Source organism: Pogoniulus pusillus, chromosome 15, assembly GCF_015220805.1.
Source record: "Pogoniulus pusillus isolate bPogPus1 chromosome 15, bPogPus1.pri, whole genome shotgun sequence".
NCBI lineage: Eukaryota > Metazoa > Chordata > Aves > Piciformes > Lybiidae > Pogoniulus > Pogoniulus pusillus.
Window position 1 is genome coordinate 25,890,605 of NC_087278.1, and position 267,009 is coordinate 26,157,613.

At 45.9% G+C, this 267,009-nt stretch overlaps 3 protein-coding genes and 1 long non-coding RNA gene across 5 annotated transcripts; 2 read left to right on the forward strand and 2 right to left on the reverse strand.

Moving 5' to 3' along the window:
* Positions 1-1,652: 1,652 nt before the first annotated feature.
* Positions 1,653-102,362, reverse strand: ABCC9 (ATP binding cassette subfamily C member 9). The gene is made up of 39 exons (XM_064155936.1): positions 102,283-102,362; positions 89,089-89,251; positions 86,362-86,503; positions 85,386-85,507; positions 82,935-83,101; positions 80,666-80,908; positions 74,182-74,376; positions 69,770-69,928; positions 66,247-66,402; positions 63,467-63,601; positions 61,346-61,508; positions 59,182-59,222; positions 58,122-58,264; positions 49,583-49,691; positions 48,088-48,198; positions 45,531-45,603; positions 43,905-44,010; positions 38,901-38,939; positions 35,961-36,062; positions 34,387-34,471; positions 33,589-33,669; positions 32,524-32,661; positions 31,337-31,462; positions 30,756-30,852; positions 28,312-28,559; positions 27,245-27,393; positions 26,452-26,521; positions 25,423-25,580; positions 22,959-23,051; positions 19,324-19,426; positions 16,802-16,903; positions 11,287-11,407; positions 10,167-10,297; positions 9,526-9,604; positions 7,480-7,588; positions 7,162-7,265; positions 5,908-6,041; positions 5,532-5,594; positions 1,653-3,253 (listed from the first exon to the last, which is right to left on the reverse strand). Exons 2-39 carry the CDS (start codon positions 89,231-89,233, stop codon positions 3,116-3,118), a joined length of 4,680 nt encoding a protein of 1,559 aa, XP_064012006.1. The 5' UTR covers positions 89,234-89,251; positions 102,283-102,362; the 3' UTR covers positions 1,653-3,115.
* Positions 13,219-23,500, forward strand: LOC135182122 (uncharacterized). The gene is made up of 4 exons (XR_010305052.1): positions 13,219-13,335; positions 17,425-17,506; positions 19,304-19,365; positions 23,452-23,500. It is a non-coding gene; the product is annotated as an uncharacterized LOC135182122 (long non-coding RNA).
* An 18,665-nt stretch (positions 102,363-121,027) lies between the features above and the next one.
* On the forward strand, positions 121,028-137,558 carry CMAS (cytidine monophosphate N-acetylneuraminic acid synthetase). Of its 2 annotated transcripts, XM_064155937.1 has the most exons (8): positions 121,028-121,250; positions 127,089-127,231; positions 127,442-127,597; positions 130,602-130,735; positions 132,062-132,156; positions 133,046-133,217; positions 135,861-136,011; positions 136,867-137,558. In XM_064155937.1, the coding sequence occupies exons 1-8, from the start codon at positions 121,090-121,092 to the stop codon at positions 137,094-137,096; spliced, it is 1,242 nt and encodes a 413-aa protein (XP_064012007.1). In that variant the 5' UTR covers positions 121,028-121,089; the 3' UTR covers positions 137,097-137,558. The 2 variants fall into 2 exon arrangements, with proteins under 2 accessions (XP_064012007.1, XP_064012008.1); XM_064155938.1 differs by lacking the exon at positions 127,442-127,597.
* Positions 137,559-143,523: 5,965 nt separating this feature from the next.
* Positions 143,524-156,107, reverse strand: LOC135181601 (sulfotransferase 6B1-like). The gene is made up of 6 exons (XM_064154840.1): positions 155,963-156,107; positions 153,952-154,136; positions 152,888-153,014; positions 148,681-148,775; positions 147,063-147,249; positions 143,524-143,642 (listed from the first exon to the last, which is right to left on the reverse strand). Exons 1-6 carry the CDS (start codon positions 156,105-156,107, stop codon positions 143,524-143,526), a joined length of 858 nt encoding a protein of 285 aa, XP_064010910.1.
* Positions 156,108-267,009: the final 110,902 nt, after the last annotated feature.

Sequence of the window (267,009 nt, forward strand, 5' to 3'; positions counted from 1 at the left end):
AGCACAGCCCTACGAGGAGAGGCTGAGGGAGCTGGGATTGGTTAGCCTGGAGAAGAGGAGGCTCAGGGGTGACCTTATTGCTGTCTACAACTACCTGAGGGGAGGTTGTGGCCAGGAGGAGGTTGCTCTCTTCTCTCAGGTGGCCAGCACCAGAACAAGAGGACACAGCCTCAGGCTGCGCCAGGGGAGATTTAGGCTGGAGGTGAGGAGAAAGTTCTTCCCTGAGAGAGTCATTGGACACTGGAATGGGCTGCCCGGGGAGGTGGTGGAGTCGCCGTCCCTGGGGCTGTTCAAGGCAGGATTGGATGTGGCACTTGGTGCCATGGTCTGGCCTTGAGCTCTGTGGTGAAGGGTTGGACTTGATGATCTGTGAGGTCTCTTCCAACCTTGGTGATACTGTGATACTGTGATGAATGAGGTCACCCCTCAGGCTCCTCTGCTCCCTCAGCCTTTCCTCAGCAGGGAGACATTCCACTGCCTTCAGCGTCTTTGTGGCTCTGTGCTGGATGAGGCCTTGAGCAACCTGGTCTAATGGGAGGTGTCCCTGCATGTGGCAGGAGGTTGGAACTGGATGATCTTTAAGTTCCCTTCCAACCCAAACCATTCTAGGAATCTATGAAGTTATAAAAACTGCAGCAATTAACTCAGCTCAGAATTAGGAATTGTCACATCCACTGACTTAAGTCTTTCCAGAAATCCCAAACCAAACAAACTGCAAAACCAGCCAACGAAGCCCCAAAGACAAAAGTGACTTTCCTGTTTGGTCACTGTATTGCTTGGAACACCAAGTCTAAGTAGTCACCGTGCTCCCCAAATCTCTGTGGCATAAACAACAGTTAGCAGAACACAAGTGGTTCAGGCAAAGCTGCTCTTAAGGAGATTCAAGCTTTGATTGCCTGGAAAATACAGTCAAAATAATTCACCTTAGATGAATCTTAGCATTCACTGTCTGGTGTAGATCCCCGGAAGAGTGAGTGGATGGAGAGATCCGTTTTTTTAAGCACTGGCTCTTCAGGAGGGAAAAGCATCCCCTTGCCACATGTCAACAGTGGTGCTTTATGCCAGAGGCTTAAGGACCTGCTTCAAGAGCTGCTTAAAGCCCTTAGAGGGTGTTTCCCAGCACAACAAAGTTTTCACTGAGTAATAAACACAAAGGTTGTATGGGATAATCCTAGTTTAGGGGAAACAGTAATGAGTAGCTAGCTGTTAGGAGAGTCATGAAGGGCCCCATTACAGGAAGGGACAGTCCCATGCCCACAGCAGCCCTTTAACATAGTGGAAAGTGGGATCTCGCTGAACTAATTGGCACCACTTAAATCATGACTGCATTGTCATCAAAGATACACAGATAAACAAACTTTGTTCTTCGTACTGTCTGAGTCCGACAGCAAGGAATTACATTAGCTTTTCATTTGGGACAATGAAATTAAATCAAGGAATGAATCTGGCTCTGAAATCCATGCAACAACATCTGCTTCTGCTGTCAACATCTGCCTTTCCCCCCCCTCCCGTTTCTCAGTTTCTTTGTATGACAAAGGTTAACACAGGGAATCAGTCCAGAAAGGGCAAAACAGTAGCAGACAGGGAAATCAAAGAGGTGCTTCCTCTCATAAAATGTTCAAGACTAAGGGGACTTTGTTCTGTTTAGTTGCATCATATAGCTTTTATTTCCAATATTTCAGATGGGAAGAGACCCAACCAAACAAAAAGACAAGTGACTAAATCAGTTTCACACTACCAGACCAAATTTTAGTCCTACAGCTTCTCCAAAATTCATGTTTTTCTCTTTTGCTATCTATACTTTCTTGTGTTCTTTTAATTACACCAGAAATAGGCTTCAGCTCACCTTGAGTTTTTCCTAAATGTTATAAAAATAATATGCAAGAATCACATTGAGTGCATGTCTAAATACACTGAGACATCAGGGAGGTCTCAACCTGTGCCTTTGAATGCCTGTGAAACTCCTTCTGGAGGTTTACTGTCCCCTGTGCAGTTGTCATGGTTCAGAATCTAACCATATGCATTAGTGCAGGCAACCTTTTTTGAAGCTGAATGATGTAAATAAGCATCTAAATTCACCTGGATTCTTGAATATGTAGTAATCACTTTAAAATGATACATTCTTGGACTGGATCTGATTCAGTGATGTGCAAGAAATAGAAAGGAAAAAGAAACCAAAAAACCAAGTCTGTCCCAGGATACAAAATAATGTGAAAGACTAAAGATCACAGAATCACTGAATGTTATATATGCAAAACAATTAGTGGCTGGCCAATTACATGTTATTTTAATTAGAATATTTTAGTGGCTGTGTTTAAAAGCTTGGCTAATATCAAGGCTATAAATTTCAATTGACTGTTATAGAAAGTCTTAAAGCATTGTACAAAATTTGCCTATAAGCCTGTAAAAGCATGCACTATTACTGGGTGGTTTGCATCTGTGATTGGAGAAAGTCTGCAGAACAACTAGGGATTTAGGAACTGACTGCAGGGTTGAGCCATCACTGCACTAAAGAACAGTGCTGTGACAACCGTAGTGTGAGAACTCAAGGGAAGGACAGGAAGAAATTCCTTATTTCTGCAAAAATTCCTTTCCCCCATTCACTGCTCCACTGCAATATGAAGAGTGAAGTTTATGTCTTTGGAATGTAGCAAATTGCCCCAAGTGTTATGGGCTTGGAATATGTTTTTTTTCCCCTTTGGGGATCTGATTTCCTTGACAAGCTTGACGATGTGGTTGCTGGTTTCAGCGTAACGCACAGTTTATAAGAGCAGTGCATTCTTTTGCTTTCTATAAAAGAAAACAAAGTCACTAAGAAGTCAAAGGGAAATGCCACATTCCCAGGAAATAAACACTTCTGCCTCCTTGTTTCCATATGCACGTGTGTGAAGTTGAAGAGCTTTTGACCAAGGTGACTTTTTTTTTATTGCTTTGAGGCATCCACGTGTTGCAATAGGTTTTATTATTTGGGGAGATAGAAGTGTCAAGGAAGTATCTCTAAAGAAAACAAAAACCAAACAACCCCAAAAAGATACAAATCATGTTACAATGAATAGAAAATACTTGCTTCTCATACATTTAAAAAAGCAGCTGTTGAAGTGCATCATGCAAGCCTTCACATGTCAGCCCGGACAAAGGAAGCGAAGATGCCATCTTCTTGAGACAGCAGGTTCTCAGGTGTATCATACTCTAAAATGTTGCCTCTCTTCATGACGATGACCAGGTCTGCAGTTAGGATGGTGTGAACCCGATGCTGCCGTAAAGAAAAGCACACAGAAGTTTTCAGCATGCTAATTGCCATTGCAGTTTGTTAATGGGCCTCGCCTGAGGCCAGCCCGGCTGGCGAAAGGCTGTCCTGCTTTACAGTGCTGTTTGGAATAGGCCCTTGTAGGCTATCTTTAATCAGAAGAGTTCTTCAACTACTTTACAGTCTCTGCTTCCAGGCACTTCATTTTTGGTCTGCTAAATGCTATGCTGGACAGCACAGCTGTTGGAATAAAATCTGTGGCACCACTGACACACATCTTCCCCTTTAGGAAATACGGGTGAGAAACATCCTGTGCCATCGGGTGGCTTAGCCTCCTGCTCCTGCTTGGTCTCTGTACCCCAGCTGTCCGCTCTGCACCCATCGTAAGGCACTCTTGGGCTTTCTCCTTCTGTAAATGAATTACCTCCCTCTGAGACAGATAAATTTGAGTGTGTTACAGACAACAGTTTATCCCCACAGGCAACAGGAATGAGACTGGGCTGATTTTGATTTCAATGCTGCAAGAATTCAGCCAGTCACATATAGGCAAGATGAACTCTAAGCCTGTGGTGTTTCATTGGAGAAGAGGAGGCTCAGGGGTGATCTTATTACTGTCTACAGCTACCTGAAGGGGCATTGTAGCCAGGTGGGGATTGGCCTCTTCTCCCAGGTAACCAGCAATAGAACAAGGGGACACAGTCTCAAGTTGTGCCAGGGTAGGTATAGGCTGGATATTAGGAAGAAGTTCTTCACAGAGAGTGATTTCCCATTGGAATGGGCTGCCCAGGGAGGTGGTGGAGGCACCGTCCCTGGGGGTCTTCAAGAAAAGCCTGGATGAGGCACTTAGTGCCATGGTCTAGTTGATTGGATAGGGCAGGGTGATAGGTTGGACTGGATGATCTTGGAGGTCTCTTCCTACCTGGTTGATTCTATGATTCTATGATTCTACAGCCTGATGTTCAAGGATTATTTGATAGGGTGGATTCCTTTGACTTCAATGTTTGTTAGCTGCATGTCTAAGCTTTAGTTAAATATGACTAGCATACACAGCCATGAAGTTAAACCCAGGAACAACACAGTAAACACCTTCTTGCACTCTTGTCTCAGAAGATGCACAGCAGGAAAGAAATAAAGCAAAAGGAAACTAAAGAGGTAAAAGTAGCTACCAAAGAGGCAGAAGTCTTGTGAACAGTGTGGACTGAGAGAATCTACTTGTGAGTCTTCACCAAAGTGGTGAACAGGCCGTCCTCTTTGAGGAGTAAGTTTGAGGCAGTGTCACATTCAACTAGAAAGCCCTCAGAAAGGACTAGGACAATATTGGCATCCAAGATGTGAGATACGCGGTGCTGGAAGAGAAGAAAAGAAAAACAGGTGGGTGAAGGAAGGATCAGCCACGAATGAAGAGAGGAAGGAAATGAAGTCATCTCTGTGAGGAGAGGTAAATTACTAATATGTGTTATTTGGCTTGAGACACTGGGTTTGGAAAGGCAAAGCAAAAGTAAAGTGAGATTTTAGTCAGAGCAGGACTGCCGAACACTGGAAGAGCATGTAACTGATGGGCAGAATTCCTATTGCTAGCATCTGCAGCCTTACAATGTCTGAAGGGGACCTACAACAAAGTTGCAAAGGGACTTTTGGCAAGGGCTTGTAGTGACAGGACGAGAAGGAACGGATTGAAGCCTGAGGAGGGCAGACTGAGACTGGAGGTTAGGAAGAAAGTCTTTGCAAGTGAGGGTGGTGAGATAATGGAACAGGTTGCCCGGGGAGGTTGTGGATGTCCCTGCCTGGAGGTGTCTAAGGCCAGGTTGGATGAGGCCTTGAGCAACCTTGTCTAGTGGGAGGTGTCCATTCCCATGGCAGGGTGTTGGAACTGGAGGATCTTTAAGGTCCCTACATGCATAGACTTCAGAGGCCAAACTCAAATACAGATTTAGATACAACTTTGGAAAGCAGTTTAACTATTGGTTCAGTTTCACTTTTTTAATGAGAATGAGTCCAAATTTTCTTGGAGAAAATGTAGGTGCTGAAGCTCCCTGCGAAGTCCTTCTTTGCATCTGAGTGATTTAGTCTGCCCTGCTTTATAGCACAATAGCACTTACTGCCACATGTTTAGGTTGATAGCATGTGTCTAGACTTGTTCTAGTATCTGGGAATATTCTGAGTTTGTGTTTTAGTTTCATTTTGTGATGGTTTTAGTGTGAGATGGTGATGTTTCACCAGTGAAAGGCAAGAAGAGTTGCCTCAGGAACAAGGAAGGAGAACATTTGCTGGCATCAGTACTTACTGCTATTGTCACAACTGTGCGGTCTGCAAAGGCAGTCATCACAACCTTCTGCAGAATGTTTTCCTGTCAAAGGAAGAGGCTTGCTTCAGTTAATTAGTCTTTGTACATTTCAATTCCTGTCTCTTCAAGCACCTAAGGGGGAGGACCCTATTCTGTATTATCTCTGCTATGCCCACCAGACTCTCAGTACTGAAATGGCACACCTGAGAAAACATCAGTTTCGAAAACTTATCAGACAACACCAACCGAAGCCAAAGACAAGAGCAAAGCAACAACCTGTCAGGTTTTTCTGCTAAGGAGATCTCATGGCTGACATTTAGGGAAGATGCCTCTTCCAGTAGAGCCAGATATAGATGGTGCTAATTGCTGTACTTACTGTGGCCATGTCAATGGATGCTGTAGCTTCATCCATGATGAGAATGCTGCTTTTGCGGACAAAGGCTCGGGCCAGACAGAAGAGCTGCCTTTGCCCTACGCTGAAGTTCTCTCCTCCTTCTGTGACCATTGCATCTGTAATAATATTAATCAGTTACTTTGAAAGTTACACCACTGAAATGCAGTCAGGACTCAGTACTTTCAAGTGGGCACTGTGAAAGCTTTGTTGTGCACTATTTCATCCTGTAAAATCCCTGTGAAAATCAGTGAGCACAATCAGCTTTCCGCTACCTGAAGGGGACCAACAAGAAAGCTGGGGAGGGACCTTTTACAAGGGCTGTAATCATAGGACAAGAGGCAATGGATTGAGCTTCAGGAGAGTAGATTGGGACTGGAGATTAGAAAGAAATTATTTCCACTGAGGGTGGGGAGACACTGGAATAGGTTGCCCAGGGAGGTTATGGATGCCTCCTCTCTGGAGGTGTTCAAGGCTAGGCTGGATGAGGCCTTCAGCAACCTGATACAGTGGAAGGTGATCCTGCCCATGGCAGGGGGTTTGGAACTGGATGATCTTCAAGGTCCCTTCTAACCTAAATCATTCTATGAATCTATGAATCTTAACTGAACACTGGAATTGAGTGATACAAAGAAAAATGAACACAGCATCTTGGGAAAGGAGCAGACAGTTGGCACAAATACCAAATCCACCAAGCTGCAGAATAATGTCTTGGCAATAGAAGTAAATTTAATGTGGAAAGAAATATATGAGTTCCCTTCATGAATCAGATCCGAAATGATAAGGAAAATGCTGTCCGTGTTCTGGATAAGGGCTACAGCTCTACTGGCAGAATCAGATTGTGATGGAGGAGCAGAAGTAAAACTCTTCTTTTTTAACTCTTTACTGTCTAGTTACCCCACTGTGATGCTAAGATGCTGCAGAATTTTTATGGAATGAATGGTAGACAAGACTGTCCCTTCTAGCCCTTAACATTCCTTGATTCTGTGATAGTCACAGAATGTCAGGGGCTGGAAGGGACCTCGAATGATCATCCAGTCCAATCCTTATGTCAGAGCAGGATCACCTATGTCCAGGAGGGGTTTGAATATCTCCAGAGAGCAAGACTCCACAACCCCCCATGGCAGCCCGTTCCAGTGTTCTGGACATGAACATGATGAAGTGTAAGATCCCATGTATCTGTTTATGTGCATCATTTCATTGTTGGTCTGTGTTCCCAGAGACTTGATTCAGACATACCAAGGCCTCCTGGCAATGATTTGACCATGTTCTTCAACTGAGCAATCTCCAAAGCTTCCCAAAGTCTATCATCAGTGCACTTGCACTCTGGATCCAAGTTAAAGCTGCAAAGAAAACCGTAGCAGGAATCTTGTTACTGCAAGTTGATTGAGGTGGTCTGCAAGGGGACATTTTAGCATTGTGTATGTCACTTGACTTCCCTTGGATAGACTGTGTAGATAGAATGGACAGAGCTTTTCCTTCCCTTCCTGTGCTACAACCCCCATCACAAACATGTCATGCAATGCTGCTTGTCACTCCCTCATGGCATGGACCTACCGGATGGAGCCACTGAACAATATTGGATCCTGGAGAATAATGGAGAGTCGAGAGCGCAGGGTATGAAGAGGCAGTTTGCTGATGTCTATTCCATCAATCACTATCCTTCCTGTTAAAAAACAATACACAGAAGACATGTGAAGGACTTGCATAAAGCGTGGGATCAGCAGGTAGCAGGCAGAATGATAGAACATTTGGGCTGGACTCCAGATGATGAGGTAGTGTGTGCCTGTGATCTCTCAGCACTGGCACATAAACATAGGGAAGGTGAATGTGTGTAGTAACACAAGCCAGAAGGAGCCCAGCTTATTAATGACACTTAGGCTTTGCTCTGTTTCTTCTCCCACTTTCTCCACCCCACCCTTCCCTTAAAGGAAATACATGACTTGGCTCCCATTCCATGTGATTAATGATAGCACCAGAAAGATAATTTATTATGGGGTAACCTGAGCTATACAGCCAAACATAACCAGAACAAGAGCAACTCAGGTAATCAGCCATGCCCTGTGCTTTTATTGTGTGTGGAAGATATTTGAGATCGTGCATAATATTTGTGTCTGCAATCCATACATCAGGAGCCCAAGCTATCCTTTGAACTCTAGAAGGAATAGAGGAGGATTAACTTTTAAACAAGAGGCAGATCAGAAAAACAAAATAGGGTGGTCCTACTTCAAGGAATTTTAATATCATTTATGCTGGTTCCTACAGCTCAGTTTCATTTGAGTGTTTGGTTGTGAATCAGCCACATAGTGTTCTGCTAGCATAAGGTTACTGGAAGCAGTCACATGAATCACTTCTTAATGTAGTAGTTCATTCCCTGATAAGAAGTTGCTGCAACAGCTGAGATGCTTGGTAAAGTAAAGAGGATTTTTCCTTTTCTAGTCACTGCTGCAGGTCAATGAGCATAAGGATCTCATTTGAAAATCTGATTTATGACACAGGGTGTTGGCTACTCTGTCAGTATAAGGGGATGAGAAGTGCAGAAGAAATGTCTTGCTTTGAACCCTCAAAGAAAAGCCAGGAACTCTGGGCAACCCATTCCAGGGTCTTACTCTCATACTGGAGAACATCATCCTAAGATACAGTATAAATGTGCTCTCCCTCAGCTTCAAACCAGTTTCCCTGGGCCTGTCGCTAGACACCTCTTATAAGAACACTCCTCTGATGAGAAGTCTCTTTCCAGTCTTCCTATAGGATCTCTTCAGGGTTTGGAAGGCCTCCTCAGAGTCTTCTCCAGGCTGAACAACCCCAGCTCTCTCAGCCCTGTCATTATCCTTGTGGCCCTCTTCTGGGCTGGCTCCACCAGTTCATGTATACGAAGTAAATATGTGGGTTTTACTGGGGCTTCTGAAAATGAGAGCTCCTTGCCTGTGCCTCATCAGAGGGGATGACATTCCTGGTGGTTAGGAAGCCCATCACAAGCAGTGCTGTCCCTGCAAGAGATGCCTGATCAGACTGCCCTGTTTGAGACTATCCTTGCACAGCAGTCTTTCATTCAGGGCCTCATCCTGCAGTCCTCAGGAAAAAACCTGGAGGGGGTGGGGGGTGGGTTAGTGGTGTCTAATTTGAAGGCTATTTGTGCAAGCAAAAGTTTCTGCTGCCATTGCAGGAAACCACAATAGATTGAAAAATAAAAGCAAGGCAATGGACTCATTGAGTTCTAGCTTCTTTTCTCTTCTGCTAATATTTTGTCAGCTATCACAATATTAATGCAGTTACTTTAGGGACAAATCTAGAGGCTCCAGAGGGGGGTGTATTTTTAACTCCCATCTCAAAGATGAGGATATTATTTTGTCAGAGCAGATGCAAAAAATCTCTTCAAAAGTTACAAGTACAAGCTCTAGATAACATTTCCTGGAAGAACCAAGAACTTCTCACAATAGGACACTTTGTAGTTTGAAGAATCAGGCACAGCAAGCCCCATTCTAATCAACCATCTTCTGAGTCAGAGCCAGGATATAAACCAGGAAAAATTCTCCTTGCTCCTTCTGAAGATAGAAGGAGGAATAAGGTCAGGAGTGACAACCTAGTCCAGTGAAAACTAACCATCAAATATGTCCACCATCCTGAAGAATGCCAAAGACAGGGATGACTTTCCACTGCCAGTACGACCACAGATCCCAACCTGCAGAAGAAAGCAAGACGTTACCTGCTTATAGAGGGAAGCTGTAAATCAGGTGTGCAGTCCTTTTGAGAAAGCTAGACTAGATTGCCCTACAGCTGAGGAGAAAAGTGGCAGGCATCAGGGGAAAAAAGCCAGCAGCACAGCAGGAACACTCCTCTTTTCTCTTTTCTACCTCTCAGCAGTGAAGACTTGTCCCATGGACATTTTTGAACCTTCAGCATTTTGACCTGGACTCCAGTGACACTATTTGCTGAGATGTCAGATAATGCATTTTCACTCAGCTCCAATCTGGTGTTCATCTAATCTTGTCTGGCCACCTAGGCTCACACTATGCAAGGGAAATGGACTTAGAAAGAAATAGGATACTTGGAAAATTGATCCCAGGCAAGAACAAGATGTCTTCAATTGAAGTTCCTAGGGACCTTAGAGAGGCCCACCAATGTACATAGCTGTCACGGCAAGCTGTTGTTATCCTTGCTCTTCCAGCATCTTAGACAAGAAAAGGCAGTAAGGAAAGGTCTGCTGCAGAATGAGGGCAACAGGCAGTTGCCTGGCACGGTACCTTTTGTCCTGGTTTGATATATGCCTTGACATGCTTCAGAACAGGCTTCAAGTTGTTCTCATAGCGAACACACAAGTTCTCAATCTTTATTTCCCCCTCCTGAGGCCAGTCCTTGGGGACTTGAGAAGGATCTGAAATAATTACAGAAAAATAAACCCAAACAAGTACTGTCAGAGGGTTACCCTTTATGACATTCCACTTTTCAGCTCTCTCATGCTTGGGCACCATTCTGAAGCCACTCAAGAAATGGGAGTCCCAGTTCCCTTGCCAATGCAGAGCTGAGAACTGCCTGGCAGGTGTGCTAGCATTTATCTTCCAGATCTTGACACGTAAGAGAGAGGGCAGTTGCTAAAGTAGCTCTTGGCAATGAAGTGGGGAGAAGCCAAAGGAGCAGAGAGGGATGTGGTGTCAGTGCAGTGTTAATAGGTTCTTGGCTCAGTAACCGGCACAAGAGGGGCAGTGCAAAGATGTTGTTACTGCCATACAACGTCAGCTGTTGACATTATCACAGCTCGTCTTCTGTCCTGATTTGCAAATAAGCAGGCAGGGTTTTTCCTCCATACTAAGGGGCTTGGACTTCCAGGGACTAGTATAGTAATGGTATTGATCTAATACTGTTTGGTCTTGTGCTTGAAGCACTTCTGGAATGCCAATCAATGTTAATATGAAGTATGTGAAGCACAAACACCAATGCACTGCAGTTCAGGAAAGAGTTGCCTGCCGGTGTGACCCCATCCTGTAGTCCCCATTTGCTGCAAAGATCAGAGATTTGGAAGCACATAACTGATGGTGCATTTCGAATTTTTATCCATTTTGTTCTTTACCAAATAGCTACCTGGATCATTTGTTCATCCCATCTATAACTGTACCCTGGTACCCTCTGATTCTACTAGAGGTAATGCTCCATCTCCCTGGAATTTGCTAAGAGTTGTTTTTTTTTTATGGTAAGTAGCATGGGCTACATATCTCATAGCTTTGAGTTGTCTGTCCCAGATCAATGGGAGGTCCTACACATCAGTGAGAACAGGTTTTGGTCGAAGAGGCCCACACATTTTGCATGACCAAGTCTACCATGCTGTCACATTACCATGTAAACTCCCCAAAGTTTAGAGTGCAATACCCAAGTAGCCATCATAGTTCTCTGATTCCATGTTCAGCAAGCTGTGTACTTTTTTTACTGCACCCATCTGCACTTCCAGATCAGCCAGGTTCCTCACCACCCAGTTCAAATAGTTGGTGATCTGCATCACAAAACAAGAACAAGAACGTGGTTCAGCCTTCTGTTTATCTACCTGTATGCAAATAAAGGTAGCATCTGTTGTAAAAGCTTTTGGCCTGACTCAGCACAGTGGAGCTCTTATTAGCATTGCAGCAGTTCAAGACTAAATGCCACATCACAGAATCACTGAATGTCAGAGGTTTGAAGGGACCTCCAAAGGTTATCCACTACAACTCTCCTGCCAGAGTAGGATCACCTAGAGTAGGCCACACAGAAACACATCCTACCAGGTCTGGAAAGTCTTGTCCAGAGAAGGGCAACAAGGCTGGTGAAGGGCCTGGAACACAAATGCTATGAGAAGAGGATGAGGGAGCTGGGGGTGTGCAGCCTGCAGAAGAGGAGGCTTAGGGGTGACCTCATTGCTGTCTACAACTACCTGAAGGGAGGCTGTAGCCAGCTGGGGGTTGGTCTTTTCTCCCAGTTAATAGAACAAGAGGGCACAGTCTCAAGTTGTGCCAGGGGAAGTATAGGCTGGATGTTGGGAGGAAGTTCTTCCCAGAGAGAGTGATTGGCATTGGAATTGTCTGCCCAGGGAGATGGTGGAGTCACCATCCCTGGGGGCGTTCAAGCAAAGCCTGGCTGAGGCACTTAGTGCCATGGTCTAGTTGACTGGCTAGGGCTGGGTGCTAGGTTGGACTGGATGATCTTGGAGGTCTTTTCCAACCTGCTTGATTCCATGATTCTTTCTGGGCATCCTGCTCCAGTGCTCCAGCACCCTCACCATAAATAAGTGTCTCCTTGTGCTGAGGTGGAACCTCCTGTGTTGTAGCTTGTACCTGCTATTCTGTCACTGGGCACCACTGAAAAGAGCCTGGCACCTTCATCTTGACAGCCACCCCTCAGATATTTATAGACATTGATAAGGTTCCCTCTAAACCTTCTCTTCACAAGACTAAACAGCCCCAGGGCATTCAGTTTTACTTCATGGGAAAGGTGTTTCAAGTCTTGCAGTCATCCTTGTAGCTCTCCATTGGACTCTCTCCAGCAGATGCCTGACACAGCAGTTTAGTACTCAGTTCTCTCATCTTTGTTTTTTGGAGAACTATGGAAAGGTTGTACCTAGAGTCTGAAGATGTGAATGATTAAGGGAATGTCTTCTTTTTAGAATCTGGTAAGCAGTACTGAAAGACAACTCCTTTAAGCACATAAACACAGGAATAGAATAAAACTTGGAGGTGCTGTTTGGAAACCTGACATTTTCTAACCTTTTGAAGACTGCTGATTAAGAAAGTTCACTGTTTGCAAACATATTCAAAAGCTCTGATGAGCATTCATTTCTGCTGCTATCTGTGCATATTTAAGAGTATTGATTTCTCTCTGTGAAAAATATCACAGAATCACAGAATGTCAGGGGCTGGAAGGGACCTTGAAACATCATCCAGTCCAACCCTGCTGCCAGAGCAGGATCTCCTATACCAGATCACACAAGAGAATGTCCGGTGAGATTTTGAATATCTCCAAAGAGGGAGAGGTTTTAGCATAGAAATAAATGATAAAAAAATGTATTAGCAGCTCAGTGGTATTTTTCTTCTTTCATTTTACTCCCATTGTAATGACAAAGATTTGATCAATAGTAAAGGTGTGTCCAGGTTTTGCTGGGACAGATTCACCGGCCTGCCCAGGGCTGCAAGCCGTTAGCAGCTCTGAGTCAGCCAGCACAGCTGACTTGAGTTGGCTCACAGGTGGATCCCAGACCATGAGCATCACACTCAGTATAAAGTTTGCCTTCTTTCTCCTGTTTGCTTACCTTCCTTCTCCCAATCTTTACAGAATCACAGAAACATCCAGGTTGGAAAAGACCCTCAGGATCACCAAGTCCAACCTATAGCTCTACAAGATTCTCCTTGGGGACTGTCCTTGGAGGTACTGTGACTGCTGCACCTTTGCAGGGTGAATATAACTTTATATTCTTTGTGCTGCCATGAGTTTGGCTACTTCATGAAGCCTGTTTTCATTTCAACCTATGAGTGTCCTTTTCCTGATCCTCCCTTTTCTCAGCTAGGGAGGGATTATTGGGTGATAGAGCAACTGCTATAATTTTACCCCAGATATGGGCTGAATGCCTATGGGTATTGTTGTAGATGGTAATTGATCAGTAGTTATCTAACAATACCCAATAGCATAGGCAAACATCAGGACCATCATTTTAAGGCTGGAAGTTGTAAAGCAATTTCTTAAATGTTCCTGAGCACCTGCATTTAGGTGCTCATATGAAAAGGAAATACTGATACTGGGAACGGTTGATTGCTAAGCACCTTTGTAATTTGAGGTACTTCACAGACCTGAATAAAAGTATAGAAGCCTAATGGTCTGAAAAGGTTCTGTACAGGAGCATGCTCAGAAAAAGGTTTTGCTATTTCTTTGTGGGAGATTGCTGAGTCTGCCAGTAAGAAATTCTCTATGAATAAATAACTCACCCCCATTTCTTTTCCACTGTTTCAATACTGGTGCAGTAAGCACACTGTGGGATTAATGTAACAGTGGTCAATCAGTGGACCAGCTGCAACACAAGCCCTTGGCCAAACTATCTGAGTCAGAGTGGACCTGAACATTGTGCAAGAGGAAAGAATGAGAATTTGCATATCAGAAGGAGCAAGGAGACAGATCCTTTGCTACCTGATGAATAGGCCAAGGCTGTCCTTCTTATCTGATGAATATGCTAACTGTTGCTCCACGGGAAGCAGATGTGGCAGACAAGAATTTAGATTGGAAGAAGAGACGGTTCTGCATGTGATAAAATGACTATTCAATATGTAAAAACGTTAAGTCTTCTGATGCCTTCTGACAAAGTATATAAGTCCTGTATGCTGCCTAAGAAAGTTGGAACTTAGCTTGCATCAAGCTGCCTCCCCGTCCCTTCGTGGCAGCAGCACACAGAAAGTTTTCACTGAGATTTGCTGCCAATTTTGAGCATTTACTTGCTTACTGTTATCCTTAAGGCAGTTATTCAAGCGAGTGTTATTTTCTTTGTTGTTCAGAACCTTGCTCTGAGCTTTTGAGTTGGAAAATTAGGGAGATGGGGCTGTTTGCAGGTGAGCTGACAGCTCCGTGGAACTGCTGCTTGTGGAGTTCCAGGCAGCAATCATAGGTCTGGCAGATTGATAACAAAGGCTGGCACCCAGAAGGCTCTACCGCTTATCTCAGTCTTTATTACAGCTGTGCAGGGGACTTGGCAGTTTTCATACAAAGGGAAAGATGTAGCTTATGGACCTCTCATGTAAATGCAACGTTAGAGCAAAGGGTTTGGTTTCATCCTGGTCCAAATATCAGCCCTCTCGAAGCTCAAAACAATGCAAATGTCTGCTAATGATCCTACTGCATTCGAAACTTCCCAAGTGCTCTTGAGGGGCAGGAGAGACAGGTAATCACTTGGTAAATAGAGTCTTTTTTCCTCAGGCCAGACTTCAGTATATGTCTAGTTTACACTTTAATCTTTGCAAATGCAGATTAAAGACAAAGAAGCCAAAGATGATGCAGATGTTTTGGCATTTCCAGATCTCTGCTAATGAAGCAGGATTACCAGGAATAATTCCAGAATGAAGTTGAAGTTCTGCCACTGACTCCCAATTGCTGGCAGATTATCCGTGACTGTAAAAGGGGCATAAAGGGGACTTAAGTCCACCCTAAGGAAGCTGTTGAGAACTTTCTGTTGTAACTATGAGCTCGACAGTGTTTATGTGCAAAGGCAAATCTTGATTTTAGACCTATTCCTGTATCCCTTTCTCAGTCCTAAAGCTGCCAGGTTTTTGGCATGCCAGCTATGATTTCAAAAACTCTTGTTACCACTATCCTTGTCCTTCTGTTGTCTTCACTTCCATGGTTAATTCTGCAGTATTCCTTCTCATTCTCATGATGCATGCTCAGCCTTTCTTATAGTCTGACTCTCTAAGGCACTGCTGCTTCTCCATGATGCAGCTCAAATAGCTCAGTCCTAACACTAATGGCAAAATTAATGGGTTAGCGTGTCACCAAAAGTTGCAGATGATACCAAGCTGAGTGGTATGGTTAGTAAGATTGAAGGACAGGATGAGTGTCAGCTGGAAGGGCCTGGGCAGAGGAGACTCTCATGAGGTTCAATAAGGCAAAGTGCAGGGTCTTGCACCCATGTCAGGGCAATCCTAGGTATCAATCCAGGCTGGGGGATGATGAGATGCAGAGCAGTCCTACAGAAAGGGTGCTGCTGGGTGAGAAGCTGGACATAAGCCAGTGATGGACACCTGCAGCCTGGACTGCATTGAAAGCAGCATGGCCAGAGATGGAGGGAGGTGATTCTGCCTCTCTGCTCTGGGGACACCTCACCTGCACTGCTGTGTCCAGAAAGAACATGGACGTGATGGGTTGAGACGAGGACCATGAAGATGACTGGGAGCTGGAGTAGCTCTCCTTTGAAGCCAGGCTGAAAGAATTTGGCCTGTTCAGCCTGGAGAAGAGAGGACTTTGGGGACACCTTATAGACCTATCTTGGAGACATTTCAATACCTGAAAGAGACCTACCATAAGGCTGAGGGACTGTTCAGAAGAGCTTGGAGTGATAGGGTGAGGGGCAGTGGTTTGAAACTGGAGCAGGGTAGATTTAGGTTGAACGTTGGGAAGAAGTTCTTTACAATGAGAGTGGTAAAATACTGGAACAGGTTGCCCAGGGATGTGGTTGAGGCCTTAAACCTGATGACATTTAGGGCCAGACTGGGTGTGGGCCAGGGCAGCCTGATCTATTTGGAGGTGTCTCTGGTGACTGCAAAGGGGGTTGGAGAAGATGACCTTTGAGGGTCCCTTCCAACCTAGTGCAATCTGTGAATCTGTAATTGCCACCCACATCTCCTCTGCTCTCCTACCTGTCATGATGAACCTTGCCTATCAGCCTCAAAGGTCTCAACCATCAAATCCATTCAGAATTGCATGGACAGTACTGGGCACCTGCATAGCTCCCCTCCAGAGGCAGAACAGGTAGTTCTGGTTCTTCAGCCATTATTTTGCTTGGTCTTTGCTTAAAGATTACCCAGATTCCAGCAGTCTGTGGAATGCTAATTTTTTGGCAGGTTTTGTCATATGCAGGCAGAACCAAGACAATGTTCAAACCAGAGTGCACAGCAGGTCCTCTTACGCATTTGTAACTTCCCTGCTCTGCCTGGGAGCAGCACAGGGCCTGGGAACCATTGTGGGTTTTTTAATTGGCTCACAAAACCTGAAGCAAGTCCAAGTTGTCCTGAACTCTGTCAGCTTTGGCTCAGATCCATTAGTTGCATGATTTTTTTTTTCCAAGATGAAGAAAGCTAGAAGATAAACCATGTCTATGTGTTTTAAAACCCATGATTGTAGAATTAATGCTTTGGTCTACGAGCTTTGCCTTGGTACTTACTGTCAGGGCATACAGGAGACCCAGCCCCACAAAGCCTGAGTTAGGCCCTTCAGTGATGGAAGTGACAGCTGCAGTCAGAACTATACAAGCACCGAGGTAGTCCTAGAATGAGAAGGGGAGGGAAAGATTTTAGGCAACAAAAGACTCTTTAAAGCCAATCTGCTGTGCAACTAATGATTGCTATTTCTGTAATGACATCTAGTCCTTAACTCTGATCTATTTTTTTCCTGGAAAAGGTCAGGTTTTTCAAACTAGAGAAGAGATTTAGGTTGGATGTTAGGAACAAGCTCTTTACCATGAGGGTGGTGGAATGCTGGAACAGGCTGCCCAGGGAGGTGACTGAGACTCCATTCCTGGAGATATTCACGGTGAGGATCAACAGGGGTCTGGGCATCCTGATCTAGGTTGGATCCTCTAGGAGGATGCTGTTGTGATTCTATGAGGAGTTACTGAACCTAAATGCAACAGGTCAGTGTTATCTACAAATCCATTTGGGCTAGGGGGTTTTCTAGCCAGCATGTATCTCATGAGCACATAAAAAAATGAAGTAATAAGAATGGCATAACAGTGACACTCCTAATTCCTACCACTAAAACACTCCACTGTCTTTTGTTCTCCTTTAGGATTCTTCAAACTTGGGGCTGCCTTCTCCTCTCCACAAAAAGAGAAGCATCAATCACTTCATAAAGTCCACAAAGAATTTTGGTAAACTTTATACATGCCATGCTCATGTTTTGTTAGCACAGGTGGGCAGCTGACAGCATGCAATAGGATACTGTGCATGGTGAAGGCATCCACAAACCTGCTGTACACTCACAGCCTGCAGTGAAGCACCATGTGAATGCTGGCAGTGTGGGCTCTGACAGCAGTGCAGCTGTGTGTTGTTGTGGTGCTACAAATGGACTGCAAAGCCTTGCACAAAGTGCCACAGCACTTTGAGTTTCAGAAGGATTCTATGGTAGATATCTGCAGGATTTCAGCTTTGTTGTGTGGTGAGGACTTGCTGTAGAGAAATTGCTGTGTAGCTGTATTGGAAGGATCTGACTTCTCACAAGCCTTGCAGGAGCTTGAACTCATCTTCTTGCTATGTACCTTGGTTTTGAAGTGAATGCCACATGTGATCTTCTAGTTGTCAGGTTGCCTGGTTCATTAGATTCCTGGCATTCCCACTTTCTCACTGCTCCCTGCATATATTTACTTTGGGTTACAGGTTTAATATTTTCCATCCATTTTTTTCAGCCCCTCCTATCTGATAATATCCTACCTAGACCCTTTTTCCTTTTGAGATTTGAAGTGAAGGCTACCTGGTTCATTTCTCTGTAAACAGTGTTGAAGAACAGTTAAGACTTGGATAAGACTGCAGTGAGGCAGAAGTATAATAGTCTCAAGTCCCCATCATCATTTGGTACAGGACTTCATAGTTGATATTAAACCCTACAGGCTTTTGTGTGGTCTTAGTATCACTGTGCCACTAGGCAGAGCTAAATGGAGTATTCCATGGCAAGATCACTTTATTTCTAGCCTTATGAGGAAAGTGATGTATTTGTTCCACTTGTAAGACAGCCTGAGACTGTGGGACATCAATAGGCATTGCTGTAGCTTCTTTCAGGATTGCCTTTTACTCTGTTACTTGTCTTTGGTTTGGAAGCAAGTTCAGCTTGATCTTGTGTGCTGCAGGAAGCCAAAAGCTTTCTGCGCAAGGGAAAGCTTTGAGGAACGATTTTGTTTCTCCACCAGCAGATCAGGAAATAAAGGTGAAGATAGAGCCCTTGATGTGAGGACTAAACATGACTTGGTATTTGTGTCTAGCAGACATCCAACTGCTGCCTCCATGTTAGATGAATAAGGAAATTGCAGTGACTTTGCCTTGTTTTGCCTTGCGGAGCAGGAATGTTCTTCAAGTGCTGTCACTGTAGAGCCCTCATAGAAGCCAGGAGCATGTTGCACTGGTGTGACTGCATAGTGCTGTACTGTCATTTGCTTTGCAGTTAGTCTAGTTCTGCTGGCTTTTATGAAGTTGACCTGTAAACTCAGTGTGGCCTCGCAGATGCAGCAAGGGCACTGGAAAGGAGGGGCTTAAATTGCAGCTGAGGGATTCAACCTGTTTTGGAGAGACCTCGAGACCTGGAAGCTCAGTGGTGCCTGAAACTGCCCTTGCAGAAGGATGGCACAGTTCACAAAACTCCTAAAGCCATACCCTGCTTTGAAACAGCTCCTGCTGCAGCAGGTCTGGAGATGCTGCACAGTAGTAGAGAAAGCTTTCTTTCAAGTTATGTAAATGTTTGTTCTTGCACTCTCTTCAGATGCTGGACATTACAACAGCAAAAGACAAGGCAGACTTTTGTATTTTCCTACTCCTGGCCAAGAAAGCTGAATAAACTCGTATGGCTTTGACATAAACAACCCTGGTCTATTTTAAGGAGCAGTGTGTATAATCTCATAGCGAGATTAATTCACATTATTATCTTCTTTGCATCAGACAAAGTCTCTGTTTGCTTGCAGGGCTTCAAAACTGAACGTACCGTCCTGACCTCCAGCCATCTGTTGGCAGCCGACAGAAACAAGTAGGCAATGTTGTTCGTGTCCGTCAGTTCCAGCATGCGTTGTTTAAATCTGGCTTCGTGCCTGCCAAGACCAAACTTGTTCTATTACAACACATTACACACTCAAAAGGACCAAACATTAACCTCTTCTCTCTGCCCTCTCCCCCTCAGAATAGAAATTTTTGCTCTTCTGCTCTTGCCGAGCTTTGGGTTAAAAACTCTAAGCATCGACTCCTGCTGGCAGGGCTCTTAACCAGGCAGAGCTAGATGTAGAATAGGGAGACATTTCTTTGAGCAATGATGTTGGACTAGGTGTTGATTAAGAGCCTGCACTATCAGGATGCTAGGGGCAGATTTTACATTTCAGGGCATATCTACTGTTATGGCTGTTGCTGTCCTCCAGTCCTCTCACAGGTGAGTGCTGCCTTGGCCCCTCACTTCTTCCTCACAAGCTGCTGTCAGTTTAAAACCTGCATTTGGAAGTGATCTGGGCAGCTGCAAGAGACTTCATCATGAGTGACATCTCTAGGGTTTCAACTTGAGTGGACTAGAAGCAGATCAGTGTCTGCAGCTACTCATCTCAGTTGTTACAACTGCCTGAGCTATTTGGAAAACTACAATGAGTGAGAACTACAGGTCAGTTCTGAATAACAAAAATGAGCAGTGCTGCCTCCACTGCCACTTGCACTGACTGTGCTGCTGGGCTGCCTTTCTGGCACCAGAGCTCCTGGCTTCCTAATGGAAAATATCACATGCTCTATCTGTATCTTTTCATCCACATCCAGCTCATCCTCTGGGCAGTTTTAGACTTTTATCCTGTCAGATGCCAAACAGCAAAGGTCACTCAGATTGCTTCTTTGTGGTGAGTTATGTCAAGAGCTGCTCTATTTTATCCTGGAACATACTGATCTCAAACTTCAGGGAATGAGTAATGGGACTGTTAGTAAGTATGAATTTGCTGACAAAACCTGCTGGAGACTTCAGGTTTGTCTGGCAGTGGAGAACTGATTGACGAACAGGGAAATGAAATGGCTTTGATTAGCACCTGAAACCTTGGAAAACTCAGGTGATGTACAATACCTAGTCCTTCCCTAGGGCTGCCTTTTGCTGTCTATTATCCAAGCCCACGTTTTCTTTTTGTAAGGTAAAGAAGAATTGAACTGCTCCCAAGAAAAGCTAAGCTCCATCAGGAGATAATGTGATGAAAGGCCATTCTGAACCTCTTGAGATGCATTCAGCATACATCAGCATCAGGCCTTAATGCTAACATTTGCTATTTCAATATGTCCTTCTGGTGGATAAGGCTTGTTAGAATGTCTCGTGTTGACCACTGGCATCTCTTCAACACAGAAACGTTTTTCTTGTCCTACCACAGCCCTTACTGCTGCACTCAGCACTAATAGCCTAGGTCCTACAGCTATCTTAGAGTGATGAACAGTCTTAAGCAGATGAGATAGGTGTGGAAATAGCATTGCAGTGAGATTTGCACTGGTTGAAGACTTTGTTGCACAGACTGGGTGAATGTTACACTTAATGGGGAGCAAGATCAAGGTGGCGCTTTCACAGATTCATAAATTCATTGAATGGTTTAGGTTAGAGGCAATCTTAAAGATCTAGTTCCAAGTCCTGTGCCACAGGCAGGGACATCTCCCACTAGACCAGGTTGTTTGAGGTGCTTTCCAACCTGGCCTTGAACATATCCAGGCAGGGGACATCCACAACCTCCCTGGGCAACCTGTTCCAGTGTCTCACCGCCCTTACTGCAAAGGATTTCTTCCTAATCTCTGGGCTCAATGTGACCTCAAGCTCCAATCCAGTCTCTCTCATCACTACAAAAAGTCCCTTCCCAGATTTTCTGTAGCTTGGGAGTAGTCTTGCAGTAGAAGATTGCCCTGTGATTTCCCTGGAGCCTTCTCTTCTCCAGGCTGAACAGCCTCAACTCTCTCAGCCTGTCACCACAGGGGAGGTTCTCGAGACCTCTGATCATCTTGATGGCCTCCTCTGAACCCACTCCAGTAGCTCCATGTCCCCCTTATGCTGGAGCACCAGAACTGGAGGCAGTGCTGCAGGTGAGGTTTTGGCAGAGGAGAGGGGTAGAATCCTCTCCGTGTGCTGCTGCTCTCCCTACTTTGGATGCAGCCCAGCACGCAGCTGCCTTCTGGGCTGCCAGTGACCATTGCTGGCTCATGGTGAGTTTGCCACCAACCGACACCCCCAAGTTCTTCTCAAGACTGTTCTTGAATCACTGCTTTTACAGCTGGTATTTGTGCTTGGGATTGCCCTGGATCAGGTGCATGATCTTGCACTTGTTGTCGAGCTTGGTGTTAGCTTGGGTTCACCTCTCCAGCCTAAGTCTCTCTGGATGAATCCCTTCCCTCCACCATGTCAGCCAGACCACACAACTTGGTGTTGCCCACAAACTTGCTGAGGGTACCGCAGGTCTACTTTAACAGTCATGCTAGCTCTAATGTAGTAAATATGGGAGGAGAGTTTTGGTCTGTATTGCATGTAGCAAGTAAATAAAAAGCATGGAACATAGCAAAAAAGTCTTCTGGAATTCTTCTTTTCATTCTTGAGAAGGCAAGATTTTACATTACTCAGATCAACTTTGTTCTGCTGTATCTTTTTTTTGGAAAGTCTCTCAAGTTTCATACTGATTTATTTTTTTTTTACTTGCTGAGTGCTCTGCTTTTCTACCTCAGGAGTAGAAATGATAGAGGGTCAAATGAAGAGCACAACTTGTAGGCTATAGAAGTGGGGTCTAAAGGTAGCTGTGCCTGCCAGGCAAAGGAGAGCTCTCTGCTGCCCATGCCAGACATGGTCAGAGTAGACACATCAGGAGTTTACTTTTTTAGGATGTTACATTTAATCAACTTCACTTCAGTGGAAGACCAATGCAGATAGATTAGTATGTTACTGACAACAGGCTTTGCTGTGCCTCTGAACACTTGTGCAACATAAACACAGCATCTCTTCTTTTTTTGTGTGGTGGCTTGCTTAGACTCCACCCAATCCAGCAGTTTGCCCACAGACATGCCCCAGGCAAACTGGGCTAGACCCATGTAAAGAGTTAACCCTCCTGGGGGAGTGGTGTTGACCCCTCCCCAGGGTGGGTCTGAACGCTACCAGGTGATGGTGGTTAGCCCACTCCTACTTCTATCTAAGATCCATAAAAGCAGGGGGACTGTCTATTTCTCTCTCTCTCTCTGCCTCTCTGTTCACCAGCAACCTCCATCCAGGTCCTGGTTCCCTTTGTTTTACCACGTGGCCAGCACCCTCGAGGCAGACAAATCATTGCCATCAGATCTGGTTGTATTTACATATTTTGTATATTGGGTTTTTTCCTTCCCTATACCTTTGTAACTTCCCTACCTCATATACCTTTTATTTATTGTTAGACTTTTCTTCTTTTCACTTCCAAATCAGAGTGAGACTATTTATTTGGGTGTGCTTACCTTTCCTCTCTCTACAGCTAATTCCTTGTCTTTAGGAAAGGAGGAGGATGGAAAGACATCCTACCAATTGTTATTGGTTCTATTGACTATATTTGAGTCTCTGGGAAATTTAAATTAGAACCAAGATGACCCAAGTCTTCCTCCAAATGTTTTACTCACCCAAATGCTCTAATGGTGGTAAGACCTTCAGCTGTCTCAGAGAAGTGGCAGAGTAAAGGTAGCTGAGTGCTGTCGTCAAGTTCCTGCAGGTCCCTGGGAGTAGAAAAACAGCAGCCAACCATTACAGTGTAAACTTGTCTGCAGAAATCTTAGATTCTTAGAATGAATGTTCTGGGTTAGAGACCTTGAACATCATCTAGTTCCAACTCCACTTTCAAATAGAACAGGTTGCTTGAGACTATCCAACCTGGCCTTGAACACCATCTACGACCTCCCTGTGCAACCTGTTCCAGTGTCTTGCCACCCTCACTGGAAAGAATTTCTTCCTAATCTCCGTTCTCAATCTGCCCTCCTCAAGCTTGAGTCCACTCCTTCCTTGTTAAGTGCATGACAGAGGAACAGGCATTTTATCTGTTGCACATATTCTTCACAGGATAGTGTTGATACAGTATAGAAAGATATTGATATGGAGATGTCTTCTCTTTTACCATAGGAGACTTTTGAATCACCTCTTGACCTCCTCCACAGCCTAGGCTTGCAGGTAAGCTTCTTTGTTCCATGGTGATAATGACATCCCCTTTCTTGTGGATTACACCTGCCATCCATTTTAGTCAGGCTCTAGTTACTTTTATCCTCAAACGTCCTTACTTATTAATTTCAACTGTTCTGAATTTAATTTTATTATATTAGATTTCCCAGCATGTTATTTGTGACTTTGATATTGGGCATAAAATAGTTTCTGCATCTGCAGGTTTATTTTACTGCAATGGTACCAGCTGGTTTAACAATAGAACAAGACACAATGATTTGAAAGGAGAAGGGATTTGGATTGGATATTAGCAAGCTCTGCACCATGAGGGTGCTGGAATGCTGCAGCTGGTTGCCACAAAATAGTTGAGGTCCATCTCTGGACATATTGAAGGTCAGGCTTGAGAAGGCTTTGAGCAAGCTGATCTAGTGGAGGATGCATCTGCTCACTGTATGGGTGTTGGACTGGGTGACCTTTGGATCTCACTTCCAACCCAAACCGTTCTCTGGTTCTCTGACTGTTCTTCCAAACCCTGCCTGGTTTTGAGTTGTGTGTACTCTGAGATGCTGAATGTAGAATATAACTCAACTATTAAAGCACCTTCTGTTTATAGTGCTAACATAATTTCACTGGTTGAAATAGCGACAGCACTGAGAGAGAAACAATATGAATGAGAAATTTCCCCCAGTATTCACCAAAGACCTGCATGGAACAATGACATTCAAGTCTAAAAAGCTCTAGTGCTAAGCAGGAATGCTTTCCAAGCCACAGAGTCAAATACATCCTCCTGTAACACTGCCATGGGCTTAGAAGCCAGTTGTATAAACAAAAGAAAGGCCAGATCATCAGATATTTAAAGTCTTTACTGAAATCCTGCTGTGTTTGCACAATCTAATAGATAGGCCAGGAGAAATAACTGCTCCACGATGCTGGGTGTTACACTATACAGGATTGAATTTGCTGCTGTTCTGCTGATGAATATGAGCTCTTTCAAATTAACGATGGAAAATACACAGAAGTTTCTGAGGGATGTAATGGAAAATGCAACAAAGGGTCAAAGTGCTGCAAGAAATAGTGTAAATATTTGCATTTCTAAAAATTAGTGGAGCTTCTATGCCTGAAAACTGCTGCATGTGAGTTATAAATATTGGCTGAGGCTATCCCTTCATCCTGCATTGCCCACTAATATTTTTCTAGAAATACATTGGGTTTATCAACTCCTATTGGAGGTTGAAAGTCAGGTCTGAATGCCTCACAAGTGATTGGAAAGAGTTCAGTTTAAGTAGATGAAAAGGACAAAAATGTTTTACTAAATTCTGTAATTCATCACCCAAAGGATGACTCTAAGAAGTCCTGGCACTCAAGAAAAGACTGGATGAGGCACTTAGTGCCATGGTCTAGTTGATTGGTTAGGGCTGGGTGCTAGGTTGGGCTGGATGAGCTTGGAGGTCTCTTCCAACCTGGTTGATTCTATGATTCTATTTTGCTGAAACTTCATGCTCTTTATAACCAGACAAATGATTTTATGGTATGAAAGGTAGCTGCACACTGTTACTTTCTGTGGAGTTGTGTTTTTTTAACTAATATGAAGAAAAAGCCTTGAGTGACTTCAATCCAGGAAGTTATTTTCCATTCTCTGCTAGCCCTCAAAAGGTCAAAGAGGATCTCTGAGCAGCTGTGAGCTGGCTCATGTGGTTCACAAACTTCATGTTGATCTGACTCTATAGTTTATCAGTGCACGAAACTGATGCAACTGCAGCCCCATTTGTAGGCTGTTAGCTGGAAACCTCCTTCAATGTCTGTCTCAAACTCATACCTCAGGATCCAAAGCGGTTTTCTTCTCCTCCTAGTTCCTGTAACCTCACATTCCATCACAGTTCCTATGGCCAATTTCTTTTTTAGAAGACATTTTCAGGGCAGCTTTTTCATACGTACTTGGAAGCAACTCTGAAGTATTTCTGGATGAAATAAAATGCTATCCCAAGAGGCACGAGGGCAACAAGGAACCATGGAGTGGCATAGGAGATCATTCCAATGGCTGACAGGCAGAGTAAGGTGGAACGGGTGAGAGACTCCAGGGTAGGAGGAATGTGCTGGAGAGAAACAAAAAAGCATACATAATGCAGAAGTCACCTGCATTACCACTACAGGCCTTTTCCTAGGGCAAGTGGAATAATATGAGTGTGCACTCATTGATTTTAATCCTTTCACCAGAAGTTTTTAAGTGGACCTGCTACTCAGATGTGCAGAGGTTAAAAAATGAGTCAGTAGGGGTTTATTTCTAAAGATTGTGGGGAAATAGAGCCCTTTCCACCTTGTTGTTCTAACAGGCAAGAAAGAAAATTGTTCTTGAGATCTCAAATATTTAGAAAGAGCATGCTCTTTTTTCTCAGAGCCTCTCAATTTTCCTTTCATATCTCTATCAGGCTTATATTCAGGCTTACTGCTCATCCCAACACTTTAATTCACAGTCATAATGAAACTATTCCCTCCCTTCCTGTGATTCCCTGAATGTTACAACCTCACATGTGCCACAGCCAGGATGGAATGTCTACTTGTTGTGTGTATTGCCATATAGTTTAAGTTGTTATATTCTACCCTGTTTTCTCTGAGATCAGAATTTGATGGTTGGCTCATCCAGACCTTCCAGAAGCAACCAGTCTGCATATGAAGTAAGAGCCACCATGTCTATTCTGACTATTAGCTGTCCTTATTACTACAAGTATGTGTACTTTGTTAGCTCTGCTCTTACTCCTAGAGCCTGTGCAATGAGTCGCCATCCCTGGAGCTGTTCAAGGCAAGATTGGACGTGGCACTTGGTGCCATGGTCTAGCCTTGAGCTCTGTGGTAAAGGGTTGGACTTGATGATCTGTGAGGTCTCTTCCAACCCTGATGATACTGTGATACTGTGATCTTCACCAGTAGCTAAAGGGTGAGATCAGTAGATTCTGGCTTACTACCTACCTGGTCGATGATATTTGTGTCAGCAGAGAAGCGATTTAGAATTAGCCCCAATGGAGTCATATCGAAGAACCTATTTAACAATGAAACACAAACAATTACCTGAAAAGGATTTGCAGGTTGGAATTAAAAGCCAGCTCAGACAGAACACAGAGCTGTTTTCTCTGGCCAGCTGTTTTCTCTGAAACCAAGCAGTAAATATGGATAACATGACAGATCATAATGGCTGCATCCTGGGTAGCTCAATGCTTCTCCTCCTCTCTTCCAAAAATCAACTGCCTTCTCTCCTCCCCTTTCATCCATGCTCCCTTGACATTTAAGATCCCTTCCAAACATCCCTGGGGCCTGGCTACTATTGATCTTCATGAAAGCATTGTGATAACTGTAGTAGGTATGGAGCCACCCTTCCACCTGTCCTGCTGCCTGTAAGAGACTGTGGTTATCCTACAGAGAACCTGTCCCTGACCATCACAAGCAGCCTCCTGTCCACAGGGCTTGCTCAGAGTTGGAGCTGGGTGCCCTGGAGCTAGAACTGTGCTTAGATCTGTCCTTGATAGCCCCAGTCTTGAAAGGGGTGCCAGCTATCTGACACATCAGCTAATAAAGCAAGCAGAACACCCTATGTTCTGACTTTTTTCCCCCCTGATTATGTCTCTAGTTTTACTTTTTGAGGCCTTGAAGGAAACAGGGCAAATGCAGATTTTCACAGGAATACGCTGCAAGTTTTGAAGAGGAGAGATTTTGTCCATGTAGGGTTTCAAGGGGAGTATTATGAAGACAACAACAAAAGCTATACCTGATTGGTCCAAGGATAATCTTGTTGAGGAGGTTATGGTGTAGGTTCTTGGCTGCTGTGAGGCCCATCCACTCCACAGTCAGAGATGTGATGAGACAAAGGACAATTCCTGCTCCAGAGAGGATGCTGAAGACAGCTACGTGATAAGTCTAATAAAATAACAAATGCATCAATCCTAGAAATGAACATCCATATCTCTTTTCTGCTAGGAAGCTCCCAGGGTACCAAGCAGCTAGCATGTCACATCATTTACAGGCATGTTACCAGTAATCTTTGGGAAATAAAAAACTATGATGGAACTACATTAAATTCACATGCAAAGATGATCTGGAAGTTCTATGATCTCTTCAAGACCCTCAAGAGATAGTACTTAGAGCTGTGAAGATAGACTAAATGGACAATAGAGAAGTATATAAACTGTTAGCCAAGAATCTTAGACAATCAAAGTAGAATCTCTCAAGAATTAAGTAATTTGAGAGAAGTTGGAAATCTCCACTTTATTAAGTTCAAGATTTAAGCATTCTGAAGTGGAGTTCAGTGAGGTATTTGTAGCTGAGTCAAATTTACAACTCTAAGCAGATTGTGTTGAAGTGGGGCATTGGAGGACTCTTTTTCTGGCAGGACATTGTTGGACAGTCAGTACTTAGGCAAATGAGGTCATTGACTTAGGTGTTAAAACAAACAGCTGGAGAAGGTCAGTGTGAGAGCCCCTCCTTGGAAAGGTCAGTCATTTTTCTAACCTCAAACATGCTTCTGTTCTAGTTTTGCATGTTTGACAAGACTGATACAATCTGTAGTGTCTAATGGTTTAGCACAAGCAATTAATCTATTTTATATAATAACTAATCTTACTCTGGCTGTCTTTCCAGCCTAGCTGGCTTCTTTGTCCACTTCCTCCCCTCTCTGTTTTTTCCCATTCTTTCATTCTCTCTCTTCTACAACGATAAAGCCCTCACAGATCTTTAGAGCATTGTAGTTGCTTGTATTCATCTGAACAACAAATAATGACTTTAAGAATACTTTTTTCTTCTCCCACCTCCCCAGTCAAGCTCCAAGATAGGGCTCACCTTATTTGTGTTCTTAACATCATCACCATTCCTGCCTTCATTTGCATTGTCCTTGGATGTCCATGTAGCCAGCCAGTAATCTATGGCCACTATGACTGAATGCTTCAGCAGCTTTGAGAAAATCATCAGAAAGAGCAAGAAAAATCCTCCAGATGTTAAATATCTCCAGCAGGTTTTCCACGGCATCTTTGTCCTGAGCCTCAAGACAGTTGACATATTATCATCTTCCTCCTCTTCTTCTTCTTCCTCTGTGACTCAGATATTTTATCAAGTTAGCTTGGAACCAGTACTAAGAATTATACTTAGGTTTACTGGATTTGGTTTAAGTTTGGTTTGGTTCAAATTTTAACAGCAAAATCCAATTTGTCACCTAAAAACAGCCTTCACGGCTGGGAATCCTTGAGGAAGAAGAATGTTGACCTACTCTTGCCAACCCTGAATAATTAACAGCAGTTCCACTAATTTCTGGTGTTGAATGTTAACAATTAGGAAGTGATTTTTTATAAGATGAAATGTTATGCTATTTGGGAAATGTAGCCTTGGGTCTCTAGGTCACATAGTAAGTAGAATCATAGAATCAACCAGGTTGGAAGAGACCCCCAAGATCATCCAGTCCAACCTATCCCCCAGCCCTAGCCAGTCAACCAGACCATGGCACTAAGTGCCTCATCCAGGCTTTGCTTGAACATCTCTAGGGATGGTGCCTCCACCACCTCCCTGGGCAGCCCATTCCAATGCCAATCACTCTCTGGGAAGAACTTCCTCCTAACATCCAGCCTATACTTCCCCCAGTACAACTCGAGACTGTGTCCCCTTGTTCTGTTGCTGGTTGCCTGGGAGAAGAGACCAACCCCACCTGGCTACAACCTCCCTTCAGGTAGTTGTAGACAGCAACGAGGCCACTCCTGAGCCCCCTCTTCTCTAGGCTCAACACCCCCAGCTCCCTCAGCCTGTCCTCATAGGGTTTGTGTTCCAGGCCCCTCACCAGCTTTGTCGCCCTTCTCTGGACACCTTCCAGCACCTCAGCATCTCTCTTGAATTGAGGGGCCCAGAACTGGACACAGTACTCAAGGTGTGGCCTGGCCAGTGCTGAGTACAGGGCAAGAATAACCTCCCTTGTCCTACTGGCCACACTGTTCCTGATGCAGGCCAGGATGCCATTGGCTCTCTTGGCCACCTGGGCACACTGTAGGGATGACCTAGAGTGCCATGTCAGGTTGTATTTCTGTCCTGAAGTTACTGATTTGTGGTTTTGGTCTGAATGATAGCTGCTTCCTCCCCCCCAGGGGTTCTGTGAGCTATATGGATATGTCCTTTTATCCTGTGTTTTTTGCCTTACCCACAAGAAAAATAGGGGGGTTTTGGTAAGGCTTTCTGGCACAGACCAAAAGGATGAGCTTGGGAAGTGTCTCAATTTAATCTCCTCCAAGTAGTTAACTGCACTTAGTAAGAGATGTTCTGCTCAGTTCTGCCAAAGTAGTGTGAAGCCAACAAAGGCTCTGGCATCCAGCTTTGTCCTCACTCATGGATTGGGAACCTTTTTAAAATGGAGCAATCCAGAACCTACAGACATATTACTTAGGATGACAATCCCTCATGGCCATTGCCAGGTGAAACAGAAAGCAGCAATAAAGAACCTGTTAATCCTGTCATCACTCCACCTGACATCACCACGGTAATTCCTGAAATTACTGCTCCTCTTGAGTTAAAGTGAAGCCTGCAGTTCACCTCTTCTTTTCCCTGGCCTAAACTTACTGCTTGCCAGGGTTTAGTCTAACACCCCAGAGATGTTATTGATGGGTATTGTTACCAGCTGCTAATATCTAACCATTCCACTCCCCCTACTTGAAAAGTGATGCAAATCTGAATGTACCTTTCTACGAGCGACAAGAACTGCGAGGCACAAGAGAAATTAAGCTTGAGAGCAAAGTCTGAAACCTCTCACAAATACTCTGTTAGGAAAATAGCAAGTTAAATCCAAATAGGAATTTAAAAATAGCTTCAAGTTTGGTGACATGTTCAAGCCCACATGATCGAGACCCTTCAGAGATAAATCACGATCTATCATTAGTCTGCCAATGAGCTGCCTCGTTGCAGAGCTTACCTCAGTTTGCTTTGCTTATTATTCTTATCATTATTCTACTTCTGTCTCATCTTTCAAGACCTCCAGGTAGTATGATTTAGCAAAAAAACCCAACCAAACAACTCTCTCCCTCCCCTCCCCCCCTTATTTTGGCAGGCTCTTATCCCTGCATGATGTTTAGAGATATCTGTGGAGAATCTCTTAAGGAATATTGTAAACAGGTCAAGGGATTGGACTTTGCACTGGTACTACCAAGCATCACCAATGTATTCATGCTTCATTGCTAAGAATTGGCAGCTGTGCAGGTGGAAGGGCAATGAATATGGTGCTAGAATAAACAAAGTGAAATGATAAAGCATACCTTCATCTTCGTCTTCCAGTTGTGCTTTAGATTCTCTGGGGTACATGGCCCTCCTTAGGGTTTTTCTCTCAAGAGTAGTCTGGTCAGCTTCCATATCCTGTAATGAAATTGATTTATTAGAGCTTAGCTGTCTGCCACTGTGGTAAAACCAATTTAGCTCACAGAATACAAAAGCAGTTTGTCCACTTCCTTCCCCCTTTCATTTTTTCATTCTTTCATTCCCTTTCTTCTGGATCGCTAAAACCCTCACAGATCTTGAGAGAATCCTAGATGCTCATGACAAGAGCAGAATAAAAGGCTAAGGAATACTTTAGGAAGTCTCTTAGTCCATCCCATGCCCCAACAAAGGATCAATTGTGTACTGGTTTTCAAAAGGAGGTTTGCCTAATGTGTCTTTGCAAACCACTCATGGCAGATGTATGCTTCCTAGACAATCTATTCCAGCCCTTAACGTTCCTTACTCTTCATGTGGGTTTCTTCCCCAGTGCCTACTCTAAAACTTCCTTTTTGTGTTTTACAGAAATTAATTGCAAAATACTTCTTTTCAGCAAGGTCATCCTTGACCAAATTCTCATCTTTACCTTTTCCAGTTCTTGATCTTGGCGATTCATCAAAGTTTTCCAGTGTTCATATAGCTCAATGTCCTTGTTCTGGATATCCTTTAGTGTCCCTTCTCTAAGTACCATTCCATCCTTCATTGCTATGATCTAGGGAAGAAAGCATCCCACAGTTCTACTCAGCAACACAGATACCATAATCACTGACCTCAGTCCTACAAGACACATTTCTGTGTTGATTTTCTTCACTATTTCACTAATAACTTCTGTGTTGCACAGTTTATAAACTGAAGTTTCTATAAGCCATGCTTAACTGTCTTCTGGAAGACTGAACAAGACATAAGTAGTAGTCATATTTGCCATTAAGCCATCATTCTCTTATGGCTTTCAACCACAATACCCTACACAAACACCCTCACCATAAGCCACCAATGGTTGCTTGCAGCCCAGAAGGCAGCTATGTCCTGGGCTGCACTACAAGGACTATGACCAGCAGGATGAGGAAGGTGATTCTGCCACTCTACTCTGGTCTTATAAGACCCCACCTGGAGCACTGTGTCCAGTTCTAGTGCTCCCAGAAGGACATTAAAAGGTGGAGTGGGTCAGAGGAGGGCCACAGAGATGATCAGAGGGCTTGAGAACCTCCCCAATGGGGACTGGCCGAGAGAGTTGGGGCTGTTCAGCCTAGAGAAGAGAAGGCTCCATAGTCACCTTCCAGTACCTGAAGAAGGCCAGGAAGGGGCTTTTCCCAAGGACTTGTAGTGATAGGATGAGAAGGAATGGATTGAAGGTTGGGGAGGGCAGATTGAGACTGGAGATTAGAAAGAAATCCTTTGCAGTAAGGGTGGTGAGACACTGGAACAGGTTGCCCAAGGAGGCTGTGGATGTCCCCTGCCTGGAGATGTTCAAGGCCAGGTTGGATGAGACCTTGAGTGACCTGGGCAAATGGAAGGTGTCCCTGCCCATGGCAGGGGGTTTGGAACTAGATGGTCTTTAAGGCCTCTTCCAACCTAAACCATTCTGTAAATCTCTGAATAATGTAAACCCAGTTTTTTCCCTTTTGCCATATAATCTGGTAGTTGGCCATGTGACATATGGGATTAGGAAGGAGGGCTTTGGTACAGAGGAAAATAGTGATCTCACTAAGTGTTATGGTGCTAACTTCAAGTGTAGGTTCCTCTCCAGCAAATCTGCATCACAGTATCTCTTACCCAGTCAGCATGTGGCAAATACTGTAATTTATGTGTCACCAGAACAAGAGTCCTCTTGTCTTCCTGCAAGAACTTCAGGATGCCTTCCTGCATTAGATGATCACTCAAATGGATGTCCAGTGCAGAGAATGGGTCATCCTACAGCCAAACCCAACCCAAAAATATTAGAACAGAACAAAACAAAAGTTTCATTTCTTTAAAGATTTTTTTTCAACAGAAAGCAACACAAGAAGGAACTTCTTTACTGTAAGGGTCCCAGAGCACTGGAACAGGCTTCCCAGAGAGGTTGTGGGGTGTCCTTCTCTGGAGATTTTCAGGGCCTGTCTGATGTATTCCTCTGTGATCTGTGTTAGATTGTATTGTCCTGCTCTGGCAGGGGGGTTGGACTCGATGATCTCCTTGGGTTCCTTCCAACCTCTAGCATCCTGTGAGCCTGTGATCTACCTGAAGGGAGGTTGTAGCCAGGTGGGGGTTGGTCTCTTCTCCCAGGCAACCAGCAACAGTACAAGGGACACAGTCTCAAATTGTGCTGGGGGAGGTCTAGGCTGGATGTTAGGAGGAAGTTCTTGCCAGAGAGAGTGACTGGCATTGGAATGGGCTGCCCAGGGAGGTGGTGGAGTCACCATCCCTGGAGATGTTCAAGAAAGGACTAAATGAGGCACTTATTGCCATGGTCTGGTTGACTGGCCAGGGCTGGATGCTAGGTTGGACTGGATGATCTTGAAGGTCTCTTCCAACCTGGCTGATTCTATGATTCTGTGATTTGCCATTACTAACATTTCATCTCTAACATCTAAAAGATCACCAGAGGGCTGCACTATGAAACTGTGAGCTAGCACCTAATGCTCTTCAGTTCCTAATCACAGACTCAATTAACTATAGACTCGGTTTTGGTGCTGCCTCTGGTGAATGTTTGTTTCCTACCTCTTCATTTGGGTTTGGGGCTGAAGAAAAGTTTCTATAGTTGTCTAGGCATACCATCAATCTTTCCAAAGCTAAATATAAAGATTGGCAGTTTTATTACTAACTTTCAGTGCTCCATGTGTAAAACAAAGCAACTCTTACCAAGAAGACAATGTTGGTGTTCTGATAGAGTGCTCGAGCTACACAGATTCGTTGTCGTTGGCCGCCACTTAAATTAATCCCCTAATGAGGATAATGGATCAGAAATATGCATCTTTGAATAAACATCATGATAGGACTTTGGAAAAGTGACTTTGTACAATTATGCAGAGTTGAAATAGCAATGAAAAGCTTTGTTAGGATGCTAATCCTGTTGATTAAAAAAGCATAATCCTCATATAATATGACAAGAAAAATGATTATTCAGCAACTAATGACAGGTTAGTGTGAATTATGAAGAGCTGCTCTGAGCATAGAGGGACTGTTTATGAAGGGCAGTGGTTTGAAATTAGAGAAGTGGAGATTTAGATTGGATATTAGGAACAAGTTCTGCACCATGAGGGTGGTGGAAAACTGGAATGGGTTGCCAGAGAGGTGATTTAGGCCCCATCCCTGAAGATATTCAAGGTGAGGCTCTGGGCAACCTGATCGAGTTGAGGATGTCCCTGGGAACTGCAGGGGGTTTGGACTAGATGACCTTTGGAGGTCCCTTCCAAACTGAGTGATTCTATGATTTCTAGATTGAAAAAAATGCACCCAATAGCAGCATCAAATTCTGGAAGAAAAAACTTTGATCAAAAAATCACATTCTAGAAACAGCCAAAGAAGGAAAAAAGCTTTTCCACACCTGGTGAATTCCAGTTCATAAGCAGGCTTGCAGCTCAAGAGAGATTAGTGCCATCAGAGAGTGCTTTCTTGCTACACAGGCTAAGTAGACATAGAAGCATGCTTGTTATTTACCCTTTCTCCAATTTCTGTCTGATCACCAAAAGGTAATAAGTCAATGTCAGGCTGCAGAGAGCAGGCATCTGTAACAGCTTTGTACCTGTTAAAACAATGTGGGTGTTGCAGTTATTTAACTGGCCACTTGTTTGCTGACACCAACACCTGCAGTGTGAATTTGCCACGTTGAGGGCTCGGTCATCATGGAGAGTTGGAAAAACAGGCAGGGCAAAAGGCTTATCCAGCAGTTGTGTTGGAAGCTAAGCATTGTGAAATATGACTTCTTTATTATAGATCCTTTTTGGAGAGTCTACTTTTTCAATTACATCAATTATTTGGTATGTTTCTCCTTGTAGCAAAGTGATTTTGTTGGACTCTGCAGGGTACTGATGGCACCGAACTGGGAGGAGTGGCTGACAGCCTCTCAGGTTGTGGTGTTATTCAGCCAGACCTGGACAGGCTGGAGAGTTGGGTGGGAAGAAACTGAATGGAATCCAACAAGGACAAGGGTGGAGTCTGGCATCTGGGAAAGAACAATCCCATGGACCAGTAGATTTTGGGGACTGATGTGTTGGAGAGCACCTGGGGGTGCTGGTTGGCAGAAACATGCCCAGGAGCCAGCAATGTGCCCTTGGGACCAGTGTATCAGAAGAGTGCCTCGGGACTGGGGTGTATTAGAAGGGGGGTGATGAGTAGATAGAGAGAAATTATCCTGCTCCTCTGCTCTGGTAAGGCAACGTTTGGAATATTGTGTCCAGTTCTGGACATTTCAGTTTAAGAAGAACCTCAGAGACCTGCTTGAAAGAGTCCAGCACAGAGCCACAAAGATGCTGAAGGCAGTGGAGTGTCTCCCTGCTGAGGAAAGGCTGAGGGAGCTGAGGAGCCTGAGGGGTGACCTTATTAATGTTTATCAAGATGTGCAGGGCAGTGTCAGGAGGACAGAGCCAGGCCAATGACAGGACAAGGAGCAATCAGGGATTGGAAGATTATCTGGTCCCAATCCCCCTGCCATGGGTGGGGACACCTTCTACTAGAACAGGTAGCTCCAGGTCTTATCCAACCTGGCCTTGAACATCTCCAGGCAGGGGGCACCCATGATCTCCCTGGGCAACCTGTTCCAGTGCCTCACTACCCTCCCTCCAAAGAATTTCTTCCTAATCTCCAGTCTCAATCTACCCTCCTCAACCTTCAATCCATTCTCTCTCATCCTGACACAAGAAGCCCTTATCAAAAGTCCCTTCCCAACTTTCTTGTGGTATACCTTCAGGTACTGAAGGGTCTCCCTGGAGTCTTCTCCAGCTGAACAGTCCCAACTCTCTCAGCCTGTCCCCACAGGGGAGCTTTTCCAATCCTCTGATTACCTTCATGGCTCTCATTTGGACCCTCTCCAGCAGCTCCATGCCCCTCTTATGCTGAGAACACCAGAAATGGACACAGTGCTCCAGGTGAGGTCTTATGAAAGGTTGGCTAAATCCAGCCCAGGGTTAATATGCATTGATATGTTTTAGAATCTACAAACTTCCTGCAGAAGGAGAAGCCAGAAACCTCTTCAAGAGAAGCTGTGAGGTGTTTTGCAAGGGGGATTTATCTACCTCTGTTTATTGAATGGGCTCCCAAAGATAATGTTCTCCTCCACAGTTGCATTCAGCAGCCAGGGCTTCTGAGCTGCGTAAGCCACGGAGTATCTGTTTCTACTGCAGAGAGAGAAAGAGTGTTAGGGAAGAGCAAAGCCCTCACATCATGAAATGCCTGTGAATCACTTTTGGTTGGTTTTAAGAATTAATTTAATGAATGTGCATTCACAAATCTACAGGGAAACACAAGAGCACAGCAGCCAGATGCTTTGGTTAGGATCTAATTTTGATGCTTTTGTTAGAATGGCATCCACTCTCCCCTCTAGTGGCAAAACCTGCACTCGAGGTTGTATTCTGTTCTGAGAGAAGTGGCTGGTACCTACCCCAGTCCAGTCATTGCCATTTCAATCCAAGGACAAATTACAAATAATCAAAAGTAAACATTTTTCACCCTGCCAATGAAAGTATCTTGTACACCAAGGAAATGTCCAAAGGCTAGGATGTGGAAGTGATTTACAAGTGTTAGAGGCTGGGAACTTTATGCTGAATAACACTCAAATGCAGGTGTCTGTGTTGCACTGAGGGAGAGTACCACTTGGAAAGAGAGAGGAAGCCTAGAGACCTTTGCCTCTGCATGTGGAGACAAGGTTCTGTGATTCTCTGGCAAGGTGATGAGGGATTAAATGTTTACTGTTGTGCCAGGGGAATTATAGGCTGGATGTTAGGAGGAAGTTCTTGCCAGACAGAGTGGTTGGCATTGGAATGGGCTGCCCAGGGAGGTGGTGGAGTCACTGTCCCTGGAGGTGTTCAAGGCAAGACTGGATGAGGCACTTAGTGCCATGGTCTGGTTGATTGGATAGGGCTGGGGCATAGTTTGGACTGGATGATCTTGGAGGTCTCTTCCAACTTGGTTGATTCTATGATCACAGGAATAGTTATTTGGTATGGTTTTTTTTTCCTCTAGCACCAGAGCAGGTAGTGAAAAGGCACTGTTCAGGTGTCATCACTTGACTTGCTGCTTCTTGAATGTTTTAGATTATTTTATGTGGCCATGCACATGAAATACTTCTCTATCAGTGCTTTATTTGGTTTTGCTTTAAGTCTCTTAGATTCTTAGTGGACTCACATGATATAGGAAAAGAGGGCAGTTTGACAGTGATTGAGAAGGGCTAATTACAATCTCCCAAGCACTTATGTAGACAAACTTTAAATGTATCGAAATGCCGAATGAGATGTGCACGGCAGGGGTATGAATGTTTGACTATTTGTACAGTCTGATTTGACTATGTACAGCATCAAAAAAAGGTCACATACCAGCAATAGAACAGGGGACACCGTCACAAGTTGTGCTGGGGGAAGTATAGGCTGGATGTTAGGAGGAAGTGCTTGCCAGAGAGAGTGATTGGCATTGGAATGGGCTGCCCAGGGAGGTGGTGGAGTTGCCGTCCCTGGAGGTGTTCACAAAATGACTGGATGGGACACTTAGTGCCATGGTCTAGTTGATTGGACAGGGCTGGGTGATAGGTTGAACCTGTTCTAGTGGGAGGTGTCCCTGCCCATGGCAGGGGGATTGGATGATTGGGAGATGATCTTTAAGGTCCCTTCCAATCTAAGCCATTCTATGAATCTATGAATCAGTTTTATTTACACTTGCAGACCTATTTAAAACAAAACAAAACAAAGTTTGCTGTATTTGGTTTAATGACAAACTGCCCATTTTATCTAAAAGAAATGGATCTAGCAAGAAAATGCTCATGAAGTAGCAAAGACTTCATTTTAGAGCAGTGGGACACATGAAGGTTTACCTCATTGCTGTCTACAACTACCTGAAGGGAGCCTGTAGCCAGGTGGGGTTTGGCTCTTCTTTTAGGCAACCAGCAACAGAACAAAGGGACACAGTCTCAAGTTGTGCCAGGGGAATATAGGCTGGATGCTAGGAGGAAGTTCTTCACAGAAAGAGTGATTGGCATTGGAATGGGCTGCCCAGGGAGGTGGTGGAGTCACCATCCCTGAAGGTGTTCAAGAAAAACCCTGGATGAGGCACTTAGTGCCATGGTCTGGTTGACTGGCTAGGGCTGGGTGCTAGGTTGGACTGGATGATCTTGGGGGTCTCTTCCAACCTGCTTGATTCTATGATTCTATAATTTCAGCTATTCCTCTGAGATGAATGAGATGTGTGAGGAACCAGTATGAGCACTTATCTTCCTCCTCAGTCTCTTTGATTGGTATTGCTTCAACCCAAACATTTGATGTAGCTTTGTATGTGAACATCTAGAATTTGATATTGAGAGAGAGGGTGATGGGGTATGAGAAACAGCCAGTTAGAAGCAGCCAAATTTTCAGGAGATTTAGCACTTCAGTATGCACTAATGTGAAATATGTCCTGGGAATTACCAGAGAGAGATAGGTAATGGAGTAGCTCCCACTCACAGCTATGTGTGCCACTACTTCTCCATCACTTATGACATTTTTTTAGCTTAGCTTGTGCTCCTTCTAAACCTGCAGATCCTCTCCTGGAAGACAGGGGCGGAGTCACTGCTTCACTGCAGCTGGAGCACAGCTGGCTTCCTTTGCAGGCTGCATGCGCTGCTCCATCACGTGGTCCTCAATTTGGGTTACAAATAAAGTGAAACCCAGGAGTGATCAGAAAAGGTCACAAGATGTGGGAGGCTACAAATGATGTCTTCTAGCTAGAGACCCTGTTGTGCAAGGTCTTGAGCACACTAAACTCCCAGGGATGACTCATGAGAGCTGGGAGTACTGAACATCGTTCACATGAGACTGAGGTAGTGGTACCATGGCTGGAGAAGATTGAGATCCACTGGATGTAACAGAATCTGTCAGTAAATTGTTATCAACGTGGCAAGGAAACACAGAGGGGGCTGAAGATGGAAGGTTTGAGCAAATTCTGAGGAAATGAATGAGTGTATTATGATACACTAAAAACAGAAGTAATACCTTCTGGGTGCTTCAAAAGCAGGTTCAGTTTCATTTACGCTGTAAGTTACGGTAAATGACATTTAGTAAGCAGGACATACACAAAATGTTATTCTCTATAAGTTTCATATACAGGGAAACTAAGTTCAGTACACATTTTAAGAACTCAACACCACTGGGTTTTTTTTTGCTCTTAAAGTGGAATAAAAAAGGTCTAATTAGAAGGGTGTAACTTCTCTAAGTAAAACAGTTTTGTATCTGTAGTGGCTAAAGAGGCAAGCTGTATTGCTAGGAAATGTGTTACAAATCAAAAGGGTACTGCAAAATCTAATCCCTAACTAAATGATTTATATGGCCATATAAAAGGTTGTCAAGCAGTGAGTTAGCTTCCTCCACGCAGTTCAAAAGGTGCTAATTACTCTAATGTCAGATTTCTCCTGGAGCAAAGATAAGCTTGGAAGAGGTAAGGTTGCAATGGCGGTAATGATACGAAAAGACTTTGCATCTCTGTCTCTTTGTTAATGACTTGTTAGTGTCTAGGGCATGGAATGGCAGTCAGAGCAGTTCTGAGCCCACGGTGATGACCATGTCCAGTGCAAAGTGCAAAACCTGAGAGAGTAAGTTTGTGCCAGGTAGCTGGAAACAGGCACTAGAAGGGACTAGAAATTATATTAATGTGTTATTTGCCTGACTTAAGAAACAAACACATTTTCCCCTCCCAACCCTCTAGATGAAATATTTTGTGACAGAAATGTCTGCTTGCAGCTGTACTCATAAGCAGAGGATCCAAGTCTGGCAAAGGGCATAACAATTCTAGTGGGAGAGCCTTCAGAGTGCCTGACACACATGGTGAGTATCTTGTCAAGATGCTGAAGCTGAGATGTGTTGCTTTCTCTGCTGCACATCAGCTCTCTTAGAACTGTGATAGTTCACCTCTCCTAAAGTGTACAATTACTTTGATTCCTTCATGCACCTATCACCAGAGAAATTGTTACATCAGAAATGGATAAGCCCTGTTGGTTACCCCAGAAGGGGCAGAGAGCTGCAAATTGAGCCTGAGACTAGGCACCTTCACTAGATGTGGTCCTTTCTGCAGCAGAAGCTTCCAGTCTTCTCTACAATGGAAGAAAGTTACAAGAAAGCAAAAGACAGAATGTAATGAGAGATTCAGAAGTAGTCAGAAATTAGGTCAAGCCAAAGAAAGAAAGAAAGTCTGAACTTCCTTTATTACAGCCCCCAAAATGTTTACCAGCAGAGCATTCCAATGGTAGAGAAAGGGATGATGTTTTCACATACAGATTTTTGGCCTGCCCTCTGAAGTACAATTTAACAGAAACTGGGCACAAGCCTCAGAAGGTCTCTTGCCACACCAGATTTAATGTACTTGCCATTACAATCAAATACATTATCTGTGTAGTCAAAGATTAATTTTAGGATCTCTGCTTCTTAAACTCTTAGTTAGAAGTTTAATTCCATGCTTAGCTTGACAAACACATTTTAATTCTTCCACATTCTGAGTGAGATTTGTGTGAGTCAACATTCATTAATTATCTCAGGAATAAATATGTGTAAGACCTTTACTTGAGCCTTCACAAATAAGGGGATTGCCCTGCTGAATCTGAAAGAGGGATGCAACTGAAGGGCATGAGAGTGGGCTGAAAATGAAGCCCCTGAGATTTTAAAGAATGCTTTATTTGCCTGCTGGGATTTAGCAATCTTTGCTCCAATTTCTTTCTGTATGTGGCTATTTATACTGATTTTTATTCTGTTCTAAACCCCATACATGAAAAATGGGACATAGTGAGTTCAAGTCTGAAATCGTAGGAAAGACCAACTTAATTGCTGATGTTTTGTATAAGATTTTAAATGCCTAAGCTGATCTGTCAGAAGTGGGTTTAAGTAGAAGCTGTAAGGAAAAGTAACAACAACAACAAAAAAAGTTGTTGAAGTTTTGACAACTAATGCTGGACTTCTCAAAAAAAGGCATCTCTAACCAGCTCCAGATTCCTCTCAGCCTCACAAAATGAAAATGGAGGAGAAAAAAGGGACACAAACTCTCTAGGATGCCATGGCAGCGTGACCAGGATCTCTTACAGAAGGATACGCTAACAGGCTTTCTTTCCTGAGATCCCTCTGTTAATGTGGGCGAGAGAAGGAACATCTACACAAATCCTCTGCAGCGCTTTGAAGGGACTTGTTACCATCTCTGCACCCAGTTGTAGCAGCACAGCAGCACCAGTAGGTGTGCTGATGTTTTTTTTGGCCAATTATTTCTCTATTCAGTGCCCATAATACTCTTTGGTGTGTTCTATGAGCTGCTGTGGTTGCAACCTTTTGGTTAGGAGTTTTTCTTGGCAGTGGTGGAGTTGCCATCCCTGGAAGTGTTCAAGAAAAGATTAGATGAGTCACTTAGTGCCATGGTCTGGTTGACTGGATAGGGCTGGGGGATAGGTTGGACTGGATGATCTTGGAGGCCTCTTCCATCCTGGTTGATTCTATGATTCTATGACTTTTTCTCACTTTCCCTTCCACAGCTCAAGGGCAGAACAGGCCATTTGTCAGGAGCTGTTTCCTAAGTCTGCTGTTTCCCATGCTTGTCACTTAGTACATGACAACTCGTCTGCTGCAAAGAAACCAATTCAATGTACAGAAAATGTGTGCCAAGCAAAGGGCTTCTACTTAGCCACTCTACTTGGCAGTCTGAGAGGATGGTTCTAACTGTTTCAGCGTGGATGAAGGGACTCCATGGCTCTGCATACTCCCCCACATTTGTGTCTGTATAGATGTAGATCTGAAACAGGCCCAGCTGAATCACTGTACCCAGACAACCTCATGCTTCAATGCCTAAGAAGTGCCTCTTGATGGCTGCTCACTGGGGAAACAAAAAGCCAGCTTCTTGCCTAGGCTTTGTTGTGGGATGAATGGCCATGAGCCACAGTGTGCTCTTGTGGCCATGAAGGCCACAGTCATTTTGGGGTGTATTAGAAGAGGTGTGGTTAGTAGGTCGAGGTTCCACGTGAGCCTGAGGAAGGATTTTTTCCATGTGAGGGTGACAGAGCACTGGAACAGGTTGCCCAGGGAGGTTGTGGAGTCTCCTTCTCTGGAGACAGTCAGGAACTGTCTGATGCCCCTGACATTCTATGATTCTGTTTATCAAAGGCATGCATTGTATAAGTGGGCTGAACTGAGATCTTACCCACGAGATTTTCCCTGGCTAAGATCACTTACAGGCTTTGTTTCCTAAGATCCCAAACCAGTGGCCACCCTGGCAGCAGGACGCAAAGCTCTCACTGCAGTCAATCACGACAGCAGCAGGGTATTCAAGTCCCCTGCTGGGCATCGCAGTGCTGCATTGAAGGATTACCCCAGCATAACTGAAGCAGAAATCAGAGCCATCATGATTACTGCTGTGGTGTTACACCTGAATTTGCTGGGCAATTCACCCAGCCTGCTGTTTATCCCTGAATCAGTAACTGTGTTAGTCATGCATGGTTTAAGAGAGCAAACAGGACCTTGGTTATGGCTTTGTACAGGATCTGCTCAGTTAAATACCTGAAGCATCCTTCTGCATTCATCTGTCTGTCAGGCAGTCTGAAATCACCATCAAAACATAACCATGTTTGCATCAGCTGTACCACAGCACTAAATTGTAGTTTTCAAAGAAAAAAACCTCACTCATTAAGGTCTGAGATGCTTGCTGAAATCTGTGGTACCTGTTTAATTAGCTACAGGCTGCTAATCAACTGACAATGGCATCTTAATCCATTAATACTTAAAACAGTATTTCTTAATCTTTCTCTAGTATCTTTCTAAGCTTTCTCTTGCTGTCTAATCTTCCTAAGATTCCCTCTCTTTCGCTAGGACAAATTTGATCCCTTCCCAAATTGAGCTTTGAAAGCAGCCATGCCAATAATTTAAGGTACACTACTCCTATTGTCTTAATTTCTGTATTTTCTGTAATTTCTTAAATTGCACAGGGAGGAAAAAAAGGCCTGAGTGTGAAGTCAAAATCTCCATGATACAGCTTCAAGAAATTAACTGTCTTAAGTGGCATATTCTTTTTCTAAGCTTAAGCTCACATAAAGTGAGTCTTAGCCTTGGCTTCAGCTATACCTACTACTGAGATCATATGTTTAGAATAGCAGACAGTGAAATGTGGCTAGAGGACAAAAAATGGCACACATACTAGCACAGGAAAAGCAAAAATATCCAGCTTGAAACACTGCTGTAAGAAAAAAAATGGCAAAGATGGTTACTAGTGAAGGGACATGGCAACAACATACTGCTCTCTGTCACGAAATACACCCTTTCTCCTCAAATAGCTGATTAAGAGGAGTTTGGCACAGTAGGTTTAAGGAACCAGAACAGCTCTTTTAAATCAAAGGGCAAGTCTTGTGTTTACAGCACATCCCTTGCATAGTCTCTGCTCCACCTAGGCTTGCAGAATGGTTTCTGCCCCACTTAGCTTTCAGTGAGTTCTCATTCACTGAGTCTGAAATGTGGCTCTTGAGGCCAGATACCAGGCAATGGGGAGAAGCATCTCTCCTGTGTTGTTATGTCACCTTATTTACTGCCAGCAGCAGCATCCCTGGATGGGAAAGCCAGCCCTGTGTGCTTCCATGCCCCCACCTTGACTGAAGAAGCTCCAGCTCTGTCATGCTTTCACTGCTGTTTACAGCAGCAGCATAACAGTGCTGACTTCAACGATAGCGAGTATTGAAGCCTATTTGATAAGAGGATCAGTATCTGCATTCTATTCAGGTCATTTCTTGGGGCTGATATTTTAGATATTTATTGCCAGGCTATTCTCTTTCCCTTCCTGAGCCACTTTGTCTGCTTGAACCACAACAAAACAGCAATAAAAACCCTTCATAGGTTTGCAGGGGATGCTTTACAGAGAGGATCTGGGTGATGCTAACCTTTCAACGTCCAGTTTCTAGGAGATGAAGGTTACATTTCTCACAGCAAATCCAAACTACCTCCTGCTTACATGAATACTGCAGTTAATAGCTATATGAAACATACTTGCTCCAGTGAACTTTTCCTTCCAGGGTCTGCATCTCTCCCAGTATAGCAAGGAGAAGTGATGACTTGCCACAGCCAACTTGGCCCACGATCATTGTCATCTGACCTGTGATAAGAATACCAACAAACACGTGTTTAAAAAAGACAAACCCAACAATTCTACTTGAGTCCACAAGGCCCAACTAGATCCACTTCTAAATCACTTGAACTACTTGGTTATTTTTCTTTAGCATCTACTGTATAAATGGGCAATGTTGCATGTATTCATCTGTGGAAATAGACATTAATGGACACTCTAAGTACACAGTGAGCTCTGCAGGAATGAGACTATGGCTTTGACAAATGTTATAGAATCATAGAATCATCATCATCATCATCATCACATATTGTGTGTCATTGTGTTACTTTAGATAAGTTAATTAGGGTCAAATGGTGAGGATTATTTGGTCTGTGGTTCCATGAAAATTTGGGCTGAACCTAATAAGTGACTGCAACTGAAATTTTAAATTCATAGAATGGTTTAGGTAGAAAGGAACCTTGAAGATCATCTAGTTTGAACCCCCTGCCATGGACAGGAACATCTTCCACTAGACTAGGTTGCTCAGTGCCTCATCCAGCCTGGCCTTGGACACCTCCAGGGAGGGGGCATCCATGACCTCCCTGGGAAACCTGCTCCAGTGTCTTACCACTCTCACTGGGACAGATTTCTTCCTAATCTCCAATCTCAATCTGCCCTCTTCAAGCTTCCTTCCATTGCCTCCTATCCTATCACTACAAGCCCTTGTCAGAAGTCCCTTCCTAGCCTTCTCATAGGCCACCTTGAGGCACTGAGGTGCCAGATCTTACTCCCCTTTATGTCCCTAGCCAAGTTTAACTCTGTCTGCATTTTTGATTTCCGAACTGGATCCGTGGCTGCTCAGACAACTTTGTGTGAACATTGGTGAAGGAGTTTTATTCTGATCTCCAATCTAAACCTCCCCTGGCACAACTTGAGGCTTTTTCCTCTCATCCTGTCTCTTGCACCTTGGGAGAGCAGACCAACAACCCTCACCTGACAAATTCCTGTAGGAAAATTGCATTGGTCTTTACTGGTGCCAAGGCAACTCATTCTGCTTCAAATATAACCAACCAGCAGCTGAGTTTGTTCCTGCTATTATGAAAACTGTGTAAACTATATAGATCAAGGGGCAGTGGGTGCAAGCTGGAGCAGGGGAGGTTCCATGTGAACACAAGGAAAAACTTTTACACTGTCATGGTGACAGAGCTCTGGAGCAGGCTGCCCAGAGAGGTTGTGGAGTCTCCTGCTCTGGAGAGATTCCAAACTCACCTGGATGTGTTCCTGTGTGACCTACTCTAGGTAATCCTGCTCTGGCAGGAGGGTTGGATTGGATGATCTTTTGAGGTCCCTTCCAACCCCTAACATTCTATGATTCTGTATGCATAAAAACATAAAATTTTTAGTTTATTTGTTGTATTTTAGGTTAATGATGGAGCTATATGACCAATACACTCATGGCTTTGTACACATTCTTAGCCTTTACTTTTCCTTGCAAAAATCTAACTGTGTGGTTTTGTGCCTTTCCCAATATCAATAAATTGAATTTGTGGCATGTGCATTCTTCCTACCTGTTGGGATTCTGATGTTTATGTTGGACAATGTTGCTAAACCACTTCCCCATGAAAAATATCCATTGGTCACCTACAAAACAATTACCACATGTCAGATAATTAAACACATGGGAAAAAAAAGTAGAGTGTCTAGTTGGGATGTAAAATATGGTATTGAAATAAATCTGTGATTAATATACATGGTGAGGTATACAGATACAAAAATAAAAGCAAGTCAGGGCAGTGAAGATGACCAAATTAAGAAAAGGTTGTAAGAAAAGTCCTGTACACAAATACATGTACTGTGAGAAATGCAAGGGGTGATCTGAAGTTGAACTCTGCCACACGTTTTAATGCAAGTATAAGGGTGTGCTAGTTTGAAGCTAGCTAGAATGCTTTGGTGAGAAGAACTAGATCACAGGCTGTGAAAGAGAAAACAAGGGTGATGTCTACTTCACTTGTAGGCTTGCTGAGATGTGTAAGAACAAGAATCCAAATATTTATAGGAGAGTCACTCTTTGTCTGGGCTCTGGGCTGCATTTCTCTCTCTAACCTCACCCTCTTATCTCTCTGATTAATCCACCTGCTTCCTAACCCCCCTGGCCGACCCTCCAATCTTCCTTGGGGCACAAGGCAATGTCTGGAGTAAGGTAGAGGGGTGGGAGAAGGTGGAAGGGCAGTTGGGAGCCCCTGCTGGGGACTCAGGTTTCTGGGAGGGCTGTTGTGTTTCTGCATTACCTTTTACCTTGTCTATTTCTGTCTATAACTGTACATACTGTAAATATCTGCTTGTATCTAGTGCTAAGCTGTAAATATAAGCTTCATTCAATTTCCAGAGCTGGCTGAGTCTAGTCTGGGTGATTTCCAGAGTGTAGGTGTGTGTTTGGGGGGCAGGTAACACCCAAACCATCACAAAGGGTAAAGACTAAGAAGAGTGATTGGAAGATGTCACAGGTGGCAATCTAAATAGCAAAGCTGCTTGAGGAGTGACTCCTCCTGTTGATTGTGATATACTGTTTCTTGTGAATGGGTTCCCAAAGTACAGATTGAATATTCACAAGGTTTATGGTAAGACAAAAGGTTTCCCAGTGTACACTGACCTCTTTGTACCCTCTTTGAAGTTGGCAGGCCCCTGAAACAGTCTTTGTCCAGAGCACAAGAACACGTGTGGGGGAAATGTTGCCAACATAAAATAATGACATAATAAATGTAAAAGGATTATTTAGAAGGGTTTTTTTCCCCTTATTCTCAGTTCTAAAAGTGCATGAAAGGAAATGTTAAGAAAGCTATATTCATTTCTGCTTATCAGGTGATCTAGTTTTTGTTTCTTGGGACTAGAGATCATAGTCACAGAATCACTATGGTTGGAAAAGACTTTTAGGATCATCAAGTCCAACCCTCACGTAGCACTACCAGGGCTGTCACTACTCCATAGCCTTGAGCACCATAGCTAGGAAGTCTCCTGGTGGTGTCTCTAAGTTGGGCTCCAGGGAGGCAGCAGATTTCCCTGTGGGATGTATCTGATCAGCATATTAGGCCCCCTGTTCCCCTCAGAAGGGAATCACTTATGACATATTGCTGAGCTACAATTACTACAATGATCACTACTAAACACTTAGTCTTTCCTGGCCTTTAATAGAAACTGCTTGAGAGAGTTCAGTGCAGAGCCACAAAGATGATTAAGGGAATGGAATATCTCTCTTAGGAGGAGAGACTGAGGGAGCTGGGGCCCTTCAGCTTGGAGGAGACTGAGAGGTGACCTCATCAGTGTTTACAAATATGTAAAGGGTGAGTGCCAAGAGGATGGAGCCAGGCTCTGCTTGGTGATGCCTGACGACAGAACAAGGGGCAATGGGTGGAAGCTGAGGCATAGGAAGTTTCATTTTAACATGAGGAGGAATTTCTTCACTGCAAGGGTGACAAAACACTGGAACAGGCTGGAACCTGCCTGGATGTGTTCCTGTATGATCTGGTATAGTTGATCCTGCTCCTGGCAGGGGGGGTTGGACTGGATGAGCTTTTGAGGTCCCTTCCAGCCCCTGACATGCTGAGATTCTGTGTAGTTCTGTAAGACAATGACCCTCCTTTTTTATTAAAGACAAGCAATCCTAATGTGTGGGGCTGGCTGAATCACCCCAGGCAACTCTTCTATATCCTCTATATCCTCGTGTGCTTGGCCCTCAAGATCTTGTAACTGTTATGTTAGGGCAACTGGAAGGGTGAGGAAGGCTGAGAGGGTATCTGCCTGCCTCCACGAGTAGAGATCTGTTTCCATCCTCCCTTGTCTTTTGGATCCTCTTCTTCTGCCTGGTGGCAAGAGGAGAGGGGATCCTTTGCTTTTTGTGGAGCCTCTATCTGTTGCCTGTGCCTCAGGGTGTGGCTCCACCAATCTACCTCACTCAATGCCTCTGTGTCCTAAGAATACAGGGAAATCTATAAATAGTTGGTCAGCAAAGAATTCTTCCTACTAATTGTGGACATTCTGCCTTTGAAAGAGCAGCAGAAGTTGGTCAGTGTCTGGTACTGTTGCAGGAGGACATGCTCCTTGTGAGCAATGAGACAGTGCTCAACCCACCTTGATTGCAACATCATCAATGTCCACAGGACGTGTTTGCTTCCTGGTTGGCTGCTCGTAGCTTTCAAGCTGATACCTCAAGGGCTGCCTCCTGTTGATGGCTTTGGTGTGCTACACAGTGAAATAAAGGAAGGAGGAAAGTTGGAATTCCCAAGAGAAGACAGTGTTTGTTTCCCTATGAAACAGATGATCCATTGCCTTCCTTACCACCATTCTCGGTTACAAGCAAAATCAGTATTTTTCAGTATCTCTGATAACAGAGAGACAAATACTGTGGTGCACATAGTGTGAGGCACATGTTGTAATGCTTCAAACACCAGCACGTGGAGTATCTTTCTAATTTTGGTTTTCCATGCATAATCATCACAAATTTCAGCTCTGACATCTTCCTCCAACCACTAGATCAGTTTGCCCTACCTGAGGTAGCTCCAAACAAAGCTGTGTCAGTAAAAGTGTAATGACATGCAGAGTTACCAGTCTGGTTCTTGGAAGCAGAATAGCTGCAGCAGCAAGAAGCATATCAAATTAGCTTGTGCAGAGGACCTCCCTAAGGCATAGTAGTGACTGTGGAGTTTGCTTGCTCTGAGCTATCTGCGGTGTTTGCGAGCGCCACCGCATTGAGCTCACTCAGCACAACCTTAGTGACTTCCTACAGCTGAACTGCCCACAGCAAATTATTTACCCTTTACAGATATTACCTTTATTTTTTCTCTCTCCTCATCATCTAGACTTTGTCTCTCTCTGTAGGGCTGGGCAACAGATGTACAACAGAAACAAGTGATGGAACAATTCCATGTTTGTTTCCTTTATTGTTATGGTTAAGCCAGGAACATAAGAAATGTGTGGTTTGGGGTTGGCAAACTGATTTGATTCAGCTCAAAATAAAACTTCATTTGTGCTAAGCCTTTCTCTCTGCTGCCATCTCCAAGTTGCAGTCACATTTCAGATGACATAACCCGTTTGAAACAGGGGAAATAGCTAGGTTTAGAAAAAGAATCCAAATGAAGAAAAACCTCTTATCCCAAATTATCTTCCTTTGTTTTTTTTTTCCCTCATTTTTTACTCAAATTCATTATATGCTTAGCACTCCTGAAACAGCATTTTGGAATTCCTATGTCACAAAACTCTGAATTTCACCAAGTAGGAGTCAGTCCTACCTGAAGATGATCATATGTGGCAGGTTGCACTGGCAACACACATTACCAACCCCAGAACCACAAGAAATGCATCTGGGCCTTTTGTGAAAACTGGGAAGGACAAATCTGAACCATGTCCATGTGTTAGGGAGGTTTTATTACTACTGGCACATCAGCAAAGCTTACATCTGTATGGAGACCCTTCATGTTCTAGAAACACAGGGATCCTGACACAGAAGAGGTAAATCTGGTCAATGGCAGAGCTCAGGCTGGAAGCAAAACTCCTGAGCCCAGTCAGCCTTGTATTGGGCTATTTGGCCTCTTTGCTTTGAAATTCAGTCTCATAAAACAGAACTTACAAGTCCTGTGTGCTTCTTACAGGATTCATAAGCTACAGAGCTGTCCCCACCTCTCCAGCTGTCATCTCCAATCTCATCACTTAGGAGAAACTCATTCAGCTTCTGTACACTTGAAAGAAAACAGGACAGTGAGTTAAATAAACCCTGGATTCCGTGAGTGCATTTTCATCTTCATGCAGCCCAGCCAGCAGGAGGTATCAGAAATGGGAAACTTTTGGGTTCCTGCTGGACTGCCTGCAACCCTGATGGCAAGTGAAAAATTGTTTATGTGGAAGAAGGACAGATAAAATAATTAAAGATCATACTGAGAGCTGGGAATGAAGAGATCTAGTTACGTGAGTGCCACTAGGGCTCTGTGAGAAAGCTTGCCAGGCTTATCTTTCCTGTGCCTTTCTCAAGCTTACTGCACAGTCAGGATGCATAAATGAGTCATTCACCCACCTACCTCCCCTGCAAAGGCCAAGGCACGAGGTGTGTCCTGAGCACAGCTTTTGGAAACACTGCCTGCAAACAGGGCTGAACACTGCTGGCTTTGGAGAAATGCAGTGGGACCTCTCCTTGCCTGCTTCAAACTGCCCACTGGGAAGTAGACAGGTTCCATTCATTCAACACAGAAAGATGCGGTTCTCTTTCTGCACCACTTCCTTTCAGAGTTGCCACAAGCACCTGGCTCTGTCTTGTTCTGAGGAAGGGATGAATCAAAGCAGCCAGTGGTCATGGTGAAGGTGTGTCACATCAGACAGGCTGCAGTCTTAGAACTGTAGAACTGTTGAGGCCAGAAGAGACCTTTGAGCTCATAAGGTCCAAACACCCACCTGAAGCTCCCAGTCCCTCCACTACATCTATGCATCTTTTAATTACCTCCAGGGATAGTGACTCCACTGCTGCTCTGGGCAGCCCCTTCCAGGTTTTGATAATTCTTTCTGTGGAGAAGTTTTTTCCTAATATCCAACCTGAACCTCCCCTAGCACAGCTTGTCCTGTCACTTGTTACAAGTTAGAAGAGACCAAATCCCCCCTCTCTACAAACTCCTTTCAGGTAGTTGTAGAAGGTGATGAAGTCTCCCCTCAGCTTCCTCTTCTGAAGACTAAAGCTCAGTTCCCTCAGCTGTTCCTATAAGACTTGTGTTTGAGGTCCTTCACCAGCGTGGTTGCTCTTCTTTGGACATGCCCAAGGTGCTTTGAGTTGGAGACTGAGAAAGCAGAAGGACATCATGACTTGAGATCAGTGATCTCACTCTTCGTTTGCAGATGGGAAAGCAGTCCTGCTTTAAGGCCTGTCTCTGCTTTCCATATGCAGTTCCCAAAGCATGTTCAAGCCAGGGAGATACTGGTCAGCAAGAAAGCACTACTACAGTCATTGTTTCCTCCTGCCAGTATCTCCTATCTCCTCTTCTGCAAGGAAAATTTACATGTCTAGCTCCTGTAGCAGAAGCACATCCAGCAAGAATTTATCTTCTTGTAGAAGAGACAAGATGTTGGTCTGGTCATCTGCCTAAGCTTACATCAGCCATTACTTGTCACTTGAATGGGGACAGGTCCCCTCAAAGTTTTCACAGTACCAGAACTAGTCTTCAGAGATTCTAACCAAAATAGAAGCACTTCATCATAACACAAACAACCCCAAACTCCTTTACACGGATTTCACACAATGCCAGGTTGGAAGGGATCCTAAGGATCACCTGGTCCAACCTCTTCTAGGCTACGACCTAGCTGAAATGAGATCTCCCAGCACCCTATCAAGCTGAGTCTTTAAAGTGACCAGTGTAGGGGAATCCACTACTTCTCCTGGGAGATGATTCTGATGTCTGACTGGTCTCACTGTGCAAGCTGGAGCAGAGGAGGCTCCACTAGAACAGAAGGGGAAACCTTTTTGCTGAGAGGGTGGCAGAGCCCTGGAGGAGGCTGCCCAGAGAGGTTGTGCAGTCTCCATCTCTGGAGGCATTCCACACTGGTCCGGATAGGTTTTTGTGTGACTTGCCCTAGGTGATCCTGCTCTGGCAGGGGGGTTGGACTGGAAGATCTTCTGAGGTCCCTTCCAACCCCCAGTGTTCTGCAATTCTGTGATTTGGGCACTGAGATAATAGAATCATAGAATGGTTTATGTTGGAAAGGACTTCAAAGCTCATCTAGTTCCAGTCTCTCTCCATAGGCAGGGACATCTCCCACTAGAGCAGGTCGCTTGAGGCCTCATCCAGCCTGGCCTTGAACACCTCCAGGGAGGGAGCAGCCACAACCTCCCTGGGCAACCTGTGCCAGTGTCTCACCATCCTCACTGCAAAGAACTTCTGCCTAACATCTAGTTTAAATCCCCCCCTCTTTCAGTTTAAACCCATTACCCTTCATCCTGTCATTACAAGTCCCTCCCCAGCCTTCCTGTAGGCCCCCTTCAGATACTGGAAGGCTACTGTAAGATCTCCTCAAAGCCTTCTCTTCTCCAGGCTGAAGAGCCCCAACTCTTGTAGCCTGTCCTCATAGCAGAGCTGCTGCAGCCCTCTGAGCATCTTTGTGGCCCTCCTCTGGACTCACTCCAACAGTTCCATATTCTCTTTGTGTTGGGAGCTCCAGACCTGCACACAGTACTCCAGATGGGGTCTGATGAGAGCAGAGCAAAGGGATAGAATCCCCTCCCTTGCCCTGCTGGCCACACTGCTCTTGCTGCAGCCCAGCACAGGGTTGCTCTCTGGGCTGCATGTGCACACTGCCAGCTCATGTTAAGCTTTTCATCAACCCAGACCCCCAGATCCTTTTCCTCAGAGCTGCTCTCAGCCATTCACCACCCAGACTGGATTTGTGTTTTGCTTTCTTCCTCGGGGCCTTATAGTCTCTCTCTTGATTCAGCCTGACTTTAGGCTGTGGTGTCTGTCACTGGAACTTTGTTGCGACGCCACCTATTGATCTCTGCTTCGACTCATCTGATGCTGCACAGCCCAGTTACTGTTTCCTGTAACTCAGCCACTTGACATAACAGGTTTGATAGATGATAAAGCTGTGGAGTGGTCAGGCACACATTTTTCATTCTTCACTTGGGGGACGTGACATGCTTGGGAGAAAGATGCCAGGAAATAAATTTGCCAAAGGTTAAAGTTTGTTTTGGCAAATAATGGTCTTTAAATCATCTCCTGAGTGATGGCCAGCAGTGCTAAGGAAAACGTATGCACCGTTTTGATGTTAGGGCTGTGCTAAACATGGTACAGGGACATAGAGGCTGGGCTGATTTAAAAAGGAGACTTCAGATTTTCCACTAGTCAGAAGTCATTTTCACAGGCTCACAGTCTCACAGTATCATCAGGGTTGGAAGAGACCTCACAGATCATCAAGCCCAACCTTTTACCACAGAGCTCAAGGCCAGACCATGGCACCAAGTGCCACGTCCAATCCTGCCTTGAACAGCTCCAGGGACGGCGACTCCACCACCTCCCCGGGCAGCCCATTCCAGTGTCCAATGACTCTCTCAGGGAAGAACTTTCTCCTCACCTCCAGCCTAAATCTCCCCTGGCACAGCCTGAGGCTGTGTCCTCTTGTTCTGGTGCTGGCCACCTGAGAGAAGAGAGCAACCTCCTCCTGGCCACAACCACCCCTCAGGTAGTTGCAGACAGCAATAAGGTCACCCCTGAGCCTCCTCTTCTCCAGGCTAACCAATCCCAGCTCCCTCAGCCTCTCCTCGTAGGGCTGTGCTCAAGGCCTCTCCCCAGCCTCGTCGCCCTTCTCTGGACACGCTCAAGCATCTCAATGTCCCTCCTAAACTGGGGGGCCCAGAACTGAACACAGTACTCAAGGTGTGGTCTAACCAGTGCAGAGTACAGGGGCAGAATGACCTCCCTGCTCCTGCTGACCACACCATTCCTGATGCAGGCCAGGATGCCACTGGCTCTCTTGGCCACCTGGGCACACTGCTGGCTCCTGTTCAGGCAGGTATCAATCAGCACCCCCAGATCCCTCTCTGTCTGGCTGCTCTCCAGCCACTCCGACCCCAGCCTGTATCTCTGCATGGGGTTGAGATTCATCCTAGGGAAAATCTCTCATGTAGCCCTGCTGCTTCTTTGATAAATATAAACCCTGTTCAACTGTCTTTTAAAAAGCGACTGTGGTGCTGCCAGATCACAGCTGTGGAGCCTGAAGTCCCTTTGACTGCTGTCTGTTATTCTCATTGCCCACCAGAGGCAGTGGAAGCAGCAATGCACTACCTTACCAATGTGTCTCCTTCTTGGGAAGGAAGAGCTATGCTGCTGTGTGGGAAGGTGTGCTAGTTTGAAGCTAGCTAGAATGTTTTGGCAAGAAGGATTAGATCATAGAATCATAGAATCAACCAGGTTGGAAGAGACCTCCAAGATCATCCAGTCCAACCTATCCCCCAGCCCTAGCCAGTCAACCAGACCATGGCACTAAGTGCCTCATTCAGTCTTCTCTTGAACACCTCCAGGGATGGTGACTCCACCACATCTCTGGGTAGCCCATTCCAATGGCAAATCTCTCTGTGAAGAACTTCCTAACATCCAGCCTATGCTTCCCCCAGCACAACTTGAGACTGGGTCCCCTTGTTCTGTTGCTGTTTCACAGGCTGTGAAAGAGAAACAAGGGTGATGTCTACTTCACTCATAGGCTTGCTGAGATGTATAAGAACAAGATCTAAACGTAGATAAGGGAGTTGCTCTTTGTCCTCTCTCTAACCTCACCCTCTGTCTCTCTGATTAATCCACCTGCTTCCTAACCCCCTGGCCAACCCTCCAATCTTCCTTGGGGCACAAGGCAACGTCTGGAGTAAGATAGAGGTGTTGGAGAAGGTGGAAGGGCAGTTGGGAGCCCCTGCTGGGGACTCAGGTTTCTGGGAGGGCTGCTGTGTTTCTGTATTCCCCTTTACCTTGTCTATTTCTGTCTATAACTGTATACACTGTAAAGATCTGCTTGTATCTAGTGCTAAGCTGTAAATATAAGCTTCATTCAATTTCCAGAGCTGGCTGAGTCTAGTCTGGGTGATTTCCAGAGTGTAGGGGGGTGGGCAACACCCAAACCATCACCGAAGGCTACTTTGGTCTTTACATCTTTTTAGTGCTTGGCATCTGACACAGTATCATGAGTCAGGTGTCAGTCTGTGCCTTTTGGGACATCTTGGTAGTGTATATGTCTGCCTAACTGCCTCATGATCATGACTCTTTCATACAGACCACTGAGGCAACAGCCAAAAGTCTGAAATTTGACTTACTACTAACCAGCTCCCTTGAGATTAAGTGCTCTATAGCCCAGCACAAAGGAAGCTGTTTTGCTGGGCTGATAGCCAAAACAGATGCCTGGAACACAGAAGTTTCTGATGAAGCAACACAGTTTAGGAGCTTCTTTTCCTTTTTTGTTCCCACCACATGCCAACCTCCTCAGGGTCCTGCCATGCAGATCACTCACCTTCACAGATGAAACTTCTACATATCTGCCTTGCCATGCTTCCTCCCCTGCATCTTTTACTGCCATTCAGGGGAACACCATTTCCTCTACAAGAAAAGTCCTGTAGGACTCAGTTTCCATTGAGCAATTAGTTCTAAAGTGTCCAGGCTCACATTCCTGGCTGATCTGGTATAGGTGATCCTGCTCTAGCAGGAGAGCTGGGCTAGATGATCTTTCGAGGTCCCTTCCAGCCCCTGACATTCTGTGATTCAGTGTTCCTCCAGCCACTCTCTTGAGATTCCACACTGCTGCTAGACAATGAGAGGCAAGACAAACCCAAATTCTCACATAAAGCCCAAAAACAGCCCTTCTGAGGTTACAGTTAAGCCTGTTGCTCTTCCTGGCATCAGCATAGCCAGTCTTGCTGAATAGCTACCCACCAGTTGTTCTCATAGAATCATAGAATCAACCAGGTTGGAAGAGACCTCCAAGATCATCCAGTCCAACCTAGCACCCAGCCCTAGCCAGTCAACCAGACCATGGCACTAAGTGCCTCAGCCAGGCTTTTCTTGAAGACCCCCAGGGACGGTGCCTCCACCACCTCCCTGGGCAGCCCATTCCAATGCCAATCACTCTCTCTGCCAACAACTTCCTCCTTACAACCAGCGTAGACCTCCCCTGGCACAGCCTGAGACTGTGTCCCCTTGTTCTGTTGCTGGTTGTCTGGGAGAAGAGGCCAACCCCCACCTGGCTACAGCCTCCCTTCAGGTAGTTGCAATGAAGTCTCCCCTGAGCCTCCTTTTCTCCAGGCTGCACACACCAAGCTCCCTCAGCCTCTCCTCATAGGATTTGTGTTCCAGGCCCCTCACCAGCTTTGTTGCCCTTCTCTGGACACCTTCCAGCACCTCAACATCTCTCCTGAACTGAGGCCCCAGAACTGGACACAGTACTCAAGGTGTGGTCTGACCAGTGCTGAGTACAGGGGAAGAATAACCTCCCTTGTCCTACTGGCCACACTGTTCCTGATGCAGGCCAGGATGCCATTGGCTCTCTTGGCCTCCTGGGCACACTGCTGGCTCATCTTCAGCTACTATCTACCAGTACCCCCAGGTCCCTTTCCTCCTGGCTGCTCTCAGCCACTCAGTCCCCAGCCTGTAGTGCTGCTTGGGGTTGTTGTGGCCAAAGTGCAGAACCCTGCCCTTGGCCTTGTTAAATCTCATCCCATTGGCCTCTGCCCATCCATCCAGCCTGTCTAGGTCCCTCTGCAGGGCTCTCCTACCCTCCAACAGCTCCACACTTGCTCCTAGCTTGATGTCATCTGCAAACTTACTGATGCTGGACTCAATGCCCTCGTCCAGATCATCAATAAAGATATTGAACAGGACTGGGCCCAGCACTGATCCTTGGGGAACACCACTGGTGACAGCTGCCAACTGGATGTGGCACCATTCACCACCACTCTCTGAGCTCTGCCATCCAGCCAGTTCTTGACCCAGCACAGAGTGAATCTGTCCAAGCCATGAGCTGCCAGCTGTGCCAGGAGCTTGTTGTGGCAGACAGTGTCAAAGGCTTTGCTGAAGTCCAGGTAGACTACAGCCACAGCCTGCCCCACACTCACCAGGCAGGAACCTGATCATAAAAGGAGATCAGGTTCATCATCTCCCTCTGTGTTGACAAGAGCCAAGAAAAGTACTAGATGAGATTGATGATAGCATAAGAAGAGGAGCACACCTTAAGGAGAGAGCCCAGCTCTGGTTCTGGACTGCCAAGCTTTGTGAAATCACAGAGAGAATGAAACATTTCTTTGTATTATGCAGTAAAAAGAAGTTCTTGCTTTGATTTCTCTCACGTTTTTGAATGCTGGAGGCTCACCTCTGAATCCTCTTCCACACAAGCAGGTAGAAATAAGCTTTTTCTCCAGCATCTTCGCTGGCGTATTACTGAGCACAGGTATCACACACAGTATCACAGTATCACACACAGTATCATCAGGGTTGGAAGAGACCTCACAGATCATCAAGTCCAACCCTTTACCACAGAGCTCAAGGCCAGACCATGGCACCAAGTGCCACGTCCAATCCTGCCTTGAACAGCTCCAGGGACGGCGACTCCACCACCTCCCCGGGCAGCCCATTCCAGTGTCCAATGACTCTCTCAGGGAAGAACTTTCTCCTCACCTCCAGCCTAAATCTCCCCTGGCACAGCCTGAGGCTGTGTCCTCTTGTTCTGGTGCTGGCCACCTGAGAGAAGAGAGCAACCTCCTCCTGGCCACAACCACCCCTCAGGTAGTTGTAGACAGCAATAAGGTCTCCCCTGAGCCTCCTCTTCTCCAGGCTAACCAATCCCAGCTCCCTCAGCCTCTCCTCGTAGGGCTGTGCTCAAGGCCTCTCCCCAGCCTCGTTGCCCTTCTCTGGACACGCTCAAGCATCTCAATGTCCCTCCTAAACTGGGGGGCCCAGAACTGAACACAGTACTCAAGGTGTGGTCTAACCAGTGCAGAGTACAGGGGCAGAATGACCTCCCTGCTCCTGCTGGCCACACTATTCCTGATGCAGGCCAGGATGCCACTGGCTCTCTTGGCCACCTGGGCACACTGCTGGCTCATGTTCAGGTGGGTATCAATCAGCACCCCCAGATCCCTCTCTGTCTGGCTGCTCTCAGCCACTCCGACCCCAGCCTGTATCTCTGCATGGGGTTGTTGTGGCCAAAGTGCAGCACCCTGCACTTGGAGCTATTGAACCCCATCCCCTTGGGCTCTGCCCATCTGTCCAGGCGGTCAAGGTCCTGCTGCAGAGCCCTTCTGCCCTCCAACCCAGCCACATCTGCCCCCAGCTTGGTGTCATCTGCAAACTTGCTGATGACTGACTCCATGCCCTCATCCAGATCATCAATGAAGATGTTAAAGAGGATGGGGCCCAGCACAGATCCCTGAGGGACACCACTAGTGACAGCTGCCAGCTGGATGTGGCACCATTCACCACCACTCTCTGGGCTCTGCCCTCCAGCCAGTTCCTAACCCAGCACAGAGTGTTGCCATCCAAGCCATGGGCTGACAGCTTAGCCAGCAGTCTGGTGTGGGGGACAGTGCCAAAGGCCTTGCTGAAGTCCAGACAGACCACATCCACAGGTGTTCAGGCGTGGGAGAAACTGGAAGGGCCACGTACCTTATGATAGCCTTGACTGCAAAACGGACCACAGTGGAGAGCAGGAAGAGTGGGGTGACCAGGATGTGAAACAGGGACAGCGAGGCAAAGGCCTGGGCGGGCTGCAGTGGCTTCTCATTGGTGTATGCATAAGTCACGAAGGTCTGTCACAGCAGGAGAAGAGCATGTCACCATAAGGACTCTTGAGGAAGGTGAACGAGGACAGCTAAGGTCAATAACTATATGCCTCAATTTCTTTGGAATCTCAGGAAGTTGAAGAAAAAATTGTCCCCTGTTAAAGTGGAAGAGGTTTGTAAATCCCTTGCCAGGGATTTAAAGAGATTGGGACATTTAAGAATTAAAAGGTTTTCTTTGCAAAATTAAAGCATTTAGGGGTCTTGAGTTTTGTAGTTGACTTCAGGGTTTAGAGGAAGCACACAACCCAGAAAAATCAGTGAGAATCTACTGAGTCTTATCAGTTGTTTGCTTGCTTTGCTTTTCACAGATGCAGAGCTGCAGTCACATTTCAGACAGGTCTGGTATATACTATTAGCATGCTCTGAGTAATGTCCTCAGAATGAGGTCTGTGAAGACTCCTTACTGACATACCACAGTTCCTCTGGTGCATTAGGCTGAGATTTAAACCTGGCCAGAGGCTGGGTAAAATTGCTGTCTCCTTAAACTGCCTTTGCTGCATATCAAACCAGTGGCTTGCAGTGCGCTTTGGTGCAGGAGTGATTTTTGCTGCTAGACAATACATAACCAAAGGCAGCCCTTCAAAAGAACAACTGCTCACAATGGCTTCTCTTTTAAGTTGCAATGGTTTAGTTTTATTTCTGCTAGTAAGAATTTCCATATTTTTTGTTTGCTTGGTTGGTTTGTTTTGTTTTTACCAATTCAAACCACAGCTCTGGGAAAAGGCACTCACAGTGCCCTGCTATCCTACAACAAGCAGGGGCACATTAACTCATCTGCTGTTCTTCTGATGAGTGTGTACTGCAGTAACAATGCTTTTTACTGCTTTATCCCCTTCTCTTTTTCTCTCTCCTGCTCTAAAGAAAGGTGAAAATAAAAGTCTTACTGCAAGAACAGCTGCTATTGGTATGGCTGCATTCATGAAAACTGTGAAAGGAAAATAAAATAGGTATCAGAGGACATGAAATAAGAAACAAACCCCAACAAATTAAACAAGTTGATGTATGGCACTAGAGGCAGCCAGTTATTTCCAATTCAAGTACTTAAAACTCCCAAAGGAAAGTTGGTCTGCAGGAAGAAATTTCCTTCCGTGACAAAGAGATCTTAAACACACAAACAAGTAAGACAAGGAATTATCTGATTTGTGTACTTTAGTGGGCTGGAATAAAAAGTTTTATGTGCACAATTGTGCACATTGCCCTCTCAGCTCTTCTACAGTGCAGAAAATACAATTTATTTCAGATACTAATTTGTCTTTGCTGTAATCAAAGCTGCTAATATTACCCAGACCCTTTTTCACAGGCTCACAGGATGTTAGGGGTTGGAAGGGACCCAAGCAGATCATTGAGTCCAACCCCCCTGCCACAGCAGGACAATCCTATCGAACACAGATCACACAGGAACACATCCAGACAGGCTTTGAAAGTCTCCAGGGAAGGAGACTCCACAACCTCTCTGGGGAGCCTGTTCCAGTGCTCTGGGACCCTTACAGTAAAGAAGTTCCCCCTTGTGTTGAGGCAGAACCTCTTGTGCTGCAACTTCACAGTATCACAGTATCACAGTATCATCAGGGTTGGAAGAGACCTCACAGATCATCAAGTCCAACCCTTTACCACAGAGCTCAAGGCCAGACCATGGCACCAAGTGCCACGTCCAGTCCTGCCTTGAACAGCTCCAGGGATGGCGACTCCACCACCTCCCCGGGCAGCCCATTCCAGTGTCCAATGACTCTCTCAGGGAAGAACTTTCTCCTCACCTCCAGCCTAAATCTCCCCTGGCACAGCCTGAGGCTGTGTCCTCTCCTTCTGGTGCTGGCCACCTGAGAGAAGAGAGCAACCTCCTCCTGGCCACAACCTCCCCTCAGGTAGTTGCAGACAGCAATAAGGTCTCCCCTGAGCCTCCTCTTCTCCAGGCTAACCAATCCCAGCTCCCTCAGCCTCTCCTCGTAGGGCTGTGCTCAAGGCCTCTCCCCAGCCTCGTCGCCCTTCTCTGGACACGCTCAAGCATCTAAACTTACACCTCTTGCTCCTTGTCCTGTCACAAGCAAGTGAGCAGAGCCTGTCCCCCCCCCTTCCTGGTCAGCCCTCAGATACTTATAAACATTTATCAAATCCCCTCTAAGTCTTCTCTTCTCCAGACTAAGCAGCCCCAGGTCCTTCAGCCTCTCCTCATCAGCCATGCCCTCCTGTCCCCTCATCATCCTTGCAGGCCTCCGCTGGACTCTCTCCAGCAGATCTTACTCAGATGCAACTCCTAACTGTGATGTCATAATGAAAGTGATGGAAAATGTATAACAGAAAAACAAATCAACAACATATGCTTTCCATTTTCAAGCTTTGTTATTTATAGGTTCCTAGAATGGTTTAAGTTGAAAGGAACCTTAAAGATCATCTAATTCCAAACACCGCTGCCATGGCAGGGACATTTTCCACTTGACCAGGCTGCTCAAGACCTCATCCAACCTGGCCTTGAACACCTCCAGGCAGGGGGCATCCACAACCTCTCTGGACAACCTTTTCCAGTGTCTCACCACCCTCACTGGAAAGAATTTCTTCCTGATCTCCAGTCTCAATCTGCTCTCCTCGAGACCAAATCCATTCCCTCTCTTATCCTGTCTCTACAAGCCCTTGTAAAAAAATCCCTTCCCAACTCTCCTGTAGCCCCCTTCAGGTACTGGAAAGCTGCTCTATGGTCTCCCTAGAGCCTTCTCCAGGCATAACAGCCACAACTCTCTCAGTCTGTCCTCACAAGGCAGGTTCTCCAGCCCTTTGATCATCTTGGTGGCCTCCTCTGGACACACTCCAGCAGCTCCATGTCCTTCTTATGCTGGAGGGCACCAGAATTGGAGGCAGTGCTGCAGGCAAGTTCTCAGCAGAGCAGAGCAGAGCAGAGCAGAGCAGAGCAGAGCAGAGGAGCAGAATCCCCTCTCTCATTCTGTTCTCATGAGAAAACATCACAGGCACAGCTGTGTCTTGCTTTAGCTGAAGGCGGAAGGAATGTTGACATGAAGAACAGGATTCATTTCTGAGCACTAAAACATAGTTACTTACTGGAAAGAGAGGTATGAAGTGCAAAGGTTTTGAGGCTGGTGAGCTCCTTCATTCTTGTTTCTTCCACGCTAGTACAAAATATGTGCTCCCAGGCATACAGCTTTAATAACTTGATGCCTTTTAGTATCTCATTGGTTTTCTTTAATCTCTCAGTAGAGTAGTCCTTCATGACAAAAGAAAACAAGGACAAGAAATTGCTAATGGTTAGTAGTTTTAATCAGAGTGCTCTTTTTCCTTTACTCCTCATGTAAAATTCATTAGAAATGTATAATTTGTGCAGGTTTTCAGTTGCCCTACTGAGTAGAACACTGCCATAGAATCATAAAGGTTGGAAAAGAACTTTGAGATCATCGAGTCCAACTGTAACCCAACTACCATCAACACTAAACTATACCCTGAAGCACCACATCTGCAGCTTCTTGAACACCTCCAGGGATGGTGACTCCACCACCTCCCTGGGCAGCCTGTTCCAAGCCCTCACCACTCTCTCAGTAGTATCTCCTAATGTTCAATTTAAACCTCCCCATTTCCTCTCCTATCTCTGGTTACATGGGAGAAGAGACCAACACCAACCTCCTTTTACAGAGTTGCAGAGAGCAATTGGATCTCCCCTCTGCCTTTTCGTTTCCAGAGTAAACAATCCCAGCTCCCTCAGTTACTCCTCATATGACACCTTCAAACCTCTCACCAGCCTCATTGCTCTTCTCTGGACACTCTCCAGCCCCTCAATGTCTTTCCTATCCTGTGGCACCCAGAACTGACCCCAGCACTCAAGCTGTGGCCTCACCAAGGCTTAGTACAGGGGCACCATCACTGCCCTACTCTTGCTGAACACACTGGTTTTGATCCAGACCAGGATGCTGTTGGCCTTCTTGGCCACCTGGACACACTGCTGGCTCATGTTCAGCTGTGCACCAACACTCCCAGATCCTTTTCCACCAAGATGGTCACTCTGCCCCAAGCCTGTATTGTTGCATGGGGTTGTTGTGATCAAAGTGCAGGAGCCAGCACTTGACCCTGTTAAACCTGCGTTCTTTGGAGATACTACAATATTTACCATCATGAGGGAAAATTGAGTGACCCTGTTCTGAAAACAACTCCAAATCCAAACATCCAAGTCCTTCAAAGAGAGGCAGAAACATGGGCAGGCAGATTAGTAGGTCAATGGTGCCCATAACAACAAAGAGAAGGCTACATGTGTGCAATGGCTGATACAAGATGAATGCTGGGATTCAGACAGACCAGCCATGCACGTGAGATATTTATTGATACACTTACCTAATCATCCCTCCCAAACAAAGAGGTTTTGTAAAATGATGATCCAAAATATGTTGCATGTCAGAGGAATGCAGAAAAGAGGAAAAAAAACAAACCTCCAAAACATTCAAGCTGTTTCTGAGCTTAGGCAAAGATAATTTCTCTGTTGGTATATAAATTGGCACAATTCAACATTGTTGAAGTGTGGTGATGACTGGAGCCCTCTAGTATAATTTGTTTTAAATGTATTAAGGTACCAGGGATCTCTAAATATTTAATGAACCAAACATCAAAGGTTGATTGAGAAAGTTCAAGGATCATGAGAATAAAGTTAAAAATTAGACAAAGTATCAGGGAACATTTGTAATTGGTAAACTAAATTAGGCAGCAAAATAAAGTTGCAGCACTGTAGGATAGATCCAGCAAGGTTTGTTGGGCTTTAGAGAAAACCAAAGGTTGGAATGCCAACATAAAGTCTGCAGGCATTGCAGAGAGGGGTAGGACACATTCTTTAACACTGTTTTGCTATAATTTATCAGACATTTGTTCCCTTTGCTAACATCCAATGAAATGCAACATCTGACACCCTTCCATGGGTTTGAATTTGGATGAAACTCTGCTAGCAGGGTGAAAAACAATTCTGCAGAGAAGGCAAACCAAGGCCCATATACTCTTCAGATTCTGGTCTGACAAATGTTAGGAAAGAGGAGACACTGAGCCACAGCAAAACAGAAAAGAAGGGAGGATGGCTTGCTCAGACCTCTGCAATGCACATTCACTGGCAACAAGAACAGAATCTAAAGTCTTCCCTGGTTCCCTGTTCTCATTTCTGGATCACAAATGTCACAGAAAGAATTTACTTACAAGAGTGCTCTTCTGAGCCTCAGCCAGCTTTGTAGCTATGAAGTACTGTATGGGAGCTAACAGGACAATGACAGCAGCACCAACCAGGGCACTCACTCCCAGTAAATTGTAGAGTAGGATCACACCCATTATTATCTGTGAAGAAAAAGGATGATGATCTCAACAACAGTAATAATAATAATAATTGATGATAACAACAATGACAACAACAATAATTATTATTATTATTAGAAGTAGATTTAAATGTGTCAGAATGATAGCAATTAAAAAAATATTTGGTTCTTCTAAGAAAAGGTGAAATGGTTCCTAGGAATCAGCTGAGCCCATACTTCAGCAGGTTGCATTTGTAAAATGTGGGAAATGAACTCATCAGCTTTTCTCTTTGACATGAGCTGCACAGTTTGTGTTACTGCCTGACAACTCTTAACTCCAGATGAGGCTTCCAGAGAACTAAAGGAGCACTAAAATGATGGTGCAGAATTACTGCCTTCAAATTTTATTTGCACCAGAGCTCCTTACATCACTCTGGAATTATTCAGAGGTCCTAGGACTGTTACAAATCACAGCTGCATTGTGTCGTAGTAGTCCTCTTGCAACTGCAGGGGCACATAGAAGACAAGCACTGAAGCATGAAGCAGATGTGCTGGGAGTGACACAAAGCTGAGCTTGTGCATCAGCATCGTGGAAGTTTGTAGGAAAACAGCAACCTCAACCCTACAAACAACCTGGGAAGAATTCTCACAAAGGTTTACCTTTGGGAATGGCTCATAGGGCTGGGTGATAGGTTGGACTTGATGATCTTGGAGGTCTCTTCCAACCTGGTTGATTCTATGATCCTATGCATCTATGATACCAGGATTCTGGTCCTGAGTTAATCCAAGCTCTACTACAGAAGTGGTTTTATTACAAGTTCCACTTCATGATGCAGAGAAGTCCTCAGTGATAGCAGGACTTACAGAACCCGTTCACTACTTTGTAGTTCTAGTCAGTTCTGTCTTTAAATATATCTCCTTGGGCAACCTGTTCCAGTGTCTCACCACTCTCACTGTGAAGAATTTCTTCCTAGTTACCAATTGTTAGTTTCTTCCTGCTTTTCCCAAAACCCAGAAATATTATCACAAAAAACAGTGCCAGAGTATTTTGGAGGGGAAATATTGGCACTTTAATTTTGGAGCAGAGGGGTAAGGTAAATGCTATGATAAAGAGCTTAAGAGCAGAAGTTCTGTATAGCTTTGGCCACAGATTCTCACTCACCAAGTGCACTTCTCAGGTGCAAATTCATGGGTGATGTTCACTCATCCCCAGGCAAAGCTACTGCCAAGCTCCCCCTGTGTTCCCTGTCTCCACATCGTCTGATGGTGAACTACAGGAACCAGCAAAGTCATCAGAAGCTTCCTTAAACCAGCTTTTTACAGCAGTGGTGAGGAAGACCATTACAGTGACTGGGACAGAATCTCTAATGAAGACAAATGAGTGGTGAATTTAGGCTACTCACAGCAATCAGGCCATTGATTCATTTAATAACACCCAAAGTATTAACAGCACCTGGGTGTGAAACAGTGACTTAAAATGAAAGCCTCTATAGTATTCGACCTCATTGCTGTCTACAACTACCCAAAGGGAGGCTGTAGCCAGGTGGGGTTGGTCTCTTCTCCCAGACAACCAGCAACAGAACAAGGGGACACAGTCTCAAGTTGTGCCAGGGGAAGTATAGGCTGGATGTTAGGAGGAAGTTGTTGTCAGAGAGAGTGATTGGCATTGGAATGGGCTGCCCAGGGAGGTGGTGGAGGCACCATCCCTGGAGGTGTTCAAGAAAAGCCTGGCTGAGGCACTTAGTGCCATGGTCTAGTTGACTGGCTAGGGCTGGGTGATATTTTGGACTGGATGATCTTGGAGGTCTCTTCCAAGCTGGTTGATTCTATGATTTCTGATTTCTGTTGCCCTTGGCACTTCTTGTCTTTTTCCTTCATAAATTATGTTCTGACTCTCTAACCCCTACCTGACCCATTGCTAGTAGTAAAGTTGTTGACTGTTAGAACAGGTTACTGATGTCGTTCCAGGAGTTTCAGCAAAATAGCTCTACTCTAGGAGTGGGCTCTATTTCTTTTCAAACCTTTTTAATCTCAGTGGGATCACTTGTAGGTAAGAACCATGCCTGGCACACCCCAAGTTAAAATTCTGAAGGTGCTGCAGGACTCCAAGCTTCATGCATGACTCATTAAGGCATTTATCACTTCTGAAGGTTTCTTTCAGGCTAATAAATGTTACCTTTCCTTCCTACACATCTTTTCCAGGCTTCTCAAAAACCAGGTGTTTATAGTAACTAAGCTTGTTTAGATGAGAGCTCCTCTGAGCATTTTGTGCAGTGCTGCTGTCAGCCACTGAGCAGGATTCAATTGCTTTTTGTTCCTGCCTCCAAATGCAGTTAAAAGTGGACACTGCAGATGCAATCCTTAGCACTGGTCAAGTTGCCTGTGCTGCTGCCATATAGCAGAAATAAATGTGTGCCACCAGCAAAAGAAATATGAAGAGGGAAAGGAGCAGGCCAATATTCTTAAAGTCACAGACCACATCCAGAACATGGACATCCTGCTCAGAAAACCTCTCTTTCTCTTTAGAGGAAAGTCAGCCTCCCAGTCTGACCATGTTTCTGCTTGTTAGTCTTCCTGGTAAATGAGTGTGAAGTCCAAATTCCCTCCTGGATCTTGTACTGGTCTCACAGACACTGTTCAAGCAGGCCAGAGGATATCTGACGTCAGGCTCTTTCTTTGATACTCTACCTGAACAGGCATTGCCCACAGATTAGGGCACAGGAACAAGAACCACATTAATTGATTAGTTTCTATGGCAACCAGGTTATTGATTTGTCCCAAGGTCATCTCTCCCATTGACAAGTTGGATGTAGAAAGCCTCAGGATCTTATTATATATCATTGCCTGCAGGAAGGGAATAAAAGGGAAGATATTAAGAGGAGAAAATCATAGATAGCAGCAGCAGGGGGATTCAAAAGGTGGTATCAGTCTTTACCTAAGAAAGACAGAGACAGAGTGAGAGAAAGCACAAGAGAGAGAACAGACTTTGGAAAAATTCCAGTTCCTCTGGAAAGGTTTGTTGCTTAATGCAGACCAAAAGCAGAAGAACCCATCCAAATGTAGGAAACTGGGCAAAGATATTTTCTTAAGCAAACATTTGGTGAAGTTCTGTGACCCCTTTGCCACAGAAATACTTGTTTCTGCTAAGACAGTGAAACTCCTGCTCAGGGTGGGTGTACATTCCTTTGAGTTTGTGGTGGAGGGGCTGCAGCCCCAAAATAGAGGTCTCCCTATGCCTCTACATGCCTGGACATGTTTTCCTGCCAGGACCCATGGCAGTAAACAGGTTGTGTAACACACACACCCCCAGTCTGTGTATCCCTGGGGTCTGCCCAGGTGATCCCCATATTTGGGAGGGTCCAGGCAAACAGCTCCTGCCTATTAAGGTAAGGTTTGGCTTACTGCCAGCCTGATTGGTCACTTTGGATGGCCAAAAGGGCTACGAATCTTGGCCCACAGTCTATAAAGAGGAGTGCAAAGGAGCACCACGTGTTCAGAGTGTTCAGAGTGGTCAGATCTGTTCAGACTCAGCTCTCTGACCCTGCCTGCAGCACAGCTCAGCTCTCTGATCCACACTGCAGCTCTGACCTGCACCCGAAGCGTTCAGCTGCTCACACCCACGTGCTCGGAAGCCAAAGCATTGTTCCAATGCTCAGTGAGGCTCAGACCTCTTACTTTGATCTCAGGGTGCAGTTAACCTGCCTGCATACCTTTAGAAGCAGAGCACATTCATGCCTGCACCTGATACATACATGGGGAGCCGATAGCCCCCTAAGCCTAGAGCTAGCCGTGCATACCAGCCTGCTATCTCCATTTATCCATGGAGCTCAGTCTCCCAGCAGCCTGGCACACACTGCATGCCCACTGCTATAGCCTGGAGAACCAGGACAGCAGACCTTGGAATTGTCTGCCACCCACAAACACAGCCTGCTAGCTGTGAAAGGACCATGCCAGAAGCTGCATGGACAAATCCTTCTCCTGTTCCTGGAATCCTGCCAGCTGACCATCCCTGGACACTCAGCATCCAGAAAACCAGCAACATCGAGGCAGAGACCATCCCACACCAGGAGAAAAGGTTAGAGAAAACCTGTTTACCCCAGAGACTGGGAACACTCATCATTCCCCTCGCAAGCTGGGAAGATTCCAGCCTCACAGAGATCTGGACACTGGGCACAGGCTGTGATACAACCCTGGGAGGGTGATTAATAACTAAGAGCTAAGTAAGCTTTGATTCCTCTGTAATATAAGTTGCCTCTGCCTTAGAGCAGACACAGTTTCAGCCCCTGCTGGGCAGACAGCATAGCTGTTAAGAGGCATTAAGCCTGAGGGAAATCTCTCTCTGTCTATAGTTGATAATTTGATAGTTAATAATCAAATCCCTGTATATATATATATATATATATATATATATATATAATATCCAAATTGTTTTCATAACCTTGCACTAGAACTTATTATTCAGTGGTTGGGGGTGGCAAGTTTGTAAATATTAATTTTAATAAATATGTTTTTATAAAAATTTAATACCACCTCAAATTAATTTCTCACCTCCCCCTAATAAGGGAGGAATAGAGAAACCCCCTCTGCCACAGAGTTTCTCTCCTTTACCCAGTCATCTGTTCCCATAAACCGTGTAGGAGCTCAAGAGGGTTTAAAATTAATCAGCTCTTGTATCTACCAGAATTTTGAAGACAAATGTTGTGAGCCCAGTTTAGAGTTATCACCAAATATCAAACACTGCAGCTTCAAGGAATTAAAAGAAATAATTCATGCTCTTTGCTCTGCTTTGTCCATGAGCAAGGTAGAACCTGCAGAATTAAACAGAGAAGCCTACAGACCATGGGGAATTACAGCAGCTGCATAAGGTGCTATGAGTTTCCATTTTGGCAAGTGAGAGTCACAAAAGGACAAGGAAATTATCAGCTACTCTTTCTTCAGCAAGACTGTACCATCTGTCCTGAGAGAAGGCAGAAAGTGTTTAAAACAGCTACCTGAATTGCCACAAAAAAGAAAGGCTCCATGCTGAGATGATATTCCCACAGTTCGTTACCCCTGGCAGTGCATCATTTCTACCTTCTGTTTTGAGCACAGTTCTACTGCTGTCTGTGGAGTTTGGTCTGCAGAGGTTCCTGCTACAAACCACTCACGTGCTGAGCTGGAGCTGCTGGCTCCAGTTCATAAACACAACTTTCACAGAGGGTTAATGGTTCAGAGACAGAGTTTTGCAGATTAATCACTTCTGTCCCATCCCACAGGGCTCTGTGCAAAAGGGCATAAATATTCAGAATCCCCACACATGGTGAGGCATAGACATAGACAATGTTCCCATAGAACACAGCTCAGCCAAAGATACTCTGAAGAAGACTCTGCTCGCAGTCAGAATTAACCTCATAAGCATAGGAAGAAGGGAGATGCATAGCCAAAACAACACTGCTTGTCTTCACAGACCTAGCCCATATGCAGATGTATGCTCTGACATGCAGAGAGTGAGAGTTAAACTTTCATGTGCTAGCATGGTGGGTTTAGTTCTCAGCAAAAGGAATTCACAGAATCACAGAACACTAAGGGCTGGAAAGGACCTCCAGAGATCATCCAGTCCAAGCCCCCTGCCATAGCAGCATTATCTAGGGCAGGTCACACAGGAACACATCCAAGTCGGTTTGGAATGTCTCCAGAGAAGGAGACTCCACAACCTCTCTGGGCAGCCTGCTCCAGGGCTCTGCCACCCTCACAATGAAAAAGTTTCTCCTTCTGTTTGCATTGAACCTCCTGTCCTGTCATTGGACATCCCTGAGCAGAGCCTGGCTCTGTCCTCCTGACACTGCCCTGCACATCTTGATAACCATGACTGAGGTCACCCCGCAGCAAACTTGCTGGCAGTGCCCTCTGTGCCCTCATCCGCATTGTTGATGAATATATTGAATATTACTGGTCCCAGTACTGACTCCTGAGGGACCCCACTAAATACAGACCTCCAACTAGACTGTCCCATTGCCCACAGCTCTCTGACTTCTTTCCTTGATTGCTGCCATTGTTTCGGCTGTGTCATTGATACTTCTCTTCCCAGAGTTCTGTATAAAAATACAGTGCATCTTGTCTCCCAAACAGTTGTTAACTGAGTCTCCAGATAAAGAATAAGACAAATGAAAGTAGAAAGCTGGAGCTATTATCAGTGAACATCTTGGCAGAACATGGGAACATCTTAGCTCACCAGTAAAGCACCTCGCAGATTGATACCAGTTTCTGTAGTCACATAGTAGGATGCCTGTAGGAATGTCCTCTGCAAGATAAGTGCCAGGAAGAGAAGAACTGCCAAAACATAAACATTCCTGAGGAATTCCTCTGAGGAGAGGTAGGAATTTGATGGATCCTTCACCTGGAAAGAAAGGAAAACAAAATATGCATGTGGGGTAGGAGAGACTGCATGTTCTTGGGCCACTGGAAACAATTCAGCCATTGCCTTGGAATAAAAAATATTGATGGCATTATGCAAAAGTTAGATAAATCAGATTTCTCACTGCCCTGTGTCTCAGAAGCATTTGGGTAGAAATCACATACTCTGCTCACCTTCCAAAAATTAGGATCTTAGCTTCTAGCATTTTTCTAGTGACTTGTTTTTAGCAGGCAAGGTACCATGAGCATAAAGCTTATCTGCCTTATTGTTAGTTTCTCCATCAAATTCTGATGATGTGTGGGATAGAAATGCTGAGCAATATGAGGATGCTCAGAGGGCTGCAGCACCTCTCCTATGAGGACAAACTGAAAGAGTTGGGGCTGTTCAGTCTGGAGAGGAGGAGGCTCCCAGGTGACCTTCTTGTGGCCTTCCAGTATCTGAAGGGGGACTACGAAAAAACTGGGGAGAGATTTTTTTGGGCTATCAGGCAGTGACAGGACAAGGGGGAATGGAGCAAAGCTGGAGGTGGGGAGATTCAGACTGGACCTGAGGAGGAAGTTCTTCAGCATGAGAGTGGTGAGAGCCTGGAATGGGTTGCCCAGGGAGGGGGTTGAGGCCCCATCCCAGGAGGTGTTTAAGGCCAGGCTGGATGAGGCTGTGAGCAGCCTGCTCTAGGGTAGGGTGTCCCTGCCCATGGCAGCAGGTTGGAACTGGATGATCCTTGTGGTCCCTTCCAACCCTGACTGATTCTATGATTTTAAAAAGTAAAGCTCATTCCACCTGCACCACAAAGAAGCTGGAAGAAAGCATCTTCTATTACATGGGATTAGTTGCATTTATGATGGAAACAATTCCTTCCAGAAATAGACTCTCTGATATCTGTGAATTCTGAATAAATTAAGGATACATATGCCAGTATTCTCTACAAAATGAGGTTGATATATGAATTAACAGGGGGAAAAATCTTGTTTAAGTCACTTTATTTTTTTTTTCTAGTTTTTCTCTTCCCTCTTCCTCTCTATTTCAGGCAGAAAAGGAAACAAATGTACCACAGCGCTGCAAGAAAGGCTGTTCCCTTGGTATTTCTGACCCAGCTGGAAGCAGGATGCATTTGAATTCTTTGAAAAATCAACAAATGTAATAAAGAAAAGCCTGTTGGACTGAGACACCCAGCCTGATGCTGAGATTAAAGGCTCTGGAAATACTGCAAACTAACCATGTACCTGCCCTCTCAAAGATTCCTTCATCACTCTGCCATCTGCTGTGAGACTGAAGGCAGGAGAGAGGTGCTCTGAGCCACCCAGGCTCACCTTGCTGCAGTGACCCCAGCCTCTTCACACTGCACACAGGCAGCTGACACCCAAAAGGTGTGCATAAGCACCTAACAGTGTTCTCTCTTGGACCTATGTCTGTAAACCACCTAAATCCCACTGAAATAATGGGACTAGGTGGCTCAGCCATCCAAAGAAGTTACTTAAGTGCATGAGCAGTCAGATAAATATATTCAAAGCCTCTTCTCTTAACATTCTGCTGCATCTAACTTCCCTATCTTTACATAGTTTGGGCACCTCATTACAAGAAGGATGTGGAGGTGCTGGAGAGAGTGCAGAGGAGGGCAACCAAGCTAGGGAAGGGCCTGGAGAATAAATCTTATGAGAAACAACTGAAGGAGCTGGGGATGATTAGTTTGAAGAAGAGGAGGTTGAGGGAAGACCTCATTGCTGTCTACAGCTACCTGAAAGGATGTTGTGGAGAGGTTGGTGCTGATCTCACAGAGAGAACAAGAGGGAATGGCCTCAAGCTGCAACTGGGTAGGTTTAGACTGGACATTAGGAAACTTTTTTTTCCCATCAAGAGTGGTCAGACATTGGAATGGGCTGCCCAGGGAGGTGGTGGACTCACCACCCCTGGATGTGTTTAAAAATCATTTGGATGTGGTGTTTGAGGATATGGTTTAAGGGTGAACTTTGTAGGGTAGGGATAACAGTAGGACTTGATGATCCTAGGGGTCTTTTCCAACCAGAATGATTCTGTGATGGTGGGGATATTAATATTGGTGTGTTTGTATCAATGTACATAGAGTTCTCAGGAATTAATGGGAAATAAGCATACACTTCAATTAATTCACATCAAGTGAAACTGGAAAAATACATAACAGCAAGAGGAACCACGGGAAAGTTTATCAAAATCCATAAATTGGAATCAAATGGATTCTGAAATGTATCCAAGAGAAATAGTGACTGTCACTGAGCCAGGCCCTTGGAGTGGTTTAAATTTATCCAGTGATTTTAATCTTCCCTTTAGCCAGTGTTGACTGAAACTTAGAAATCCCACAACACTGAAGAGTACAAAAGATAAATGAAACCTATGAGGTGCAGATTCTTAAGTTTTAGATCCAGCAATGATGACTTTCAAACTAAAATAACTTCTTTGTTCCATATGCAAAGAACCCCCAACAGTTTGGAAGCAAAATATGCACTTTGCCTTTTAACTCTGTTGGCTCAAATCCAACGTGTGGAGGTTCAAGGATGATAAAGAGCTTTCTTTGATAAGCTGTATAATTAAAGTCTCATTCTTCAGTGCAATGGCTGAATGGGAGTCTAAAGCCAAATTCAGACCATCAGTCAAGAAAATGAATGCAAGGAGAGAGCAGCCAAAGAGAAGATACTTGGACAGTGATGAGAGTCAAATGCTTTTTCTGGAGGGGAAAATGTTATTCCATGACATACTTATCTGCTCATCCTAATACCAAACACTCACTTTATAAAGTGTAGGGAGGTATTTCCATATCAGAAGACAGATGTAGGAACATTTCTTGCTCCCTGCTGTCAGCTGCCAAAATAATTTTACCTGTACCATTTTACTAGTTACTACTACATTCTTCTTCTTAGGATCAGTGCTTAGAGCTGGGTTTTCAAAGCTCCATCTTGGTGAAACTTGAAAGGAGCTGTGATTTAGCATCTTTTCTGCATCTCCAGTATGGAGTCATAGAATTGTTTGGGTTGGAAGGAACATTTAAATGTCATCCAGTCCAAGGTCCTGCCAGTGAGCAGGGACATCTCTGACTAGATCAGCTTGCTCAGAACCCCATCCAATGTGACTGTGAATGTTTCCAATGAATGTTGCATCTACTACCTCTCTGAGCAACATGTTCCAGTGTCTCACCACGCTCAGAGTAACAAATGTCTGCCTTGTACCTAGTCTAAACCAATGCTCCTTCAGTTTAAAACCATCCCCCCTTGTCTTTTCGCAGCAAGCCCTGCTGAAATGATTATCTTCATCTTTCTTAGTCAGTTACTGAAAGATTGCAATTAAGTTCTCCCTGGAGCCCTTCTTCTTCAGGCTGCACAACCCCAGTTCTTTCAGTCTATCTTTATAGTAGGAGAGTTGTCAAGTAGTTTTTGTGGCTCTGGACCTGCTCTAACAGTTCATGTCCTTGTGTTGAGTGCTGCAGGGCTGGACACAATACTCCAGGCAGGGCCTCATCAGAAGGAATCACCTACCTTAACCTGCTGGCCACATTTCTTTTGATGCAGGCCAGGATCATAGAATCATAGAATCAACCAGGTTGGAAGAGACCTCCAAGATCATCCAGTCCAACCCATTACCCAGCCCTATCCAGTGAACTAGACCATGGCACTAAGTGCCTCATCCAGTCTCTTCTTGGATGCAACCTTCTGGGCTGCAAGTGCATATTGCTGGCTCATATCCAGCTTTTCAGGGACCAAGAATGCTGTTGCATGAAGAATGGCATTGAACAATGTGTGGTTCATTTCACATGCACACGTGTGTCTTATCACAGCAGCAAGCAGCACAATCACAATCCCTCACAAAGAGGGAGTGACTATTTTCAGCTTCTCAGTGGAAAACTCAGAGCTGTCAACAAACTACAATGACAGATGGACAGAAATTAAGCGAAATTCCCGTGCCTCTTTGCTGCATGCACCCTTGGAAGCACAGTTAAAGAGAAGCAGAAGAGCTCTTCCTTCTTTTCAGAGCTGCAGACAGTTGGGCAGGTGGGGGAAGCCTGCATCACCTGTATTGCTGTCATGCCAAAGACTACCACTGCTTTCTAACTTGACTGTCTCTCACCAAAGAACATCTCACTTTTCTTGAAAGGCACAATGGAGTAATGCAAAGATGACCACAGAGAGATAAAAGCACACAGCCAGAGGTGGCAAATATGTGCACACCAGCAAACAACGTCTCAATCCATGCTGTCAGGTTACCTTTTCTGTTGTATTTGTGTTGTTGGTTGTGTTCTGGAAGCCTTGGACAATGCCAGAGATGCACAATGGCCCCGCAAAGCCCAGCAAGTCAGCCAAGTAACGGAAGGTGCTGCTGAGAAGAATCGGGCGGCCAAAAGCACTGTACATGGCCAGCCATATGGAGGGGCTCCGGTTGGGCTGCTCTGCTACCTTTTTCTGCAAGACAGAGAGACAGCTGTCAGTGCACCAAGAAGAGGCCTCCCTGGCTGCAAAAGGGAAATGTCATTTCAATCCTGTCTGGATGCCAAACAGTTCCTGAAGGCTGCTTTGGAGTAGGTGAGGTAGCAGACGTGCTGGAGGTATCAACAGAGGCTAGAGATTCTTCACAGCAAGTTCCAATTCTGCCTCTCCTTGGTAACAGCAGGTCCTCACCTCTAAATGCTAACTCTTTCCTAAACCTGGGAACAGAGGAATGCGAGTGCAGATTAATCATACCAGCATGGAGCTGTTGCTCCTTGTCACACATGTGCTGAGGAAAAGGTCTGACCTTTCAAGCCCTTGCTTACATGGGCGATGGAGAGCAGTCCTGTGGAGAGGGACCTGGGGGCTGGTGGCTAACAGTTACCCATGGCACAGCAATGTGCCCTTGTGGCCAAGAAGGTCAATGGCATCCTGGGGTGTATTAGGAGGAGTGTGTCCAGCAGATCAAGGGAGGTTCTCCTCCCCCTCTACTCTGCCCTGCTGAGACCTGATCTTGAATACTGTGTTCAGTTTTGGGCTCCCCAGTTGAAGAGGGACAGGGATCTGCTGGAGAGGGTCCAGCAGAGGGCTACAAAGATGATTATGGGACTGGAGGGCATGGCTGATGAGGAGAGGCTGAGGGACCTGGTGCTGTTTAGTCTGGAAATGAGAAGATTTAGAGGGGGTTTGATAAATGTTTGTAAGTATCTGAAGGCTGCCAGGAGCTGGGGGGGACAGGCTCTGCTCACTGCTCCCTGGGATAGGACAAGGAGCAATAGGTGTAAGTTGCAGCACAAGAGGTTCCTCCTCAATACAAGGGGGAACTTCTTTACTGTAAGCGTCACAGAGCACTGGCACAGACTCCCCAGAGAGGCTGTGGACTCTCCTTCTCTGGAGACTTTCAAGGCCTGTCTGGATGTGTTCCTCTGTGATCTGTGTTGGATAGTATTGTCCTGCTCTGTCAGGGGGGTTGGACTCGATGACTTCCTTGGTCCTCTTCCAACCCCTGACATCCTGTGATCCTGTGGTCCTGTGTGATCTTGACTTTGACAGTAGGGGTGAAGCTACTTGAACCAGTGAAAGCTTCTGATGCGAGGAAGGGATCAAAGTACAAAACCTACTTATACACCTACAAGAACAACATAGTCTAATTTAATTTATAAGTTTTTTTTTCTTGTTCATTTGGCTTGTTTTTTTTCCCTCTATCTTCTGGATGCCTTCCAGGAAAACACACTTCAGCTGATCACTAATTATGCTGCTCAAGAAGGCAAAAGTAATTAACAGGCTATGTTGGTAGATTAAATCAGCTAAGGCTCCTCTCTACCCTTCAGTTCGGGGAGCCTACACAATATCACAATGGTTGCCCTAAAACACCAGCAAACGTCTCTGCATCTAGCCAGAGGAGCTCTGGTATTTCTAAAGAAGAGAGCATTTTCCTTAGCAGCCCTGTGGTCTGCAGAGTGTTTCCTTGTGCTTCAGGCTTTTGACACCCTAAGAAAGCTTCTGTCATTTTTCAAGCAGAAGGGATGCCTGCAAGTTGTAACCCGAGCCAAGCCCTCTTGAGTGTTCACAGACACACTTAAGCAGAGCCCAGGAATAGCAAGGCAAATTAACCAGAGAAAAGCAAGTTTGCCTGTGCCCTGCCTGGCTGCCTTGTCTTCCTGACTCTTCTCTGCCTTTCCTTTTATGTCATTTGAGTAGTTAGATAGAATATGTGCATGGTGCCAAAAATGTACAAGAGTACAGGAGGGCCAGATGGACCTCTGGCTTCTAGAGACTGGGCCAGACTGCTCATAGCCAACGCCAAGAAGCTTAGTACACAGAAATAAGCAGCATGGGGACAAAATTGAGCTAACATTTCAGGAAGTGGAACGAAAGAATGAAGCTGCTGCTTCTGATGAAGGAAAGGGTAGAAGGGGCTCAGGTGAGTTTCACAGACAAAATTGTTGCCTGATGGGTTTTGAGCAAGACAGGCACTACAGAGGCTTGTGTTGTGTTCCTCAAACTAATGAACTGCACTTTAAGAGCTTGATAGGAGCTGTGCTAAGTTGTTAAGAAACACATCTGTCATCTGTTGGAATAGAATGGCACATGCTATTCAGAACATTCAACTAATGGTAGATTTGCCAAATGGCAATGCTATATTCTTATCTCTTCAGCAAGGTAAGAAGGGTTTGGAAAGGACTAGAAGCCTTCTTTTTGCAGGAGCATGGATCACAACTGAGCTCAGCTATCTGCAGGCACAAGCAAGGGTAATCACAGTATCACAGTATCATCAAGGTTGGAAGAGACCTCATAGATCATCAAGTCCAACCCTTTACCACAGAGCTCAAGGCTAGACTATGGCACCCAACTCAATCCAAAGAGATCTGAGTGGCTCCTCTTGCTAGCTCAGGAAAATTAGTGTAAAGTACACCCTGGCAGCAGAGACAGTGATAGATTATCTCCTCCATATTGTAGATCATGCTTCAACCTGAAGAATTTTCCTAATTCTAGGGCTGGTTTCCAGTCTGACCATGCACAAACCAACATATTTTTCCACAGGAGTGAACTTCAGTGAATTCCACTGCCTGGCTCATTGAACTGGCTTTAGCCCTTTGCTTGACTTTCTCTATGAACTATCAGTTTACTCTAGGGTTACAGCCTGTTTTCAAATAGCAGCACAAATGTGCTAGAGGCTGTGGCAAACTCAAGTCTTTAAACAACCATGGAAAGGAAACAAAACCTGTTGCAAAGCAGCTTTATAAACATAGGCATGTGTAACTATGGGTAACTGCCCTGGGTTGGACTTGGACCCCAACAAATTGGAATTAACTCCCAGAATAAATTACCAAACAAACTCAGAACTGGGAAGCAAAAAACTGAAAGTTATATTGACAGAAGTGGGCTAAAATATAGAAGTATAAAAGGAAATGAGCATATACACAGAATATTTACATAGAGTTACAACTTGGCAACAATACAAGAACCCCATTGTACAATACTTCATCTTCCCCCCATCCCAACCTTGAGCAGCTCAGGGGGACTGCTAGCAGCTCACTCCCTCCTTTCCCTTCCTGGTACCTCACAGAAACAGTATAAGCCAATTGAGCCAGGAGAATGCCAGAAGGGAGCTAAGAGAGCTGTGCAAGCAAGCAGAGCCATAGAGAGAAAAGAAGAAGGGCAGCACAAGTTTGTGCTACCAAGCATAAGCTATCCAACAAACAAATGGGATGATACAAACCTATCAGTCATTATTATTCTGTGTCCAGTGCCTAACTTTATTTTTTACTCAAGGTCTCTCTGGAAAATTCCAATTCTTGTTTGCAATTAGGAATTAAGCTGAAGTATTAGTTCTAAATCATAACCATAGCATTTCTGCATGACGTGGTGGGGGCAGCTGCACACTGGAAGTTTGCACACGTGAGCAATAGCCCCTTTAGACTGTCTTTTGGCAGCAGAACCATGTCTCTGTGCAGGCACACACAGTATCTGCACGTGTCAATGAGCTACAGACAAATGCTTGCACCCACTCATCATGCCTGTCATTAAGAATGGCATGGAGAATCAGAGCCTTGGGGCATGTAGATTCCTAAGGGTCTTTGGTTTCTTTAAGCAGGATTTAGGCACCAAATGCTTCTTTAAGGAGATGGCCTAAAGGATGCACTTTACGAGGAGAGGCTGAGGGAGCTGGGATTGGTTAGCCTGGAGAAGAGGAGGCTCAGGGGAGACCTTATTGCTGTCTACAACTACCTGAGGGGTGGTTGTGGCCAGGGGGAGGTTGCTCTCTTCTCTCAGGTGGCCAGCACCAGAACGAGAGGACACAGCCTCAGGCTGTGCCAGGGGAGATTTAGGCTGGAGGTGAGGAGAAAGTTCTTCCCTGAGAGAGTCATTGGACACTGGAATGGGCTGCCCGGGGAGGTGGTGGAGTCGCCGTCCCTGGAGCTGTTCAAGGCAGGATTGGACGTGGCACTTGGTGCCATGGTCTGGCCTTGAGCTCTGTGGTAAAGGGTTGGACTTGATGATCTGTGAGGTCTCTTCCAACCCTGATAATACTGTGATACTGTGATACTGTGATACTGTGATACTGTGAAAAGCCCAATTCCAATGACTCTATTTTCTGCTTAAAACAGAAGATCTCTAGTCCCTGTAAGCATCAACTACAAAAGGAAAGAGGAGCAACCTAAATCTTTTAAACCAGAAATAATTGTAATGCTTAGGTTTCACTTCAGAGCTCATGGAAAGGATCCTGCAGCTCCATCCTTTGCTGGGAGCAGAGAGCTGCTCCTCCTGATTTCTCCCTGCATTGCAGTTCTGAATTGTAAACTGCATGTAAACATCTTTATCTGGTGTGTGCAGGGATGGGATTGACATGCTTCTGTCCTGTGTGCTGCACTTCCCAAAGCAGCCTCTGAGTGCTTGCTTTCCCTCTCTTTTATCCATGAGAATTTGTCTGTATGGACAAATCAGGGAGGCAGGTGCTCAAATCCTTTCTCCCTTCTGCAGAACAAAATATTGCTCCTTTTTTTCCTCTGCTTGTTGGTTGTTGCTGTTGTGGTTTTGTTTTGTTTTGTTTTGTTTTGTTTTAATTTGGTGGTATTTGGGGTTTGGGAGGCTGTTTTCTTTGGAGGGATTCTTTTTGTGTTTTTGTGTTTGGTTTGTTTTTTTGTTTGGCAGAAATGATCAGTTTTAAGCACAAATGAAACACTTCTTTGTTTGTTTTCCCTGTGCTGGTTTGAAGCTAGCTGGAATATTTTGGTGAGAAGAATTAGATGCGAGGCTGTGAAAAGGAAGCAGTGGTGATGTCTATTTCATTCATAGGCTTGCTGAGATGTATAAAAACAAGAACACAAACATAGATAACACAATTGCTCTCTTTGGCTCTGGCTGCCTCCCTTCTCTCCCTAACCTGCTGTCTGTGTAACTAATCTGTCTGCTTCCTAACCCCCTTAGCTGATTCTCCAAACTCACCTTGAACGTAAGGCAAAGTCTGGGGTATGGTAGAGGTGTGGAAAGAAGGAGGAAGGGTGGTTGGGAGCCCCTCCTGGGGACTCTGGCTTCTGGGAGGGCTGCTGTGTTTCTATATTACTTCTTTAACTGGTATATTTCTGTATGTAGCTGTAGATATTGTAAATGTCTGCTTGTACATTGTGCTAAGCTGTAAATCATAGAATCACAGAATCAACCAGGTTGGAAGAGACCTCCAAGATCATCCAGTCCAACCTAGCACCCAGCCCTAGCCAGTCAACTAGACCATGGCACTAAGTGCCTCATCCAGGCTTTTCCTGAACACCTCCAGGGACAGTGACTCCACCACCTCCCTGGGCAGCCCATTCCAATGCCAATCACTCTCTCTGCCAACAACTTCCTCCTAACATCCAGCTTAGACCTGCCCTGGCACAACTTGAGACTCTGTCCCCTTGTTCTGTTGCTGGTTGCCTGTCGGAAGAGACCAACCCCACCTGGCTACAGCCTCCCTTCAGGTAGTTGCAATGAAGTCTCCCCTGAGCCTCCTTTTCTCCAGGCTAAACACCCCCAGCTCCCTCAGCCTCTCCTCATAGGGTTTGTGTTCCAGGCCTCTCACCAGCTTCACCACCCTTCTCTGGACACGTTCCAGCCAATTTCCAGCTCAGCTGAATCCAGTCTGGGTGATATTCTTATGTGTGTGTGTGGGTAACACCCAAACCATCACATCCCCCCCCTTTTTTTTAATCTAAGTACACCCAGAAATTGCTCTGGAAACCCCTGCCCTAACCAGTGGGTTTGTCCAACATGGTTCTGTACTCGGGGTCTGGCTAGGATGGAGTTAACTTTCTTCCTAGCAGCCCATACGGTGCTGTGTCTTGGACTGGTGACTAAGACCCTGTTGAAAAGGCACCAGTGTTTTGGCTGCTCTGGATATGTGGTTTTGGTTCTTTCTCTTACTGGACAAAAAACTGAAAGTGAAGATGAGTGTTTCCAGCTGAAGCTGTGTTTTCTAATTTAAGATGCTGTCACAAGTAGCTAAGATTTAAACAAAGCTTTCCCTTTCAGAATGAAATCTAGCAAGGGACCAGTCTGTTATGGTTTTAGTTTCCAGTTGCTCTCCATCTGGCAATTCCCTTCTGCTGTAAATTCACTTAAAACCAAACAGTAACCATTGGGTTGGAACTTCCTAGGCCAAGTTTTACCTTGGAACAAACAGTCCTAAGTTAAAAATTCCTAAAACTAAGGTTTCATTAAAGCACAAAAAAAAACCTCAGTACAATCTCTAAGGCCAAACAGTGACATGAACATCTTTGGTTACCTTTTGTTCTTCATAGGCTTCTTTGAGACAAACATAATTTGTCAGTGCTCTCATTGCAATTGGAAGCTTCCCAATGGCCTTCAGGTCCACAGGCTTCTTGTGAGCAGATATAATAAGAGTATTCATCCACCAGTAAGTTGCCTTTGAGAGCAAATTGACAAATGGCTGCAGAAACCTCACCCCCAAGTCCTGTAGATCCTCTGGTGGCTTTACTTTCTGAGGGTTCATGAAGAATACATATCTCTGGAAAGGAGAAAATAGGCAGCATGTGCTTAGGAAGCACCTTACTGAATATAATGCAATTATATAATACAGCTATAGTGTCAAATTTGCATTTAAAGGTTTATTGAGGGTAGTTTTCCTAGTTAAAATCATGCATAATACAACTATAGTGTCAAATTTGCTTTTAAAGGTTTATTGAGGGTAGTTTTCCTAGTTAAAATTATGTATAACACAACTATAGTGTCAAATTTGCTTTAAAAGGTTTATTGAGGGTAGTTTTCCTAGTTAAAATTATGTATAACACAACTATGGTGTCAAATTTGCTTTTAAAGGCTTATTGAAGGTAGTTTTCCTAGTTAAAAGTATGTATAACACAACTATAGTGTCAGATTTGCATTTAAAGGTTTATTGAAGGTATTTTTCCTAGTTAAAAGTATGTATAACACAACTATAGTGTCAAATTTGCATTTAAAGGCTTATTGAAGGTAGTTTTCCTAGTTAAAATTATGTATAACACAACTATAGTGTCAGATTTGCTTTTAAAGGTTTATTGAGGGTAGTTTTCCTAGTTAAAAGTATGTATAACACAACTATAGTGTCAAATTTGCATTTAAAGGTTTATTGAAGGTAGTTTTCCTAGTTAAAATTATGTATAACACAACTATAGTGTCAAATTTGCATTTAAAGGTTTATTGAAGGTAGTTTTCCTAGTTAAAATTATGTATAACACAACTATAGTGTCAAATTTGCTTTTAAAGGTTTATTGAGGGTAGTTTTCCTAGTTAAAAGTATGTATAACACAACTATAGTGTCAAATTTGCTTTTAAAGGCTTATTGAAGGTAGTTTTCCTAGTTAAAAGTATGTATAACACAACTATAGTGTCAAATTTGCATTTAAAGGTTTATTGAAGGTAGTTTTCCTAGTTAAAAGTATGTATAACACAACTATAGTGTCAGATTTGCATTTAAAGGTAATTATACATTGAGATTAAATATGCATTTGCATGGAAACAGAAGCATTTCTATTTTGACAACACAGCTGTCAAGAACTTGGGTAGATGATGAGGGGGGTAGAACACCTCTGCTGTGAGAACAGACTGAGGGAGCTGTGGTTGTTGAGCATGCAGAAGAGAAGGCTCTGGGGAGACCTAATAGCAGCCTGCCAGTATCTCAAAACAAGGCTCAGGGGGACTGTTTGCAAAGGTCTTCAGTGACAGGACAAGGAGCAACAGTTTGAAATGAGAGAAGAGAAGATTTAGATTGGATATTAGGAACAACTTCTGCACCATGAGGGTGGTGGAACGCTGCAACAGGTTGCCCAGGGAGGTAGTTGAGGCCCCATCCCTGGAGATATTCAAGGTGAGGCTTGACAGGGCTCTGAGCAACCTGATCTAGTAGAGAATATCCCTGCTGACTGCCAAGACTAGGACTAGAAGACCTTTGGAGGTCCCTTCTAACCTAACTCATTCAATGATTCTATGAATATGGGATGTGTACATAGCTCTGTAGCCTACGAGCTCTATCTCTAGCTGAACAACAACAACAACAAAAGAATTGTTGGGATATAATTACATTTTAAATGATCATGGGTAAGAACTTACACATTCTCTGTAAATACAGTTCATTATGTAGTTTAACATAACATATACTGTGTAGATTTCTAACACACCCTTACATGCACAGATATTTATATATATATATGTATTCATATACATATGCTTGTGTATATATATAAGCATTCACATATCTATATTAATGTATATATGGAGAGATAGATACAGATATATATAGATATAATTGTATATATGCACAAATAAATATGCAGTCTCTATGTGCATACAATAAATACACATAATACCATGCCCAGGGGACACATCAAGGACCATCTGGTTTTGATTTCTATAGCATCAATCAGATATTTACAACCAAGCTAAACTTGGGTCTAAAACATGCCACAAGCTGGAATTACTGAGACTAAAGATTCCTCTCCATCCCCAAGATACTGTTGATATCTTTTCAGATCCTGAGAAACAAACCAACCACATACCCTGACTCGAATGACATTGATCTCCACAGCCATCAGCAGCCCATAGAGAATCACCATAATTCCAGTGATGCAGAAGCGCAGCTGAGAAAAGGACACACCGTCCTGGCAGTATCTGACTAGCTTGATAGTTTTGGTGACAAAGGCCATTATCCAGTAAAGAAAGAGAGCTGTAACACAGGTGCACATGCATCAGTAAGAAAAAGAAAACAAATGTTAAACTACACCAGTGCTGCAGAAGTTCTAACTCCCTCCAATAGAAATATCCCATGGCTTAGTGCAATGCAGCACAGTGATCTTCTGTATCATCAGCCTGCAGGTTGGAGGTGTGTGATGCCAGCCATGGTCAGCAACTTAGGTTCAAGAGGTTTGCTTTGCAATACCTTTTCCCAAGCCACTCTTTTCTCTTTGCTGCACCAACACTCTTCAAAGAGATTAACTTAGGTTCAAGAAGTTTGCTTTGCAATACCTTTTCCCAAGCCACTCTTTTCTCTTTGCTGCACCAACACTCTTCAAAGAGATCCACAGTGCTGGGGCTTTGTACAACTACAAAAGGCCACTGAAGGTAATCTGAAGAGGAACTTTGTTGTTAAAAAGAGGTAAAAGTCACTTGTGAGACCTGACAAATATTACCTCTTTGGTAAAGCAGAGAGCAGGACAGGTGAGCATATGGGATTATGCTTATTTTGAAACAGAATTCATGTAGTTTAATTATGTCTTGCGTTCTGTCAGCAGCTTGTGCAGGTGGTTGAGTTATGGAATATATTCATACATGTGTCTGAAGGGGGCCTACAGGAAGGCTGGGGAGGGACTATTTACAAGGTCTTGTAATGACAGGATGAGGGGTAATAGGCTTAAGCTGGAAGAGGGGAGATTTAGACTAGATGATATGTGGAAGTTCTTTATAGTGGGGTGAGAGTTCTTTATAGGGGGGAAGTTCTTTATAGGGTGGTGAGACACTGGAACGGGTTGCCCAGGGAGGTTGTGGATGCTTCCTCCCTGGAAGTGTTTAAGGCCAGGTTGGATGAGGCCTTGAGCAACCTGCTCTAGTGGGAGGTGTCCCTGCCTACGGACGATCCTTGACGTCCCTTCCAACGTAGCACATTCTATGATTCTATGATTCCATGTCTGGAACATTATCCTGCAACATCTAGTTGATTGGCTAGGGCTGGGTGCTAGGTTGGACTGGATGATCTTGGAGGTCTCTTCCAACCTGGTTGATTCTATATATATTATAACAACTCCAAACCCATCCCCCAACACCAAACAAAAACCACCAATGGAAAATATCTAAACAAGTGACCAACAACAAAAAAAAAAAGCCTCATGCCCCAACAAAAGCCAAAAACTCAAACCAAAAACCCCTACCAAAACCACCCCAAACGAATCCTCCTCAAGTAACCCAAGGAAGCAAAACATGCCATGGTCTAGTTGATTGGCCAGGGCTAGGTGCTAGGTTGGACCTGATGATCTTGGAGGTCTCTTCCAACCTGGTTAATTCTATCATTCTATGATCTCCTGACAGAGACAGTAGACCCCATAACTTCAGAATCAACCACAAGGGATGCTGAGGAAATGTGATATGCATAGGGTGGTTTGTGATTAGACTGTTATTAAAAGTGTCCTTTGAAATGGTCCTTTTGAATGAAGACAAGGTTTTGTCATTTGTCAAAATAATAATCAGTGTTAAAAAACAAACAAACAAACAAAAAACTCATGCTAAAAGCACAATAGAATCATAGAATCAACCAGGGTGGAAGAGACCTCCAAGATCATCCAGTCCAACCTAGCACCCAGCCCTAGCCAGTCAACCAGACCATGGCACTAAGTGCCTCAGCCAGGCTTTTCTTGAACACCTCCAGGGACAGTGACTCCACCACCTCCCTGGGCAGCCCATTCCAATGCCAATCACTCTGGGAAGAACTTCCTCCTGACATCCAGCCTAGACCTCCCCAGTGCAACTTGAGATTGTATCCCCTTGTTTCCTTGCTGGTTGCCTGTCAGAACAGACCAACCCCCTGCTGGCTACAGCCTCCCTTCAGGTAGTTGTAGACAGCAATGAGATGCCCTCTGAGCCTCCTCTTCTGCAGGCTGCACACCCCCAGCTCCCTCAGCCTCTCCTCATAGGGTTTGTGCTCCAGGCCTGTCTCCAGCTTTGTTGCCCTTCTCTGGACACATTCCAGCACCTCAACATCTCTCCTGAACTGAGGGGCCCAGAACTGGACACAGCACTCACAGTGCTTTTCCTCCTGTGATTGTCTTTTAAAACAGTTTCCAGTGTGCGCTTAAAAAACCTGCAATGACTCCCACAATAATACTGGTTCAAAGAGTAGAGAATTATTCCTCCCTCTTAACATTGTCACTCTTTTCACCATCCTCCTCAACAGACACAAGCTGACTTGGGCTAAACCAGTGAGCTGTGCAAGAGTGCATTAACTCCAGACTTAGACTTACCCAGCAGTAACTTTGGAAAGTTTGAGGTTTCAATATTGTGGTAGTAGACGATCGACACCGTGGCAGCCACAAATCCCATGATAGCTGGCAGAAAGAGATGTAGATGTCGAGATTTCATTTGCCTGAAAGTAGATAAGGTACAAATCGTTGAATTTGGTGTCTTTTTCACCACTGTTACATTCCTAGGTGGTTTGCTAATCTACTTAAGAGGACAAATACGGCTTTCATAAATATGATTTTCATAGGGACAAACATGAGACAGCAATGGTGGCTTGCAGCTCAGAAGGCAAGGGGGTCATGGGCTGCATCAAAAGAAGTGTGGCCAGCAGGATGAGACCTGGAACTGAGAGGTTAGAGAACTGGAGAACCTCCCCCATGGGGACAAGCTGAGAGACTTGGGGCTGTTCACTCTGGAGAAAAGAAGGCTCCAGTGAGACCTTAGAGCAGCCTTCTGGTACCTGAAGGGGGCCTACAAGAAAGCTGGGAAGGGACTTTTTACAAGGGTTTGTAGTGAAAGGATAAGAGGGAATGGATTGAAGGTGGAGGAGGGCAGATTGAGACTGGAGATTAGGAAGAAATTCTTTCAAGTGAGGGTAGTGAGACACTGGAACAGGTCGTGGATGCCTCCTCCTTGCAGGTGTTCGAAGCCAGGCTGGACAACACCTCAAGCAGCCTATTCTGGTGAAAGGTCCTTTCCAACCTAAACCATTCTAGGAATCTATGGAAAAGACTTTCATCATATGAATGCTTTAACTTTTGCCATATGAATGCTTTAACTTTAACTTGCCATTACAGCTTGAGAGTAACAAAGTGCTATGAGTAATCATTTCACCTTCGTCCCATTAAAATGTAGATAGCTCATGAGATTGTGCCCCATCTTTTTTGAGGTAAAACTTCCTGGGCAGCCCATCACTCCTTAACAGCATGCATTAATGAATGCAGTTAGCTTGGTTATCTCCTGAACACCATCACTTACGTATCAGAAACTATGCCCTCTGCTATTTCACACACGTGTACGAACAGGAGGGTGAATGTCAGGATCCACCGCAGGTTGTGTCCAGGGAAGTGCAGCCAGGTATTGTGGTGAATCTGAACTTTGGAACTTTGGCTTCCCCAGCCTGGGAAATAATAGTAATGAAAGAGGAAGGTTATCACACAGCCAGTTATCAAGTCTCTATTGTAACCCATAGGTCACACTTAGTAGTATAACATCAACACAAGAATACGAGTCTATGTTGTCCCTATTAAGATGATGCAGGAGCATCTGGCTTGCCATGTAGCTCCTCATGATTTAGATCTGACCCTGCAGACAACAGGACAACAGCCATCCCTAGGAGAAGAGGCCTCTGGAGAAGACAAAGAAGCATCTCACAAGTTTTTCTATCACACAACAGGTACTAAGAGCTCTAAAGTGAATGTGTCATTGTGTTTTTTCCAGACACAGACATGAGCAAGCAAAGGTTCAAACGGATGGAAAAGTTGCATTCTCCAGTGAGACTTAGGAGGCCAATTTACTTCAAACCAATACAATTTATTATCTCTGTCTCAGGCATAACACAGATGTGCATATATACACACAACCTACAATTTAATCTAGCGTGGTTTTTCTTAACATCATTAGACAGCAGAGGCATTCTTCAGTGACTGCAATGTTATGCCAAAAATAATTGGTTACTACCTGCAAAAAAACATTAAAGCAGCCTGCTACAACTTGATGCTTAAACCAGAATGTTGTGAAAGGTTCTCAGACCTTGCACTGAGCTTCCATCAATCAGGACTGCAGAAAGCTTTGTAATTCAAGGGTGACTTCTCAGCTCAACAAAAGAGACAGCATTGACATAAAGATCCAGCACTGGTACAAGGAGTTCTCCATAACCTTTGGAACTTGTTCCAGTCTTTGGTTTTCTTTTGTCAGACCTTAGGTTTTATTCTCCTGCTTAATTATCTGACTAGTTTTCAGTCACTGGATCTTGTTATACTTTTGATAGGGAGGTACTGAGCGCCTTTGCTCATAGCTTCCTGCAGCCTATTAGTCAGTCACTTCAGGTTCTGCTTGCATAATGGAAGTCCTTACATCTCTAGTTCAAATGCAGTTCCAAATTCTAACCTTCCTCCCTGAAGAAATGTATCCCTATGTATATGCATGACACAAGGAAGGTAACACAGACAAAGTGACATTTCTTCTGCACTGTCAGGAAATATTGATTTCTATTAACATTTCTAGTCATTTGGACAATTATTCAAGCCTCTTCAACTCCTGCAATCAGTTACAATGTCACTGTTTGGCAACTCTGGAAAAGTATTCAATTGTATTTATTTTCTTACTGAAAATAAGTAGACAAAGATGGAGAAAAAGCATCACTACCACACTAGTTTAGATGTTTGCTTTGCTTCTTTTTACAAGAATATGGAGGTTAGAGACCCTTCACCACCCTAAATTCCTCAAAGGAGAATCATAATTTCATATATTCACTTCCTGTGGAATAGGATTACCTCCTTTGCTCTACTTCTCTTTACAGGTGTTGACAAAAGAAGTAGTAAGTCTACATTTCCTGCACTCCTTCTAGCCTTAGTCCTGAGTTGTGCATGTTGGATATTCTCTGATTTTCACGTAAGTTGGAAGGAGTTCAGACCCACTCTCATAATCTTCTAGTGTCTAATAATAGCTAAGTTTGCAAGTTCCTAATTTCAAATCTGAAGAAAAAAATCTCAAGAGAGAAAATTCAAAGCACTTGGAACTGATTATATATATATTTTTTTGGTTCTTCATCTGTCTTTTCATGCTCCTTAGTTCAGATTTGCATCTAAAATTGTCCTCACTTCAAGATAGTTGGTTTCAGCCCTTTGGGTCAAGCCATCCTCTCTCTCCTGTTTTCAAACTAACATATACAAAGCATCCAATGGCTTGCACTAGAGACCTTCAAACACATGTAAACATGACTACCTATAAATACTTGTTCACAGAATCACAAAATGTTAGGAGTTGGAAGGGACCTCCAAAGATCATCCAGTCCAACTACCCTGCGAGAGCAGGGTCACCTAGAGTAGGTCACACAGGAACACATCCAAGTGGGTTTGGAATGTCTCCAGAGAAAAGAGACTCAACAACCTCTCTGGGCAGCCTGCTCCAGAGCTCTGGCACCCTCACAGTAAAAAACATTCTCCTCATGTTCACGTGGAACTTCCTCTGCTCCAGCTGCACCCATTGCCCTATGTCCTATTATTGAACACCACTGAGCAGAGCCTGGCTCTGTCCTCCTGACACTGCCCTGCACAGCTTGATAAACATGAATGAGGGCACCCCTCAGGCTACTCTGCTCCCAGCTCCCTCAAGCTGTCGTCAGCAGGGAGATGTCCCCCTGCCTTCAGCATCTTTGTGGCTCTGTGCAGGACTCTCTCAAGCAGTTCCCTGAGGTCCTTATTGAACTGAGAGGCCCAGAACTAGACACAATATTCCAGATGTAGCCTCACCAGGGCAGAGTAGAGGGACATGAGAACTTTTCTTGACCTATTCACCACTCCCCTTCTAATGCACTCCATTATCTATTGGCTGCCTTGGCCACAAGGGCACATTGCTGGCACATCAACATCCTGCTGTCCATCAGGTGCCAGGTCCCTTTCCCCTTCACTGCCCTCCAACAGTTCCAAATCTACACTGCTCCATGGTTGAAGTGTTTATAGTATTGCACATGGAATCACTCACCAATGAACAAAATTGGGAAGGTGATGAACAGCAAGAAGACATGAGGGACCAAGTTGAGAGCATCCACAAAGCAGACATTCCTTAGAACACCAGCACTGATGTTATAGGCTGAAGCGTTGTCGTTACCACAGAAGGCGAGCCTCATGGCTTCCAGGAGGTTTGGCTGCCACAAAAGAAGAGAGAAGAGTTGGCTATCCAAGCTGTCAGAACTCCCTTTAGCTAAACACAAAACAAAACAAGGAGACTGAGAAGGAGCACAGTGAACAGCCCACAGAGAGATATCTAGTTGTGTGTTGCAAATGCTTTTCAACCCTATCAAGTATAACCATTTTAGAGTGAAGGCTGTGGTTGTACTAAACATACTGGTTAGCATATATCCATGAAACACACTACACAATCTCTTCTGCTGTTCTTTTTATGCTTGTTTTGCTGCAAGTTCTCTATGAGGATATAGAGAAAGAACAAGAAAGACTTGAAAAAACTCCTTTCTTTTCTCATAAGTCAAAAACATATAAGCTGACTCCTGTTTGTTGCTGCTTCTTTGATGATCCAGTGTCCTCTGATTGATCTACATTTTCAGTGCAAGCTCTGCACCTTCAATATTTGTGATCTGGCAGCTTTGCACTTTGATGATCCAATGTTCTCTGTGTGATATCTCTTTTTGCTCTAAACTTTCAGTGCAAGCTCTGCACCTTCAATATCTGTGATCTGGCAGCTTTGCACTTTGGTGATCCAGTGTTCTCTGTGTGATATCTCTTTTTGCTCTAAACTTTCAGTGCAAGCTCTGCACCTTTAATATTTGTAATCTGGCAGCTTTGTACTTTGGTGATCCAGTGTTCTCTGTGTGATATCTCTTTTTGCTCTAAATTTTCAGTGCAAGCTCTGAACCTTTAATATCTGTGATCTGGCAGCTTTGTACTTTGATGATCCAATGTTCTCTGTGTGATATCTCTTTTTGCTTTTTACTTTCAGTGCAAGCTCTGAACCTTCAATATTTGTAATCTGGAAGCTTTGCACTTTGATGATCCAATGTTCTCTGTGTGATATCTCTTTTTGCTCTAAACTTTCAGTGCAAGCTCTGCACCTTTAATATCTGTGATCTGGCAGCTTTGCACTTTGATGATCCAATGTTCTCTGTGTGATATCTCTTTTTGCTCTAAACTTTCAGTGCAAGCTCTGCACCTTTAATATCTGTGATCTGGCAGCTTTGCACTTTGATGATCCAATGTTCTCTGTGCAATATCTCTTTTTGCTCTAAATTTTCAGTGCAAGCTCTGAACCTTCAATATTTGTGATCTGGCAGCTTTGCACTTTGATGATCCAATGTTCTCTGTGCGATATCTCTTTTTGCTCTAAACTTTCAGTGCAAGTTCTGAACCTTCAACATTTGTAATCTGGCATCTTGGCATTCACTGGTATGTTTTATTTCTTCATTGCCCAATAGAACAACAATGGTTCTGCACAGCAGTCATTACCAGTAACTCTGAATTAAAGTAGGTTGTATTCAGGATTGCATGGGCAGGAAAAAAAATCAGCATTTATGCTTGCTGCTGCAAACACTTATGCACATGCTTAGCCTCATCTGAGCAGTCCTCTGACTTCTGTGATTTCTTACAAGATTAGCTTTGCATACCAAGATAAACTCAAGCAGCATTTGTGCTTGCAGAGTATGGGCCATAGCATGACCTGGAGTTATGACCAGCTTCTGGCTTTTATCAACCTGTGCATGGTTTATTTCATCATTCTTTCTAGGGAGATGAAACAAAATTGCAACCAAAATGTTTCCTTGATGGTTTCTTTCTCCTAGACTTACATACAGCAACACAATGCTGGGGAATAAGTTGTATAGACTCATTTGCTCACATCCTTTATCCCAAATTGTACAAAATTGAAAGGGAAATGATATCTTTAATTCAGTACATCTAGGAATATTTTGGTGAATGCACCTTTCTGCTACAATATTGGCATTAATGAGTTTGCAGAATTAGGATTATATAAATGCCAAAAATACACAATCACTCTTGAAAAAGACAAAGATAGTTGACTGGACAGAAAAAGGTTTTCTTCTCTCCTTAAATAGTTCAGATTAGTTTGGATCTGAGCCTAGTTCTAAGCAGAAGATGGTAAGCATAAACTACTAAAGTGCTCTCTTAGAACAGAATTGTATAGATCACCAAAGAATCACAGAATCACAGAATCAACCAGGTTGGTAAAGACCTTCAAGATCATTGAGTCCAACCTGTCACCTAACACCTTCTAGTTAACTAAAGCATGGCACCAAGTGCCACATCCAGTCTCCTTTTAAACACCTCCAGGGACAGTAACTCCACCACCACCCTGGGCAGCCCATTCCAATGCCAATTACTCTTTCTGTGAAGAACTTCTTCCTAGCATCCAGCCTAAACCTGCTCTGGTGCAGCTTGAGGCTGTGACCTCTTGTTCTGTCCCTGGGTGCCTGGGAGAAGAGACCAACCCCACCTGGTTACAATCACCTTTCAAGTAGTTCTAGACAGCAATAAGGTCTGCCCTGAGCCTCCCCTTCTCCAGGCTAAACAACCCCAGCTCCCTCAGCCTCCCTTTAACTCAATTCATACTGGATCTGAAAAGCACAATCCATATTGAAATACATCAGTGAAGTTTGTAAAGGAGTTTCATTGACTGAGCCCAGTCCTGTTCAATATCTTTATTGATGATCTGGACGAGGGGATTGAGTCCAGCATCAGTAAGTTTGCAGATGACACCAAGCTAGGAGCAGGTGTTGATCTGTTGGAAGGTAGGAGAGTCCTGCAGAGGGACCTGGCCAGGCTGGATGGGTGGGCAGAGGCCAAGGGGATGAGATTTAACAAGGCCAAGTGCAGGGTTCTGCACTTTGGCCACAACAACCCCAAGCAGCACTACAGGCTGGGGACTGAGTGGCTGGAGAGCAGCCAGGAGGAAAGGGACCTGGGGGTACTGATAGATAGTAAGCTGAAGATGAGCCAGCAGTGTGCCCAGGTGGCCAAGAGAGCCAATGGCATCCTGGCCTGCATCAGGAACAGTGTGGCCAGTAGGACAAGGGAGGTTATTCTTCCCCTGTACTCAGCACTGGTCAGGCCACACCTTGAGTGCTGTGTCCAGTTCTGGGCTCCTCAATTCAAGAGAGATGTTGAGGTGCTGGAAGGTGTCCAGAGAAGGGCAACAAAGCTGGTGAGGGGCCTGGAGCACAAATCCTATGAGGAGAGGCTGAGGGAGCTGGGGGTGTTTAGCCTGGAGAAGAGGAGGCTCAGGGGTGATCTTATTACTGTCTACAACTACCTGAAGGGAGGCTGTAGCCAGGTGGGGGTTGGCCTCTTCTCCCAAGCAACCAGCAATAGAACAAAGGGACACAGTCTCAAGTTGTGCCAGGGTAGGTCTAGGCTGGATATTAGGAAGAAGTTCTTCACAGAGAGAGTGATTGGCATTGGAATGGGCTGCCCAGGGAGGTGGTGGAGGCACCGTCCCTGGGGGTGTTCAAGAAAAGCCTGGATGAGGCACTTAGTGCCATGGTCTGGTTGATTGGATAGGGCTGGGTGCTAGGTTGGACTGGATGATCTTGGAGGTCTCTTCCAACCTGCTTGGTTCTATGATCTATGATTCTATGAATGTGATAAATGCAGCCCCTTTTCCAAATGTAACAGCAGTTTATGGTCTGAGATTTGCCAGAAGTTAAGCATTACTGTGGTGCAAAAACCTCAGAGGCAGCCCACTTCATCTTCACTGAAACACAACCTGATGTAGAGCTTGGCTCTATAGTGAGCAGAGTGATATGACCACTGCCTTTTATTTTTATATTAAAAAAAATATTTATAAATGCATATGAGGAGCAGCATAAAGGAAACATTATGGTAATAGGAATTCTGTCCAAACAGACTGGAGAAAAAAAGAGCAGGGAGTTCTTAGCAAAACAAATTCTGAACTTCAGGAAAAAAACCTACAGAGAGATTCTTTTTGTTTCATTTGTAAAAGCTTGATGTGTTTCCTTTAAGAAAAACATAATGGTAATGATAATCTCTTGTAAATCAGAAGTGGTTTCTCCTCATTTTTATCAAAGGTCAGAAGTCCAAGGGACTTCTGCTGGGAATTTTCTTCTCGTTCCCACAAATAGGACTCCTTTTTTGGGTCAGCACAAGATGCTGTTGTGGTCTAGTGGTTGGACTGGTAGCAAAAGGCAGGAGGCTCCTGGGTTCAAATGAGCACTGAATCATTGTCTTCCAGTGTAGCTTTTGGATTATAGTCAAAACTTAATCTGGAGGAAAGGATCAAAATCACATGCAAGAGAAGCTAAGGGAGCTGCTGGGTTTTGTCCATTTTGTTCTGGAAGGGAAATGGAATATTGGCAGTAGAGATTCCTGTGGAAGAAAGGACTATTAACTGCATGGAGAGTGCTATCTGCTAGCATCAGTTTGTAGGGATTTCATATGACACCTCAAACAATAGTCCCTAAGAGCTTTCAGGAAAGAGGTATCCTTCAAGAATCCCATCTGCATCTTGACAAGAATCTGTGCCTCATTTTGTGGTGGAGTATGTCCAACAGTATCACAGTATCACAGTACTATTAGGATTGGAAGAGACCTCACAGATCATCAAGTCCAACCCTTTACCACAGAGCTCAAGGCCAGACCATGGCACCAAGTGCCACGTCCAATCCTGCCTTGAACAGCTCCAGGGACGGCGACTCCACCACCTCCCTGGGCAGCCCATTCCAGTGGCCAATGACTCTCTCAGGGAAGAACTTTCTCCTCACCTCCAGCCTAAATCTCCCCTGGCACAGCCTGAGGCTGTGTCCTCTTGTTCTGGTGCTGGCCACCTGAGAGAAGAGAGCAACCTCCTCCTGGCCACAACCACCCCTCAGGTAGTTGCAGACAGCAATAAGGTCTCCCCTGAGCCTCCTCTTCTCCAGGCTAACCAATCCCAGCTCCCTCAGCCTCTCCTCGTAGGGCTGTGCTCAAGGCCTCTCCCCAGCCTCGTCGCCCTTCTCTGGACACGCTCAAGCATCTCAATGTCCCTCCTAAACTGGGGGGCCCAGAACTGAACACAGGACTCAAGGTGTGGTCTAACCAGTGCAGAGTACAGGGGCAGAATGACCTCCCTGCTCCTGCTGACCACACCATTCCTGATTCAGGCCAGGATGCCACTGGCTCTCTTGGCCACCTGGGCACACTGCTGGCTCATGTTCAGGTGGGTATCAATCAGCACCCCCAGATCCCTCTCTGTTTGGCTGCTCTCCAGCCACTCCGACCCCCAGCCTGCATCTCTGCATGGGATTGTTGTGGCCAAAGTGCAGCACCCTGCACTTGGAGCTATTGAACACCATCCCATTGGACTCTGCCCATCTGTGCAGGCGGTCAAGGTCCCGCTGCAGAGCCCTTCTGCCCTCCAACCCAGCCACATCTGCCCCCAGCTTGGTGTCATCTGCACACTTGCTGATGACTGACTCCATGCCCTCATCCAGATCATCTATGAAGATGTTAAAGAGGATGGGGCCCAGCACTGATCCCTGAGGGATCACATCCTCTTAGAAGCAACTCTCCTTTGCACATTGGCAGGGCTGAGGGAAGAATCTGGCCCTCCATATCCTGATGCATATGAACAGTTGCTATCCTACTGGGGATAATTTTCAAGAGTAGATATAAGCAATCTATTTACAATACTTTTATTAAAGGTTCATTTCAGAAAAGAAGCAGAATTTGTCTTGTCAAATGAGAAGGAAAAGTCAAAGAGTCCAGGTTAGTTTGTTAAGAACTCCACAGAAAAGAAAAAAGATTGCACTGCCAATAAAACAAGATAGAGTAGCTGGCAAGAAATTGTCACCTTTGTTAAGCAGAAAATACCTCCTCATTAATCAGCACCATCAGTGACCACGTCTGTTAAAACTCCACAGCCTTAAACCTTATCAGAGCGTTCCGATCAGTGTCACGATGCTGTGTTGACCCAATGCAGCTCATGATCTGGCCTCATAAAATGCTCACCAGGTATAACTTCCCTTTTAAGCAGCACCTGCTTCAGGACACACATCTAGTACCCACTGGAGAGAACAGAGAAGAACTGCAGGAGCATTAGTAGTCCTGTGATCCATCAGCCTCCGTTCCTTCCTTCAGTCACCTTTATCACCATTGTGCTAGAAATTAACTATGACTAGTAGTAGAGAACTCATGTTCTGCATCTGTTGACATGTGTCAACTTTCACAGACACATGCTAGAGCTTACCCAGGCAGGCTTTAGTAGTAGTCCTCTGTATCTCCAAGAGTGGCATAGGAAAATATGCAGCACATTATTGCTCTAAGAAATAGCTTTTTCTCCATTCCATCATTCCCTTCCCATCCATTTCTGGGGCAGAAGGTAAATCAAATACACCCTCCACACTTTTGCCTATGTGACTCAAGGACATTGCTCTGTTAGGTTTGTTTTGTTTTTGACAACTTAGACAGGAGGCTCTGAGGATGTGCTGATGCACAGGCTCATCACCTCAGGCATAAAGCAGGTCATCCAGTTTCTGCCCCTTCGCTCAAGTTTCCATTTGGAAATACCTTGGATGACATTTTACTGACGTGTGAGGGAAGACACTTTGCATTCACAGACAGCATGAGTGAGGTTGCCATTTGGTTCAAAGCTGAAATTAGCCCTTAGTTTCTGCTGCACCAGGGCATGCCTCCAGAAACTCACTTTACCTAGCTTCAGGGTTTAACAAGCTGTGTTCATTTTCAAAGGACAGGACAGAAAAGTCCCTAAAGCAGAACAACTAGTCCTTGATTTCTCTCCACAGCACAGTGCACCTTGAAACAGCTTGCACAGCTCCACCAAAGTTAATAGGAGCTGGACCATGACAGGTTTCCAGTGCTGTGGAGGGCCCATAGGCCCAAATAGGCTTATTCATGCCTTGCCTGCCTGGACATGTTTTTCTGCCCATAACCAGAGGTAAACACATAAAACGAGCACAAAGGGGCACAATAGGCCTGGTGCCATAAAGTCAGCTGCCCAGGCTTTAGGTTGTGTAAGCCCCCCCACGCCCAGCTCGTGCCTGCCTAGTGTAAGGCCCGTGTGATTCCCACATTTGGGAGGGCCAGGCTTGTGCCTTTTCCCTACGGTGGTATGGTTGGCTGACTGCCAAGCTGATTGGTCATTCTGGTGGCCAAAGGGCCGTTAATCTCGGCCCACATTTGATAAATAGAGATGCACAGGTAAACAACCTGCTCCCCAGCTTGCTCACTCATCCTCATTATTGTGCTTAAGCCTGCCTGTATCTACGGGGCTCAGTCTCCTGTGCAACCGTGCACCCTATTGCACACCCACTGCCTTGTCATTGCCTGGCGCGCCCCACTGCCGCTGAGTTACCGGGAGCAGACCCCGCTTGTCTGCAAGCTTATATGGTCAGCATGAGACCGTGCTGAGACTTCATGGCATCGTCCTCCTTCTGCACCTGAAGGTCCTGCCTAAGAATCCCTGGACAGGGTGTCCAGAAGAAGCCAGGAGAACAAGGTCGGAGACTGTCCTTTCCCCAGAAGCCGGGAAGAATTCCAGCCTCACCGGCCATGGGCAGAGTCCCCTGAAGATTGGACACTTGTAATAGGCTGTGATGTAGCCCCGGAGGGTGACTCAGAAGAAGAATTTGTGAGTAAATGCTTTAATGCCTCTGTAATTTCTATTGCCTCCTGCTACTGCAGAAAGAGCTTCAGCCCACCTACTGGGCAAGCAGCATATTGACCCCAAGCAGTATTTGCTGCGGGGAAATTCCTCTCTGTTTACAGTCTGAATGTTTGCTAGATAATAATAGTTACTGTTTGATATTATTCCTAGAATGTCTTCCATAACCATGTAGAACATTAATATTAAAATTCAGTGGTTGGGGGTTGTGCTAGTTTCACAGTATCACAGTATCATCAGGGTTGGAAGAGACCTCACAGATCATCAAGTCCAACCCTTTACCACAGAGCTCAAGGCCAGACCATGGCACCAAGTGCCACGTCCAGTCCTGCCTTGAACAGCTCCAGGGACGGCGACGCCACCACCTCCCCGGGCAGCCCATTCCAGTGTCCAATGACTCTCTCAGGGAAGAACTTTCTCCTCACCTCCAGCCTAAATCTCCCCTGGTGCAGCCTGAGGCTGTGTCCTCTCGTTCTGGTGCTGGCCACCTGAGAGAAGAGAGCAACCTCCTCCTGGCCACAACCACCCCTCAGGTAGTTGTAGACAGCAATAAGGTCACCCCTGAGCCTCCTCTTCTCCAGGCTAACCAATCCCAGCTCCCTCAGCCTCTCCTCATAGGGCTGTGCTCAAGGCCTCTCCCCAGCCTCGTCGCCCTTCTCTGGACACGCTCAAGCATCTCAATGTCCCTCCTAAACTGGGGGGCCCAGAACTGAACACAGTACTCAAGGTGTGGTCTAACCAGTGCAGAGTACAGGGGCAGAATGACCTCCCTGCTCCTGCTGGCCACACCATTCCTGATGCAAGCCAGGATGCCATTGGCTCTCTTGGCCACCTGGGCACACTGCTGGCTCATGTTCAGGTGGGTATCAATCAGCACCCCCAGATCCCTCTCTGTCTGGCGGCTCTCCAGCCACTCTGACCCCAGCCTGTATCTCTCCATGGGGTTGTTGTGGCCAAAGTGCAGGACCCTGCACTTGGAGCTATTGAACCCCATCCCCTTGGACTCTGCCCATCTGTCCAGGCGGTCAAGGTCCCGCTGCAGAGCCCTTCTGCCTTCCAACCCAGCCACATCTGCCCCCAGCTTGGTGTCATCTGCAAACTTGCTGATGACTGACTCCATGCCCTCATCCAGATCATCTATGAAGATGTTAAAGAGGATGGGGCCCAGCACTGATCCCTGAGGGACACCACTAGTGACAGCTGCCAGCTGGATGTGGCACCATTCACCACCACTCTATGGGCCTGGCCCTCCAGCCAGTTCCTAACCCAGCACAGAGTGTTGCCATCCAAGCCATGGGCTGACAGCTTAGCCAGCAGTTTGCTGTGGGGGACAGTGTCAAAGGCCTTGCTGAAGTCCAGTTTGAAGCAGGCTAGAATGTTTTGGTAAGAAAAAGTAGATGATTGGCTGTCAAAGGAAAACAATGGTTATGTCTACTCCCATCACAGTCTCGCTGAGAGGTATGGGAACAAGAAAGTAAACATTAGATAACATTTTTCACCATTTTCTCACTCTGCTTCTGGCTTCAGACTGAGCCACAGCTCCCTAACCTCACTGCCACTAACCTTGCTTCTTAACCTCTTGGCTGAACCTCTCTTCTTTCTTTGGACTGGGGTAAGGTTGAGAGGGGCAGGGGGAAGGTTGAGAGCCCCTCCTGGGGACTCAGGTTTCTGGGAGGGGAGTTGTGTTTCTGTAATACTTTTACCTTGTCTATTTCTGTCTATAACTGTATATATTGTAAATAGCTGCTTGTACATTGTGCTGCTGTAAATAAATAGCTTCATTTATATTCCCAGAGTCTGGCTGAGTTAGCTGGGGTTCTTTCTAAAGCGTGGGGGGGACAGGTAACATCTAAACCACCACAGGGGTGGTGAGAGTTCAGAATATTGAAGTTAATAAATCATATCTTTTTATACAATATCACCTTGCACCAATTAATTTCTCCCCTCCACCGCAAATGGTGTAGGTGGCAGAATCCCCTCCGCGACATCCAGATGCAGATTGCCCATGCAAGGAGTCGGTGTAACCTTCAGTTTTCTTCAGAGAAATACTTGGCAATGTAACAGCAGCATTTCTCATGCTCAGATCTCATGCCTGTAAGGTTCACTGTAGCTGTAGATGGACATGTTCTTACAATTGCAAAGAATGCAAGTTGCATGTTCAAAAGCTTTGGATTAATTGAAGAATCCAAGAAGGGTTTTCAAACAGTATTTGGAGTTAAATGAACTAAAGGGATCTGTAATGATTCTAAAAAAATTAAAGAGTTTTGATTGGCCTCCTCTATACTGACTTTTAATGAGTCTCAGGTTTGAACATTTTCACTCAAAAACCTGAGTCTGGAAATGAAGAGAGTTTGGAAGATCTTGACTGTAGACAACCAAAGAGTGGCAGAGTGAAAAGGAACTATTCCTTTCCCTTCTAGAAAACCCACAAAACTTCATCAAACAAAATGAAAACATGATATCAGCCAGTCTGAAGATCTTTGGTTATCTACCAAAGATAAATAAAGAAATAAAGAATAAAGAGATGACTCAAGATTGTCCAAAGTGGATTCAAAGGTGGCTTTCTCCTTACCAAAGATAAGACCTTTTGGAGCACTGTAAATACACAGGGAGAGATCAAAGAGGAAAAAGTTGTCTGCAGAGCCACATGTGTTTAAATTCAAAGAGATCATGGTTGTCAGGGGATGGAAGAGATAAAAGCAGTTGTTGCTGCAACTCAGAGAGTTTATCACATGCCATAGTGGCAGCTGCTCCTCTACACCTGCCAAGACAGCTTCCTTGGTAACACCATCAGCAGCACAAACCTGCGCTCCCTAGAACCATTCATAGGTGAATGACATGCACATCATCTTTGATGATACCAGCCACATTCAGCACCCCAAAAAGGGTAACAAGAAACAGGAAATGTTTTGGTTTAACACATGTAGGTTGAGAGGCCTTTGTCCTTCAATGTTACTGATGAACTGCTCGCTTTATAGAATCACAGAATATATCTGGTTGGAAGACACCTTTGAGATCATCCAGTCCAACCCTTGACCAAGCACTGAAGGGCTGATACTAAGCCATGTCCCTAAGTGCCAGGTTCACACTCTGAACATCCCCAGGGATGGTGACTCCATCACTGCCCTGGGCAGATCATTCCAATGTTTGAGAACCCTTTCAGTGAACAAATATTTCCTAACATCCAGCCTGACTCTGTCCTGGTGCAGCTCGAAACCATCTCCTTTAATCTTGTCACTTGTCACCAGGGAGAAGAGGCTGCCCCCTCCTCACTCCAACCTCCCTTCAGAGAGTTGTAGAGAGCGATGAGGTCTCCTCTCAGCCTCCTCTTCCATAGACTGAACAACCCCAGCTCCCTCACAGGCCATGTGCTCCAGCCACTTCATGAGCCTTTAATGTTAACTTTAATTCCCAAATTTAAATTTGACTTAACTTTAATTCCCAAATTTTCAGAGGCATTGTTTCATTTTTATTTTCTCCACTTGAAAATGGCCCTTGCTGAGAGGTCAGCTACAAGCTAAAGCCATAAGCTCAGAGACAAGAGGAACAAACAGGAGGATGGGCCCATGATGGCACCAATGAGAGGCAAGTTTCAGCTCTTCTTTGCATCATTTGAGAATTTGATTCTCTGCTGGTGTATTTTAATGAGAATGTGAACTATCTGAACAGCATCTCACACTTCACTGAAAGGGCTAAAGAAACTCAAGTCCCTTAAACATTTACATTTTCATGTTAAAATCCCCTTGCTGGCAAGTTGAGACTTTCTTGTTTAGGGATAAAATATATATAGGCATAATCATGATACAACAAAGAGAAAACAGTGCAAAAGAGATTCAGGAATAAATATTCAATACAAAAGTTTGAGGAAGAAAGGAAAATAAGGCAAAGCTATAAACATTACTATGATGCTTAAAAATCCCACTTTAGCAAATACAAATGAGGATTCTCAGAGCACTGAGCCAGTTCCTGAATGCAATTTGCATAAGCAACTGTGAGGAAGACAATGAGAAAAGAGCAGGTGAATTAAAGTTTCATTAAAACTATGAGAATATTTTTCCTAAGATCAAAACTGAAAACCTTCTAGTTAAAGATATTTTTATTACCTTGGGGTCTTTTCAAGTGGGCTTAAAAGTCTGATATCCAAGAGTTTCATCTTACCTGGGTTATCACTTTGCACGCACTGCAAGGTACTTATAACTACAAAGAAAAGAGTATTCAAGTAGACTTTGTTGGGGGGAAATAGGAATACTTGGGAAAATATTTATTATGTATTAAAAAAAAAACCAAACAACAACAACAACAACAAAACAACCAAAAACCACTGGTGCACAGAAACCAAATAGCTGCACTTCCTAATTAGAAGACAACACCTTACAGAGCATACTTGGGTCTCAGTTCAGATTGGGGTCTTTTGACCTTACGTATAATGTGCATTAAATGCCCATATATGTATATAGATACATATACATAGGTATGTGTGTACTTATAGACACAGGCAGCAGAAAGCACTTTGAGATTTACCTTTTGTCTTCTGAATAAGTCATTACAAAACCAAGATTTTATCCTTGCTTCTTTAATTTTGCAGAGAAAACTTTAGCCAAGAACCGATTTTCAATCTCCAGGTTTGGATAAGCACAGGGAAAGGCCTGACTCTGAGTTTTCCCACAGAGTTTAGATCAGAGCTCTGAATCTTTTTCCCTCCTAGCTACAAACCTCCCATTTCTTTCTCCTTGCCTTCCTAAACGTGCTGGACCTAATGCATTTTAAGTGATCGACCATCTGTGCGTTATTTGCAGAGCAGTGATGGCAAAAAGCACTGCCCCTTTAAAAGCTGCTTTATCAAAACTGGTCCTGTACAAAACATCATTTCCCCTTTTCCATTCCTATTTAAGCTGGGACCACCTATTCCAGAAAGACCCCGTTTGCTTGATAATGCCTGTCCCAGTTACCCTGGGCCTTAAGGTGATGAATTACCTGATACTCGCCAGCATTCACACCGTTAACTGCCCCAGAGCCTGATCCAAACGCCCCTGAAGCCAGCGCAGAGCGCCTCAGGTTTTTGGTTCAGGCTGCAAACACGCAGCAAGTCAGAAGAGCAGCGGTGCTAAACGGGCTGCTGGCTCTGGGAAGCGTTTCACGCAAACATCTGCAGTGCTCTCACACATCTAATGCACTGAGGGCTTTTTCCTGGCTCTGGTAAGCTTCTTAACACGATGCAGTTCCCAGCACCAGCCTGCTGCACTGCCTGCTCTAAACCCTTCGCCTTCGCATGCCAAGACAGGACAGTTTAAAAACAGAAACATAACCTTGTGAACAGCAGCAAAGAAAACAGCAGGAGGGGAACGGCAAAGGCTGAAAACGCCTGTGAATGGAGAAGGGAAAAGAGATTGGGGTTGTAGTCCCAGGAAAGAGCGAGCAGCCCTGTCCCACAGACATACAGGGAAGGAGGAGGAGGTGGTTAGTGGGAAATAATGGGGGAGGGTCATCGCATGCCCCGGCTGGTTGCTGAATGTTAGATCAAACTCTGTAGCTTACCTTTGTAAACACAAACCCAAAATACCAACCCAAACTGTCACTCGGTTGTGCTATGTGATCAATATCATCCCGATGGCAGGATTTTCCTCCACTTAGTGAAGCTGCTCCAAGCTCTGGTGTGGATTATTTTTAGGCTGGTGATGGGAAGATCAGCTGCTGCCTCCTATCGAGTTTCCAAAGTGCACAAACTCTTCTTGCCTTTCTCATACGCTGAAGGGGGCAGGAAACTGGGAAGAGACAGGCAAGCAAAAAGCACCAATTTTTCACCTCCTGAAGCTACAGTCCCCTGGGACTTCTCCTGCTTGCTTTTATTTTCATTTCTCCCTCACTGGACTAGTAAAATTCCAAGAGGCTGCACTACAACATATGGACTATTAGCAGACTCTGAAGTAATTGATTTAGACAAGCTAGCCTCACTTTTGGCAGGCTTGCAGGGATTCAGCTTTTGATTCCTTTTGAATTAGTCTTAGATAATTTGAATTTGACAATGTAATGTTGCACATCTTTTATCATCTTGATTGGATGAGAAAAGAGAAGTCTACTCTGATATTTTACTTCGATCGCTCCAGGCATTTCTGCTTAAAGTACAGATCAAATCCCACTTTTTGATCACACAGAGTTGTTTCTTTTGAAACAGATATATTAAGGCTTGAAATAAAATTCAAAACAAGTGTGATGCTCATACCAGGAATACAGTCCTCAGTGCAATAGCCTATTTACAAGGGATGATGCTTTTGGTGGTGGTGGTGGGTTTTTTGGCTGCAAAAATATTGCCTATGTTTACTCAGACTAAAAGAAGACTTGAGGGAGCCTTATGTACACTCACTCGGTTTCTTTGCTCATTTTTCTTTCACTGCTATTGAACCAAGATATACCAAAGTTGAGAATTCCATCATGGCCATTTCACTACAACTTGAGGCCACTTAGAGCAAAGATCTGGGACTTGGTGGTGTAATACAGGATGCTCGGCAGGGTGATTTTAAGCACAGCTATTCAGCCATTAGGTAGCAGAAGTGGAGGCCCTTGGGGCAGAATCTGCTTAGATCTTGCAGAATGCAGGGGTTGCATTTAGAATGCTAGAGAGCAAAAGGTTTCCAGTGGATTGAGGTCACAGATGTTTTCTTGTTATGAAAGGGATTACAATGAGCTCTGAGCTGAGAATTTAGTTGGATGGCTGAGGCCAAACACTGTCAGAACTCATCAAAATCTTAACAAACCCACTTTGCTCCATTTCCTCTGATGTTTCTTACTTTATGATCATGGGCACAAGAAAGGGGAAACCTCAGTGGAAACCTCAACACAGCATTACACTGAGCAGCTGAGACATTCCTCAACGTGCCTCCAAGGAACTCGAAGTCTTCTACTTGCATTTACCTTTTTTTGGGGTAGTGGTAGGACTTTGTTTCCCCATCCTTCTTATGTATTAAAGTTCAACACTGTAGAAAAGAAGACTGTGGGTCGAAGGCTTCTGAGTTCTGTATAGAATTATAGAATCATAGAATCAACCAGGTTGGAAGAGACCTCCAAGCTCATCCAGTCCAACCTAGCACCCAGCCCTATCCAGTCAACTAGACCATGGCACTAAGTGCCTCAGCCAGGCTTTTCTTCAACACTTTCAGGGATGGTGACTCCACCACCTATCTGGGCAGCCCATTCCAATGCCAATCACTCTCTCTGGGAAGAAATTCCTCCTAACATCCATCCTAGACCTCCTCTGGCACAACATGAGACTGTGTCCCCTTGTTCTGTTGCTGGTTGTCTGGGAGAAGAGCCCAACCCCACCTGGCTACAGCCTCCCTTCAGGTAGTTGTAGACAGCAATGAGGTCCCCCCTGAGCCTCCTCTTCTCCAGGCTGCACACCCCCAGCTCCCTCAGCCTCTCCTCATAGGGTTTGTGTTCCAGGCCTTTAAAGAGTATAAAAATAAAATCTTTAACCCATTTAATCATCGTCTACAATAGCACTGTCACATGGCACTTCTGAACTTCTCAAGCAGAAGTAAGTAGCATTTATGGTCACTATTTTCTTTAACAAAACACAGCAGTTTTGGTTCACTCTCATTCAGAATGTTTCATTTTGCTGCTTCCAAAGGAAGTGCATTCATTCCTCTACGTGACAAGCTGAAATGTTTTGAAGCACATTTTTAAAAGGAAGAAGAAAGACAAAAAACAGTTAAATGTCAGAAAACATTCTGCTCTGATGAGGAGTGATTTTTTTGTATCCAGTGTTTTCAAATTGCTGGGCAGGGAGGGAAAGGGAAAAAAAAGGAGCATTAAATGGGAATTCAAAATGGTCTTGGCTGTGTTTGGACCTGTAAATGAATGGCAAAAGCCATGGTTGCCTTCTCAGGCATCCCCCTGTGTAACCTGTCACAAATTTTCTAGTGTTAGCCCCCATAAAACAAGAGATCTGCTACCATCATCACCTTAGAGCAGCCTTTCAGTACCTGAAGGGACCTACAAGAAAGCCAGGCTTTTTACAAGGGCTTGTAGAGATAGGATGAGAGGGAATGGAATGAAGCTTGAGGAGAGCAGGTTTAAACTAGATATTAGAATGATTTAGGAAGAATGAATAAGGAAGAATGAGAGATGTTGAGATACTGGAACATGTCCAGAGAAGGGCAACGAAGCTGGTGAGGGGCCTGGAACACAAATCCTATGAGGAGAGGCTGAAGGAGCTGGGGCTGTTTAGCCTGGAGAAGAGGAGGCTCAGGGATGACCTCATTGCTGTCTACAACTAGCTGAAGGGAGGCTGTAGCCAGGTGGGGTTGGTCTCTTCTCCCAGACAACCAGCAACAGAACAAGGGGACACAGTCTCAAGTTGTGCCAGGGGAATATAGGCTGGATGTTAGGAAGAAATTCTTCACAGAGTGATTGGCATTGGAATGGGCTGCCCAGGGAGGTGGTGGAGTCGCTGTCCCTGGAGGTGTTCACAAAATGACTGGATGGGGCACTTAGTGCCTTGGTCTAGTTGACTGGACAGGGCTGGGTGCTAGTTTGAACCTGTTCTAGTGGGAGGTGTCCCTGCCCATGGCAGGGGGATTGGATGATTGGGGGATGATCTTTAAGGTCCCTTCCAATCTAAGCCATTCTATGAATCTATGAATCAGTTTTATTTACACTTGCAGACCTATTTAAAACAAAACAAAGTTTGCTGTATTTGGTTTAATGACAAACTGCCCATTTTATCTAAAAGAAATGGATCTAGCAAGAAAATGTACACAAAGTAGCAAAGACTTCATTTTCTATCTTAATTTTTTTAATGTAATGGAAAATGCAGCCTACTTTTGGAATGACTTCTCTGCCCCTTTGAAATATTTATTGTGATGAAGGTGGGGGAGGGGAAGGGGGAGAAGAGAGCAGTAGAAGCTCAGCATTATTCAAAATATTTTCCATGTCTTTTTTTTTTTTTTTTTTAAGTTATTATTCCTGGTTTCTATGGGGAAAACTGTTGTGGAAAATATATACAGCAGAAGTTCAAGAGAGCAACCTAAGCAGAGAAGAACTCTATATGGAGAATTAGAAGAAAAGCCCATCACTATAAAAGGAGTCACTGGACTTGAACAGGGCTTTGCAAACCTTCTGCTCTTTGATGGACAACTGTGCCTAAGTGGTGGAGTCAGTGGCATCAAACTCTGCTGTGATTTATCTTGGAAGCTCTTAATCTTGGCTGAGTCTGCATGCAGCATTGCAGCTTAGATGCTAAACACAATGTAAGTTTTAGTTGTTCTGCTTGATAAAGGATTGTGTTGGTTTATTTATTTTTACATCGGCCACATTAGCAACAACTTGCCCAGGTGGCCAAGAGAGCCAGTGGCATCCTGGCCTGCATCAGGAATGGTGTGGCCAGCAGGAGCAGGGAGGTCATTCTGCCCCTGTACTCTGCACTGGTCAGACCACACCTTGAGTACTGTGTTCAGTTCTGGGCCCCCCAGTTTAGGAGGGACACTGAGATGCTTGAGCGTGTCCAGAGAAGGGCAACGAGGCTGGGGAGAGGCCTTGAGCACAGCCCTACGAGGAGAGGCTGAGGGAGCTGGGATTGGTTAGCCTGGAGAAGAGGAGGCTCAGGGCAGACCTTATTGCTGTCTACAACTACCTGAGGGGTGGTTGTAGCCAGGAGGAGGTTGCTCTCTTCTCTCAGGTGGCCAGCACCAGAACGAGAGGACACAGCCTCAGGCTGTGCCAGGGGAGATTTAGGCTGGAGGTGAGGAGAAAGTTCTTCCCTGAGAGAGTCATTGGACACTGGAATGGGCTGCCCGGGGAGGTGGTGGAGTCGCCATCCCTGGAGCTGTTCAAGGCAGGATTGGACGTGGCACTTGGTGCCATGGTCTGGCCTTGAGCTCTGTGGTAAAGGGTTGGACTTGATGATCTGTGAGGTCTCTTCCAACCTTGGTGACACTGTGATACTGTGTAACAAAATACAAACTCTTTGCATTACAGTTGTGTTTCATTTCAAAACCCACACAGAACGTGAGAGCTGTTCTTTTAATATGGGAGGACTTTCCAGGGCTGTCAGGAGCATCCTAATATTTTCATGTTGTAGAATCACAGAATGTCAGGGGTTAGAAGGGACCTCCAAAGATCAGCCAGTCTAACCCCACTGCCAGAGCAGCATCAGCTAGAGGTGGTCACACAAGAGCACGTCTAGGTGGGTTGGGAATGTCTTCAGGGAAGGAGACCCTACTGCCCCCCTGGGCAATCTGCTCCAGTGTTCCACCACCCTCATGGTAAAGAACTTGTTTCTAACATCCAGGAAGAAAGCCAGGAAGGGACTTTTGACAAGGGCTTGTAGTGATAGGATGAGAAGGAATGGGTTGGAGCTTGAGGAAGGCAGATTGAGACTGGAGATTAAAAAGAAATTCCTTAGAGTGGGAGTGGTGAGACACTGGAACAGGTTGCCCAAGGAGGTTGTGGATGCCCCCCTCCTTGGAGGTGTTCAAGGTCAGGTTGGACACTACCTTGAGCAACCTGTTCTAGTGGAAGGTGTCCCTGCCTATGGCAGGGGAGTTGAACTAGATTGCCTTTGGTGATCCCTTCCATCCCAAACCATTCTGATTCTGTGATAGATCCCTAAATCCCATGCTAACGTGGAATAAGATCTTGAATAAAAATCAGTCAAAAAGATGAAGATTATTTTAAAGTAGCTCTACACAGCAGTGTAAGGCAGTCTCTTAGCAGAAAACAGAAGAGCCCTTTAATGAAAGAAATTTAAAACTTCCTAAGTCATCCAGCAATCAGCACATTGCAAAAGGATTACATCACAGGGAACGGTGCCTCCACAGGCTCTCCTCACACCTGTTCTGAAGCTCCTTGGAAGGATACGTCTTAAGGTAATTCTGTGATACTTCATCATGGACCTGTGTCAGCAGTGGGATGGCATGGTCAGTGGGATCACAGCATGGTCAGTGGGATCACAGCATGGTCAGTGGAATCATAGCATGGTCAGTGGGATCACAGCATGGTCAGTGGGATCATAGCATGGTCAGTGGGATCACAGCATGGTCAGTGGGATCATAGCATGGTCAGTGGGATCACAGGATGGTCAGTGGGATCATAGGATGGTCAGTGGGATCACAGCATGGACAGTGGGATCACAGGATGGTCAGTGGGATCATAGGATGGTCAGTGGGATCACAGGATGGTCAGTGGGATCATAGCATGGTCAGTGGGATCATAGCATGGTCAGTGGGATCATAGCATGGTCAGTGGGATCACAGCATGGTCAGTGGGATCATAGGATGGTCAGTGGGATCACAGCATGGACAGTGGGATCACAGGATGGTCAGTGGGATCATAGGATGGTCAGTGGGATCACAGCATGGACAGTGGGATCACAGCATGGTCAGTGGGATCACAGCATGGTCAGTGGGATCATAGCATTAAAGAAAAAAAGTGGGATAAATCATTACAACACAACTTGATCCAGTTCCAAGACAGCAAGGAGATAATACCACGAGACACAGAATTACAGAAAATGGAACAGTCTTTGGGGTAAAAATAGCAGTTTCTGTAGAACAGTAGTAGCAAAACATCACCCAGAAGCATATAATGTTGCAAGGCAGACTCTTGGCAGGCAGTATAACATTTATTAACCTGACTTCAGGGAGATTTACATCACATTCGCTGTAGTAAAGCAAATGGCCTGAGAAACGTAAAAGTGAATTAAACAATCCCCAGTGTTCACTCTCTGTTGTAAGGTCAGCCCCTGTAGCTGTCATGGGCTTGCTAGGGAGCCCTATCTCATTTCAAGTGGACCTACAGATTCTTCTGTAACTTTGTGTGTGAAATGCTGACAGGCTGAGGCAATCTGGAGATCATCAAACAGCTACGACCAGAATCCCTCTAGCCAAGCTTTCAGTTCGTGCATTGGTATGTAAATTGACAGCACATGCATTCACACACACTGCATTCAGCTGTTCTGATGAACTAATTTATCCCTTCTTCGGGTTATCTCAGGGATAAAGGAGCATCAAGCTGGTTTATGTGCTTGGGAGTGTGTTATGTGTTAAGTCACGTATTGCTTATCACTCCAGATGCAAGGGAAAATGAGCCCCATCTGTACAACTCAGATCTGATCTATAGATGTACCATCACCCACGTTTCAAACTGAAGGGGTGGATTTTAGCTACACTGAGACAGATTCTTTGGGCCAGCTCTCAGCAGCTAGTTGCTAGATGTGGCTGAGGGATGTCCGAGAGCGGTCCAGTATAACCGGGTTTAGATTTGAAACGGAAGACAACAGCCACCAGTGATAATAATTATATGCACACATTGTGTTATGCCTGGGCAGGTGAAATGGTATCTTCAGGAGGTCAAACTCCCATTTTCCTCCTCAGAAAATCCTAGATGGAAACATGAGTTCTTGAAATCAAAATGCAGCATGCCCAACACACTCTTCAGACATAGTATTGTGTCCTGAGCTGCTGATGTGTTTGTGCATTCTCTTATTTAGACTATTAAAAACCCCAAACTCACTTTATCTGTTGCTATGACAATATTATGTTGGAAAAAGTAGCTAATGATTCATGTTGTTGTTCCACAGGACAGAGAAAGGAACCGTGAGAAAAAGTGAAGGGAAGAGAGGGACACTTGAGAAGATGTCTCCAGGAACACTTAAGTCTTGGAGTTAAAATACAGCTGCACTTTCTACTTTCATAGACTAGATCCTCTTGTAAGACAAGAGGTCTTCATTTGAATTGGGTACTTGGCTAAAGGAACTAGAAAGGTGAATCTCACAGTATGTTAGGGGCTGGAAGAGACTCATCACCACCTACAACCATCTGAAGGGAGGCTGTAGCCAGGTGGGGGTTGGTCTCTTCTCCCAGGCCAACCAGCAACAGAACAAGGGGGCACAGTCTCAAGTTGTGCTGGGGCAGGTCTAGGCTGGATGTTAGGAGGAAGTTGTTGGCAGAGAGAGTGATTGGCATTGGAATGGGCTGCCCAGGGAGGTGGTGGAGTCACTGTCCCTGGAGTTGTTCAAGAGAAGCCTGGATGAGTAATTTACTGCCATGTTCTAGTTGATTGGATAGGGCTGGGTGACAAGCTGGACTGGATGATCTTGGAGGTCTCTTCCAACCTGGCTGATTCTATGATTCAAAAGATCATTTAGTCCAAACCCCCTGCCAGAGAAGCACCACCTTTTTTTAAAAATTTTATTAACAGCCCCATTTTAATTTTTTTTAATCCCACTTCTCCTTATCTCCTTCCTTTCCTCTCCATCTATTTCCTCCCATCTTCCTCCTTTTCTTCCCATCTTCTTCCTTTTCCCCATCTTCCTCTTTTCACCTCCATCCTTTTCCTCTCAATCTCCCTCCTTTCAGCACCAGCAACTCTTTCCCACCCTATACTGCATTTTTTTTCCTCCTCCCCTCTTTTATTCCCCCAAACCAGAGTATCTGGGTTCTGCTGGAGTCTCCTCCCACCCCAGGTGTGACCACTTTGCCCTCCCTGCCCACACCCCCTTTTAATTTGTCCCAGGAAAGGCAGAAGCCCTAAGGTTGCCCAATTCGGCAGAGGAATTCTCTTCCTGTTGTCACTGGTGAGTTCCCATGGTGCAAACCAGGTACATGGGAGTGGGACAAAAGCTGGGGGCCCTAGTGGCCCCTCAGTTAGGAAGGCTTGATGGTCACTTTGACTTCACCCATGGGTGCTGGCTGGGCCTCTTTACTTAGGCTGAGCTCCTCTATGTTTAGCTGCTTCTTTCTGCTCACTTATGATGACCTGAAATACTTGGCTGAACTGGAGAAGTAGTATTGTGTTGTCATAGCAATGTTTGGGTTGGAAAAGCCCTCTAAGATCATCAAGTCCAACCTTCAACCCAACACCACCATGGCTATTAAACCATGTCCCCAAGTGCCATGGCCACACACAGCTTTCTTCTTAGCCCCTTCTGGTCCTGCAAGGCCAGCAGAAGGTCTTCCTGCAGTCCTACCTTCTTCAGGCTGAACACCCCCAACCCTCCCAGCCTGGGCCCCCAGCAGTGAGATCCAAGGTCAAAAGAGCAGTGAAGCCCAGCAGCTCCACTGTGGAGCAGTCACATTCTGAAGCTGCTCAGCTCTGGGTGCTCACTCAGCCTAGGTTATTAGTGTTTAAGTAAGCTGCTTTGATACTAGCTGATGGGAAACCCATGACACTTTGAGTTGGTTGGAATTTTCCTTTGCAGAGCTTTTGTCTTATTAAAACAAAATCAAAGTATTTTTGTAATGGTTTTATTTTTTACTTATGAAAAATGAAGCCTTTTATTCTTCTATATTTTTCTCCCTTTTAAAGCTCATTCCTCTTTATTTTGTAGGAAAACACAGCCTGGAGAAAACAAGGCTCTGGAAAGACCTTGGAGTGGCCTTCCAGTACGTGAAGGGGGCCAACAAGACATCAGGGAAGGGACTTTTTCCAAGGGCTTGTGCTGACAGGAAGAGAGGGAATGGATTGAAGCTAGGAGGACAGTTTTACAATCATAGAATCAGTCAGGTTTGGAAGGGACCACAAGGATCATCCAGTTCCAGCTCCCCTGCCACAGGCAGGGACACCCTACCCTAGATCAGGCTGCCCACAGCCTCATCCAGCCTGGCCTTAAACACCTCCTGGGATGTGGCCTCAATCCCCTTCCTGGGCAACCCATTCCAGGCTCTCACCACTCTCATGCTGAACAACTTCCTCCTCACATCCAGTCTGAATCTCCCCACCTCCAACTTTGCTCCATTCCCCCTTGTCCTGTCACTCCCTGATAGCCTAAAAAGTCCCTCCCCAGCTTTTTTGTAGGCCCCCTTCAGATACTGGAAGGTCACAATAAGGTAACCTCGGAGCTTCCTCTTCTGCAGACTGAACAGCCCCAACTCTTTCAGTCTGTCCTCATAGCAGAGCTGCTGCAGCCCTCTGAGCATCCTCTTGGCCCTGCTCTGGACATGCTCCAGCATCTCCACCTCCCTCTTGTAAGGGGGCTCCAGAACTGCAGTATTTCAGGAGGGTCTCACCAGAGTGAAGTAGAGGGGGAGAATCACCTTAGACAGAAGATTAGAAAGAAATTCTTTATAGTGAGGGTGGTGAGACACTTGAATGGGTTGCCCAGGTAGGTCATGGATGCCCCCTCCCTGGAGGTGTTTGAGGCCAGGCTGGGTGAGTTCTGGAGCAACCTGGTGTAGCGGAAGGAGTCCCTGTTCATGGAAGGGGGGATAGAAGGCAAGGATGAGCATATGAATAAGATGACTAGATAACATCTGGCTCTATAGAGCAGAGGTTTCTGTATCCAACTTGTTTCCCTTTAGTCACATATTGGCTATAATGGCCACCTCAGCTACTTGTTTCCCCTCAGTAGGCATGATCAAAGCTGATCACTACAACTCAGGCTCACAGCAATCGAAACTGCACAACTGAAGCAGTTAAAAAAAATAATGTAGAAAATCCTGTTACTGCCTTCCCAGCAGCAATTATGAGTGAAATGTGGCTCGTGCTCTACTATGGGCAGTCCAAAACAACAACCATCCTCCAGAAATTGCTGTTCTAGTGAAGCAAGAAGATTCTATGTGCAAACCTGGGCTCTGTAATCATCTCAGTGCCTTCACTGAGGCAACTGACCCTAGAGAAATGTGACCCAAAAGATCTCAGGGTCTGAGAAGATAGTTAGCTAACTGAGGGGGCCACCAGAGCAGCAAGAACTTTCTGACTCTGGCTGTTTGTTGCGTAAGCACTGAGGAGCAGGGTGTAGATTTCCCACAGTGTGAGCTATTAAAGGTAGTATCAGGAGACCCTGATCTTTTATACAGCCTTCTGTAATCCATATGCTCACAGAGAAATTATTAAGAGGGCTGTTCGTGTGACCCTGCCAATTTATGTTCAGGCTGCACATGAGCCTTCCGTGTAGGGCTTGCTCTGTGGGTCATCAGCCAGCAATGAGACTGGAAATAGGAACCAGTCCAAACAGCAACACTCTACTGTACTCATTTCTCATCCAGCTTGGGGGCCTAGAGAGAGGGAGGGTGTTTACATTGAAAGGAAGAGGAGCAACATGACTGCACAAGAAATTCATTTCACTTAAAGGAAAACCAGCAACTGCTCTATACCTGCTGTTTCTCAGTGAGAAATAGGAATTCCAGTTCCACACAGAATCATAGAATGGTTTAGATTGGAAGGGACCTCCAAAGGTCTAGTCCAACCCCCCTGCACTGAGCAGGTACATCCTCCACTAGATCAGGTTGCTGAGAGCCTTATCAAGCCTGACCATGAATATCTGCAGGGATGGAGCCTCAACTACCTCTCTGGGAAACCTGTTGCAGTGTTTCAACATGCTCATTGTAAAGAGCTTGTTCCTAACATCCAATCTAAATCCATAATTAATCTAATGCATACTGTAGAAGATGGAAAAAAATACAGTAATTAGGAACTGCAGCATCTGCAGAAGCTACTTCATGTGCAATAATCACAGACAACTGTCTGGCAATCTGTCTACAGTAAATACAGCTGGGGATTTTACTGGGTTCTCCACAAACACATTCTGATTTCATTCCCAGAGTGAGAAGGATAATTTAATCTAAATTCTCATTGCACCTCTGATGATGATTTTCTCAGTTGAATATTACTTGCTTCTGTACCACATGGTGTTAATGCTGCTATAATAATGGCCCTATGTGGCACTGCTCCCGCCAGCTGCCAACATGCCAATACTGCTTTGGGTTGCTGATTTATGGAGGGTTATGTCAGGGTATGTTACAGGACCAGTTTCAGAAGACATAGCAGACTATGAGGTGGATGGATCTATAATTAAATCTGCTGCTTCAGACAGAGGAAGGTATAAACTGCTTTAGGTACAAATAAAGCAAGCTGTGTTCTGATTCGGCCACACTTTCAAAATGTGGATTTCTTTTCTCCTGACAAGCAGCATGCAAAGCTTTGCACTTGGCAGACCAAAACTGTTATCAACAGCAGTCAGCAATTTTCAGTGTCAGGCAAAAAGGAGGTACTATGTACACATCCCTGTGCTTCGAGTAGAAGAATTTGTTAATGTGTCAGTGAAAGGTGCATTTCATAAATAGTTCTAATGTCTATCAATGGCAAACAGTGGCAGCAGACAGAGGCTGTTTATAGACTTGGGCAGAGAAAGTATTTAGTGACCCAGGGCACAGATAAAACAAGTAAGCTGCCTGCTAAAGTTGTAGGCATTTGTAACAACAAAAAAAGTATGACGTGTTATGAACACAATCTGAATGGGAACATTTATGAAAGCACCAGATGAGACAGCAGAACAAGGCGTAAAAGAAGCCCAGAATCACAGAATGTTAGGGGCTGGAAAGGACCTTGAAAGATCGTCCAAGTCCAATGCTCCTGCCAGAGCAGCACCATAGGATCATAGAATCAGTCAGGGTTGGAAGGGACCACAAGGATCATCCAGTTCCAACTCCCTGCCACAGGCAGGGACACCCTACCCTAGATCAGGCTGCCCACAGCCTCATCCAGCCTGGCCTTAAACACCTCCAGCCATGGGGCCTCAGCCACCTTCCTGGGCAACCCATTCCAGGCTCTCACCACCCTCATGCTGAACAACTTCCTCCTCACCTCCAGGCTGAATCTCCCCACCTCCAGCTTTGCTCCATTCCCCCTTGTTCTGTCACTCCCTGATAGCCTAAAAAGTCCCTCCCCAGCTTTTTTGTAGTCCCCCTTCAGATACTGAAAGGCCACAGTAAGGTCACCTTGAAGCCTCCTCTTCTCCAGTCTGAACAGCCCCAACTCTTTCAGTCTGTCCTCATAGGAGAGGTGCTCCAGCCCTAGATCACCTAGAGCAGTGAGTATCAGTCCTAGTATCAGTCTTCCTCTGATAATCGAAGACACCATTCCCTTGACACAGTTCCTGCAACACTGTTGTCAGCAGTGAAATGGAGTAATATGTTTAGAGCAAGCCCTGAAGGGCTGCACTCAGAGCAACGCAGCTTGCACTGCAGGACTGCAGGACAATACAATGTGTCAGCAGAAGATGCTGCATCCTCACAACAGGAGGTTGACAACAAGGCTGCAGCATATGACACAGAGCATTTATTTTCCTATTGGCCTGGTGGAAAACCAGACACACCTTTCAAACAAAGAAGAAAAGGATGGGAAATCCTACACTGCATAACAAAACATTTCCCTAAATAATAGCCTAATTTCCACGGTGTGCTCCCTGATAGTAGATTATAGCCTTAGAACAGTGTTCACAGTAACAACTCAGCACAGACCTACTGAATGCCTCCAGTTTTGTTCATCTGCTCTTATACCCAGGCTTGAATGAATGGACTTCTTTCTTGAGAGAAACTACAATGTGAAACTTTATAGCAACTGGGCTGTGACCAGAAAGGAAATTCACAGATTATATTATCCCCAAGGGAATAATATGGCATGGAACATGGTTTTTATATAGATTTACTTCCACTAATTTTACCAGTATGCCACTATTTCCTTGAAATGAGCCAGTCTGGCCCTGTTTATTCAGGGGAAGTCAGGAATGACAGGACTAGAGGCAAGCAGGCTATACAGTCACAAGACCTTGACTATGTTATGTGATGTGGAATGTGCTGCATTAGCTAGTAAGGATAAGAGAGCTGAAGCCCTTTCCTCCATGCTGGGAGGCCACTTCAGAAGCACAAAGCATTGTATTCTGTCTTTTGTTCTGTGCTGCTCTATTATTAGAATAGCAAATGTTCTTATCTCACCAAGCACTGTTCTTCAGAAGCAAGACATCAGGACAAATATGGAAGAAATGAGTCAGAATGTATTTAGGTGAGTAATATGTACTCAGTCTAGCTCAGAGCTGAGCTTCATCCTTGGATACTAAAGCAGCTGGCTGATGAAATCTCAGAATCAGGTAGAGTTACCAAGAGTAGGCAGCACAAAATACCCCCTAGGTTAAAATTAGGGGGGAAGGAAGAGTCTGAGGACTATCTGCTGTGCCTGCTTTAGCAAGAAGTGTGACACAGTAAGAGCTTACACACTGCGAGACTCAGTTCAGAAGTGTAGCCTTGATGTAAATGAAAATGATTAAGTAGGTTTTAATTATGCACAGATCTGTAAAAACATCTTACTAGCTGAGCCCCACCCTAGATCTATGATGTATGCCAGAGCTTCTAATGTCATATCTTTTCTCTGTAAATGAAAGTTGAATCCAGACCCAGCTCCTTGCTTGGGGTATTCCTGGACTATGGGAAAGTACTGAACCAAATTATGTAGTTGAAACACTTACATTGCTAAGTCATCCAATTTGTATGCAGTGATAAACCAAAACACAGATTTTTTAACCCATTGCTTTTAAACATGAAGGTATTGTGAATATTGTAGCAATATTCAGATATTTAATACAGCATATGATTACACCATTCTTCAATTGCCAAAGCCTTGTACATTTGCTTTCTAACATAACATGCTAGAAAAGGGCTGATTCTGGCTACTTTAAAGATGCTTCTCAGGGAAGAGCACAAAATCATGGAATCATGGGATGATAAGGATTGGAAGGGACCTCCAGAAATCAAGTCCAAGCCAACTGCAAAGCAGGACCACTTGGGCAGGTCAGACAAGGAATACGTCCAGACTAAAGTACTTAGCAAGTTATGGCTGCTAGTTTACATCTTGTCTAAGGAGAAAAAAGAAGAAGCCTGAAAGGTGCTGCATCGATCTGCACAGTAGAAGCATAAGTTGCCTGTCACTGCTGGATTATTTTGAGCAGATATCTGCTTCAGAAAGAATAAACGTCCCCCTGCAGCGATTCTTCATCTTAAATACCTGCCTAAGGGTGAATATAAAATCATAGAATCATAGAATGGTTTAGGTTGGAAGGGACCTCAAAGATCATTTAGTTCCAACCCCTCCACCATAGGCAGGGACACTTCCCACTAGAACATGTCACTCAGGGCCTCATCCAACCTGGCCTTGAACAACTCCAGGAAGGGAGCAGCCACAACCTCCCTGGGCAACCTGTGCCAGTGTCTCACCACCCTCACTGCAAAGAACTCTTTCTTAACATCTAGTTTCAATCTCCTCTCTGCAACTTCAAACCCATTCCTCCTCCTCCTGTCATTACAAGACCTTGTCAATAGTCCCTCCCTAGCCCTCCTGTAGGTAGGGGGAAGGCCACTCCAAGGACTCCTTGAAGCTTTCTCTTATCCAGGCTGCAGAGCCCCAACTCTTATAACCTGAACTCATAGCAGAGCTGCTGCAGCCCTTTGTTCATCAAAATACTTTCTTCTCAAACCTTTTCTTGTATACCTTCCTCTGGGTCCAAGATGGAAGGGAGGGGAAGGGGGTACAAAGGAGGTAGTGTTTCCTTCAGCAGCAGTAGATGAGGCACTGCTGCTTCACAACGCACTAAAGAACCTGCGGATGACTTCCATGGACTGTATGTGGCACATTTCCGTTAGAAACGGAGACCCTGAGTCTCCAGGAGGTGCTGGATGATGCTGCTCAACGGCTGCTGCTTTCCACTCTGAATTACACGAAACCCCAGACTCCTGTGCAGCGTTATATGGGTGGCATGCTCCTTTATTTTATCCACCCAGACAGCACAGGTAAGCTCGTATAACGTTACATCGGGTGCTTTCACGGTTCAACACACCGGTTCGGAGGCTGCGGGAATGTTTCCCTTACAGGTACGAGGGCTCCGCTGTGACTCTGCTGCCCTCTGCCGGCATCCCCGACACAGGAGAAACCTCTGAAGCCTGCAAGGGTGGCGGCTGCCAGGTGCAGCTGTTTGAGTGAGAGCCGAGGGTATAGTGACACTGTTGAAGCACAGAATCAATGCCAGGGGCTGGAAGGGACCTCGAAGAATCATCCAGTCCAACCCTCCTTCAGAGCAGGATCACCTATATCAGATCACACTGGAATGTGTTCAGGTGGGGTTTGAATATCTCCAGAGAGGGAGACTTCCACACCCCCCTGGGCAGCCTGTTCCAGTGCTCTGCCACCCTCACAGTGAAGAAATTCCTCTTCAGGTTTACATGGGACTTCCTATACCTGAACTGAGGAGGAAGTTCTTCACCATGAGAGTGGTGAGAGCCTGGAATGGGTTGCCCAGGGAGGTGGTAGAGGCCACATCCCTGGAGGTATCACAGTCTCACACAGTATTATCAGGGTTGGAAGAGACCTCACAGATCATCAAGCCCAACCCTTTACCACAGAGCTCAAGGCCAGACCATGGCACCAAGTGCCACGTCCAATCCTGCCTTGAACAGCTCCAGGGACGGCGACTCCACCACCTCCCCAGGCAGCCCATTCCAGTGTCCAATGACTCTCTCAGGGAAGAACTTTCTCCTCACCTCCAGCCTAAATCTCCCCTGGCACAGCCTGAGGCTGTGTCCTCTCGTTCTGGTGCTGGCCACCTGAGAGAAGAGAGCAACCTCCTCCTGGCCACAACCACCCCTCAGGTAGTTGCAGACAGCAATAAGGTCTCCCCTGAGCCTCCTCTTCTCCAGGCTAACCAATCCCAGCTCCCTCAGCCTCTCCTCGTAGGGCTGTGCTCAAGGCCTCTCCCCAGCCTCGTCGCCCTTCTCTGGACACGCTCAAGCATCTCAATGTCCCTCCTAAACTGGGGGGCCCAGAACTGAACACAGTACTCAAGGTGTGGTCCAACCAGTGCAGAGTACAGGGGCAGAATGGCCTCCCTGCTCCTGCTGACCACACCATTCCTGATGCAGGCCAGGATGCCACTGGCTCTCTTGGCCACCTGGGCACACTGCTGGCTCATGTTCAGGCGGGTATCAATCAGCACCCCCAGATCCCTTTCTGTCTGGCTGCTCTCCAGCCACTCTGACCCCAGGTGTTTAAGGCCAGGCTGGATGAGGCTGTGGGCAGCCTGATCTAGGGTAGGATGGCCCTGCCTATGGCAAGGGGGTTGGAACTGGATGATCCTTTTGGTCCCTTCCAACCCTGACTGATTCTATCATTCTATGATCTTCCACCCATTGTCTCTTGTCCTGTTGTTGGGCATCACTGAGTCAGCTGAGGGAGCTGGGATTGGTTAGCCTGGAGAAGAGGAGGCTCAGGGCAGACCTTATTGCTGTCTACAACTACCTGAGGGGAGGTTGTGGCCAGGAGGAGGTTGCTCTCTTCTCTCAGGTGGCCAGCACCAGAACAAGAGGACACAGCCTCAGGCTGTGCCAGGGGAGATTTAGGCTGGAGGTGAGGAGAAAGTTCTTCCCTGAGAGAGTCATTGGACACTGGAATGGGCTGCCCGGGGAGGTGGTGGAGTCGCCATCCCTGGAGCTGTTCAAGGCAGGACTGGACGTGGCACTTGGTGCCATGGTCTGGCCTTGAGCTCTGTGGTAAAGGGTTGGACTTGATGATCTGTGAGGTCTCTTCCAACCCTGATGATGCTGTGATACTGTGATACTGTGATCACCAAGCAGAGCCTGGTACCATGCTCTCAGCTCTCATCCTTTACATATTTATCACTCCTCAGTCTCCTTCAAGCTAAAGATTAGATCCAGCTCCCTCTTTCTCCCATCATAAGAGAGATGTTCCCTTAATTATCTTTGTGGCTCTGCGCTGGACTGTCTCAAGCAGTTCTATGTCCTTCTTGAATTGGGGGGCCCAGAACTGAAGTTAGGGTTAAATGTACTGCATTGATCTTCTAAGGAGGACGATTGGTCAGGAGCTTCAAGATATAAAGCTGGTCAGTTGGAATAAACAAAGTGTGCCTTGCTAGCAACTAAATCCTTGAAAAGTAGCCAAAAGATTGATAGCCTCTGCTGGAAGCTCCCAGCAAAATAAAACACATCAAGGACATCAAGAAGAGCTCTCAATTGGAGGATAGTTTGTACATTATGGGGAACATCCGGAGATGTTTTGCAATGTGTCAGGAAGCAGGGCTCAGGCAAGAAAAAGATGAAAGTTATCCTTTCTTTGAACAACTCTCATAAAGAGCTCACATCTCTTAGCTGGACACACCCCTACCCAAATAAACCCATCACCCTCTGAGCATGCATAGTGAATTTAAAAGACGCTGTGTCTTTAAGAGTAAGCAAGAACGAGACTAACTGATGGCTAATTAGTAGGTGCTAACATCAGGTGTAACTAATGCATATTTCACTGTGCAAATATACCCACAAATTCCACCTGGTATGCTAGATCTGTGGGGATACAGCCCAGCGCCCAAACCTGCACAGCACTGTAATAAATCAGCGTCTGGTCTCAGTGTGTGAGATTGGATTACTGCACACAGGGGGGAAGAATCTGTTTTTCAGACAACAGTGGCTGATGAAAAATGTCCTGAATCAGGTTGCCTGATGCTTATGCAGCTTTCCAGACAAAAGCTGCTGTGCTTGCTCCTGCCAGCTCTGAGGGCTTGCCATCAGCAGAACTGATAAACACCTTAGAGCAACCTTCTATGTGCTGACAGGAAACAGAGCCGCACCTTTGACCAGCATTTCTTTTTCACATGCAGAGATACCAGGCTACATGTGTGCTACAGAAAGCTAGCAAACCTCCACCCCAGCTCGAAACTGTTATCTGAGGATGCTGGACACCCCTCGCCAGGGCAGGGCTTGCAAAACAGGGTAACACAGTCCTGAGAAGGCAAGAGGATGGCCCTCACCCTCAGCTTCCTTGAGCCTCTCACTACACCGTAAAGCATGTCCAGAAAATGCCAATAAACCTGGTGAAAGGTCTGGAGAAGAAGTCTTGTGAGAAGCAGCTGACGGAACAGGGGTTATTCAGTCTGCAAGAGGCTGGGGGGAGATCTCATCGCTCCCTATAGCTATCTGAAAGGAGGTCACAGAGGTGGGGACGTTAGTCTCTTCTCCCAATTAGCAAGGGATACAATGAGAGAAAATGACTGCAAGTTGGGCTAGGATAGTTTTCAATGACATATCAGACATTTATTTACCGAAATAGCGGTCAGGCATTGGACCAGACTGCCCAGGGAAGTAGCACTGTCCCTGAAAGCTATTAAAACACGCGTAGAAACGTCACTTCAGGCAGAGGTTTTATGGCCATGGTTGGCAGGTGGACTTGATGACCCTAGGAGCCTTTTCCAGCCTGAATGGTTCTAGGATTACACAGTTCTCCAAACTGAGAAGCGCTGGCTGCGAGACCCCTACCCCCACCAGCCTCCGCTGGCCCCAGCCCTCGCCTTGCTCCACGCCCCCTCCCCCGTCGCGCCACACCCCCCCCGCGGCCTCCCGCCGCGCCTGCCCGCAGCGCCTCTCCTCCGCGGCACCTCCCCTCCGCGGCACCTCCCCTCCGCAGCGCCTCCCCTCCGCAGCACGCAGGCGCGGCCGGGACTACATTTCCCGGCATGCCCGTCAGGCGCAGAGCTGGCGCCGGTAGCGAGTAGCGGCAGCGGCGGGGGAGGAACTCGCCATGGAAGCGGGCGCGGGGGGCTCCTGCGGCCACCTGGCCGCGCTGGTGCTGGCGAGGGGCGGCAGCAAGGGCATCCCGCTGAAGAACATCAAGCTGCTGGCGGGAGTGCCGCTCATCGGCTGGGTGCTGCGCGCCGCCACCGACGCCGGCGTCTTCCACAGGTGCGCATGCGCCGTCCCCCAGCGTCGGCTCCCCCAGACCCGTCTGCCTTCCCGCCGCTTGCGGGGGCGGAGGAGGCGCAGCTCGGGACGGGGCCAGCGGGAGAAGGGCGAGGGGGCCTAGCGCCTGTGGTAGCCCTCCCTTTCCGGCGAAGCTGGTGAGGGGGTCTAGAGCACAGGTCTTATGAGGAGCGGCTGAGGGAACTGGAGGAGGCAGAGGGGACACCTCGCTCTCTGCAACTGACTGTAGAGGACATTGCAGTGCAGTGGGTGTCAGTCTCCCCAGGAACAAGCGGTGGCACAGGAGAGAACTACCTGAAGTTGAGTCAGGGCGGGTTTAGATTGGCTATTGGGAAGAATTTCTTCACTGAAGGGGTTGCCAACCATTGGGACAGGCTGCCAGGAAGTGGTTGAATCGCCATCCGTGGAGGTATTTAAAAGATGTGTCGATGTGGCACTAGAGGGTGTGGTTCAGTGGTTGTCATGGCTGTGCTAGGATGATGATTGGACTCGATGGTCACAAGGGCCTCTTCCAACCTAAACACTTCTGTGATTCCTAACTGGCTTCACTCTGCCAGGTTTTGAGGCGTGGTGCCAGATGCCCAGCTGACAGGTGAGATGCCCAGATGACAGGTGGGCCAGCAGTGGAACATCTGGTTTCCCCTGTGGGGTCTTTAGCCTGGCTGAAACTGTCCCTTCAGATTTGTGATTGAAGCAGTTGTCTAGTAAGGGATCCTCACTGAAGGCAAGTTAATGTGGCAATGGGTTGCTCTGTGGATCAGGCAGAGCATGGCACAGGGCAAACAGGCTGCACCCTGCCATGAATTGTACTGGCCCTTTTTGGTGAGCTGTGAGGGAATGAAGGAATCAGTGTCTTGCAACAGTTGCTCCAGTTTGTGGTTGGGAGCCACTAGCTGATGATGTTTGCCAGTAAGTGTTGACATTTAACTTTACTAAGATAGATTAGCCAAGTGATGGCTAATCTCCTATGAATCACAGGGTGACTCTGGTTGGTGATCAGCTGGTCACACCCACAGTGCAAAGCTGGCCTGGTTAGGGTTAGTTGGGATCATGAGCTGGGTATCTCCGCAGGTGGTGACTCCACAGGCTTTCTGGGCACTGATTCCAGTAATCGATAGCTCTCATGGTTGAGAATTGTCTTGCATTTACATAACTGGTGCTTCCATTCTTGCAGTACATGCTTCTGTCCTCTTACAGTGCTCTTCCAGGAAAAAGCTGCTCTGTTTTCCTACAACCTACCTCAACCAGGTACTTGAAGACAGCAATAAAGTCGATACCTTGCCTTCTCTTTATAAGATAAATCAAGGTAGCTCTCTCTGCATCCCCTGGCATACAAGTGCTCCCAGCCCCAGGTTGTCCTGCTAGCTCTTTGTGGAGCTTGCTTCAGTTTTTCTTTCTTGTATATGGGAGCTCACAACTGGACACAGCATTCAGAGGCAGTATTATAAATGTTGAGTGGAGGGAAATGATCATGTGTGCCCATGTGACACAGAATAGAAGCTTAGCTGGACCTCAGTAAGGCATTTGACTCTTCCACGTGACGTCCTGGTCACCAAGCTGGAAAAACATGAACTTGATGGGTGGAGCACTGCTGGATAAGGAATTGTCCGAATGATCACAGGCAGAGAGGTGATCAGTGGCACAATGTCCAACTGGAGACCAGTGCAGAGTGGCATCCCTTAGGGGTCAGTGCTGGGACCAGTGCTGTTTAACATCTTTGTCAGTGATAGGGACAGAGGAATCGAATGCACCCTCAGCAAGTATGCAGATGACACCAAGCTGTGTGGCGCAGTCAACTTGCTAGAGGGCAGGGATGCCATCCAGGGGGACCTGGATAGGCTGGAGAGGTGGGCCCAGGCCAACCTCATGAAATTCAACAAGGCCAAGTGTTGCACCTGGGTCAGTGCAATCCCAAGCACAAATCCAGTCTGTGTGGTGAATGGCTGAGAGCAGCCCTGAGGAAAAGGACCTGGGGGTCTGGGTTGATGAAAAGCTTAACATGAGCTGGCAGTGTGCACATGCAGCCCAGACAGCAACTGTGTGCTGGGCTGCAGCAAGAGCAGTGTGGCCAGCAGGGCAAGGGAGGGGATTCTGTCCCTTTGCTCTGCTCTCATCAGACCCCATCTGGAGTACTGTGTGCAGCTCTGGAGCTCCCAACACAAAGAGGACATGGAACTGTTGGAGTGAGTCCAGAGGAGGGCCACAAAGATGCTCAGAGGGCTGCAGCAGCTGTGCTATGAGGACAGGCTACAGAGATGTTGGGGCTCTTTACCCTGGAGAAGAGAAGGCTTTGAGGAGACCTTATAGTGGCCATCCAGCATCTGAAGGGGGCCTACAGGAAGGCTGAGGAGGGACTATTTACAAGGTCTTGTAATGACAGGATGAAGGGTAATGGGTTTAAACTGGAAGAGGGTGGGATTTAAAGTAGATGTTGTGAAAGGGTTCAGCACAGTGAGGGTGGTGAGATGCTGGCACTGGTTGTCCAGGAAGGTTGTGGATGCTTCATCCCTGGAGGTGTTCAAGGCCAGGTTGGATGGGGCTTTGAGCAACCTGTTCTGGTGGGACATGTCTCTGTCTATGGTGAAGGGTTGGAATTGGATGATCTTAGAGGTCTCTTCCAACCTAGTTGATTCTGATTCTAAACCATTCTATGATTTATGGCACAGTGCACAAAACGTTGGTAGCAATAATTAGAGCTGGACTGAAACAAGTGTGTTGTTCATTTTAGGAAAATAGGCTTTACAGATTTCTGCTTGTGAAGCTAAAACAATTTTCTCCACACATACTGATGAAATTCGTTAGAAGCACTTGGTATGTAGCATACATAGATGCAAATTCTAAATGCAAACCTCCTGCTTTACCCTCAGAACAGGAACTTGAGACAGTCAAGTGAAATGTAGCTCAGCTAGATTCAGAGCTGGAGGTAAGCTGCTGTACTCAGCATCTACTCTCAAGCAGTGTTTTCACTCTGTCTGGAAAGTAGAGAAAGCACCACTGGCTTGGTTTGATTTTTAATACAGAAACAATCAAAACTGTTACTTAATGTATGTGACCCCCATATTGCTTAATGACCTGTGGTGGATGTGGTGGCTTAAGCAACCTACCTACCATTTGAATTTGCCCAACAGGAAGCCAGGTAGGGTTATGTAGCCTAACTTTAAGGCATATCAGGTGCATTAGATGAAGTGTATTCGATCTTTTAGCCACTTCTGAAACAGCTCTGCTGACAGGGTAAGATGTTACAGGCAAAACTGTTAGCTGACTTGAGGGTGTTAATTGATGAAAAGCTGAATGTGAGCTGGCAATGGTTGCTGGCAGCCTGGAAGCCAGCTGCATGCTGGGCTGCACCAAGTGTGACCAGGAGGATGAGGGAGGCAAATCTCTCCCCCTGCTCTTGTGAGACCCTACCCATAGACTGCAACCAGTTCTAGTGCCCACAGCATAACAGGGACATCAAACTGCTGAAGCAAAGGGCTGGAGAACCTCCCCTGTGGGGACAGGCTGAGAGAGTTGGGGCTGTTTAGCAGAGAAGAGAAGGCTCTGGGTAGACCTTAGAGCAGCCTCTCAATATCCCAGGAAGGGACTTTTTACAAGAGCTTATAGTGATTGAATGAGAGGGAGTGGATTGAAGTTTGGAGAAGGGCAGATTGAGACTGGAATCAGAAAGAAATTCTTTCCAGGGAGGGTGATGAGACGCTGGAACAGGTTGCCTGGGGGGTTGTGGATACCCCCTCCTGGAGGTGTTCAAGGCCAGGCTGGATGAGGTTTTGAGCAACAGATCTAGTGGAAGAAGTCCTTGCCCATGGCACCGGGGTTGGAACTATATGTTCCTTAAGATGCTTTCCAACCAACCCATTCTATGCATCTATGAATGGGGAGTGTATATTTAATCTAACTGGCCTGGAGCAGTTTATGGAAAATACCTCTTCTGCATTTATTCATATGGGTGTGACCTGACATTGCTGTCACTGTCACACATAGTTTTATTCTGATGATCCTATGATGTCTTTGGAAGAAAAACCTGAATTGGCACTTGCTATGTTCTGTGCTTTGAGAATGGCTGTGTGGCTGAGTGAAGGGTTATTTTTCATAGGGTTTGGAGTTGTGTCTCACATGCTTTTTTTTCCACAGTGATGGCAACAATAGCCTCTCATTGTTCAGCCAGTGTTTATCATCACATAATATTCAAACTCAGCCCTTCCTTTTGTCAATGTTTATTAACCCTGAACAATGACAATCTTGCTTTACCAGGTTTTCTGTGCCAAAAAACATATGTGATGGTAATTTGAACAGCACTTTTCTCTGCATCAATGTGGAGCCTAATTAACACAATTTAAAACACTTGCAGAATAAGCTAATCTTCTAACTATTTGGCAGTTTTACTTGTCAGCCTTCTTTCTGAACACTTAAATTACTTTAAATGCTTCATCCAAACCATTCATGGATCTGTTAACATGCCTAACGTGTTGTGTTGTGCTGACACTTGAGTTTTCTGGTGTTGCTTCTGAGATTTATATTGCTTAAGCTTTCTTTATGGGAGCAAGAGCACCCCAACAGCATTAAATTTAAATGCAACCCAAGCTTGAGATTTTGCTGTCTACTCAAGAGCTCCAAGCAGCAGTACAGGCTTGGGGCAGAGTGACTGACAAAGCCAATGCATCAGATACTATGAAAGGAAAAGCTACATCTGAGTTGTGAAGCTGTATTGATGTCACTGCTTTCCATCAACCTTCTGTAATATTTATCTAGACTTCATAAGAGATGATAATACTTCATTTGCCCCCATCCTTTCATCAGGAGTTACTGCACTGGTAGATCTTTGTACACTATACAGTAAGAACTCTGCCAGATACAGGATAAGTACTTACATTTCCAGGTCAAGCTTCAGCTGCTCTTGCATGTACAGCTATAATGCTACAGGCTTGGGACAGAATGGCTGGAAAGCAGGCCAGTGGAAAAGGATCTGGGGATGCTGGTGAACAGATGAACATGAGCCAGCAGTGTGCCCGGGTAGCCAAGAAGGCCAACAGCATCCTAGCCTGGATCAGAACCAGTGTGTCCAGCAGGAGTAGGGCAGTGATGGTGCCCCTGTACTTGGCCTTAGTGAGGCCACAGCTTGAGTGCTGGGTTCAGTTCTGGGTGTTACAGGATAGGAAAGACATTGAGCAGCTGGAGAGTGTCCAGAGGAGAGCAAAGGAGCTGATGAGGGGTTTGGAAGGTGTCATACAAGGAGCAGCTGAGGGAGCTGGGATTGTTCAGTCTGGAGAACAGAAGGCAGAGGGGAGATCTTACTGCTTTCTACAGCTACCTGAAAGGGGGTTGAAGTGAGACTGGTGTTGATCTCTTCTCCTAAGTAACTAGAGATAGGATGAGAGGAAATGGGTGTGAGTTGTGCCAGGGGAGGTTTAGATTGGACATTAGGAGAAACTATTTTACTGAGAGAGTGGTGAGGGGTTGGAACAGGCTGCCCAGGGAGGTGGTGGAGTCACCATCCTTGGAGGTGTTCAAGAAGCTGTAGATGTGGTGCTTCAGGATATGGTTTAGTGGTCATGGTAGTTTGGTTACAGTTGGACTCAATGATGTTAAAAGTCTTTTCCAGCCATAGTGATTCTATGGTTTTTGCTGTGTTCCTGTTAAAAGCTGTTTATTGAACTGACTGCGATAGTTTACCTAGCGTGAATAAAAGAGCTAGTTCCTTTCAATGCAAAGTGTAGGACATACTTAAAAGTCAGGATGTTGTTCTTAATAGATTCTGGGAGGTAAATCAACAATGCTGGGATTTATTATCTTTATTAATTTCTGTCACTGATCTGCCAACAGTATCTGGGTTTCTACAGACCATGATGAAATTGAGAAGGTGGCAAAGCAGTTTGGTGCTCAAGTCCATCGCAGAAGCCCTGAAGTTTCTCAAGACTCTTCAACTTCTCTAGAAGCTATTAGAGAATTTCTTAATCATCATCATGGTAAATCAGGAATGAAATATGCTGAGCTTTCATTTTCTAGCCCCAAAGTGATCATGCACTTATTCTTTAGAAAAATAGGTAAAGCCCTTTAGTAAACAAAACCCAGAAAGTTTCTTCTTTTGTGCGTGTAACATTCACCCTACCACACTTTGCAGTTGTGTGTTTTAAAGGTATTCATTGTTTCATAAATGTTTCTTTGTTTTGCTTTAGAAGTTGATATTGTAGGAAATATTCAAGCAACATCTCCTTGTTTACATCCCAGTGATCTTATAAAAGTAGCAGATATGATCCAGAAGGAGGGATTTGATTCTGTCTTCTCAGTTGTGAGACGGCATCAATTCAGATGGAGCGAGGTGAAAAAAGGAGGTAATGTTTAGCTGTTTCTGGTTACAGTTATACTTCATAATTTATTTATGTGTTTCAACTGATGTAGTTCCATACCTGTAGTACTTTCATTAGCAAGTGATAGCAGAGGTGGAGGTTGAATTCTTGAAGAGATGTGAGATGGCTTAGAAATTCCTTTTAAGTAGTGCTGGTTTGATATTACTAAGCATTGTTCTACCTCCCTGTAGTTGTGTTGTAGAAGTGATAAGATATTGAAAATTAAAATATTCTTAACTTGTGTATTGTCACTTAATTGTACTTAATACAACTTAGTATTGTAACTTAAGCACAAAATATAGCTCCTCAAAAATCATAGAATCAAACAGGTTGGAAGAGACCTCCAAGATCATCCAGTCCAACCTAGCACCCAGCCCTAACCAATCAACCAGACCATGGCACTAAGTGCCTCATCCAGGCTTTTCTTGAACACCCCCAGGGACGGTGCCTCCACCAGCTCCCTGGGCAGCCCATTCCAATGGGAAATCACTCTCTCTGTGAAGAACTTCTTCCTAATATCCAGCCTATACCTACCCTGGCACTACTTGAGACTGTGTCCCCTTGTTCTATTGCTGGTTACCTGGGAGAAGAGGCCAACCCCCACCTGGCTACAATGCCCCTTCAGGTAGTTGTAGACAGTAATAAGATCACCTCTGAGCCTCCTCTTCTCCAGGCTAAACAGGCCCAGCTCTCTCAACCTCTCCTCATAGGATTTGTGCTCCAGGCCCCTCACCATGTTAACTTCTACCTGGCAGGTGTTCATGTGGTTGTAGACATGACCCTAGAAGTTGCTTGTTCTTACTGTGCAGTAGCTAACAAAAGACATCTAATGTCAGGTAAAGCCTTAGTGAATATGGGATGACAACCTCTTAACCTGGAGATTTAGGGTTTATTTCAGCCTTCTAATTTGGCTGATGACTTGACAAATTGCAGACTACCTTTGAGTCATGAGGACTGAACTCATGTTGATTAGCTCATACAAAAGAATATGACTGGTTTTCCCAGCAAAAATATGCCTCCTAGGTACAGTTGCCAAGATGACTAAAGGCTGAACTCTCTACTTAACTTCATGTAGCTGTAGAAGTACCTTTGTCCTTGTACAAGGAATTATTCCACACATTACCTAATGTAGGGTTTTTTGTGTGTTTGTTTTTTTTGTTTGTTTGTTGTAGTTGGTTTTTGGTTGGTTGGTTTGGGTGTTGTGAGGTTTTTTATGATTAAAGCAGAAAAGTTTGCTTCTTTTTTTTCTAAACCCAGTTAATGCAGATGCTGTCACATCATTCCTATTTGTGTAAAATCAGTGTGTTCCTCAGACATTACAGTTATTCTGTGGAGATTGACTTGCTTCTGATGAAAATTCTGTTGGTGGGTTTACAAAGCATGCTGTAAAAAAGCATGCAAAATAAATGCTTGGTATTAGAGTTGGAATAGGAGTTAGGCCTCTGTTTAGAATAAACAACTGACTTGAACATTCTCCTTGCTCCTCACAAGAGAAGAAATAATGTGGCAGAGTTTGTTCATAAAGTAGAAGAGGAGTATCAAAATTGTGAGTGGCAGTTTAGGATTCTGTGAATTGCACTTTAGGCAGCCAAGTAGAAGCCCACTTCACATCTTGTGGCTAGAATGGATACCTATGAAAGACTAAATCTCTTTTGGATTTGTCATGTGGCTTTTTGAAGTGACTGTGCCTCCTTATCTTGATAGGTAGATTACTAAAATTAAAAAGCTTCAAGGCCTACATGTAAGAGCAAATCAGTACAATGCAACAACCAAAGTCTTTCTGTGTGGCAAGGGGTAAAATACCAGTCACTTGCAAGAAGTGTATGTGAGCAGAACAAGGAATATGTTGTACAAATGTGGTCAGCTTAAGGGTAAAAGCAAATGGCCTTTCAGGACTGTGGTGTTTCGGGTGGCAGTGATTAATGAGAGCATTATACAATTTAGCATTGTGTTCTTTTTCCTTCCTTTGTTTTCTTATTCCCCCTAGATGGCTCTGAAGTACTGATGATGTACACTCTTCTTGTCTATTTCTGTTGTTCCTTCTGCTTTACGGTTCAGTATTGATGCAGCCTGAAAGAAAAAGGTGTCTCTCTGGAAATGTTTATTTCATTGAGACACAAAGCTCTAGTGTGTTTAGGAAACACCGGGTGTGTATGTATCCTAAAGCCTATGGGTGTTTTGGGTGTTTGAGAATGCCTTCCAGTTTTTCCCTGGTTATTAGATCATGAGACCTGCTGAATTTCAGCTGCTTTGTCCGTATGAATTTGGGTGACATAAGGACCGAAGTCTCTCCCTGATTTCTGCTGCATGCACTGCTGGCATTGACTGGTTCTTATGGTATCAGAGTTTCTCAAAGACAGTTGTTTATTTGTGGACATCAATTAAACCACTTATGAAAAGTTAAGAGGTGTCCTTGCAAAGGATGTGTTTTGGGTAAGTGCCAAGAGGTTTTCACTGACAGAATTTCTTCTTGTATGCTCTTTCCACATTTCAGGTTGGACCTCTCTGCTTTCAAAGGTCATTCAGGGCTTTACTGATTTTAGGCCCAGGTAGCTGAATGGAGTTTTTGTGTGTTTACCCTCACTGTATACTAGGAAGTAGAATGCAGAGAGGCTATAGACTTTCTTTGACACTGGCAAGGATAGTCCAAGAGAACATCCTCTCTACTCCTTCTGTTAACTAATTTTGGAGCTGATGACCTCTCAGGATTTTGTTGGTTTTTTTTAAATTGGAATGAAAAAATGCCTTTGCTGAAGGCCATTCTGCACTCTGTTAGCCACAGTTCCCAGAAAGAGAAGCACCTCAGTGATTCTTGGTGTAGCTAAGCAATGAGAAGCAATAACAAAAGAAGTTGATGACTGAACTGTGACTCTGATTTTTCAACAAAAACTCTTTAAAGAAACTTAAGTGACTCTGAGCAGGGATTCTGAAAAACTTATTTCATAGTATTATAGCATCCTTATTTTGTATTTTTTTTCTCTGTTACCAGAAAACAAAATGACAGAACCCCAAAACCTGAATCCAGCCAAACGGTACCGGAGGCAAGATTGGCCTGGGGAGCTGTATGAAAATGGTTCATTTTATTTTGCTAAGAGACATTTGATTGAAAAAGGCTACTTGCAGGTTAGTGCCTCTGGTTTTCATCCTCTTTAGAAGAATACATCCTTTGTTCTAGAGGGTTCTGAGTTCAAGAGTGCAGTCAGTATGTTGCAATGACACCTGCACCTTGGTCCACTTGCTTATTATTTTTAACTTAACAGATACTGGCTTTAGTTCTCTGTGGTTACCACAGACCCATGCACTGCCAGCTTGTGCTGTATGCACTTGCAAACAGTGATCTGGACAGTAGAATTTTGTTGAATTCTACATTTTATGAGGATTGCACCACTACTCTGTGAAGTTTTTTTAAATTCTATTTGGGTGTAGTGGATATTTTTTTCAATGGAAATTATGTCATTGCTTAGATAACAAACGAAAAATAAGCTTACACTTAATCACAGAATGTTAGGTGTTGAAAGGGACCTCAAAAGATCATCCAGTCCAACCCTCTGACAGAGCAGCGTCACCTAAAGTAGATCACACAGGAACCAAGTGGGTTTGGAATGTCTCCAGAGAAAGAGACTCCACAACCTCTCTGGGCAGCCTGCTCCAGGGTTCTGCCACCCTCACAGTGAAAAAGTTTCTTCTTCTGTTCACATGGAAACTCTGCTGCTCCAGCTTCCACCCATTGCCCCTTGTCCTGTCATTGGACATCCCTGAGCAGAGCCTGGCTCTGTCCTTCTGACACTGCCCTGCACATGTTGATAAATGTGACTGAGGTCACCCCTCAGGCTGTTCTGCTCCAAGCTAAAGAGCCCCAGCTCCCTCAGCCTGTTCCTCAGCAGGGAGATGTTCCACTGCCTCCAGCATCTTTGTTCCCTCAGATCCTTCTTGAGCTCAGTGGCCCAGAACTGAACACAAATATTTGAGATGCAGCCTTACCAGGGTAGAGTAGAGGGGGAGGAGGACTTCTCTCAACCTACTCACCACACCTCTTATACAGCCCAGGATGCCCTTGGCCTTCTTGACCATAAGGGCATGTTAGTGGTTCATGAGCATCCTCCTGTCCACCAGGACCCCCAAGTCCCTTTCCCCTGAGTAAATGCTGCAGGTATTACTGTTTTACTGTATTAAAAGACCTAAGGGTGACACAAGGACTATATTTCATAATGTTTCCTGCATGCTTTTTCTAGTTGCAAAGTGAAAATGATTGTTGGCTGTTGCCTGTAGGAAGTTGTTTCAAATGCTTCATTGTGGTAAAAACTTGTTTACTGATGGTTCATTTATATATAAGCCATTGTGACCACTGTGTTACCAGGTACTTGGCTTTCATTACATGGTACTATATGGTGCAGTGTTACCTTTGTATTAACCCAAGCAGGAAGTTTTAATGGACTCTATTTTATTTAGGGTGGTAAAATGGCCTACTATGAAATGCGTGCAGAGCACAGTGTGGATATTGATATAGACATTGACTGGCCTATTGCAGAGCAGAGAGTATTGAGGTAAACCCACTTGTTTATTGCTTTATAGCTTTGATATCTCTCATTGTTTGAAATGATGGTAATGTGTATTCATAATGTCTGAGATGTAAGTAATCAGAATCAAAGATAATTAGAAACTTTGATCATTTTTCCTTGTCTCTCTTGAAATCATCTGAATTGCCTTTGTTGTATATTTGTGTTTATTGGGGTTTTTGAAAAGTGCAACTTGGGGAAAACTGTAAGCCCCACTATACTCTAGCAGTGTGTTGGCATCATCTCTGTTTTTTCCATCTGAGTTCTCCTAGGCTTGCATGGTCTGTACCACATGCACTGATGTGCACGGCTGAGAGTGCTCATGTTGAAGTCATGAGCTGGTTACACCTTGCCAGCTGCCTTTTCTATACAGCTATTCTGAAACTCTCCAAGGAAGTAATGGGTGGGAATGAAAATGGTCTTCTGTGCCTTTTGCATCCTCTACTCCATTTTGGTTTTGCCCCAGATAAGTGCTAGAGAACATAACCTCTTAACACTAAGGAAATAACTCTCATCCTACTATTTTATTGGGTGTTCAAGAAAAGCCTGGATGAGGCACTTGGTGCCATGGTCTAGTTGACTGGCTAGGGCTAGGTTGGACTGGATGAGCTTGGAGGTCTCTTCCAACTTGTTTGATTGTATGATTCTAAATGGGCAACATAACTGAACTGACTTGGATCATTTTGTCATTTGTTTTTTTTTGTTCTTTGAAGAGGGAGATGATAGTTGGAGAATGGCAATGATGGGAAAAGACATTACAAAAAAAAGAATGTCAGAGCTGATTTTTTTTTTGTCTGAATGTCACAGCTGTATTTGAAAGATTTGGCTTTGAAGTGTTCAAAGAGTTCCACCCTAAAAAGATAACTTCTTTGTCTAGCTTTGGATATTTTGGCAAAGAGCCATTGAAAGAAGTGAAGCTGTTGGTTTGCAGTATTGATGGGTGCCTGACAAATGGTCGCATTTATGTGACAGAAGATCAGAAGGAAATGGTCTCTTATGATTACAGAGATATTGTTGGTGTTGATCTATTAAAGAAGAGAGGAATTCAGGTAAGTGTTCTGAAGTGTGAGGCTTTATCTGCTGTGACCTTGAACGTTAAAAGATTCTAGAAGACTACAACATATAAGTTGAAGTTTCTACATAGTGTTTCTGATCAAGCAGCATAATACAGTGCCTCAGGGTTGGGACAAATGTTCTGAGCTCCCTTAGGAGAAAATTGAGAAAGTTCTCCATCTCACTCACAGCAGCTATAGCATCTTTCTCCTTTTGTCCTGGAAAAACGTGGGGAAAAAATTTTATAGTGTTTTGCCATCACCAGTCATGTTCTGTAGCCAGGCAACCAGCAACAGAACAAGGGGACACAGTCTCTAGTTGTGCAGGGGGAGCTATAGGCTGGATGTTAGGAGGAAGTTCTTGCCAGAGAGAGTGATTGGCATTGGAATGGGCTGCCCAGAGAGGTGGTGGAGTTGCTGTCCCTGGAGGTGTTCAAAAAAAGATTGGATAAGGCACTTGGTGCCATGGTCTGGTTGATTGGACAGGGCTGGGTGATAGGTTGGACTGGATGTCTTGGAGGTCTCTTCCAATCTGGTTGATTCTATGATTCTGTGTAGTCTAGACACTTATTAATTATAAGGCAGCTTTGCAGGCAGGCATATGTTGTTTCCTTTTGGCTATAGAAGAGGTAGAAATACTCAGGTAAATTAGCCACAGTTGTTGTAAAGAGGGGAAAATCAAACCCCAGACACTTTTGTCTGCATTGTTATTTAAATGTAACTTAATATGCTTTAATGTTGTGAGGATTCAACGTAAATGAAAAGCAAAAAGCACAGGTTGTATTGTGGCTACTTTCATTATTATTGATTATTATTACCTCTACTAAATTCTACTGATCTGAATCTTTGCTTGTGTTTATGTAAAATCAGCTTCATGACTGTTTTCTCTCCATGTGCATACCTTTGGCAGAGCTAGAAGAGATTTTTCAGGGTAGAAACTAAGTACAGATTTAGGCTTTGAGAGCCTTAGCTCTGGCACAGGCACAGATACAACATAAGTAGCTGTACCCCAAGTAGACTTCTTCAGATACATTTTTGGAGTCTGTTGTGGGATTTTTTTGTACAGCAAGTTAGATGAGGCATTCATAACATCCTCTGATGCATTTTGGCTACCTTGGGGCGGTAAAATGCAGTAGATGGCTTTTCAAGACTCCCTTAGCTTTTTCTGTGAGGCAACAGAGTGAAGAAGCCTGTGATTGTTGTTTTGTTGCCTATTTCCATACTTCCCGTGACTTGGAATCTTCCACTGAAAGTCTCCTGATCTTTGTGCTGCACTTCATGTATTTCTAGCACATGTAGCTGACTCACACTTGTTCTGAGCACCAATCCTTTTCATTCTGGACTTAAAATCAATTGAGTTAATATTTAAAAACAACTAGGGAGGATAAGTTTGTTCACAGCTTGGAAAGAAAACTTGGAGAGGCTGTGTCTGAGATTTAAGAACTGCTGCAATAACCTCCTAGGTTTAGTTTGCCTTGTATCACAGTATCATCAGGATTGGAAGAGACCTCATAGATCATCAAGTCCAACCCTTTACCACAGAGCTCAAGGCCAGACCATGGCACCAAGTGCCACGTCCAGTCCTGCCTTGAACAGCTCCAGGGACGGCGACTCCACCACCTCCCCGGGCAGCCCATTCCAGTGTCCAATGACTCTCTCAGTGAAGAACTTTCTCCTCACCTCCAGCCTAAATCTCCCCTGGCACAGCCTGAGGCTGTGTCCTCTCGTTCTGGTGCTGGCTCCCTGAGAGAAGAGAGCAACCTCCTCCTGGCTACAACCACCCCTCAGGTAGTTGTAGACAGCAATAAGGTCACCCCTGAGCCTCCTCTTCTCCAGGCTAACCAATCCCAGCTCCCTCAGCCTCTCCTCGTAGGGCTGTGCTCAAGGCCTCTCCCCAGCCTCGTCGCCCTTCTCTGGATACACTCAAGCATCTCAATGTCCCTTGTAAAGTGGGGGGCCCAGAACTGAACACAGTACTCAAGGTGTGGTCTAACCAGTGCAGAGTACAGGGGCAGAATGACCTCCCTGCTCCTGCTGACCACACCATTCCTGATGCAATGCTGTGTGTGGTTTCTGAAATTTCAAGTTTGGAATGAACTTGCAGAGATGAATGTGTTGTGCTACTTCAGTCTATTCAGTGCTCTGTTAATGCCCTGGAGTCCTGCTGTAAATAAAATGAAGTTTATTAGATAGAAGAATCACAGAAAATACTTCATAATATTCTGCTTCTAGAAATGTTACAGAAACCTTTCTTGGGAAATTCCTTATTCCCTTTGGTGGTGTAATTAGTTGATACTGCCCTGGGTAGTCAGCATGCCACTCTGCTGTGATACCCAGTATTTCATTTGATACATGTTGCATTTAAAAAGACAAATGGGAAATTTTTTTGAACAGACAAACAGGAAATTTTTTTGAACCTCAGAGAGGTTTTACAAAGCAGCTACAAATCTGGAATGGGGATTTGGGATGCTGATCACTTCTGCTCCAAGTTTTGATTGAAGAAACTTGTTACTGAATGCTTTTATGATATCTGAGAGAGCTTCAGTGAGAGCTACTGCTGTTTTGTTTCCTTAGTAAAACAGCTTCCATGTCTTATTTCTTTGTAGGTAGAATTTGTCTAACTTGACTCTGTTTTAATAGGTTCGACTCATCTCTGAAAGAGATTGTTCAAAAACACTGTCAGCCATGCATCTGGGATGTATAGCAAAGGTTAGCACAACAAATAAATTACAGGTCCTGGAGGACTGGCAAAAAGACATGAGACTGAGCTGGAAAGAAGTCGCTTACTTAGGTCAGTTCCTGGTTTTGTGGCAGTAAAATTTACATGCTGTACTTTCCACAAATGCAAACTGCTCTGCTCAGCTTCAAGAAGCTTTACTCTTTGTTAATACTCTAAACTTATTGGGATTGATGTGCAAATTGCTGTACAGGATACAAACTAATCATTAAAGGCATGGATGAATCAATGTCTAATTTGGTAAGGGAAGTCTTGGCTATTTTTATAATCAGATTTAGGAAAGGTTTTGATATTGCACAATCACACAGTTCCAGCTCTTTACCATAAGGGTAGTCGAACACTGGAACAGGTTGCCCAAGGAGGTGATTGGGTCCCCATCCCTGTTGATATTCAATAGCTCTGGGCAACCTCATCTAGTTGAGGATCCCCTTGCTTACTGCAGAGGGTGTTGGACTGGATGACCTTTGGAGATCCCTCTCAACCCAGACCATTCTATGATTTTGAACTCCTTCTGCTTCACTTCAGATGGGTATTGTATAGATTATACCCCAAAATGGAAACAAGAAATGGACACAATTAAAACTGCAAGCTGTGTGATTCTGCACAAAACTGTATTTCAGTATCAGCTTAAGTCCTGCAAATGCTTATTCAGTTGCTCAAATAATTTTTGCTGCTTTTCAAAGTACCATTCTCCCACCTAAAGATTGTGTGAAGTGTGGTCAGCATTGCATGTGTCACTGAGCTCTTCTGAGACTTGCCTGACATCTGCAAAGTGCTGTTGAGCTGCTGAGATGAAAACTATGACAAATTTTTTGAAAGGTTAACATGTACAGTGGGAAAAAAAAAAGATTTTGTTCAGTTTTCCACCCACTGTGATATTTTTTCCTTGTCTGTCATCTTTCTCAATAGGAAATGAAGAGTCTGATGTGGAATGCCTGAAGAAAGCTGGCATGAGTGGTGTGCCTGCTGACGCCTGTGCAGTCGCTCAGAAAGCTGCTGGTTATATCTGTAAAAGCAATGGTGGCTGTGGAGCTGTCCGGGAGTTTGCAGAACACATTTTCCTCTTGCTAGAAAAAGTGAACTCTGCAAGGAAGCAAATGCAAGAAATTAGTTCAGCAGGGAAGGAAACAGGGAAATGAGAACAGCAGGAGGAAAATTAAGGAACTAATGACAAAAGAGTAATGCGGTTGCTCAGTCCTACTTTTCTTCTCCTCTCTCAATAAGTTTGCATCTCAAAGGATGGTTTCTCTTCCAAGTGTTACGTAACAGTGGAGTTAAAGTGGTGTTTCCCTTGATCTTTCCCTCTAAGGTCCCACTTGGAGTAAGTGCTGATACTCATGATTGTATGCTGGTATTATCTTATGATGCTTCTTAATATCATCATACTCATGGTTCTTTAAAAAAACGATTAAGTGCAGTGAAAGGAATGCTACAAAAGGTAGTGTCCTGTAAATCTACTCTCAAGCATTACAGCTGTCCTACAGCAATGATTTGTCTTTATGCCATAATCTGAATATTTCCAGGGATCAGTGACTTTGCATGACTTGGGGATTTGTCATCCAGACTGAAAACAGAATAAATTAAACTGTCAGTTTTGCTCATTGGGCTCATATTTCCTGTATCAAATGTCAGCATCACCTTGTAGTTGTGTGTTTGGTTTTTACAGGGTTCATCCCTAGTACAGAAGAGTTTTAGCATATGCTGGAGAAGGTCAAGTATAAAACTCCTTCCTGTATTTTTCAGACAGGTCAGTTAATGTACAACTAGTTAATATTAGTATTAGTTAGGAAAAGCATTTAGGCATAGATTCAGGTTTAAGCTTATAGATAATTAAGCTGCATTTGAATTACAGCTTCTATTCATAGATTCATAAAATGGTTTTGATTGCAAGGGACCTCCAAAGGTTGTCTAGTCCTACCTCCCTGCAGTCAGCAGGGACATCCTTCACTAGATCCTCTTGCTCAGAGCCTTGGTGAGCCTGATCTTGAATATCTCCACAGATGGAATCCCAACTACCTCCCTCATCAACCTGTTCCGATGTTCCATCACCCTCGTGGTGCAGAGGGGTGACCTCATTTGTGTTTATAAAGATGTGCAGGGCAGCGTCAGGATGACAGAGCCAGGCTCTGCTCAGGGATGTGCAATGACAGGACAAGAGGCAATGGGTGCTGGAGCAGAGGAAGCTTCATGTGAACGTAAGGAGAAACTTATTCACTGTGAGAGCCATGGAGCAGGCTGCTCATAGAGGTTGTGGCGTCTCCTTTCCTGGAGACATTCCAAACCTGGCTTGCCTTTCTGTGTGATCTGCCCCAGCTGATCCTGCACTGGCAGGGAGGTTGGACTGAATGGTCTTTGGAGGTCCCCCCCAACCCCTGACTTTCTGTGATTCTGTGTGAATTGGGTTCAGTGTGACCAATAGCCAAGTAAGAATTCTTCACATAGGTAGAAGAGTGAGGAAAGGCAGTTGTGTTAGCTATAAAACACAGAGCTAGGGGGAAAGACCACTGAAGACACTAGCAATGGCCAACAGCAGGTGCCTGAAGGATAGGCACTTGCCATGTTGAGTTTGGCAGTGCTTCCCACTCTTCCTGTGGCCTCATGAGTTTTTGAAGCTGGACGTTGCTTACAGGCATTTACTAAACCTCAGCACACATAAAGGAGCCTTTGTGCATGTGTTCCACCGTTGCTGAGCCTTGCTTTCATCATCTTATTTCTCATATAGGAAACAGCCAAGCACAGTTTTATCCTTATTTCACAGCAGGTGTCAGTGATTCATTCTGAAATGTCATTGGGTAGCTCTGACAGTAAGAAGCAGGACACAGCATTACTGTTACTGATAGGAATTAATCATCTAATCTTAAAACTCATTGAAAATAGGGCAAAAGAGCACATAGAACTGTTTGAGAGTACAATGACATCAGCTGAATCAGCATCCACTGGCCATAGATAGCAATGGGAAATTGCTCAGCAAGTTCTTGGGTGGCATATAATTGGAGGCTGGGAGAATATTCTGGAAATATCACAGGCTTGTCCCAGTTGTTCACATACACTTGCAGACAAGTTCCTTGGCTAAAGTGATGTTAGCTCAACTTCCCTGGTCCTGAGGTTAAAGTTAAATGTGGAGATTGTAGAATGGTTTGGTTGGAAGGGACCTCCAAAGGTCATCTAGCCCAACCTTCCTGCAGTCAGCAGAGACATCCTCCACTAGAGCAGCTTGCTCACAGCCTTGTCCAGCCTGGCCTTGAATAGCTCCAGAGGTGAGGCATCAGCCGTCTCCCTGGGCAACCTGTTGCAGTGCTCTAGCAGAACTTGTTCCTAAACATCCAATTTAAATCTGTTTTTCTGTCATTTCAAACCGTTGCCCCTTGTCCTGTCCCTGCAGGCCTTTGCAAACAATCCCTTTGCAGCCTTCTGGTACCTTTCAGTACTGGAAAGCTGCTCTAAGGTCTGCCTGCATCCTTGTCTTCTCCAGACTGAACAGTCTCAACTGTCTCAGCCTGTCCCCATAGGGGAGGTGCTGCAGCGCTCTCCGCGTCCTTGTGGCCCTCTGGACCGGCTCCAGCAGTTCCAAGTCCCTCTTCTACTGGGGACACCAGAAGCAGACTCACATCCTTGCAGACTCTGTCAGAAATGAAGGACTTCATAGGCAGGCTGTGCGTCAGGACTGTGCCTTGTGCCCAGAGACAGTCCTGCTCCCGTCAAAACTGCGTCTGCTTCCTTTCAGGATCTGTTGCTGCTGAGCCCTGCAGCACCCTGTGAAAACGATTTTCTAGTTCCTGCGCAGAGCTTTGCAGTTTCAATCCTGCGGTCAGCAGATGTCAGTAAAGACCAAACCTTTGAGAGGCAGCGCAGCTGCAGCTTCCCTTTGTACTTGTGGCAAGCCTGGATGCAGAGCCCACACTACAGTGGATGTCTCTGGTGCCTTGAGATTGTGATCGTTCCCAAGATCCCCACTTAGCAGTTGGAAAGAGGCCACAAGGAAGCCCAGCAATTCAGTTTGTGCCTCCGTGATTTTCTGTCATGGAGTTTTTCACCTGAGCAGCTGTCAGGTGTTCTCTACTTGCTCCTTGTGGAGTGGAAGGTGCTCTGCTTGGCCATGGATGAGCCTCCTCTGGGGGAGCCCAGAAGGAGCAATGTTTCACCATTAACACCCATTGTTTTTCACTGTCCTTTCCTGCAGTTTATGGTCTGTGGTGTGCAGGACAGGTAAAAAGACTTGGGGAAAGGGGAAGGCCATCTCCTATCAAAGTTATTGGAGAAGATGCTGCAGAATTATCTCATGCCTGCTGGTCCCTTGAAAGTGGAGTGTAGTCACCTGCGACACTAGAACTGGTGAGTGGTAAGACCACTCGGTCCTTTTTCCCTTCTAGTCTTTTCCAACTGACACATGGTTACAAGTAAACCCTTGTCTTGATTCCCTGAGCGTTTCTGCTCTACCTAGACCCAGTGCTGAAACCCACCAACTGATTTCTTCCCTGCGTCTTCTGTGTTTCCCTATGACTTCTGACTTCAGTGACTACCAAAACTGGCTCAGGTTCTTTTCTCTGCCTACTCTTTCCTTCTGACTTCTCCAGCCTCTTGCATCTTTTACAAGGCTGAAGCTATTCAAAGGTATTTTTTCACTAGCCATAGTTTATCCTCCAAGAACCCACTTCTTAGGCATCAAACTCATTGTATCAGAACTGATATGAGTCAAGGCCAGGTTGCTAGGATGTTTACCTGAGCACATTCTTTTTCCATGAGAACTACCTTAGAAGATAGTTGTGTGATGCTTTCAGGAGAAAGGTCCTTCAAGCAAGGCCTAGAGAGAAGTTTTTACAACACATTATTACAGAAGTCTTGGATTTTTTTTTCCATCTCCATGACCAGATGTGTTGAACTGGTCACTGGTGAGGACCTGAGGTCAAACAGGCTTTTCTCTCACTGATCTCTTCAGCACCTAACTTATGTGCATCATTTATGCAGATGCAAGACTAGAAGGTATTGATGTCAGCTTGCACAAGCAAGATAGGAAATGAAAGGGCTGCATGGCAAATTGGTGCAACCCCAAGCACCAGGCTGGGTGGTGAATGGCTGAGAGCAGCCCTAAGAAAAAGGACCTGGGGGTCCAGGTTGATGAAGAATTCAACATGAGCTGGCAGTGTGCACATGCAGCTCAGACAGCAAGAATGTGCTGGGGTGCAGCAAGAGAAGTGTGGCCAGCAGGGCAAGGGAAGGGATTCTGTCCCTTTATTCTGCTCTCATCAGACTCCACCTGGAGTACTGTGTGCAGTACATGGAACTGTTGGAGTAAGTCTAGAGGTGGCTACAAAGATGCTCAGAAGGCTGCAGCAGCTCTGCTATGAGGACAGGCTACAAGAGTTGGGACTCTTCAGCCTGGAGAAGGCCTACCTGAAGGGGTCCTACAGGAATGCTGAGGAGGGACTATTTACAAGGTCTTGTAATGACAGGACGAGGAGGAATGGCTTTAAACTGGAAGAGGGTAGCTTTAAACTAGATACTAGGAAGACATTCTTTACAGTGAGGGTGGTGAGACACTGGAACAGGTGGGCTGGGAGGTTGTGGATGCTCCCTCCTTGGAGGTGTTCTAAGCCAGGTTGGGTGGGGCATTGAGCAATCTGCTCTAGTGGGAGGTGTCCCTGCCTATAGTGAGGGGTTGGAACTGGATGAGCTTTGAGGTTGCCTCCAACCTAAACCATTCTGTGATTCTATATGTGCTGGTTTGAGACTATCTGAAATATTTTACTAAAAGAAATTAAATCCTTAGCTGTGAGAAGAAAGAAAAAACCCTGTCATGTGCCTTGTATCACTCATAGAATCATAGAATCAACCAGGTTGGAAGAGACCTCCAAGATCATCCAGTCCAACCTAGCACCCAGTGCCATGGTCTGGTTGATTGGATAGGGCTAAGTGCCTCATCCAGTCTTTTCTTGAACACCTCCAGGGACGGTGCCTCCACCACCTCCCTGGGCAGCCCATTCCAATGGGAAATCACTCTCTCTGTGAAGAACTTCTTCCTAACATCCAGCCTATACCTACCCTGGCACAGCTTGAGACTGTGTCCCCTTGTTCTATTGCTGGTTACCTGGGAGAAGAGGCCACCCCCCACCTGGCTACAATGCCCCTTCAGGTAGTTGTTGACAGCAATGAGGTCACCCCTGAGCCTCCTCTTCTCCAGGCTGCACACCCCCAGCTCCCTCAACCTCTCCTCATAGGGTTTGTGTTCCAGGCCCCTCACCAGCTTTGTTGCCCTTCTCTGGACATGTTCCAGCACCTCAACATCTCTGAGTCTACTCTGGATGATTTCATAAGGGGGGGGGGGGGGGATAACACTCAAACCATCACATCATAAGTGTGAAATGTGTGGCTGGAAAGAATATCTGTGTTTGCTGTAAATTAGGCCATAGCTCAGCTTTTCAGTAACCTCACAGCCTAGGGATGAGCTTGCCTTACAGATAGGCAACTTCAGCTCACAAAGCAGTCAAAGCAGAGGAATTATGTTTGTCTGCTTGAGTTTCTTTTTGATCAATTTTTGCTGTGTTTTTAATGCCTTGGAGTTGTAGGGTTAGGGAGAACATCCCTAAAGCCAAAGGTGAGGACAGAAAACACAGAATAAACAAGAAAAGTTTTCACTGGGTTCACAGGACAGTCCCTTGGGTGTGAACACAGTCAGCTGATTCTTCTAAAATCTGTCTCATCAGGGCAGGGTAAGCAAATAAGTTGTGTTCAGGTTAAATGTTTCTGAGTAGTGGTTTGTTTGCCTCAATAGAACATTGAGTTCTGTTGCACAAGGACTGTGCAGTAAGAAGGTTCTCATCCAAACACTGGAGACAAGAATTGTGCAGGGAGAAAGTCAAAAGGAAAAAAAAAAACCCAAGTTTATAGTCACTGCCCATATGGTGCAGCAATTTACATGGATTTGTATCAGCTGCTTTTAAAACACACATGCTGTACATGATCTAACCCAGCAATAAGTTACATCATAGAACTACATGTTACATATATGTAAAAAAGAAGGTATTTTATAAACAAACTCCTCCTCAGATCTTCAGATGTGCAGTTGGAATTTTCATCTTTGTTACCGATAACGAAGTCTGATAAGATAAACACTTCCCAAATCATAGTAGGGTCATGGAGGGAGAAAGTCTGGGGTCAAGTTTTTGGTCATTTCCCTGTGATATGGTTTTAGACTTTCTTCTATATGCAGAGTATTACTGGGGGTTTGGTTGGTTGGTTTGGTGGGGTTGTTTTTCTTAACATCTCCAGTGAAATTCCTAAATCAGGTCTAAGAAGTCCATTTGTATGCCTCTAGAGCAAAATATAAATAAATGATAAACTAGATTTGGTTGTAGAAAACAGGTCTGGCACCTGACTCTGTAAAACCATCTCCCTCTGTCTGCTGAAAGCCAAGTTCAGCTCTGACACTGTGTCCTCCAAATCTCGTGTTGTTTGCAATCCTTGCTAGTGGGGAGGATGGCAAACAGACTGGGATCCCCCACTTGCAGTTTCCCACCTATTGCTCTGTCTGTGTTCTGTTGAGAACTGGGTGCTGTTCTTCACATGGAGTCAAAATTCATAGATGAGACTTTTTGCCATTTTGCTCAGTTTCATTTTCTCATTGAACATCTCCTCAAACCTTCGGTTCTGTTTTGGAGTGAAGTGGTTCTTCCAGTCACCAACAGCACCTAGAAGAGCAGGGGCAGAAAAAGGATAATGAGGTTAGCAATATAATAGTGCAGGAAATGGTTTAAAGGCATCTCAGTTTTGTTTGCAGATGGCCTAAAGGATTAATTATTGTTAGCCAAGGTCTTTAAATTACTATTAACCATTGTCTCTAAGTTAAGTCATGATCACAATTGCAGTAGGTCATGATTGTGAGATGTATTGGCCTTAGGAAGCTCTGATGGAAGCAGCTGGATCCATCACACTGGTATGTGAAGAGGAGTTTTCCTGGATGGAATCAGAGCTCTTGGTCATCTCAGCAGAGAGGTATCTTGCCACACCTTAGGTGTATACAGCTAAAGGTTATGCAGTTATGCCCATAGCAACCTGGGCTCTTTCACAGAAGAGTGAAATGGTTTCTCCCTGGTTGGCAGTCATCTCATTCTAGTCAACACCTGTCTTGGGTTCAAATGCAAGTTCCCAGAGACTCTTATAAATTTGGTAGACCCAATGACAATTTATAGAATTTATAGAGTTTATAGAGTGCCCTCCCCTCCTCCCCCTCCTTTCCCCAAAAGACAGGGAGAGAGATAAAAGGTAGGGACACCCCAATAAATCAATCTCACTCGATTTGGAAGTTAAAAAGGAAAAGTTTAACAATAACTTAGAAAAAGGGATTGGAGGTAGGGGAGTTTACAAAGGATAAGGAAGGGAAAACAGCAAAATACAAAACAGGGATGGATACAACCCGAGTAGTGTGATGGTGTCTCTGCCTCGTGGCTGGTATGCAGTATCAGTGTGTGTGTGCGGTCATGAACGCAGGTAGGGAGAAAGAGGGCGAAAAGAGGAAGAGACAGGAGAACTCCTGTCTTTTATACCACAGGAAGTGGGGGGAGTGGGCTAACCATCACCTGGAGTGTGGCCCACCCCTGAGGAGGGGCCAAGACCCCTAGGGTCAGGTTCAGGGTCACTCCCCCAGGAGTGTTAACCCTATACAACACCTAACACTGATTAGATGAATGGTTCTCCCAAACCAGCTCTGTCTCTCCTTTGACAAAAGAAGACTCTTGAAAAAAGAGCCCAGAGACACCTAATAGATAGGGGGGCTGTAGCACCTCTCCTACAAGGACAGGCTGAGACAGTTTGGGGGAATTCAGCCTGGTGAACAGAAGGCACCAGGGAGAACTTAGAGCAGCCTTCCATTACCTGAAGGGGACTGCAGAAGGCCTGCAGTGACAAGATGAGGGGCAATGGTTTGAAATGAGCTAAGAGCAAATTTAGATTGGATGTTAGGAACAAGTTCTGCACCACGAGGGTGCTGCAACACTGCAACAGGTTGCCCAGGGAGGTAGCTGAGCGGCTCTCCATGGAGATATTCAAGGTCAGGCTGCACAAGGCTCTAAGCAACCTGATGTAGTGGAGGCTGTCCCTGCTGACTGCAGAGGGTTGGATTAGGTAACCTTTGGAGGTCCAACCCAACTCAAACCATTCCACAATTTCATGAATCCCAGCCTCACACTGCTCCTAATCTCTAGGGCTTTCTACCAATGAGAAGTCTCACCACTTAAGTGGGCAGGTAACTACTTCTGAGTTACTATGCACACCTCTGGTCAGTAAAGCATCTCAAATGCTATCCCATTTGAACAAAGAGGACACTGGTTTTTAAACTGGCACTTATTAATGAGACAATGCTTAGAGATTCCCTTCATATGCATCTTCTAAAGACTCTCTATACTGCCGGCAGGGAATGCAGTCCTGTGGAGAGGGACCTGGGGGTCCTGATGGCTAACAAGTTACCCATGGCACAGCAATGTGCCCTTGTGGCCAAGAAGACCAATGGCATCCTGGGCTGTATTAGGAGGAGTGTGTCCAGCAGATCAAGGGAGGTTCTCCTCCCCCTCTACTCTGCCCTGCTGAGACCTCATCTTGAATACTGTGTTCAGTTTTGGGCTCCCCAGTTGAAGAGAGGCAGGGATCTGCTGGAGAGGGTCCAGCAGAGGGCTAGGAGGATGATGAGGGGACTGGAGGGCATGGCTTATGAGGAGAGGCTGAGGGACTTGGGGCTGTTTAGTCTGGAAATGAGAATACTTAGAAGGGATTTGATAAATATAAATTTATAAGTATCTGAAGACTGCCAGGAGAGGGGGAACAGGCTCTGCTCACTGCTCCCTGGGATAGGACAAGGAGCAATGGGTGTAAGTTGCAGCAAAAGAGGTTCTGCCTCAACACAAGGGGGAACTTCTTTACTGTGAGAGTCACAGAGCCCTGGAACAGGCTCCCCAGGGAGGTTGTGGAGTCTCCTTCTCTGGAGACTTTCAAGGCCTGTCTGGATGTGCTCCTCTGTGATCTGTGTTAGATAGAATTGTCCTGCTCTGGCAGGGGGGTTGGACTCGATGATCTCTTTGAGTCCCTTCCAACCCCTAACATCCTGTGAGCCTGTGATATGCACCTATAAATGCTCTGGAAGCTGGTTGAACCTAGCTAAACCTCTGGGATTTGCAGGGGAACTACTTGGAAGGAAAAAATTGTGTTTTTTCAACTTTTGAAAAGTAGCTTTGCCAAAGTTCACTGACTTAGAAAAGTGCATTTGAGTTGTCAGTTGGTTTGCTCATTTTGCTACTGACATTTGCTTCAGTCCATTGGTGAAAACATTCTGAATTAGTGAAATGTGCCATTTCCCAATTTATTGACAGTTTAAAACTATTATCTATTGCTAAAGAATTGACAGTAAAAATGATCAAAATCCATCCCACTTTGATTTACTTTGATTTACTAAATCTGAGGAAGCTTCTGACATGTCAGGAGCTAAAAAACAACTCCTGCAGGGATTTTAAAGTCCCATCTGAGCTAAGCACTGTTGAAGATTTCCCCATGGATTCCAGCTTGGCCAAAGTTTGAAGGCTGCCTATGGGGCCATCAGGTGACTGAGTCATCCATTCTTAGACTGTTGTCATTGTCAGCATATTCCTTTTTGGGGAATATTTCAGTAAGATAAGAGGTAGTAAGGAGGATAAAGGCTATGAGCAGTCTCCTATGGAAGGAATGTGTCTCCCTCTTTCTCATTCTAGGAAACTAAGTGACCTTTGCGAGTGATGTCCAGGGGACATGTTGTAAAAGGCTGAGGTGGTCAACTTCTAGATAAAGAAAGATAAAGTGTAATGCTCTGTGGACCTTTCCTCTTAGCCTAAAAGCTCCCATGGAGCAATATTAGTCAGGCTTGTTCAGCCTCTTCCATTCCTCTCCAGCAGAAGTGTGTGTTTTCAACCAGAGAACTTGGGGGGGGGGGGAAAGTGATTTTTAAGACGGCTCCAAATTGAAGGATCCTCTCAGTGATTCTGGGACTGACCCAAAGCATCACTACAGCCCAGGAAGGACCTGGCATACAGCCTCTGACTGGATTCCCAACTCCTTCTGCTGCGTTGAGCCTGGAGCTGGGAGCTTACCTTTCCTGAAGACCAGCTTCCTGTTGGACGTCAGTGCGCAGACGGTGTGACTGGGATCACTGTTCTCCTTTTCTGAGTCACTTTTCATCTCTGAGAAAGAGGACTTCCTGCAGATGTCTTGGATATCATTTTCGCTGACATTTAAACCCAGGAACAGACTTATTTGCTTTACAATCTTAGGGAGATCCTGAGGTACGAGAAAAGTAAAGCATTTATATTTCTTTGATGATTATCAGACTTGCAGTTAGGATGAAAATGATCCTTTTTATTCCATGTCAAGTTCAGCACATATTTATTTGATACAGGAAGGACATGGACCTGATGGAGTGGGGCCAGAGGAGGGCCACAGAGATGGTCAGAGGCCTGGAACACCTCTCCTGTAACAACAAGCTGAGGGAGCTGGAGTTATTCAGCATGGAGAAGAAAAGGCTCCCAGGAGACCTAATTTGCCTTGAGATGTCAGGCATAGCAGGTTAATGTGTGCCCCTTAACAGATGTCCTTCTGTGGGACCAAGAATGAAGAACAGAAAATTCTTTCTGTAGCATGAGGTAAATAATATAACATAGAATCACAGAATCCAGCAGGTTGGAAGAGCTCATCCAGTCCAGCCTGTCACCCAGCCCTATCCAATCAACCAGACCATGGCACTAAGTGCCTTAGCCAGGCTTTTCTTGAGCACCTCCAGAGACAGAGACTCCACCACCTCCCTGGGCAGCCCATTCCAATGCCAATCACTCTCTCTGGGAAGAACTTCCTCCTAACATCCAGCTTATACCTACCCTGGCACAACTTGAGACTGTCCCCTTGGTTCTGTTGCTGGTTGTCTGGGAGAAGAGACCAACCCCTCCTGGCTACAGCCTCCCTTCAGGTAGTTGTTGACAGCAGTGAGGTGTCCCACTGCTCTATCTGTGAAATGTAACTCTCACAGCATTGTACAACTTGTGCTACTCTGCGTTGGTGATGCCACATCCAGAATGTTGGGTCCAATTTTAGGCCTCTCAGTTCAAGAAGGACTTCAGGGAACTGCTTGTGAGAGTACAGCACAAAGCTGCAAAGATGCTGAGCACAGGCTGAGGGAGCTGGGGCTCGTAGCTTGGAGCAGAGCAGCCTGAGGGGTGACCTCAGTCATATTTACCAAGCTGTGCAGGGCAGTGTGAGGAGGACAGAGCCAGGCTCTGCTCAGGGATGTCCAATGACAGGACAAGGGGCAGTGGGTGCAAGCTGGAGCAGAGGAGGTTCCATGGGATCATAGGGAAAAACTTTTTCACTGTGAGGGTGGCAGAGCCCTGGAGCAGGCTGCCCAGAGAGGTTGTGGAGTCTCTTTCTCTGGACACATTCTTGTGTGACCTATTCTAGGTGATTCTGGTCTGGCAAGGGGGTTGGACTGGATGATCTTTGGAGGTGATTCTCAACCCCTAACATTCTGTGTGATTCTCTGTGTGCAGCCAGAACTGGCTCCCTAATGTAAAGTGCTGTGCAAATACAAAATATGCCCAAAGATATGCATGAATGTTTTCCCTCTTTCTCCTTTTTGTCATTATAATTTACTCTTTGATATTTCAATCATGCTGATTTCCAAGCAATACTTTCTGAAATAAGAGCAGAAAACATCTTTACCTTCTTCATGTCTTCGTAGAACAAAAACAGGATATTTTTGTCATTTGCATGTTCTTCCCAACTGAGGAAATGGTCAAACCAGGATCCACAGACAACTGAAAAGAAAACCCACGTGGAAGAATCATAGAATCAACCAGGTTGGAAGAGACCTCCAAGATCATCCAGTCCAACCTAGCACCCAGCCCTAGCCAGTCAACCAGACCATGGCACTAAGTGCCTCAGCCAGGCTTTGCTTGAACACCTCCAGGGATGGTGACTCCACCACCTCCCTGGGCAGCCCATTCCAATGCCAATCACTCTCTCTGGCAACGACTTCCTCCTAACATCCAGCCTGTACCTCCCCAAGCACAACTTGAGACTGTGTCCCCTTGTTCTGTTGCTGCTTGTCTGGCAGAAGAGACCAACCCCCACCTGGCTACCACCTCCCTTCAGGTAGTTGCAGGCAGCAATGAGGTCACCCCTGAGCCTCCTGTGTTCCAGGCCCCTCACCAGCTTTGTTGCCCTTCTCTGGACACCTTCCAGCACCTCAACATCTCTCTTGAATTGAGGAGCCTAGAACTGGACACAGCACTCAAGGTGTGGCCTGACCAGTATTGAGTACAGGGCAAGAATAACCTCCCTTGTCCTACTGGCCACACTGTTCCTGATGCAGGCCAGGATGCCATTGGCTCTCTTGGCCACCTGGGCACACTGCTGGCTCATCTTCAGCTACTATCTATCAGTACCCCCAGGTCCCTTTCCTCCTGGCTGCTCTCAGCCACTCTGTCCCCAGCCTGTAGTGCTGCTTGGGGTTGTTGTGGCCAAAGTGCAGAACCCTGCACTTGGCCTTGTTCAATCTCATCCCATTGGCCTCTGCCCACCCATCCAGCCTGGCCAGGTCCCTCTGCAGGGCTCTCCTACCTTCCAACAGTTCAACACCTGCTCCTAGCTTGGTGTCATCTGCAAACTTACTGATGCTGGACTCAATCCCCTGGTCCAGATCATCAATAAAGACTTTGAACAGGACTGGGCCCAGCACTGATCCCTGGGGAACACCACTAGTGACAGCTGCCAACTGGATGTGGCTCCATTCACCACCACTCTCTGGGCTTGGCCTTCCAACCAGTTCTTGACCCAGCAGAGAGTGAATCTGTCCAAGTCATGAGCTGGCAGCTGTGCCAGGAGCTTGTTGTGGCAGACAGTGTCAAAGGCTTTGCTGCAGTCCAAGTAGACTACATCCACAGCCTGCCCCACATTCACCAGGCAGGTAACCTGATCATGAAAGGACATCAGGTTGGTGAGGCAGGACCTGCCCTTCCTAAAGACATGCTGGCTGGGCCTGATCCCTTGGCTATCCTGTAGGTGCTGTGTGATGGCACCCAAGATTTCGTATAAACTCTATTCATAAATACCTCTGACTGTGTCTCATGCTACAGATGCAGGGGAACAATCCTCTGTTGCTGTGTCCCCTGTATTCCTCTGGGAATTATAAGTTATATATAATATATTATATTATAAACTGGATTTTACTATTTTTTTGATCTGACTCAATTTTACACTCTAAAGAGGTTCCTGCTCTCATGGAATGATGCAGATCCTGTTCTGTGATAGGATTCTGTGGCAGAAACAGGCTCCAAACCCAAAGAGGGGCCACTAAAGAGGGAAAATGTACCCCCCTACCAGGATCTGAGTGTCTCACCAGATGTCTGCATGTCTGTGCCCACAGAGGTATGATCACTCCACCAGGAAATCCAATAAGCAGTCTGTTAAATGGAGCCCACTGTTGTTAGCTCTGTTTTGTCTCTGTGTTATGTTTTAAAGCCAAAGATGAATTATGTAGAGAGGTTGTGGAAATACATCCTTCAGCCAACAGCAGAGGTAACTGAAGGGTTTATAGGTGACTCAGAGCACTTATTTTCTCTGGCTACATTTTTTTGGTGAACCATGGGAGGGGAGGTGAATTTCAGCTTCCCTTTAAAGAGCAAAGTTCTGACTCTTCTGTTTGAAGGACAATTTGGACTGCGTGGAAAGCTGAACTGAAAGGCTCCTGTAGGTGATGAGAACAAGCCTGGAGAGAGCAATCACAGCCAGCATTCTCCAGCAATGTGACTTTGCTTTGTCACTGCTACCAGAAGAGTGTAGAATTGTAATGAGCATCATTCTGGTTGCAAACCCTGAAATGTAATGAAGTACTTTGCTGAATGCTCCAGCCTGTAGCCATCTCCTGTGCACAAAGCACTGTCCAGGGCATGTGCTCCACAGTTTTCAACTAAGCCCTGCTTTCCTGGTCAGCCACACCAGGGATGTGACCAACAATAGCACAGAACATCCTTGCTGGCTCCGGGTGTGCAGCATACAGCCTTGGAAGCAGCATGGACAGCGTCACACTTGTCTCTGTGTGTCTGCACCCTTGTGCTGAGCCGAGATGAACTCTGCAGAAGTGCTGCAGGATCTGAACCAAGCCCCACAAGCTTCATGTGTTTCTCTTAGGAGCAAACCCAACAAACTCTCTGCGGGTCACCTCTTACATAAATTCCTGCTGTAGCCAACATTTTTATGCCATGCATAAGCTCACAGGAAATAGAATTGTAGCATCACAGAATGGTTTGGGTTGGAAGGAGCCTCAAAGGTTATCTAGTCCAACCCCAAACAGAAGGTGGTTACTGATTTACAGATAAATGGGAGCTGCTTCTAAGATTCAATAGAATCTTCTTTTCTTTTTTTCACTGCTGTGCATTCAGAGTTGTTACTAAACAAGCCAAGATCCTGCAAATCAGTGCCTTAGGGCTGCTCTCAACCAGGAACCTAAGATCTGAGACAAAGCTTACACAAGCCAGCAGACAAATTGACTTCTGGAGTGTTGATCTAAGCCCATGCTGACTGCAGTGGCACTGTGCTTCCAGGCCTTTCAAGGTGATACGTCATTGTGGCTGTTATCATCACTGTGGTTGTGTAGCAGGAACATATGTCCTGAAAGGAGTAATAAAACACTAAAAATGGGAGTGGAGAACTGAAATATGGTCCTGGTGTCGGTATCTATGTCACCACTACGGCTCGTAAAGGTCTCCAGTCATGTCCTTGGTCTTTGGACCACGCTAGTGAGACAGCACAGCAGGCAGTGTGTGCAGGAGGGCTGTATGAAAGCATCTGGACTCCCTTTGAAGGACACCCAAGGTTGTCTTCAAGACCAGAGAAGAGGCTACATCTGCAAGCACAACTCCCAGTGCAGCCTAGGAATTGTCTCCCCCTGTGCCCTGTTGCTTGCATGTTAGCACATGAGCCACACTGAGCTGGTTGGTCAGCTTCAGAGTGCCTGCCCCACTGGCCTGCTCACCAAGGGCTCAGCTACTCTGATGTCTGCTGAGGAGCAGCTGTATACACAGAGCTCCTCTAGCACAGCTTAACCATGAATTCTTGGTAGGAAGCTGGCTGTTACTGTGATTCATAAGACAATGCTGGAAGTGTTTTGACACAGGTACATCCACACCAGAATTTTGACAAAGTGTCAGGGGCTTCAGGGTGTTTATGGGGAGAAGGGAAATCATTAAGTTGTCTGTGAGAACATGGTTGTTAACAGATATGCTGAAACACCTCTCCAGTGAGGACAGGCTGAGGGAGCTGGGGTTGCTCCGCTTGGAGAAGAGAAGGTTCCAGACCTAATAGCAGCCTGCCAGTACCTGAAAGGTACAGGAAGGCTGCAGAAGGACTGTTTGTAGAGGCCTGCAGGGACAGGATGAGGGACAATGGTTTGAAATGAGAGAAGAGCAGATTTAGATTGGATATCAGGAACAAGTTCTGCACCATGAGGGTGCTGCAACACTGCAACAGGTTGCCTCATCCCTGCAGATGCTCAAGGCCAGGCCTTGCCAAGGCTGTGAGCAAGCTGCTCTAATGGAGGCTGTCCCTGCTGACTGCAGGGCCGTTGGACTAGATGACCTCTGGAGGACCCTTCCAACATAAACCATTGTGTGATTCCATGTGAAAGAGCAGCAAAACCCTGCAAAGAGCTTCTGTGCTGAAATACTGCAACCACTTTAGTAATGTCTCCTTGCAGGGCTGAAGCCAGTGTCCTGTTATTTGTTCTTGTTTAGTATTAGAAGTTACCCTGAAGGAAAACCCCAACCAAAGCTATAAGAGTATGGATTTGAATTAGGAGTTTTTCTTAACTCTGTCTGTGCATCAGAAGCTAATGCAAACTGCAAGGAGAAAAGATAACCTTTATCCTTACCATCTCCTTTCAAGAACAAGTCAAAGAAAGCAGTCCAGGTGTCAATAGTGGGAAGGTTCGGGTTATCTCTGTAGTAGTGGTACATGGAAACCGCAGTATCTTTGGGATTTCTACTGATGTAGATCATCTGTAAATGAAGATGGAACAGTTCTTAATGATAACATCCTTTGGTTTAGGAGTTCTGTGCCTAACTGTAGCATTTTCACAAGCAATTTTGCAGTGCCAAAACTCCTTTACGACCCCTCTGTCGGTGACCGTGCCATTAAGACTTAAATGGTTTTGTCCCTGCTAGTGGTTTTGTCCCTGCCAGTCAGTAGTGGTTAGTAAACAATTCCATGTGGACTGAAGTGTGTCTCCTGCAGCTGGGTAATGTTTATGTTTTATGAAAGAGGCTGTGTTCATTTTATCTCATGAGTCAGTACACCGCCCCATAAAGCTACCATGTGAAGCTAGTGGCTCATTAACATTCACAAGACAGATGCAAAGCACAGTTTTTCACTTTCTGTTCAAACTAGCCTTTAATCCCAAAAGTCTGGATCTGAGCAATCCTAAAATTTTGGACATCTAAGCTAAAATTTGATGCCCAGAACTGTTGGTTTGGGTTGCATTTTTAATGGCCACGCATATTAGCATGGGATCTGATTCTGCTTCCTGCGTTTTGGTTCTTATCCCTTTCTCCTTATAAGCTCTTCATAAAGTTTCAATAGGAGGGGCAGAGGCTCTTCACCTCCAGAACAGTCTGGAAGCACCCAAGGTAAGTGTTTGCTGAGTGCGTGCTCCAGCCACTAGGAAATGGGATCATATAAGCATCCTCTGTTTCCTGCTGTAGTTTGTATGGTGCCTGCTATACAAATTGGGAGCAGTAAGGCACAGGGGAGCAGAACCTAGTTCCTAGCCCATGACCCAGCTCACACTGACTGCTGGTCAGCTGTGCCTCCAAAATTCACAGCAAAACATTCCTGGAGACTCTAAATAGTTTGAAAACTATTAAGGAGCGACAAGACAAAATAGATTGCCAATAGGCACTTAACACAACTGCTTTTGTGGCTTTTTGTTTGCCTTACCTTGCATTTTTTGTTCTTAAAATTTGGAGGTAGCATGTTGTAATCTAAGTGTGTTGGGATGATCCTCTTTGATGAGACTCGATTCAGCTCCTCCAGTTTGGATACATCTCCAAATTCAATGGGAGATGTTAGCGTAACCTGAGTGCTGTAAAGGTTTTTTATGACTCCTGCAAGCCAGTGAGTGCCTGCAGAAAAGTAAGTTTGAGGGGGGGGAAAGAAGGGAAGGAAAAAAAAAAGAAGAGGGGAAAAAAAAGAAGAAGAAAAAAGATGAAAAAAAAAAAGAAAAAAAAAGAAGAAAAAATGGGGGGAAAAAAGAAGGAAAAAATGGGGGGGGGGGGGGAAAGAAGGAAAAAAAAGATGGGAAAAAAGGGAAAGAAAAGAAGGAAAAGAAGAAGAAGTAAAAGATGGGGAAAAAAGAAGTAAAAAAGAAAAAAAGGAAGAAAAAAGATGGAAAAAATAAGGAAAACAGAAGGAAAAGAAGATGAAGAAAAAAGATGGGAAAAAAGAAGGAAAAAAAAAGAAAATAAAAAGAAGAAGAAAAAGGATGGAAAAAGAAGGGGGGAAAAGAAAAAAAAAAGGAAAAGAAAAAGAAGAAAAAATATGGGAAAAAAGAGTGAAAAAAGCAAAAAAGAAGAAAAAAGATGGGAAAAAAAGAAAAAAAGAAGAAAAAAATGGGGAAAAAAAGAAGGTAAAAAAAGACGGGAAAAAAGGGAAAGAAAAGAAGGAAAAGAAGAAGAAGTAAAAGATGGGGAAAAAAGAAGTAAAAAAGAAAAAAGGAAGAAAAAAGATGGAAAAAATAAGGAAAACAGAAGGAAAAGAAGATGAAGAAAAAAGATGGGAAAAAAGAAGGAAAAAAAAGAAAATAAAGAGAAGAAGAAAAAGGATGGAAAAAGAAGGGGGAAAAAGAAAAAAAAAGGAAAAGAAAAAGAAGAAAAAATATGGGAAAAAAGAGTGAAAAAAGCAAAAAGGAAGAAAAAAGATGGGGAAAAAAAGAAGAAAAAAAAGAAGGAAAAGAAAAAAGAAGAAGAAAAGAGGTGGGGAAAAAAAGAAGGAAAAGAAAAAAGAAGAAGAAAGAGATGGGGAAAAAAGAAGGAAAAGAAAAAGAAGAAGAAAAGAGATGGGGGAAAAAAGGAAAAAAGAAAAAAAGAAGAAGAAAAAAGATGAGGAAAAAAGAAGGAAAAGAAAAAGAAGAAGAAAAGAGATGGGGGGAAAAAAGGAAAAAAGAAAAAGAGAAGAAGAAAAAAGATGGGGAAAAAAGAAGGAAAAGATAAGAAGAAAAAAGTTGGGGGGAGGAAAGAAAAAAAAAAGGAGACAGAAAAAGGGGGGAGGGAAGAGGGAAAAAAGGAAGATTTGTTACTGGGATGTCTTTTGCATATTGAAACAACTCTGTACAAGAGCTGCCAGCTTCAACAAACTTTACATAACTGAGTAATCCCACTGGTTCCAGATATCTAAATACTGGGGAAATGAGGACTGTAAATTAAGTACAAAGTAACTCTCTGAGAAGTGCAAAACAATCTCCTGAGACAAAGTGGCTAGCAGCTGAGATGTGATATTATTTTAGGCATTAATGGATGAATTTATCTGACTTGAGCCTTTATATTTGGGAAGCATTATTTGAACTCCTTTGGTGTGTGTTCCTGTGAGGCAGGGCAAGAGTGAAGAACGAATTAATACATCTACTGTATTAAAAATAACAAAAATGCCACTCCTGACTTGCTCATAATTGAATGCAAACAGCCCTCAGAAAAATCCTTTGCTACCAGAAGTAAAGATTTATTTGCTTCCCAATATGCAAACACTGGAGATTATTTTCCCTTAAAGAACCCAAGTTTAGACAAATTGCCCTTTTAAAAACTGATTTGAACACTTGCTGGCAGAATAGTTTATTCAGAGTCTAAAACATCCTCCCTTGTTTCTTGTACACAGACATTCCTCAAGTAGCTTAAGCAGGCAATGTGAAGCAAACAATTGAGGCTTCTTGGAATTAAGGTTTCAAGGTAGAGCTTACCAGATTTGGGATAGGAAACCAAAAGGACATCATCTTCTCTGGCATCAAAAGCATCCAAAGATTTCAAGAGTTCTGGAGAAGACCTGGTGGTAAAGGGAATCCCCTTAAACATGTGAATGAGTTCCTCCTCGCTGGAGTTGGACATGTTTGCTTAAGTCTGCTCAGATGTTTGCAAAGCAGGTAGCAGTGAAGCAACAAGAGGCTTGGAGAGTCACTTCTCAGTCAGCTGATCTGAAGCAACAATCTGAGACCAAGCAACACAGACTTCAGGCTTATATAGTTTGTTTCCTGCTGCTGAGCCCTGTCGGATATGGATTTTTCCAGGGAGTCGACAGAGACAAGTGAAATATTAGCAATAACTTGATAACTACCTGGAAAGCTGAGTCATGACAAACCCATGCCACTTGTCATTTATTAGCCCTGCTGATAAAGTCCTGAAGGGATGGTCAAAATGTACTAGTGGTGGGAAACTGCAAGAATGAAGATTACAGCTTGCCTTAAAATATGCTTAACGTGATTATTCTGCGTGGTTATACTCCACTGGAAGCTGGCTTAGCTTCCTGGCCTGCATCAGGAGCAGTGTGGCCAGCAGGACAAGGGAGGTTATTCTTGCCCTGTACTCAGCACTGGTCAGACCACACCTTGAGTACTGTGTCCAGTTCTGGGCCCCTCAATTCAAGAGAGATGTTGAGGTGCTGGAACATGTCCAGAGAAGGGCAACAAAGCTGGTGAGGGGCCTGGAGCACAAATCCTATGAGGAGAGGCTGAGGGAGCTGGGGGTGTTTAGCCTGGAGAAGAGGAGGCTCAGGGCAGACCTCATTGCTGTCTGCAACTCCCTGAAGGGAGGCTGTAGCCAGATGGGGTTGGTCTCTTCTCCCAGACAACCAGCAACAGAACAAGGGGACACAGTCTCAAGTTGTGCCAGGGTAGGTCTAGGCTGGATGTTAGGAGGAAGTTGTTGGCAGAGAGAGTGATTGGCATTGGAATGGGCTGCCCAGGGAGGTGGTGGAGGCACTGTCCCTGGAGGTGTTCAAGAAAGGACTGGCTGAGGCACTTAGTGCCATGGTCTGGTTGACTGGCTAGGGCTGAGTGCTAGGTTGGCCTGGATGATCTTGGAGGTCTCTTTCAATCTGCTTGATTCTATGATTCTACCTCTTAAAAGCCTTTTTTTATGATGTGGTGGTTTGGATGTACTCTGCCCCCCCACACTTTAGAAGGTACCCAGACTATACTCAGTCAGCTCTGGGAATATAAATGAAGCTATTTATTTACAGCAGCACAATGTACAAGCAGATATTTACAGTATATACAGTTATAGACAGAAATAGACAAATGAAAAGGTAATACAGAAACACAACAGCCCTCCCAGAAACCTGAGTCCCCAGGAGGGGCTCTCAACCACCCCTGCACCTTCCCCCTGCCCCTCTCAACCTTACCCCAGTCCTAAGGAAGAATAGAGGTTCAGCCAAGAGGTTAAGAAGCAAAGTTAGTGCAGGAGAGGTTACGGAGATGCAGCTCAGTCAAAGCCCAGCCCAAAAGTGAAGCAAAATGGCCAAAGTGCTATCTAATGTCTACATTCTTCTTCATCAAGACTCTGAGGGGAGTAGACATCACCATTGCTTTCCTTTCACAGCCTATCATCTACTTTTTCTCACCAAAACATTCTAGCCTGCTTCAAACTAGCACATACGACTACAAAACATTTGCTGTAGTTCATGCAAATGAAATATCTGTGAATCATAGAATCATAAAATCAGAGACTCAACCAGGTTGGAAGAGCCCTCCAAGATCATCCAGTCCAACGTGGCTTTGTTTTACCAAATATGCAGCCACCTGGATTTTTTTGTCAAGTGCAGGTCGGTTCCAAATGTTTTCATTTTGTGATGTTCATGAACTGTTTTGTTTGTTCTTTTTGGCGTTTCAGAAATCCAGCCTCAGGCATTTTAAAAGCAGAGGCACTTCAAAATGTAATCACTTGCTAAACTGGCAGATGTCTCTGTAAGAGGAGTGCAGACAACAAGGATCACACTTTTACAAGAGGTGTTTAAGGTTGGCTTGACTTCTGGATGTTTTGTGGCTAAAAGTGGTTGAAGATTTTAAATTATGGAATCATCAGAGAATGGTTTGGATTGGGAGGGAACTTTGGAGGTCATAGAATCATAGAATCAACCAGGTTGGAAGAGACCTCCAAGATCATCTCGTCCAACCTATCACCCAGCCCTAAGTCATCTATCCAACCTCCCTCTGTCCACCACTAGAACAGGTTGCTCAGAGCAACTGATGCATCTCACCTCCCTGGGCAACCTGTTCCAGTGTTCCATCATCCTCATCATGGAAAAGATCTTCTTGATATCTAGTCTAAACATACAACCCCTTAATTGAAAGCCATTGCCACTCTTTGTAGTGCTGCAACAAGCCCATCCTGTCTTTGCTATGGACCCTCTGAAAACCTCAGTAAGGCCTCTCTGGAGCCTTTTCTTCTCCAGGCTCAACAACCCCAACGCTCTCAGCCTTTCTTCACGGAAGAGGAGTTGCAGCCCTCTAATCATTTTTGTGGCCCTCTTCTGAAGCCACTCCAGAGAGGTTTTGCTTTGTTTGCACAGAATAGGCAGATTCATCAAAATAAAAGTCACTTGCAGGGAAGAGGCAGTTCTCAGTCAGTTACCTGCTTTTGAGTTCTTGTGGTTTGGTTTGCTGTGTGTTGTGGAGGCAGGGAATTAATGTGTCTGAGTCAGGAATTAGAGAGTTATATTAATAATCATATATATATATATATATATATATATATAATTATATTATTATATTTTAAGATGTTGAGGTGCTGGAACATGTCCAGAGAAGGGCAACAAAGCTGGTGAGGGGCCTGGAGCACAAATCCTATGAGGAGAGGTTGAGGGAGCTGGGCCTGTTTAGCCTGGAGAAGAGGAGGCTCAGAGGTGATCTTATTACTGCCTACAACTACCTGAAGGGGCATTGTAGCCAGGTGGGGGGTGGCCTCTTCTCCCAGGCAACCAGCAATAGAACAAGGGGACACAGTCTCAAGTTGTGCCAGGGTAGGTCTAGGCTGGATGTTAGGAAGAAGTTCTTCACAGAGAGAGTGATTGGCATTGGAATGGGCTGCCCAGGGAGGTGGTGGAGGCACCGTCCCTGGGGGTCTTCAAGAAAAGCCTGGATGAGGCACTTAGTGCCATGGTCTGGTTGACTGGCTAGGGCTGGGTGCTAGGTTGGACTGGATGATCTTGGAGGTCTCTTCCAACCTGGTTGATTCTATGATTCTATGATTCTATGATTCTATGATTCTATGAATCTATATATAATATATATAAAATATTATATTATTATCTATATAATAAAATAGTTTTATTTTATTTTCCCAAAAAACCCACCCCAAAACTGTGTCCAGGAATTAATTGAGTTTTAGTTAGCAGATTCAGTCAGCTTGAGAAGATCTACAAGGCTGCCATGGGTAATTTGGCTAGTTTGGAAGTCAGAAGTTGGAAAAGGCTAAGTTATTACATAATAGCATGCCTGACTATTAGTTGGGCTGAGGCAAAGTTCCTCACAGGTGAGTCAGGCTGGCTGAAAAGAAGGGCAGTCCAGCTGCTTGTCCCCTCGCTCTCTTTCAGAGGCAGTCCAAGGATCATTAACGCCCAATTGAGCCTGCATAAAGGGTGCTGAAGGTGGCAAGTGGTGCCAGGGGCTCCTTCTGCAGAATCTATCCAGGCAGGGGAGAACTCTAGGGGGGGCACTCCAAGGCGGGAAGTCCCCCAATATTTATACCCTTCTGTCATGGAGGGTAGCAGAAGCCCTTAGCAGGCCTCTCTGTTGTGAAAGTTGTAGTGTCTCACATTAATGCCAAGAGCCTGGCAAAACCAAACCAATCCTTCAGTCCCATGAGAAAGTCTCTCCCTGGTTGAGATAAAAGGTAAACAGTGGCCACTGTTTTGGCTAGGGGGAACGGCAATTCTCATGCCCGCTCCACACCTGGTGTGGGCTGAGCTTGGGGTGGTCTTAGAAATTGTTTTGATAAGAATTCTCCAATTGTATGGATTGGTTATAACTTTGTGCCAGTCTGTAAGAATAATGTAAAATAGCCTGGACTGGAGGGTTACACCTCTTTGAGCATTATAAATGGTGTGCCTGCCTGGATCGAGAACTAGAACTAGAGCTTTGAGCTTTTGCTAGCTTGCTTGCCTGCCTGCTTGCCTGTTTGCCTCGCTCCTGCCGTGGTGACCTCTTGTCCTGATCGGCCCTGCCCGACGAGGGACTCGCAGAGACCTGAAACCCGCTTGGGCCCGATCCTGATGAACAAAGGGACACCGCCCAAGACCTCGGACTTTGCTGAATTGAACTGCGGAACAGTGAGTACATCGGAGAAAGAACTCTTTACCTAAAGACTGAGTAACTTTAAAGACTCAAAAGAACTCTAAGAAAACCACAGACTCTCCTTTATCTGCTATTTTCTGAACTGTTATTCTACAACTTCAATCCTAAAAGAACTCACGTGGGGAATTTAGTTCGGGAGGGGGATCTCCGTGTTTGAGCAATAAATCACTTGAAATCCACAAGTGAGTCTCCACGTATTTTCCCCACATCCTCCCAAACTACCTTCCGTGACACCTTCCTAGACAAAGAGCAGAGCTACCACTGCCTAGGTGTGAAGAGCACAGCCAACGCCCAGCCCGACTCCAGCGTGGGCACTGCACGGGCAGCCCTCGTGCTGGAAGGGCCCCTTGATCCCCGCCTTCACACCTGCAGGGTGGGAGGGGGAAACAGGTCTTTTCATGCCTTTTCCTCCCCCATTCAAACCACAGAGGGAGAGGAATTTAAGGGGCCTCCAGGACACCGTGGTTTGGGTTTTTTGTTTGTTTGTTGATGTCCAATCTGTGGACATCATCATTGGTATTTCTCCAAACTGAAAGCTCCACTTCAACCAAAAGTGACCATAAGAAATGTGAAAGCATTAGAATAAAATAATTAGCTCCTGTCCAAATCAAAACAGTTTTGAATGCTTAAAACTTTCAATTCCCCTCTTAATGGCTGCACATTAATTTACCTGTTTTTACAGGCGTTCAATAGCTCCAAGTGCAGGGTGCTGCACTTTGGCCACAACAACCCCATGCAGAGATACAGGCTGGGGTCGGAGTGGCTGGAGAGCAGCCAGACAGAGAGGGATCTGGGGGTGCTGATTGATACCCGCCTGAACATGAGCCAGCAGTGTGCCCAGGTGGCCAAGAGAGCCAGTGGCATCCTGGCCTGCATCAGGAATGGTGTGGTCAGCAGGAGCAGGGAGGTCATTCTGCCCCTGTACTCTGCACTGGTTAGACCACACCTTGAGTGCTGTGTTCAGTTCTGGGCCCCCCAGTTTAGGAGGGACATTGAGATGCTTGAGCGTGTCCAGAGAAGGGCAACGAGGCTGGGGAGAGGCCTTGAGCACAGCCCTACGAGGAGAGGCTGAGGGAGCTGGGATTGGTTAGCCTGGAGAAGAGGAGGCTCAGGGGTGACCTTATTGCTGTCTACAACTACCTGAGGGGTGGTTGTGGCCAGGAGGAGGTTGCTCTCTTCTCTCAGGTGGCCAGCACCAGAACGAGAGGACACAGCCTCAGGCTGTGCCAGGGGAAATTTAGCCTGGAGGTGAGGAGAAAGTTCTTCCCTGAGAGAGTCATTGGACACTGGAATGGGCTGCCTGGGGAGGTGGTGGAGTCGCCGTCCCTGGAGCTGTTCAAGGCAGGACTGGACGTGGCACTTGGTGCCATGGTCTGGCCTTGAGCTCTGTGGTAAAGGGTTGGACTTGATGATGTGTGAGGTCTCTTCCAGCCTTGGTGGTACTGTGATACTGTGACACATTCTTCTCCTCAAGCTCTTGTTGACAACCTAACTCAGCTGAAGTCCTCTGACATCTTCAGCTCAACTCAAGCCCATGCATGCAAATTTTGTTTTACAACAAAGCAATCCTTCAGAAATCTCCCAAGCATACCATGGGCCCAGTTCTTGTTTCATTATTTAAGATAACTTAGGTTTCTCATGAGAGCTGACTGCCAAATGTACCTCTGATGACCCATGGTAAGGAGTTAATGATTAGAGATGCCCTTTCGGGAAAGAAGCAATCAAGATGACTCAGAAGGAATAAGGAGCTACCAGCTTCTGGTATTGCTTCTTTCAAATCCAGTCTTCAGAAAAGCTACCATTGTAAGTATGACTTTGTTTCCCCTCGTTCTTTTCTGTGCAGTATTGCCAGCTTACCAGTCAAACAGGTGTCAGCAACCCCACATCTTCTCACCTGTGTTGCCTATAATCTTCCCTTCAGAATGTGCACTTGCAGCCCGCAGGCCCAACCAGAGCCTGGGCTGCATCAAGAGAAGTGTGGCCAGCAGGTGGAGGGAGGTGATTCTCCCCCTCTACTCTGCTCTGGTCAGACCCCACCTGAGTACTGCATCCAGTTCTGGAGCCCCCATTACAAGAAGGATGTGGACATGCTGGAGTGTGTCCAGAGAAGGGCCAAGAGGATGCTCAGAGGGCTGCAGCAGCTCTGCTATGAGGACAGACTGAAAGAGTTGGGGCTGTACAGTCTGGAGCAGAGGAGGCTCCCAGGTGACCTTATTGTGGCCTTCCAGTATCTGAAGGGGGACTACAAAAAGGCTGGGGAGGGACTTTTTAGGCTATCAGGGAGTGACAGGACTAGGGGGAATGGAGCAAAGCTGGAGGTGGGGGGATTCAGACTGGATATGAGGAGGAAGTTGTTGAGCATGAGAGTGGTGAGAGCCTGGAATGGGTTGCCCAGGGAGGTGGTTGAGGCCCCTGGAGGTGTTTAAGGCCAGTATGAATGGGGCCCTGGGCAGCCTGATCTAGGGTAGGGTGTCCCTGCCCATGGCAGGGAGGTTGGAACTGGCTGATCCTTGTGCTCCCTTCCAACCCTGAACAGTTCTATGTGGCTTGTGCCACGAGCAAACTCCAAATTCCAGTTACACAGGGCCAGATGGGGATGAAAATCACAGAAAAAGATGCCCAGGGGAGATGTTTCCTACAACTAGAGAGGAGGCAGTGGAGGCAGTCATGTCAGCGAGGGCAGGTGAAAGAAAGACATGGATACTGGTGTTTGGGCAGGGGCTGGGGAATTTCTCAGTGGTGTCTGAAGACCTGAACCATCACTTTGTATTTTAGGTTCACCATTTAAAAAATCTATCCTCTGTCAACAAATGTCACTATTTCAGGTATTATACGAAGTTGAATTCCAGGCAGACACCTAAATAATTCGATATTTTTGAGACATAAGTTTGGATTTCTTAAACCATTCTTCATTATGAATCTCTTTAAACTATTGTTCAGAACCTTCCAATAAGCTCCAGGCCATATTTTCCAGATTCAGAATTTACATTGACCTCCCAGAACAGCAAAACTAAGTATTTAGCTGGGGTGTGCAGCCTGGAGAAGAGGAGGCTCAGGGCAGACCTCATTGCTGTCTACAACTACCTGAAGGGAGGTTGTAGCCAGGTGGGGTTGGTCTCTTCTGCCAGGCAACCAGCAACAGAACAAGGGGACACAGTCTCAAGTTGTGCCAGGGGAGGTCTTGGCTGGATGTTAGGAGGAAGTTGTTGGCAGAGAGAGTGATTGGCATTGGAATGGGCTGCCCAGGGAGGTGGTGGAGTCACTGTCCCTGGAGGTGTTGAAGCAAAGCCTGGCTGAGGCACTTAGTGCCATGGTCTAGTTGATTGGACAGGGTTGGGTGCTAGGTTGGGCTAGATGATCTTGGAGGTCTCTTCCAACCTGCTAATTCTATGCCTCTATATTTGGAGGCGTACTGATTCCTCTTCCTATGTTACTCTGAACACCTCTCTTAGTCTGAATGGAGAGATTTCTAAGTCTCCTTTTTCCATCATCACTCCAGCCATATGCATTTAGTGCAGGCCAATAAAACTGTGCTACCTTGACCTAGCAACAACAAAAAAGCCTCTTGCAAAATGCATGGCATATTTATGCCTTTCCCCCTTTCATTTCTTCCTCCATTCCTCCTATGTCTTGAGTCAGCACATTTGCCTAATCTAATCACTTGGACCTTAATTAATCATTCACGAACGAAATGGCCAAGGTGTAAAACAGAAGCAACACAGCAACAAAGAAAATTCCAGTTCTCTTAAGTCATCTCAGTTGTTTTTTGCACTAGTTGTTCTTTTCAGCATGCATAATATTAATCCAGGGGCATCAAAGTGAAACTGGTCCTCCTCAAATGCTGCCTGCACTTGGAAAACAGAGCCCACTCCTGCAAGGGTAAGGTATCCTTAATTGCAGCAACTTAAGGAAAAAAGAGAGTGTTCAGGATCTTGCAGGAAGAGACCTCTTCTTAACAAGTCCTTAGAAAAAAATATGCTAAAAATGACTTTTTTATTAGCACAAAAATGACATTATTGCATAAAAATCACATTATGTGAAGAGAGGATGGGTTTAAAGAGTGCTGTGCCTGATCCTCCGTTCAACTTCCCATATTTTAACTTTATCAGGGGAACATCTCCCTGCTGAGCACAGGCTGAGGGAGCTGGGGCTCTTTAGCTTGGAGCAGAGCAGCCTGAGGGGTGACCTCAGTCACGTTTGTAAAGATGTGCAGGGCAGTGTTGGGAGGAAGGGGCCAGGCTCTGCTCAGTAATGCCCAGTGACAGGACAAGCAGCAAGAGATGCAGGCTGGAGCAGAGGAGTTTCCACAGGAAGGGACCTTGAAGGTCATCTAGTTCCAACCATCCTGCCATGGATGGGGACACCCTCCAGTAGAAGAAGTTGCTCAAAGCCTCATGCCACCTGCCCTTGAACATCTGCAGGAAGTGGGCAGCCAGGACCTCCCTGGGCAGCCTGTTCCAATGTCTCAGCACTTCAGTGCAGAGTATCTGACACAGCTGCTGTTACAAAGAGTGCAAGACTGATCTCCAGTGTAGAGTTTCAGCCAGGAAATCCACTATTATGGGTAAGCTGGGTATTCCCTTCCACTGTTCCAGCTTTCCTCCACAGTGATCTGCAGTCATTTCTGTAATGATCACTCCATCCAACTGCTGCTTTCCCATATTGCTGAATGATATTCTTACTTGTTTTGATGTTACAGCTGAAGTGTCTCTATTCATTTGTACTCACCACTGCTGAGGCCACACCTTGAGCACTGTCTAACTGTCTTCAGTTCTGGGCCCTTTACTACAAGAGGGACATTGAGGTGCTGGAGTGTGTCCAGAGAAGGGCAACAAGGCTGCTGAAGTGCTGAAGCACATGGCCTGTGAGGAGCATCTGGGGGAGCTGGGGGTGTTCAAGCTAGAGAAGAGAAGGCTGAGGAGAGACTTCATTGCTCTCTACAACTACCTGAAAAGAGGTTAGAGTGAGGAGAGGGCAATGAGGAGAACTTTCAAGCTGCACCAGAGAGGAGGTTCCGGCTAGATGTTAGGAAATATTTCTTCACTGAGAGGGTTCTCAAACACTGGAATGGTCTGCCCAGGGCAATAGTGGAGTCACTGCCCCTGGGGGTGTTCAAGTAGCATGTGGACTTGGTGCTTAGAGACATGGTTTAGTGTTGACCCTTCTTAGCTGGGTAGAAGATTGGACTGGATGTCTTTGAGGTCTCTTCCAGCCTGATGTTTTCTGTGATTCTGTGACTACTTCATAGAGACAAAATGTTAAATACAGTGTGAGTGCTCAGACGGTTGGACTCGATGATCTGTGAGGTCTCTTCCAACCCTGATGATACTGTGATACTATGATACTATGATACTATAAATTAGGGCATCCTGGTGCCTAGATGTCAACAGTTTAAGAACCTAACTCTGGGCTTCTCTGTGGTTCTAAGAATCCTCAGTTGCAAGGTGGATGAAAGGGCAATCCACAACACATCAAGACTCAACATCAGGCTGTAGTAACTGTCCCTTGGTGTGTTGTGAGCTGATCCCATCTGTCAGGTGATGTGACCTAGCCAAAATTGCTTTACTGGAACAGGCACTGCAGGGCTTTACACTTCCAACAGCAATGTTGTACCTGGTAGGCTTTTCTGCAGTGTGTGAAGTGTTGCAGAAAGCCTCCTTGCATCGTCTTCTGACGGTTCAACACTAACCAGGTACTGTGATTTAACAGCTCTGATCTCAAAAGTCTCTGATTTCATAGGCATTGCTATCTGTGGCAGCTGCACCCACATTTGGGAATAGATAAGTTCCCATGGAGGAAGTCAAGCATATGTGCAGAGTCATGCTGCATTTATGTCACGTCAGATTGTAAAGCTCTTTGACCTTCTTTTATCCCTTTCACAACAAATCGTTGCCTGAGGATGATCTGTGCCAGATCCACAACTGATACAACTGATCCCAGCAGTGCAGAGTTGTGCCCTTTACAGACCTGGCAGGAAATTGGCACGGCCCTGAGGTTACCACTGCAGACCCAGCCTCTGCTCTGCACTGGCATGTGATGGTACCCTCAAGGCATGAACACACACCTAATGAAGCCATGCTCAGGAGGAGGCAAAACCAGAAAAGCAAAGGAGCATTTGACCCTTCAGTGGGGTAAAAAAGATGATGCTGTGCACACGCAGGAGGACTCAGCCAGGTGAGCACTCTTCCTGGCAAATGCCTGTCCAGCTGGGATGACCTGGAGATGTGCCCAAGTGCCCAAGGTGATAGGAAGGGCTGTGGCAGGTATGGCCTCCCCCCTCCACGTTCCAAAAATTCAGGGTCCTGGCAGATCCTAAGCAGGGGGCTGAGACTGGCCAGAAGCTGATAAAGAGGAGCTCCAAGCCTCCAGACACTAGCTGGCACCTGTGAGCCCCAGAAGTGCTTTTGTTGCTTGGAGAACTCGGACCTCCAACTAATGAAGAAACTGACCACAGCCAAAACTCAAAAGGGTGCAAATGGAGTTCTGCTAGGGAGAGAGCTGGGAGCTGTCTCCACACAGCAGCAGTTGGGCAGTCAGATCTTCTGCCCTTAGAAGGGGAATTCCTTGCCCCTCCTTGGTGAGCATCTCTGGGTAGCTGTGGGGAGGTTTTCTTTTCCTAAGCGAGTGTGTGCATGTTTTGGTTCATCTCTCCAAAGAGTTTACTTAGTTGTGCAGCAGCATTTTCCCACTGGCATCCCAATCTGCAACTCTCTTGTGTTGGAAGGTGAGCAGAATAATTGCAATAAATCCACAGCTTTCAGGTGGCTGTGGCCAGCTGCTTTGCAGGTGCCTCCATGACAGCAGCCTTGGAGGCCTGGTTTATTTTCTGCTTATGTTTGCTGTCATATCTAATGTGGACGTTTAGTGGGATATGTTTAAATGACAGTAAGTAGTGAGTCACTCTGTTATTGCTAGTGCACCATAGTTCCTTCAGTGTGGCAGTGACTTCACCAGGAACTTGAAATCATTGGACCTTATCTTGGTTTGTTACCATAACTACTCACAGGTTGTTTGGTGGTTTGAGTTCACGTGCATTAGTAGGCTGTAGTATTCCCTAGGCAGCCAGACAAAGCCCAGCAAGAAAAGCCTTGTGAGATGTATGTCCTTCAGAGCTTTGCAGCCTGTGGAGCATCACTCCAGATGGGAAAATCAGAGTGAGCAAGTCTGAGGGTGAGTGCTGCCCTGTCAGGGCACAGGCTGCCAGCAGAGAGCAGCTGAGGAAACCAGCAGCTCAGCTAACTGCAGCCACCCCGGGAAGCTCGTGTGCACCTGGGGCAAGAGGAGCAGCTGTGCCCACACGCACAGCGAGACAGCATGCAGCCTCTTGCACCCCGTACAGGGTCTCTGCTAGGTGTGGTCCTCATGTAAAAGGCAATGAAGTTTGCTTTTGAGGGAACTGTCTGTGTTCAGCTCTGGGGCTCTCAAAGCAAGAGAGATGTGGGCCGCCTGAAGCAGGTCCAGAGAAGGACCACAAAGATGATCACAGCGCTGGAGAAGCTCTCCTGTGGGGACAGCCTGAGAGAAGAGAAAGCTCTGGGGATAGCCTTATAGTGGCATTTCAGTATCTGGAGGAGATCTGCAGGACAGCTGGGGAGGGACTGTTTAGAAGGGCTTGGAATGATAGGATGAGTGGCCACGGTTTTAAAACTGGAGCAGGGCAGATTTAGGTTGGACATCAGGAAGAAGTTCTTAACAGTGAGAGTGGTGAAGTGCAGGAACAAATTGCCCGGGGATGTGGCTGGGGCTCTGTCCCTGGAGGCATTCAAGATCAGGTTTGATGTGGCCCTGGGCAGCCTGATCAAGTTGGAGGTGTCCCTGGTGGCTGCAGGGAGGTTGGAGATGACCTTTGCAATGCAATCTGTGAATCTCTGAGACCTTTGGCTCATGCCAGAGGAGAGCCAACCTGGCCACCAGGGAATAGAGGCCACCAGGTTCCCAAGCTGCACACATTGCTTGCAGGGAGCCTCACACAGGCCATATGATAGCCTAATTGCACCATTTCTCCTTTGCCTATGCCAAGGTTCAGTTAAGGTCTTGCATCATAAGTCTAGCAGCAGGGGCATGCAGCTCCTTTTTCATTGTCACTCCAGCCAGCCCACTACAGCAGCTCTGCAAGCACCTCTCTTCACCCAGGAGGAAGTAGAGGAGCAATCAATCAGTGCTCTCTGACCCATGGGCTCCTATCAGTTCTGGGGTACCATTCAGGACACTGACATGGAGACCTAACAGCTCAGCTTCAAGACCCATATCAGCAGCATGGGCCTCATATTGCAGTGTGGGTCTTGTCTGCAGTAGAAAGGTCAGAGGAAATGCTGTTCTTAGGAAGAGGCACCTGCACAGCAGCCCAGAGGAGTCTGTGATAAATATAAACATGGCATGTCACGTTATCAAGGACTAGCAAAAGAACTTGCTTATGGTTCTATGACATGGTGGAAAGGTGAGGTTGTCTCCTCATGTCCAGAAGAGATTTGCTTGGCAACAACCACCACCTGGAGTTACTAATATGCTCTTCAGTCTCATCTACACCTGCAGATTACTCCCCATAGCACAGAGTTGAGCCCCACACCCCACCTGTTAGGACAAGCCTCTCCATCTCTGCCTTCCTACTTAGCAGAGCTGCACTGCCTTGGCCCTAGCTTATTTTAAGGTCTCAGTTTATCTTAAGTCTCCTTAGTTTAAGGTCTTTTAAGGTCTCACAGTCAGAAGTTATTGGACATGAGCTGTAAAATGCTACAGGAGAATCAGTAGGTGGGGGACAGGTAAGCACAGCCCCACAAGGTGAGTTAACTCGTTCCCAGCCAGAGGCAATGCAGCCCAATCATCCTCAGGACAGTTAGTCACCCCTAGACAGACAAATGAATTCCAAAGCTTGAACAGAAGATATTTGGCTGTTATTTATAACAGGCTTCTGCCATTAGTGATAGGAGCAGGAAACGAAACCCAAACTAGACTGAGACTAAGGGATGGAAACACTTATTGCTGATTCTTGGCTTTTGTGCCCTGCAGTGGCTGTGTGATATCTTGCAATATTTGTATGTTTCTCCTTTGCTCTTACAATTTTTTTTTGTTGTTTGTTTGGGGGTTTTGTGGGGTTTTTTTTTGGTGGGGTTTTAGTTTGGTTTGGGTTAAATGAACTATTTAAGCATAGATGTTTTTTATAGGAAAAAGAACAACCTATTTTGTGTGTGTGTGTGTGTAAATAGAGAATTCCCACTGCACACACATCCCCTCTGGGAGTCAGGATGTGGTTCAGAACAAGAGAAGAACAAATCATTCATTGCCTGCCAGGCAGTGATTTAATACTGGGTGGAAGGAAAAACCCCACCTTTTTATGGTTCTAAAGGAAGCTTTCAAAACAAACATTTTACAGCTGCCCAGACCTTTTGCTGACACAGACCACAACTCATAACTCTTTCTTCTCACCAAGAGTGACATTGCTTTGTTTTACAGACTGTGCTAGTTTGAAGCAGGCTGGAATGTTTTGGTGAGAAGAACTAGATTACAGGCTGTGAAAGGAAAACAATGGTGATGTCTACTTCACTCATAGGCTTGCTGAGATGTATAGGAACAAGAAATAAAACCACAGATAACCACTCTCACTGGGGCTGCTGGCTCAGCTGCATCTCTGTAACCTCACCCTCCAATTTGGACTAATCCACTTTGCTTCCTAACCCCCTGGCCAAACCTCCATTACCCAAGACTGGGGTAAGGTTGAGAGGGGTAGGGGGAAGGTGAAGGGCGGTTGAGAGCCCCTCCTGGGGACTCAGGTTTCTGGCAGGGCTGTTGTGTTTCTGTATTACCTTTTACCTTGTCTATTTCTGTCTATAACTGTATACACTGTAAAGATCTGCTTGTATATTGTGCCAGCTGTAAATATAAGCTTCATTCATATTTCCAGAGCCAGCTGAGTCTAGTCTGGGTGATTTCCAATGTGTGGGGGGTGGGGAACACCCAAACCATCACACAGACTCAAATGTACCAATAGCTCCATAGCTCCTGTAGTCTAAGCATGAGTCTAACACATCATCCAGCTTCACCCAGTTGTATCTGCTCAGACCTCTGCAGCCCAAGTGTACTTTCCATTTAGTCTTGTTTAAAGTCTTTCTTCAAAGCAGAGAAAATGCCTCTGCCACTCCTTTCCTGGCTAATCATTACTGTCACTCTTGTGCCTCTGTCTTACTGCTCCTTTAGAAAAGGAATTCCTCCCAGTGTGAATACTCACAAATCATTCTGTGCTGTCAGAAAGATGATGAAGGCAGTGGAACATCTCCCTTCCGAGGAAAGGCTGGTGGACCTGGCTCTCTTTAGCTTGGAGGAGATTGAGGGGTGACTGAGGCTTCATGTCTTGTGCTGGCTGTTTTCTGTTTTCAGAGTTCTCTTGTCACAAGATACAGTAAAGTCTGTAATTGGGATGTAATGAAGGGACATCCATGAGAGCTTTTTTTTAAGCTCTGCTTCTTGACCCACTGCATTCCAGCTTCAGCACACAGCAGCACCTTCATTAACTGACTGGCTGCCATCATTTCTTCAGAGGCACTTTAATCAGCAGCCCTTTCAGAAACGCTCTCATGCTGCCATCTAACTAACAACTTCACGAGCTGTTTTATTTCTCTCTGAAGAAAAGCATTTGCTTTCCTTCTGCCAGCCGACAGGTTAAAGGCAAAACTGAGCAAATTAATGCTAGCATCACAGAGCCAGAATCCCAGCTGCTTTTCATAAAATTGCCCTCAATTCTCTGCGTTTTCAGAGCATTATTTTTAACACTTGTACCATCCTGTTACTACTATACAACAACAGAAGAAGAAAGGGGGGAAAAAAAGGGAGAAAGTGGCTGCCTAAGAGCAAAAAAGAGAAGTTAATGGAAGACAAAGAACATGCAGTCTATTTCTGCATGTTGGATTAAAGATGAGTTCCTAAAATTGTCTTTAAGATGAAACAAAATAGAGATAGCAAATATAAATATCAAAATGCAGGCTTGTGTTTCTTCAAGGTTTTGAGTATATCCCTTCAAGTATATCCAAGCATTTTGTCCTATCACAGAATCTTAGGGGTTGCAAGAGACCTTTGGAGATCAAGTCCAGCCCTGCCTTGCCAAGGCAGGAACACCCTGAGCAGGTCACACAGGGATGCATCCAGGCAGGTTTTGAAAGTGTCCAGAGAAGGAGACTCCACAACCTCTCTGGGCAGCCTGCTCCCATGCTCCATCAGCCTTGTCATAAAGAGTATCTCCTCATGTTGAGATGGAACCTCCTGCGTTCCACCTTGTGCCCATCATTCCTTGTCTTGTCGCTGGGCACCACTAAAAAGAGCCTGGCACCTTCATCTTGGCACCCACTCCTCAGATATTTATAGGCATTATTAATACATTCTTTATAGCCTCCTCTTCTCCAGACTAAACAGCCCCAGGGCTCTCAGGCTTCTTTTCACAGCAGAGATGCTCAAGTGCCCAGATCATCCTCATAGCCTCCATCGGACTCTGAGGTAGATCCCTGTCTCTTGAAGTGGGGAGCCCAAAACTGGACACAGCATTCCAGGTGTGGAATGTTTTTCCATTTCTCCTGTGGGTGTAACTCTAGGCACAGTTGTGTGTTTCTTGTTCAGAAAGTAGGCAATATCCCTGCTTTTAGTGGGAGCAGTATCACAGTATCACAGTATCATCAGGGTTGGAAGAGACCTCACAGATCATCAAGTCCAACCCTTTACCACAGAGCTCAAGGCCAGACCATGGCACTAAGTGCCACGTCCAGTCCTGCCTTGAACAGCCCCAGGGACGGCGACTCCACCACCTCCCCGGGCAGCCCATTCCAGTGCCCAATGACTCTCTCAGGGAAGAACTTTCTCCTCACCTCCAGCCTAAATCTCCCCTGGTGCAGCCTGAGGCTGTGTCCTCTTGTTCTGGTGCTGGCCACCTGAGAGAAGAGAGCAACCTCCTCCTGGCCACAACCACCCCTCAGGTAGTTGCAGACAGCAATAAGGTCACCCCTGAGCCTCCTCTTCTCCAGGCTAACCAATCCCAGCTCCCTCAGCCTCTCCTCGTAGGGCTGTGCTCAAGGCCTCTCCCCAGCCTCGTCGCCCTTCTCTGGACACGCTCAAGCATCTCAATGTCCCTCCTAAACTGGGGGGCCCAGAACTGAACACAGCACTCAAGGTGAGGTCTGACCAGTGCAGAGTACAGGGGCAGAATGACCTCCCTGCTCCTGCTGACCACACCATTCCTGATGCAGGCCAGGATGCCACTGGCTCTCTTGGCCACCTGGGCACACTGCTGGCTCATGTTCAGGTGGGTATCAATCAGCACCCCCAGATCCCTCTCTGTTTGGCTGCTCTCAGCCACTCCGATCCCAGCCTGTATCTCTGCATGGGGTTGTTGTGGCCAAAGTGCAGCACCCTGCACTTGGAGCTATTGAAGCCATCCCATTGGACTCTGCCCATCTGTGCAGGCGGTCAAGGTCCTGCTGCAGAGCCCTTCTGCCCTCCAACCCAGCCACATCTGCCCCCAGCTTGGTATCATCTGCAAACTTGCTGATGACTGACTCCATGCCCTCATCCAGATCATCTATGAAGATGTTAAAGAGGATGGGGCCCAGCACTGATCCCTGAGGGACACCACTAGTGACAGCTGCCAGCTGGATGTGGCACCATTCACCACCACTCTATGGGCCTGGCCCTCCAGCCAGTTCCTAACCCAGCATAGAGGGTTGCCATCCAAGCCATGGGCTGACAGCTTAGCCAGCAGTTTGCTGTGGGGGACAGTGTCAAAGGCCTTGCTGAAGTCCAGATAGAACACACCCACAGTATGCTTGGGTGCGGGTGGCAGAATCTGAATCTTTCATTACTGGGTTTGGCTGATGGGAAAAGAAATCTTTTGGAAGCTAAAGGTAAAAATATGAAATGTCACCAGCTGCAAGAATGTAATTTTGCAGCAGTTCTTGATTGCTGAATACAAAATGAATTAATTATGAGCCTGAGTTCTTTCGATGTCTATCCAGCAGTCACACACACACATGCAATGTGGAAGTGAACACATGAAATGAGTGTGTGTAAATGTAATCTGAGTTTTCCTTGGTTCTTAAAACCAGAGACACATCTTCAAATGAATGTTTGTTGTTAAGATGAACATTTCACACTGATATTAAGCCTATTTCTTTTCTTTAAGGTTGTAATCTATCCTGCTGAGAGTGAAAGATTTAGCATCAGAGGTCAGCTCTCATCACCCAGGCAGGGACTGCATGAAGCTGTATTAAAATCTTCAGTCTTCAAAAATTACTTCCAAAGTAACTTTTTGGCTAGCTTTCTTTTGCTCCTTTGATGAACTTTTGTCCCAGGTTAGGGTGGATCCCTCCCTCAGTAGAATAAACTCACCACAACACAGATATGTTTTTGGAAAGTCAGGGAAAGATGAAATTGGGTTTCTTAACGTTTAAATGTAACAGTAGAAGGAGAAATTAACTACAAGAGAAGCATAATAACCTTAACGAAGACGAGGTGGGGAAGCAGCAAAAGCAGCAGCAGCCAAAACAGCAGCAGGGGAAGATAGCAGTGGGTGCAGCTGAAGTGGCAGAAGCAGCAAAAGGAAGGTCCAAGTTGTGCTTCTAGACATAAAGCTCTTGATGCTCCAATGAAACGTAGAATCATCGAATCAAGCAGGTTGGAAGAGACCTCCAAGATCATCCACTCCAACCTAGCACCCAGCCCTAGCCAGTCAACCAGACCATGGCACTAAGTGAAAACCTCCAGGGACAGTGACTCCACCACCTCCCTGGGCAGCCCATTCCAATGCCAATCACTCTCTCTGCCAACAACTTCCTCCTAACATCCAGCCTAGACCTCCCCTGGCACAGCTTGAGGCTGTGTCCCCTTGTTCTGTTGCTGGTTGTCTGGGAGAAGAGACCAAACCCACCTGGCTACAACCTCCCTTCAGGAAGTTGTAGACAGCAATGAGGTCTGCCCTTAGCCTCCTCTTCTGCAGACTGCACACCCCCAGCTCCCTCAGCTTCTCTTTACAGGGCTGTGCTCCAGGCCCCTCACCAGCCTTGTTGCCCTTCTCTGGACACCTTCCAGCACCTCAACATCTCTCTTGAATTGAGGGGCCCAGAACTGGACACAGCACTCAAGGTGTGGCCTGAGCAGTGCCATGCTGAAGAACCACTGTTTACACGAGTCAATGTCCAAATCAAACTGATGTTCCTCACTGTTTTCTCCCTTTAACTAATTCTTATCACTAATTTATTTTATAGGGATTTTTCTATGTTCTTTGCTTTTCATATTGTTGCTGAGATAAACTGGAATTTGGCAGCTGTCACCAGTGGTGTTCCCCAAGGATCAGTGCTGGGCCCAGTCCTCTTCAATGTCTTTATTGATGATCAGGATGAGGGGGTTGAGTCCAGCATCAGTAAGTTTGCAGATGGCATCAAGCTAGGATCAGGTGTGGAGCTGTTGGAGGGTAGAAGAGCCCTGCAGAGGGACCTGGCCAGGCTGGATGGGTGGGCAGAGGCCAATGGGATGAGATTGAACAAGGCCAAGTGCAGGGTTCTGCACTTTGGCCACAAGAACCCCAAGTAGCACTACAGGCTGGGGACAGAGTGGCTGAGAGCAGCCAGGAGGAAAGGGACCTGGGGGTACTGGTAGATAGTAGCTGAAGATGAGCCAGCAGTGTGCCCAGGTGGCCAAGAGAGCCAATGGCATCCTGGCCTGCATCAGGAACAGTGTGGCCAGTAGGACAAGGGAGGTTATTCTTGCCCTGTACTCTGCACTGGTCAGACCACACCTTGAGTCCTGTGTCCAGTTCTGGGCTCCTCAATTCAAGGGAGATGTTGAGGTGCTGGAACGTGTCCAGAGAAGGGCAACAAAGCTGGTGAGGGGCCTGGAACACAAATCCTATGAGGAGAGGCTGAGGGAGCTGGGGGTGTGCAGCCTGCAGAAGAGGAGGCTCAGGGCAGACCTCATTGCTGCCTACAACTACCTGAAGGGAGGTTGTAGCCAGGTGGGGTTGGTCTCTTCTGCCAGGCAACCAGCAACAGAACAAGGGGACACAGTCTCAAGTTGTGCCAGGGTAGGTATAGGCTGGATATTAGGAAGAAGTTCTTCCCAGAGAGAGTGATTGGCATTGGAATGGGCTGCCCAGGGAGGTGGTGGAGGCACTGTCCCTGGAGGTGCTCAAGCAAAGCCTGGATGAGGCACTTAGTGCCATGGTCTGGTTGATTGGTTAGGGCTGGGTGCTAGGTTGGACTGGATGATCTTGGAGGTCTCTTCCAACCTGCTTGATTCTATGATTCCATGAACATCTTGGTGTCCAGATGGAGATTGGTGATGAGTGACATCCCTCAGGCATCCATACTGGGACCAGGGCTGGCTAGGGCTGGGTGCTAGGTTGGACTGGATGATTTTGGAGGTCTCTTCCGATCTGGTTGATTCTATGGTTCTAAATTAGATATATGGTGTTAATTTATTTAATCACTTAGTGTACAGAGGCCAGGTCTACCATTAGGGGGTGTTCCTACTGACTAACAACAAACAGTGCAATTCCTTCCTTTATAAATATATAAATTAAGGTGAGGTGAGCAGTAGGGTTTGAATACAGTTCCTAATCTCTGAGTTTTGAGCTGTGGCATGTGAAGGTCTTGGGTTTAGATGATATTATAAATACCAAATCTAATCACTCTAAAATCCATAGATGTGTTTACTTCCTGAAGCTAAGTAAAGATAGGATACAGCTTCAAGTGGCACCAGGGAAGGTTTAGGCTGGCTGTTAGAAGAAAATTCTTCACTGAAAGAGTTATCAGACACTGGAATAGGCTGACCAGAAAGGTGGTTGAGCATCCCTATCCCTGGAGGTGTTTACAAGGTGTTGTATTGAGGGACATGGTTTAGCACTGGACTTGGTAGTTAGATAATGGTTGGACCCAATGAGCTTAGAGATCTTTTCCAACCAAAAGATCTCTATGATTCTATAAACTAAGTTCTCCTTCTGGTCTGAAGATGCCTTTTTAGTGAGCTGTCAGGATTTATTATGACTACCTGAAGCTGGCAGCTCTCTTATAGTAATGCATCAATAGACTTGAGTTTTGCATTTCAGTTTCAGGTGTGGAGCAGTACAAGGAGCAGCAAATTGGCTTGTCTTGAATGATCTGGTGTGTCTCAGGGAGGGAATTGTGGAGCCTCTTCCTTCAGGCCTTGTCTTGTCTCATGATGAGAGGAGGATGGGTCTGTGCAAAGGGACCTGAGCTCTGCTAATGATGTGCTTCTGAATCCAGTCTGCTCTGGTGCAGTTACAGCTATGACAGACCAAGCTCAGGTTTAGCCACATGTGTTTGTATGGATACAGCACTCCCAGATCTTGACAGGCATATCAGGAGGGATCTTGGCAGCTACCTGGGGGGAAACTGACAATTCTTTCTTGTCCTACAGTAATTTCCCTTCAGCATGAACTTTTCCTCCCTCTTCCTGCAGTTCTTCCACCACTCCCTAGCCACTTTGTACTTTGGAGATACCAGTACTACTAGTGAAGACATGTGAAACATCATTATTTTTGCTGCACAACTGCAAATGGAAAGCATCTCCAAGCCATCACAAAAAAATCTTCCTGCACATATGCAGGGTGCTGTATGGCTGCCTGGCATTTTGCACAGACATATCCAGACAGTACTCTTCTTGAGTGCCACTGTATTGATACTGCCTCCAAATGTCTAGAGTTAAAGGTGATCCTCCCTTCTACTCTGCTCCATGAGACCCAACCTGCAGCATTGCCTCCAGTTCTGGTGCCCTTAGCATAAGAATAATGTGGAACTGTTGGAGCAGGTCCAGAGGAGGGTCACAAAGATGATCAGAGTGCTGGAGAACTTCCCCTATGGGGACAGACTGAGAGAGTTGGGGCTGTTCAGCCTGGAGAAGAGAAGGAAAGGATCCAGAGAGAACTTAGAGCAGCCTTACAGTACTTGAAGAGGGCTACCAGAAAGCTAGGGAAGGGACTTTTGACAATGGCTCATAGTGATAGGAGAAGAGGGAATGGATTGAAGCTTGAGGAGGGCAGATTGAGACTGCAGATGAGGAAGAAGTTCTTTCCAGTGAGGGTGGTGAGACACTGGAACAGGTTGCCCAGGGAGGTTGTGGCTGTCCCCTCCCTGGAGGTGTTCAAGGCCAGGTTGGATGAGGCCTTGAGTAACCTGTTCTAGCAGGAGGTGTCCCTGCCCGTGGCAGGGGGTTTGGAACTGCATCGTTTTCAAGGTCCCTTCCAACCTAAACCATGAACTGTGCAGTATATAAGCAAACCACAAATGTCTTGAATTTGGGGACCGTTATAAAAACCCAGGAGAACAAAAAACAGTGACAAATGTTTTGTTCCCTTTTTTTCCCAAACAACAGGCTTCTATTGGAGAAACCTCTAATTTAAACAACCCAAATTTTGGTTAGTTAGCTTTAGTCTACAAGCCTTTAATATGCCAGCAAATTTCATCAAAGTGAAGGATTTAAAACACTTAGAGCTGGTCTTTGTCCTCTTGTCATACACTGAGAATATAAATGATGCTCCACTATGGTGCAGGGCTACAAGCAGAACGATTTTGTGCTTGAAAAGAATGAGACATTTTTAGGATTATGGTCCTTCCGTCTGTGCTGATTGTTTTTAGCTCATCACTTCATTCTGGCATGCACTAGAGGCAGTTCAGACAAAATCATAGAATCAAGCAGGTTGGAAGAGACCTCCAAAGTCATCCAGTCCAACCTGGCACCCAGCCCTATCCAGTCAACTAGACCATGGCACTAAGTGCCTCAGCCAGGCTTTTCTTCAACACCTCCAGGGATGGTGACTCCAGCACCTCCCTGGGCAGCCCATTCCAATGCCAATCACTCTCTCTGACAACAACTTCCTCCTAACATCCAGCCTGTACTTCCCCTGGCACAACCTGAGACTGTGTCCTCTTGTTCCCTTGCTGATTGCCTGGCAGAAGAGACCAACCCCACCTGGCTACAGCCTCCCTTCAGGTAGTTGTAGACAGCAATGAGCTCTGCCCTGAGCCTCCTCTTCTCCAGGTCTTAAAAGCATCTGTAGCCTGACCAATTATTTGCTGTATTGGCTATCTTAATAACCCAAACCTGAGAACAGGCACATGGCAAGACAAACAATAAGCTATTTCTAACAGTCATCCCTTGAGAAGTCACTGAGTCCACAATCTACTAATAACACAACTGTTTGCAGCATCTGTTATGTGTGATAAAAGCAGCCAAACCAGTCAGGAAAATATTTGCAGCTGGGGTGAGGAGGAAGACAAAATCCTCCAAGTAGATAGAATTCCCTGAATATCAAATTCATTCCAGCTCCTCCTGGATTTACACCTCTTGGAACAATTTCTCCCCTCATGCCTGCTCCAACAACCTTATTATCCTCTCCTGGCCCATTGTATTTAAACAAACCACAGGAAAAATAGCAAGTAAAATGAGCATCTAAGCAACGTTATTTCTGTGGATTGGCCACAGGTCTCATGTGAAATTAGTTTCTGGAGGATGCTGCAGCTGCTACCTTGAAAATCAATCACTTGACTTTCATTAGATTTGACAGCTATAAATGCTTCTAGATGCAGAGTCTGGCAGGCTTAGATTAGTCTCCTTACAAGCCAAACATCACACACCAGTGCAAGCTGAGGATAATTGCCCTAGATGGCATTTTCAAGGGGCAGTGAGAAAGATGTTTCATGTTTAAATATATTTGGAAAAGAAAGAAAGACAAAGAAATAAACAGATAAATCTCAGAAAACAAAATGACAAACATCTGAGTTGCTACCTCTGGCATGATACAACAATAGGTAGCACAATGAGATCAGACTCAGAAACCCAGATTCTTTGCTCTGGGAGTTAATTCTGCTGTTCAGTTTTCTTGGTTGTTTGTTTCTGTTTGTTTTCAGGGGTCTTTGTTTTCTTGTTTCTTTGAAAAGCAGTGAAGCCCTTTTGAAAAGCTGACAGATCAACTGTACCAGGCAAATTTCCAAAGCAGAGGCATCTTCCAAAGCCTACTGAAATGAAAAGAAAGGCCCTCGTGTATTCATCTGGTCCAACACAAATAAAGATCTGTTCTTCCTTTATGTGGATTCCATTCCATTCAATTAGCTGACTCAAGCAGTCAGTCCCTTGGGTGCTCAGCCCAAGTGGTCCTTGCTCTCTTCCCACAGAATAACATTTACTGTGTTGGAAACCATTAGAAAGTGTACCAAGAAAACCCTAGGACATGCAACTGAGTGAGTTTGTGTGATGGTTTGGGTGTTACTCTCCCCCCCAACATGCACATTTAAGGAAATCACCCAAACTAGACTCAGCCACTGCTAATGTTGAATGAAGCTTTATACTCACAGCTTAGCACAGCAGAGATTTACAATACAGACAGAAATAGACAGGGTAAAAGGTAATACAGAAACACAGCAGCCCTGCCAGAAACCTGAGTCCCCAGGAGGGGCTCCCAACCACCCTTCCTTCCACCTTCTCCCACCCCTCTACCTTACCCCAGACTTTGCTTTATGTTCAAAGGTGAGTTTGGAGGGTGGCCAGGGGGGTTAGAAAGCAGAAGGATTAGTCACACAGATGGCAGGTTAGGTTAGAGAGAAGTTCATTGTACAGGGTTAACCCTCCAGGGGGAGTGACCTTGAACCTGACCCCAAGGCATCACAGTATCACAGTATCACAGTATCATCAGGGTTGGAAGAGACCTCACAGATCATCAAGTCCAACCCTTTAGCACAGAGCTCAAGGCCAGACCATGGCACCAAGTGCCACGTCCAATCCTGCCTTGAACAGCTCCAGGGACGGCGACTCCACCACCTCCCCGGGCAGCCCATTCCAGTGTCCAATGACTCTCTCAGGGAAGAACTTTCTCCTCACCTCCAGCCTGAATTTCCCCTGGCACAGCTTGAGGCTGTGTCCTCTCGTTCTGGTGCTGGCCACCTGAGAGAAGAGAGCAACCTCCTCCTGGCCACAACCTCCCCTCAGGTAGTTGCAGACAGCAATAAGGTCACCCCTGAGCCTCCTCTTCTCCAGGCTAACCAATCCCAGCTCCCTCAGCCTCTCCTCGTAGGGCTGTGCTCAAGGCCTCTCCCCAGCCTCGTCGCCCTTCTCTGGACACGCTCAAGCATCTCAATGTCCCTCCTAAACTGGGGGGCCCAGAACTGAACACAGGACTCAAGGTGTGGTCTTGACACCTCCCCAGGGGTGGGTCTGAACACCACCAGGTGATTCATGGTTAGCCCATTCCCCCTTCCTGTCTAAAGATCCATAAAAGCAGGAGGACTTCCTGTGCTTGCCCTCTGCCTCCCTGCCTACCAGCATCACCATCCTGCTCCTGGTTCTCTTTGTTTTACCACGTGGCCATCACCCACGAGGCAGACAAACCCACTGACATAAAAATCTGGTTGTCTTTACACATTTTGTATCTTGTTTTCCCTTCCCTATACTTTTGTAACTTCCCCACCTCAGTCACCTTTTTAATTTATTGGTGAACTTTTCTTAACTTCCAAATCGCAGTGAGATTATTTATTTGGGTGTGCTTACCTTTCCTCTCTCTACAGCTAATTCCTTTCCTTTGGGAAAGAAGGGGGAAGAGGGAAAGGCACTCTATAAATTGTTATTGGTTCTATCAAATATATTTGAGTCTCTGGGAATTTAAATTAGAAGCCAGACATTAATGTAGCCCCAGAGACAGAGAGAGACTCCCTTATCTATGTTTGTGTTCTTGTTCTTGTACATCTCAGCAAGCCTATGAGTGCAGTAGACATCACCATTGTTTCCTTTTCACACCCTATCATCTAATTCTTCTCACCAAAATATCCCAGCTAGGCTCAAACTAGCACAGGTTGGACGTGGCACTTGGTGCCATGGTCTGGCCTTGAGCTCTGTGGTAAAGGGTTGGACTTGATGATCTGTGAGGTCTCTTCCAACCTTGGTGATACTGGGATACTGTGATACTGTGATACATTGCTTCCTGCAATCTGCTTCCTTGTAGAATTATTACCAAAATGCATGAGAATGATGAAGCACCACACAAAGCAGTAACCAAGGGGAGAGTGTCTTATTTACAGTGGAAATCCTCCAAAATCTCTTGGCTCTAGTTTAAATTTCTCAGAGACTCACATACAGTTAATAGAACCAGTAACAATGCATAGGATGCTTTTCCCCTCTCCTTCCCTTTTTGCAAAGAAAAGGAATTAGATGTAGAGAGGAAAAGGTAAAGCACACCCAAACATATAGTCTCACTTTGATTTGGAAGCTAAAAGAGAAAAAAATAACAATAAATAAAAGGTATTTGAGGTAGGGGAGTTACAAAGAGGCACAGCGAAGGGAAAACAAGATAGTGCTGTGTCCAGTTCTGGGCCCCTCAATTCAAGAGAGATGTTGAGGTGCTGGAATGTGTCTAGAGAAGGGCAACGAAGCTGGTGAGAGGCCTGGAACACAAACCCTGTGAGGAGAGGCTGAGGGAGCTGGGGGTGTGCAGCCTGCAGAAGAGGAGGCTCAGGGCAGACCTCATTGCTGTCTATAACTACCTGAAGGGAGGCTGTAGCCAGGTGGGGTTGGTCTCTTCTCCCAGGCAACCAGCAACAGAACAAGGGGACACAGTCTCAAGTTGTGCCAGGGGAGGTCCAGGCTGGATGTTAGGAGGAAGTTGTTGTCAGAGAGAGTGATTGGCATTGGAATGGGCTGCCCAGGGAGGTGGTGGAGTCACTGTCCCTGGAGGTGTTGAAGAAAAGCCTGGCTGAGGCACTTAGTGCCATGGTCTGGTTGACTGGATAGGGCTTGGGGATAAGTTGGGCTGGATGATCTTGGAGGTCTCCTCCAGCCAGGCTGATTCTATGATTCAATAGATGTGTAAATACAACTAGATTGATGGCAATGGATTTGTCCACCCCACAGACTGATGGCCACGTGGTAAAACAAAGAGCAGCAGGACCAGGAGGGTGATGCTGGCAAGCAGGGAGGCAGGGCAAGAGAGCACAAAGCAGGCAGTTCCTCTGCTTTTATAGGGGGCTAGACAGGATGTGGGAGTGAGCTGAGCACCACACCTGGAGTAAGGGTCAGGCCCACCCCTGGGGAGGACCTGGGGTCAGGATCAAGACCACTGCCCCAGGAGGGTTAACCCTGTACACAGACTCTTTATTTCAGGACAGATTCTAACAACTGAGATCTGGGTAACAATGAGGGCTGCAGAGAAAAACAACTCTTTAATTAGTGAGTGTTGTGGAGGCAGGAAATGAACGTGGCTGAGTCAGGAATATATATAAAAAAAGAATTGTTTCATTTTCCTGAAACCCTGCCCCCAGAACTACCTACAGAAATGAGTTCAGTTTCATTAGCAGACTCGGTTTGATTGAGAAGATCTGACAAGGATACCATAGACAAATTTGACTATTTTAGAAGTCAGAAAATGGAAAAGGCTAAGCTATAAACACAGCTTTCCCAGTTATCAGTCAGGCTGAGCAGAAGGTTTACTCACAGGTGAGCCAGGCTGTCTGAGAGAAAGGGCAGTCCAGATGCCTGCCAGCTCTCTCTCTTTCAAAAGACAGCTGGGGCTCATCAGGCCTACTAAGCTTGCACAAAAGGGGGCTTATGGTGGGAAGTCCTCCAAAGCAGGCATGGTCCTGTCTCTTGGGAGCTTGCCCTTCAGAGAGCCAGGGGACTCTTTCTGCAGGAGCTGTCCAGGTGGGGGAGAAGTCTAAGACAGGAGACATCTTCACCAATGACACTGATGAGGGCACAGAGTGTCTGCTCAGCAAGTTTGCTGCTGACACCAAGCTGGGAGGCTTGGCTGATACAGCTGAAGGCTGTGTGGCCATCCAGTGAGACCCAAACAGACTGGAGAGCTGGGCACAGAGGAACCAAATGAGGTTCAACAAGGACAAGTGCAGAGTCCTGCATCTGGGGAGGAACAACAAACTGCACCAGTACAGGCTGGGAGGTGATCTGCTGGAGAGCAGTCCTGTGGAGAGGGACCTGGGAGTGCTGGTGGCTAACAGTTACCCATGGCACAGCAATGTGCCCTTGTGGCCAAGAAGGCCAATGGGATCCTGGGGTGTATCAGGAGGAGTGTGTCCAGCAGGACCTCAAGGGAGGTTCTCCTACCCCTCTACTCTGCCCTGCTGAGACCTCATCTTGAATACTGTGTTCAGTTTTGGGCTTCCCAGTTGAAGAAGGACAGGGACCTGCTGGAGAGGGTCCAGGGGAGGGCTAGGAGGATGATGAGGGGACTGGAGGGCATGGCTGATGAGGAGAGGCTGAGGGACCTGGGGCTCTTTAGTCTGGAGAGGAGAAGACTTAGAGGGAATTTGATAAACGTTTATAAGTATCTGAAGGGCTGGCTAGGAGAGGGGGGGACAGGCTCTGCTCACTGCTCCCTGGGAGAGGACAAGGAGCAACAGGTTTAAGTTGCAGCACAAGAGGTTCTGCCTCAACACAAGGGGAAACTTCTTTACTGTAAGGGTCACAGAGCACTGGCACAGGCTCCCCAGAGAGGTTGTGGAGTCTCCTTCCCTGGAGGCTGTGAAGGCCTGTCTGGATGTGTTCCTGTGTGATCTGTGTTAGATAGGATTGTCCTGCTCTGGCAGGAGGGTTGGCCTTGATGATCTCCTTGGGTCCCTTCCAACCCCTAACATGCTGTGAGCCTGTGAAACACTCCCATATTTATACCTTTCCTAGGCAAAGAGTTGAGTTACCACTTCCTAGCTGCAAAGACCACAGCCAATCCCCAGCCTGATTCCAGCATGGGTATCTGCATGGGGCACCCCTCATGCTGGAAGGGCCCTTTGCTCCCCCCTTCACTCTTGCAGGGCAGGGTGGGGGGGAACAGATTTTTCATGCCTTTCCTCTCCCATTCAAAGCATAGAAGGAGAGGATTTTTGGGATATACAGGACCTGGGGACAGTGGGGGAAAAAATCTCTGAGACAATTCTGACTCTGTTTTTTGGTTGGTTGGTTTGCAATATCCTTTCCAAAAATTGAACCATTACAAATTTACATCTGAAAAAGAAGAAAAAAAGAACATTCCAATCAGTCATTTGCCAACAGCTGGCTCATTGTTTTCACTTGAACAATTCAAGTTGGCTTGAATAAGCAAGTTCCCTTTTCCAAATCCATTAAAAACATGGACAGGACATGGGTCTGGTGGAGCAGGTCCACAGTGTGCCCTGAAGATGCTCAGGGGGCTAGAACACCTCTGCTAGGAGGACAGGCTGGGGTTGTTCAGCCTGCAGAAGCAAAGGCTCAAAGGAGACCTTAGAGCACCTTTCCAGTAACTGAAAGGTACAAGAAGGATGCAGAGGGATTGTTTGCAAAGGCCTGCAGGAACAGGCTGATGGACAGGATTTCTGACTGACAGAGTCTGCAAGGATGTGAGCCTGCTTCTGGTGTCCCCAGTAGAAGAGGGACTTGGAACTGCTGGAGCCAGACCAGAGGAGGGCCACAAGGTCACGGAGAGCGCTGCAGCACCTCCCCTATGGGGACAGGCTGAGACAGTTGGGGCTGTTCAGCCTGGAGAAGACAAGGATGCAGGGAGACCTTAGAGCAGCTTTCCAGTACCTGAAAGGTACAAGAAGGCTGCAGAGGGACTGTTTGCAAATGCCTGCAGGGACAGGACGATGGATAATGGTTTGAAATGAGAGAAGAGCAGACTTAGATTGGTTGTTAGGAACAAGTTCTGTACCATGAAAGTGCTGGAGCACTGCAACAGGTTGCCCAGGGAGGTAGTTGAAGCTCCATCCCTGGAGCTATTCAAGGTCATGCTGGATAAACCTCTGAGCAAGCTGCTCTAGTGGAGGACGTCCCTGCTGACTGCAGGGGAGGTTGGACTAGATGACCTTTGGAGATCCCAACCCATTCTGTGATTCTACTTTTTCCAGTTCTTTATGTTAGGTTGGTCAGCCACATTCTTTCATCCTGAGGACACTTCTGGTGGAAACTACCTGTTTCTGTTGACTGCTTGGGTTTTGATGAAGTGACATCTTCTAGCAGAAAAAAACCTCTTACATTATCTAGCCAGCTCCATGAACATCTCCAGCAGTTCTGCCTGATCACTAACAACATCCCCAGCTGTGGCAGGTATGTACTTGAGCACTTAGCACAAATGGTACTCACAGTACTTTGTAAACACTGAAGTGGGTGACAAATGAGGGTATCTGGAACGTGGGACATTATCTAATCAATCTCTGCACAACCACGTGGGAAGGTAGGTGAGTTTCTACCTCTCTCCATGATGTTGTTCATTCTGTCCTTTTAGAACTCAGCTGGTCTCAGAGAATCTGTGGGTGTCTGCAGTGCTCTCTGTGACTGTGTGATCCCAACTGGTGTTACCTCACACAGCTCAGGGGGCAGGGGATGCAGTCACAGGGTAGCTGAGCTTACTTAAATTAGATAAACTAAGGTGTAGCAAGGTAAGGGCAGGAAAAGTCACAGGTGCAATTTGCAGGCTGGATCTAATGAAGGAATGTTTCAAACAGGTGGATTCCCAAAAGGCCTAGTATCCATGAGTCTTCTCTAAGGGAAGTCTTGCAACAGCAGCCCTAGATAAGAATCTGCATGGATGAGTCACTTAGTGCCATGGTCTGGTTGATTGGACAGGGCTGGGTGATAGGCTGGGCTGGGTGATCTTGGAGGTCTCTTCCAATTGGTTGATTCTATGATGATTCTGTTTAGGCACTGACTGAAGGTTGGAGCTTCCCTAGTTACTAACCAGTGCTGCTTTTGTGCCACTGATTGAGATGAGCAAACCATTACTAATCCATTAAGCTATTCAGTCCTGGCTGCATTTTGAGGTTGTTTTCTAGTCAGATTTGTTGGTTGAGAATTTAGTAGGAATTGTAGTCCAAGAAAATGCCAGGGAAAAACTCAAACCCTATTAAAAAATAATCAGATGCAACCATCTTTACTCCCCAGGTAGTTACCTCATAAAGATGTCAGGAGATGCATTAATGAAGGTTTTGTTCACTTCATAAAAGAATTCAGTCCAATGATGAATAAAGCATCAGGTCTAAGAGGCTTAACAAGGCCAAGTGCTGAGTCCTGCACTTGCATTACAACAACCCCGGGAACCCTTCAGGGTTGGCGTTGAGTGTCTGGAGAGCTGGCCAACAGAAAAGGACCTGAGGGTGCTGGTAGACAGCCAGATGAACACGAGCCAGCAGTGTACCCAGGTGGCCAAGAAATTCAACAGCATCCTGGCCTGGATCGGAGATGGCATGGCCAACAGGAGTAGGAAAGTAACTGTGCCCCTGCACTTGGCACTGGTGGGGCTGCACCTTGAATACAGTATCAGTATCACAGTATCACAGTATCATCAGGGTTGGAAGAGACCTCACAGATCATCAAGTCCAACCCTTTACCACAGAGCTCAAGGCCAGACCATGGCACCAAGTGCCACGTCCAGTCCTGCCTTGAACAGCTCCAGGGACGGTGACTCCACCACCTCCCCGGGCAGCCCATTCCAGTGTCCAATGACTCTCTCAGGGAAGAACTTTCTCCTCACCTCCAGCCTAAATCTCCCCTGGTGCAGCCTGAGGCTGTGTCCTCTTGTTCTGGTGCTGGCCACCTGAGAGAAGAGAGCAACCTCCTCCTGGCCACAACCACCCCTCAGGTAGTTGTAGACTGGGTTCAGTTTTCAGTCCTTTGCTCCAAGAAGGACACTGAGGGGCTGGAGCAGGTCCAGAGGACAGCAATGAAGTTGGTGAAGGATCTGGAGGACAGGTCTGGTGAGGAGCATCTGAGGGAACTGGGTTGTTTAGTCTGGAGGAGGCTGAGGGGAGATCTCATTGCTCTCTACAACAACCTGAAAGGAGGTTGAAGTGAGTCTCCTTCCTCTAGTAACATGTGATAGAATGAGAGGAAGTGGCCTCAGATTCTACCAGGAGAGGTTCAGGTTGGAAATTAGGGAAAAGATCCTTATGAATGGAGTGGTCAGACACTGGAACAGGAACAGTAAATCCAGATGTGCCATCAATCTCTGCCTCTCATGTGGGTGTTTTGTCCACTTACACAGCACTTCCTCAATTTTGTGTCTTTACTATGTGTGTAGTGGGAATGCTGTGGGCCAAGTACAGGGTTCTACACCCAGGTCAGAGCAATACTAAGCACAAATCCATGCACAAGAGCATCCTGGAGGAGAAGGACTCACCATGAGCCAGCAATGGTCACTGGCAGCCCAGAAGGCAGCTGTGTGCTGGGCTGCAACCAAAGCAGGGAGAGCAGCAGCACAGGAGGGGATTCTGCCCCTCTGCTCTGCTCTGCTCTGCTCTGCTCAGACCCCATCTGCAGTGCTGCCTCCAGTTCTGGTGTTCCCAGCATAAGAGGGACACGGAGCTGCTGGAGCAGATCCAGAAGAGGCCACCAAGATGATCAGAGGGCTGGGAAACCTCCCCTGTGGGGATGGGCTGAGAGAGCTGCAGCTGTTCAGCCTGGAGAAGAGAAGGCTTTAGGGAGACCTCGGAGCAGTCTTCCAGTACCTGAAGGAGGCAACAAGAAAGCTGGGAAGGGACTTTTTTACAAGGGCTTGCAGTGACAGGACTAGAGGGACTGGACTGAAGCTTTAGGAGTGTAGATTGAGACTGGAGAGTAGGAAGAAATTCTTTGCACTGAGGGTGATGAGACACTGGAACAGGCTGCCCAGGGAGGTTGTAAACACTCCCTGCCTTGGGGTGTTCATGGCCAGGCTGGACGAAGCCTTGAGTGACCTGGTGTAGTGGAAGGGGCCCATGGCAGGGGTGGTTGGAACTGGATGATCTTTAAGGTCAATCCAACCTAAACCATTCTATGAACCTATGAATTCCATATACAGTTGGAGCTGCTGTGTGCAGCCCTGATACAGAAGTGGCAGAGGGTATGAAACTTCCAGAAAGTTTAGGAAGTGTGTAGGAAGAAAGGAAAGCAGACAGAGGTGGGCAAGAGGAATGCTTGTGACAGGGAACACGCTCAGAGGGCATGCAAAATTCCCTCTGCTGAGCTGTATCCGTAGGGAAATGCAATGCCAATGGTATGAGGGGAGACAAATGTGTGATTCCCACAGACATTACCAAAATACAGGTAGTTAAGTCCCCCACTGAGAGCTCCCACACCTGGGTGTAGCAACATGGACACTTTCCTCTGTCTGTCTTCATATGCTTCCATTTGGTTGACCTGCTAGAAATTTCTAACTGAGCCATCACCTCTGGAAGTAGATGAAGCATTTGTGGGCACAAAATGTCAGATGCATTATTATTATTCATGCCAGATCACTGCTGGAGACAAGTCATTGTAAGCTAAGGAATTACAGCTGGGAGGAATTAGCCCAGCAGAAGTTAAAATGTCTTGTTGGAAGTTGTTTCAGGTAGCTGCACATCATGCAGGATGTTGTAAGTGACAGTGGTGGTGACATTAGAGTGAGGCATGAAAGGAGCAGTACAGACACTTTATCTCTGGCCACAGTCATGCCAGTCCCAGTAGCAGGTTTTGCAGGTGACTGCAGAATAATGAAAGCCTACTCAAGCAGTTTTTCTTCAGGACTCTCAGAGGCCTGACCACTATATTCATTCCAAAGCAGAGCAGAATTCAGTATTTCAGTTTGAGGCAGCATTAAAGTTTTCACAGTGAATCATGGAGGGGAAAATCATGTTTCAGCTGCACAGGACGGCTCCCACTGCCCCTTTTGAAGACAGGAACTGAGACCTTTGCTTATAGTTACCACTTTCTGATTGACAGATTTGAGCAGTAGCACTAACATAACCTGGTTTCTTGCTCTGACTGCTCTTTGAAAGAGGGAGTTTTGGCAAACTGATGTTAAGCTACACACTACTTCATTTTCAGGGGCACTGATCATAGAATCATAGAATCAACCAGGTTGGAAGAGACCTCCAAGATCATCCAGTCCAGCCTAGCACCCAGCCCTAGCCAGTCAACTAGACCATGGCACTAAGTGCCTCATCCAGGCTTTGCTTGAACACCCCCAGGGACGGTGCCTCCACCACCTCCCTGGGCAGCCCATTCCAATGCCAATCACTCTCTCTGCCAACAACTTCCTCCTAACATCCATCCTAGACCTACCCTGGCACAACTTGAGACTGTGTCCCCTTGTTCTATTGCTGGTTGCCTGGGAGAAGAGGCCACCCCCACCTGGCTACAATGCCCCTTCAGGTAGTTGTAGACAGTAATAAGATCACCCCTGAGCCTCCTCTTCTCCAGGCTGCACATCCCCAGCTCCCTCAGCCTCTCCTCACAGGGTTTGTGTTCCAGGCCCCTCACCAGCTTTGTTGCCCTTCTCTGGACATGTTCCAGCACCTCAACATCTCTCTTGAATTGAGGAGCCCAGAACTGGACACAGCACTCAAGGTGTGGCCTGACCAGTGCTGAGTACAGGGCAAGAATAACCTCCCTTGTCCTACTGGCCACACTGTTCCTGATGCAGGCCAGGATGCCATTGGCTCTCTTGGCCACCTGGGCACACTGCTGGCTCATCTTCAGCTACTATCTATCAGCACACCCAGGTCCCTTTCTTCCTGGCTGCTCTCCAGCCACTCAGTCCCCAGCCTATAGCACTGCTTGATATTATATTTCTCCCTGTAAAAATAATCTTGCTACTGTTTAGTTGATCATAATTCATAGTTCTAATTCTAACAAACATTTCATTATGTTTGTCAAAAGCTTCTCACTGTGCTGGATACTGCTAACATGCTTAGCAGGGCTGCTGCCAGCTGAGGAAAGTGTATCCAGTTCCCCAAAGCTTTCATTCCTGAACAATGTCCTCCCTACCCCATTTCTCCCTTCTAGAAAGAGGATAAATACTCTTTCCGTCGACAGCACTCTATGGTGCGCTCAGTGTTCACCCCTAGGAACCTTCTCTGCACAGAGCTGCATGCTGGCTCTACAGCTGCAAGAGCAGCCCCTTTCTTATGCCTCAACCCTGCACTTAAATGAGAGCATAGCCTCCCCCACCACATATATAGACTTGCAGGTTTGTCACTGGCTCACATTATGACAGCAGAGGGGCAAAGAGGTGACCAGCCATGCACCAGAGTAACTGTGACAGACTAATGGATTAGTGACATACCACCATGAATTGTAGCAGACCTTTCAATCAGATGGCATTGATTCTATTATCATAGAATCATCCTGGCTGGAGGAGACCTCCAAGATCATCCAGTCCAACCTATCCCCCAGCCCTAGCCAGTCAACCAGACCATGGCACTAAGTCAGGCTTTGCTTGAGCACCTCCAGGGATGGTGACTCCACCACCTCCCTGGGCAGCCCATTCCAATGCCAATCACTCTCTGTGAAGAACTTCCTCCTAACATCCAGCCCATACATCCCCTGGCACAACTTGAGACTGTGTCCCCTTGTTCAGTTGCTGGTTGCTTGGGTGAAGAGACCAACCCCACCTGGCTACAGCCTCCCTTCAGGTAGTTGTAAACCTATCACAGTATCACAGTATCACACAGTATCACCAAGGTTGGAAGAGACCTCACAGATCATCAAGTCCAACCCTTTACCACAGAGCTCAAGGCTAAACCATGGCACCAAGTGCCACAAATGCCTGACTTCAGCCCTGTGCTTGTGCAAAGCTGCTTTCTCAGCTGCCTAACACTGAACTAATGGCACTGATTGATACCTTTCACAAATGAGCCACAGTAAGATCAAGACAGTTGAGTTATTCCACCTGGTATCCAAATACACAAACGTTGGTACAATATGCTGCTGCTTGGCCAACACTCTGCGTGGCATCATTGTTTCCTGACCTGTCGCTAAGTGTCTTTCTGAGCAAGCAGGAGCTCAGCTAATGAGATCAGGTATGAATGACAATTGATTTTCTCCCACTCTGGCAGAACTGTGGAGGCTGGGCTTTTGTGAACACATTGTCATGCCACGGCTGCTTCCCACGCTAAAGCTTATTGATTTTCTGAGATATCTGTTTTACCCCTCAGAAATATTCCCTGGCTGCCCACACAGCAATTTCTGCATCGACAGTGAGCTTCACTGTTTGTGCTGTGAGGCATCCAGTGAGCATCAGAGAAGCTGAGATAATTTCTACTTCATGTCTGTCTCCTGCAAAGAAAAAAGTGCTGCTCGGAGAGAGAAAGCAGAAAATCCATGGAGAACTGAAAGAATTAACTGTATGATCCCTAAGCTTATTTCATCTAGACAGTGTTTGGAAGGCTGTAGGTTATGTGCTGGAGTAGTGTTCAGGACTCCTGAGTTCAGTTCTTTACTCAGCAGTTGCTAGATGTCCACGGTCCTCCCTCTGCACAGCTGAGGTGAAGCAGGGATATCGGTGCAGAACTCATGTGCCATCCAGAATCAAAAGCTATTACAGGGGGATCAGGTATTAATCTCTTATTGTGGCCTTCCAGTGTCTGAAGGGGGGGCTACAAAAAAGCTGGGGAGGGACTTTTTAGGCTATGAGGGAGTGACTAGGGGCAATGGAGTGAAGCTGGAGGTGAGGAGATTCAGACTGGACGTGAGGAGGAAGTTGTTCAGCATGAGAGTGGTGAGAGGCTGGAATGGGTTGCCCAGGGAGGTGGTTGAGGCCCCATGGCTGGAGGTGTTTAAGGCCAGGCTGAATGAGGCTGTGGCCATCCTGCTCTAGGGTAGGGTGTCCCTGCCCATGGCAGGGGGCTTGGAACTAGATGGTCCTTGTGGTCCCTTCCAACCCTGACTGATTCTATGATTCTTCAAAGCAGTGGTTAATAGCAGCACTTTATGTCCTTTCAGGAACAGAAATCGTTGGATTTGGGAAGCTAATCTGGCAGGTGGAAGCTTGTTTTGGTATTGGAGTGAGAGCTCTGTAGTCTTAGCTTTCTTCCCTTTTCCAGCTGCTTCTTATAGACCTCTGTGTATAATTTAACAACATAAGACACAAGAAGACCCTGAAAAAATAATCAAGTGCAGAGAAGATAAAGGGAGGGGGGAGGGGGCCAAAGGAGCATAAAACTGCTTGTAGATGCTTGTTACATTTCTAATACTTAGGAGAGTTCAGTCTTCAGTTACCCAAAGGATCCTGTCAGTCATTCTCCTGCAAGTTTTTTCAGTGTCCAGAAGGATACCTTTATTTGACATAAATCATTTAGCTAGAGCCATGCCAAGGTAAGAAGAGATCAAGGTCTATATACATGCAGAAGCAGATAACACAATCTACAAATGCTTCTGAAAGCCAGGAACAAGCAGCCAAGTACACTGGGGTTCATCTTACTCAACTTTAGTGCCCAACCAAGGGGACCTTGCTGACTGAGCTCCCTCTGTGACAACAAAGAGCAAGCCTACAAGGTGTGTACACAGGAGGGCTGACAGAGTTGCTCTCAGCTGACTTTGTCCATGGAACGATACAGTCATTTAAGGATTGCTTACTTTAGAGTTCAACAGCAAACTGAGACAAATTATACCCTAGAATTACTAATTTCTCTTTGTCAGTGAGAATGAGAATTTGAGGAACAGTCTAAGTTGGAATATCTCTGCCACAGAAAACTATATTGGGTTAGATAATTAGAGTGAGGTTTTCCCATTATGCTGGGAATCATTTGAAGAACATGGTGGAGCCTCTTTACACTTCACCCTTTGTAGTTCTTTCACCCTCAAGAAAAATATAAAGGCTGCCTCATACAGGCAGTCCCTTTTAAATGGTACATTGCCATAGGAAGGCACAGAAGAAACCAATCACTAAGGCCAGAGAGGAGTCCTCAGCCATGCCTCTGGCAAACAGTGTGGCAGGAACTTCTTGAGCCATGCAGTCTGAACGATGCACAGGTGGGCTCCTGGTTATAAACCCTGCAAACAAGCTCTGTTGCAAGGCCCTGGCCCAAAGAGGTCTTTCATGTTGGCAGGTGACTAACTCAGCAGGTGGGTGTCATTCCAGCTGACTGCTAATGAGGAAGTTCTTCACAGAGAGAGTGATTTCCCATTGGAATGGGCTGCCCAGGGAGGTGGTGGAGGCACCGTCCCTGGAGGTCTTCAAGAAAAGCCTGGATGAGGCACTTAGTGCCATGGTCTGGTTGACTGGATAGGGCTGGGTGCTAGGTTGGACTGGATAATCTTGGAGGTCTCTTCCAACCTGATTGATTCTATGATTCTATGATTCTATAACCAACAAATGCCTACCCTCTCATCTTTGATATAACCATTTGACAAACATAACCTACCTTCTCTTGCCTGTGAAGTCCTTTAAAAGAGCCTGACTTTGTCTACAGCAGCTGCTGTCCTTGCTGAGCTCTATGTACCAACAGCATAGGCATTCCACCCATGTAGCAGAATGAACTGGTGTACGTTAAGCACGGGTTTTAACTGCATGTTCTTGAAGCAGCACAGTGAGGGCTCAGAAGAAATGGGGATGATTAGCTGGGATGGCTGTGGCAGTAAAGGAGTAAGGGCTGTAGCACACAGACCTGTAGGAAATCTCATTTAATTGGTTCTGTTGCTATTTTGCATGGTTGTTTTAACCTGCAGACCATCAGCTGAAGAAGTGGCATTGCAAGGGCCAAAGAGAATTAAATTCATTATGTAGCAGCCCTGGCAATGCTGTTGCATCTGCACTCGTTTCCTTTTGCTGGAAATAAATCCTCTTCAGACAGCAGTCAAACACTCCTGAAAGACTTTTATCTTAGACACATTATTATGTTTACATATATACACGTATTTAACCTGCAGACCATCAGTTGAAGAAGTGGCATTGCAAGGGCCAAATGCCATTACTAGAAGTGGCATTGCAAGGGCCAAAGAGAATTAAATTCATTATGTAGCAGCCCTGGCAATGCTGTTGCATCTGCACTCATTTTCTCTTGCTGGAAATAAGTAACATTTCCTGGAAGACTTTTGTCTTAGACACATTATTATATTTACACATGTATACATATTGAACCTGCAGACCATCAGTTGAAGTGGCATTGCAAGGGCCAAATGCCATTGCTAGAAGTGGCATTGCAAGGGCCAAAGAGAATTAACTTCATTATGTAGCAGCCTTGATAATGCTGTTGCATCTGCACTCATTTCCTTTTGCTGAAAATAAATCCTCTACAGACAGCAGTCAAACACTTCCTGGAAGACTTCTGTCTTAGACACAATATTATTTATATATATATATTGCCTGCAGACCATCAGTTGAAGAAGTGGCATTGCAAGGGCCAAATGCCATTACTAGAAGTGGCATTGCAAGGGCCAAATGCCATTACTAGAAGTGGCATTGCAAGGGCCAAATGCCATTGCTAGAAGTGGCATTGCAAGGGCCAAATGCCATTGCTAGAAGTGACATTGCAAGGGCCAAAGAGAATTAAATTCATTATGAAGCAGCCCTGGCAATGCTGTTGCATCTGCACTCATTTTCTCTTGCTGGAAATAAGTAACATTTCCTGGAAGACTTTTGTCTTAGACACATTATTATATTTACACATGCACACATATTTAACCTGCAGACCATCAGTTGAAGAAGTGGCATTGCAAGGGCCAAATGCCATTACTAGAAGTGACATTGCAAGGGCCAAAGAGAATTAAATTCATTATGAGGCAGCCCTGGCAATGCTGTTGCATCTGCACTCATTTCCTTTTGCTGAAAATAAATCCTCTACAGACAGCAGTCAAACACTCCTGAAAGACTTTTGTCTTAGACACAATATTACTTATATATATATATTGCCTGCAGACCATCAGTTAAAGAAGTGGCATTGCTAGAGCCAAATGCCATTGCTAGAAGTGGCATTGCAAGGGCCAAAGAGAATTAACTTCATTATGTAGCAGCCCTGGCAATGCTGTTGCATCTGCACTCATTTCCTTTTGCTGGAAATAAATCCTCTACAGACAGCAGTCAAACACTTCGTGGAAGACTTTAGTCTTAGACACATTATTATATATATATATATATACACACACATATTTAACCTGCAGACCATCAGTTGACGAAGTGGCATTGCTAGAGCCAAAGAAAGTTAAATTCATTATGTAGCAGCCCTGGCAATGCTGTTGCATCTGCACTCATTTCCTTTTGCTGGAAATAAATCCTCTACAGACAGCAGTCAAACACTCCTGAAAGACTTTTGTCTTAAACATGTTATTATAAAATATTCCTTTAGATCAAGAAATGGTTTTACATCATCTTCTTAAAATCCCTGAAGGATTTTTCTTAGTCTTCTGTGGGTGGGAATAAGTAGTTAATGACAGGATTTTTAGCACACATGAGAAAAAGGATAGTCTTGTGCTTAAGGCATAAGAAGAAGAACTTAATGTTTCAGGTCCTAATTTGCTTCAGAGTTTGCCATGTGAGGAAAGAGTGCACAGTAAAGGAGGGTTATACCAGCTCGTTCTGTGCTCTTCCTTTAGTACAATACCTACCCACACTGTTTTACATCCAAGTGGTGGCATTCACAGAAATCCAGTTCCAGGCAGAAACAGATCTGCTTGTGGGTGAAATTAATTTTTTGTTTCTATTACAAACTTGTTTTAAAAAGAGAAATCCAGGATGCCCTGCAGTGCTGTCAGCAGGGGCACAGTCACATCCTGTTACCTGCTCCAAGGCTAAAGAGAGGTAACTTTATCTTTCAGGGGATTTCTTCCATGGTTGGTTATTGAAACTTGCAATGTGCTTCCTGCACGTCCTATTCACTTTTGCTGGTTCTGTCTGTGACCATGGGTGATGGGGAATCAGGATTTGAATCTGGAGAAATAGTGAAGTCCTGCTTCCTGGGAAAGTGACTGAATGGCATCTACTGATGGCAGGTAGAGAATAATAGCTTTGTGTGCTCTCGTTTCCACAAGCAGGCTTTGCTCTTGCTTTGCACCCTGTTAAAGGGCTTCTGTTTCAACTCACAGGCCTTGGCTTGTACTTTCCCAGTCCCCAGTCCATCTAAGAGAGGGAGTGATAGAGCAGTTTTGGTGGGCATCTGGCCCTCAGCCAGGACAAACCACCACAATGGGTTTGAGAGGCAGACTCTGGCCAACCTCATTAAGTTCATCAAGGCCAAGTACAAGGTCCTGCACCTGGGCTGGGGCAATCCCAAACAGAAATATAGACTGGATGAGGAGTGGCTCAAGAGCAGTCTCAAATAGAAGCACTTAAGGGAGTCAGTTGGTGATAAACTCAGCAGCTCGTTGCTGGCAGCCCAGAAGGCAGCTGTGTGCTGGGCTACATCCAAAGCAATGAGAGCAGCAGGATGAGGGAGAGGATTTTACCTGTCTACTCTGTTCTCCTGATACCCCACCTGGAGCACTGCCTCCAGTTCTGGTGCCCCCAGCATAAGAGGAACTTCATACTGCTAGGACAGGTCCAGAGGAGGGCCATGAAGATTATCGAAGGTCTGGAGAACCTCCCCTATGAGGACAGGCTGTGACAGTTAGGGCTGCTCAGCCTGGAGAACAGAAAGCTCCACAGAAATCTCAGAGCAGCCTTCCAGTACCTGAAGGGGGCCCACAAGAAAGCTGGGAAAGGAGTTTTTGCAAGTCATTAGATGTGAGGGAATGAATTGAATCTTGAGAAGGGGAGATTTAGACTGGAGATTAGGAACTGGTTGCCCAGGGAGGTTGTGGATGACCCCTCCCTGGAAGTGATCAAGGCCAGGTTGAATGAAGCCTTGAGCAACCTGGACTAGTGGAAGGTGTCCCTGCACATGGCACTGGACAAACTTTAAGATCCCTTCCAACCTGAACTATTCTATAAATCTATGAGGCAGGGGTGAAAAAAGCCAAGCACCTAAATGAACTGAATTGGGAGAAAAAAAAACAAACCAAAACATTTTCTCAGGACTTGCTCCACTGTTTCATGGCACAACATGCTAACACTGCCTTACTGTTGATTTCTGAAGCATACAGTTGCACTTGCTGCTCATGTTAATTAGTACCCATCCTTAAGAGAGAAAAAAAAATGCTTTTGAGAAGTGCAGAAGTCATTTGGGATATGAGGAAACCCTGCATGAAATCTGAAATTAAACATCAGTTGTGGATTAAATGAATTTATAGGCACAAGTCAATGGCTTTAATTGTGGTGTGAAAGCATGAAACAAAGACTCCCTGTCATTGTGTGAACAAAACCAAACTAAAAGTGGACTGGAGGGAAAGGATGGAGACAAAAAATATGAGCAAATTACCTGGCCTGGATCCCAGAAAATCCAAATTCTGTTCCAATATTTACCACTGCTTCAGAAATTCTAGGGTGGGATGTCTACATAGATTTAGGTGAAGAGCTTCCATTTTAGGCACTAATGTGCCTTCAGTTCTTGCCACAGACCTTTCTGTCATCAGTGTTTCTCAGGGCATGTAAATGTCTTCTCCTAGATGTGCCTGACTCTCTCTCTGGTAGGCTTTTATATTCCCCACCTCATCTTCTGCACATGTTTAGTAGAGCAGAGCATATGTCTCATTCTAAAGAGAGAAGAGTCCTACATAGTTTCTGATAGTAACAGCTGCAGATTGGTAATCCTGGGGAAGTAAGACCTGTGCATGCTCTGTACATGCTGCCAGGAGGGATGATACTATCTGTTGAGTCAGTTGTGCAGCCTCTGAGTAACTAGATAAGCGTGGGTTGGCAGAGGAGAGCAGCAACAGTTTATGAGAGGAGCAATCAGAAGAGACATGAGAGAAGCAGAGAAATTCTGCTTTGCACAGCCGCCGAGGTGGGGATGTAACCTAAAAGGCAACAACAAGTGCCTTGGAAATCCCACTGCTTGTCTTCATCAGAGAAATGGAACAAATGAAGGACCAGGACATATGGGGGATACCACACTGATGGGAACAAAGCAGACCGTTTTCCATCTCCTCCACACTGTTATCCCCGGGTGGAGAATCTTCTCAGTGTTGTCAACAACTTTAGATGTTTACACTTCTGTTCTTTAAATAATCCCCTGCTGTGGCAACCATCTGCCTTGCTAGGAAGATAGAAACACTGACCTGATTCTGTGGAGAGGGAGGCACTAAGTTTATCTGCATGGATGAGGGATGTTTCACGCAGTCAGAAGGAAGCACAAAATAAGCCTGCCAGCTACCTGTTTTGTTAAGGCAGGTTTTAAGACAATTAGCTGAAGATGAAAATTGATGATTCCACGGGAGAAGGAATCATTTCAAACTATTCAAACTGGCATTTCATGTTTCTTCCCAGAAGAGCTATGTGACTTGCCTCATACAGCCAAGCCAGTTGTCTTCAGAAGAGCCAGAGGTGTCCTCCTCTTCTTATAAAACCTGCTTTCTTGGCTGGCACCAGGCTGCTACAGTCCACTGACTGATTTAACAGTGTAGGGGTTTTCTGCAGTGAAAATACATTATCATTTTAGATATACACCCCAGGCAGGACTAAAATGGATGAACATATGTTTCTTTGAAGGCTGTTTGCTAACAGGAATTGCTTCTACTTCCAAGAAATTTGTCAGGAACTCCTCTAGCACTTATCTTGCAGAGCTAGATGGGAAGTGAAAAACAACTTTTGAAGATAAGTCTATCAAAACCAGCACACAATTTATCAGGTAGATTATTCAATGGTTCAACTAATCTGCAGTGTGAGGTTCAGAGCTGGTGGCAAGGAAATCTTGATGCAACTTGTCACACCTAGAAGACAAAAAAGATGGATCAGCATTTAAGCAGAGAAGCCTCAATCAGATCAAAGCTCAACATTGTACTTATTTTGGGATCCAAGTTTTCTAGGGTTCAGACCTATCTTCAATACTACATCAGTGGAAGTTTACCTGAACAAAGGCACAGGGTCAATCTGGAGCACATGGTGGGGCTGTCCTTGCATTTCTTCACAGAATACATCTGGTTGGAAGAGACTGTCAAGATCATCCACTCCAACCCTTGACCCAGCACTGAAGGGTCAACACTAAACCATGCCTCTGAGCACCAGGTCCACACACTGCTTGAACATGCCCAGGGATGATGACTCCACCACTGCCCTGGGCAGACCATTTCAATGTTTGAGAGCCCTTTTGGTGAATAGTTATTTCCTGATATCCAGCCTGAAATTCCCTGCTCCTGTCACTTGCCACCAAGAAGAGGCTCTGCCTCTACTCATTCCAACCTCTCTTCAGGGAGCTGTAGAGCGTGACGAGGTCTCCCTTCATCCTCCTCCAGATTGAGCAACCACAGCTCCCTCAGGTGCTCCTTCATGTGCTATGGGCCCTTTACAAGCATTCTCTGGACACACTCCAGCACCTCAATGTCTTTCCTATAGTGAAGAATATTCCCTTTGCTTTAATTTCATGACTGTAACTTCATGACTTCATGACAGCTTGCCCCTTGCTCAGTCCAAGCATATCTTGCATATCTTCTCTCTGCCCTCCTACACATGCATCTACTATTTCATCAGCTAATGAGGAGGCCAATCCTTCAGAACAATTGTCCTAAATCAGCTCTGTATGAACTTGTACAGGGAACAATCTCTGTAGTAAGTAAGCTAATACAGACATTAACCAAAAGGAAATATTCCTCCTGAGTCAGCCCTTGAATTGTGCTGTGATGGATCCTTGTCCTTAAACTGTGCTGTGATGACTTTCTGAAAGATACATTTTGATTTAAATGAAATTCATTCAAGTGCAATAGGATTCTCTTGCCCAGGAGAGAAGATTACTTCCACCTATGAGGTGGAGATACAGCAGGGAAGTCTGCAGTTCATGCCATGCAAGAGGGCCAGCTAGCTTAAGGTAATATTATTTGCCCCAAAGAACCCCAAACCTCCCTGTGTCAGGTTATGTAATCAGAGGAACTTGTGGTGCCTGATTGTGGGACCCTATCTAGGATGCCAACATTCTGCCTCTGACTTTTCTCCAGGGGTGAGAGGAGTAAGTTCCTGGAGCCATGGGAAAGGGAGAAGAGGAGAAATCTGCATCCATGTGAAATTACAGGAAACTCTGATGTCTGGGTTTAAATGCTGCAGCAGTTCCAGACAAGCTACAGTCACCTCAGACTGTAAAGCTGCTAATTTTCCTTTGTGTTTGGAAATCTCTGGGAGCAGTTTTGCTGATGAAGCAAGGTCAGCTTACTGCTATCAGCAAATGAGACCTTGACCATTCTGCATGAACCAGCCACATCACAACTTAAATAGGAAAGATAGCACATTTCTGATCGACTGCTCTTGTTCAGAAGGACCTTTACATTCTGCATCATACACAATGTATAAATAGAGCAAAGGCAAAGAGTGTCATGCACAAAGTTGGGCCCCAGAGGCAGCTGGTTTAATGAGGAACAGAATGAGTGAGCATAGATTAAGGAGGGCCATGCTTAGCTGTGGGTGCTGCACAGATAGGGAAGCAATGTCCTTGCAAACTCCTAATTATCTCACATCACCAGAGAAATAAGCTGTGCTTTCACCTGCTGCCACCTAACACACATAACTCCCTGATAAAAAACTAGGTGATGCACCCACTGAACTGATCTTGTCAACTTGAAGTTTCTTTCTCTGCTCCTAGGAAAAACAACATCAGCATAATTTTCCAGACTAATGGCAAAAAATAATCTGAGCCAATCCTGTTGTTCCTCTGTATCTTTATTTCCTCATTTCACTAAGTGTGTCGCCCTCCTTCAGGTATGAATGTCTGAATGGCAATAGAAAACAGGAGTGATGACACTGAAGCCTTGTATGTAATGTGTTTTCCCCTTGTGCTGGCCAAGCCACGGCTGTTTTCCCCCTGTGTTTTGCAGAAAAGGGAGCTGACTATGAGGGCATCTGGAAGGAGGATGAGAAATAGTCACAGCATGACAGATGACAGGAAATTAATTAATTGCTGTTATTTCTTCTGGAAAAAAAAATGAGAAAAGTAACCCTGTGAAGAAATTCAGTGCTTCAGAACAGTGTAGAAACCCAACAACAAATAACAGACGTGGATTAGAATTCTAAAATCTTCACATCTGCTTGAAAACAACCCCAAAAGTTAGAGTTAGAAGAAAGGCTCAGTTTCCACTTTGCTGAAAACACACAAGAAAGCAGCATTTCTCCTCTGCTTTCAGTTCAGTCCATTCCTCTTCTCCTTCTTGCCTTCTTGTAGTACAGTTTTGTTCAATGCTGCAGTTCACTGTTCATCAAATGTTTTGCTCTTGCCTCTTGCTGGGTGAAGCAATGACAGTGCTTGACTTCTTTCAAAGTCCTTTCCATGTCTGGTTTCAATAAATGCCTGCTGCCTTCACATCTTTTCAGAAGACTAAAGCTTTGCTGGTTTATTTAAGGACTGATTTCCCTCACTACTGCCTGAAGGATTGCTCTGGGGAGACCTCATTTGGAGTATTGTGTCCAACTCTGGGGCCCCCAGCACAGGAGAGACATGGTCCAGAGAAGGGTCACCAAGGTGATCAGAGGCTGGAGAACCTCTGCTGTGAAGGCAGGCTGAAAAAATCTGAGCTGTTCAGCCTGGAGAAGAGAAGCCTCATGGGAGACCTTAGAGCTGCATTTCAGTATCTGAAGGGCACCTACAGAAAGGCTGGGGAGGTACTGTTTAGAAGGGCTTGCAGCAATAGGATGAGAGGCAATGGTTTGAAAGTGGAGCAGGGCAGATTTAGGTTGGACATCAGGAAGAAGTCCTTAACGGTGAGAGTGGTGAAACACTGGAACAGGTTGCCCAGTGAGGTGATTGAGGTCCCATCCCTGGAAACATTCAAGATCAGACTGGATGTGGCCCTGGGCAGCCTGGTGTAGTTGGAGGTGTCCCTGCTGAGTGCAGGGGCAGTTGGAGAAGATGGTCTTTGAGGGTCCCTTCCAACCCGATGCAATCTGTGAAGCGGTGACTTTTTCTCTCCATTGCACAAATAGGAGACTAATTGAAAACCAGTCAGGAAGAGCTCTGTATGGGAAGGCCTTCACTGCCACAGGAATGTAAGAAGCTGGCAGGCTTCTTACAAAATATTCCAGGCAGAGGGAAGGAGAGAAGCAGCGAGGTGCTGCTGCTGAGCTGGTGCAAGCTGCATACACGTGGGTGCAGTGATTCCCAGTGAACAAGCTGTGCATGGGATGCTGCTCCCGGTGGAGGGTCAGTGCAGAAGGGCAGAAAGGTGGTTTCTAAATCACCCCCCATTAAATACAGCATTTTGAAAATGAAGCTGCCCAATTGGCACTGGCATCATTGTTCTGGCCAATGAATCCAAAGCTTTGTGCCTCGTGGGACCATGCAGGCATGCTGAGGGGCAGCGCGAGACACCTGACACATGGTGCTAAGCCCTTGGCCTTCAAGGCTTTGCTGGGGCCAAACCCTTACAGTTTGCTCATCTACTCAACTTCCCAGACCTGCAACAGGAGGAGGAGAGCATGGGTTAAACTGGCCTGGCATGATTTATACCAGAACAGGTATGCCATCTAGCCATTTACTTGCATTGAGGGCGCTTCTTTTGCTATCTGAAGTGTGGAGCCTTTATATCAGGGCACCATACTTCAGCAATTGGAGACTGTGCTCTCAGGGTACCATACTTCAGCAATTGGAGACTGTGCTCTCAGGGTACCATACTTCAGCAATTGGAGACTATGCTCTCAGGGTACCATACTTCAGCAATTGGAGACTATGCTCTCAGGGTACCATACTTCAGCAATTGGAGACTGTGCTATCAGGGTACCATACTTCAGCTAATTGGAGACTATGCTATCAGGGTACCATACTTCAGCAATTGGAGACTATGCTCTCAGGGTACCATACTTCAGCAATTTGAGACTATGCTCTCAGGGTACCATACTTCAGCAATTGGAGACTATGCTATCAGGGTACCATACTTCAGCAATTGGAGACTATGCTCTCAGGGTACCATACTTCAGCAATTTGAGTCTATGCTATCAGGGTACCATACTTCAGCAATTGGAGACTATGCTATCAGGGTGCCATACTTTGGCAACTTGAGGCTATGCTATGGTCAATGGAAAAAAAGGCCACAAGGAAACTGTCTCAGAGCAGCTCCATTTCCCTAAAACCTCTGTCTGCATGAAGTCAATAGCTGTGCCATTTACTGTAAGAAATATTGAAGGGGGGGGGGGGGGGGGGGGGAAATGAGCAACATCTTAATAGCTGCTCTCGATGTGGGCTGCTACAAACAATTTTAGCTCCTTGATGGACTGCAGAAAGAGTCATTTTCTGTGAGGAATCCACAGAGCTTCAGGAAAAAAACTGTTCGACTGCTGTAAACTAAGTGGAAATTTACCACAGCATCTCCCCTGCACAGGATTTACCACACAAAGAATCATTTTGCAGGTGTGTTGTGCTGGGGATGGGAATTGTGAGTCATTGAGCAGTTTGCTTTTCTCAGTGGTTTTTAATTGTAACAGTAAATTCTTTCAATATTTGATTTCTGCCACCCGGTGTCTCTCTGCCACTGTAGCTGCTTGCCTGATTTTTATTTGCTTCTCCAGGCTGCTGGGCTTAGTTGTTTATATTTACAAGAGGTCTGGTGTGTTTCTTCCCAGAAGTGAGTCGATTCCAGGTTGGGAATGGAACAGTATGACTGAGGGTACCTGAGCTTCTGAAGGACCTGTGCTGACTCTGACTACTTTCACCTCAGCCTCTCTGTCCTTACAAATGGTTTGGCCAGCAGATGGGAAGGAATGATTATAACAGAGAAATATACAAGGTACTTAAATAGGGAAGAGAGCAATGACAACAACAAAAAAAGATCTTATGAAAACTTAAAGAATGATTTTCTGTCAAGATAAAAAGCAGTTCAGTTGGAAATACACTGATGCTTTAGATGCCTAGCAATCATTGTACACAAGTGTCCACAAACTAATATTTGATATGTCACAAAGAAAATCACCACGGAAGAGATTTTGCCATTTGTATGCCCTATAAGCACATAAAAACACTGACAAATTGAAATGTATTTCACATCCATTACATTGCACAGTACTAGCACCGTGATAGGGATGTAAAGGAGTGTTGGATCATTCTGGTACTGGCAAGTCTTTGGCCAATTGTGTAGGTAACTCTTCTTATGCATCCTGCAATGGTACACCTGCCTATCACCAGACAAGAATGCAAAATATCATAGAATCACTAATGGTGGAAAAGACCTTTAAGAGCATCAAGTCTGAACTGCCATGACCACTAAACCATATCCCGAAGCACCACATCTACAGCTTCTTGAACACTTCCAGGGATGGTGACTCCACCACCTCCCTGGGCAGCCTGCTCCAACCCCTCACCACTCTCTCAGTAAAGAAGTTTCTCCTACTGTTCAGTCAAAACCTCCACTGGCATAACTCAAATCCATTTCCTCTCCTCCAGAGATAGTTATGTGGAAGAAGAGACCAACACCAGTCTCACTCCAACCTCCTTTCAGATAGTTTTAGAGAGCAGTAAGATCTTTCCTCTGCTTTCTCTTCTCCAGACTGAACAATCCCAGCTCCCTCAGCCTCTCCCTGGGTGATGCTCTCTGAATCCCTCACCAACCTCTCTTCTCTCTGGACCTCTCCAGCCCTGCAATGTCTTTCCTCTACTGGGGTGCCCAGAACTGAACCCAGCACTCAAGCTGTGGCCTCACTAAGGCCAAGTACAGGGGCACCATCACTGTCCTACTCCTGCTGGACACACTGGTTCTGATCCAGGCTAGGATGCTGTTGGCCTTCTTTGCCATCTGGGCACACTGCTGGCTCATGTTCATCTGTTCACCAGCATCCCCAGATCCTTTTCCACTGGCCTGCTTTTCCAGCCACTCTGTCCCAAGCCTGTAGCATTGTAGCTGTACATGCAAGAGCAGCTGAAGCTTGACCTGGAAATGTAAGTACTTACCCTGTATCTGGCAGAGTTCTTATTGTATAGTGTACAAAGATCTAGCAGTGAAGTAAGTCTCCTGAGGAAAGGATGGGGGCAGATGAAATATTATCATCTCTTATGAAGTCTAGATAAATATTACAGAAGGTTGATGGAAAGCAGTGACATTAATATAGCTTCTCATTTCAGCTGTAACTTTCCATAGTTCCCGGTGTATTGGCTTTGTCACATCATAACAGGATTGTAACTGTGGATTATGAAGTAATCTGAATAATTCATATGAATGTCACCAAGCATTCTCCTCACTAATTGCAGTGATCCAATCCTATTTCCTTTTGCCCTGCTATCAGACAGTCATCAGCTAATGGTTTAAAATACATTCAGTGGATTAAATTGGTGCTGTTACAGACTGTTCATCTAGCTTACAACACAATGTCTGTAAGGATAGAAAGGAATTACACCTAGGATTAATAACTGTGATGACAAGGAGGATAATGTCTTAGTACAAATGTAGAGATTAGCTATAACAGCATAGCAGCCTGAATCCATAACAGATATGCCCAAATCTTATTTTGAGGCGTGCTCCAAAGCTAGGTTTAAAATCAGATCTGACTCCTTCCCATGTGGCGAGCCATGTTTCACAGGGCACTGCTGGAAGGTGCCTTTTTCCCTGTGCTTACCCTTGTCACTAGACACAGTCAAATCTGTCACCCCACATGTGGAGGGAAGCAGCTCAGAAGGCACTTCCAGAGGCTGTGCTTTTGAAGTCTTGCACACTGTACAGGGTTAAGCCCTCCAGGGGGAGTGACCTTGAACCTGACCCCAAGGTGGTCTTGAGCCCTCCCCAAGGGTGGGTCTGAACACCCCCAGGTGATTCATGGTTAGCCCACTGCCCCTTCCTGTCTAAAGGTCTATAAAAGCAGGGGCACTTCCTGTTCTCTCTCTCTGTGCTCTCTGCCTCCCTGCTTATTAGCATCCTCTTCCTGGTTCTTGCCATGTGGCCATCACCCACGAGGCAGACAAACTCCTTACCATCAAAAAAAGCCTGGTTGTATTTACACATCTTGTATTTTTTTGTTTTCCCTTCCCTGTACCTTTGTAACTTCCCCACCTCAGATACCCTTTTAATTTGTTGTTAAACTTTTCATTTTAACTTCCAAATCGCAGTGAGATTATTTATTTGGGTGTGCTTACCTTTTCCTCTCTCTACAGCTAATTCCTTCCTTTTGGGGAAGAAGGGGGAAGAGGGAAGGGCACTCTATAAATTGTTATTGGATCTGTCAGATATATTTGAGCCTCTGGGAATTTAAATTAGACCTGAGACAGATACTGAGATCCTCATTAATACAGTGGGACTTGGACGCATTACACAGCATGGAGCAATATAGTGGGACACCTAATAGCAGCTTTCCAGTACCTGAAGGAGGCTATAAGAAGGCTGCAGAGGGACTGTTTGCAAAGGCCTGAAGGGACAGGATGAGGTACAATGGTTTAAAATGAGAGAAGAGCAGATTTAGATTGAATGCCAGGAACAAGCTCTGCACCATGAGGGTGCTGCAACACTGCAACAGGTTGCCTGGGGAGGTAGATGAGGCCCCATCCCTGGAGCTATTCAAGGTCAGGCTGGACAAGGCTGTGAGCAAGCTGCTCTCATGGAGGATGTCTCTGCTGATTGTAGAAGGGTTGGACTGGATGACCTTTGGAAGTCACTTCCAATCCAAAGTGTTCTGTGGTTCTACAGTTCTATGATCTTGCTGCTAACAGGAATAAAAGGCTGTTGGCTGTGCTGGCTAAATGTCCTAAGTATTGATGAAAGACATTTGGACCCAAATGAATCAGATGTGAATGACCAAGGTGGGGAATTTCTGGAGCTGTGAAAAGCTTTGATGTATGTCTGTCATACTCCTGTACCTTTCCAACCAAGGAGGCCCATACAAATCTTTAACATGATCAATATTCTGCAGCTTTTTCTCTTCTTTGGACACGATATGCTACATAGCAATTTCTGAGGACATCCTCTCCTGTCCATCCCCTGATGAATAGCAGGTATCAGCAGGATAATACAGCAGGTATCAACAGGATCACACAGGCCATTCAGTTTGGTATTTTTACCCAGACTGTGATTGCAGTTACAGCTGTAAGAGGAGAGGATGGTTTGCTCATGAGATTTCAGAAGCTGACAGAGGTTTTTATCCCAGCAGTAGCTCCTGAGGCTGACAGGAATGTACACACATGAAGAGATGATGGCTCCCCCTCTTCACATCCTGCCCGCTTGGCTACCTGTATCTTAATTGTTGCTAAGCACAGCTGAAGGTTTATGAAAGTCACTTTCTTCAGAGATAAAAATAGACATTAGTTGTGCTTCATGGCCAGGGACAGGCTAGAAGGTTAGCAGCATGAAAAATAAGCACTTGGCTTCTAACACAGTGATTCCTATTATCTTCTTGTTCAGAATCAAATTTTCCTACCTTGTCTTTTCTCTCTGGTATTGCCTGTTACTGGAGCTACAAATCTCACAGTTATTCTTCCTCCAGCCCTCTGGATATAGAAATCCCTCCTGCATGCAGTCAGTCGTCAGCAAACACCTGTCCCAGAGCACTGGCACTCAGGTAACTATGGAACTATGTAGGGAAAAAAGTGGCACCACTAATTTAAACATTTCCCAAACCAGATAATCTCTAAAGGACACTGAGTGCCTTTCCTTGTATGAGAAGTGCCTCCTGCTTCCAACCACAGCTTGGGAAAAGAGACATTACTGGCCTCCTAGGGTAGTCTCACAGCCTTTGCCTCCCTGCTCTGAATCCATGGCAAGGTCCAGAGCTAGCCTGTAAGCAACAGGTGGTGGTTTTCCCCCTTTCTTGGCTGGCTAAAACATCTAAACCCAGGAAAAAGTACAGGAAGGCCAGGCAGCTGCTTGGAAGAGTCCAGCACAGAGCCACCAAGATGCTGAAGGCAGTGGGACATCTCCCTGCTGAGGACAGCCTGAGGGAACTGAGACTCTTTAAGTTGGAGCAGAGCAGCCTGAGGGGTGACCTCCTTCATGTTTATCAAGATGTGAAGGGCAGTGACAGGAGGCTCTGCTGTTCCACTGATCTTTCATATGTAATCCTGGAGTTTACAATTTGGAATTTAAGCTCAGTTTTATTGCTGATTATTCAATATTCGTAGATAATAAAGACCTGAAATTTTGCCTTATTTGAATGGCCAGATCTGTTTGTCTTGAAGGTGAAGAAGAACAGAAATGAGTTTCAGACACAAGAGTGAAGTCACAGGATCACAGGATGTCAGGGGTTGGAAGGGAACCAAGGAGATCATCGAGTCCAACCCCCCTGCCACAGCAGGACAATGCTATCGAACACAGATCACAGAGGAACACATCCAGACAGGCCTTCAAAGTCTCCATAGAAGGAGACTCCACAGCCTCTCTGGGCAGCCTGTTCCAGGGCTCTGGGACCCTTACAGTAAAGAAGTTCCCCCTTGTGTTGAGGCAGAACCTCTTGTGCTGCAACTTACACCCATTGCTCTTTGTTCTATCCCAGGGAGCAGTGAGCAGAGCCTGTCCTCCCCCTCCTGGCAGCCCTCAGATACTTATAAACATTTCTCAAATCCCCTCTAAGTCTTCTTTTCTCCAGACTAAACAGCCCCAGGTCCCTCAGCCTCTCCTCATAAGGTAGGGAGTCATCCTCATAGTCCTCTGCTGGACCCCCTCCAGCAGATCCCTGTCCCTGGGACCAAAACAGGTCCTTGTGAAACATTTCTTTAAATACAGAACACTATCGAAGGTCTTTCAGCCAGGCCACACAGACAGAGCTGCACATGTCCAGGTATGGATGTGGTATTCTCTCCTTGCAGATGAGCTGGCAATGAGTACGCAGGAGCCTGTGCTCTGACTTTTCAGGATCACTGGACACTTGCATATGCAATCATTTCAAACTGGCTGGTGTGATTAAAACTCAGCTTATTAACCCCTATATCATACCAACTTGCACTTGTCTTCATCAGCTTGCACTAGCTGCTGTCTTGCTCTTTTGACCCTGTGCCAGGAGGTTCCAGTGCTCTGTTTCATTTATGTTATGTTGCTGAGTCAAAGGAATTAGTATAACATGTGACATTATTTCAGTATCACACACCAAAGGGAAATGTTTAGACCCTCCACCAGCCTGTGCTCTCTGCAGCTCTTACATGGAGCATTTAAAAACAGGGTTTGCCAAAGCCTGCCTGGTCTTACTCAGTGATATAATTTCATACACCATTTGCCTGCAAGGTTGACTCTGGGGCAACGTTACCCAAAAAGCAGTGGAGAAAGAGAAAGAAAGTCGAAGCCCTAGGAAGCAGAAAGCAAAGGTCTGCTTTTGTACTGAGATCTGGAAAAATCTTTCAAATACTTGATGAAGTAGGTGTGTTAAAATGAGGCTGACACAAGCAGCTGGAGCAATGGCCAGGGACCAGCCCTGAGGATGCCTGGGGAGAGGGAAAAGAGAGTGTGGAAGACTCCCAACCAAGGATGTCTCTGCCCAACTGCAGCGCCAACACCACAGGGCTACTCCATGCTCATTGTGGGTACACTGTAGAGTTGATGTTCCCCTGCAGCTTTGCCAGCTTTTGAGACCTATTGGACAGAAGTGGTGGGCAGCTGTGCTCTGCTGGGCATTTCTGACACAGCCCCTCATGTCCCCTTGCCCCCCTTTTAAACTTGCTCCTGTTGTACGAACAGAGGAAGCTCTCAGGTCTGTTTGAAGTTCAGCCACATAATCTGGCTGGAGATGAATCCCTGTTTGGTATGAAACTCTAATTGTAAGGGACTTTGTTAATGATCTTGGGCTAAAGTCCTGAACTGATTTACGGAGCAGGTTATAGAGCAGGAGCCACTCACCTGGTTACATCACCTCCTAATCAGCTCCTCTCCTGCCTTTGGTTACCTTTACGTCAGAGGATAAGGCGTTGCCCAAGGGACAGTTGTGAGAAGAATGATATCAAGTACTGTGAGGACTATATTGTGGTGCTCAGATCTCTTCCACAGGAAGGGAGGCCAGGTAAGTCCTAAGAAGCCATCACAGCTCTCAACACAAGCAGCAGAGGGACTTTTCTTTTTTCCCTCTACCCAGTTATGTGCTGGCTTCACTTACTGCTCTGGGCTCCCATCCCAGGTTCTGCCCAGCAACTTCTTGTGGCTCTGCTCCAATGTGGCCCTTTCTCAGGTGTCTGCTCAGCAAAACCTGACACTGGTGTGAGTGTACAGAGTATTTTCTGTAACTGGCCTTAGGAAAGCCCTTTTCTTTACTCCACAGTCTAACAGTCAGAAGTTGACAACTACTGAAGGAGAGTTTAAAACCCAGTCTCCAAGAATGCAAACAGCCTCACCAGACAAAAGCTTTCAGGTCAGCTTCACATGCCCTTGATCATGATGACTGTAGCCATCAAAATATACTCTTGGCTTCAACCTTGTATCTCCATCTCAGTCAATGGTATGCCATGGCTTCTTGCATGGTAACTTCTCTTTCCTGACCAAATCTCACTGCAGCTCTCTTCTATCCTAAGGGTAAATATGAGGACAATTGAGCCGGACAAACACCACTGCACTGCACAACAAAGCCCTGGAGTTATTTGCAGTGTTTTCTAAAAGTTGCTTTTAATGTTTTTTTTCACCTTACATCTTAACTGAACCTCATCTGCAGGTAAAGCATATGCAAAAATGCAAATGTTGCCCAGAGAAGTTGTGGATGCCTGGAAGTGTTTTAAGACCAGGTTAGATGAGGTTTCGGGCAACCCAGCCTAGTGAGAGGTGCCCCTGCTCATGGCATGGGGGTTGGAATGAGATGATCTTTAAGGACTCTTCCAACTCAAGGCATTCTATGATACTGTGATTACAATTCTATGGGAACTGGTCCTGGAGAAAGAGTCCTGGGATTCTTCTTCACTCCCTGTGGCATGACAGGGCTGTAATTTGGGGAATGACTTTGCTTTTTGTCAGTTGTGTTGCTACAGCATGGTTCATGGCCAGAGGATCTCCTCTCACAGTGCTCATCATGATGCTTTCCTGGGGACTTTATTTCCTGAGGTACTGCTATCTAGCAGCTTCAAGTACCTGGTGTGCTAGTTTGAAGCTAGCTGGAATGTTTTGGTGAGAAGAACAAGATTGCAGGCTGTGAAAGAGAAACAAGGGTGATGTCTACTTCACTCATAGGCTTGCTGAGAGGTATAAGAGCAAGAATCCAAATATAAATAAGGGAGTCGCTCTTTGTCTGGGCTGTGGTCTGCATTTCTCTCTAACTTCACCTTCTCTCTCTCTGATTAATCCACTTGCTCCTTAACCCCCTGTCCAATCCCCCATTCTTCCTTGGGGCACAAGGCAATGTCTGGGGTAAGGTAGAGGGGCGGGAGAAGGTGGAAGGGCGATTGGGAGCCCCTCCTGGGGATTCAGGTTTCTGGGAGAGCTGTTGTGTTTCTGTATTCCCTTTTACCTTGTCTATTTCTGTCTATAACTGTAGATATCTGCCTGTGTACTGTGCTAAGCTGTAAATATAAGCTTCATTCAATTTCCAGAGTCGGCTGGGTCTGGTCTGGGGGATTTCCAAAGTTGGGGGGGGGGGGGGGTAACACCCAAACCATCACACCTGGCATCATCCACTTGACCATATCACACTTCAGATAAGTAGCACTCCCCTCAGAAGTATTTTATCGTAGTTAATTAATAGTGTTCATTAGTAACAAGTGCAAAGCATAAAGATAAGCCATGGCATACGTGGATAGGAGATAGTTCATCCTCTGTGCATTTCCCTAAAGAAAGCATTTCTCTGTCATATCTGCACAGCAGTGGCAGTAATACGCTTCCCTCCCCTTCAAGGAAACCTTAATTATTTAATGCCTGGGAAATTAAAGAGATGGTCTCATTCATTCTGATATACTGCAGGCAGGTTTGATTTAGTAGGGAAGAGATATCTGATTATTCTTCTGAGAAATTAAAATAGCTAACAGCAAAACTAATTAACTGCTATACTAATGAAGCAGAGTCTGTAAAATGAATCTGAAGTCTAAATTGAAGTGCATGTGGATGGGTGCTTGAATGAGCATTAGTTGTCATGTTAAGCTTCTCCGTTAACAGTTTCAGTCAGTGGAAGAGTCCCTTTCTTTGACTGATGGGAAGTAAATCTCCTTTCCTTTGTACAAACCCAGTTGCCTGGGTCAAGTCCTTATATGAGGTGAATCAGCCTTTATGTGTGCAGCATCCACAGTGCCCCCACTTGAATCAGCAAAATTCCCTTGTTAGTGCACAAAGAAAAAGAGTGAGTCAGAAGGACACCCAGAGCTCCCAGTCCCATAACCCCACCAGGACCAAGTCCACCCTGTGACTACAGATAGGCACTTCGTAAAGGTATTGCTGTCTTGAAAACTGAAGCACTCTCATCATTCTCTCTTACACTGACAGGCTTATACAAGAGACAAACAGCTCAGAAGCTGCTGGACCTGGGCCAGATCCAGGCTTTGCCCTGTTGAAGGTTGTATGGGGTAACACAGATCTACATAAAGGACCCAGGTCAGATCCCTGGGTTTCAAGAAAGGCTGTGCTTGAAAACTCCCTGAGATGAACTAAGTTAAACCAATATATAGCTACTGCAAGTGAAGCTAGAGAGTGTAAGGATCAAGACATTCATGAGAATGAGTTGGGGCTCTTCAACCTGGAGAAGGGAAGGCTTCAAGGAGACCTCAAAGACACACTGGAGGGCAGGGATGCCATCTAGAGGGACCTGGATAGGCTGGAGAGGTGGGCACAAGCCAACCTCATGATGTTCAACAAGACCAAGTGTGATGGTTTGGGCTCTTACCCGCCCCCCCACACTTTGTATTTGCCCCAGCTAACTCAGACGGACCCTGGGAATATAGATGAAGCAATTTATTTACAGCTAGCAGAATTTACAAGCAGCTATTTACAATATATACAGTTATATACAATTATATACAGAAATATACAAAGGATAAACAATACAAAAGCACAACTCCCCTCCCAGAAACCTGAGTCCCCAGGAGGGGCTTTCAAACCACCCCAACACCTCCCCCGGCCCCTCTCAACCTTACCCCAGTTCTCAGGAAGAAAAGAGGTGCAGCCAAGAGGTTAGGGAGCAAGGTTAGTAGGAGCAAGGTTAATGAGATGTGACCAGGTCTGAAGGCAAAGGCAGAAGAAAAAAACAAAATGGAGAAAGTTTACTTCTTCCCAGAGCTCTCAGCGAGACTGTGAGAGAAGTTGACATCAATTGTTTTCATTTCACTGCCTGTTATCTAGTTCTTTTACCAAAACATTCCAGCTTGCTTCTAACTAGCACACCAAGGCTCCTGCATCTGGGTCGGGGCAATCCCAAGCACAAATCCAGGCTGGGCAGTGACTGGCTGGAGAGCAGCCCTGAGGAGAGGGACATGGGGGTGCTGGTGGACAAGAAGCTGTTGTGGAGGCAGGAATTAATGTGTGGCTGAGTCAGGAATTCTTATACAAAAATAGAGTTATTTTATTTTCCCAAAACCCACCCCCAAAACTATATATACAAAGATTAATTTAGTTTAATTAGCAGATTCAGTTGCTTGTGAATACCTACAGGAATGCCATCGACAATCTGACTATTTTGGAAGTCAGAAGTTGGAAAAGGCTTTAGCTGTTAGTCAATAGTGTTTTCTTACTAATAAAGTTGAGCCAAAATAACTCACCATCAGGCTGACTCCCTCGGGCGGTCTGTCTCTCTGGTTCCCTTTCAGCAGCCGCAGGTGGACCACTAAGGCTCCTTAGGCTAACAAAGGGTGTCAATGGATGAAGCAGCCTTTGAAGATCTCTCTGTATCCAGGCCAGGCGAGAGAGGTGGGGGAACTCTCAGGCAAGCACGAAGGTTCAGGCAGTAATGAACTCCAAGCGGGATGAACTCCAAGGCGGGAACCAACTCCAAGGCAGGAAGCCCAAAGGCAGGAAGCCCCCAATATTTATACCCTCTCTAGACAAAGAGCAGAATTACCACTTCCTTAGGCGTGAAAGGGCACAGCCAATCCCAGCCCGATTCCAGTGCGGGCACTGCATGGGGCACTCATCATGCGGGCAGGACTCCTTTGCTCACCTCCTCCATGCCTGCAGGGCAGGGGAAGGGGTGGGGGGAACCAGGCAGCTTTTGCTCTCCATTCAAGCCACTGGGGGAGAGCAATTTAGGGGTATACAGGACTCCAGGACAGAAGATCAACATGAGCCAGCAGTGTGCACTTGCAGCCTGGAGGGCCAACCAGATCCTGGGCTGCATCAGGAGAAGTGTGGCCAGCAGGGCGAGGGAGGTGATTCTCCCCCTCTACTCCACTCTGGTGAGACCCCACCTGAGTACTGCATCCAGTTGTGGAGCCCCCATTACAAGAAGGATGTGGACGTGCTGGAGCACATCCAGAGAGGGGCCTAGCTAGAATGTTTTGGTGAGAAGAACTAGATTATAGGCTGTGAGAAGAAAACAGTGGTGATGTCTACTTCACTCATAGGCTTGCCGGGATGTATAAGAACAAGAATGTAAATATAGATAACAGAGTCACTGCCTGGGCTTTGTGGATTGCATTTCTCTCTCTAACCTAACCTGCTGTCTTTGTGACTAATCCACCTGCTTCCAAAACCCCCTGGCCAACCCTCCAATCTTCCTTGGGCACAAGGAAACGTCTGGGGTAAGGTAGAGAGGGGTGGGAGAAGGGGAAGGAGCAGTTGGGAGCCCCTCCTGGGGACTCAGGTTTCTGGGAGGGCTGTTGTGTTTCTGTATTCCCTTTTACCTTGTCTATTTCTGTATACAACTCTATATACTGTAAATGTCTGCTTGTATATTGTGCTAAGCTGTAAACATAAAGCTTCATTCAATTTCCAGAGCTGGCTGAGTCTAGTCTGGGTGATTTCCAAAGTGTGTGTGTGGGGTAGGTAACACCCAAACCATCACAGAGGGGAGTTGTGTTTCTGTGTTACCTTTTAACTTGTATATTTCTGTATATAACTGTATGTATTGTAAATATCTGCCTGTATATTGTGCTAAGCTGTAAATATAAGCTTCATTCAATTTCCAGAGCCACTGAGTGATTTTACAAAGTGTGTGGGGGGCAGGTAACACCCCAAACCATCACTCAACCTCTCAGGAAATGAAGCAATTAAAGCTCAGCTGAAGACAAAGCAGATGCAATTTATAGGCCATTTCCCTCTGCAGGGTTTTATGTCGGAGGCAAAGGAAGTGCCATGGAATCCTGCTGAAACACAAAGCTGCCATGTAAAATGCTTCATTGTCTGTGTATCTCCTGTCTCCAAAACCTTGCAGTTTTTACAGCATGCTGAGTACAATTTAATTAAGCATCTTCGTGCAGGAACCCTTGTCAAAGAGTGTGCTTTTCTCTGCATGCAGTAATTAAAAGCACCCAAAAAAAAAAAACAAAGAGAGAAGACATATAATCCAATATCAAGTGGAAAATCTCCAGCCAGACTCCTGTAAAGCCTCTGAGATGCCAATTAAAAAAAGATTAAATAGAACAGAATGTAATTTGGAGTTGTTATTATTTCAGAAAGCACATCCATAAATGATAAGGTGCCGTTCCCACCGGAAAACCTGCCGAAGCTGCATGCCTAATACAAGCACATTAAGGCACTGGTGCCTTTGCACCAGTGCCAAACAGGAAAAAACAGTCAAAGAGACTGTCAAACAGGAAAAAATGCTGCTCTTGAATGAAATATTGTGCTAGTTTGAAGCAAGCTGGAATGTTTTGGTAAAAGAACTAGATAACAGGCAGTGAAATGAAAACAATTGTGTCTCCTTCTCTCACAGTTACGCTGAGAGCTCTGGGAAGAAGAAGTAAACTTTCTCCATTTTGTCTTCTCTTCTGCCTTTGCCTTCAGACCTGGTCACATCTCATTAACCTTGCTCCTACTAACCTTGCTCCCTAACCTCTTGGCCGCACCTCTCTTCTTCCTGAGAACTGGGGTAAGGTTGAGAGGGCAAGGGGAGGTGTTGGGGTGGTTTGAGAGCCCCTCCTGGGGACTCAGGTTTCTGGGAGGGGAGTTGTGCTTTTGTATTGTTTATCCTTTGTTTATTTCTGTATATAATTGTATATCATAGAATCATAGAATCATAGAATCAACCAGGTTGGAAGAGACCTCCAAGATCATCCAGTCCAACCTATCAGAATTTACAAGCAGCTATTTACAATATATAACTGTATATATTGTAAATAGCTGCTTGTAAATTCTGCTAGCTGTAAATAAATTGCTTCATCTATATTCCCAGGGTCTGTCTGAGTTAGCTGGGGCAAATACAAAGTGTGGGGGGGTGGGTAAGAGCCCAAACCATCACAAATATATATATATATATATATATATATTCAGCAAAACCATCATGGTGATTAAAAAGCAAGAGAATTTTAAAGCTGAAGGCCAGCTTGCTGGCAGTTCTGGCAACAGAAATGCACTCTACCATAGGTACCTGGCTGGCCCCTACATCCCCCGTCCCACTTATCATAGAATCATAGAATCAAGCAGGTTGGAAGAGACCTCCAAGATCATCCAGTCCAACCTAGCACCCAGCCCTAGCCAGTCAACCAGACCATGGCACTAAGTGCCTCATCCAGGCTTTTCTTGAACACTTCCAGGGATGGTGCCCCCACAACCTCCCTGGGCAGCCCATTCCAATGCCAATCACTCTCTCTGTGAAGAACTTCCTCCTAACATCCAGCCTATACCTACCCCAGCACAACTTGAGACTGTGTCCCCTTGTCACTTCTGGCTATTTATCTTTTGCAGGCTATGTTTGAGCTTCTCAAGCTTGCTAACAACTAGCATTTGAAAAATCAGCTTCTTCCATCTCAGCCAGGGGATGAGAAGGCTCTGGACAGATCTTACAGCAGCCTTCCAGCAACTGAAGGGGGCTGGGAAGGGACTTTTTACAAGGGCTTGTAGTGATAGGATGAGAGGGAATGGATTGAAGCTTGAGGAGGGCAGGTTGAGACTGAAGATTAGGAAGAAATTCTTTGCAGTGAGAGTGGTGAGACACTGGAACAGGTTGTCCAGAGAGGTCAAGGATTCCCCCTGCTAGAAGTGTTCAAGGCCAGGCTGGATGAGGTCTTGAGCAAGTGGAAGGTGTCCCTGCCCATCGGATCTCGATGATCTTCAAGGTCCCTTCCAATCTTATCCACTCTATGAAAAATCTATGAAACTTTGTTTAGATGAGCTAAGTGGAAAAGAAGTCTCCAGACTTCTCCAAGCTGCTCCAGCACTCCTTGCTAGCAAAAGCTCCCATGCACCCCAACATGGAGTCAGGATGCCAGACCCCAAACATTTTCAATGAATGCAGAGTATTTGCAATGCATGGGCCTGGTTAACATCCCAGCTTGCATCTGTGCTCTTCCTCAGACTCTAAAGGGAAAGCCAAGCTGTTATGGTCTGCTGTGATCCTCAGTCCCAATCTGCCTCCCTCTCTGTGTTATCACTGAGCAGACTGGACATGAAGCTGAAGGGAAGTATGTGCCTGTGAAGAGGCTGGCAGAAGCCAAGCTGCACTTTGGCTTTATGGAACCTATTTAGCTTTTTAATTCCCCCCCAGAGACTGCCTGTATTCATGATGCCACAAAGATGTGCTTGGACATACTGCATGGTACTGAAAGGATCAAATGCACTCACACAGTGGTGGGAGACAAGCAACTCACGAAAAGATTTAGTTGTTGTACAGAAACCTAATTTTTTTATCATTGTGAATATTAATTTTGCTTGCATATCATGGCCAGAAGATAAAATAACATTGCCCTGTAAAAATGCCTTAATAATTCAAACCTTAGAGTTCACAGTCTGAGGAGCTGACTGCAAAATTTGTTTTACTGTTACCAAGCAATGCCAAGGGGGATCTGCTAAACACTTTCTCTGATTCTGCTTTCTTCTTGGCATGTATCAAAGGAACAGAGTGGAAACTGCTGTCAGGTAAGACTTCATAGAAACATAGAATGGTTTGGGTTGGAAGGGCACTTCTGAAGGTCATCTAGTCAAAGCCCCCTGCAGTCAGCAGGGACAGCCTCCACTAGAACAGCTTGCTCAGAGCCTTGTCCAGCCTGACAATGAATAACTCCAGGGATGGGACTTCAACTACATCCCCAGGCCACCTGTTGCACTGTTGCAGCACCCTGGTGGCACAGAACTTGTTCCTAACATCTGATATAAATCTGCTCTTCTCTCATTTCAAACCATTGTACCTTGTCCTGTCCCTGCAGGCCTTTGCAAGCAGTCCCTCTGCAGCCTTCTTGCAGCCCCTTTCAGGTACTGGCAGGCTGCAATTAGGTCTGTCTGGAACCTTCTCTTCTCCAGGCTGAACAACCCCAGCTCCCTCAGTTTGTCCTCATAGCAAAGGTGCTCCTGACCTCTGATTATCTCCGTGGCCCTCCTGTGAACTTGCTCTATCAGGTCCATGTCCTTCCTGTGTTGAGGGTCCTAGAGCTGGATGCAGTACTCCAGGTGAAATCTCCCCAGAGCAGAGCAGAGCAGAGAGGCAGAATCAGCTCTCTCCATCTCTGGCTGTGCTGCTTTTGATGCAGCCCAGGCTGCCATTAGCCTTCTGGGCTACAAGTGCACCCTTTGGCTCATGTCGAGCTTCTCATCCATCAGAAGTTGCAAGTCCTTTTCTGCAGGGCTGCTCTCAATTTCATCATTCCACAGCCTGGATTGATACCATGAGCTGCCCCAGCCTAGGTACAGGACCTTGCAATTGATCTTATTTGAACCTCCTGAGATTCTCCTCAGCCTGCCTCTGCAGCCTGTCCAAGTCCTTCAGAATCACAACCTATCCCTCTGGCATATCAACAGCACCACTCAGCATGGTGCTACCTGCAGATGTGCTGACAGTGCACTGGATCCCACTGTCTATAGCACTGATGAAAGTACTGACCAGCACTGCTCCCAGTATGGACACCTGAGGGACACAACTTGTCACCAATCTCCATCTGGACATCAAGATGTTCATAGAATCACAGAATCAACCAGGTTGGAAGAGACCTCCAAGATCATCCAGGCCAACCTAGCACCCAATCCTATCAAGCCAACTAGACCATGGCACTGAGTGCCTCATCCAGGCTTTTCTTCAACACCTCCAGGGACAGTGACTCCACCACCTCCCTGGGCAGCCCATTCCAATGCCAATCACTCTCTCTGCCAACAACTTCCTCCTAACATCCAGCCTAGACTTCCCCCAGCACAACTTGAGGCTGTGTCCCCTTGTTCTGTTGCTGGTTGCCTGGCAGAAGAAACCAATCCCCCACCTGGCTACAGCCTCCCTCCGGGTAGTTGTAGAGAGCAATGAGCTCTCCCCTGAGCCTCCTCTTCTGCAGGCTGCACACCCCCAGCTCCCTCAGCCTCTCCTCACAGGGTTTGTGTTCCAGGCCCCTCACCAGCTTTGTTGCCCTTCTCTGGACATGTTCCAGCACCTCAACATCTCTCTTGAATTGAGGGGCCCAGAACTGGACACAGGGCTCAAGGTGTAGCCTGATCAGTGTTGAGTACAGGGGCAGAATAACCTCCCTTGTCCTGCTGGCCACACTGTTCCTGAGCCAGGCCAGGATGCCATTGGCTCTCTTGGCCATCTGGGCACACTGCTGGCTCATCTTCAGCTACTATCTGTCAGTACCCCCAGGTCCCTTTCCTCCTGGCTGCTCTCAGCCACTCTGTCCCCAGCCTGTAGTGCTACTTGGGGTTGTTGTGGCCAAAGTGCAGAACCCTGCACTTGGCCTTGTTAAATCTCATCCCATTGACCTCTGCCCACCCATCCAGCCTGTCCAGGTCCCTCTGCAGGGCTCTCCTACCTTCCAACAGATCAACACCTGCTCCTAGCTTGGTGTCAATGTAGTTGACCACTACCCTCTGGATGTCACCATCCAGACAATTCCTTGTCCACTGAACAGTCCACCTAACAAATCTGTATCTCTTTACTTGCACTCATACATCTCATCATTCCAATTTTGGTTTCTCATTTCATAGAAGGATAACTGCACTTGATACATAACTGTGACACTTAAAATTCTCTTTGCACCAATCTTGTGTTTCTCTCCTGTGCCATGCATCATGTGGAAAATCCTAGGGTACGAATCACCCCCTCAGGCAAGGCCCCGTTAAAGCTTTGATTGGCACATTGCTTTCAAGCTCTTCATGAACCCCAGTTTAGGAGGGACATTGAGATGCTTGAGCGTGTCCAGAGAAGGGCAATGAGGCTGGGGAGAGGCCTCGAGCACAGCCCTACGAGGAGAGGCTGAGGGAGCTGGGATGAGTTAGCCTGGAGAAGAGGAGGCTCAGGGCAGACCTTATTGCTGTCTGCAACTACCTGAGGGGAGGTTGTGGCCAGGAGGAGGTTGCTCTCTTCTCTCAGGTGGCCAGCGCCAGAACAAGAGGACACAGCCTCAGGCTGTGCCAGGGGAGATTCAGGCTGGAGGTGAGGAGAAAGTTCTTCCCTGAGAGAGTCATTGGACACTGGAATGGGCTGCCCGGGGAGGTGGTGGAGTCGCCGTCCCTGGAGCTGTTCAAGGCAGGATTGGATGTGGCACTTGGTGCCATGGTCTGGCCTTGAGCTCTGTGCTAAAGGGTTGGACTTGATGATCTGTGAGGTCTCTTCCAACCCTGATGATACTGTGATACTGTGAGATGAATGCTTTTCTCTGCCGAAGCCTCTTGGTGGCAATAGCATAAGGCAACTTGTCTGAAAGTGTGCCGAAGGCTGCATCTTCCTATGTTCTGTGGCAGGTAGGACTCCTCACTGGCAACCCTTGAAGGTGAGGCAGTGTTAAGAGACTAACTCCTTGTGTTTTACCCCAGTGACCTTCTCTTTTGGTTCTATCAAGTACCCCTCTTCCAAATGCACAAGCTGTGATGTTTGCAAGAAACACAATCTTTGGGAAGGGAAAAAAACAAAACAAGATTAGTGGATCTTCACAAAGTCTGCACACTTGTCAATTACACAGTTGATTAACAGCATGTTGTGAACGGGTGTTGTTTGGGTTTTGGGGGATTAAAGATGAGGCCAAATTTAAAAGGGTTTTAAATAATTTAATATTATATACAAAAGGAATTCCCCCCCCAAACTTATATACAGCTAACCTACACAAGTCCTTTGTATGCGGTTGTGAAATTACTTTACAGAATGTCTATTTGCAGCAGGATTCAGGAATTTGGCAGAGGTTTGGAGAGGGTTTGGATAGAGAGAGTCTTGTGGCATGTGTGATGGTTTGGGCATTAACCTGCCCCTCCACACTTTGTAGGTACCCAGCTAACTCAGAAGGGACTCCAGGAATATAAATGAAGCTATTTATTTTACAGCAGCAAATATACAAGCAGCTATTTACAATATATACAGTTATATACAGAAATATACAAAGGATAAACATTACAGAAGCACAACTCCCCTCCCAGACACCTGAGTCCCCAGGAAGGGCTCTCAAACCACCCCAACACCTCCCCTGGCCCCTCTCAACCTTACCCCAGTTCTCAGGAAGAAGAGAGGTGCAGCCAAGAGGTTAGGGAGCAAGGTTAGTGGCAGCAAGGTTAATGAGATGCAGCTTCGTCAAAGCCCAGAAGCAAAGTGAGAGACAAAATAGAGAATGTTTTTTTTCTTCTTCCCAGAGTTCTCAGTGTGACTGTGAGAGGAGTAGACACAACCACGTTTTCATTTCACTGCCTGTTATCAAGTTCTTTTACCAAAACATTCTAGCTTGCTTCAAACTAGCACAGCATGAAAGTGCCACAGGTAAAGTCGCTGAAAGTCTGTGCTGCTTCAATCGAGGTTGCTCAGTCACTCACTGGCTGGAGTCACAGTCTCGGTGATGCTGAATAGGTGTGGCAGAGCCACGTTGTTGACCCTGGTGGATGTGAGTTGTTCAGCTCAGGTGTTACTGGGGCGCACTGCCTGAAGGCTCCACGGGCACGATGGGGCTGGGAGCGAGGGGCTGGAGCGGCAGCTGGCCGGGAGCGCCTGGGCCGGTTTTCCCCAGGGCTGGTGCGAGGTGCCCTGGGTTGGGATCATGCAGCCGCGATGATGGCCCCAAAGGCAACAAAGCGGCCAGGAGCGGTGGGCGGAGGAGGGTGGCAGGAGCACTGAACTGCCCCTTTTATGAGATGTGTGCCCGAGATTGATGGTCCTTGGCCACAATATTATCCAATAAGAGTCTGGCAGCAGACCAAAACATGCCAAATAAGGTGAAATCCACAGGTCCTGTACCCCCAAATATGGAGAGGGCTCAGGTGGACCCACACCCCAAGCGCATGAGCTTACACAACGTGTTTACTTCAGCCTGGCAAGCAGGCAGGCCAGACTCAGAGGCACCAGGCTTATTCTGCTCCTTTGTCCCCCTTAATTTGTTTTCCCCTGTTTTGGGCAGGACAACACCTTTCGGGGGACAACATGTCCTGGCAAGAATAGACTTGTAAACACAGCCATTTGGGCCTGTGTGGCCCTCCACCACACAGCCTTTCAGTGGGTGCAAAGAAACTCTGTTTTTCTCTTCTGTTGCTAGGCTTTCTCTCCTTCTACTCTCACCTTCATACCACTGACACCAGTACTTGGCTTGAAGCACACATGCAGTATTCCAAAGGAGTTCCTCTCATTGTGGCTGAGGGAATCCCATGTCCTCACACACATGTCCTGGGCAGTTGTGCCAGATGAGGACCAGGGTCCAAGTCAGAGTGAGCAATCATTTTGCTTACTGAGTGCAAGCCCACATCAGCCCACATAGATGAGTAGCACCAGCAAGAAGTGCCAGCGTGCAGCGTTGCTGACAAAGTCTGCATCCAACCATTTGGAATGCACCCATTCGTGTTTTGGGACTGGGTTGTTACTTCCAGTGATCTCTGGCTGAGAGACTGAAAAACCATCTAAGATGCTGCAGCAGTTACTGAAGCTTGTTACAAGGCAACAATTACCTTCTCTCCTTTAATGGTAGATGTAATTATACCTAAACAACAACAACATTCTCTGTAAGCCTAAAAGAACCTCAGATTACCCTTCCCAACAAATTCCATTTGTGAGATTTGAGCTTTTCCACTCACTGCCCACCATAGCAATTGCCAGCACAAGTCAAGTGTGGTGCAGGAGGCAAGGCTGAGAAGTCTGAGAGGGGAACTAATGAATGTCTGAGGGCTGGGTGTCAGGAAGTGTGAAGGTTTGGGTGTTCCCTGCCCCCCCACACTTTAGAAATCACCCAGACTAGACTCAACTCAGGTAGTCTACAACTACCTGAGGGGTGGTTGTGGCCAGGAGGAGGTTGCTCTCTTCTCTCAGGTGGCCAGCGCCAGAACAAGAGGACACAGCCTCAGGCTGTGCCAGGGGAGATTTAGGCTGAAGGTGAGGAGAAAGTTCTTCACTGAGAGAGTCATTGGACACTGGAATGGGCTGCCCGGGGAGGTGGTGGAGTCGCCGTCCCTGGGGCACTTTAAGGCAAGGTTGGACGTGGCACTTGGTGCCATGGTCTGGCCTTGAGCTCTGTGGTAAAGGGTTGGACTTGATGATCTGTGAGGTCTCTTCCAACCCTGATGATACTATGATACTATACTATAACTGGCTCTGGAAATATGAATGAAGCTTATTATTTATAGCTGGCACAATATACAAGCAGATATTTACAGTGTGTACAGTTATAGACAGAAATAGACAAGGTAAAAGGGAATACAGAAACACAGCAGCCCTCCCAGAAACCTGAGTCCCCAGGAGGGGCTCTCAACCACCCCTTCACCTTCCCCCTGTCCCTCTCAACCTTACCCCAGTCCCCAGGAAGAATAGAGGTTTGGCCAGGGGTTAAGAAGCAAAGTGGGTTAGCCCCTGATGGAGGGTGAGGTTAGAGAGATGCAGCTCAGGCAGCAGCCCCAGTGAGAGAGATGCCGAGAGTGTTATCTAATGTTTTCATTTCTTGTTCCTATGCATCTCAGCAAGCCTGTGAGGGAAGTAGACATCACCATTGTTTTCCTTTCACAGCCTGTAATCTAGTTCTTCTCACCAAAACATTCTAGCCTGCTTCAAACTAGCACAGGAAGGAAGGGATAGCCTCTGTTCACTTGTGCCCTGGGCTAGAACAAGGGGCAATGGATGTAAACTACAGTGCTTGAAGCTCCACCTCAACATGAGGAAGAAGTTCCTTACTGTAAGGTTCACAGAGCACTGGAACAGGCTCCCCAGGGAGGCTGCAGAGTCTCCTGCTGTGGAGAATTTCCAGACCTGTCTGGATGTGTTCCTGTCTGACCTGTGCTAGATTTTCTGGTCCTGCTCTGGTTGGACACTCTTCCAACCCCTAACATCCTGTGATCCCATGTGTGAGGCTGAGAAGGTCCTTTCATTCGACCAATAGACTTCATTTGAGAAACAGTTTTTCAGCACAGTAGGAGTTGATACGTTCTGCCAGATAACTCATCTCCTACACCATTTAGCTTGCAGTTGCACAGACACATTCCTGGTTCCTTTTTCCTGTACCTTTGAAGCTAAGCACATTTGTACAAGATAATAACTGAGGGACTTGAACTCCTCACAGGGTTTGCCAGCCTATTTCAGGTGTGACATTTACCCTAGGTTGAAAGAGTGAGCTGCTGTTGATCACAGGAGTGATCAGCTTTCCCACAGTGGAATGAACATTCTGGTAGCATATTTTTACCTCTCTAGTGCGGAGTGTTACACACAGACATATAAATTGAGTGCAAGCTGTAAAAAGAAGCTGATCAGAAAATAAAAACCAATTTGGGGCTTAGTTTTCCTTTCTTTTCTAGCAAGACACCAAGCTCCTAAGTTGGTTAGGATTTAGTAGCTGAGACATTTTTATTGCCATGTCTCTTCTGCCTCAGAATTTATTTTCTTGTTATTTGATTGAACTGCATGCAAGAATATCTTCTGCTTAGTGAAGATAAAACAATGTTTGAAACTCAGTCTATTTTCCCCTTGTTTTGCTAGTGTCCTTTAGATTTACAGGCTCAGAGGATGTTGAGGGTTGAAAGGGACCCAAGGAGATCATCGAGTCCAACCCCCCTGCCAGAGCAGGACAATACTATCCAACACAGATCACAGAGGAGCACATCCAGACAGGCCTTCAAAGTATCCAGAGAAGGAGACTCCACAACCTCTCTGGGCAGCCTGTTCCAGTGCTCTGTGATCCTTACAGTAAAGAAGTTCTCCCTTGTGTTGAGGAGGAACCTCTTTTGCTGCAACTTATACCCATTGCTCTTTGTCCTATCCCAGGGAGCAGTGAGCAGAGCCTGTCCCCCCACTCCTGGCAGCCCTCAGATACTTATAAACGTTTATCAAATCCCCTCTAAATCTTCTCTTCTCCAGACTAAACAGCCCCAGGTCCCTCAGCCTCTCCTCATAAGGCAGCCCTCCAGTCCCCTCATCATCCTCACAGCCCTCCTCTGGACCCTCTCCAGCAGATCCCTGTCCCTCTTCAACTGGGGAGCCCAAAACTGAACACAGTATTCAAGATGAGGTCTCAGCAGGGCAGAGTAGAGGGGGAGGAGAACCTCCCTTGATCTGCTGGACACACTGCTCCTGATACACCCCAGGATCCCATTGGCCTTCTTGGCCACAAGGGCACATTGCTGTGCCATGGGCAACTGTTATCCACCAGGACCCCCAGGTGCCTCTCCACACGGCTGCTCTCCAGCAGATCTCCTCCCAGCCTGCAGATTTAGCCTTAGATTTAAGAGCAGGAGATCCTGAACCCAGCTTACTTTTGATTGCACTGACGTTGGCATGTCTGTGAGGACACCAAAGGAAAGTTGATGCTAATTTCAGTTTGGTTGTAAAGGGTTAACCCTCCTGGGACAGTGGTCTCGACCCTGACCCCAGGTCCTCCTGACTCCCCCCCGAGGGTGGGCCTGACCCTGACTCCAGGTGTGGTGCTCAGCTCACTCCCACGTCCTGTCTAGGACCCTATAAAAGCAGAGGAACTGCCTGCTTTGTGCTCTCTTGCCCTGCCTCCCTGCTTGCCAGCATCACCCTCCTGGTCCTGCTGCTCTTTGTTTTACCACGTGGCCATCAGTCCACGAGGATGAAAACCCATTGCATCAATCTGCCTGTATTTTGTATCTTGTTTTGCCCTTCCCTGTTGCCATCGAGGGCCCATAGGCCCAAAATAGACTTCTACATGCTTTGTCTTGCCTGGACATGTTTTTCTGCTCACACCAGAGGTAAACACATTAAGCGGACACAAATGAGCACAAAAGGGACACGGTAGGCCTGGTGCCATGAAGCCTGGCCTGCCCAGGGCCCAGCTTGTGTGGCCTGGTTGTGTATCACAGTATCACAGTATCACAGTATCACAGTACCACAGTATCACCAAGGTTGGAAGAGACCTCACAGATCATCAAGTCCAACCCTTTACCACAGAGCTCAAGGCCAGACCATGGCACCAAGTGCCACGTCCAGTCCTGCCTTGAACAGCTCCAGGGACGGCGACTCCACCACCTCCCCAGGCAGCCCATTCCAGTGTCCAATGACTCTCTCAGGGAAGAACTTTCTCCTCACCTCCAGCCTAAATCTCCCCTGGCACAGCCTGAGGCTGTGTCCTCTTGTTCTGGCGCTGGCCACCTGAGAGAAGAGAGCAACCTCCTCCTGGCCACAACCTCCCCTCAGGTAGTTGTAGACAGCAATAAGGTCTCCCCTGAGCCTCCTCTTCTCCAGGCTAACCAATCCCAGCTCCCTCAGCCTCTCCTCGTAGGGCTGTGCTCAAGGCCTCTCCCCAGCCTCGTTGCCCTTCTCTGGACACACTCAAGCATCTCAATGTCCCTCCTAAACTGGGGGGCCCAGAACTGAACACAGTACTTAAGGTGTGGTCTAACCAGTGCAGTGTAGGCCCAAGCACCTAGCTTGTGGCCCGCCGGGTGCAGGGCCTGTGTTCTTCTCATGCCTGGGAGAGCCAGGCCTGTGGACCCTTCCTGATTTGGTGTGTTTTGGCAGACTGCCAGGGGCCAATTGGTTGGATTCATGGCCAAAGGACCATTAATCTCGGCCCACATCTGATAAATAGAGCAGTTCAGGAGCAACAGGATGCTCCCTGCTCAGCCCTCCCTGCCTGCCCGCTGCTACTGCCTCTGTTTGCTTTAGGTGCTTCTTTGTTCCACGACACTGCGCACGGATCCAGCGCACAATCCAACTGCGCGTTCCTGGCTGGCCACGCTGCAGCCCGTGCCAGCCCGAGGGACACCTCCTTGCTGTGCACAGCACTCACTCAGACTGCTCCAGCCCCAAAACCTGCAACCCTGCTTTGCCCAGGTGGCTGCTGACCACCCGATGGCCTTCTGAGAGCCACGGAAGACCTTCTGGTGCCCATGAGCCATTCTCAGATGGCATGCTCAATTTGGGATGGAACAAGCAGCAAAGTCCCATTGCACCATCACCTTGTGAAGTCCTCCTCGTGGCTTTCACTGTATATATTCTGGAGTGCAAATATTAAGACTTCCAACTAGTGAGTATTTGAACTCTCTTTATCCAAGTCACTAAAAGAATTTCATTAACTTTTCCAGCAGCAGTTTATGCCACAAGACTCTCTAATCAGAGACATTTCTAAGACCTCTCAGCAAGCCTATGAGTGAAGTAGACATCACCATTGTTTCCTTTTCACAGCCTATAATCTAATTTCTCATTTAAATATTCCAATTTGCCTCGAACTAGCACATAAGGGCATCAAACCCTTTCAGGGTGAAGTTGGGGCAAAAAGAAATCCAGTGGTACAGTACAGGGACTTGTCAGTATTCTTCATCACTCTTCATTTGATCATTCTTTATGGCCACTGATTATTTTTTGCCAGACAGGATTGCAATGTTCATAACTGCATCAGGAACAGTGTGGCCAGCAGGACAAGGGAGGTTATTCTTCCCCTGTACTCAGCACTGCTCAGGCCACACCTTGAGTACTGTGTCCAGTTCTGGGCCCCTCAATTCAAGAAAGATGTTGAGGTGCTGGAACATGTCCAGAGAAGGGCAACAAAGCTGGTGAGGGGCCTGGAGCATAAACCCTATGAGGAGAGGTTGAGGGAGCTGGGCCTGTTTAGCCTGCAGAAGAGGAGGCTCAGGGATGATCTTATTACTGTCTACAACTACCTGAAGGGGCATTGTAGCCAGGTGGGGGGTGGCCTCTTCTCCCAGGCAACCAGGAATAGAACAAGGGGACACAGTCTCAAGTTGTGCCAGGGTAGGTATAGGCTGGATGTTAGGAAGAAGTTCTTCACAGAGAGAGTGATTTCCCATTGGAATGGGCTGCCCAGGGAGGTGGTGGAGGCACCGTCCCTGGGGGTCTTCAAGAAAAGCCTGGCTGAGGCACTTAGTGCCATGGTCTGGTTGACTGGATAGGGCTGGGTGCTAGGTTGGCCTGGATGATCTTGGAGGTCTCTTCCAACCTGGTTGATTCTATGATTCTATGATTCTATGATAATCTATGTCACCATCTGAGGCATCCTACCTCATAATTCCCATTGCAAGTTCAAGTTGAGCATGATCTTAAAGAAAAAGTACCCAATTTTGATTTAAAGGTGGTAAAAAGGTAGGAAAAAAAACCCTGTTCCCTTCCCCTTGGAGGTTTTTCCAGTTCACAGCGACTGTCATTGGTTTAAAATGTGTGTTCTCAGCAGACTTTTCTCTCTTTGTTCTAGACACCTATGTCTGAGACAGGCACTTTTTAGAGACAGTGGGGAAAAAACTAAGCATTGCCAAAGGACAGTTCAGCTGACTTAGTTTGGAGCAACTGAAGAGTGACCTAGACAAGTCACTTATTTTTCTCTCTCACTGGCTGAAAGATCTACTTCAGATATATGTACTTGAGGTATATTTACCAGAGATATGTTATCTCTGTACCTGAACTCCAAGATACACAGCCTCAAGTATATTTCTGCAGTGTAGAAATCTACAGCTGAGAAGGTGAATCCCCTTTACCTTTATCTGCATCCTAATTTTTCCATAATTTTAGCAAAAAAAAAAACCATAATTGTTTCAGACCTCAACCATCTTTGTCTCATGCTCTTCCTCCAATGAGGTAAATCATGAGGATTTCTGTATCTCCCAGTATAATGCAGATTTTCCAAGCTTGAAGTCACTCTGCCACTGTTTTCAGAGGAACTGTTTCCAGGTTTTCAGCATTTTAGGGGATAGTGGACAGCTCTGTGTAAGGACATTATCTGAGTCCAGTCATGTTGTGTACTGAGTATAGAGATATCTGCTATGAAAGCAGTTCCAGAGGAGGGCCACAAAGATGATCCAAGGGCTGGAGCACCTCTGCTTTGAGGACAGGCTGAGGGAGCTGAGGTTATTCAGTCTAAAGAAGAGAAGACTCCAAGGGATACTCACAGCTGATCCTACAGGAAAGCTGGAGATGGACTTTTCATAAGGGTGTCTAGCAACAGGATGAGGGGGAATGGTTTTAAGCTGGGAGAGATTAGGTTTGTATTGGATCTTAGGAAGAAGTTCTTTAGTACAAGGGTGGTGAGACTTTGGAATATGCTGCCCAAGAAGGTTGTGGATGCCTCTTCCCCAGAAGTGTTCAAGGCCAAGCTGGATGAAGGCTTAAGCAGCTGAGTCTAGTTGAGAGATGTCCCTGCCCATGGCAGGGAGTTAGAATAGATGATCTCTAAAGTCCCTCAACCTAAGCCATTCTAAGATTAATTCCATGATTTTCTGCCATACTTACTGTGGTGTTGTGCCTTAGGTAGTTAGTCAAGTGAGTCAGCCACTCAGATCAGGAAAACTGTCATGCTGGTGTGACCATATTAATCCCTAAGTGACCTTGCTACCTCTGCACTGTCTTACACTGCACAGCTTGGACGTGAGGGCAGTTGGATTTAGACAAATGTCCTTCTGATTTGGGTATCTATCACCACCAGCAGAAGGGCAATGAGTTTAGGTTAACATACTAAATGATGAAGAAAAGGAAAATGCCAACAGAGAAACAGAATGTCAGACAGTTAATAAACCTTAGAACAGATATACTGAAGTGTTCCTAAAGCATCCCACGAAGGAACTAGCCATAGTCCAGATGTTAACTCTAATAATAGCACCAGAAATGGATTGTACCTAGCAGAACTTCACAGACTCTCAGAATCACAGAATGATAGGTGTTTGAAGGGTCTTTTGGGGATCATCTGGTCCAGGCCCCTTGCCAAAGCAGGTTCACCTAGAGCAGACTGCACAGGACAGCTTCCAGGCGGGTTTTAAATGACTCTGGAGATGGAGACTCCACCACCTTTCTGGGCAGCCTGTTCCAGTGCTCTACCACCTTCAAAGTAAAGAAGTTCCTCCTCGTTTTTACATGGAACCTCCTGTGTCCAAGTTTGTGCCTGTTACCTCACTGGGCACCACTGAAAGAAGACTGGTCCCATCCTCCTGACAACCATCCTTTAAGTATTTATGAGCAAATAATTAAATCTGAAAACAATAAAACTGTTCACAGCTCCATGATCTGTGTTGTTACAGCAGCTGGGATTTCAGCCCTGTGTGATAATTGCTTGTGTGCCTTAAGCAAAAGCAATTGCATGCAATTAAGGTTGAGGAGACTGCTAAGGGAAGTGCATCTGGCTTCCACGGGTGTGGTTTCTATAGGAGAAGGAGCAAATTCGTGCCGTGGTAAACTCGATGACTAGCAAATTTGCAGCTCTCCTGGCAGTGCACTTGCCACTAGCAGATGAAATCACAAGGAGGGTTGCAGCTGCAGCTTAATTAGCAAGATGATAAATCTCAGGGGAATGTTTGCCCTCTGTATGATGAAAAGTCCTGTGGAGAGGGACCTGGGGGTCCTGGTGGCTAACAGTTACCCATGGCACAGCAATGTGCCCTTGTGGCCAAGAAGGCCAATGGGATCCTGGGGTGTATTAGGAGGAGTGTGTCCAGCAGGACCTCAAGGGAGGTTCTCCTTCCCCTCTACTCTGCCCTGCTGAGACCTCATCTTGAATACTGTGTTCAGTTTTGGTCTCCCCAGTTGAAAAGGGACAGGGATCTGCTGGAGAGGGTCCAGAGGAGGGCTGTGAGGATGATGAGGGGACTGGAGGGCATGGCTTATGAGGAGAGAAGGACTTGGAGTTTTTTAGTCTGGAGAAGATAAGACTTAGAGGGGATCTGAGAAATGTTTATAAGCATCTGAGGGCTGGCCAGGAGAGGGGGGCCAGGCTCTGCTCACTTTCTCCCTGGGATAGGACAAAGAGCAATGAGTGTGAGTTGCAGCAAAAGAGGTTCCTCCTCAACACAAGGGGGAACTTCTTTACTGTAAGGGTCCCAGAGCACTGGAACAGGCTCCCCAGAGAGGTTGTGGGGTCTCCTTCTCTGGAGACTTTGACGGCCTGTCTGAATGTGTTCCTCTGTGATCTGTGTTAGATTGGATTGTCCTGTTGTGGTAGGGGGGCTGGACTCAATGGGTCCTTTCCAACCCCCAATGTCCTGTGATCCTGTGAAAAGGCAGGGATGGTGCAGAAGCAAGGGGGAAGTGGGTCCATTCTGGTAGTACTTATATCACTGCTGTCATCTTAAACTCCTCCTAATGTTTCTCTTCTGATGTCTGACCTGGGACCTCACAAACTGCACTGGAGGGAGACCCAAAGGGGTAAAGGTAAAAGCTGCAGAATGCTTGAAGCAGTTCATTTTGAGCTGAGTCTAAAGGAGAGGCAGAACTGGACCAACATGATTTTATGTTTTTTTCCCTAAGCTCACCACACTTTTCCTTTACATACTTCCTATACTGTGCAAGTAAGAGAGAGAAATGAGTGCTCCAGACTTCCCACCCCAAATTAGCTCAAACTCAGTGAGTGCTTAGAACTCATCCTGTAGAGGTCTGCCAGCCACAGACAAGGCAGGATGGGAAAACACCAAGTTAAGTGTCTATCACTATTACTTTTCTCTGATTCATAGATTTTGCTATGCTTTAACACTGTGAGGTTTTCCTTGCCTTATTGCTTTAGAAGCCCCATTGGCTACACAATCATTCCCCACCTTTTTAACTTCTCCAGATCAGTCATTTAGTCATTGGACAAGATTTGCTCTACATCTCTGTGGAATGAATGGCATTTCCTTGTGAAGAAACTTTGCCTCATCATAATGAAGAAGGCCTTGTCAGCACAACTCATTCTTAATGACAATCTGAAAAGAGAGGGTACAGAGAGTGAGAGAGACAGCTGAGCTTTGTGGCAGGCTGAAAGGCTAATAACTAATGGCCCCTACATTCAGTCATCTCTCAGGAAATCACGGTATCACAGTATCATCAGGGTTGGAAGAGACCTCACAGATCATCAAGTCCAACCCTTTACCACAGAGCTCAAGGCCAGACCATGGCACCAAGTGCCACGTCCAGTCCTGCCTTGAACAGCTCCAGGGACGGCGACTCCACCACCTCCCCGGGCAGCCCATTCCAGTGTCCAATGACTCTCTCAGGGAAGAACTTTCTCCTCACCTCCAGCCTAAATCTCCCCTGGCACAGCCTGAGGCTGTGTCCTCTTGTTCTGGCGCTGGCCACCTGAGAGAAGAGAGCAACCTCCTCCTGGCCACAACCACCCCTCAGGTAGTTGTAGATAGCAATAAGGTCTCCCCTGAGCCTCCTCTTCTCCAGGCTAACCAATCCCAGCTCCCTCAGCCTCTCCTCGTAGGGCTGTGCTCAAGGCCTCTCCCCAGCCTCGTCGCCCTTCTCTGGACACGCTCAAGCATCTCAATGTCCCTCCTAAACTGGGGGGCCCAGAACTGAACACAGCACTCAAGGTGTGGTCTAACCAGTGCAGAGTACAGGGGCAGAATGACCTCCCTGCTCCTGCTGGCCACACCATTCCTGATGCAGGCCAGGATGCCACTGGCTCTCTTGGCCACCTGGGCACACTGCTGGCTCATGTTCAGGTGGGTATCAATCAGTACACCCAGATCCCTCTCTGTCTGGCTGCTCTCAGCCACTCTGACCCCAGCCTGTATCTCTGCATGGGGTTGTTGTGGCCAAAGTGCAGCACCAGCACTTGGAGCTATTGAACCCCATCCCCTTGGACTCTGCCCATCTGTCCAGGCAGTCAAGGTCCCGCTGCAGAGCCCTTCTGCCCTCCAACCCAGCCACATCTGCCCCCAGCTTAGTGTCATCTGCAACAGCTTAGCTGCATGGGGTGAAACCAGCCTGCTCTCATTGAGTTTCAATGGGAAAAACAGTTTAGGATAGGCTTTAAATGATTTTGTAGAGGACCTTAACTAGTGCCTTAGTTGTTTCATGCTTGGTATTTGTCATTCTTTAAGAAAACCACTCAGATAAGCAAATTTTTTCTGTTTTAAGAAATCAGCAAGGCCATAAAATGAACCTTGCACCATAGAATTTTATTTCCCTGTGATCCCTAATTGAATGGCTTCTTCCCTTGTTTTATGGCCTCCTTCTACAAGCTCACAGACTGTCAACATGAAATTAGTAGCTGAAAGCTAGAGTTAACACCCAGCCTATTACTTTTCTCAGAGGTACAATACAATATGCATTTATTCTTTCTTTTCCAACCACTAGCAGTAAAGAAATCACAAAATATATCTGGTTGGAAGAGACTTCCAAAGATCATCCAATTCAACCCTTAACCCAGCACTGAAGAATCAACACTGAACCATGTCCTCGAAGCACCAGATCCACATGCCACTTGAACACCCCCAGGGAGGGTGATCCCCACCAGTGCCCTGGGTAGACCATTCCAGTGTCAGAGAATTCTTTCAGTGAAGAAGTATTTCCTAATATCCAGCCTGAACGTCCACTGGTGCAGCTTGAAACCATTTCCTCTGGTCCTGTCACTTGACACCATGGAGAAAATTAAGTAACCTAGAGGTGGAGAGAGAGCTGAGTGAGCAGTTTACAAGTCAGAATCCACCTGACAAATAGGAACTCTCTTCCCACCCCTGGTACCCTGCACCCCTGCTGAGGTAAGGGGCAATTCACATCACAAATATGAATTTGAATCAATCATTTTTATTGCTCTGCTTTCTCCAAAGAGGAGGAAGGCAGGAGTAATACTGAGTGAGCAAAATAAGATATCTGCTGTCTGTGACACATTGGTGCTTCACTTATTAGGCACAAAAGCCAAAGCCCCATGTCAGTTTTGTCATCAGCCTGGTCTCCTACAGACCCCTCTAAAAGAAGAACTTACTTTCACTCCTGTCTGTGTCTGTAAGCCAAACTGTGTGCTTTAGTCCTATCTCACTTTTGGAGGAGGCCATGAAATGTTCCATTTCACAGGATCATAGGATCACAGGATGTTAGGGGTTGGATGGTGGGCTAATTTGAAGCTAGCTAGAATGCTTTGGTGAGAAGGATTAGATTACAGGCTGTGAAAGAGAAACATTGGTGATGTCTACTTCACTCACAGGCTTGCTGAGATGTATGAAAAACAAGAATCCAAACATAGATAAGGCAATTCTTCTGGGGGAGCTGGCTGGGCTGCATTTCTCTCTAGCCTCTCTGCCATCTCTCTGATTAATCCACTTTGCTTCCTAACCCCCTGGCCGAACCTCCATCCTTCCTTGGGACTGGGGTAAGGTTGAGAGGGGTGGGGGAAGGTGAAGGGGTGGTTTGGAGCCCCTCCTGGGGACTCAGGTTTCTGGGAGGGCTGTTGTGTTTCTGTATTACCTTTTACCTTGTCTATTTCTGTCTATAACTGTATATACTGTAAATATCTGCTTGTCTATTGTGCTAAGCTGTAAATATAAGCTTCATTCAATTTCCAGAGCTGGCTGAGTCTAGTCTGGGTGATTTCCAAAGTGTCGGGGGGCAGGGAACACCCAAACCATCACAGATGGGACCCAAGGAGATCATTGAGTCCAACTCCCCTGCCACAGCAGGACAATACTATCTAATACAGATCACAGAGGAACACATCCAGACAGGCTTTCAAAGTCTCCAGAGAAGGACACCCCACAAGCTCTCTGGGGAGCCTGTTCCAGTGCTCTGTGATCCTTACAGTAAAGAAGTTCCCCCTTGTGTTGAGGCAGAACCTCTTGTGCTGCAACTTACACCCATTGCTCCTTGTCCTATCCCAGGGAGCAGTGAGCAGAGCCTGTTCCCCCCCTCCTGGTCAGCCCCTTATAAACATTTCTCAAATCCCCTCTAAGTCTTCTTTTCTCCTGAGTAAAGAGGCCCAGGTCCCTCAGCCGCTCCTCATAAGCCATGCCCTCCAGTCCCCTCATCATCCTCGTAGCCATCAAAGAGAAGCTGACAGTGTTTGAAGTTCTCTAACAATGGAAGAAAATACCTAATGGAACAGCATCTCTGCTTCTCCTCAGTGGTGTCAAGGAACACTTTGACTGTCAAAGAACAAAATTAGGTAACTTGCCAACCATCAGGAATGATCTTTAAAGCTGAGTTGGTGCTTCCTTGACTCTAGGGCCATGACTTAAGACAACTAGGAGAAGCCATGGAGCTGCTAATAGCTGCCACTTACTGAAATGAGTGAGGGACAAACCCACGAGGCAAGCTGAGGTAGCAGCAGACAGCTGCAAAGGATCACTTAATGAATAATGTAATTTCATCCTTCCACACACAGAGTTAAAATGCTTCTAATTGATAGTGCGCAGATGGGACCGAGATCCTCTGTGGTTGGTTTCCTGCTCCCTGGAGAGGCAGAGCTCCATTAGAGAAGCCTAATTAAAAAAAAAAAAAAAAACAAAAAAAAAAAAAAAAAACAAAAAAAAAACTGATGGCCACTAGAATAAAATTTGCTGCTTTTTTTCCTTTCCCTGTATTGTAAGCTCCCAACTGACTGGTTAGGCAGTAAAATAAATCTAGGGCAGCGAAGAAACATTTACCAGAAATGTGCTGCAGTATTTCTAAGGACACCAGCAGGTGCTGCTGAATAATTGATTTTAAATGCATTCATTCTGTTTTACTGCTAATGCTGACAGCCATTAGCAATATAAATAACAGCAGATTCTCTTCTGTGGACCAATTTCTTGTCAATGTTTCCTTTTCAAAAGAGTGGGGTGAAATCCTCTCCACAGAAGGAGGAGATGCATGCATTTAAATGTAAATGCACACACATGTGCATACACAGCAGGCTTGGGGTTTTTTTCACAGACTGATCTTGCAGCATTAGAGAAAATCAGATGAGATTGTTTGACACCTCTTTGTCCTCTGTCTTGGGTTCAAATGCAAGTTCCCAGAGACTCTTATAAATTTAGTAGACCCAAGGACAATAAATTTATAGAGTGCCCTCCCCTCTTCCCCCTCCTTTCTCCAAAAGACAGGGAGAGAGATAAAGGTAGGGACACCCAAATAAATCAATCTCACTCGATTTGGAAGTTAAAAAGGAAAAGTTTAACAATAACTTAGAAAAAAAAGGTATTGGAGGTAGGGGAGTTTACAAAGGATAAGGAAGGGAAAAACAGCAAAATACAAACAGGGATGGATACAACCCGAGTAGTGTGATGGTGTCTCTGCCTCGTGGCTGCCACGTGGTGTGCTGGTATGCAGTATCAGTGTGTGTGTGTGTAGCATGCACGCAGGAAAAAGAGGAATGAGACAGGGAGCTCCTGTCTCTTTTATACCACAGGAAGTGGGGGGAGTGGGCTAACCATCACCTGGAGTGTGGCCCACCCCTGGGGAGGGGCCAAGACCCCTAGGGTCAGGTTCAGGGTCACTCCCCCAGGAGTGTTAACCCTATACATCCTCTCTGATTTTTGCTCATTTTGGGCAGGCTAGAGTTCCATCTCCCATCTCTTAAGGTAAGGGCTTCATAGATTCACAGACTGGCTTAGGTCAGAAGAGATCTTGAGGATGACATCTACACAACCCCCTTGGGAAGACACCAGCCTTCAATCATTTCAGCCAGACTTCAACAGGCTGGAGAATTGGGCAGGAAGAAATGTAATGAAATTCAACAAGGGCAAGTCTTGCACCTGGGAAAGCACAACCTCATGGACCAGTAGAGGTTGAAGACTGACCTGTTGGAGAGCAGTGAAGGGGAAAAGGACCTGGGGGTCTGTGATGGTTTGGATGTTCCCTGCCCCCCCCAACACACACACTTTGGAAATCACCCAGACTAGACTCAGCCAGCTCTGGAAATTGAATGAAGCTTATATTTACAGCTTAGCACAATATACAAGCAGATATTTACAGTATATACAGTTATAGACAGAAATAGACAAGGAAAAGGGAATACAGAAACACAACAGCCCTCCCAGAAATCTGAGTCCCCAGGAGGGGCTCCAAACTGCCCTTACACCTTCTCCCACCCCTCTCAACCTTACCCCAGTCCCAAGGAAGGATGGAGGTTCGGCCAGGGGGTTAGGAAGCAAAGTGGATTAATCAGAGAGACGGCAGAAAGGCCAGAGGGAGAAAAGCAGCTCAGGCAATGCCTCAAAGAGAAGTGACTTATCTATGTTTGGATTCTTGTTCTTATACCTCTCAGCAAGCCTATGAGTCAAGTAGACATCACCACTGTTTCCCTTTTACAGCCTGTAATCTAGTTCTTCTCACCAAAACATTCTAGCTAGCTTCAAACTAGCACATGGTCCTAGTGGATGGAAAGGTGGACAGGAGCCAGAAATATGCTCTTGCGGCCAAGAAGGCCAATGCCATTCTGGGATGTATTAGAAGGACTGTGGTTAATAGATTGAGAGAGCTTCTCCTATCCTTCTACTCTGCCCTGGTGAGACCACATCTGGAATATTGTGTCCATTTCTGAGCCCTTCAGTTTAAGGAGAACCTCAGGGAACTGCTTGAAAAAGTCCAGTGCAGAGCCATGAAAGTGATTAAGGCAGTGGAACATTTTCCTTATAAGGAGAGGCTGAGGGAGCTGGGGCTCTTTAGCCTGGAGAAGAGGAGACTAAGGCATGACCTCATTAATGTTTATAAATATGTAAAGGTTGAATGCCAAGAGGCTGAAGCCAGGCTCTGCTCGTGATGCCCAATGATAGGACAAGGGGCAATGGGTGCAGGTTGAGGCATAGGAAGTTCCATAAGGAAAAGTAATTCACTTTGAGGGTGACAGAACACTGGAGCAGGCTGACGTGGGGAGTTGTGGAGTGTCCTTCTCTGGAGACATTCCAAACTCACCTGCTTTCATTCCTGTGTGACCTGCTCTAGATGATCCTACTCTGCTAGGGAGGTTGAACTGGATGATCCTTGGAGGTGCCTTCCAGCCCCTATCGTTCTGTGGTTCTCTGAGTTCTTGGTTTCAGTAAACTGCAGAAACAACAGCACATGGAACATTCTCTTAAACATATTTGAAGAAAGGCATATCTTCTTTTACTACACAGACTGGGTATCTCCTAAATTATCAGGGCTTCATATTAAAGGCACTAGGATGTTTCAAACAAGGCTGCAAGACAGAGCACCACAAACTAACTAGTACACAAGACGGACTTTAAAAAGTCACAAAGTCACCAGGGAACATTAGAAGAGAGAAAGGGATTTCCTTATTGCTGGATAAGGAATTGGCTGGATGGTTGCACACAGAGAGTGGTGATCAACAGCACAATGTCCACCTGGTGACTAGTGCCAAGTGGCGTCCCTCAGGGGTCAGTGCTGGGACGGGATGGTGTTCAATAGCTCCAAGTGCCGGGTGCTGCACTTTGGCCACAACAACCTCATGCAGAGATACAGGCTGGGGTTGGAGTGGCTGGAGAGCAGCCAAACAGAAAGGGATCTGTGGGTGCTGATTGATACCCACCTGAACATGAGCCAGCAGTGTGCCCAGGTGGCCAAGAGAGCCAATGGCATCCTGGCCTGCATCAGGAATGGTGTGGTCAGCAGGAGCAGGGAGGTCATTCTGCCCCTGTACTCTGCACTGGTTAGACCACACCTTGAGTGCTGTGTTCAGTTCTGGGCCCCCCAGTTTAGGAGGGACATTGAGATGCTTGAGCGTGTCCAGAGAAGGGCGAGGAGGCTGGGGAGAGGCCTTGAGCACAGCCCTACGAGGAGAGGCTGAGGGAGCTGGGATTGGTTAGCCTGGAGAAGAGGAGGCTCAGGGGAGACCTTATTGCTGTCTGCAACTACCTGAGGGGTGGTTGTGGCCAGGAGGAGGTTGCTCTCTTCTCTCAGGCGGCCAGCACCAGAACAAGAGGACACAGCCTCAGGCTGCACCAGGGGAGATTTAGGCTGGAGGTGAGGAGAAAGTTCTTCCCTGAGAGAGTCATTGGACACTGGAATGGGCTGCCCGGGGAGGTGGTGGAGTCGCCGTCCCTGGAGCTGTTCAAGGCAGGACTGGACATGGCACTTGGTGCCATGGTCTGGCCTTGAGCTCTGTGGTAAAGGGTTGGACTTGATGATCTGTGAGGTCTCTTCCAACCTTGTTGATACTGTGATACCAGTGCTGTTTAACATCTTTGTCAGTGATAGGGACAGAGGAATTGAGTGCACCCTCAGCAAGTATGCAGATGACACCAAGCTGTGTGGCACAATTGACTTGCTAGAGGGCAGGGATCCGTTAAGAGGAACCTGCACAGGCTGGAGAGGTGGACCCAGGCCAACCTCATGAAATTCAACAAGGCCAAGTGTAAAGTCCTGCACCTGGGTCAGTGCAATCCCAAGCACAAATCCAGGCTGAGTGGCGAATGGCTGAGAGCAGCCCTGAGGAAAAGGACCTGGGGGTCTGGGTTGATGAAAAGCTCAACATGAGCTGGCAGTGTGCACATGCAGCCCAGACAGCAACCCTGTGCTGGGCTGCAGCAAGAGAATTGTGGCCAGCAGGGCAAGGGAGGGGATTCTGCCCCTTGACTCTGCTCTCATCACACCCCACCTGGAGTACTGTGTGCAGTTCTGGAGCTCCCAACACAAGAAGGACATGGAACTGTTAGAGTGAGTCCAGAGGAGGGCCATGAAGATGCTCAGAGGGCTGCAGCAGCTCTGCTATGAGGACAGGCTACAAGAGTTGGGGCTCTTCAGCCTGGAGAAGAGAAGGCTTTGAGAAGACCTTGTAATGGCCTTCCAGTATTTGAAGGGGGCCTAGGGGAAGGCTGAGGAGGGACTATTTACATTTGTACATTACTATTTGTAATGACAGGATGAGGAGTAATGGGTTTAAACTGGCAGAGGGGATATTCAAGCTAGATGTTAGGAAGTAATTCTTTACAGTGAGGGTGGTGAGATGGTGGCACTGGTTGCCCAGGGAGGTTGTGGCTGCTCCCTCCCTGGAGGTGTTCAAGCCCAGGTTGGATGAGGCTGTGAACAACCTGTTCTAATGGGATGTGTCCCTGCATATGGTGGGAGTTTGGAACTGGATGATCTTTGAGGTTCCTTCCAACCTAAATCATTCTATGATTCTATGATTTGTTGAGGCTCAACTGAAATGGTCAACTTTACAATATTTAGGGGAAAACCCTCCCACTAAGGAGCTACAGATTTATTGTTCACATCAACAGTGCTGCAAAATCCAAAGGGCTATTAATCAAACTTCAAATGGCATAGATGCAATATTTGGTAATACTGCAGTGAAAAGAGTGCAAATCAAGGTCCAAGCCCCCAAAGAGGGCAGATGCCTTCTCAGATGTGTTCTTCCCTTGAAGGAATCAGTGGTGAGGGCATCTTAAAGGTGCCAGGAAGATTTGGTCACCTGTGTCTGTGTTTTTAGTGCTTTAAAAGAGAGTGGTTTCAAAGCAGTGAGACCATAAGACAGAGAGGGAAGAACAACTCAGAGAATAAAAGATTCCCTTTTGGATCCTTTCCTTACAGATAAGGCAGAGACCATTTGTGTTGCTGCACAATGATGGAGAAAAGGCTTTGTGATGTTTGTCAGGATTTCTTTAAGTGCAGCTACAGCCATACTCAACAAATGCTTTTGGCCAAGAAAGACTTTCAGTTGGAGGAATGGGCATAGATGAAAAAGGAAAGAGAAATTCAGTGATTCCACTTTCAGACTTCTTGACAAAGAATTTTGTTTCATGCTTTGCCTAAGCATTGTCTTTGAAGGACCTCAGAAATTATGATTGCCTAAAATACTGGGAGAGAGAACAAAAACATTTTGGTCAACTAAATCTAATGTTTAAAAAAGTATTTTGTTTAATTTATGACAAAATATAATAATATTACTGGAGGAAGAGACTGAGGTGGGGTGCTTTTATTTAGGCTTCATAGACAAAGCAATAACTCAGTTCTTCATGCTTTCTTACTATTAGTGTGTGTCCTGGTAGGACATAAATTCTGCCAGGACGGCTTAAGCTTTGCCCTCCTCCTCCTGTTGCAGGTCTGGGAAGTTGAGTAGATGAGCAAACAATAAGGGTTTGGCCCCAGCAAAGTCCTGAGGGCTAGGGGCTTAGCACCATGTGTCAAGTATCATATCATAGTATCACAGTATCATAGTATCATCAGGGTTGGAAGAGACCTCACAGATCATCAAGTCCAACCCTTTACCACAGAGCTCAAGGCCAGACCATGGCACCAAGTGCCACGTCCAATCCTGCCTTGAGCAGCTCCAGGGACGGCGACTCCACCACCTCCCCGGGCAGCCCATTCCAGTGCCCAATGACTCTCTCAGGGAAGAACTTTCTCCTCACCTCCAGCCTAAATCTCCCCTGGCACAGCCTGAGGCTGTGTCCTCTTGTTCTGGTGCTGGCCACCTGAGAGAAGAGAGCAACCTCCTCCTGGCCACAACCACCCCTCAGGTAGTTGTAGACAGCAATAAGGTCACCCCTGAGCCTCCTCTTCTCCAGGCTAACCAATCCCAGCTCCCTCAGCCTCTCCTCGTAGGGCTGTGCTCAAGGCCTCTCCCCAGCCTCGTCGCCCTTCTCTGGACACGCTCAAGTGCTGCCCCTCAGCATGCCTGCATGGTCAGACAAGGCATAAAGCTTTGGATTCATTGGCCAGAACAATGATGCCAGTGCCTATTGGGCAGTTTCATTTTCAAAATGCTGTATTTAATGGGGGGTTGTTGGGGTTTGGGCAGCTCTGATTGATCTGAAATGAGAGAGCAAGAGGGGTAACATTAGGACACAGAGAAGGATATGAGATAAGGAGTGCAGCTCCTGGGAAAACACCCTTGACAAGTTGGCAGAGAAGCTGCAGAGTTAGCTGAGTGAGAGGACTAAGGGGGGCAGGCAGTCACGTTTGCTGCTAAGGCGTATGGACAGCCCATATTCTGCTATCTCACCTGCCAGAATTATACACCTTCTACTGGCGCTCTGTATAAGCATTGCTTTTGGCTGCAATAAAGGTTCGACCTATGCATCACATTGGTGTCTCAGCGTCACTCCGGGCCCTGCACGATCTAGGCAACCCCGGCAGGGGGTGATTTAGAAACCACCTTTCTGCCTTTCTGCACTGACCCTCCACTGGGAGCAGCATCCCATGCACGGCTTGTTCACTGGGAATCACTGCGCCCACGTGTATGCAGCTTGCACTAGCTCAGCAGCAGCACCTCGCTGCTTCTCCCCTTCCCTCTGCCTGGAATATTTCGCATTTTACCCCAGAATCATTATGGTGAGTTTTTGAAGCATCTTTGTACAGGAGACTTACTCAGGGACACAGAGCATCGTGAGTACATCTCCTGGAGTTAATGCTAAGGCTCCATGAGCACAGTTAGAATTTCCCTCTTTTCACATTCCTATTTTCCAAATTCTGATTGTTTGAACAGTTTAATACCATATTCATAAATACCCTTGTGCAACTACTTCCTGTTGACTGAAAAGCCAAAGAACCTCAGGGAATTTTCCTGAAATGTTGACTATTAATAATAAAAAATAAGATTCATACAGAAATTGATGTTAATAATTCATAATTGATTATTAATTTCCACAACAGCCTGTTGGCATTTTTAGGATACAAAATTCTAGTGTCCTGCTCCCCTATGCAGAACACATTAACAGACCCCTCAGACAGAATCCTGAAATTCATAGCAAGGCTTTCTTCTGTCTTATAATCTCAGATGGAAACAAATGAATAGAGTAGAAGGGCAATAAAAAATAAACCAGCTGTGGAACGTTGGTAGATAAAGAGCCACTGTGGTTAGAAAGGTCCTGTAGCCATGTCATTTGAAAATCTTATCTAGAACACTGCCTTCAATTTCAGTTTATCTTCCAAGACAGATTTTAACAATCTTTACTTATATAACTGTCCTCCCTTAGGGCTCTGGCTGCACTGCTGATTCATTTGAGGCCAAGGTTCACTGAGCATTAGATAGACCCAGATAATAAGAAGGAAAAATAAATTGAGCTTAATGATAAGTTTGGGATGATACACACTGAAGAATCACTGCTGCTGCTGCCTTCCTCCTTACAGCCTCCTCTGTAGAGGCACTTCACCCGACCAAGGGTATCAGATATGAGACTCAAAGATGTAGAGGCACATCACCTGACCAAGGGTACCAGATATGAGACACAAAGATGTAGAGGCACATCACCTGACCAAGGGTATCAGATATGAGACACAAAGATGTAGAAGAACATCACCTGACCAAGGGTGCCAGATATGAGACACAAAGATGTAGAGGCACATGCCTGACCAAGGGTACCAGATATGAGACACAAAGATGTAGAGGCACATCATCTGACCAAGGGTATCAGATATGAGACACAAAGATGTAGAGGCACATCATCTGACCAAGGGTATCAGATATGAGACACAAAGATGTAGAAGCACATCACCTGACCAAGGGTATCAGATATGAGACACAAAGATGTAGAAGCACATCACCTGACCAAGGGTACCAGATATGAGACACAAAGATGTAGAAGCACATCACCTGACCAAGGGTATCAGATATGAGACACAAAGATGTAGAAGCACATCACCTGACCAAGGGTATCAGATATGAGACACAAAGATGTAGAAGCACATCACCTGACCAAGGGTACCAGATATGAGACACAAAGATGTAGAAGCACATCGCCTGACCAAGGGTACCAGATATGAGACACAAAGATGTAGAAGCACATCACCTGACCAAGGGTACCAGATATGAGACACAAAGATGTAGAAGCACATCACCTGACCAAGGGTATCAGATATGAGACACAAAGATGTAGAAGCACATCATCTGACCAAGGGTATCAGATATGAGACACAAAGATGTAGAAGCACATCGCCTGACCAAGGGTATCAGATATGAGACACAAAGATGTAGCAGCATAACAAATCCTGCTTTCATCAGAGTTCTCAGTCCAGAGTAAGCTGTACCAAGCAAACCTGCTGCCACTAGCCCTGAACTCCTCTGCCTTGTATTCCAGGTCATTAGCAAGGCATTTTCCACGGGCAGCATTGATGACTTTATTCAACTTGAGCTGCATGTGACAAACATTTCCTAAAGCCAAGAAAGGGTAAGCATGGAAACAAAAAGCCTTGCAGAGAAGTGCACAGCACTGGGCTGGGTATTAAACAGTTGAAGCAAGAGGCTTGCAGGCTTATGAAATCCCTTAGTCTTTACCTCATTTAAAAAGAGCCTTTGCAAGAGCCCAGTGAAAGAATCAGGAGATTTTCTATTATCTTTAGAGTGCTGTATCTGTATCTCCAGAGGATTGAAATGAATGCAGGTGAAAAAGGCACTTAAAAATCTCACTTACATAGTGGTAAAGGCAGTACAAGCAAAGGCTGCCACCCTGACCTAATGTGCATAGCAAGATAATGTAAGAAGGAAGAACTGAGCTGGAAGTCTTAGGTCAGCAGCTGGAAAGGAGCAAACACTACTTTCAACTTGAACTTGTTTCTTTAATCACATTTCCAGGTTAGAGATTGCCCATTAATAAAAAATGACAACAAAAAGTCTTTACAGATTTTGAAGAAAATGCAGTTCTTGAATCTTAAGAAGTCATTTCCCAAAGCTGCCTCTGTCTTAGGGAGCCAAACTCTCTTGGTTCCCCACCATCATAAGAGGATTCTCTCTGGGGACAAGTCAAATAATTAGAGCTCAGCTCTGCTATTGACTATAACACCAAATTAAGAGGTGAGCTTCAGAAAATACCCTCTTCAGACTTCATCTGGCTGAAGTATGGAGTTGAACAGACTGTGAAAGGGAAGGGATGAACAGAAAATTTCACCTCGTAAAGGGCCCTAAAGAGGTTCTCTTGCGGGGAGGAAGGATGGAGAGGAGAAGAAAATCATCAAAACAAAACAGAAGTAAAACCAACCAACCAAAAAACAACCAACAACAAAAAAGAAAACCCAACAATCCTCCCCAAACTAACAAACCAACCCCCAAACAAACACAACAAAGGCAAAACAGCTGAAAAACCACACAGGACTGGAGGCATTATGTGCAATTCTTGCCTACTTGTTTCTGAGGATTGTCCTGTCCTTCAGAAGCAATAGACATTCAAAGCAGCTGTAACCAGATCAGTCTTCTTAAAGATTCATATTATGACTACACCTGGGGGCTCCATCTGTCATTGTAATTGATGTAGGTGCTGCAAAACTGAAGCATCAAAACCCTCAGGTACACCCCAAAACCGTTTATTGCCTAAAATGACAAACTAGATAAAGGGAGAGAGCTGTAACAGAGGTGAAGAAGGCAAGGTTGCACCACGGGCCAGTGAGAGAGGAGAGCAGAGGTCTCCAGCACCAGCTCACTGCCTTGTCTACTAGTCTATATGTTGCCTCTAGAGGAAGCCCAGGATGACCTAATGTTGGCAAGAATGCTTCCAAGAAATGCTGTATTAAATGAATCGCTAATATTTGCCCTAAAGCATTATCATTAACACTGAAGGGTATTAGAAGTCAGGTTTGGATTACAGAACAGAGGCAACCTAGAAGCACGATTCAGAAAATCTATTTCAACTTGTACTTTTGGCCTCCAGGAAACCAAATAGTAGTCCAGATATAAAGCAACTAAGAAATAAAAGAGAAGAGAGAAGCAGAAGGAGCCAGGGAAGCCCTCAGCCTCAGCTTCTCCTGAGTGTCATAGTACACAAACCTGTATGGCAGCAACAGCTCTGCTTTTGAAGCCCTTTCATTCCCAAACTCCAACAGATGTTGAAAAAACTGTTTTGTAGAAGCCAGATAGGAGTTGAGGGCTTGGGAAATAAAAAAATAGTAAAGGGTTACTTCCCCAAAGGCTCCATCATCTTATTACTGTCTACAGCTACCTGAAAGGACATTGTAGCCAGGTGGGGGGTGGCCTCTTCTCCCAGGCAACCAGCAATAGAACAAGGGGACACAGTCTCAAGTTGTGCCAGGGTAGGTCTAGGCTGGATGTTAGGAAGAAGTTCTTCACAGAGAGAGTGATTGGCATTGGAATGGGCTGCCCAGGGAGGTGGTGGAGGCACCGTCCCTGGGGGTGTTCAAGAAAAGCCTGGCTGAGGCACTTAGTGCCATGGTCTAGTTGATTGGATAGGGCAGGGTGATAGGTTGGACTGGATGATCTTGGAGGTCTCTTCCAACCTGATTGATCCTATGATCCTATGATCCTAAGAACTGGGCTCCTAGCACAGCCTGAAACTTCTTCCCGAAGACAGTAGATAGGAATAGAACCAGCAGGCTGATGAGTCATTTGGGTCAGCATGTCTCCACACAGAGAAAATGAGATGTCAGCAAAGTCATAGCTTTCAAGACACACTGGTTCAAAATTAGATGTTAGTCTTAAAACAGAAAGCCTCCTTTCCTGCATGAGCAATAGATGTCACTGCATAAATAGTCAAAGCCTTTTGCAAATGCAAGCATGTGCAGAGAGTAGATAAGAGCAATTAATTTACATTAAATCTATAACAGCATTCAGATGATTATTACCTTCCACTTTACTTCACCCCTCCCCCTACTCTGATAAGTCAATTAATGGTTGAGTTAGGGAAATAAAAAATCAGAAGATGAGCATGAGGGCAATAATTCAGCAGACAACTCCTTAGAAACAAGACACAAAAGAGCACATGAAAGAAGGGAACACATTGATCAGTGGGCAGGGAAATCAAGTAAAACTACTGGGTCAGCCAAGTAACACAAGGCAAGGAAATTCAGAACAAAAAGCCTAGGCAAAACAAATGACACAAAGCCACAGAGAGCAGCTGAGATATTCATGCAAAGGGGCACGTCACAGTAATTGCCTGTCATTATGTACAGTAATTTCTTCCCTGAAGAAAAATGAAGTCAACATAGAGATAAGAATTTAGCAGCTGGCTTAGACACTACCTAACAAAGAAGTGATTATGAAGTAAATGTAAAATCTCTCACTAGTAAAACACCTAGCCAAGTCAAAGACACAGAGGGACAGCAAATGTTAAGAGGCATCACAAGGTGTGTTTGTAAAGGGGATGTCTAATTATGGCATCAGCTTATTTATGAAAACACAGCATTTGAGCAAAACAAACAGTCTGCTATGCTAGAACAAGGGAATTCACTGGGACAAGCTGTCATGCCAGCAGTAGGTAGGCATGTAAAATGCAAATTCTGTTATCTTAGGACTGCCTCCACCTTCATAGCTCATCTCTTGGTGTCTGGCTTGCAACTACCATCCTCTCACCCCCTGTTTTATATCACACATAGCAGGACCTGATGCCCTACTACCTTGCACTGAGACAATATCTACTTGTCAAATCAGACAATGAGGCAGCACAGCGCCCAAATCCCAGCAGAAACAGATGTCCCTGCACCAGTTGGCTTTCCAAGGGAGAAAGGGATGCACAGGTGGAAAGGTGTACTGCTCCTTTCCATGGATGCTCCTTGCCCAAACTACATTGGCACCATCCAGCTACTTTGCGGTCAGCGGGAGGCTGGTGAGAGGCGAGATCAGGGTACTGATGAGTCGACTCAGCAGCTAACTGTGCAGTACACTTTATTAGGGCAGTGCAATGTCTTACATAGTACTCAGAGAAGGTGTGCACAATCAGTTTGGGGCTGGCACAAGTGGACAGTACAGATTGGCTCAGAGTTATGTGTAAGGTGCAGATAGGTTGCCCTGTGTCAAAACAACCTGCAGTGTCCACCCCAGGGGGCTGGCAGGCTCAGGTGTGTGTGGGTTGCTCACTGTTTACAGCTTAGCTTCAAGTACACTTCCCAGCATGAGTTCTCATGTTTACCAGCTCATGTCCTGCTGCAGGAGAATTCTCCCACACTAACTGACAAACTAAGTTAATAGCAGTACTTAGCAAGCATCCGTTCTGCTATTCAAGGTGAAGTATTTAACATGTGGAAGAGCAGCTTGCAGTATCCCCACGGTCGACTCTGGTTTCCAGGCAGACAAGCCTAATCCAGCAAAGCACTGCTGGCACTAGAGCCCACAGCAACACAACCCAAAGATCAAAAATTTCAGTGTTTCCCAATTACAACCTTAAGACCTTTATGCAAACCAACTCTTTTCTGAGTGGAGAGACAAAACCCAAGGTGCTAAAGCTTCTCCCTTACATATGGATCTGCAGTCTAAAACAAAACTGGTCAGAAGCTTGCCAGAAAAATAGGATGGAATAACAGTTCTCTTGAAAATGTGAAAGATGGGCAAACACTCAAGTGCTCAGCCACATTTTTAGCACTAGTGACAACAGTGTCAAGCCATTTGAATGATAGGTGTATTTTTTCAAGAGGCTAATACCAAACATCACATTGCTAGGTGCAGTGCTGTGAAGCCTCGAGATGACAGTCAATTGCTATTCCAGAGGAGAGTAGCAATGAGCAGCATATTTCTGTCCCTATTGTCTTGGCATCCTTTCCTTTTGCCTTACACATCTGACCTTTCTGGAAAGAACTCATCAGGGCAGACTTTGCTCCATAGAATCATAGAATCAACCAGGTTGGAAGAGACCTCCAAGATCATCCAGTCCAACCTAGCACCCTGCCCTATCCAGTCAACTAGACCATGGCACTAAGTGCCTCATCCAGGCTTTTCTTGAAGACCCCCAGGGACAGTGCCTCCACCACCTCCCTGGGCAGCCCATTCCAAAGGGAAATCACTCTCTCTGTGAAGAACTTCTTCCTAATATTCAGCCTAAACCTACCCTGGCACAACTTGAGACTGTGTCCCCTTGTTCTGTTGCTGGTTGCCTGGGAGAAGAGGCCACCCCCCACCTGGCTACAATGCCCCTTCAGGTGTGAATCACTGCCCATCTGCAGCGCCACCTAAGCACCCTGAACCCACTCTTCTCCCCACCGCTTCCCCCAGCAGACCTGCTTCCTCTCTGCTCAGAGGAGGGAAAACATCTGTAAAGAGAGAGGTGGCAAAGCTGAACCCCCCCACACGCTTTGCACACCCTCTCTTTGCAGAGAAATTGCCAAGAAAGTAGTGGCAGAGATCCACAGAATGGCCAAGGAGAAGTCAAGTTGAAGTGAAGCCAGTTAGCAGGGGCAAGAGCCAGGCTGCCCCACCCAGGACAGCTCATACAGGGCATAAACCCAGCCTCTTAGAGTATCAAGAGAATAATTTTGCTCTCCCATGCATCCAGGGTCTTGCTGCTGGCTGGCTATCCTTTTTTACACATTGCTGTAATGTGGGAGTTTGGAGGTCAATCCCCACGCTCAAGTCATCTGAAACACAGATTAAACCATTTCTGAGAAGTGCCTTGGTCTCCAGCCTGTGGTGTGCAGATGCACAGAACTCTTTTCCTTTCCTCTTTCTTCTTTTCTTAATTTATGTTTCTTTATTCTTCAAAACTTCTTCAATAAAATGCAAAAAAAGGGCAAATCAATCTAAAGATTTTTTTTTTGCAAAACATATTGGTGACACATTTAAGTTCATTATCAGAATTCAAGTTGCACCAGGGGATGTTTAGATTGGATACTAAAAGGGCTAGCAAACACTGCAATAGGCTCCCCAGAGAGGTGTTCAAGAGAGGCAGAGAAATAGAATCACAGAATCATAGAATCAAGCAGGTTGGAAAAGACCTCCAAGCTCATCCAGTCCAACCTAGCACCCAGCCCTAGCCAGTCAACCAGACCATGGCACTAAGTGCCTCATCCAGGCTTTTCTTCAGCACCTCCAGGGACAGTGACTCCACCACCTCCTTGGGCAGCCCATTCCAATGCCAATCACTCTCTCTGCCAACAACTTCCTCCTAACATCCAGCCTAGACCTCCTCTAGCACAACTTGAGACTGTGTCCCCTTGTTCTGTTGCTGGTTGCCAACCCCACCTGGCTACAGCCTCCCGTCAGGTAGTTATAGACAGCAATGAGGTCTGCCCTGAGCCTCCTCTTCTCCAGGATAAACACCCCCAGCTCCCTCATCCTTTTCTCACAGGGCTGCGCTCCAGGCCCCTCACCAGCTTTGTTGCCCTTCTCTGGACACCTTCCAGCACCTCAACATCTCTCTTGAATTGAGGGGCCCAGAACTGGACACAGTACTCAAGGTGTGGCCTGACCAGTGCTGAGTACAGAGGAAGAATAACCTCCTTTGTCCTACTGGCCACACTGTTCCTGATTCAGGCCAGGATGCCATTGGCTCTCTTGGCCACCTGGGCACACTGCTGGCTCATCTTCAGCTACTATCTACCAGTACCCCCCACTCAGTCCCCAGCCTGTAGCGCTGCTTGGGGTTGTTGTGGCCAAAGTGCAGAACCCTGCACTTGGCCTTGTTAAATCTCATCCCATTGGCCTCTGCCCACCCATCCTGCCTGTCAAGGTCCCTCTGAAGGGCTCTCCTATCCTCCAATGGATCAACAGCTTCTCCTAGCTTGGTGTCCTCACACGGTGCTGAGGGACATGGTTTACCACCATGGATGTCACAGATCATAAGCTACTGATTTATGCTTTATAATACTGAAAATTCTTTATTCCCAGTGGATCAGCTTGAAAACATTCTGCTGACAATCACTATCTAGTGCCAAATTGTCCACTTGCAATAGAGATATGTAGCCACTATGTGCAGGTCTCTGCACTCACCTAAAGCTCGGAGCAGCTAGAATGGCTTGGGTTGGAAGGGACCTCCCAAGGTCATCAGCAGGGACATCCTCCACTAGATCAGCTTGCTCACAGCCTTGGCAAGCCTCACCTTGAATATATCCAGAGATGAGGCCTCAACTACCTCCCTGAGCAACCTGTTGTAGTGTAGCAGCACCCTCATGGTGCAGAACTTGTTCCTAACACCCAGTTTAAATCTGCTCTTCTCTCACTTCAAACCATTGTCCCATATCCGTGCAGGCCTTTGCAAACAGTCCCTCTGTAACTGTCTTGTAGCCCCCTTCAGGTGTCATAAGGCTGCATAGAGTGTCTGCCTGGAGCCTTCTCTTCTCAGGCTGAAAACCCCAGCTCCCTCAGCCTGTCCTCATAACAGAGGTGCTTCAGCCCCCTACTCATCTTCATGCATTCATTGTCATCACACAGGAGAGTGCATCCGTTCAGAATTAGAGTGCTGTGACTAAAATGCAAAGAATTATCTTGGACTTAATATAACAGAAGCCCTTCAGTTTTTGTTAAAGCTGCTTTACTCACCATGCCTAAAGCTGGCCATACATACAAAGAGCTGCTACATGGCTAAGAGAATTTCACAGTAAGGAATGCACCACCAGGAAAAGAGTTCTGGCAACCACCGATCTATACTGATGTGATCAACAAGACATTTTGTTTTGCTCATGCAGGATGATCTGCTATTCTGAACAGCAGCAGCTGCACCAGCAATCTAGACAATTAGTCAGAAATACTGATTTGTCTCAGAGCAAATAGCTAATCAGAAAAAGAACTGCAAAGCACAAATTACTGAATATAAATAAATAGCAAACAATGGCACAGATTTATCTTAAGCAGAGGTAGCTGACTGGTGAATCAGATCAGATCACAGAATGGGTTGAGTTGCAAGGGACCTCCAAAGGGCTTTTTTTCCAATCCCTCCTGCAGCCAGCAAGGACATCCTCCATTAAATCAGCTTACTCACAGCCTTGTCCAGGCTGACCTTGAATATATCCAGAGATGGGGCCTCAGCTACCTCCCTGGGCAGCCTGTTGCAGTGTTCCAGCACCCTCATGGTGCAGAATTTACTTCTAACATCCAATCTAAACTTGCTCTTCTCTCATTTCAAACCATTGTCCCTTAAAGAGTCTCTCTGCAGCCTTCTTGTAGGTCCCCTTCAGATATTGAAACATAGCTTAAAGGTCCCTTTTGAGCCTTCTCTTCTCCAGGTTGCGCAACCCCAGCTCTTGAAGGAAATCTCTCCCCAATCTGGAAGGAAATCTCAGAAACAGGTGGTTTGAGGATCCTCTTCATAGGCAACTGATGACAGAACTGTTGTGCACATTTGGTATGCAGCTGTTTTTCCATTTAGCCTGCTTTCAGTGGTGCTGGCAAGACCTTTTTTCCACTTGGCGTGAGCAAATGACTACAACTTAAAAACTAACTGCAGGTGCTGTGAGTTTGGTGTTGACTTTCAAGCTTACACTCACACATCATCATTTACAACTATCACTATGTTTGTCCTCTCAAAAGGTATTGTTTGGCTTCATGGCACACTCCAGCTAGCTCTGTACAAAATCAGCGCTTCAGCAGCTCACCTCAAAAAGCAATCAGATCTATGGAGAGCATTGCAAATAGAGATGCTAGGCAGCTTTATACACGTGGTAATTTACTGAAGGTAATTTACTACCTAATCTACTCTGCTACCTCAGTGTGTTAAACAAGACAGGAATCGGGAACTTTAGAGGATCTTTTTGCATTAGCATTATTCATTAAAGCTACTGAAACCTTTGATGGCAGCTATAAAATATGCTAATTTTATTTTAGTATATTAGAAATATTATGTAAAGCATCTATTAGTATTATGTAACCATTTTAGTGGTGCAATGTGATGGAAAAAAAACCCAGTTAGCTGGAAGCTAGATAATGAGCATTTCATACCTTAGACAATTAAGAAGGCTTGGTGGTAGGCACATGAATGGCTTTTTGTTTCCAGTGCAAGCCATCAAATACCGCAGGGTGCTGCACTTTGGCCACAGCAACCCCATGCAGAGATACAGGCTGGGGTCGGAGTGGCTGGAGAGCAGCCAAACAGAGAGGGATCTGGGGGTACTGATTGATACCCACCTGAACATGAGCCAGCAGTGTGCCCAGGTGGCCAAGAGAGCCAGTGGCATCCTGGCCTGCATCAGGAATGGTGTGGCCAGCAGGAGCAGGGAGGTCATTCTGCCCCTGTACTCTGCACTGGTTAGACCACACCTTGAGTGCTGTGTTCAGTTCTGGGCCCCCCAGTTTAGGAGGGACATTGAGATGCTTGAGTGTGTCCAGAGAAGGGCGATGAGGCTGGGGAGAGGCCTTGAGCACAGCCCTACGAGGAGAGGCTGAGGGAGCTGGGATTGGTTAGCCTGGAGAAGAGGAGGCTCAGGGGTGACCTTATTGCTGTCTACAACTACCTGAAGGGTGGTTGTGACCAGGGGGAGGTTGCTCTCTTCTCTCAGGTGGCCAGCACCAGAACAAGAGGACACAGCCTCAGGCTGCACCAGGGGAAATTTCAGCTCGAGGTGAGGAGAAAGTTCTTCCCTGAGAGAGTCATTGGACACTGGAATGGGCTGCCTCAGGAGGTGGTGGAGTCGTCGTCCCTGGGGCTGTTCAAGGCAAGGTTGGATGTGGCACTTGGTGCCATGGTCTAGCCTTGGGCACTGTGGTAAAGGGTTGGACTTGATGATCTGTGAGGTCTCTTCCAACCTTGGTGATACTGTTGTGCTAGTTTGAAGCAAGCTGGAATGTTTTGGTAACAGAACTAGATAACGGGCAGTGAAATGAAAAAACAATTGATGTCAACTTCTCTCACAGTCTCGCTGAGAGCTCTGGGAAGAAGAAGTAAACATTCTCCATTTTGTTTCTCACTCTTGCTTTTGCCTTAGACCTGGTCACATCTCATTAACCCTGTTCCTACTAACCTTGCTCCCTAACCTCTTGGCTGCACCTCTATTCTTCCTGAGAACTGGGGTAAGGTTGAGAGGGCCGGGGGGAGGTGTTGGGGTGGTTTGAGAGCCCCTCCTGGGGACTCAGGTTTCTGGGAGGGGAGTTGTGCTTTTGTATTGTTTATCCTTTGTATATTTCTGTATATAATTGTATATAACTGTATATATTGTAAATAGCTGCTTGTAAATTCTGCTAGCTGTAAATAAATTGCTTCATCTATATTCCCAGGGTCCGTCTGAGTTAGCTGGGGCAAATTCAAAAGTGTGGGGGGGCGGGGTAACCCCCAAACCATCACATTTTTAATTGGCGCCCAACGTGGGGCTCGATATTTATGAGTGATTGGATATTAGCTCTGGGAATTAAGATGAAGCTAATCAAGCAGCTATTGTATTTGGTTGGTGCATTGCTCTGGTCTGGTTTTGTTTTCTTGACATTTAATTGGATAAAAGCTCAAATTGTTGCTTATTTCATTGATCTGGCTTATAATAAGGCTAAAGCTAAGGTTTCAGATATGTTCTGGAGCTGGGGTGATTTTATTCTTGGTTATGCTGGTTTTAATATCTCTGAGAATATTACCAAGGACATTACAGGAGCTCTGGTTAATAATGTGACAATCAATGGAAATTCTGCTTTAAATATGGCTCTAATGAGAGTTATTCAGCCTAAGACAGGAATTCCAACTGTTTGTTTAGGTACATGCTCGTGTAAAACTGTTTTTCTTCTCACAATTTTTAATATTTGCCTCATGATTTTAATATTCATATTAATTTTGGCATTATTGGTGAAAAATTCAAAACCAGCTTCTGTAAGAGCTAGGAAAAATTCTGTGTCTCAGAAGCAGTCTCTTTCACAGCAAAACAAGGGAACACAGTTATCGGCTTCCCCCTTGCCAGCCTCTGCCCCTCCTTCTCCAAGTGCTGGGAACACAGCCAGTGTTCCTGCCAATAACGTAAACAATAAGGATAACCAAAACAAGCCGCAGAGTTCAGCAGGAGCCCTAGGAGCACAGGCAGGTACCCAAAATCAGAATGTTCCCAGCAAAAATGATAACACCTCAGGGTTGGCAGGCATCCCAGGAGGACAGGCAAACAATCCTACTAGTGCTGGTAACACTAGCCCAGTCAGTCCAAATCCTACTGACACCAGCTCAGCCAATTCAAACCCCCAGCCAGCAGACCAGAACCAAAATCCTCCTGTTAAAAGCAAGGCAGACTTGAACTCACAAGCTCCAAGTCAGACCTCCAATAATTCAAATGCTCCAGGTCAGACCCCTAAGGATTCAAACCCTTCAAGTCAGACTCCTAAAGATTCAAATCCTCCAGCAAACACATCCAAGTCTGTTGCTGCTCAGGCCCTTCTGGCACCTGCTAAGGCAAAAGCTAAGACAAAGAGTGGTTCACAGGAGGATGTGAGAGATGGGACCTCTGGTGATCAGCAGCAAGAGGAGGATGAGACAGTTAGTCTGCGAGACCTTGTAGATGTGCTGAGACAACAATACTCAAGTGAGAGGAGTGCTGTGAGGTTAGCTGCCAGGAGAGAGGATGGTTCCAATGAGTTTAGGAATGCTATGAGGAAGATTGTGTTAGGCCCGGCACCACCAGAACAACAGGGAGAAGAGGAGGAAGATGACATCCAAGGCTCCAAGGATCCACTCAGAGAGGTCAGGGAAGTTAGAAAGGAATACACAAGGGAATCAGGTGAGCCAATCTTAAGCTGGTTAGTGAGATGCCGTGGCATTGGTGCTAATGCTCTGCAGGTAGGAGACAAGTCTGCCAAGCAGCTGGGACCACTCACTAAGGAGAGTGGAGTGGACAAACACCTAGCAAGTCCTCTTGGTAGGGTTAGCTTGTGGACACGCCTTCTGTTGGCTGTGGCTATGAGATATCCTTCCCGAGATGATTTGCCATGGGCTGCCAAGAAGTGGAACACTGTTGAGCAGGGAATTAAGCTTCTGAAGGAGTTTGCTGTGAAGGAAGTGCTTTATGGAAATCATGGTACTCATGAGCCTGACGATATTCCTTTGGGAACAGGTCTCATGAAGAAGCTCATTAAGCTTGCTCCTTCATCCTATGCTAACATCTTGGCCAGTAAGTTCCTAGCAAGGAGTGATAATGGAAGATCTTTCACTGTTGGTGAGTTCACTGACCAGCTCAGGCAGATAGAGGACAGCTTGTCACATTCTGGTATAATCTGTGCCATAAAGACTATGACTACAGAGCTTAAAGATGGTATTAGAGATGGCATTAAGGAGAGCATGAAAGAACTGAAGGAGGATCTCAAAAACATTACCAATCTGGTAAAGGATACCGTTCCTGCATCATCTGAATGGGTACATGTCTCTGCAATCAGGAACAGACGCCCACCTCCTGCAAGGCAATTCCAGCCCAGGAGGAGACAAATTCCACCCAGACAGCAGCAATCACGTGCGTCACTGTGGATACTTCTGCGTGACACATACGGTGAGAACATGAACAAATGGGATGGTAAACCTACTTCAGCTCTTTCAAAGAGGGTCAGGGATCTGCAGAGTGGCAGAAACAGAGGCAATAATGCCAGGAATGTAGCTGTCACTTCTTCAGCTCCCGAGAGCAACTGCAATTGTTCCAACAGTTGCAGTTCCTCTCACAACACCACCAATCATTGTGTACACCCTACATGCCATGTTCAGCATTAGGGGTGCCCTGCCTCCAGCCAGGAGGAGGAAAGGGATAGTGGAGAGAACCGAATCTATTGGAATGTATTCATTAGGTGGCCTGGCAGTTCAAGAGTTCGGAAATACAGGGCTTTAGTTGACACAGGTGCTCAGTGTACTTTATTGCCATCTAATTGCAAAGGGACAGAGTCCATTTCTATCTTTGGAATCACTGGTGGATCTCAAGAGTTAACTAAGGTACAGGCTGAGATCAGTTTAACTGGTAAAGAGTGGAAGACACATACTATTGTAACTGGTCCTGATGCGCCTTGCATTCTGGGAATTGACTTTTTGAGACAAGGTTGTTTCAAAGATCCTAAGGGTCATAAATGGGCTTTTGGAATAGCATCTGTAGAGATTGAGGATGATAAATTGAAATTGTCCATTAGACCTGAACTTTCTGATGAATCTGCAGTTGTGGGACATCATGACATAGAGGACCTGGAAGTGCCAATTGCAACTCAAACTGTTCATCATAGGCAGTACAGAACTAACCGTGACTCTTTGTTGCCCATTCATCAGCTGATTCGTCGACTGGAGAGTCAGGCTGTCATTGAGAAAGCTCATTCACCTTTCAACAGTCCCATCTGGCCTGTGCGTAAACCTACGGGCGACTGGAGACTGACAGTTGACTTTCGTGCCCTCAACGAGGTGACGCCACCCATGAGTGCAGCTGTGCCGGACATGCTGGAACTCCAATACGAGCTGGAATCGAAGGAGGCTAAATGGTATGCAACCATAGACATTGCTAATGCTTTCTTCTCTATTCCCATAGCAAAGGAGTGCAGGCCTCAGTTTGCATTCACCTGGAGAGGAATCCAGTACCAGTTCAATCGTTTGCCTCAGGGGTGGAAACACAGCTCAACCATCTGTCACTCAGTCATCCACAATGCACTGGAGAAAGGTAAAGCTCCAGAGCACATCCAGTACATCGACGACATCATTGTGTGGGGCCAAACTGCTGAGGAAGTCTTCGAGAAAGGTAACAAAATCATTGACATTCTGCTGCAAGCAGGTTTTGCCATTAAGAGAGACAAGGTCAAAGGACCTGCCAAAGAAATTCAGTTTCTGGGAGTGCGGTGGCAGGATGGTCGCCGTTACATTCCTCAGGATGTGATCAACAAAGTCTCTACCATGGCAGTTCCCACCAGTAAGAAGGACACACTTTCTTTTCTTGGTGTGGTGGGATTTTGGAGACTGCACATTCCTGGTTTCAGTCAGATTGTCAAACCTCTGCATGATGTGACTCGTAAGAAAAACAATTTCGAGTGGGGACCTGAACAACAAGCAGCCTTTGATCAAATCAAACGAGAAGTAGTCCATGCAGTGGGCTTGGGTCCTGTGAGATCTGGTCCGGACATTAAGAACATTCTGTACACGGCTGCCAGTGACAATGGTCCAACTTGGAGTCTTTGGCAGAGAGCTCCAAACGAGACACGTGGTCGTCCACTTGGTTTCTGGGGACGTTGTTACAGAGGTTCAGAGACAAATTACACTGCAACTGAGAAAGAGATTCTAGCAGCCTATGAGGGAGTGAAAGCAGCTTCTGAAGTGATTGGAACTGAGTCACAATTGCTTTTAGCTCCTAGACTGCCAGTTCTTAACTGGATGTTCAAGGGCAAAGGTTCATCACCACATCATGCCACAGATGCAACCTGGTCTAAATGGATGGCTTTGATAACCCAACGAGCACGAATGGGTAATCTTGACCGACCTGGTCTGGTGGAGGTGATCACCAACTGGCCGGAAGGCACAGACTGTTCCAAACCTCCGGAGGAGAAAATAACTCGTGCTGAGGAAGCTCCTCCCTATGGTGATCTCTCTGATGAAGAAAAGAACTATGCTTTGTTCACAGATGGTTCCTGTCGTCTTGTTGGGAACAAGCGAATATGGAAATCAGCAGTTTGGAGTCCAACCAGGAGAGTTACCGAAACGAAAGATGGCGAAGGAGAATCCAGTCAGTTCGCTGAGGTAAAAGCTGTTCAACTTGCTCTTGATGTGGCTGAACGTGAGAATTGGCCTATCCTTTACCTCTACACCGACTCGTGGATGGTAGCCAATGCTCTATGGGGTTGGCTAAAGGACTGGAAGAAGCATGGTTGGCAGAGGAAAGGAAAGCCTATTTGGTGTGCTGATCTATGGCAGGACATTGATGCACGGCTGGAGAAAACTCCAGTGAAGGTGCGGCACGTAGACACACACATGCCTAAGAGCAGAGCTACTGAGGAACATCAACATAACCAGAAGGCAGACCAAGCTGCTAAGATTGCTCAAGCTGATACCAATTCTGAACTTGACATTGACCTTGATTGGAAACACCGAGGTGAACTGTTCTTAGCTCGGTGGGCCCATGACTCATCTGGACATCAAGGCAGAGATGGAACATACCGATGGGCTCGTGATAGGTCAATTGACTTGTCCATGGACGCTATCACCCAAGTCATCTATGACTGTGACATTTGTGCTGCTATTAAGCAGGCTAAGTGAATCAAGCCCTTATGGTATGGTGAGAGATGGTCAAAGTACAGGTATGGTGAAGCCTGGCAGATTGACTACATCACTTTACCTCGATCTCGTTCTGGCAAGCAGTATGTGCTAACGATGGTAGAAGCCAGCACTGGATGGTTGGAAACCTATCCAGTTCCACATGCTACTGCACGTAACACCATTGTTGGTTTGGAGAGACAGATCTTGTGGAGACATGGAACTCCAGAGAGAATTGAGTCAGACAATGGTACTCATTTCAAGAACAATCTTGTGAAAAACTGGGCCAAAGAGCATGGTATTGAATGGATCTATCACATACCCTACTATGCACCAGCTTCAGGGAAGATTGAGCGCTACAACGGTTTGCTGAAAACCACCCTAAAAGCCATGGGGGGTGGAACTCTGAAAAACTGGGACAAACATTTAGCAGAAGCTACCTGGTTGGTAAATAGTAGAGGTTCAGTAAACAGAGCAGGACCTGCACAATCAGATTTGGTCCAAACAGTAGACGGTGATAAAGTTCCTGTTGTACGTGAGAAGAATCTGTTAGGGAAAACTGTTTGGGTATTTTCTCCTTCGGGCGAAGGGAAACCTGTCCGAGGGGTGGTTTCTGCTGAAGGTCCTGGTCATACATATTGGGTAATGCAGGAGAATGGTGAAATCCAGTGTATTCCACAGAGAAATTTAACCTTGGCTGAGAGAGTTTAAATTCAAGCTGTTAGGAGTTTTCTGTTCTAGGTAACATCGGCGCCCAACACTAAGAGAATCTACGATAGAATCTACAGTACGTGAGCACGAACCCAACATCACCTGGGAGTCCCTGTTCTGAGCTTTTGAATCACCTACATCTGATCAAAGTGTGAACTGAACTTGTATATATTGTTGTAGTGTAAATATTGGTTTAGATTAGATTGGATAATTCTCAGCGATACTCTGAGCGAAGTAGACAAGGGGTGGATTGTGCTAGTTTGAAGCAAGCTGGAATGTTTTGGTAACAGAACTAGATAACAGGCAGTGAAATGAAAAAACAATTGATGTCAACTTCTCTCACAGTCTCGCTGAGAGCTCTGGGAAGAAGAAGTAAACATTCTCCATTTTGTTTCTCACTCTTGCTTTTGCCTTAGACCTGGTCACATCTCATTAACCCTGTTCCTACTAACCTTGCTCCCTAACCTCTTGGCTGCACCTCTCTTCTTCCTGAGAACTGGGGTAAGGTTGAGAGGGCCGGGGGGAGGTGTTGGGGTGGTTTGAGAGCCCCTCCTGGGGACTCAGGTTTCTGGGAGGGGAGTTGTGCTTTTGTATTGTTTATCCTTTGTATATTTCTGTATATAATTGTATATAACTGTATATATTGTAAATAGCTGCTTGTAAATTCTGCTAGCTGTAAATAAATTGCTTCATCTATATTCCCAGGGTCCGTCTGAGTTAGCTGGGGCAAATTCAAAAGTGTGGGGGGGCGGGGTAACCCCCAAACCATCACAACTGTGATACTGTGATTTTCACACACAGATTAATACCCTGGCAGTAGCACACAGTCCTGCCCAAAAGTGTGATTTACTAAAACAAATTTTCCAGGCATCACTTAGTAGACCCAGTTTGAGGTTCTTTGAAAGGAAATCTGGGAAGATAAGGCTAGCAAGCTGCTACACTCTGGTCAGCCAAGGCTAAGGTAGAGTTTCAGCTTCTGGCTGCCCTCTCTTGTAGCCATCTTCTTGAGGACAAACTGTGGCTGTACATCTGAGTGTGGGACTCTGCCTGGGTTCCCTGGGTCCCAAGCCTCCTGTGAGCTGCACAGGTGCCACCTCAGTGACACGATGAGACCCAAGGCTCCATGTCAGCCCTTGTTCCCAGCATCTCAGGGCCCTGCATGGAAGATGTTGGTGCCACACAGCACAGGATGAGAAGGACTTGGGCTGAGCCTGTCTTGGGGGTAGAACACTGAAGTTAATAAATAAATATTTTTATAGAATATTATCTTTCACCAATTAATTTCTCCCCTCTGCCACAATCAGCATAGGTGGCAGAATACCCCTCCACGACAGTGTTTTGGAGGGTGGGAGAACATTCACTGGGGTTTGCCATGGATGTGGCAATTGCTTTACAATGTCTAGCTCTGTATTTTCTCTCTCTAAATACAGTTTTGTATTTTCTCTCCAATTTGATGTGAGTGTTTCATTTCTGACAGTGTTGAGGAAGAGCAGTGCAGAGTCAGTGATAAAACCACCTTGCTGGTCTGTTGGTATGAGAAGGCGATGGAGCTGAGATGCTGTCTGCCAGGCAGCCACTCTCATGATGTGCTTTGGAGAGGTATGACAGGAGCACTTTCTTTTTGTGTACTGCAATAACCTTGCCACGCAGAAGATGTTTTGTTGACTATCACAGGCAGACTTTTCCCTATGCAGAGGTGGACTGGAGCTCATATTCTGATACTCATTAGGTGCAGATAAAACATGCCCTTAAGCAAAATTCCCCCAAATACGTCATCCTGGAGTGGATGCAGTCAGCTTTTCCCACAACTTCTGAGTGCCAGCTCCCACGTTTATTTCCGTCAAAATCAGCACCACAGGGGAGCAGAACAGCAGTTTCTGCAGAGCTGGAGTGCTTTGTAAATGTACTTCCCAGGCATGCTTCATGAAAAGCTATCTAGAAGAAGCCAATTAAGTAAATAAAAATAGCATCAGGTCTAAGTTCATCCCAGCTTTCTCAGTGACTTAAGGGAAGAAAGATCAGACTCCCACTTGCAATTATCACACTAAATGCAAGTGGTGTTTCACACCATCATTCCTTTTAACTGCTGTTTATAGAGGTTGCTAAATGTCAATGGATAAAGTTTCAGCAGTGTTTTCTCTCATCAGGTAGTGCCATCATTAGTACCAAATGATCCAACACAAAATACACTCTGTGCTTTTAGCCTGATTCTTTGAGAGGTCTTAGAAAAGAGTCACTTGGAACAGCAGGACAGAAGAGGCAGGTGATGAATGCATATGGCTGGGTGCTACAGAGTTTGCCTCTTTTCCATCTCACAACTCAGTCTAAAAGAAACTTCCTTTGGAAAGCTGTTTCTGCTTTCTGGCATGTCAGATTACCATACATCATGGTCTAACTGACTGGATAGGGCTGGATGATAGCCTGGACTGGATGATCATAGAATCATAGAATCAACCAGGTTGGAAGAGACCTCCAAGATCATCCAGGCCAACCTATCCCCCAGCCCTATCCAGTCAACTAGACCATGGCACTAAGTGATCTTGGAGGTCTCTTCCAACCTGGGTGATTCTATGATTCTATGACACAAACAGTAACACATATGAGGCCACTCTTCTGTGTCCCAGCCAAAACCCAGGAGAACAATGACAATTCCAGAAGGGGAGAAGAACAGACAGAGGGGAGGTGCCCTTTGGAGCTACAACATACTATGAATCATCAGTAGGTCAAATGTAGCTGGAATGAGCTCTCCAAAGCTCAAAAGGCTTTGACACTCAAGCCAAAAGTTTATTTAATTGAAAACTAGAAATTTAGCTTTTAAAAGGAAAGAAAAATTCAGAGCAATCCTGGAAGGCAGAGCAGTCCCACTTCCAGGGCATGACCAGAGCCTTTTAGGAGGCTTTAACACAAAGTGCACACAAATGAAGCTAGTACCACCAGTCAAAGGGACACCTCAAAACATGATAGAAGGTGTTGCTCAAGATATTTCCTGATTTCAGATCTCCACTCCATTTATTTTCAATCTGGAAGAGGCTCTGTTGCACCTTGTATCCAAGTTATTGCATATTCACATTTCTTAACCACTTCAGAAAGTCTCACAGATTCACAGTTTCACAGGTCATATTGGGTTGGAAGGGACCCTCAAAGTTCACCTTGTTGAATCCCTCTGCACTCATCTGGGACACCTCCAACAAGATCAGGCTGTCCAGGGCCACAACCAGTCTGATCTTGAATGTTTCCAGAGAAGGTAGTTCAAGCACATCCCTGAGCAGTCTGTTCCAGTATTTCACCACTTTCACTGTAAAGAACTTCTTGCTGTCCAACCTAAATCTGCCCTGCTCACTTTCAAACCATTGCCTCTCATCCTATTGCTGCAAGCCTTTCTAAACAGTCCCTCCCCATCCTTCCTGTAGGTGCCCTTCAGATACTGAAATGTAGCTCTAAGGTCTCTCTGGAGCCTTCTCTTCTCCAGGCTGAACAGCCCCAATTCTTTCAGTCTGTCTTCATTGGAGAGATGCTGCAGCCCTCTGCCATCTTGGTGGCCCTCCCCTGGACCCACTCCATCAGGTTGATGCCTCTCCTGTGTTGTGTCTCATGTCTCCTCTGTTGTTGTTCCTGCCTATCTAGCAGTGATGAGGAAAACACATGGGGGAGAAAAAGAAACCTCACCACATTTTATTACCTCGGTTCAGATACACCATTAGTTGCCACAGCCAACCTTGTGTAAGTACACTGAAATAGCTTCACAGGACTCTTTCTAGGAGAAGATGCCCTATCTAAGAATGTTATTCAGTCACAGTATCACAGTATCATCAGGGTTGGAAGAGACCTCACAGATCATCAAGTCCAACCCTTTACCACAGAGCTCAAGGCCAGACCATGGCACCAAGTGCCACGTCCAATCCTGCCTTGAACAGCTCCAGGGACGGCGACTCCACCACCTCCCCGGGCAGCCCATTCCAGTGTCCAATGACTCTCTCAGGGAAGAACTTTCTCCTCACCTCCAGCCTAAATCTCCCCTGGCGCAGCCTGAGGCTGTGTCCTCTTGTTCTGGTGCTGGCCACCTGAGAGAAGAGAGCCACCTCCTCCTGGCCACAACCACCCCTCAGGTAGTTGCAGACAGCAATAAGGTCTCCCCTGAGCCTCCTCTTCTCCAGGCTAACCAATCCCAGCTCCCTCAGCCTCTCCTCGTAGGGCTGTGCTCAAGGCCTCTCCCCAGCCTCGTCGCCCTTCTCTGGACACGCTCAAGCATCTCAATGTCCCTCCTAAACTGGGGGGCCCAGAACTGAACACAGCACTCAAGGTGAGGTCTAACCAGTGCAGAGTACAGGGGCAGAATGACCTCCCTGCTCCTGCTGGCCACACCATTCCTGATGCAGGCCAGGATGCCACTGGCTCTCTTGGCCACCTGGGCACACTGCTGGCTCATATTCAGGTGGGTATCAATCAGCACCCCCAGATCCCTCTCTGTTTGGCTGCTCTCCAGCCACTCCGACCCCAGCCTGTATCTCTGCATGGGGTTGTTGTGGCCAAAGTGCAGCACCCTGCACTTGGAGCTGTTGAACCCTATCCCACTGGACTCTGCCCTTCTGTGCAGGTGGTCAAGGTCCCGCTGCAGAGCCCTTCTGCCTTCCAACTCAGTCACATTTATTATTTCTCAGCCAGCCTTCCAGAGCAGTTTCCTCTTTTCACTTCTCCACTAATATCCGCTCCTGAGAAGACCTCCACAGCTAGGGAAACAATACCAAACAGCCTGTTCAGGGGAGTGACCTTAACCTGAGTGTGCTAGTTTGAAGCTAGCTAGAGTGTTTTGGTGAGAAGGAGTAGATTACAGGCTGTGAAAGAAAAACAATGGTGATGTCTACTTCCCTCACAGGCTTACTGGGATGCATAAGAACAAAAAATAAAACCACAGATAATCACTTCACTTCTGCTGCTGGTGAGCTCTGAGCTGTGTCTTCTCTCTAACCTCACCCTCCATTTCTTTTTACTAATTCACTTTGCTTCCTAACCCCCTGGCTGAACCTCCATCCTTCCTTGGGACTGGGGTAAGGTTGAGAGGGGCAGGGGGAAGGTGAAGGAGCAGTTGGGAGCCCCTCCTGGGGACTCAGGTTTCTGGGAGGGCTGCTGTGTTTCTGTATTCCCTTTTACCTTGTCTATTTCTGTCTATAACTGTATATACTGTAAATATCTGCTTGTATATTGTGCTAAGCTGTAAATATAAGATTCATTCAATTTCCAGAGCTGGCTGAGTCGAGCCTGGGTGATTTTCCAAAGTGGGGGGGGGGGGGGGGGGGGGGGGGGCAGGGAACACCCAAACCATCACTGAGCCTAGGTGGTCTTGAGCCCTCCCCAGGGGGTGGGGCTGAACCCCACCAGGTGATGGTTAGCCCACTCCCCCTTCCTGTCTAAAGAGCCATAAAAGCAGGGGGGGACTTTCTGTTCTCTTGTGTGCTAGTTTGAAGCAAGGTAGAATGTTTTGGTGAGAAAAACTAGATCATAGACTGTGAAAGGAAAGCAATGGTGATGTCTACTGCCCTCAGAGTCTTGCTGGAGAGGAAACTAAAACATTAGATAACACTCACCATTTTTTTGTGGCACTCTCTGGCTGGGCACTGACTGAGCTGCATCTCCCCAACCTCACCTTCCCCTCAACTTTGCTTCTTAACCTCTTGGCTGAACCTCTATTCTTCTTTAGGACTGGGGTAAGGTTGAGAGGGGCAGGGGGAAGGTGCAGGGGTGGTTGAGAGCCCCTCCTGGGGACTCAGGTTTCTGGGAGGGGATTTGTGTTTCTGTATTCCCTTTTACCTTGTCTATTTCTGTCTATAACTGTATATACTGTAACTATCTGCTTGTATCTTGTGCTAGCTGTAAATAAATAGCTTCGTTCATATTCCCAGAGCCAGCTGAGACTAGTCTGGGTGATTTCTAAAGTGGGGGGGAACACCCAAACCATCACATCTTGCTTGGTCTGTGCTCCCTGCCTGCCTGCTTACCAGCATCACCATTCTGTTCCTCCTTGTTTTCCCACGTGGCCATCACCCACAAGGGGGGCAAAGCCATTACCACCAAAATCAGGTTGCATTTACACATTTTGTATTTGTTTTCCCTTCCCTATACCTTTGTAACTTCCCCACCTGAGATGCCTTTTTAGTGCATTGTTAAACTTTTCTTCTTTTAACTTCCAGATCGAGTGAGATTTATTTATTTGGGTGTGCTTTTACCTTCCTCTTTTTCTACATCTGATTTTCTTTCTTTTGGAAAGAAGAGGGAAGAGGGAACTGCACTCTATATATATATATATATATATATATATATATATATATACATTTATTTGAGTCTCTGGGAATTAAAATTAGAACTGAGATACAGTTGTATGAGGCAACCTGGACTTCACAGTGGACTGCTTCTTGCTCAGGCACTGCTCTGATGGCAGCATTGCTTCCCAGATTCATACAGTATCACAGTATCATCAGGGTTGGAAGAGACCTCACAGATCATCAAGTCCAACCCTTTAGCACAGAGCTCAAGGCCAGACCATGGCACCAAGTGCCACGTCCAGTCCTGCCTTGAACAGCTCCAGGGACGGCGACTCCACCACCTCCCCGGGCAGCCCATTCCAGTGTCCAATGACTCTCTCAGGGAAGAACTTTCTCCTCACCTCCAGCCTGAGGCTGTGTCCTCTTGTTCTGGTGCTGGCCACCTGAGAGAAGAGAGCCACCTCCTCCTGGCCACAACCTCCCCTCAGGTAGTTGCAGACAGCAATAAGGTCTCCCCTGAGCCTCCTCTTCTCCAGGCTAACCAATCCCAGCTCCCTCAGCCTCTCCTCGTAGGGCTGTGCTCAAGGCCTCTCCCCAGCCTCGTCGCCCTTCTCTGGACACGCTCAAGCATCTCAGTGTCCCTCCTAAACTGGGGGGCCCAGAACTGAACACAGCACTCAAGGTGTGGTCTAACCAGTGCAGAGTACAGGGGCAGAATGACCTCCCTGCTCCTGCTGGCCACACCATTCCTGATGCAGGTCAGGATGCCACTGGCTCTCTTGGCCACCTGGGCACACTGCTGGCTCATGTACAGTACATGAGAAGAGGAAACCTCTTTACCTAAGAACCTCCACTTATTTACCTCTGCATGTCACACCTACAACCATAGACCCAAGCTAATCACATATTCGGAGCAGAACAGGCAGGTGCAATTATAGAAGAAGGGCTAAAATTAAATACAGATCTTTCTGTTTGTGTTTAGCTGTTGCCAAAGGCACAGAAGTCTCATTTTTTAGAAGGCCTGAATCATAGAACCATAGAATCATAGAATCATAGAATCAACCAGGTTGGAAGAGACCTCCAAGATCATCCAGTCCAACCTAGCACCCAGCCCTAACCAATCAACCAGACCATGGCACTAAGTGCCTCATCCAGGCTTTTCTTGAAGACCCCCAGGGACGGTGCCTCCACCACCTCCCTGGGCAGCCCATTCCAATGCCAATCACTCTCTCTGTGAAGAACTTCCTCCTA

Coding starts and splice junctions, on each gene's coding strand:
- LOC135181601 (XM_064154840.1), bottom strand. CDS start 156,107: ATGTCCAACTCCAGCGAGGAGGAACTCATTCACATGTTTAAGGGGATT. Junction 148,776..152,887: donor CTTGTTCTTGAAAGGAGATG/GTAAGGATAAAG, acceptor TTTTCTTTTCAG/TTGTCTGTGGATCCTGGTTT. Junction 143,643..147,062: donor GAAGCTGGTCTTCAGGAAAG/GTAAGCTCCCAG, acceptor CTGCTCTTCTAG/GTGCTGTTGGTGACTGGAAG.
- CMAS (XM_064155937.1), top strand. CDS start 121,090: ATGGAAGCGGGCGCGGGGGGCTCCTGCGGCCACCTGGCCGCGCTGGTG. Junction 127,598..130,601: donor GAGCGAGGTGAAAAAAGGAG/GTAATGTTTAGC, acceptor CTCTGTTACCAG/AAAACAAAATGACAGAACCC. Junction 136,012..136,866: donor GAAAGAAGTCGCTTACTTAG/GTCAGTTCCTGG, acceptor CTTTCTCAATAG/GAAATGAAGAGTCTGATGTG.
- ABCC9 (XM_064155936.1), bottom strand. CDS start 89,233: ATGAGGCTCGCCTTCTGTGGTAACGACAACGCTTCAGCCTATAACATC. Junction 36,063..38,900: donor GCTTTTGAAGCACCCAGAAG/GTATTACTTCTG, acceptor CTCTCTCTGCAG/TAGAAACAGATACTCCGTGG. Junction 26,522..27,244: donor ATTATCCTTGGACCAATCAG/GTATAGCTTTTG, acceptor ATTGTTAAATAG/GTTCTTCGATATGACTCCAT.